The sequence below is a fragment of the Micromys minutus genome, assembly GCF_963924665.1.
Source record: "Micromys minutus genome assembly, chromosome: 6".
Classification (NCBI taxonomy): Eukaryota; Metazoa; Chordata; class Mammalia; order Rodentia; family Muridae; genus Micromys; species Micromys minutus.
The window spans coordinates 80,393,862-80,649,995 of NC_137975.1; the positions used below are offsets into that span (position 1 = coordinate 80,393,862).

The following is a 256,134-nucleotide window of genomic DNA, read 5'->3' on the forward strand; positions in this document are numbered from 1 at the left end:
AGTTCCTGTAGAGACCTGGAGAGGGAATCATGCCCTGAGACTGGAGTTGCAGTTTTGAGCCACCATGAGTGTGTTGGGAGCCAAATCCATGTTCTCTGAAAGTGACCGCTTTGAAACACTGAGCTACCCAGCCCTCTTTACTGCTTTTTGTAAAGAAAGAAAATATAAAATCTGCAAAGTAGACTATTACAGCCACTTTGAAGCTACCTTAATCGCTGATAATGTTTTGTTATATTTGCCCGTTTTGTGGAAGTTAGCATCTATAATGTATAATAAAACATATAATATATAGTAAAGGTACAGTTACTGTCCATTTTCAAATATATTCTCTACAACCTTATCATTTTTGCTTGTGTTTGTTGTTTTGTGTTGTGTTTTTTGAGGTAAGTCTTACTGTGTAGCTATGGCTGGCTTCAGGAACAGGTTCCCCCTGCCATGGCCCCTGAGTGCTGGTGGGATTAAAGGTTTGTACCACCACGTCCAGGAAGTGTACTCAGTCTTTTTAGAACAATCAAAAGAAAGCCAGATCTAGTTTGTAAGTGTTTATATAAAGGTTGAAGAAAGTGGACCAAAATCACTGTAGTTGTCTCTTAGGAGTCAGGAGCAAAGCCCGGGGTAGGCTAAATCAGAAGAGGGCTGCTTGCCAGTCCACGTGAGACACAGTGTGTCCCCAAGTCTGTGTGACATTCAATGACAACCCCCAAATCTGCAGGTAGCTGTCTAAATGCATTGTCTGCTGCTCGCTGCCGTCTGCCAGTCCCTTGACACGGGCTGCACCGGCCAGGACAGCAAGCCGTACTGTGCCACGCCGCAGCCTGGAGCCCAGCTCACTAAGCCTCAGACACAGAGTCTCGGTGCTGGAACTGCTGCTGTGCCTACAGTGTGTGTGTGTGTGTGTGTGTGTGTGTGTGTGTGTGTGTGTCTGTCTGTCTGTCTATTTGTCTATCTGTCTCTGAAGATGGGAGTAAGCCAAGGTAAGCCCTGACCTCCTTCCCTTGAAAAAGAGTCAATATTAAACAGCTATTTTGAACATCACAAACATAGGCATTGATTTCTCTTGGCTTGAATAGTTCACTTGAGGGTTATCTACTTAAAACTGAAACCCACAACTCCACTGAAGGAAGATACTTACAGTGAGCCATAGTTGTCCCCAAGAAAGGTTCTACAACCACATGCAGGCTTTTAGAGACCAGCTCTCTGGAGAAGCATCTCTTGGGTCGTGTGGTACCTTACAGGTACCCATGTGAGGCCACTGTCTCTGTCTAGGCCAAGGATTTCTTCAGTTGATGTTTTAACACTAACATTGCAACAGGAATAAGCAGGTGTGTGTAGACATATGAGACATCTCTCCTCTCTTAGATGCAAGCTCTCAGGGGCTAGTCCTAGCTTAGAACCTGGCATGGCACAGATACTTGGCACCTGCCTGCCCAGGAAGTGAAGGCTTGGGGCTCAAACCACCTTTCCATGAAGCCCAGGCTGATGTACTTACTGGTGGTTAACGAAAGTCTACGTGGAGTCACTGACTCCTAATCACTCTAGGTCTCCAAAGTGGAGCCTCCTAGGGCCAGGAGACAAGCTCCCCAAACCTGGGTCAAAGCACTTAAGTTATCAGGTAAGGAGTGTCTGGGGCCTAGCCTTCAGACATGCAGAAGGATCAAGATAAAAGACTTTGTTTATGGTCTCTTGGGTAGAGATTAACAGAAGACAGAAGAGATGGCGGGCAGTGTCCTTTGCATCAGAGGGCGGCAGCCATAGCAGCAGCAGGACACAGTAACCACTGTGGAGTAGGAAGACAGTGCCAGCGGGTAGCACCAGCATATGCCCGCTGCAGCAAACAGTGAAGGCAGTGGCAGTAACAACAGCATCCCTCCAGCACGGCAACCGATGCTCCAACAATAGACTATCACTGTGACATCCTAAACCAGCCCATCCCAAACCCATACAGGCTTCAATTCCCTTGAAAGCCATCTGAGCGCCTTCACTTGCGCCAGCCTCCGGCCGCAGTACCCACTGAGCCCCACCTCCTCAGCACTTGCCCACCAGCACAGCCTGCAGCTCTTTCAGTTCCTCAAAGGCAGCACCTTCTCCCCTCTGCAACCCTCTGCCAGCCCACATGCCTCTCTTCCCTCCCCTTCGGGCCTTTCCCGTGTCTGTCCCCTCAGGTCAAGCTTGATGAATCCCTCCCTGCCTCCCAGTCTGCAGAACCAGCAGGGGAGCTGTGGTCACTGAAGGTGGAGATGTGGCCTGTAGGAGCTCCCATTGGGAAGAACCAAGCCAAGCCAAAAGAAAAAAAAAATGGTGCCAACACAGTGGATCTGGACTTTGGGGCCTAGAAGTTCCAAAGGAGCATGTTGCTATGGAGAAACGAATAGGCTGGGGTGTGGCTTAGTGGTCGAGCACAAGAAAAGCACAAAGCCTGTTGGGGTGGGGGTGGGGGTGGGGTATTCAGCGGTCTCAAGGGCTGCTCTCTATGGTGACTCCAGTTAACAGAGAATGAGTTGCAGAGCTGGATTAGCACCACGTGTAACAGATAATGATGAAGGCAGGGGTAGTGCAGTTGAAGCTACAGCAGGCTGCATCTCCAAAGCTGGAGTCCCACAGGCTTCCAAGGTGACCCCAAATCTCCCTGGGCTCCCTAGTTCTTGTGCTCTGGAGAGATTCGGAGCACTTGATGACCCTGTATGATCTGGAAACCGACGATTTTTCTTGTAAAGCATAAATTCCGCACATTTGGCCGTGGCACCCGGGATTTCTAAGACTGCAGCCCTGCATTTCCTAACGCCAGACGAGTAGAAGCGGCAAAAGGTGAGCAGTGCTCAGAGCAATCTGAGCAAAGCTCCAGATGCTGGCTTCAAGTGCTCAGCTTTAGAGTGAGCAGCACCCTAACTCACAGCGGAATGCAGCGGGTACCTTCCTCAGCCTGCTGAGCGTTCCCTCTCTGGCTCTCCAAACCCTAACACATTTTATGTCCACTAATGTCACTGCCGAGTGTCCTGCTTTCAGGCTGCTTGCGCTGTGCTCAGCTGTGTTGGGTGGCTTGTGCTGTCTGGGATCCTGTCTCCTTAAGAACTAGGTATAGAAAAATGAGGACAGAGGTTTGATGCCTAGTTCCAGGCTCCACGGGCTGGCAGAAGCTGGAATTGCTTCATGGTCATTCGGCACTGGTTCTGTCTCTGGCCAGCCTCCAGGATGGTTTGCTGAGTAGTCACAAGCCACTGAAGGAGATGGGAGTGGTTGGTTCTAGGTGCTCGTGAGCCACTAGGCTGTGTGGGAACTGCCCTAGGCAGTAAGGATTGTGGCTGGGTCCCACTAGCCAATGCCTCGCTCTTTGGAGGTCAGCAGTTCCAAAAGAAGGTATTGATTGACTGAAATTAGGGATGGTTTAAAAAAAACTCCAACCCAGGATGGGTTTCAGAGCTGAGTGGCAGGACTCGAAAGGGAGAGCATATGTCAGGAGCCTGAGACGTGTATGCAGCCAGAAAACAAGGAAGTACTTGTAAAAGAAAGGAACATGTCAAAAGGCTACAGAGCAGATCCAAAAAGAAAAGAAAAGAAAAGAAAAGAAAAGAAAAAGAAAAGGGAAAAAAGGAAAGAAAGAAAGAAAACAAAAAACTTCGGATGAACCAAACTGTTGTAATTTGAACAACAAATTATTAGAACACTGGAGACTAACACATGGAATAAATACTCGTGTCCAAACTGACGTGGATTTAATGATCAGGAAGTAGAAGGCTGGGGCTTTCTTGCTTGTGGAAGACTTCAGGTGAGCAGATGTGGAGGGGACAAGAAAAGTACAAAGTCACCATCACATATGTCAGTAAGAACTCTGGGCTGACTACCCAGTCACTGAATCACCCGGCACAGCATGCAGGAGAGACTGTATTTGCATAGTCTGGACTTATCTCTCCAGAGAGAGACCAACCAGAAAGAAAACCTGATCAGTGATCAGAGGGGAAACCCTTCAGTTAGAGCCCGAATTGAAGGGTAACAGCGACATTAGTAAGCCCCTAACTGTCACATGTCTGTTAATGTCAAGCACTGAGGATGCAGTATTACTTTTGTGGGACTTTTACCAAAACTGCACTGACCTCAACGTAACCAGAACAAACACCGGGCAACGGAGAGATGTTCTGAAAAATTACAGACTGGTGGTACTCAAAGCGCCGCAGCACAGATGGCAGGAGAGACCCCAAACTGCCAGAGGGACCAGCGGTTTGGTTACTGCTCCCCTCAAAACCAAAATGAGAGTCATGCAAAGTGGCACTCAGGAGGCTGGGGCCAAATGATCACATGAGGCTAACCTGCGCTATGCATTAAGATATTCTCTCTCTCTGTCTCTCTCTGTCTCTTCTCTGTCTCTGTCCGTCTGTCTGTCTGTCTGTCTCTCTCTCTCTCTCTCTCTCTCTGTCTCTCTCTCTCTCTGTGTGTCTCTCTCTCTCTCTCTCTCTCTCTCTCTCTCTCACACACACACACACACACACATACACACACACACACAAATAGGGAGAAAATACAAAAAAAGATTATCACTGTGTGATAATGAAACCATTAAACTTGGCTTTATTTATTCATCCACACAGCTACAGACACTTGATCTTCAGAAAGTTGCCAAAAATATATATTGAAGAAAAGATGGCGTTTGGGTTCTGATTGGAAGCCAAGAAAAACTCCAGAGACAGAAGTTTAAAAATGAAAGCTTTATTTCTCGGGGCTCACAGAGAGGCAGCCAGTTCTGCCTCTGAACTGCACCCCTGAAGGGAGATTGTATAATATTTTTATAGGATGAAAACACAAAGCAAGGGGGCGGGCAGAGTGCGCCATTGCACTGACCAATCATATTTTGACACAGGAGTTAATCAAGAACTGGTCCTTATCTGGGTCACTTGATTCAGGGTCCTGATTTAGCTTTTAAAGTCATGTCCTCTCCTGGAGTCTAGCATGGAATTTAGAATATTCAGGAACAAAGGAGTGAGCAAGATGCACATGGTTAACCAAATCAAGACCCGCAACTGTGTGACTGTGTCAGTTCAGATAACAGGCAACAATGAGTGTGTCAGTTCAAATAACAGGCAACTGTGTGTGTCAGTTCAGATAACAGGCAACTGTGTGAGTGTGTCAGTTCAGATAACAGGCAACAATGAATGTGTCAGTTCAGATAACAGGCAACTGTGTGTGTCAGTTCAGATAACAGGCAACTGTGTGAGTGTGTCAGTTCAGATAACAGGCAACAATGAGTGTGTCAGTTCAGATAACAGGCAACTGTGTGAGTGTGTCAGTTCAGATAACAGGCAACTGTGTGAGTGTGTCAGTTCAGATAACAGGCAACTGTGTGAGTGTGTCAGTTCAGATAACAGGCAACAATGAGTGTGTCAGTTCAGATAACAGGCAACTGTGTGGGTGTGTCAGTTCAGATAACAGGCAACAATGAGTGTGTCAGTTCAGATAACAGGCAACAATGAATGTGTCAGTTCAGATAACAGGCAACTGTGTGAGTGTGTCAGTTCAGATAACAGGCAACTGTGAGTGTGTCAGTTCAGATAACAGGCAACTGTGTGAGTGTGTCAGTCCAGATAAGAGGCAACTGTGTTAGTGTGTCAGTTCAGAAAACAGGCAACAATGAGTGTGTCAGTTCAGATAACAGGCAACTGTGTGAGTGTGTCAGTTCAGATAACAGGCAACTGTGTGAGTGTGTCAGTTCAGATAACAGGCAACTATGAGTGTGTCAGTTCAGATAACAGGCAACAATGAATGTGTCAGTTCAGATAACAGGCAACTGTGTGAGTGTGTCAGTTCAGATAACAGGCAACTGTGTGAGTGTGTCAGTTCAGATAACAGGCAACTGTGTGAGTGTGTCAGTTCAGATAACAGGCAACTATGAGTGTGTCAGTTCAGATAACAGGCAACAAACAATGAGTGTGTCAGTTCAGATAACAGGCAACTATGAGTGTGTCAGTCCAGATAACAGGCAACTGTGTTAGTGTGTCAGTTCAGAAAACAGGCAACAATGAGTGTGCCAGTTCAGATAACAGGCAACTATGAGTGTGTCAGTCCAGATAACAGGCAACAATGAGTGTATCAGTTCAGATAACAGGCAACTATGAGTGTGTCAGTCCAGATAACAGGCAACTGTGTTAGTGTGTCAGTTCAGAAAACAGGCAACAATGAGTGTGTCAGTTCAGATAACAGGCAACTATGAGTGTGTCAGTTCAGATAACAGGCAACTATGAGTGTGTCAGTCCAGATAACAGGCAACTGTGTTAGTGTGTCAGTTCAGAAAACAGGCAACAATGAGTGTGTCAGTTCAGATAACAGGCAACTATGAGTGTGTCAGTTCAGATAACAGGCAACAATGAGTGTGTCAGTTCAGATAACAGGCAACTATGAGTGTGTCAGTTCAGATAACAGGCAGGTGTGTGTGCCTCTGTCAGTTCAGATTACAGGACAGACAGCTTCTCTTTGCATCCTTTGCTGGTTCATAGACAAACATGAATCCCTGAAGAAGCACAATAGGAGTTGGTTCTGTGGCCTGGGAACATGGACTCAGTTTGGCTTCACCAGTAAGATGGAACTTGCCCCTGAGATAGGAAACTGTCTCCTAACATCAGCCTCTTCAACAAACTGTGCTAAAGAAGTCGAATGATCTACATGTGTAAGAATGGAACTGGAGCCCTTTCTGTCGGGGCTGGGTTTTTTGCGGACACCAGGACTGCAAGATGGCGTTGCCCGTGCCATTGAAGGAGAAGAAGCTCGTAGAGGTTAGACTTGGAGGCTGCCGAGCTGGCTATTGACATGGGACTTCACCCTTGGTAGCACTGCAAGAACCTTTCAGAAAGGATATGTCCGGTGTTACAGGTACCTCAGCGTTCAGAAAGACAGCATCTTGGGGATTAGCATGGCGCTGGCAGCCTCTGTGGTTTTCAGCTACTGCACTTCTTACAAGGAACTCAAACAGGAGCAGCAACGCAAGCACCACTGAACAGGGGTCACTAGGGAGGTCACCGCATGGCTGAGCATAACCGCCTGCCCTGCTCTGATCTAAGGAGAATTCGGCTGGCTGAAGCTTCAGTCCCGGACTGAGAACTAGTGTCCAATAAAAGATGGCTGACTGGTTTAAAAATAAAAATAAAAAAAGAAACTGGACCTGCTTTCTCTATATACCAAATATTATAACAATAATAATGTTTATTATTATATTTATATGTTTGCAAGTTGTATATTATATATATAGTGTGTAGAAGTATATAATAATCACTATTATATAACCACTATTAATTAAAAATGGATCAAAGATATCAAAGTAGGCCTCAAAAACTTTTAGAGGGAAACAATGAAGAAAGGGTCACAGGCAAGGATTTTTTTTTCCAAAAAGAACTTCGGTTGCATAGGAAATAAGCCTAAGGCTTGACAAATGAGCTTGAATTCAAAGTTCCCCCTCATCAAAGGAAACTGAACAGAGTGAAGGGGCCACCAAAGGGTGGCAGGACACCTATGTCAGCTAAGCAGATGACACAGATTAATATCTAGAATCAGTAAAGAAATCAAAACAACAAACACCAAAGGAGAAAAAATAAATCAAAAAAGCAGTTATCTTGTCAATGGTGAGCAAATGAATTGAGAAATGGTTCTCAAAGATGCTCAAGGGACTGCGGAGTGTGACTTCGGTTGGCCGTTTTCAATCATGTACGAAAGTCAAAGCTTCACTGGGAGTCTACCTCGTTCCAGCGACTAGTTTTCCAAAGAAAATAAATAGCAGCCAACGTGGCTGAGGCTAGGCAGAAAGGGAAACCTCTGTACATTACTGGTAGACGTGTAAACGGGAACAGCCACTCTAGGAATGAGTATGAGGTTCTGAAAAAGAAAATGTAACCATTGTATAATCTAGCTCACTACTCCTGGATTCTGTTATTACACCACAAAAACACTTCACATCCACATTTGTTGTTGCATTATTCACAACAGCCAGGATAAGGAACCAGCCTTGATGCTTGTCAGCAACACACAGCAGGGTTTCGTCCAGCCATAAACAAAATCTAAACACATTATCTACAGGAAAATGAATGAAAATGGAGATCATCCTCTGAAGACAAATATTGCATATGTAGAATCTAGATTTCACAAGCACACACACACACACATACACACATACACATACACACACATAAACACACACACACACACATGCAGAAAAGGAAAGCAACTAGTGGGAAGAGGCGTGGGAGGAAGAAGAGGGTACCCTGTGAGTGGGAAGAAGCGTGGGAGGAAGAGGAGGGCACCCATGAATGGATGACAGTGAATGGTACACTGCTTCGATCTACATGCATAAAGATGTTATAATGAAACCCATCATTGTGAATGCTACTGGGGAAAAAAAACAGAATTTTTAAAAATTAGCTTTATTTTTAAAACAGTCTACAACATTGTAATTTTTTGACAAGTAGTTTATTTACTCTGTGCATGGCACTATTTCCAGTGTGCTAAGAAAATAAATAAAAATATGGTCAGTCCGTGCCCTTGGAAGTTTCTAGGCTATATAAAAGGTAAAACATAGCAAGAGCCTGGAATTGGAGACATAGCTCAGAGGTCAAGAGCACCTGCTACTTCTACAGAAAACCTGGGTTTAGGTCCCAGCACCCACACGACAGCTTATAATCACCTATAACTACAGCTCCATAAGATCTAAACCCTCTTCTGGCTTCTGTAGGCCCCTGACATGCACATGGTTCACTTACATCTGTGTAAGAAACACTCACATGAATAAAATACAAATAAAGAAATCTTAAAAAAAAAAAAAAAAAAGAATGCCCAGGGGGGAAAAGAAACCATGGTCCACTGATGAAGGGAAGTTAAATTAATTCAACCGCTGTGGGAAATAGGGTTGAAAATTTCTCAAAAAAAAAAAAAAAAAAGCATCAATAATGTTGTTACTCAATATTTATCTAAAATTTAATGAACATGTCAAAGATGTAAATGTTATTCTATGATTTTTTTTCAGAACCACTCACAATAGCCAAGATATTGAATCGAATTATATGTCTACTGATGGAAAGGAATGGATAAAGAAAGCACTGAACATACATAATAGAATAACATTTAACCTTCAAAGGGAATGAAATCTGGCCACTTGTGATAATGTGGGTGAATCTGGGGGATGTCATGCTAAAACAAATGCCCAGGGATAGAAAAATCTCACACTCTTAGAAACAAGTAACAGACAGTAAATATGAAGGATCAGGGAGAAGGAAAGGTAGGCCAATGGGTAAGGAATTTCAAACATACTGGAAATAAGAAGGATTTCTGGTGTCCCTATGCACAGTATGATAAATATAGTTAAGAAACATAAATCAAGTGTTACAAGGCAGGCTCATAAGAGAGAAGAAGTCCTACTATGTGTAACAACAGGGAATGTGGAATAGACCAGGCACAGAAAGATAACACTGCAGAACCACATCTGTGTGGAATCTAAAGGCATCCAACGCAGAAACAAGGAGGAGAGGGGCCACTGGAGACTGGGGTCCTGGGAGGGGGGAGGAATGGGAGAGGTGCTAGTTAAAGGACCCAAAGTGTCAGTTAGAAAAGAAGAGCAAATCTGTGGGATCTCGTGGTGACTACAGTCAAAGACCACGAACTCTGCACTTGAAAATCGAGTAGAGATGTGTTCTTGCTGAGTGGATAGATAAATGAGGAGATGCAAATCAGATCTTTAATCCAGTCCCTCCACAGTGTATAACGACACCAGCATATGCTACTGCGACTCTAAATGCTGTGGTTTGGAATGTCCCCCAAATCCCGTGTGTAAAGGCTTGGTCACCAGCTACGGAACAGTAGCAGGACCTTAGGAGGTGGGGTCTATTGGAGGGAAGTTGGGGCAGTTGTAGTTACCACGTGAAGGGGCTATTGGCACAGAGCCTGCCTCTCGCTCCTCAGCTGCCATGATGGCCTTCTCTCTACACACCTCTAACATGGCATGCTTTGTCCTCTCAGAACCAAAGGAACTATGTATAGATTAACTCACAATCGAACACAAGATTGTCCCCCTTTTAAGTTAATTAGATCACATGTTTCGTCACAGAAATCGAGAAATATGTACAGTTTTTATTTGTCAGTTCAAATTGAGGGAAAGAAGTAGGAATGGAAAGGGGGGGGGGGGAGGAAGCAAAAAGGGGAGAGAGAAAAGGAGGAGAGAGGGAAGAAAGTCAGAACAAAATAAATAGCACGCTTTGCTCATTTTCAACTCCATACTACAAAAAAAAAATATTTCATATAAATTAAAACTCTGTCTAGAGTCTTGTCCCAGACAGAAGGCCTATTATTATCAAGAAAATAATAACAGCACATGTTGGTGAGGGTATAAGTAAGAGAAACCTTTTACATAGTCATTGGAAACACAAGCCAGTCCAGTCGCCATGAAAAATGGGCACAGAAGTTTATTAAAAGAAAATGTTCTTAAAGTTTTTAAAGTAGAACTACCACACGTATCTGTGTTACAACACAGCCCTGGAAATGAACCTGAAGAACACCAGGTAGTTCTTCCATCCTGACTACAGTACTGTTGAACACCAGGTAGTTCTTCCATCCTGACTACAGTACTGTCAAACACCAGGTAGTTCTTCCATCCTGACTACAGTACTGTTGAACACCAGATAGTTCTTCCATCCTGACTACAGTACTGTCAAACACCAGGTAGTTCTTCCATCCTGACTACAGTACTGTCGAACACCAAGTAGTTCTTCCATCCTGACTACAGTACTGTCAAACACCAGGTAGTTCTTCCATCCTGACTACAGTACTGTCAAACACCAGGTAGTTCTTCCATCCTGACTACAGTACTGTCGAACACCAGGTAGTTCTTCCATCCTGACTACAGTACTGTCGAACACCAGGTAGTTCTTCCATCCTGACTACAGTACTGTCAAACACCAGGTAGTTCTTCCATCCTGACTACAGTACTGTCGAACACCAGGTAGTTCTTCCATCCTGACTACAGTACTGTTGAACACCAGGTAGTTCTTCCATCCTGACTACAGTACTGTCAAACACCAGGTAGTTCTTCCATCCTGACTACAGTACTGTTGAACACCAGATAGTTCTTCCATCCTGACTACAGTACTGTCAAACACCAGGTAGTTCTTCCATCCTGACTACAGTACTGTCGAACACCAAGTAGTTCTTCCATCCTGACTACAGTACTGTCAAACACCAGGTAGTTCTTCCATCCTGACTACAGTACTGTCAAACACCAGGTAGTTCTTCCATCCTGACTACAGTACTGTCGAACACCAGGTAGTTCTTCCATCCTGACTACAGTACTGTCGAACACCAGGTAGTTCTTCCATCCTGACTACAGTACTGTCAAACACCAGGTAGTTCTTCCATCCTGACTACAGTACTGTCGAACACCAGGTAGTTCTTCCATCCTGACTACAGTACTGTCGAACACCAGGTAGTTCTTCCATCCTGACTACAGTACTGTCGAACACCAGGTAGTTCTTCCATCCTGACTACAGTACTGTCGAACACCAGGTAGTTCTTCCATCCTGACTACAGTACTGTCGAACACCAGGTAGTTCTTCCATCCTGACTACAGTACTGTCGAACACCAGGTAGTTCTTCCATCCTGACTACAGTACTGTCGAACACCAGGTAGTTCTTCCATCCTGACTACAGTACTGTCGAACACCAGGTAGTTCTTCCATCCTGACTACAGTACTGTCGAACACCAGGTAGTTCTTCCATCCTGACTACAGTACTGTCAAACACCAGGTAGTTCTTCCATCCTGACTACAGTACTGTCGAACACCAGGTAGTTCTTCCATCCTGACTACAGTACTGTCGAACACCAGGTAGTTCTTCCATCCTGACTACAGTACTGTCGAACACCAGGTAGTTCTTCCATCCTGACTACAGTACTGTCGAACACCAGGTAGTTCTTCCATCCTGACTACAGTACTGTCGAACACCAGGTAGTTCTTCCATCCTGACTACAGTACTGTCGAACACCAGGTAGTTCTTCCATCCTGACTACAGTACTGTCGAACACCAGGTAGTTCTTCCATCCTGACTACAGTACTGTCGAACACCAGGTAGTTCTTCCATCCTGACTACAGTACTGTCGAACACCAGGTAGTTCTTCCATCCTGACTACAGTACTGTCGAACACCAGGTAGTTCTTCCATCCTGACTACAGTACTGTCGAACACCAGGTAGTTCTTCCATCCTGACTACAGTACTGTTGAACACCAGGTAGTTCTTCCATCCTGACTACAGTGCGAAGTCCCAGCAGCCTCCACGTTGAACACCAGGTAGTTCTTCCATCCTGACTACAGTGCGAAGTCCCAGCAGCCTCCACATGGAGCAGCCTCAACGTTCACAAACAGATGGGTAGACAGGAAAAATGTGGCGCCTACGTACTTAGATATATGTATATGATACCTGTGTGTGTGTGTGAGTGTGTGTGTGTACTGATATTTTATTCGACCAGATGGGAGAATAAGATTCTGTCAGTGCGTGGAGCTGTGAAATATCATATTTAAAATAAAATAAAAAACAAACAAACAAACAAAAAATAACTAAACCAGACTCAGAAAGACAATATGGTTTTCTCTCGTATCTCATCTTGGTAATATTAATAACTATATATGGTTGGAAGTAGAGGGATACTGTGACAAGAAGGAAGATTCTGAAGGGAGCAAACAGGATACGATGATGGGGAAAGACAAAAACATCACGTGTTTCTAAGTCATATGCAGAATGTACACACAAGTAAATACATGTGATCATGTGAAGACAGAAAGAGTATTTGAGGGGAACCATTGGGAGAGAAGAAGTAATGTTACACATAAAAAAACAACAATGGAATTCATTATTTTGTACAACAAAATTTAAAAACAAAGTTCAGTTTATCTAGCAGATATTTTTCAAAGACCCTATAGATACTACACACCCTATAAACATTAACTTCAGGTGGCCCGTAAAGGTGAGTGAGTCAGGCAGCAGCATCTAGGTCAAGGAAGCTATGGTAGGGCCAGAGCTGGGTGTTGAGAGAGGCCTGCTCTGCAGAGAATATCGGCTCTTCAGGCGGTGGAAGGGTTGTAGGTGAGAGGCAGCAATGAGGTTCTGCGGGGCAACAGACACTAGTGGAGACAGGATGCTGGAGATGGGAACCTTTCAGGTTCTGACTCAGCCCACTGGGGCCAACTGGATGGGGTGGTGAGGCATAGAGGTCCGAGAAGGCAGGGGGTTGCTTGGTGCTCAGCGGATCATGACATGTGCACCGACTAAGGGTGCAAAACAATCCCAGTGGCCACAGTGGAAAGATGCCATGAGGAGACCGGCCATCTCGGCCAAGAGGCCCAGAGGGTCAGATAAAGGCTGAGGCCGCTAGGATTGTGGCAAGAAAATGTCACTGGTAGTTTTGGTAAATGAGGTTCCTTCAAGGTAAAGAGATGAAGAGCCAGTCCTCTGACATGTGCTTTGGACAGGAACCACGCCCCGCTGTGTCTGCGTTCCCCCTAGCATCTAACACAGGGCAAGACAATGGGTTCAACCAAGTTTCAGCAAAGCCAGGCCTCACGTGATCCAGAAAAGCGCATTCTGGTGTCAATGGCATGCTGCGGGAATCAGCTCTCCAGCAGAAAGAAAGAAGAGGGGCTGCCATAGAAGGCGCTGTTGAAGCAACGGTATGGCTTGCTGTAAACCAACGTGATTAGTTCAGTTTGCTGAGAACTAACTTTCTGATCTTAAGAAATATCTTTATGGGTTTAAGATTATTGTGTGTTTATCCCCAAAGAGCGTTAAATTTGGGGGCAGGAGACAGAGGAAAAAAAGAACATTTGTATAAACGCTCTGTGGTCCCCCACTATGTTGGTAACAGGTTGGGGATCCCCCTAACTGCCATATCTTTTTCCTCAGAGTTAAGATCACATCATGCATGCAGTTTTACATCTGCCATCTTCTCTTAGCCCTGAATCACAAGCTTTCCCCCAAATTGATGATAATTTTCATAAATATCAGTTTCCAACTGTGCAGATGTACCAATGCATGTTCAATTGCGCCTCATGAGTCAATATTTAAAGTATTTCTTAGTGTCTCCTCAGTCGCTGCTGAGTGTCTTCAAAGAAATATGTTGATTTGGGCCACACGGTTGTTACCAGCACTCATTCTAATGCATGTGAATTTGCTATCTCTTTTCAATGTCCAGAAATGACATCAGAAAGCAGGACAATCGTAGACCCACTGTGCGGTGGTCAGAGGAGGCAAGCTTGGAGTGACTGAGGAGGTCTAATGTGACAAGGGGCCAGGGCTCTGTGGATAAATTACAGTGTCAGTTCCCTAAAAAGAGGCCTTTGAGTAAAGGCATGAAGGAAGACAGAGAGCAGGCAGCTCCAAGGAAGTGACGGCTAATAAGAGTGGATGTGTTTTCCTTTATTGTTCATATGGTGTTTCCCAATGAGCCATGTGCTTGGCAGAAGCTTCCCTTGCTCCCCAGATGGCTCTTTTGATTCTGGAAAACTTGATGAGTCTCTCTTTACCTCACTACACTCTCTAGAATGGAATTACATTGCTCAGATGTGCGAGAGATTACTGAGGTTCAGTGCAAATAGTCTCACAGCCTCAGAGCAGACATCAGGGTGGTCCTTTCACAGGTTGATGCCCAAGACTGACCCAAAATCCAAAGTGGCAAAGGCTCTTACATGGCATTGTCCTACCTTCCAAGACCCTTCTCAGTGATGGATGGAACCAGTCCCCAGACTGAACACCAACTGCAGGTTCTGTTTCCAGAGCTCAGTATCTCAAAGCCATCTCGGGGCAAGAAGGTTCAGGTCACTCCCAAGAAAGTTCCCCTAGACTGTGTCCTGCACCATGAACATCCAACAAGGGCCAGTTTCCCTTTCTTCAGGCAGCTGCCCTTGTGCCTTCCAGACAGGACAGCATTCCCTTCCTGTGCTCAGGGACCTGTTACAGGCATCAAAGGGAAGTGACCATGGCTATTACCACTCAGAGTGACTCCAAATCCACGCTGAACAGACCTGCAGCCAGGAAAGGAAGTGATCAGTGCCTATGGTCATAAGCAACCTAGTTCCTCCTGACCTCCCCCTGGCCCCGACCTAACCAGGGAGAGTCAGGAAAATAGAGAAGCCGGCTACTCGCCACAATATCCACTGCGTTTAAGATGCTCCAGCACCCCATGTTCCCTCTGAATGTGCCAACGGGCTCAGGGTCTTCAGGGTATTGTGGGAAGTCATGGTGGCAAAAGCATGAGGCACTGGTCACGTTGTATTTATCAGTGGCAAAGGAGCAGGATAATTCAGCATTAAGGCTGCTCTCTCTCTCTCTCCCTCCCTCCTTCCTTCCTCCCTCCCTCCCTCCTTCCTTCCTCCCCGCCCCCCTTCTCTAGCTCATGGAACAATGCCATTCACAGTCAAGATGAGTTTTCAGATCTCAATTGATGCCATCTAGAAGCTTGTCACATGGCGATCCTTTCTTGTTTTCATCCAGTTGGCCATCCGTATTCCCCACTTCCAGCGTCCATCCTAAACACCACCCTTGCCATTGTTTCCTTCCTCTGAGGACACCACAGTCCCCAACACTCATCATCACACCTCTCGTTTTTGCCCTCTGAATCGCAGCCTCGTCCTCCCTCAGCATGTCGGATCTTTCTACAATTTGCACCTCTGTCCAGGCTGGTTTTGCAGACCTACCTTTTCTAAAATTTCAGTCCACCCGTATTACTGGTAAGCACAAACTTTTAACATGCATGCCTTGCCTGTTCTCTTCCGACCATGAACGAGCTTCCCCACACTCCCACCTCCCCGAACATCTAACAGAGAGACGCAGGTTCCAAGCTCTGTGGCCTGAATCCCAGTGTCTGAGCTAGCCCCTGAATGCACCCCGAATGCGCTCCCAAATGCATCCATTTCCTGTGACACGGAAGAACTAACGTGCTGTCCAAAACAACTACCTTGATGGTTCAGAATCTTTCTATGGTCTTCTCTCCAGTTCCTAGGTCTCCACCGCTACCTCTGACTATTTACTTCTCTACTCTAGGATCTTCAATCATGCTAATGTCAACCTAGAATGTCCTTTTCCTTAACCTCTTATATCGAAATCCTGTGACTCCAAGGTTCAGGACAGAAGTCTTCTTGCTGAGGTTGCCTATGGTTCTCTCGATCATCTCCACCCCTCCCCTACTTGGTACTTTCCCAGAGAATGATCCCTTTTTGGGGGGTGAGTGATGTATACCCAGTACTAAGCTGAGTCACTGTCAGCATACTCTTTGGGGCAACCCTGGGTCTCGGCCATGCCTCACTGTCTCACCCTGTGCCTCATAGTAGCTGAAAAGCCAAGATCAATCACAGAACTTTGGAGAATGACACAGTGGTCCACGCTATCAGCTATTCTGGCTTGAGCTTTGGGTCTCAGAGTGGCCATAGCGAGGGGAGGCAGAGCTCAAAGGTGTGGAGATGTAGAGCCACAGCGACAGTGCCACCAATTCTCAGACTATGTGTTTGTGAGCATGACCTCTACACAAGGCAGCTGCATATGAGAACATACCATGGACCTATGGAGCAATGCGGAGTACCACCCACAGTGGGGAACTCTGCAGAGCAGAGACACCAAGCAGCAGAGAAGTTCTCACTGGCCCTTGGGAAGAATGCCTCATGGCACAAAGCAGGAGGGAAGTGTGTACAGAGGGTGAGCTGGATCCTCAAACACAAGAGTAGGGGCCCCCGTTTACTTGTCTTCTGAAGGCTTGTTAACCGCAGTGAGCCCATGTCCCCTGGAAAGTCATGTTCGTTTTTAGATTATATAGTGGCATGCTGGGATGCCTTCTCCTGCTGGGCAGATGGGAAAGACAGTAGATGTTCTCCTTGTTTTTAAAGTTTTATCTGATGTCAACTGCCCCCAAGTGTTCCTGCATTCTGCTCAATAAATGAAGGGCTATAAAAATTTTAAAGTATTAAAAAGTCAACATGTTAATCTTCCAACGTTCTGTGTAGCTCATTCCCTCTAAGGATGCCCGCTTGCAACCCAGAGGAATCCATTTTTTGCAGTTGAACACACTATCAGTGCACCATGACTATTTTATGTCTAGCAAAGTATATCTGTTGAAGAGGCTAGCTAGGAATGCTCCCAGCTGGCCCTCAGGGGCTTCTCTTCTGTGTGGAGTGGTTTCTTTTACACTTGGTGAGTGATATCATATAAGAACAATATTCTCTGTAATCACAAATAGTTAAACCTGTGTACTTATTTAGAGGAAACTGCCTTTGGATCACGACTTTGCAAAGAGTCAAGGGAAAAGTACCATGTTTTGATCAGACAGTGATTTCCAGGTGGAGCTTTTCATAGCTCCGGTTAGTCTGATGAGGGGGTCAGGTTTCCTTCAGTCACACCGAAGACTTCAAACAGGCTGGGCAAAGAGACCCTTACAAGAAGATGCTTCCACAGGCATATGAGAGAAACAACAGAAGGAGACCTGGAAGTTAAAAAGAGGAAAGGAGCATGAACGCTCACACGTTCAGAAGTGGGAAGGCTCATCTTACAGGGGACACGTCTTAACACATCTGTGCCATTGATACTCCTTGTGGCTGCTACCTGATATGAAACAACACATTTTATAGAAAATAATCTAAATCATGTGTTCCTTCTGAGACTGCCAAAATGTTTTATATAGTGTCCAAGACTAAAAATCGAATATCCACAACACAACCTCTGTCCATGCTTACGATTCTGTCTTAAGGTTTTTGTCTACTGTCCAATCCATTCCTAAAATCTGAAAGTCCCCAACGTGAGCTCTGCCCATGCCCACAGCACTGTAACACTGTCACTCACCTTCTGGAATTCCAAAGGCTTGAGACAAAATGCCCAAGCAACATCCCAAACAGGAATCGAGATGAGCGGACCCCGCTTTAAGAGAGGCAAAACAAGCATCCCCTGGTGGACTCCATAAATCTTTTATTCACTCTTGGACCATGGGAGCAAGCTAAAGACAGAGCCCGAAACTTCCTCTGGGGAGGAAGGAGAGCAAGCAGAGACACAGGAGGCTCGAATCTCACATAGTTGTTTCTCTGTGAAAGAAGGAGGTCCAGGTTGGTTGCAGGTAGGACAAAGGCATTGGCATTCATGAACCGTGGGGTGTAAAACCAAGGGCACATAACATTACTCGATAAGCCAGGTTGTGTCTACTTGACTGGGCCTTCCAAGGAACAGAATGAGTCTGTGGAGAGGAAAAAACGGAGGTGGACAAGGAGATCCGTCTAGGAGGGTGACCCCAGAGAGGTTACATAAGCAGGCCAAAGCCTAGGAACACAGGACATCCTCTAAGTGTGTGGTGAGGGTGTCCTCAATTTCAACTGGTTTCAGTGCCATCTGGGCAAGTCCAAGTGAGCTCCCTGATGTCACCATATTCTTCTCTGAAACAGGACCATTATCCCACCTTATTTACCCACCTGGTCATAGTACGTGATTGAGGAAACTGTCCCCTGCTCAGCCTAGAGGAGCCTAGTACTTCTGACAGAGTTCTGTTCATAAGTGGCTTCTCATATGGCAGCTCCTTTGCCCTCTCTGACTAGCCTCATGTCTGTGTCTACTGTGGAGAATTTATCTGCCAAAACCTCAGGGAGGTACAATGATCTCACCCAAGTCTTATGTCATTTGCTGACACTCACTGGCTTATTGCATCATGGATAAAAGCACATGGGACATGCATGTATCAAAACATTGTACAGCACCCCAGTAGTACACACATTTTGTTGTGTGTGTGTATGTGTGTGTTTAACCTCCATATAAGATAAGTTTAAATTGAAAAATGTTGATGTTTGAATGACAGGCAAGTTCAAACTGCTTTGGATCCAAAACCACATCCTTTGCCTCAGCAGAACCAAAGAAGCTCACAAGTCCCGTTTCTGCGTGCTCACAGTCATCAGATATAAGCAACAAAAGTTTTAATGCATCTGTGAAAGTTTCTCTCTTTGTCCCTTGTAGAATAATCTGCATTAACAAACTGTCAAGATGTTGAAAAGGAGAAGTGTGGGGGGAGGGGAGGGAGACAGGAAAGGGAGGGGAAACAAGCAGGTGAACTCTATGCAGAAAATAAGAAAGGAAGAAGTGCCCTGCACTGTCCTGCATGGATGCAGGAGAAACTGCCCAGGTGGCCTTGGGAAGGAAGGGCCCTTTCTTTGCCTGCAGGGGGACCTGCCATTCTCTGGGGCCCTCAGCTTTTCCAGTGATGAAAAGGATCACTGGAAGAAGACGTCCCTTCTGCAAGTCACCAGTGTTCCAATTATCTGCACTTCTCCCACCCCATCCTAATGGCTGTCCAGAAGCAACAGTCAAGTGACTAGGTGGCCTGGCTGGGGCTGTGCTGTGAATAGTAGGGGCTGCTACCAAAAGGATCAGTATACATGGTCTCCAAATTACCTTAATTTGACTTTATGTCTTTTTTTAAAAAAAGAAATATATAATGGCAGGAAAATGATATGCATCCAGTAAAATTATCCTTTGGATTCCAAAGACACGGGGTTATTGTTCATACAGTGCAGAGGGCCATGGGGACCTGCTTGGAGACCCTTAGTTCTTGTTTGTCAGTGTTGATGAGCAACTCTAAAGGCAAGTACAGAATCCTTTGGACAAGGGCTTGATGGCCAGCAATTCAGGCTCGTCATGGCTAAACACTTGTTTTGTGCTGCCCTTGGCTGAGCAATGAGCGAGGCAATCTATTAGTCCACTTTTCATGGCTTCCTTAAAATACCTGAGACATGAGGGAGGCGAGGGGGGGGCGAAGGAGAGAAAGAGACAGACAGACAGACAGAGAGGCAGACAGAGACACACACAGAGAGACAGAGAGAGAATACAAATATGTAAAAGTATGTTCTATGAAGCTACTTTGTTGGAGATCTAATGCATATCTGCTACTTTGATTTGAACTTGGCACATATACATATACACATACACATACACACACACACACATACACATACACATACACACACACACACACACATACACATACACATACACACACATACACATACACACACACACACATACACACACACACACACACACACACACACACACACACACACACACACACACATACACATACATATACGGGCTGGGAGGGCTGGGAGCATGATGCTTATAACCACCAGAGAGGCTGTTTTGCTGAATCATACCACATAGGACCATGTGGTGATACAAAGCAAGCAGATTGCTAAGACCTCTCCTTGATAATACCTCTTCTACTAACTAGGATGTCAGCTAATCCTAATTACTTTCCAAAGGTCCCACCCCTACCAAATGCATTTTCACTGAGGAAATAAATTGCTAACCCACGGCTGTGAGAGGGGAACATTCAAAGTACAGCATCTGACATATGCTTAAACCTCAGACAAAATAGTTTCAAATAATGCTCGGAGCATACTTACACTAAACAATTACACACATTTTACCAGAAATTCCTAATTCAATTCTGAGTTACATATGTTTAAGTGCCACAACTGGCAAACTTCCTCTAGGCAGAGAGGTAAACAGAATGCTCCTGGAAGGCATAGCAGAGATCAAAGCTGAACAAGGCACAGACTTTGGAGAGCAATATCTTATGATAGGCATATTTGTTTCTGGGGAGTGACAGCCCAAACCTTTTGGCTATAAGACAACCCAGCAACTGATAATTGCCTGCATGATTACCCAGTGCATGTTTCTCCCTGAATCCTTTCTCTTTGCCTGTGATCACACATGTCTCTGGCTAACTGCTCCTGACTAGCCGGAATGAACAAGAAAGAACTCACACCCCAACCTCAGGTTGGCCATCCACAATGCAACTCTCCTTGAAAGAAAAAGCTCCGCCTTCCCAGCCCCTGGCATCACTCCCTTGAGCAGAGTGTTACCACTGTTTCACCGAGTTCAGTTGGAAAGAAATATAACAGATACAGTCTAGAATAATCCGGAATAGTCCAGAGCTGAAGACGGTGAGTGACATGTGACAATGCCATTTACCTTTTACCTCTTGCTTCAGTTTTCGGGAAAACTGTCCCTGGGGACTGCAGAGTATTTGCATCTTGTTGGCCTGGGAACAGGAGTTGGCATTATCAGATGGTTCCTTGCCTGGAGCCACGTCACTGTTTGCGTAGCAAGTGTAATAAGTCAGAGAAAGGAGAGTTACAAGGAAACTTCTTAGAATGCTTGTGATCAAAGGAGACAGAAAGGGGAACAGCTGGTTGTTTATAAACATGACGAAAGGAGAAAGGGGCAGTGTTGCCCTAGGGTTACAGACTCTGTGACTCATTATTACATAATTGATTAAAGTGGCACGTCTCATTTTCTATAACCCTGAATCTGATTATTTCCCACCAAATGCATCAAATCCTGGTATTAACTGTGTTCCCAACAGCTTCTTCTCGATGGTTCATGCTCTGGGGGTGTTTGAAACCAGAGCTGTTTGAAGTGAAAATACATTCAGAGCATTTTCGCAATTAAGATATCTGTATTATATCTATATTATTTCCCAAGAATATACCACTTTACTAATAATGTTCAGCTCAGCTCTTGGGATCTACCTGCCTCAGCCTCTTAGGTTTTATATATGTATATGTGTGTGTGTGTGTGTATGTATATATGTATTTATATGTGTATGTATATGTGTGTATGTATACACACACACACTAAGGCATGCTTTTTTTTACATGAGTGCTAAGTATATGAACTCAGGTCTTTAGGCTTGTATGCAGAGCAAAGGCTCTTATTGACTGAGCCATTTCTCCATCCCCTGACTTTAACCCAGAGGGGAGCAAACAGATGTATGTATGGTAAAGACTGGTTCCCAAAAGTTTACTTTTTGGACAAGTCACAGAGATGACTGGTGGCCCCTCTGGGTCTCTCTTACGTGCACAATTGGACTGAACGTGCATTGCCCCGAACACCTCGCAGGTACGGCTGAAGAATACATGTCATTATGTCTGTGGCAGTTCCCAAGTGCTGATGTAGGACACACACAACCATAGTTCCAAGTGGGTGAGCACTTGCGATGTTCATAATTTTGTTGTCAGGACACTGCAGAAAGCAGGGTCACTGTTACTCTTGAACATGGGAAAGCTGAATCGCCACCTATGCCTTCACTCCTACAAACTCTAGACACTTCCTCCCTGCCATCACCATGAGGTGTTCGTTGGGGCTCATAGTGGGTGTTATTTCATGCACCTATGATCAGAGCATCAGAGGTTTAGTTTTTGTTTTTAAACCAGAAACAATGTATTAAAGCAATAACGATTTTCTCTTTCCTCTTTTTTTATTTTTCAAATAATTTTTCCAATGATAAAATTTTACTGTTTCTTTTTTAAATGTAGTTCTCATTTTAAGGAGTGAGTTCATGAGAAAAGACATTTATCTAAAACAAGGTGTCAGTCTCCTGGAGGGGAGATTGCTTTGTTTTCGGTTGCTGGGAATTGAACCCAGTACTTTACACTACCAGACAAGCCTTCTACTGACAAGGTACAACCTAGGTTAAACAAAATCTTTTTCAGTGTCTAACACCGACTGGCTCTATAAACCAGCTTTTCTTACTTGTGAATGTGTGATTTTAAAGGTAAATTCTTAAAATACTGAATTGGGGTATATTTAGCTTTTCTTACAGTCTCGTTATGGGAAATATGAATGAAAATTTTGCCTCATTCAGACCTAGATCCCTCCTCAGTGTATCTGTGGCCCGACAATCCATATGTGGAGTATGGACCGCTGCCTTGGGGATGAATGCCCAATTACTAATTTCCTGTGACCTTTTTAAAGCAACAGTCCAGCATTTCACTGTGAAATACATCACTTTTCTTAAGTGTCAGTGGGGAAGAGGATGGGAAATCTCTTACTTCCAAAACTGTCTTCTTTCCCTCCACTCTGACTGTGATTTAAGAAGTCCTTAGAGATCAGCTAGATGTGCACACCCGGCTACTTCTTCCTGTCCCCCAGCGGCACGGTGAACATGGAGACCTTCGGTGACTCATAAGGAAATCTCATGTCAACCAGAAAGAGAAACGAGGGCCTGCTGCTTGCAAGGAACGGTTGGAACTCTCAATGTGTTGTGTGAAGTAAGGCAGTTTCTCACACACGTGTCTCACATGCTTACCCATGTTGAAGGCAAGGGTAAGAAAGTAAAGGCAGACTGGTTAAAGATATGGGGGTGGGGGGAGAGCTGGAGGGGCCGGTGGTTAGAAATGGCAACAGAGGAGGTGGAGATGATGTAATGAAACCCATCGCTGCCCTGTACCAATAGAAGGCACTAATAGAATAGGAAGTTCTAACGATTCAGGTAGTGTGGTGCCTGCATTAACCCCATTGTTACAGTCACTTCTAGGAGATCCACACAACAACGGAGTAAACCAGAAGATGGCGTTGAAGATTAGTAATCATATCTTTTAAACAGCCATGTGAAGTCTCAAAAGGTTTCTTGTAATGACTGTTGTTTAAACTTCTAAAAACAGAGGACATGATGGTTGAGGAAAATGTTGAAACCATCTTAACCAAGGCAGAGACACATGTATCAAAGTGAAAAAGCAGGCTTCTTTCTGTGCCACCGTCAAGAAAAGTAATTCCTCAGCTATCTGAAGCAGCAGTCTCTGCTTTGCTCTGAGACAGTGGCCAGGACAGTTCCTGACAGATAGAAGGTGTTCGAAGAATATTTTTGAATGAATGAAGCCCCAAAGAAAGAAGAGGGGAAAATGGGTGTGACCAAAATTTTCTTTGAACGAAACACGGTTGTTTACTACTCAGGCTCTGACAATGGAAAACTTATTGGGGTAAAATAACAACGACATGGCATCCTGTTAATTTCTGAGAAAGCCTAGTGGTGTTAGGAAAAAGCATGCCCGCGGGCATCTCTACACCAGTTTTCCTGTGGCTGAAATCAGGTGTTTCTCCTAAAGTCCGGAATTCAGGATCGAAGAGTAAAAGAAAAAACTGAGAAATAAGTAAAATGAAAGAAAAAAAAACTTTACAAACGTTCCAAGTTGACCTGTGGTGACAGCAATCTAAATTCATACAGAAACTGGTGGTCGGCCTACTTACCTGAAAACACAAGCGGACATCTATTGCTCCAGGCATCCAAGATGAGCTGGAGAACGTCAGCGATGAAAGCTCCTGGAGTTAAACACGAAGGTCGAAGAAAACATGAAGTAAAAACAGTTAGCCTAGCTGTTATTTCTGTTTGGGGCATTAGTACCCCCACCTACAACTGCCTCCCACGAGGCTGAGGTTAAAATTATCATTTTAAGGTGAATTGACATCCGGAAGCGCTAGCTACCTGAATACTTAGGGATCCCCATCTCTTTTATGTTGCCATAATTGAAACTTTGGGGGCTGTGCGTTGTCTGAGTCATCTCAGTTCGTCGGTTTCATTCACCCAACGTGTATAAGCGTTTCAAACACTGTGTTTGGTATAAACTTGCCTTTCCATTTTTCTTTTTAGTGAGCGTGATATAGCGCTCAGAGAGAAGTGACTCCGCTTTGCCTAATGATGCTCCCCACCTCTCTATCTCTTCTGTCACGTGCTCTGAGAGCCAAGTGCCCTGGGCTCCAAACGCTCCATCACTTCCCAACCTGGCCATGCAGCCAGTGGAGTTGAGCGGTTACTAGTTGTCAGCTACCCTCAGTGCGGATTCCAGTAAATCCTTTGCAGGCTTCCACCTTCACGGGAACAGGCCATACCGACTGTTCCATCGGCCTGAAGATTTCTGAGTGCGTCAGAGTCCCCAGCCCCCTCCACAGGAGGGATGGAGAAAGCCCGGGATTGTCCGCAGGGGGACAGCCCTTGACCCGGTGGGCTCTAGTCCGAAGCTCCGGTTCCCGCTGGACGCTCAGGCACAAGGCAGGGGTGGAGGGCGGTCCTGGGTCTGGGCGAGCCACCTCCTCTCAGGCGGGGCCGCTGCGCCCCGCCCAGCACCGCGCCCCGCCTCCAGCTCTATAAAGTTCCTCTTTCTCACCTCACTTTCCTAGTTTCACCACTTGAACTTGGGACCCTTTGCTGTCCTCAGCTCAGAGTGCGGGTGAGTTAAGGCTTGGAGTCGGGCAGAAGAAGGAGTGTGAGTGTGAGGCTGGTGGCAGGGGAAGGCTTCGGTCTCTGAGCTGGAGCCGTCAGGCAGTGTGCCAGTGTGCCGAGATAGCGGACTCAGGCTCAGCTCATCTGTGCTGCCCCGGGACGTGTGCACTGCGGGTTCTGTATGAAGTTGTTTGGGCGGGCGTTCCAGAACATCCCCCACGGGCTGGGCGGGACGAGCTAACGGGACTCTGGTGTCATCGAAGGATGGCACTGGCCTCGGCTTGGTCGCAGAGGGACAGTTTCTGTCTCTCTCTGCTCCAGTCAAAATCTCCTTTCCCAGCCCTGGTTCATAAAGGACCCAAATTCATCTAGGGTTCTAGCGCGTGATTCCTAGGCCGGATGACCAAGGAGAGCTGAGAGTTTCAAACTTGAGCTCAGAGCCCCTTGCCTCCACGCCCTTCTTCACTTCATGCACAAGGGAGCTGGCATTGATGTCCGCGGCACCCCTTGTTCCCAGCCTCTTAACTCCCGCCTGGGTCCGCGCTGACCCTCTTTGCAGGTTGGAGTCTCCTGTTCCGTGGCTGCACTGCTCGCCCCCATAATCAAACTTCCACTTGTTGTTTCCAGGACCCGTGGACCGGTCTCTGGTTGGGTAGGCCTGGGGTTACTCCGGGGGTAAAGAAAGTCAAGGAAGAGAGCTAGGTACCGCACACCTGCATGGCAGGGACCCAGGACCTGGACAAGGGCTAGTCCACGTGTCAGGTCCTTCTCGCCTGGGGTCATCAGGACAACCCCAACCCAGGAAGGGGAGAGAGTAGACACAGAGTGAGGGCAAAGTGAGAAAAAATGCTGCTTGGAGCTGACAGAGAGGGGCGAAGCAAAGGAGGCGCCCCAGAGTGGCACAAGACTTGGGGTCTGCAGATAAGTTGTGTATCTAGGAGATTTTAGTGGACTGCGTTAAGATTGTAGACAGTGAGTGGAAGATGGGGTGAGAGGAGGGACCTTGAGGATGGTGTGAGCCAAGGGATGCTCCCCACACTTGGGGGACTCCGGAGATGCTGGCACTGCACGCGAACAGCCATCAGCCTGAGAGACTCCGGGGCCTCGTGGGTACTGCAAGAGTTTGGGACGGGGTACCCCCAAGAAAGATGTGATGGTGGCTACAGGGAAAGTTTGTCTCCCCGCTGCAGTGCAAGAGCGCGGGAGGAGGTCGGCACGCGTCATGAACTTAGACCCAGGCAGCCGGGGCTCAGAGTTCGGCATGAGCGCGGTGAGCTGCGGTAATGGGAAACTCCGACAGTGGCTGATCGACCAGATCGACAGTGGCAAGTATCCCGGGCTGGTGTGGGAGAACGAGGAGAAGAGCGTCTTCCGCATCCCCTGGAAACACGCAGGCAAGCAGGATTATAACCGTGAGGAGGACGCTGCCCTCTTCAAGGTCAGTGGCATTCCGGCATCCCTAGGCAGGAATGGGGGTGGGGGTGGGGGGAGTCTGGCAGCTCTGGATGTGATGTGGCTTCAGGGCAAGGGACTAGATCAGGTGGGCTCCAGCAAGGAGGAAGGCTGAGCATCAAGCATTGGGTTGTGCTTTGTAGAAGTCCTGGGAGAAGAGAAAGAGGTTGGAAGCTCTCTCCGGGGAATACATACAGGGGAAAGCAGGTCCCAACACTGAGTTTAAGTGGAGGAAAGACCTTCTACCTCCAGGCGTATCCTGCCACTGCCACCACAGACTGCTAGGGCCACTCTCTGCTTCCCTGTCTCTGTTTTGCTACTTTTCTGAGTTTCTCTCTCTGGGCCTTGTTTTTTTGTTTTATTTCTTTTCTTTTCTTTCTTTCTTTCTTTCTTTCTTTTCTTTTCTTTTTTCTCTTTCCTTTTCTTTTTTCTTTTGGATTGGGCTCCTCCGCTGTCTGGTTCTAGTTCTAGAAGCTGGGATCACTGTTTTCCTTTTTTGAGTAGCTTTGACTATTCGTCTTTCTTTGAACCCCCTCCCCCACCCCGTGTGAGTCTCTCAGGACTGATGTCCTCAGAGAGCTGGCTCACTGAACTGTGAAGCCCCCCAGCCTCCACCTGCCAGTAGGGCGGAGGAAGGGGACTTCCTGCGGGAATTTGTTCAAAGTACCTCTGTGATTTTGTAGCTGTCCTCTCTGGGGCCTGCCCCTCCACGGCTCTGTCCCTAGTCTTGCCCACACTATATTCAGGCACTGGGTGTGTACAGCCCATATGGGGGTCCCCCATCTCACCATAAAGTCCTAAATGGGAAAGTCTCAGACGGCCCCACTATCACATTCCACATTTCAGGTCACAACAGACATGAAACTCCAACCTTCCTTTCTGAAATACACTCCGTAGCCTTCTTTTGAAGATCTGAGCTTGACTTTTCCTTCTCTTCGTTCTTAGGCTTGGGCACTATTTAAAGGCAAGTTCCGAGAAGGGATCGACAAGCCAGATCCTCCTACCTGGAAGACTAGATTACGATGTGCTCTGAACAAGAGCAATGACTTTGAGGAACTGGTGGAGAGGAGCCAGCTGGATATCTCTGACCCATACAAGGTCTATAGGATTGTTCCAGAGGGAGCCAAAAAAGGTAGGGGGTTTTCCCAGCACAGGTCGCATTATGACACTCAGACACTCATAGACCGGTACTTCCTAGAGAAGGTCACTTTCTAACCTCTGCCATGGGCTAAGCCCAGCCGTCTCTGCCCATGCTCTCTCGGGTCTCACAACCCTGTGGTGTTAGTGTAAGATGACCTTACAGATTTTAAGCCCCACAGGTGTGTGGATGGGTGTGTGTAAATGCACTTGGAAGCATTGTTTTCAGCTACTCTGTTCCATGAGGTTGTGAATCAAAGGCCCAAACAAGAACTGAAAAATCCATTAAAATTTTACTTACCTAATATCCTCCAGGAATTAAGTACCTTTAAAGAGCAGAAAGTATACCACACGTCCCATACACATTCACATTTCGTGTAATAAAATTGCTAGAGCTTCTACTTTAACATGGCCTGCTGGGGTAGTTATGAAAATTCAGATCTTCAGTTCCCTCTCTTTGAGATTCCAACTAGTCTATCTAGAGCAGAGCCCAGAAATCTGCATTTGGCTTCAATCATACCGAATGCCTTAGCTAGGCATAGGGCCCTGGATGGTGTTTCATTCCCTGGCTGTTACAAGCCAGAGTGTGTTTAATGAGTTTAATGGCATAGATAAATGGTATAGATAAATATCTCTCTGAGGGAATTGCTTGAGAAACAAAACAACGAAACAATTTAAAATACCTGATTGGTTGATATGCCGATGCATTCTAAGAATTAAGTGCTTGGGTACTTTTATAAGATTTAAGTCAGTTCCTTGTTTTACTCTGTGTTGTTTCTTCTTCCTCCCCCCAACCCTCCTCTGAACACACAGGAGCAAAGCAGCTCACGTTGGAAGACACACAGATGACCATGGGCCACCCTTACCCCATGACAACACCTTATGGCTCTCTGCCAGCCCAGGTATGTGGTAGACTCTTGGTCTTGTGGAAGGCTAGGTTGTATCCTTATGGCTGGCTCTACCCAGAGAGGCAAACACAGATGAAAACTGTAGGACTGACTTCCTATTTACTATGGCTAGGCCAAATGCTGAACAAAAACCTGGTCAGAGAAGGATGTTTCGGTTTCAGTGTGGTGTCACTGTCCCTGACGCCATGGTTAGGTGGGTAGTCTGACATGTCCCACCTGTGGAGATGCGCTTCCACACTGATGGTCAACACTTCTGGGAATCAGACCTTTTGTGGAAGTCAAAGATTTTGGAAGTGGTGCTTTATCATGTGAAACCACAGGGCAGCTGACTTCTTTAGGCTTCCCTAATGTGAATTACAGTACTGTTTTATTCACTTTGGTGGCCTGAAAAGGGCGGATTTCACTGCAGTATTTTTGGTGCCAGGCTCGGCCATATGATGAAACCTTACAAAAATCACGGCTTTACACAATCCCCCCATTGTGCTCATAGAACTGCTATGACTGTTTTCTACCTTGTGTGACAGACAGCCCGTGTCACTTTTTGGGCAAGATTACTTGGCTGTTGGACAAAAAATGTCTGGGTGACATGAAAGGACTCTGGCACCCACTGATGTCTTCCTTTTAACAATCACTGTGCTCTGTCAGCAGGTTCATAACTACATGATGCCACCCCCTGACAGGAGCTGGCGGGACTATGCCCCTGACCAGTCACACCCAGAAATCCCATATCAATGTCCTGTGACGTTTGGCCCACGCAGCCACCACTGGCAAGGCCCATCTTGTGAAAATGGTAAGGATTGTGCCAGGGCGGCAGACAGAAGGACAACCTGGGCTCAGGGCAGAGGCAACACCACAAGGCTGTCCCCTTCCACGGAGATACCGGAGACACATCACAAGATGCTGCTGCTGCTGCTGCCGGGGGAAGGGCGTGCCTTGTCCTGTGATGTTGGTGTTCTCAGAGCCATTGACAGGCATTACTCTGTGTGCGAACTTACCTAGAAGACCCCAGAGATCATTCCAAGTAGCTGAAAAGTGCCCCATTTTTTAATACATAGAGAAAAAACATGGATGACCACAAGCTCTCAATGACAGTAGCTGTCGCTTATAAAACTTGTCTATGTTTTTTTGTTTTGTTTTAATTATTTGATAAACATGCCTTTACTTTCCATAACATTATGTTCTCTCCCCTACCCGGTCCTTTTGTGACTGTGCATTTTAAGGTGGAGTCTTGCTAAATTACCCAGGCTAGATTGCTCTTTGACCCTTGCTGGGATTACAGGCCTGTCCCACCAAGCTGAACATAAAAGAAGCCTTTAGAATTTTTTCAAGTTTATTATTTAAATATAAGTCTTGACATGTCGTCCTCTTATGTTGTTCTGAAAATACTCCCCTTGTCACAGCTTCACCAGTACCCTCATTCCATGCATGCTGAGACTAATCTGGCTTTAGTGTGACATAACTTCTCTGCCTCCAGGCACTGTGGTCCAGCTCTTCCCCCTAACTTACAAACATGGAACAGAAAAAACGGGGATCAAATAATTAATCTGTTTTTTAACCAGCCTTATAGAAGTTTGAACTCTTGACTCTGCTAGTAACTTGCTGTGTGGGCTGGTGCAAATCCCTCTCTTTCTGGGCCTCAGTTTCTCTGTTGATGCATTTTGGAGAGAGCTCCATGTTTCTGTCCAGAGCTGTGCTCCTTCCTCATCACCCCGAATGTTTCCCACTGGATGTAGTCTTTGCCTCATAAGCCTATGTTCTGCTATTAGCAGGTGTTTGGAGGCTGTAAATCTTGGGTTGGAAGGTGACTGGCTCTGGTTTCTCCCAACTCAAGAGCCTCCCTGCACTCGGACACTCTCCTTAGACATTGTCTGATTTTTATTTGCAAATGCAGGTTGCCAGGTGACAGGAACCTTTTATGCTTGTGCCCCACCTGAGTCCCAGGCTCCTGGAATCCCCATTGAGCCAAGCATAAGGTCTGCTGAAGCCTTGGCCCTCTCAGGTGAGTGTGGCGCTTCCAGCATCTCTCCTATGCTTAGGTTGGATGAGGATTTAGACTCTTACCTTGCAGGCCCTGGGGTCAGGAGTAGGCATGGTCCAGGCTACGTGGACATTGCACTGAGTGAAGGACACTATTAGACATCCCCACAGCAGTACCAGCTAGCCAAACACAAATTGGATGGTATCATTAACCTTCTACATCATTTCCTGCCCAGCTTGCCAGGAACGTGGAACAGGCTCCTCACCCAGCCAAATATTCTCCAACTGTAGAAAGGTTTTATAGGCACAGAGGCTTTTTATTTTCACATGCTGTTTGTCCTTTTAGGGTTGGCCACAAACCTAAAGCAGGTCCTAAACTGTTTCTAGGGAACACTAGTTCTGGCCTCTGGCCTCTGAGGAGTCCCTATGCCCCTAACAGATCATACATCTCAGACTCGCTCTCAACTTTGGTAGAATTGCTGAGCACACGTAGATTTGCTCTGAGTTTAAAGTTTTGTTACTAAGGAAGCCTGCACCTGGAGGTACTGACCAGCCTTCTGAAAGCCCACACCCGCTTGAAGCAGACGCCCTATGTCCATTTAGTCTTTAGATGATTTTTTGGGATATTTTCAAATGGAATTATTAGAATTCTCATCATGCCCTTGGCTACCTTAAGAGTCTGAAAACATCAACTATATTTTGACAATCTTAGACACATCCCTTCTTCTTGAGGGAAGAAGAAGTTTTAAAATCTGGTTCCTCTCAGCTCCTATGTTAAGGGACATTTTGTGAGCCACCCAAGAATAGCCAAGGGCCACTTCTGAGCATCAGGTTTGTCGTAGACACTAGAAAGCTCCAGATCCTCCTTCTGGAGCACCCAAGACTTGTGTGGGTGCCCTAAGAGTAGGAAATAAATAGCTATTTATATCTCTGCAATCTTGTGATTCTGCTGACATTCAATGAAATGAAACCTGCCCTAGCAGTCACCTCAGATAGCCAACGCCCCCTCTTTGGGTAACTCCACTTGACTTGCTGCTCACAGCGGCAGACATGGAAGACACCATGATGTGGGCTGTCAGAGCTTGCCATTGAAGAACAGGAGGCTTTTGTGGGTTCCTTCTTCTGGTTTGCATAATTAATTATCAACCCTGAGTGCACTTGTCACAAAGCTATTCTTTCCAGGCATTGTTTGGTATCTGTCTGCCTGGGGAGCCCTTTGCACACCCAGCTTGCCCTTGCAGCCTGTGGGTGGTATGTTAAAGTGGTTTCCGAAGTCAACAAAATCATTTGTCACTAAATTTCTGCCTCAAAGCTGTAGAAAACATAGTTGCTGGGTTCTTCTCAGAGCTAAACACAAAGCTTAGAGGGATTTCAGGGGGTTTTACATTAACCACTGGCCTTTAGAGCATTTCTCGTCAATTCCTTCCCCTACTTCAAGAAAGCTGACTTTAAAACAAGAAAATAAAAGTATCATTTTCTGTAGCCCAGAAATTACTTTGACATTTTTTTCCAACATTTTTTTTGTGAGTGTTGTTGTTTTCGTTGAATTGCTGGAAGGTGGACTCCAATTCGGTAGTATTACTTCATATTGTAGACAAAAATGCCAAAAGCCCTCAGAACAGAGGTGCTTTCTAATACAGTTTGGCTGAAAATCCAAGAAATATATATACCCCTCCCCAAGACAAATAAATGGCCACAGCAACATCTGAAAGTGGCCATGTTAGAGAAATCAGGTTTTTTTCCCCACAAGCTTCTCTTAAATGTGTTTGGAATCTACGAATCTACAATGAATAGGGGCAGTTAACATCTCCAAGACTTCCTTGGCCCTAGGATCTTTCACTCATTAATGAAGCATCTTGACACGCAAGTGTTCCACCTGCTGTACTTTATACCAGTCTAGTCACTGAGTGTTTGGGGCTCTAAGCATGGTGGCAACTGCCTCAAGTCCATCAGCACTGACTCCAGAGTTTTGTTCACAGACTGCCGGCTGCATATCTGCCTGTATTACCGGGACATCCTCGTGAAGGAGCTAACCACATCCAGCCCAGAGGGCTGCCGGATCTCCCACGGACAAACCTATGATGTTAGCAACCTGGACCAAGTCCTGTTCCCCTACCCGGATGACAATGGGCAGAGGAAGAACATTGAGAAGTTGCTGAGCCACTTGGAGAGGGGACTAGTCCTCTGGATGGCCCCAGATGGGCTTTATGCCAAAAGACTCTGCCAGAGTAGGATCTACTGGGATGGGCCCCTGGCATTGTGCAGTGATCGACCCAACAAACTAGAAAGAGACCAGACTTGCAAGCTCTTTGACACACAGCAGTTTCTATCAGGTAAGACACCTCACAGCCTTAGAAAGGAGGTGGCACTGGGTAATGGCCATGAGGTCTCAAATGGCAGCGTCTGCCTATCCCAGACAGAAGTCTTCCTCTGGAGATCCGTGAGCTCACCCAGCGATAGGGTTTCCGCTTGATTCGTAGCCTTTGTCTGCTGTGTGTTCCCCTCATTAGCAGAGGACCAGAAACAGGGCCTGTATCTGCCTGGCAGGATAGATAATGGTGCGCGTTGATATCTTAATTTACTGTTGTTTTCACGCTAAGGTTTTGTTTGGTTTGGTTTGTCAGGATCTATGTAACTCAGGATGGCCTAGAACTAGAGACCCTCACACCACCACATGTGGCAATGAATTAAAATGTGGGCTTTCAGCAGCACGCACCCCGGGAAGGTTTCAGTGTATTGGCTGTATACTCCCAGCAAGTTTATCTGCTGACACTTCAGCTTACTAAGGGTTTCTAGAAAAATCAAGCAGGTTAGAAGCATGTGCTTAACATTTTTGGTTATGAGATGTGTCACCCTTATAAAAAGAGTCACACTGCAGGCAGGACCAAAGCTGAGGATGTCAGGAGCAAATTTGGTGAGGGGGAAATTCTGAGAAGATTTGGTCATATCTTTGGCATATGAAGGCTTGTAATCACATTTTCCAGAACCTGTACTTCTTACCATTTAAAATTTGACTTTGTGTAGTTATGCTAGCCCAGGGCTGACTTATATGAAGTTATTAGCCCTGCCCCTGTTGGGTTCCACCCAGAGGCCTCCCCTAGAAATCTAGCAGAGGATGCTTTTTGGGGGTGAGCTGCTCTGCTGACTGCTGATAGCCCCCCTCATGTCCTGAGTTTGCTTTCTTCCCAATGCCTTTTCCAAACTGCCCACACCTCTGGCTTTTCATGTGCTTTCCTCTTCTTGAACCTGAGTTTGCTTTGTTCCCTCTCATCCATACATGTTGTGATGGTTTAAAATGCACGTACACTATGTTCTAGCTAAATTTCACTAATTAGCATGTGTATCACTTTGTATATCTGTCTTTTTTATTTTGGTAAGAAGATTTCTTAAAATCTACTCTCAACATTTTTTAAGTAAATGGCTCATTATTAGTCGTGAGGATATACCATTGTTAAGCCTGTGTTTAACAAACTCCTCTTGTCTTAGTGACAGTTTATATTCTTTGACCCACAGCTTCCTACCCACTTCCCACTTGTGGTGACCACCATTTGGTGATACTTTTATGAGTCCAACTATCTTAGAGTTCACAATGGAGCATCATGCAGTCTTTGACTTTGTGCGCATGGCTAATTTTACTTGGCATGCTGTTCTCCAGGCTCATTTGTGTTGTTACATATTCTGTTATGTTAGCTACATCATGACACATTATCTGTGTGTGACCGGTGTGTACTTGGGATGATGCCTTGTCTAAGCAGCTCTCACTGGTGCTGCTGAATGGGGGAGTGTTGCTGTTTCCCCAAAACCAATCTGCTCTGCCTTGGGTACGTACACAGAAGGAGACTGCTGAATCCTCAAGAGCTTCTTCCTTCTGTTCACTTACAACGAAGACAAAAAGCCCCAGTGTGCTTGATACTAGTGGCGTTTTCTCAGCTTTTTGAGCTCCAGTGGCCAATATTTGTTTAGGCTCATCCAAGTCCTCTTTTGTTTCCAAAAACAAACATGTCCCTTGATAACTATCCTCTCCTGAGAGATGGGACACATAAAAAAGAATCATCTCAGGCTCCAAGGCTTGATGAAGACCTTAGGAGCTGGGCATGTTCTAAGCCTTGGCCAGACTATGCTTTTGTCTCTGAAAGTGAGTTTGAGTGTTTGTGGTCCAAGGCAGAAAAAACAAAACAAAAAAAAAAAAAAACTTTTGGTGATGGATAGCCACAGATCTTATATCTGCCCTGGGGTCTGGAAGTCCTTGCATGACCCCCAGAAGGCTACAAGGTAGCTCAGGACAATGACAATTGCCTGTGAGGTACATTAAGTCTTGGTGTGCCGAAGGGGAACCAGGCAAGAAGTAAGTACCAAAACAAAGCAGACACCCCAGGCTAGAAATTCACTTCCTAGGACTTAATAGTCATTAATGAGTAAGAGCTGTACTCCTTTGTCCCCCTCTTCTGTTGCAGGACCTATTGCTTTCGCTGTCCATAGTCCCCAAGCCTCACAGAGGTTCAGGGGTGATGACATTGCGGCAGAGAGGCCAAACAGCCTCTGTATCAGGATCCCCACCCAATGTTCTGGGAACAGCAGGCTGAGGTGGACTTTCTCATAGTTGTATCACTTGCTACTCTGACCTAGCCCCATGTAGGTGTCTTCCCAGCCATGGTGCTGGGCACTTTACACATTGTGACTAAACCCACTGGGTTTGATTTAAATTTAAATTCTGGAAGAAGAAAGAGAAAGAAATGCAGAAAGTAAGTCAGTTCTGTGAGCTTCTAGAAGCTCTTCAGCTGCAGAGAGCAGTGGAGATCTTTGATGTCTACTCATTCAGGATTTGCACCCCACTAGGGACAGTCCCCATAGGCACAGTTGAGAATTCATATCTGATCAGGGCAGAGGCTTCATGGTTGCTCTGTGGAGGCACCTTTTTAATGTCAGTTCTTTCATGTAGACAAGACCTGGGAACCTAGCACCAGGAGGAGGGACAAAGGTTAACGCCAGTGATTGCATGTGGCTTTCTCGATGTGCTGGGAGAGGAAGCCACGGCCTTGTACATGAAAGGCAGGTGCTCTGCCTCCAATGGCGATGCCCCCAGCAATGAGCAGGTTTCTTTCCAGCAATCTCCTTGTCTGTTACATGTCTCTCAGGTAGGGCTAGCCTCGGCCTGACATACTTGTCAAATGGGGCTTCACTGGTGCCTTTCTCCCTGTGTCACTCTGTCCCCAAAGTTAGATTGAAGCCTACTCTGGTTCTCCAGTTTGGAGTACAAAGTAGGACCCAGGTGCCAACATCTAGTGTGGCCGACAGATGCCCTTGGTGCCCGAACACCACGTGGCCTGCATGGTTGCCTAGTGAAGTTTAAAAATAATCCTGGGCCATCAGGACATTTTGATTCTTTATATCATAACATCTTCTTTGCCTGCGCTGTTCGTTTGACTCAACACTGCTACGTTTCTTTTTCTTTGTCATTCTCTTTTCTTTTTTGGCCTTGTGAGTCTCTGTGAGCCCCAGTACTGCAGACCATGTACTTAATTAAGCTCAAGTCCTGTCCCTTAAGAATAATGAAGTAAAGCCAGTGTCAAGTCGGGAGATCATATGTTCATATGTGAGCTTGACCATGTGGTTTTGGTGTCTGGAGTTTGCCCTAAGGTCTGCACTTAGGGAAGCAGCGTTTCCAAAAGCAGACTCGCACATGGCACCTGATTTCTGTCCGTCCGGTTGACCAGTTGTCTGAACAGCTTTTCCTATGGGTTTTCAGAGCTGCAAGTGTTCACTCGCCATGGCCGGCCAGCACCAAGATTCCAGGTGACTCTGTGCTTTGGTGAGGAGTTTCCAGACCCACAGAGACAGAGGAAACTAATCACAGCTCATGTGAGTACCTGGTTACATCACCCTTAAGTCACACACTGTGGAGCTGTCCCTTTTAGAGAAGTGGCAAATGACGAGTAAATGTCAAATCACCTGGGAAAATAGATGTAGACCTTAAAATAGTGTAGGAGGAAGCAGGCCCCAGTGAACAACACAGCTCAGGGACCCACAAACTACTTCCAGCCAAATGCTGTCTCTGCAGAATCAGCAGGGTGGATGCCTTGAACTCAAAGCTCTGCTAGCTCTTTATTCATTGTTGTTTCAGGTAGACTGTTATTTTCTCTCTTATAGGAATTTTTAGTAGTTGGGACCAAGTACTGCACTCTGACATCTCTGCTTCTTGTGTGGTTTGTAAAATGCTGTCTGTTCTAGTGGAGTAGAACCTTCCCCACCAGGAGGCTGCCTGTCGTGTCTTATGCGTCATGGTTTCTCATGACTTCAGACAGTTCCCAGTCCCTCTGGACTTTAGGGGGTTATTTAATAGTTGGACAAGGGTTGTGGAGGAGGCTGAGTCTTCCCAGGTAGGTTAGTCCATCCTCACAGCTAGGGTTTATTTAGATAATGTTTAGCATTCACTTAATTAAAATGCAGTTCTGAATACCTAATGTTTTTAATTAGAACATTTTACTTAATTATCTATCTTGAAAAGCATGCACTATCGAGTAAATGTTATTTCCCAGAATATCCACTGTTTCTCAGCACAAATGGGATATCTAACTCTGATAATATGTCTTAGTGGATTGAAGACTGGGCGTATGGCTTAATGAAAGGCACTTGCTAAGCAGTGGCAAAGCCCTGGATTCTAGACCCAGCTAGGAATAGGAGTTAGGCACCGATGTCAAACATCCAGCCTCCCTTCGTGGTTACAAAAGTTAAATCCAAGAAGCAACAAAACGGGCTGGAGAGATGGCTCAGTGGTTAAGAGCACTTGCTGCTCTATCAGAGGTCCTGAGTTCAAATCCTAGTAACCACAACCATCCCTAATGGGCATCTACTGCCCTCTTCTGGTGTGTTAGAAGACTGTATCAAATAACAAAAAGACTTGATTTATACCTGGTTGATTGTTACAGAGCACTCAGCCTGGCTTAGTGAGTCTGACCTCACCTGGGATTTCAATGACACTCATAGATCCATCAGACCAGCAAGCCACTGTTTGTCTTGTGGTTCAGAGTTGTGACTATTGCAAACAAAACTGGTTTTTCTAATGGCTCTGAACATGAATTGCTTCACTGTGTTGTTCTATGGAGCTTGTGGGTTTAGTTAGAGAGTCCTAGGGTCATTTCACGATGCCCCACAATATGGTGTTAAGAATTTCTAGTGATGTCTTTTCTTTTTAAATTTCTTATTAAAGGTGGAGCCTCTGCTAGCCAGACAACTGTATTTCTTTGCTCAACAAAACAGTGGACATTTCCTGAGGGGTTACGAGTTAACTGAACACATTAGCACTCCAGATTACCATCGGTCCCTCCGTCATTCTTCCATCCAAGAGTGAGAAGCCAGCAGCAGGAATAATTTTGTTTCATTGTAAATACTCTTGACAGGGCAGCGGGTTGAGGCCCTTTCTCTTTGGAGAAACAGCTGTATCTGCTCAGCAGAGGAACTTGCCCCAGAAAGAGTGCCTGTCATCCAGGTCTTGACAAGTGCCAGTTCTTGGGTGACTGTGCCCTGGCTTATAACTGTGAAACTTGATCAGTGTCATGTTTACAGGTACTTAAAAGCTGGCTTTAGCCTGGTGTAGGTGGACTTTTGCCTGAAGACTAAAAAGCTGTACCAGGTGAATCCCTGACAAGAGAAGACATACATGTTACTGGTCCATTTCTCAGGGAAGTAAAGTCTAAACCAGAGACTCCAGCCACAAAGTTTCTGTCCACTCACAAAGAAGCACATTCCTGGATAGAGGAGCTGTAGGTCTCATGGATCCTGTTCACTGAGTGAAGGACTTGATTCTTGGCTCCAGTCTAGGCTGTCATGTCCTGATTCTGCAGACTTTGAGCAGACCCTACATCCTGTTTGTTCCCTCTTTCCCTTCTCTGAAAGCCAGCTGGTGGACTCTTGTTGCCACATACTTGAGCCAAAAAAGCTCATCAGGGACATATTAGATGAAACATTTTTGTATCTCCTCCAATCTAACAAAGACTACAAAGTATTTTTTGTTGTCTTCCCTTTTGTTTTGCCTCTCATTCTTTGGAATTGTTGCTTTTTTTTGGAGAGACAGAGAGGGGAGAGAGAGAGAGAGAGAGAGAGAGAGAGAGAGAGAGAGAGAGAGAGAGAGAGTAATTCTGTGCTATTTCCCCTTCTATTTGTTTTGTTGGCCATCAGTAGTCTCCATGGTAACACTGGAAGGGCGGAGCCTTTGAGCGGCTTGGGAGCTGTCCCGGACACTAGTGGTTCAGTGTACAGCTGTGGACGCAGTGGGCTGTTTCTGCTTATTTTGTATATTAGATGCTTCCTTGTGCCAATAATAGTTTGACAGAGTCTCAAAATTACTGGGCTTTTCCAACAATACATTCTTTCACAGAATCCTAAAGAGTCTCACTTGCTTTCTTAAATCATCTGATCCCTTATTTTCTTGTTATTGTTTTGTTTAGGTGACTTTGACATATCCTGGGAATTTTCTCCTCCCACAACATAATTTCTGTTCCAGGCTCAGAAAGAGTCAACTGCTCTCACACAGTGCCACTTTCTTCTTCTTCTTCTCCTCCTCCTCCTCCTCCTCCTCCTCCTCCTCCTCCTCCTCCTCCTTCTTCTCCTCCTCCTCCTCCTCCTCCTCCTCCTCCTCCTCCTCCTCCTCCTCTTCCTCCTCCTCCTTCTTCTTTTAACATACCACTCTTAATATTTCTTCTTGAGTCTTTCAACATCATATGTTGAATAAGCAATAAACCATTGGGGTATCATTTAATTTTTTTTTTTTTTACTTTTAAAAAGGAACCTTTAATAAATAATACACATTACAGGAAATGGAAGCATTTTTCATAGAGAAGAAAAAAATTGTAAAAGCATTTTATGTTTGAATCTTCCTTGCTAGAATTAACTCCAAGAGTTCAGTCTGTTCTTTAAACATGTTTTAGTTTTACACACACACACACACACACACACACACACACTTGCCTTTTTTAAAAGAGAGAGAAAAATGTGATGACATTCTTATGTGCCCAACTACACAGACTTACCTCATCTTTTGAGTGGCATGTGGGATTCCACTGCAGCGTGCCTAGGTGCAGTTTAGACATCCTCTAAGCCACCTGTCATGAATGCATCCCAGCAGTCCACCAAGTCTTGTGAACTAAAGTCATTTACATCTTATAGATGCAAAGCATTGTGGGGTATATTATCCCAAGGGAAGATCAAGGCAAAATTGGGAAGCACTCTTCCAGAGGCCCCAAGCCACTGCAGCCCTAGTCGTCCTACTGGAGTGTCACCAAGGTTCTTCACCTGGTCCTGTATGACCAGGACTCTTTGTCTCATAAGCAGATGCTTTGCCTCAATTGCCATGTGAATAATAATTATTATTCTTCCTCTTTCTCTCCTTCTTCTCCTCCCTCTCCTCCCCACCCCTCCTCCTCCTTCTTTCTTATGCTGCTTTAACAGTGAAGCTGAATTTTCTGGAAAAAATGTTTCATGGTTTGGGCCACCACTTTGTATCTCACTTTACAGCCATTAATTAATGGCTTCCATCTTGGGGGATGGAAAGATAGGCAAGCACTGCCAACACAGAAAGGAACACTTCCCTCATCCCATGTAGAAACAAAGTGCGATGTGCACAGTAGAGTTTAGTTTGCCTTCACCAGAAGATGAAGAGGTAGGTGGAGGAACACTGCATCCTAGGGAGAAAATACACATGTCTCGCAGGTGCGTGCTACCGGCTTGTTTCTGGTCCTTGAGCAGGCGTTAGCGTCTGGTTTAAAACTGAAAGCTCCAAAGCCCCTCTGTTGTTGTCCCTGGACAGAAAAGTTGGTAGAATCCATCTGTAGAGATCCAGATATACTCTGAGGTTGGAGCAAGGAGGGGCCTGCTGTATTGGGATAACGCCAGGACCACAAAGGCCTGGACAGAGTGCCTGAGTGGCAGAATGCCGGTAGGCTGAGTCTGGTGACAGATTAAGGTGTATGCAAGGTGCCCTTTGCCCTGCAGACAGGCTGAGGGCGAGCCCCAGCAGCAAAGGATTCTAGGAGTTGGAGTGTCACGTCCTACAAAGGAAGAGCCTTCAATATTGCTTTTAAAATGAACTTTCCCATTTCTGATATGTTGATAAAGATCCAAACAAGGTTTAAATGGCCTCTCATTCCTCTCTTGTCTATCCCACTGGTGAACATTTTGGTTGTTGGCTGTTGTTGTTACTGGTGAACATTGTGAAATTGTTAAGGTCTTGGTTTTTGTTATTTATTTCCCAAAATCATGTGGCTGCTGCATACGTTGTAATGTTGCCATGAGTCTGTCCCACCACACACACCTTTTTGCAAGTTGCTTCTTCACTCTTTGAAGCCTGCGTTGTAAGTGAAACTCACTCCAGCCTCGATAACTGCTGCTCCTCGCTGTCACACAAATGCAGGGAAGGCTGGTTTGGTTTTTTTTGTTTGTTTGTTTTTGTTTTTTGACTCACTTTCAGTGCGTTGGTGAACATGTCTCCAGAGTATGTTGAAGCAGAAGCAGCATTTGGCCATCCAGTTCCCGTTGGATACATGCTACATGCTTCACACCCTTCAAGGTGGACCCACGCCACATTGAAGGGAATCAGTGCCCTTCTGTTCCTATGCCCTGTGCACCCACGTTCACAGCGAGAGTCCTGCTGGGGACCAGGACTCGGAGATCTCTGGCTTAGAGCTCATACTTTGGATGTCTGCCATGCCTAAGCCTGATGGGTAAACATGGCACCATCCGGCCTGCAGTGCTGGCTGGATAGGTCAAAGATTTTGCTGTAAATTTGCTTCACAAAGAAACCTGTGTTTAAAAATATTTGATAAATAAAGGACTTCTAGGAAGATTGATGGTGGAGCATATTTAATACCATCCTCACAGCCCTTGAGACACTTACTTCCTCTATCTGCGGGATTCTTGGTGAGGCTGTCAGAGGCGTACTTCCTTCCTGACTGCCTGTGAGTCCCTGAAATCAGATCTCTAAAGTGTTCGTCTGTGTGTGTGTGTGTGTGTGTGTGTGTGAGAGAGAGAGAGAGAGAGAGAGAGAGAGAGAGAGAGAGAGAGAGAGAAGAAGAAGAAGAAGAAGAAGAAGAAGAAGAAGAGGAGGGGGAGGGAAAGAGGTAAGTAGAGAGGGAGGGAGACGAGACAAAGCAAGCAATTCTACAACTCTGCCATTATTAGCCAGAGTCTCCTCAGCTGTGTCTGAGGGGAGCCTGTATTCACACTGTGCTCCTGTCTGGCCTCTTCCCTCCCTATGTTGTATGGGTTTTTTTTTTCATTTTTAGAAAAAAAATTAATTTCTAGTGTGTAAGGTTACGTTTGTGCAGTGCCCGTAGGATGAGGAAGGGATCTGATCCCTGTGACTGCAGTTACAGGTGGTTGTTAGCCACATAAGTGGGAGCTAGGGACAGAAGTCCCGTCCTCTGGAGTAGCAACAAGCACTCTTAACCAAGTCAAGCCATCAACCAGGGGAAATGGTTTTTTAATTGTTTCAATGTTTGGTTTTGTACTTCAATTTCCTCTGAGTTTGTTGTAACGGTGAGCTAGCATTCTGACAGTAAAGATTCTGGAGACAAGGTTTGTTGTCAATGGAGGTTACGGTGAGCTGGCATTCTGACAGTAAAGATTCTGGGGACACGTGCAGGGTGTAGGTGGAATCTCGGGCGTCCCCAAGAGAAGCTTGGCTGAAATCCCTCTCTGAGAAGCCAAGCCAAAGAATGCTGTTTTCAGCTGCATTGCACTTCCTGACATGGCTGTGACCTTCCGTATCTTCCAGTGTCATAGAAAGACTTGTCAGTCCAGGAGAGGACCTTGGCCTGTGAAAAGCTCTTAACAAGGATCTAGGAGACCCAGACCACAAGGGCAATAGTGCATTTACTAAATAATTACCAAGTGCCTTACTACAACTACTTTGGGAGATTGCTGTGTCCCATAAGCATAGATAGGCTCAGGTCAGGAGGCACAGCCAGGATTTCACCAGATAATTCTACTACTTGAACCTGAGCTCCTTTGAAGGGATTTTGCTGACTTGAATTTTCAAGTGATAATTGTGTTCCCATACAGCCCCTGGTCTTAGATTTTTCTTTTCCAGTTACAACTTTGGCTGTTGGATTTGTTTTCTGCAATTAGTGGGTAGTATTGAGAGAAACACAGTGGAGCTTCTCACGTGGGCAACACTCATTCATCCCAGAAGACACATGGTGTCCCCTACATGCCTTCTTTCTGAGAAGAGACTGCAGTGTTGGTTGTAATATCTTATGTTTCTTTTAGCAGAAATGTCTTTCAATACATGTCTAGTTGGGAATTAAAGGGCACCCAAGGCCTGCCAGGATGTTCCTTCTGCAGCCTGAGCCAGTGGCCAGAGGGCTGTCTTCAGGTGCCCTGTTCTTCCCTGGAAGATGTCTGCTCACCTGCCTGCCTGGCCAGCTCTCTCTACCCTGTTTGATTCTGAGAAGAGTGGCATTTCTGTGACACCGAGAAACAATGTCATCCTCTTTCTCTTGCATTGCCTCCTCTCCTTTGGGAATAGGGATCAAAATGGCCAGAACATTGGGGAACAGTGACCTGATAGAAGTATGTTGGAAGGAATGGTGGGAACCACGGGTTACAAAGGATGAGAGGATGGCCTCATGGTTGGCTGTGTGGATCAATACCTGAGAATGACGGACATGCAGAGATGAGTGTGGGCCAGAACCTACACACACACCTCACACACACACACACACACACACACACACACACACACCACACACACACACCTCACACACACACACACACACACACCTCACACACACACACATCACACACACACACCTCACACACACACACATCACACACACACACCTCACACCACACACACACACACACACACACCTCACACACACACACCACACACACACACAACACACCTCACACACACACCACATACACGTACACACACATACCAACACACACACTCATACATATACACCTCATACACACACACACCACACACACACATGCACATACTTTACACACACACCTCACACACACACACACACATACCAACACACACAATCATACATACACACACCACACACACACACACACACACACCACACACACGTACACACACATACCAACACACACACTCATACATACACACCTCACACACACACACACCTCACACACCTCACACATACATACACTTCACACACATTTGAGGATCCCTTACACACACAGGATTGTGGGGCAGAATTGAGGTCCTACAAGCTCCCTCAAGAGCACACCTTCACTTATCTAACGTGTCTCACACTAAGCCCCATTTATCAGAGACTGCACTTAAAGTGTGTCACCTCCCAGTAGTGCTTATCAGCCACAAGAACTATGGACTTTGGTGTGTAATGTAGTGTCTGTAGCATAATACTAGCCATTCCTTTTTTATTATTTTTAAACTTTTAACTGATTGCTTGTGAATTTTCCATCATGTACCCCAGCCCCACTCATCACCCATTCCTTCACATCACCCTTGCCACCTACCCCACTCCAAATCTTGTTTTGGAAGCTGCACTGTGTAACGGTGTACCCTTTTGTCCACACTTCTTTACGTGCAAGTGTTCATTGCAATAAGTCATTGGTCTGGTTCAAGACCTCTGACTTCTGCTACACTGTCAATAATGGCTCCTCCCCAGGACTTCTCTCAGGCAGAATATCCTTTTGTTGTCCTATCATGGAGATCTGGAAGCATTGGACCTGTGGGACCCTCCCCTTCACACACTCCAGCAGTTCATAGATGGGGTAGATTTTGGGGTGGACCAACTCAAAACCCTGGATCTGGGCCTGGGTGGTAGCTGAATTGTTCAGCACACCAGCTCTCCTGCACCCACACCCCCAGGGCAAGCTCTCCAGCAGGTCCCTTGCTAGCTCACCCAGTGCCACAGGCAGTTAGGGACAGAGCAAGACTTTCAGCTTTCATGCCCTCAAAATAGGCTCACCCACACCAACACCAGCAGGAACAACTCTACTCTGCTGCTCAGGAAAGGTGCAGGACCCACTTTCTTGAATGTTACAGACAGTGAGGGGCAGAGCCAGCTCTCCTGTTCCCATTGCCTTGTGGCCAGCTTTCCATACGATTATAGATGGAGAGGGGTGAGGAGGGCATCTTTGTCTTGCCCATGCTACCCCACAGTAGACACGTTGTGGGGTCAGCTCTACCACGCTTATACCCTTGGGGCTGGCTCACTTGCACCTCTGAGCTCTACTGTGCTGAGGTGCAGGGCTTGCTCTCCCAAGTGCTACAGCCAGTAAGGGTCAAGGAACAATGGCCACTCTAAGAAACACACACCACTGACAAAGTCATTCTCTGTGACATCAACATGATACCATCTAGAGTCGTTAGGTAGAGGAAACCTAGGTTAAGAAAATGCCTCCATAATACTGTCCCAAAGGCAAGTCTGTAGTGAATTTTCCTAATTAGTGACCAAAGTGGGGAGGAAGTTATGGTTCCGGGTGCTGTAAGAAAACAGGTTGATCAATCCATGAAGCAAACAAGGCAATGCGCAGTATACCTCTATGGCCTCTGCTTCAGTTCCTGCGCTGAGTTCCCTGGAAAATGGACTACAAGCTGAAATAAACTCTTTCTTCCCCAAGTTGATTTGTCTGTCATGTTTTGTCACAGCAAGGGAAACCCTAAGTAAGCTTTCACAAACTAAGAGTCAAAGGATGGAAATCAATTTACTAAACAAATGAAAGGTAAAACCAAACTGTTAGGGCTGCCTTCATCTCTGATAATGTAGAGTCCAAACCTTCAAACCAAAAGTAGCCAGAAGAGATAAATAAGGTCATTATAGCATTACTGAAGGGACAATTCAGGACTCCCTCAATACTCTTAGATCTGATAAACATTTTCAGCAAAATAACAGTATACAAAAGCAACACACAAAAACAAACAAAAACCCACAGCTTTTTAAACATAGAAAAACAAGGGACCACCCAAGAAAGAAGAAAACAGAATAACTATTTACACCAAAACACCAGGGCTCATGTTCATTAAGATGCATGAAAGACAGATTCAGATACAATGATTGCGGGAGATTTCAATATTTCCCACTCTAATCTTTGTTTTGTTTTGTTTTTTCCAGATAGGGTTTCACCATGAAGCCTTGCTGGGTTCTAACTTGCTATTTGATCAGGCTGGCTTCAAACTCACAGAGGTCCGCAGGTTAGGGTTAGGGTTAGGTCCCCCTGCTTCTGCCTCTAGCATGTTGAGATTAAAGATCATCACAGCATGCCTAATCTCATCTTTAGATAGATCTCTGGGGTGGTTAACTTTATCTGGCAACCTAATAAATCCTAGGATCTCCTGGGAAGATAGTTCAGATGAGTGACTGCCAACATTAACCTTAGCCTTTGAGCAAGCCTGTGGTAAATGTAGTATGTAAGTTAATTGCTGCAGGAAGACCCAAGCGACTGTAAGTGGCACCATCCCCTAGGCAGGGCTCCTGATCTGTTTAAGAGTGGGGAAATGAGTTGAGTACAAGCAGATATGTGTGCATTCATTTCGCTCTCCCTCCCTCAAGTGTAATTTTGATTTGAATTGCTGTTTGATGTTTTTGACTCTCTCACAATAATGGACTGCAACCTAGAATTTTAAGCTGAAATCCAAACCCTCCCCCCCCTAGTGGTTGTGTGAGGGAGAGAGAGGGGGAGATGAATAGAGAGAAACAGAGTCAGAGAGACAGAAAGAAAGACAGAGACAGAGGGAAGTGTTTTTTAAATTACAGGAACAGAAGGGAAACCAGGAGTTTTCAAACTAAGAGTAATCAAAGAAACTTCACAATTAAAATCTGACAGATATCAACTGCATTGAACAGGTATCAACAGACTTGTCCATCTAAAAGAGACAAAGTATATACTCTTCTTATTTGTCCATAGAATCTTCCTTAAAACTAATCTGAATCTGTTGCCTGCCTGTGGATCCTGTTCTTTTAACTGAGATGCCTTGTCTTGCCTCAGTGGGAGAGGATGTGCCTAGTCCTGCAGTAACTTGATGTGATATGCCAGGGTGGGGTGATACCCAGGGGGCTCCCCCTACTCAGAGAAGGAATGAGGAAGAACCTATGGGAGGGGGGTCTGGGAGGAAGGGGGCTGTGATCAAGATGTAAAATGAATATATAAATTATTCAATGAAAAACGAAACAGAACAACTCACATTATAAACCACAAAATAATCCTTAACAAGCAAAAAGAATGTTTGAAAACCCCTGCGCCTCAGTATATCATAGAATAAAACTAAAACTAGAAATGAACAGCAATAAAAACTACACACATTCTAGGAAAGTAGACAATGAGTCATTGAAGAAGCAAGGGACAAAGATTTTAAGTCCCTAGAGTCAGATGAAAACAACAACTTATCAGAACTTCTGGGGCACATCTGTGGCTGTTCTGCAAGGAAAGGTGATGGCATGTGTGTTTACATTAGCAAAAGAATAAGGTAGACCTCAAATAAAAAGCTAAATAATGTACTGTAAGGTTCTGGGGGGTGGGGAGGAAAAGAAAGAGAGAAAGGGAAAGGGAGAGAGGGAGAGTGGAAGGGGGAGGGAGGGGGGAGGAAGAGGGAGAGGCTAAATCCGTATGCAGTAGATAGCAAGAAAAATAAAAATAAGGTCAGAAAGCCATAAAATAGAAACTAAGATAGTAATACATGCAGCCAACCAAAGAGTTGGTCTTTGAGAAGATAAACAAGATTGATAATCCTTATAGAGCAAAAGAGAGAAAACTCTTAAATAAAGAAAGTAACAAGACAAACCAGGGGATGTTAGTATAGACTGCAGTGAAATCCAAAGGATCATTAGTAAATACTTTGAAATTTAAATTTCCAAATTTCAGAAGTCTAGGGAAAAAATGGATACATTTTCAAAGACATATACTCTCCTAGAGTTAAATCAAGAAAAATACAAGCAGCATAATTAGTCTCAAAATAACTAATAATATTGAAGCAGTAATTAAAAATCTCCCCACACAGAAAAGTCTCAAACTACATAGATTCACTGCTTAATTCTACCAAACTCTATTCTATGCCTCCAAATAGAAAGAGAAGGAACAGGACTGAAGTCATTCTACAAAGCCAAGCAAACCCTGACTCCAGATCTAGATAAGGATGTAACAATAAAAACTAAAAACTGTCACCAACTCCCTTAAGAATTAGAAACAAAATACTTGCAAACAATATTCAGAATTCAATAAGATAATACATCATAATCAATTTAGTTTCATCTCAGGGAAGCACAATTTGCAGATCAATACAATGTAATTAGAGTGAGCTTAAAGGACAGAAATCAGAAGATTGTCTCAAGAGATGGAGCGAAGGCATTTGCACATGTGTAACATCAATAGATATCCTGAAGAAACTAGGAATAGAAGAAACATCATAAAAACCTTGGAAAAGCTTACAGCTGACTAAATGGAGAAAATCCAAGAGGATTTCTTCTAAAATCTGGAACAAGACGAGTCAATATTGTCTCTGTTATTATCCAATATACTGCTTAAAGTCTTAACTAGAGCCACAAAGTGGGTGAAAAAAATTAAGGAAATACAAATAAAGAAGGAAGAGGTCAATCTATCTCTGTTTAGATACAACATGCATATATTTAAACTCTATTCAAGACTCCACCAAAAATCTCTTAGGTATAATTAAATATTTTCTGCAAAGTAACAGGATACAAACACAACATACAAAATCAGTAGCTTTTCTATATAGAAATGTGAAACCAACTAAGAAAGATAAGTTAAAAGGATAACTATTCACAAGAGCTTCAACAAACAACTAGATAAGAACCTAATAAAGAATATGGATGGCCTCTAAAGTAAGGCCTTTAAGACACTGAAGCAAGAAATTAAAATTGACATTAGAAGATATAAATGTCTCCCATACTTATAGGATGACATAAATTAATATTGTAAAACTAACTAGACCACTGAAAGGGAATATAGTTCAATTCAATGTCCAGCAAAAGTCCAATATTCTTGATAGAAATCCTAAAGTTCATATAGAATCATGAAAGTCATTAAAGATCTGAAGCAATCCTAAGCAGAAAGAATAATGTTGTAGGTATTGGGATACCTGACTCAAATTGTACCATAATTTTCCATAAAGGTAACAAAACATACCTTAGGAAAAGGGTAGGTTCATTAAGTAACACTAGGAGATCCAGATAGCCACATGTCAAAGGACGAAATTAGATTAGTGTGTCTCACATTGCACACAAATAAATCTGTAATTGATCAAAACCTCAATATAAGACCTGAAACATCGAAACTGCCTTAAGACAGAAACATAGACAGTGAGTTTCTAAAGAGGACATTTGTGACACCGAACACAACCCCAAGGACTGACAAACAGGATTAAATAAAATAAGCAAAGGAAATAAAAATCCTCCCCTGCATGAAGGAAATAGTCACTTCAGTTGGGATTCAGACTATACAGGAGGATTTTGTTTGCTAACTACACTTTCAACAAAGGGTTAATATCTGGGGGTGTGGGAAGAATATATCACACAATAGTAAATTTTCTAGTCAATAAATGGGCTAAAGGTCTAAACAGTTCTCGAAAGGAGAAACACAAATGACCAATATAATTTCAAAGAAGTATTCAACATCATTTACCACCAGGAAAAATGCAGTTAAAACTGTACTGAGAATCAGAAAACAATCACCAACAAACACTGGCCAGGACAGGGGTGGAGACGGGGAGGATCCTTGTCAGTGTTGGGCAGGCAGGAACCCATACAGCCGCTATGGAAATCAGCATGGAGGTTTCTCAAAGCTCTAAGAATAGAACTACCAAAGACCCAGCCTTTTTATTCCCGAAATATACCAAAGGCTTCTAAGTGCAATCAAGAGAAACTTGCCTGTCCATGTTTATTGCTGTCCTGTTCACAAAAGCTAAGAACTACAATGACCTAGACACCTGTCAGTAGGTTGATAGCTATAGTGCGTGTACATTATGAAATTGTATTGGACTAAAAAGAAAAGTCAGAACATTTGCAAGAAAACAGATAGAAGAGGAAATCACTGTGTTGATTAAAATAAGCCAGAGTGAGAAGTAAATATTCCTCATTTTCTCTCTTGTACATGTATCTTAAATGCAGGGCAAAAAGGTCTCCCCGGTCAACATCAGGCTGTGGGGCTGGAGAGAGGTGGCCTCGCTGCAGCCTGATGGCTCCTTTTAGTGTTATGTAACAGGTGCTATAAACTTAGATTCTATTAGGAACAAAGGGGAACAAATAGTCATTATGTCTGTTTTGAACTACATCTTAGTATCATCTCTGTGCTTAAAAATATTTTAAAAGAATTTGTTAGTATTTGTGTGTGTGTGTGTGTGTGTGCATTAGTGTAGATGTTCACTAAGGCAAGAGAGGAGCATTGCATCCTTCTTTGGTCAAGAGTTGGCAGGCAGTTGGGAGCTGCCCAACCTGGGTGCTAGGAACTGTGTCCTCTGGAAGAGTAACAAGTGCTCTTAACTACTGAACCATCTCTCCAGACCTTCATTTTTTTTTAATTGACAAACTTTTATATATTCAGGAGGGTGATTGCAATGTTTCACTACATGTATCACATACAGTTCAAATCAAGGTGAATGTAAGAGTGGAGGATATGGTACCCTCTGGTCCACCCTTACAATTGGCAACCTACTCGCTCTACCTGCATCCCATCTGATGTTGGGATGGAACCTTGAAGCTGACTGTGGTGGATGTTTTGACCCCACAGGAAATCTATAGACACCGCAAACCAGGGCTTCATCTCTTCTTCCTGCTGACCGGTTAAGTATTTATTGGCACAGCACAGCACTGCCTGGCCAGGGGTTAGCTCCGTTTCTCCCCACTCTGATTGTAGCTGCTTTCCAAGCATTGGAATTCTCAAGAGGAGTGTGACAGAGATGAGGTCCAGAGTCTTTCACTCGCTGCTCACAGCACAGAGCAGCCTTTCCTTGTGAGCCACGACCTAAGGCAGATGCTGAACGCTGGGCCCTGAGTAAACTGGTGGAGAGGAAGAAAATCACCAGGACTTTTATTTGGGGAATGGGAGGAGATGTAGAAAGAATCTCTTATAAACATCACCTGTCAATGAAAAAAAAATGGCCAATGAGCTGAGGCAGGAAAAAGAAGGTGGGGCATTGGTAGGAAGAGAGAGGATTCTGGGAAATACTAAGATTTTTTTAAAAAGTCTGGGGAGAAGTGAGCCTCACGAGATGAGACCAAAGAAGGACCAAAAAGATGTACTTAAAGGGATACACTGAGCAAGACAGAGAAGAGACTCAAAGAAATAAGTGGGACTAAAGTAGAGGTACATAACCTCATGGTAGACATAGAATGGTTTTAGTGGGTTGAGCAAGTTATGAGCTAGTCAGGGAATGAGCCAAAGTTTATGCCCAAGTCGTTTAATAGTAAACAGTTAGTCTCAAGGGTGTTTTTCTGAGAGCCGGAACTGGGAAGGATTTTTTTAATTTAATTTTATTTTTTAACAAGGAGGGTCTCAGACCTCCCATCTCTGCATCTCAGGCATTGGTCCTAGGGATGCACCACAACAGTGACTGCCTACATCTGCTTAGGTCTCATTGGCCCTCCATCCTCCTTCTCTGCATTTCACATAACTCTGAGCAAGGAGATGTCCACTCACTTCCTGCCGAGGCCTCTCTTTACCCCATCTCTTCTACTCCATAGGTGGGCACAGAAGAAGTGAATACAATCACCCTCACAGGAGGACAGCACAAGTCCTTGCAACTTCAGCTTTCTCCGCCTGCCATCACACTGTGGCTGTCATCTGCCCCTACCTGGACTGAGCATGCCATCTGCTTGGGGTCACCCAGGCTTGACATTAAAGAAGTCACATAGAAACAAGGAACAGAGTTGGGTGGCCTAGCTTTGGAGACCTCAAGTCTTTAGCCCAAGAGAATGGATGGATGGAGGCATGCTGACTAAGGAGGAGACAGCTGGCCACCCTTTTTCCTAACATTGTTCCTAGGATTTTCCAGAATGGCATCTCACCCCAGAGGTAGCTGAGTCCCCATCACCTGACGTTTTCCAGATTTGCTGTACGCCCACCAGGGGAGCAAACACAACGGCAAAGGACTGTGTCGCCTAGGGCACAGGCTTTGGAAGGTGTGTGTGACAGGAAATGAATGGAGAACAACTACCGTGGGTGACCTTTGTTATTCTGCATCTTTATTCCCAAGATGCCGTTGTCTTTGCTCGGACATCTTTAACTCTGTTGTTATGGTGGTATTAGTAATTCCAACTTCTTGTTTAATTTCCATGCAAGATAGGGCTTGCCTGCACAGTGCATTGACAGAGGCACCGTCTATATTTAGCGAGGCAGATGCTATCATCAAATTACAGGGAAGTGATTGCATCAAGGTCTCTGGTTGGTGAAATAAACCACAATAAAGAAATGAGGGGCCGGAGAGAACCAGCATTCTAGAAGTCACTAAGAACCAGAAGTTGCTTGACTCTGACAGGTGATGATTTCTTGGTCCCCAAATGTCCTCTTATGCCTGAGCTTTATGGCCTTCTTGCCCCTGAGGTTAGAGGAAGAACAATCACAATAAATGATTTCCTCTATACCCTGAGAAAATGATTATCTTCTCCACTGGATAGTTAAGGGTCTAAACCTCAAACCACCAGGGCAACTGTGCGATTTTAGGGAGGAGGAGAAACAGGGCACTTATCTTGTTACTTACTAAACCCAGGAGCCATCACAGGCTTCCTGACACCTTTAAAGGAAAAGAAAGCATAGGCACGAGGCAGGGTGGGGCATTGGAGACTCATGGAGATAAGGGTTCAAGTGTGCAGTGAGCACGCCAGCCATGTCTTCCCACCCTGAATTCTCACTCAGGATTCTCACCACAGACAAACACAATCCAGGCTGTCAGAATGAACTGCCTCTGTGATGGTAAATCTCCCAGCAGGTCTTAAAATGAACACATACATACATACACACACACATACATATATACACACATACATACACATACATACATACACACATACATATATACACACATACATACACATACATACATACACACACATACATACATCCATACATACACACATATACACACATACATACATATACACACATACATATATATACACATATACATACATACACACGTACATACATACACACACATACATACATCCATACATACACATATATACACACATACATACATATACACACATACATATATATATATATATATATACACATATACATACATACACACATATATACATACACACATACATACATACACACATACATACATCCATACATACACATATATACACACATGCATACATATACACATACATATATATACATATACACATATACATACATACACACGTACATACATACACACATACATACAAAACACATACACACATATACATGTATATGGATATAATACATTTTATAATAATCTGTGTAATCTAATGTTATTTTTTTTCAGCTCACATTTATGTAATTATTAGGGACTCAGGTTACCTTATTTTTTTTGTACTTACTACATACTTTCATGCATGCCAGGTGCACGTCATGTCCTCAGTAATCATATGTGACCAGTAGCTATCACTGTCCTTCAGGTCTGTGAAGGTTAGGATTCAGTGTGTAGTCAGGAATCGGAGCTCTGACTCCTGAGTCCTGTGGAGACTTAAGATCACATCTGATCTTTGTATCCAGGTTTTCTCAGGTGAGAAACCAGCCCTTAAACCCCACAAGGCCAGATGCCCAGCAGCATCCTGCAGGTGCCTGGCCCTCCACGGTACCCTGAGGCCCTCCATTACTGGGAGGTGTTCACCTGGAAGCTTCAGGACACATACTCTCTTGCTTTGCTGTTGGGCTGTTTAGGACTCACAATGGCGGAGATCCGCAGAGTAGCTTCAGCAAATGCAAACGGGAACAAGCACATACTGCACGCTTCTCTATGCTTGGCTATCCCAGCCTGACAACTCAGATCCTGCAACGTATAGAGAGGATAAGCATTCTGTACGTCGAACGATTGTTCTGAAACTCCGAAGCTGCTCTAAGACAGAAAACCCACTCTCTACACTACTTGATTGTAATTGAGGCCGTTATTAGCCTAGCTGGGCCAGAACACAAACAAGACACTTTTAAAATCAGTTGTCTTGCCAGTCACCACAAAGTTGTACCGAGTACATACAGAAGTATTAGTGGATGTGTACAACGGTGACTACAATGTAAGGACGTCCCTAGAGTTGTACAGTGTAGTCCTGCACAGTACTATGCAGGTGTCTTCTCTTTATTGAAGGAAGCAGTTTCATGAATGAGTTACTAAAGCAAAAGCCAAAGAAACAATCCACTAACCGGAGGAAAATTCAAATAAACCAAACACATGGGAAGGCAAAGAATTCATTTAAAAAGAAATCAGGCTGGGAAGAAAAATACAAGAAGGAGATTAGGAACAAAATGGGGTCCTAGGCAACTGAGCAGCTGTGTTGTGTGTCAGACACTAGCTTCACTCTGCCCTGGCCTCACTGATATTTCCTGTTCTGTTCTTACTGTACTCATCTGCTGATGCACCCTTCTAAGGGACGTCCCCAGGAGCCCCACGTGTTATGAAGATAAGACACCAAGTTCAGCCTTCTGAGCTCCTGGGGCCACACTTACCCAGCACGTGAGTTGGCTCCCCAAAGAGTATCAGTACCAAGCTTGACACCCGAGAAACATACTGGGCGGGAGTCAGGGAGCCTGGACACAAGTATCATGCCTGTCCCAGGACTTCTGTGCTGCAGCCCCTTTGACTGTGACCTAAGACCACAAGCACTCCTCTGTGCTGTCCATTGGACTCTATGTTGTGACTTTGGCCTTAGCCCTATTCACTAGACAAAGAAGTTAACTCAACCTCAGAGCCAGAGGGAAATTCCACCACAAGTAGTTTCAGGTGGTTTCTTCCTAGTGAGTTACAGTAACTCCAGCAAGACATGCTCACTGGTGCAATAAAGGCATAAAGACATGGGAGAAACCAACCACTTTTAAATGGATTTAAAAATCTAGCTCCACAAGCTGAAACCCATATCTAGCATATTAATCCTATCAAGAGCCAATGGCCACCAGTGATGAAACTACTATTATTGTTCTGAAACATGGATATAGTATTAAACCAACTCCTAATGACAACTTTATATGCATAGATTTGTGCATCTTTCAACCCCCATCTGAGAAGCTTCTATTTGCAGACGACAGTGACTAACACAGAGACTAACACAGCTCGTTGGGGTGCAGAGAATGAGACCCCAGAATTCTCAGCATTATAGAAAATATATATATACTTCATTTCCCCCTCCCAAGGCTCTGGATCATTTTGGAAGAGAAGATGGGAAGATCATAAAAGCCATAGGATAACTAAATCTGGACCCATCAGGGCAGACATAACTCACAGGAGTTACAACAGTATGCATGAGACCCATATAAGGCCAAACCCAGTGTTACTTCAAGCCATATGTTCAAAGAAGCAGGCAAAGCTTTGCAAAGAACTGAGAGACACTGGGTATGACCATGTCCACCAGAATTTAGGGTCTCCTCGGCAAGGCCTGCAAAAAGAAAAACATGAGAGACAGATCCAGTCCAGATAGCAACACATCCTTACCTAGCATGGGGACATAAAGGCAGAACTGAACATGAAGACTAGGCCTGAAGAAGGGGACCAGTTCCAGTTCCATTAAAACTTCGACAGAAGCATCCTCTTCCCTTGCTGCACCCTGAGCATGCATAGCATAGATGCTTTGGAAGAAGGGAATGTACAAAGCATCCATGGGGATGTATGTCAGCATCAGGGCAGGCTAAAGCTTTTAGTGGGAGTTACAAGTGCCTGCAGGTTTGAAATATCCCATCACCAACTACCTGTGAAGACCTATGGATGGCCAAAGGCAAATGGTCACTCTTCACTAGAGAAACTTGCACTCTGCTGAGTTCTACACTCCTGTTCAGATGAAGAAAAGAATGGGAGAAATACCTAACCATATTGCTAGGGATGAAGAAAGACTTGACTCTTCTGTGTCTCTGTGCAAAATGTCAGCCCAACTTCCAAGAGAGTGTGACAGTTTCTTAGAAAGTTAAATGTGGATAGGGGGGTTGCAGAGGGGAAACTGGGAATGGGGATAACATTTAAAACGTAATTAAATAGAATAACCAATAAAAATGTAAAACAACAGCAACAACAACAAAAGATAGTTAAATGTGTAGTTCTAGTCTGATCAGAATATTTTTTACTATCAGGAATTTTACTAAGAAAAGCAAAACCTTCACATACACATGTGTTGATGTTTCTTCCCTTTGGATATTTTGAGACAGGCTGGACTGAAACTCACAGCCCTCCTGTCTTAGACTTCTGAGTTCCAGGAGTAAGGGAATACATGAGTACACCTGACCGCATAAATTCATCTAACACCCATTTTAAATGAATTAAGGCGGGTTTCCAGTGCACCCTGGAAGGAGCCACAGCTGGTAAGGATGACAGAGAACAGACTGGTGGATGCTGGGATGTTGTCAAGAGGATGTCCTAAAAAAGACTACACAGGCCTTGCTGGAGGCAGTAGCCAGCACTTATATAGCAGAAAAGTCACTTTGCGATGCTCATTCATCCTTCCCTCATTCCTTTCCTCCCTCCCTTCCTTTTCCCCTTTGTCCCTTCCTCATTTCCTTTTCTTTCCATTCCTCCATTCCTCTATTCCTCTCTTTCAGCCTACATCAAAAGGAGGCTTTCCCATTGGCCTCAGAGCTGAGGGAGAAACTTTTCTCTTCCAAGGGAGGCCATTGTCTTCATTTTTCTAATAATGGCCCTAGACACTGCCAATCCTAAACTTACTCAGGGAAAAGCAAAACACTGAGGGAGAGATCATTGTGACACTTTGGAACATCAACCATTCAAGGTCAAGAAAGGTAAGGATGGGCCAAACATGGATAGCCTCACCAAAAGTTCAGTCAAGTGACACCAGAAGTTCAGTTGGCCACTCTGTCACCCCCACCCCCACCCACTCATCAAACACAGTTTACTGATTTCTTCTGAGATACACAAGCTGAGAGCATATCAAATTCGAAGTCTTTACTGTTGGGGGCTGGTCATCCTGACAGAATTACCTCACCCTTCCCTCCAGCCTTTACCACATACCTCTTCTCCCCCATTTTGTTTCCGGAATCCTGGTTCTCCTCAGGGCACTGTCCTCTACTTGGTGAGTTTCCACATCTACAAAAGGATACTAGGCTAGTGATATCTATCAGGGGGTGTATTGAGAGGCAGCAGGAAGGGTCGGGGCTGGAGACCAGCATTCCCCACCCTGTGCTCTCTGCTTATGGTTCCAACTTCCTTTAGACTTCTCTTCCATTGGTTTCTCTCTTTCGAGACTGTTGGATAGTTGTTTTCTCCCAGTTAAAACAGACTATTCTAGAGGGAGGTTCATTAAGACTTAAGTAAACAATTTATAAGACTCAGGAAGGAAAGAAAACTTACAAGTCTCAGGAAATTCCTAAACTTGAAAGTAGCTCAGAGCCCCACCCTAATGTTATATAAGCAGTAACAATTGTCAGAAAGAGGACTTCCTATTGTAAGTTGTACAGGCAGTGCCAGGGTTGCAGTTTTTGTAAGTTGTCACCCATACTGGAGTGGCTTAGCTGCCTTTGAGTCACCCCTGGTTGTAAGTAACAACAAATTAATTGGTTCACTAGGCTTGCCATGCATCAGATTTTTTTTGTCACCCTCTTTGGGGTGATGGACATTTGTTCCTATATTCCCAGGAAAAGTTAGACAGTGTGGACAAGTTCCCAAATTTCAGCACGTAAAGTCCCCATATCCCCTGCAGCATGCTTACCACGGGCCAGGCTACGTCATAACTTTGCCTCACCCTTCATGACAACACTGACTTCTGAGTGGCTTTGTGCCAAGTGACCAAGTCTAACAGCCACAAAACTACATGAGCTCTGGACAGCTGGTCTCCTCCCTGCCTGCAGCTTGTGTGTTGGGTTAGGCTGTGTCTTCTTTGTGTGATACCTCAAGAACTACTTACTGGGGATAATTTCCACTGGTGAGTCACCGAGATAAGCCTAAAATAGCCAAGACCATAGTGAGAAAGAGCCCAGCTTGGGTTGTCCACAGCTCTCAAAGGGAGGGGCAGAACCTCCAGACATGTGAACAGTGTATTTAGGGAGAAGGCAGCTGGTCCTAGACGGATTGTGTAGACCTCAGACTGTGCCCAAAGAATAAACAGTGTATTATCACAGTGAGAATTGCACAGTTGGAAATGGTCACTTCAGGGTAGCGAGGACACACGGGGATCCTTTGTGTGTTTATTCTGTCCCTTTCTCATGAGGTGTGGTGACAGTACATCCCTTGTCCTGAGGAGTCCCATGATTGGGAAGGGCAGTAAAGACAATCATGAAAAGGCTCTGGTCCCGGGGTCAGATAGAGGCAGAGTAGCCCAGTGAAAAGGCTGAGGTCTGACTCATTTCTTTTCATTCTCTGCTGATCAACTGTCAGCTTGTAAGGGGAAAACGCCCGGGTCACACACAGTTCTTCGGTTATTAGAAATGCTCTGTGGTTCCCCAGATCCTTGGCCATCGCTACTGGCATGAACTGAAACACTAGAGGCTATTTCCCTGCTAGCAGCCTCATTTGGTTTTGATTAGGTGAGGGAGTGAGGAGGGGAGAGACTCGAATCTCTGTCAACCCGAGGCACTGATGGGTGGATGCTGGCCATGTTGCAGAAGCTGCGTCTGAGGCCCAGAGCTAGAATGCAGATGTTGGGGAGATCAATACTCTCGGCTCTGCTACCTCTTCACGTGTGCTGGGACCTGCATCCACTGTCAGGACCTGGACTTGTGCTTCAGAACAGTCTCCTAGAGGAATGGCCAAGGCTGGGTCCCACTCATTGATGGAGCAGTGACTTCTGGCCACTGTCTCAGTCTGGCCCTGACCTCAGCTGTGATTGGAAGAGACCAGCTACGATACAGATGTGTCATGTGGTTATGCAGGTTATGTTCATCCCAGGCTTCACCATCACACCTTAAACTCTTGCCAACTGCTGATTGCCCTTGCATGGTATTTGGCTGGTCTCCCCAGCAACTCTTGTGCAGGTCATGAGAATACACTGCATCCTCTCTAGAAAGAGATTAGAGGACATCAGGTTCTGGGCTGTGTGTAGAGACTAGAAGACCGAGAAAATGTGCACTCCAACTTTTAAAATACATATGTGTTAAGATGTGTCATCTTAGCCACTTTTAATTACTTGGTTCAGTGGCATTAAACCCACCCAAGTGGCTGTGACTTTGTCACTACCATCCACCATCAGGACCTCTTCCTCCTCCCAAGCAAAAGCTCTGCACAGGTTAAGCAATCCCCCAACCTTCGACCCTGACTCCTGGAGATTTCCATTTTTCCTCGAACTTCCACGAATTTAACTCCTTCAGCAATCTCAGTGCTAGCCCTCTTCATGCGACTGGCCTATAACCTAGGTCATAAGGACGCCAACAATGTCCTTCCTTTTATGGCTGAGTAGCATTCTACTGCATGCTACATTTTGCTAATCAGTCTCAATGCTGATGGGTGGCATGTGCAGTGTCTGTCTTTGGTTATCATAAGGAATGCTGATATGTACCTGTGGGGTGGGGTGGCCATCACAGACTCCTACCTGCAGCTCATTTGGGTATGCCCTCAGCTGCAGCACATAGTGAACCAGCATTTCATTCAGGTCTTGCTGTTCTCCACAGCAGCTCTGTTTTAGAATCTCATGACTTTGGATGTTGTCTTAACAGTTACGGACAAGTGTAGTGGTAAGATTTTAACCAGCCTGGGCTGCGGGGAGGTCCACATCCTCAGAAGTACAGGACGGGAGCACTTACTTAGTTCTACCTTCTTCAAATCTCTTCTTTACTAGAGAAAATTAAAGGTGGCATCTTGTCAGGATGACGGTGGACAAGGTGCACTGGGCCACAGCAACTTATAGGGACCTACAACCATATTCTAGAAGCCAATGTGACTAGGCTTCCCTGCACAGGGAACTGTGAGCATGTGGACCTAACTGAAACTGTGTGGCCCGATATTCTTTTAGGACATTAGCACTCTCTCTGTCTCTCTGTCTCTCTGTCTCTCTTCCTCCCTCCTTTCCTCCCTCCCTCCCTTCCTCCTTCCCTCCCTCACTACCTTCCTCCCTTCTTCCTTTTCTCTCATTCCTACCCTTCTTTCCTCCCCTACTCCCTTTATGGACTACAAGGGTGGATCTAAGAAAATCAGCTGAAAGATGTTAATAGATTTATTGAAACTGGTCAGTGTGGAAGGTACGGCCATCCCTCTTGACAGGTGAAGGAGAGAGAGGTCACCTGTGCTGTTTAGGGAGCCTGGGTTCATCTCTTCCATCCCAACTGTGTGGTCTTCATGCCTTCATATGTCTTTCTGCAGAAGGACGGTGTTGAGCAGTGGATGCCTGCCCTCAGTGTGCATGTAGTGGACTCCACATAGATAGCACATGGACACACATGTATGAAGTGGCATAGAGGTTGTGCATGTTCTCTGTGAAGGAGTTAGAAAGGGCCAATTAAGTCTTCTAGAAACACTCTTGTTCCCATTATCCACTCCCTGGGTTGGTGGGGGTGGGGTATGTGGCAGAGAGATCAATGCCTTGGCCTCCCCTTCTTTATGGCTGTCAGCACCTAGCAACTTATTGGGACTGCAAACTTGAGCTGAGACCTGTCTCCTGGATTCTATTCTATGTCTGTAAAAACAGTTCTGACATCATTGGGCACTTTTGGTGATCCCAGGATACCTCACAGATGCTGCACATGGCAGTCCTTACACAAACACTTTTCAACCACTCGTCACGTTCCCTGTCCCCGGCCCCAACACTAACTAATCTAGAAGGAACAGCAGACGCGTCATCTGACACAGATCCAGTCGTTTTCCACCACACCCTCCCCTGGAACTGTATGGAACACGGCCTGGACACCATGCCAAGCAAACACATTTTAAAGCACACAGGTCTGTCTCAGTCTACTTCCTTCATCTTGCTTTATATAAAAAATATTTATTTATTTCATGTGAGGATACTGTAGCTGTTTTCACACAGACCAGAGAGGGTATCTGATCCCATTATAGATGGTGTGAACCACCGTGTGGTTGCTGGGATTTGAACTCAGGACTTTTTTGGAAGAGCAGCCGGTGCACTTAAGCACTAAGCCCTGTCTTCAGCCTTCAGCCTACTTCTTGTATAAGAGAGATGTACTAACTGATTACTGTTCCCTAATATATATCATGTTTCTTTGGGTTTGTTTTCATTGAGAGGGGGAAAAATGATTTCCCACTTCCCAAACTGGAGCACCAAGCATGTCTACCAATCCTCTGACACTGACAATGAGATTTCTCTTTCCTGTGCACACGCATCACGCCCAGGCAATGGCCCCAAAGAGTATCTGACAATATCGGAAAACACGAGGAAATGAAAATTTCCCAGGAGAGTCCTGATGATAGGCTGACAGGGTGTAGCTAGGTCACTCCTGCCAGACTGGGCCTTGGAAGCTGTGGAGTAGAGCCTGAGGAGAGAGAGGGTGTTGTAGGAGCTGTTCTCAGAAGTCGGCTTGTTGAAAACTGTAGTGCAAGACCATCTCACCGCAGCCGCATGGAGACATGGCAGTGCTTAGGGGCTTTGTGATAAGCGCCCTTCTGTGGCCTCTGAACTTTGACCTCTGACCTGGGGCTGAGGTAGCCTTGACGTATCTGACATCTGCCCAGCACATTCCAGTCAGACACACCTTTCCCTCACATCATCTCACGTGCACCTCAGTTTTCATCCCTTATTTGGGGTTCACAGAGGGGTGATAAGACGCAAACCGCAACAGGCTCAGTGACATGGGAACACTTGGGAACCTGCTTGGGGGTTCTGTCTGCTAAGATTTCTGCTTCCTGTCCATCTTCCTAGCCAACAGTCTTTGCCCTGAACTCCATGCCAGCCAGAAGGTGTCCTTCATCTTCACCCCATCCCATCTACCACCACACCAGATTCCAGCATCCCGTCCCATCCCAGGCGACCACTGCCTAGAGAAACCATGGAAAAGACTTCATGTCTTTGAAGTGTAGCTCCCTCTGTCACCCACTGCAGCAGGCAGAATGTGAGAGGAAATGATTTGTGCCATGCAGTGTGGGTTGCACAGTGTGCCAGTGTTTCCTTGCCAAGGGCATGTATGTGAGGGATATACTGGAGATGCCTGCTTGCTACCAGCTCCCAGCTCAGTCTCTGCATCTCCCCTGCCTCCTCAGACTCAGCTGGCCCAGCCTGCCCATCCCACACCTCAGCCTTCCACTCTGATGTGCGCTCTGCTTAGTACTCTGACAGTGACATTTGGAAGGCGGAGGTGTCTGCAAGCTGTCAGAGATGTTACAGCACCGCCCTTCAGGCTGCCAGTGGGCAACATATGCAGTTTTGCTTGGGAATTCTATTCACGTCAGAGTATGGCACCAGAGGGCTCTCCCATAGGGGTGGGGTGGCCATCTGTCTTGGTTGCCAGGCAACAACTGAGGGCCTCCCCACCCATATTCTACCTCCTCATAAGAACCCCGTCTCCAATCTTAAGAAAATGGCCTCTTTCATGTTCTACGGGGAAGTTCTGGACCACCATTTCTGAATGGGTTGACTGGTGAGTCACAGTCTGTGTGGGAGCAGTCAGGATGCAGGCTCCGAACGGAGGAGACATGCCACCCGTACCTGCCCCTACTCCTGGGAGTGGCCCAGGTCTGGAACGTGTGCTAGGCTGGCAAAAAGAGCTCTTCCTAATATTCCCTTTACTGGTCCACTGTGACAGGCTGTTACAGCTTTCTCCTAGTGTGCCATGTCCAGAGAGTCCCTTCTCTCTCACGGCAATGCTACGGCACAGAGGGAGGGGTAGAGCTTTGAATACCCACCCCCCAACACGAGAGGGATGCTGCATCTGCCATCATCCTCCTAATCCCTTGGCTAGCCTGGCCCCTCCTCTTCATGCACTTCTAAAGACCTAGGGTTGTCAGCACCCAGACTCAGTGACACATCAAGACTAGTAATATGCAGGGACAGTCCTGGGGTCCAGGGGAGTGGGGTGAAAAATCCCCAGTATGAGGGCATCCTGCGTTTGGATGTGGCCCCGATTGTTGTCACTCCTCCACAACACACACACACACACATACACACACACACACACACACACACACACACACAAAGTAGGGTCAACTGGTCAACCTATCATCTTGGATGAATCCAGCACTGGTTGAGGAACCAGTTCACTTATGCACAGTCCTTTTTTAGACATCTAGGAGCAGTCTAGAGACTATGTGCCTTATGAAACATGTCTTCCTCAATTCTCACACAGCGTTCAGCTAAGTCACCCCCATATCTTCTACATCTCTATAATAGCCATACTTGTTTCCTGATCAGACACTTAAGTGGTCGTGAAGGAAATGCCGGAGTGGTGGTGTTGAGCATCGTGGAGCGTACGTAGTTTACAAGTTACAACTGCCCAGTAGCTGTAACTAAGGCCCAACTCCAGGAGGATGGATCTGTTTCTCATGGGTACCCTGCATCCTTAGTGCTGGGACATCCTAGAGTACAATGGTGAAAGGAACAAGTGGAAAGCTAGAAGCTCTTCTCCCTCTCTGCCTCCTGGGGGTGCTCCTCAGCACCATACCTTTAGGGACTCCTCGGCACTACTGGTCCTGGGGAGCAGGGCTCCTCAGTGCCACATCCTGGGGCCAGGGCTCTTCAGTACCATGGTCTTGGAAAGGGCTTCTGAATATCCCACCAAAGAACAGAAGCTTCTTTGCTCCCTTCCAATGCCTGTGCATATTTATATGTTTGTTGGTTGTGTTGCAGTATGACTGCAATTTGTTGTTCGCTTGTGAAATAGAAGGTCTTCTATGACTGCTCGTCAGTGAAACCGTTGTTACTAAACATGCCACTTGTTTCTCGATTCTCTGCTGCTGACGTTTAGTTTGGCTCCATCAGTCAGCTCAGAGCATTAGTCAGCTTTCAGTACTGCAATAAAATACCGGGGGCAGTTGATTGGGCTCAGTCTTGGAGGTGTCAGGGTGTGGCATGTCCATCATCTCATGTCTGGTGAAGAACTCCTACTATGGGCACATCTGGTTGAAGAACTTGAGCATATGTGTGCATGTGTGTGGGAAGTTTACATCTCCCACAGGAAGTTGGGGGTAGCTGACATTCCACAGTCCCTTGAGGGACATATCTCCCTGATGCAAGAACCTCACACTGGGTCCTAATTCCTAAACATTCTACCATTTACAAATGGCTCCACCCTGGAAACCAGGCCATTAATCACAAGGACCCTCAAAGGACATCCAACTCACACCATTTTTGTCAACCTGACACCAACTAGAGCAATTCGAGAAGAGGGAACTTTAACCGAGACAATGCTTCCATTAGGCTGGCCTGGAAGCATGTCTGCGGGGACATTTTCTTGATTAATGATTGATGTGGGAGGGCCCTGCCCACTCTGGGGGATGCCACCTCTTGACTGGTGGTCACAATGGCTACCTCGGTTTTTTCTAGTGAACAAGAGGATGCTTACTTTCCTCTGATGTTCTAGGTTAGCTTCCTGCGACTGCTAGGAACAGGGCCATCTCTTTTGTGGGAGAAGGATAGAGGGGCTGGGACTCCCGGCACACCTGATTCTTCTTTTATTTTTCCTTCTTGGAGTCTTGTTATATAACCCAGGTTGGCCTCAATCTTGTGATCCTTCTGCCTTAGCCTTCTGAGGTTTTGTAGGCTGGGAAAAAAAATGTGATACAAGCAGTCATATATAAATTAAGTAAAAATTATACATTTGTCTGTGCTTTATTGCAACAGGATTACACACATTTAAGAAACAGGGACATGTGCTCCCACACTCCCCGTGGTACCCTCTAGACCCCAAAACCAAATAGGCATCTTGGGGCGTGGACCCACTGCAGTGGGTGGCTTGGATTTAGCCTGTGCGTCTTCACTCTATTGCTGTGAATGTTCCTATCTCCCTTATGTTGTGAGCATGTCCGTACAATGTGAGCCCTGCAGAAGAGTTGGGCATTTGGAGAGTCCCTGAATACTGCCCTCTGTTAAGTAGAAAAGGTAGCGTATACAGTTGAATTTTTTAGGGCTGCAGTGAGTGTGTTCTGGGGGAGGGAATGGGCAGGGATGGCTCATGGCAAGTGCTCATTAAAGGAAAATAAGTAATACAGGTATTTCATACCTAGGGAACAAATGCTTGGTGGGGCCTGAGACCGACCTTGGTCTAGGGGAAGGCGATGCTCCTGGAGACTGCAGCGCTTGGCTGCACACAGAGGTTCTGAGGAGCCCAGGTCACAGCAGGCCAGGCTGTCAGGAAACAGCTGGTTGATGGATTTGGTGACATGCTCACTGAGATTTTACTGAATGGAAGCTGAATGAGTTTGAAATCAAAGAGTAAACCACAACTGGTGAGGAGGAAACAAGAGACGGTTCTAGAGAAGGTGAACGGTGATGGTCGGCACACGTGGAGGAGCAGCTGCCAGTCCACAGGCCCTGAAACCCAAACCCAACCTGCTTTTCCTTCTCAAATGACTGAGACTATTGTGTTTTGTTTTGAGGTTTTTTTTTCTTTTTTCTTTCTTTCTTTCTTTCTTTTTTTTTTTTTTTTTTTTACTTCTTCCTTTGAAATAGCAAGGTTCATTAGCATCCCTATAAACAAGCTCACCATAACTGAGCTGGCCTGTCACTGGCCACTTAGATTCTGATGTTTCGGCAGTGGAAGATCAGAAAAATAAAAAACAAACCAAAAAGCCAAAAAACTCCACAGGTGAAAGGCTAGAAGGCCTATGCCTTATGCCCAGCCAGGGACGGTCTCCAGGAGCTAGCACAGGCCCTGGAAACACAGATGGACCATGCCAGAGATGTGTCACCTGTAATAAAATGTGGCACTGTAAGGCCAGACAGCACATGGGGTCTTAGGGGTCAGAAACTGAACATGGGGTCCTGGCGATGAGTTGTAGGGCGATGTGAACCAATCAGAAATGGGACAGCTGCCTTGAAGCTCCAGGGCCCTCGCCCCAGGTTCACAGACCTTTAGGAAACCAAGGAAGTAAGCAATTAATGGCTTTCATACTCAAGCTGGGGTGGTCTTCAGGGCATTGAAGGAAGGGGCAGCAAACTTTTGTTTGCTGAAAAACAAAACAAAAACTGGACCCATGGGACCCTAATGTTTCTTTGGGTCTTCAGCAAATTCCAGTACTGAGTCTATGGCTGAAAGTAGGGACAGGTGACTAGATGGGGACAGGTAAGACTCGGGAGCAGGCTTTGTAACCATCTTGACAAGGTCCTGGGCAGGACCATTCTACGTCGTGCAGCTTAGCCATAGTTTATGTGCTAGGCTTTGGTCAGAGAGACCACCAGATTCTATGCTGCCTCATTTTCCTATGGAAATGTTCTGAGCCTGTTTCTTAGCCTCCTGTCCCAGGTTCTCATTCCTGCAACTGCCTGAGTTCCTGGGTTAGGGCTTCCAGTACCCTCCAACACAACTCTCAGGGTTAGGCTTACTTGCCTGCCTCCCCACAGGGGACAGATGAAGAGTGAGAAAGCACGTCTTGGAGGGGAGACAAGGGCTCAAGGCAGAGAGACACTTCTGAAGAGGAATCTCAAGTAGATGCCAGCCTCCACACACTGTGGGCAGGGGCTGGCATGGGAGCCCGTTGTCTTGGAAGCAGCCAGCCAGTTCTAGTGTAGATAGTATTCACCAGTTCTAGTGTAGACAGTATTCGCTATACAATACAAAGGATGGTCATGAGGAACACGGTTGACAAGGTGCTACGTGTATCCTGCCAGCATCTTTCTTGTTCCTTGGCTCTGTCTTTCTGGGTTGTCCAGGACAGGGACACCATCATTTCAGCCACCCACCTTGGACTGAAGTAGGTGTCCCCAAAGGTCTCCTCAGAGTGGGTATGAGGAGCCCTCCTGGGCTGCCTCGGGTTGGGGACAGCAACCAGCACATCCTTCTCACCTTTTTAACCTATTTAGTGAGTGACTTGTGCAACTTAAAAAAAAAAAACCCAAACCAAACAACAACAGAAACAAGGCAAGCCACAACCTCAGAGATGAGCTCCACCGGGAAGCCGGCTTTCTTGGTGGAAAGAGTGATACACTGCTTGATCCTGTTTAGCTGGGACTGGCAGCTGTCGCAGCTCTGCGAAAAAGGGGCGTGGCTGGCCTGACTCAGTGGAAGGAAGTGGTGTGTTTCCATTGATGAGCTCAAAAACAAGGGGTTTAAGGAACAAAAGGCTGTGTGTCGTTGGCATTTCCCTGTCTTGTTTATGAAGCGAGGTGGGAATGAAGTTGGGGTTACTCTAATCTTGTCTTTTACAAGAAACCAAGAAGCCATCAGTGGAAGGCAGGCTGAGGCAGGCTAGAAGCACTGGGGAAACCCAAGGGCAGTGGGACAAGCAGGGGGCTGATGTGCTGCCTACCTCTCCAACACCGAATTTTAAATGGCTGGACACCCTAGCCTAATCATTGAGTCGTAGGCCAAGAAGTGATCTTAGCTAAAATTGGTTACACACACACACACACACACACACACACACACACACACACACACACCACTCTCAAGACACAAAAGAACATAGACACACACTGAAGGGGACTGTGTGAGCCTAAAAGGAAACATTATCTCTGAAGCAATCAATCCTGTCTGTGACATGGTCTTCTATGCCAGCCTTAGAGATTACAGCAAATGGACTGCAGTTGTCGGAGCCACACAGTCTGTGTTTCTTACAGAAACTCAGCATTTTTCTAGACTCTGCCTTTTGTAAAGAAGCCTAGAGTCTATTGAAGTGAATCCTCGTTTATAGCTGAGAGAAATGAACTCCCCTAAATTGGGTTCTCATACCCAGAGGGAGCCAGTCATATTTCCCAAGTGTCCTGTACATGCCTAATGGGAGGAACAATCCAGAAGTACAGGAAGGTATGTGGTCAGGTGGTTCCAGTGAGGGTCAGGAAAGCACAGAGCTGCTGTTGCTATAGCCCAGGAAAGGGGCAGAGGCAAAGGAGACAGGGTGGGCAGACAAGACAGCAGCTTTGCTTGGGTACTGGGTTGGGCCTCTGGGAAGATATACAACTTCCACTGTAGAGGGTACCCTGACTGGTCAGGAGGCTATGGCAGAAAAGGGGGACAGTGACAGACTACCACAGTGCCAGCGAGGACAGGACGAGAGCCATGGGAAAGCTCTACTTACCCTGACTTAAGGAAGAGATTGTCATATCTGTGATAAGGGTCAATGTGGGTACAAGACAGAGGAGAGGACCAAGAAAAGTCCTGGAAATGTGTAAGTGCTCACCAGATGCTCAGAGGCTTGCCAAAGGAGCTGTACTGAGGAGCTGAGGCATGGTTACAGTGCCCAAGGTCACGGCATCGAGACCCGAGAGCTGCCAAGAACAGAGTCAGGGGGACAAGGGGAAGCTAGCGGCAGAGTAAGGAGGAGAGGCACAGGTTGAAAGAAGTGACCAGGAAGCCAGGAAGGGCCATATTTCATGGGTTGCTGCCAGGACCCCAGTCAGTGATCTTGGCATCTGCAGTTTGGGGGTAACCGATGAAAAGTCAGCGAGACAAGGTGAACTGTCAGAATGCTGAGTCCGGGTGATTCAAGGAGTGACTGTATGGAGGCAAGTGTTGGGGTGCCCTGGGAGGAGGGAATGTTTCTAGGAGGAACTAGTGAGGTTTGCATGCTGATGAGAACGGCACTGTGCAGAGCACATCTGCTAGTGTGAGGGAGCAAGAGGACCACACTAGGACAGCCTGGAGGACATGCGTTGGGCCAAGGGCTGCCTCCCACCTCTTCACCACTAGAAAGACCCGATTCTGTTCCCCTTCCAAGAAGCTATGGCACTTACGGGAGGCCCCTAAAGTGACTGAGTTCTCACCAAGCAGAGATGAGACACTTCCTGGCAGTTGGAGTGGTTTTTCCACCTTCCTGTGAACAGAGCCTACAGGAATATGCCTGTCTTCCTCCTGGCCCTGGACTTAGCCACCACTTGCAGCAAGTACTTTGGGATCTTAAGAGACCATTTTAAACCAAGAGCAAGCAAGCAGAACATGACAGTGGGTTGGTTCCTTGGTGTCTCAGGAAACCAAACTCTAGCCTCTCATTAGGTGAGACCATGAAAGCCACATGGGTCAGCTTTCTTTTCTTTCCTGTAACATCTTTGATCTTAGAACTAGAGCATGGAGTGTCATCTCCTACACTCTGAAAGAGATCTCTGACAGCATTGCATCACAACAATAAATACCGAGAAAACCCAATCCCTTTATAAAGAGGAAAGTTTTTCCGAGGGTCCCTTGGGAGGTCTTCACCTGTGGTGCATTGATTTCCACTGTGGTGGGCACTATAAAAGCTTGTCACATGGTGGAGGAAGATCACTTCTCTTATGGCTAGGCATGGGCACAGAGCCAAAGACAGATTATAGAGTGCTATAATCTATTTCAAGGATACACCCCTAATGACCTAAAATCTAACATAAGTCCTACTTACATTTAAGAGTTTACTAACTCCTCGGGGACCAATCCTCTAGCACCTGCACCTTTGGGATTTCTATTTCAAAATAATTTAATTTTCCTTTAAATATTAAAAATTGGAGAGGAACATTAACCATGAATACAGTTGTAACTGTTTGGATTATCTAATTCTCCTTTGAGATAGGGTCTCATAGGATAGGCCATACTGGTCTCTAATGTACTATGTATCCTGGGCTGGCAGGAGAGGCTGGGGGAAGGGAGCTGGTGCAAGCCTTCAAGGGCACTGGGAAGCACCAGGACCCTTTGGCTAATAGAGTTCTCGGAGGAAAAGGAAAGAGAAAAGGAGAGAAACGAGACCCGGCTTGAAGATCTTGGCTTTGACATTCTGAAGCATGGCGTTCTCTCTGGGAGTGAAAACAGTGCTAGAAGGAAGGATGGTAATTTCATGCCTCATGCATTCACTGCCTCTAGAATAGCGCTTTCAACCTTCCTAATACCGCAACCCTTCAATACAGCCCCTCATGTTGTATTTCCTTGCTACTTCATAACTGTAGTTTTGCTACTGTTATGAATCATAAGACAAATATCTGATATGTGGAGTATCTGATATGCCACCCCCAAAGGGGTAGTGAGTGACCACAGGTTGAGAACCTGCCCTAGAGGATGCTATGTCCATGAGGGCAGAGGGCTCCCTGATTCCCAGGGCTCTTCAAGCTCACTGGAAACCATGTGAGCACCTGTTCATCTCTAGACTCTTTCTCAACTTCCCCGCTTTTTGCTTTCAGGACTGGTCCAGGCACGACACCCGTACTGTAAAGTTCTTTCGGGATAGAAACCCTTAAGCATCACGTCACTTTTAACTTGTTTAAATGGCCCTGAATTCTTCCTGGCAATTTACTTTGAAGTAACTTCAGACAGACAGACAGACACAACTGTGAAGACCACGGAGGGTGGCCACACATGTTTGATTTCCTTCAATGCTAACATTTTTTTCACAAGCATTATGGATGCATGCAAACTGGACTTAGTGCTACTAAGATACATAATTTGTCTTCAGATCCGTATGACACTTAAGGAAGGCAATTATGCCGTTTTCAGGGGGCCAAGTTCCAGGGCAGCCACCAGCAGGAGACCTGAGGTTTTACTGCCCCCAACTTTCAATGCATCTGTTACTTCTTGGATCTGCAGGTGCCTCTTGATGAAGGCCCTCTGATGGAGTCTTGATGGCCGTCTGAGGGTGAAAGTACTTGCAAACAATTCTGCTGTGGGTTGTTGTGGGGAGAGACCAGCTCACTGATAGAGAGGAAGATAATGGTTGTGGGATACTTTACAGTTTACAGTTTGTCACAAAATGACTAAAGGGTGTCCAGAATCTGAGCGTGACTCATGGTAGGTGAGTCCTAGAGAGATGAGGAGCTTTGGGCAATGACCTGGTCCATTTCCACCAGGCACAGAGGCAGAACTTAGGGGTGAGTGTTGGGGGTTAATTCTCCAGCACCACAGCAGAGGAGGAAAAGCCTGCTTACATCTAACCTTCCAGTGTTGTTCGGCTAAACACGTTCAGTCATATCTCCAGAGTACCGGCTTCTGGGATAAAACTCCCAGCTAAGACAGAAATAAGACAGCCACCCTCCACTGTCCTTCTGATAAGGAGTTAAGATTTCAGACATTATTCCCAGGCCTCCAAAGCCTGCCTGCCCCAAGGAGCAGAAATCCTGCTGGAGTCAAGCGAGGTTTAGGGAACCCCTAGTTTGGGAAAATGAAATTTTAACTCCTTTTCACTCTTTCCTGAGGGTTTGCACTCAGAGATGCTGACAGAGTTCTATGAGATCCTGTTTTGCCTGAGGACATTTTTATGTTTAATGACTTAGTGCTCCATGGTTTTGTGTGTTTGTCTTGTTTAGGTTACAAATGAGCATCTTTGTGCTTTTGAAACATTCAGGATCACTCAGGTTTCATCTGTGAAGCAAATTATCAAAAGTACTATCTTTTTTATTTAATGAACAAACACTTTGGGAGGGGGAAGCAGAGTCTTTATGAGATTCCCTTGAAATAAAGCAGCTGTGGTCCACTCTGTGAGGGGGGAGTTGAAACCTTAAACTTGTGTCCTGTGGTGTCAGAGGCACCTCAGGGTGATAAGCAGTAAGAAGCTCTTTGCACCCAGTCCAAGAGAACAGCTTACAGGCAAAGCATCACCACATCATGACTGCTTCTTTGTAGTTCAGGTCAATTTTCATAAAATTTCTGAAAATCAAAATGAACAAAACATGACATTCTGACATTCAGGAAGCAAAGTTGCTCTTCATCGGTTACATCCAGCTGCATTGTCACTGATACAAAGCCTGGGTACTGTCACATCATTCAGGACGCATGGGTAAGGCTACTTTCTTACATGAGCCAATAGCATTATGGCGTTCTCGTTAGCTGACTTCTGTGTGCTCAACACCCAGCCCGTGTTCAAGCCTCCTCTGATTACATCCAAAGCCTCTTGGTATGTGTTCGCTTGAGAGTATAGAATATAGAAGTAAACTACAGTAAAGTAAAACCTGCTCCGATTGTGAGTTCTGAAGGGTGCAGTCGGTCCCCCGGAGGCTGGATAAATGACCTAGTGGGTAAAGTGCTCCTTGCAGTAGAAGACCTGAGTTCAGATCCCCAAGCCACATAAAAACTGGACGAAGTGCTGTGTGTCTGTAACCTCAGTGCTCCTATGACAAGATGGGAGACAGGAACGGGAGAATTCCTGGAAGTGGTGGGCAAGTGAGACTGGAGCAGAACAACAGAAAACCTGTCTCTCAGATCAGGTGGACAGCAAGGACTCATACCTGAGGCTGTCCTCCTAGCTCTGCCTTGACCCTGGCATGTTCAGGCACACACACACACACACACACACACACACACACACACACACACACACACACAAGCACACTCCCATGAATGAACACATTTGTGCACACACCAGTCTCCCAAGGAATACTCTTCCTGCCGGACCTCTCTCTCCATTTTCAGCCAAGCTTTAGCCTCATAGCTAAAGGTGCCACAAAGAAGTTAACAGGGCTCCACGGGTCTTGGTTTTCTTCTCATCCTTCTCTCATCTGTTGGTGATTACAGGTGAGTCATGAAACTCTCCTGGCCTGTTTCCTCTGTTCCAAAGGGCAGATGTTAAAAATATTCCGATGAGATTTGGTACCTGTGGGATGCTGAAAAGGTGCCATGTGCTACGCGTATGAGGTGCTGTCCTGGCCAGAAGCTATGGTAAATATAGGTACACCTGTGCAGACGTGTGAAGCAGGCGCGGCTGGGGTGTCCGTGGTGATGGTATCTGTATTGGGACTTGCACAGCCGAGTGACTAACCACTTACATAAGGCACATTACTAACATCTTTGGTCGCACACAGGCTTCTGTGAACACCAGGGGCTGCACTGCAGTCTAAAGTGACTTCTGGTGGACAGATGGCTTGCAAGGGTGTCCCTTAAAACTCTGCTCGGTGGCTGTTTAAACCCATTTCTAAATGGGTGACTGTGCCTCAGAGTGTCCCCTCTGCCTCTGCTCTGGAGCCTTCACACCGCCGCAGGGTTCCGATTGCTGTGGTGGAATGACACGGCCGAAGCAAACTGGAGAAGGGGTTTAGTTCTTTAGTTTATCATCAAAAGAAGTCAGAACAGGAACTCAAGCAGGGCGGGCTTTCTTACACAACTTAGGACCAGCAGCCCAGGGAAGGCACCTCCTGCAATAGGCTAGGCCTCCCCCACCAGTCACCAATTAAGAAAATACTATAGAACTTTGCCTGTAACCTGATCTTATGAAGGCATTTTCTCAGCTGAGGTTCGCTCCCCTTAGATGACTTTAGCTTGAGTCAAGTTGACATGGGACACTCCAGCACAGCTACCTCTGTGATCTGTCCCTTCATCTGGGCTAACTGGAGTCCTCTCCTGGTCTCTCTCTAGTCACCACTCACTAGCACAATCATATTCACTCTCCAATATTCCCTCGACACCTCTGAGCAGTCTCGACAATTTCTTCAAACCCCAACAGTAAGTTCAGAAAGCTGGGCACATGACTTCTGAGCTTCCAACAGCCTCAGTTCCTGGTTAAATTGCTTCCTTCCTTCAGAATAATGGATTTGCTAATGGCCGCCAATCCAAGGACCAAGGACAGATCCCTCCCTTGCTGAGGAGGACAGAACACAGCAGTTCCACATCTCTGCCTTTCCCTTATGGGTAGAGCAAATGTGATTTATTTGCAAACCTCTGGAGTCAGGGATTCATCCACCAGCCCGGGGCTGGCTCTCACTCTGACCAGGACTCCATCAAGTTGAAGAAACATGCTTTGTGCTAGCTTCATGTCATCTCCACAGACGCTTCCTATTCCGCAAAGCTTTGCTGCCTGTAGTCACGTCAAGTCAGAGCAGGCGGCTGCAAAGTGACTGGTACAAGAGTAAGACTCAAATGTTCCTTTCTGTTCTTGTGGCCTTGGGCAAGTTATTGGACCTCAGTTTACTTTAGCCTCCGAGTGTAACCTGAGGTTGGCACTGTAGCCCTGGAAAGCCCTGAGTGTAGATGCTCTTACATGTCAACTTCGAACAGTGCTTGACAGATAGTAAAGGACACCCTGAAGTGACAGGTCACAGGAGCTGAAAAGTACAGGTGCTGAAGCCCTCTTCTGTACACATCTCAGAAGCCCTGGGTGGTTAAAAAAGAGCACGAAATCACCAGACCTGCTTGTGTCCGTTGGGGGATTCCAGCACTTGGTGTCCATGTTCTTACACCGTACTTCTGGTACACCCCTTCCCCTGGAAAAATCAAGCAGGAGAAATGACCTCATCAGCCTATGTCTATGGAGAAGCTACATCATAAGAAGGGAGACTGAGGATGTAAATTCGGCTCCATGCATCTGGGCAAGCCACCATCTGCATGACAGGAGCGAGATCAAGCTGGGCTCACATACATGGCACCATTTTTCTAAGGCTATGGCCAGAAACCTACATTTTTTTCCAGAACCATTTGTCATTCAGAATGTCATCCAGATAGCATCTTACCCGCCAGCTCACACATAATAGAATTTTATGTTGTGACTTGGTACTGTCAAATGCTGAATAATAAACTCGGAAAACAGAAATTCTCACACAGCAGCTCCTCGTTTTAAAAGAACCCTTCTTTCAATAAGAAACTTCTAGGCTCTGCGTAGCTGTTTGCACTGGGGTGGGGGTGGGGCGCACTGGTGGAACAGCTGAGTTTCCTGATCTGTTAGGATGGTGAGATTATTAGGAGTTAGACGCTGGGGAGTGAGGTGGATAACTGGTGTCTGTATTTCCTGCCCTGCTGACTTGGTCCAGGTCTGCAGCCTGCTCTAATGCAGGTCTGTTTCCCTTGGGCAGGGCCAGTGTGGGCTTGGCTGCTTATCTTTGCACCCACAGCAGGGACAAAACAACTGTCACCACAGTAAGAGGTGGGACAGTTCCACAGCTCATCAGGAACAGCTGTGTTGGGATGGCCTCTAGCAAGGGCTCGGATGCAGGTATCTTAGCTTCCGTTGCAGGACTCAGCACCCGCAGCAGAGGTGCCCTTCCCAAACTCAGTGCTGGTTTTGTCATGCCTCACATGTGGGTGGTGCCAAGTTTTGTGATGAACTTTTCCTAGGAAGATGAACCTCAGATAAGTTGCTAACCACAGGCCAAAGCAAGCATTTTACACGAGTCTAGCATTGTGAAACAGAGTTTGATTAGGGTTATTTACAGGAACACAGGAACATAGCTTATCAAGAGCTATCCACTGAACCAAAGACCTTCCCAGCAAGAGTGAGCTGTCTCTGCATCTATGGTGAGGGTATGCCCTTGGCCCCTTCCTTGGCTATAATGGAAAGTTCACGGGTACAGTTTTATTCTTGGCCTCCTGTGAGTAACCATAGTTACTGACAGGTCAAAGAGAAACAAGAACCACATTATGCCCAGAGGACAGGAGTTTCACAACCAGTTAACTCCACACAGACTGCCTTATTTCATACACTGACAGCTCCACACTTTCTGTGCTCTTTCTACTTCCTGCTGAGATTGGTAGAATATTTTGCTTCATTGTGGACAGTTAGAACATGTGCACTTAAAAATCCTCTGCTAAACACCAAATAGTTACCCACACGGCCAGCCCTAAACACATTAACACTAGTAACTAAGCAGGTGTTATTTATGTATTTGGAAATGTGCACACACATGCATATATGCATGTTAAGAACTACAAGAAAGTGATCGCAGGTTTGAAAGAGGGAAAGAGAGCAAGGAGGGATACATGGAAGGTTCTGGAGGGAGAAAAGAGAAGGAAAAATGATTATAGTATAGTCTCAAAAACATTTCCCTGGTCCTCTGGCTTGATGTAGGTACTCACAGCCAACCACAGGACGGAGGTTGGGCCCCCTATGGAAGAGTTAGGGGAAGGTCTGAAGGAGCTGATGGCAGCCCCACAGGAAGAACAACAGTGTCAAGTAACCCGGACCCCTCAGAGCTCCCAAAGGTCGACCAAAGAGCCACACAGGCTGGTCCGTGACCCCCAGCACATATGCAGCAGAGGATTGATTTGTGGGGTCTCAGTGGTAAAGGATGTGCCTAATCCTGTAGAGACTTGATGTCGCAGGGAAGGGGGATGCTGGGGAGGTGAGGCAGTGGGGACGGGTGGGTGGAACAAACAGTTAAAAAGATTCTCTGCTAATAACAATATCTGGGTGACTTTAGTGTCAGCGTGGTTTGACTTCTGACTCTCTTGAAAACATGTTCCAGGCTTTTCTTTTATTCTGCTCCTGTTGGGTGGTTTTGGAGCTTGTTTGACACTGAATGGCAAGTGATGGGTGATCTGGTTCCTGCTTCTTCTGGATTGCATTAGCCGCCATTTTGTGTGGATTGGGACACTCACTCCCTTTCTGCGATGCTTGTCATCAGTTACAGCTAACCGGTTTCGCATCTGCCTCGTGCAGGCCTTCTTTCAGGTGTCCTGAGATGTCAGTGGGCTTTGGAGGCCTTTTCTCTTTTCAGAGAACCATTTCCCCACTTTACTCCAGTAGCTGCTATTTTCTGGATTCAGTTTCTGGACCCAGAGGCCAGAAGGAGCCCCCGGCACCTTCAGCTCTGGGCCCACTGCTGTGGTTGGAGGCTAAGCCATGCAGACAGAGACCTCTCAGCTCCCATGCAGGTGCGCTCTTCATTTCTGTGTCTTTGGGTAGTATTCTCATGTGCTGCAGTCAGAGTTTACGGTTGTTGCCTCAGAGTGACAAGGGTTTCACCAGTAAAGAGAATTACAATGCAGTTCTTTCTGAACTGTTATTAAGTTGCACTCTGATTCTAATAATATTCATTAAAATGCTAACCCTGGCTTGGCGACAGAACTCAGTGATGCAACACTTGACAAACAGGATCGTTGAATGAATGAATGAATGAATGAATGAATGAATGAATGAACGAACGAATACACTAATTCTAGCAGTCACCTTATCTCTATGCAAAACTATGTCTTGTAAAGAGATCTATCTTTCCTAAAACTTGATTGTACAGTCACTGACGATATTCTAGAAGGGAACAAATGCTCCCCCTGCCAACCGAGACCACGGAGTAAGTGATGGAGCGTTCTCCCTCAGAAACACCCGCACTGGTCACTTTTCTCGTCACTGTGACCAAAGAAAGGTTTACTTCGGCACCAGTTTAGGAAGGGACACAGTTCCTCATGTCAGGAAGGCATAACACTAACAGTGACTGGTCACCTGTGTGCACAGGTCTGAGAGAGAAAAACGCCCGTGTCTCTTTTCTTCTCTGTGCTCTCCCGGTTCTCACCCACAGGACGGAAACACCCACATCCAAGGTGGGTCTTCTGTCCTTGGCTAAACATGTCCAGAACCACCCTCATAGATATGTTCACAGGTGTCTCCAAGGAGATGCTAAATCCTGCCACGTGACAACAAAGACCCACAACCACCAGCTGCTGGCCCACGTTAGCTTGGTGCCTGAACGGGCTTCCACGCCTTTGCTTCTTGCTGGTGGGCAACACGCAGGAGCTCTCCAGTCATCTTTTCCAACTAAGAAAGGATTTGAGACTCACTGTCTGCCCTTGTTTAACTGGTTACACTTTAGCATAATCTAGAAGCATAATTGGAATTACTTAGAGCGAAGAATTGTAAATGGCAACTCGGGGGTCCACATGACTGGCTCTGGGATGCTCCCTCTTAAACTTTCCTGTTCTTCTCACCCCTCCATCATCTATAATCTAGACTATGTCTTCACCCACCTGGGTTTTTGAAGACATTTAAAGGCTAAAGGCCTACGTATGTACAACTGTCCCCCCGTTGTGGTATTTGCTCCAGGGCCTCTGTGGCTATCCAACCATTTACATGTGTTCAAGTCTCTTATATAAATTGGCATAGTATTTGCACAGAACCTACACATATTCTGTGTTCTCGAATCACCTAAAGAGTATGTGTAGTACCTAATGCTATATCATGCCATGTACTTTGCACAGAACTGGCCCTCATGGCCCAGCACCAGGAAGACCAGGTTTGAATGAAGCCCTAAGAAGTGCTGCCGGGAGATCGGTGGAAGAAACAGAGGCAGGGCATCCAGAAACTGATACACTTAGCAGAGGGCTTGGTGCACATCAAACTCAAGTTTTCCTTTTGAAAGCTCTTGGAGGTTTCTTTGGGAGTACTTGCAGTCTGCAGTTGGTTGGATTTTTGAGTGTGAGGCCAGGAGATGCAGAGAGCTCCCTACTATGTATCTTTCCCAGTACTTTATTTTTCAGAGATGTTTTAGGTTCACATCAAAACCGATGCACAAAACATAGAATTCCCATCAACACTGGCCTCTCAGACCCTTGGTCATGTAACACATTTGCTATAATGATCCTCTACGGACACCTCTGTATTATCCACTCAGCAGCATAGGGTTCAGACTAGGTATGCATTTCCTACAGGCTTTGAGAAATGTCCGGGAATACTATGCATCACTGTATGAGCACAAGAGATAGTTCCACTGTCTTTAAAACTCTGCGCTCCATCTACTCCATCCCTCCCCTCTAATCCTGGGAAATACTAGTTTGCATGAGAGCTTTATTTCCAGAACAGCATTGGCTATAATCAGTCACAGCACAGAACCTTCTCATGCTGCCTTGTCAATACATGCATTGTAGGTTGTGTGCCTGTCTTTTCAAAGCTTGCATATATGTGTCTTACTGGTGAATGTTCTTGCACTGTCTGGATAGACTGTGTATTTATCCAGCTACCCACAAAAGGTCATAGAGGTTGCTTACAAGTTTGGGCAATTTTAAGTATCCTGTGTCCCTAAAAAGTTACAGTCCCAATGTCATCTCAAGTTCCATTGTTTTCTAGGAGTTTTCTAGCTTCCATGTTAAATGTAGATGTACAACCCATTTTGAATGCACTTTTGTGAGGTTGGAGAAAGCTGCGACTCTATTTATTTATTTATTTTTTGCAGTTCAGTTGCTTCAGCACCATTTGCTTTAAAGACTTCATCACTTTTGCTCCATTGTCTCAGGTCATGTGACAGAGTTTGTGTAGGCCTGTCTCTGGGCTCAAGTCTGCTTTAGTTACTAATTTACTTATTTTTGGCAATGACTGAAAACTCATGATCACAAATCATCACACACCTGCACTATCAACACTGCTTAGAGATTTTTTCTTTATCTTATGTGCATGAGTGTGTGTCTGAATGTTTGACTGAGTACTACATGTATTCTGTGAACATGAGGCCAGAGGTGTCAGACCCACTCGAACTGGATTTACAGTCAGTTGTGACTTGCACTGTGGGTGCTGAGAATTGAATGCTGCTCTTCTGGGAAAGCCCTAGCTGTTAAGCCGTCTCTCCAGGTACTTCGGCAGCATTTACTGTGTTTTACATTTTACTTATGGGTGAAGAGCTTCTTGGTTTGAAATAGTTAAGATCCAAGCTGTCCTCACCTCACCACCAGGGGATGGATCTTGGAAGCATTTACTGTTGTGTGGTATCTCTCTAGCCTCACCTTCTTTCACACTCTTAAAAAAAATTTCCCCATGTTTCCTTCTTGAAGAGCCATGGCTGATGCTTTCATTTCCAGCAATGCTGACTATGTCAGGGGTGGGGGGTGGGGGGTTGGGTATGGCCTTGTATTGAGCTTATCCACTAGAGTAGAATTAATGTCTGTACAAAACCAAATGTTTGTTACTATAACATCTGCATCATAATTAAAATCCAAAAGTTTTTTTTTAAATAGGCAACTCAATCAAAACCTACTACTTCAGAATCAATATCTTTATTGAAGCCACAGTAACACTTAAATGTGGTTAAGACTCGAATGCAGACATTTCCTTGGTTGGAAAGCTAATTAAGCCTCCAACTTGCTCAAATAGAATTGCAAAAAGGCAAACTTGTGTTTTTCACAGAGATACAGTCCACTGGAATCACCAACACTGGACAGCTGTTAAGAATATTTAGAGTCCTGAGATAATAAGGACTCCAGGCATCCTTAGACAGTCTTCTGTTGTTCTTTCTTCCCGATCAGCGATTTGTGGATGTGTGGGATGATGCCACTACCAGCAATGGTAGCCTTGATCAGAGAATTCTTCACCTCCGTGTATAGCAAGTTGCAAGTGACCAGGGGTAATACACTTTACCTTCAAGTCTTTTGATGCATTTCCAAAGTCAAGAACCTCTTCGGTGCAGTACTGCAGGATGTCAGTGAATACGGCCCACAGGGAACTGCAAGCCAGCTCGCTGGGAGTGGGAAACCGCCTTTGCCTTGGCCTTTCTGGAGTCCTTTTTAGCCTTACCACCAGCCATCTCTGACTGTGCTGAAGTTCAGACAAAGAAGGAAGAGACAAGGCCAGGGGGGTGCTCAGAGAGATCCCGGCGCCCACTCCTTGTGTCTAAGTAACATTAGACTATTTCCTGCATGCTGGCCCTGGTTTGGTCGTACGGTTGGTGACTACAGATAGAGAGTGAATTCATATTGATATTCGTTCACACCTCAGGACAAAGCCAAGCAGTAGACACAGAAACACTCTTGCCATCATCAAATCCAACCTGAACCTTCAGCTACAGATAGACGGGGACTGTGTGACTCAGTGCCATCAAAAGCAAATGACAAGACAGAATGTAGAAACAGTGTCACCAAAGGAAAATGACAGGACAAAACATGGGGATGAGGAGCTTCCATGGTTAAACTGCACATGTGTCTGTGTGCTAGTTCAGTATCTAGACAAGTTAGGTTTCACACTGGTAGGGTTTCAAGCAAGATATACAAAATTTGAAATCCCCACTGCAAAATTCCTAGTATGGAATCCAGAAGTGAAGGTTAGGTTAGGGTTAAAACCTAGAGATAAGTCTGAAGGCATTTAATCAATAGCCTGGTACCCCGGGGCTCTCTCTTGTCCACACAGCTGGGGAAACATCTTGACCTTTACCCTCCCCTCCCCCAAGGGTCAGGACTTTATTTTTCCTGAGAAGATACAGAGGCCTTAGAAATGCCACAGAAGGCAGGCTACTGCCTATAAATAATGACCTCAGAGACCCCCTCCTCGCTTGGATCCCAGGGGTCCCTTCACATGAGACTTTAATATCTCTCCCTTGGAGTCTGACCAGCCCCAAAGAAATGACCCAAATATGGTAATACCATACCATACTCTATACTTAATGTATCCCAGGGTGACTGACAGGCTGGTTGACTGGTCCTGCCCACTGTCTTGAATCAGACCCTATTTGCAAACAGCATTCATTACATATCCACAGCACGTACTTCAACACACAGACAAATGAAAACAGAAACCAGACATGATCCTCCAAAAGAGGACTGTGACTGTCTCTAGGAAAATAAGTGAGTGGGCCCGATGGGAAGAGTCAGAAGACAAAAAGCTCAAGTCAAAAATTTCTCAGAAAGTAGGATAAGCACAGAAAGCAAGAAGGAAATGATTTTTAAATAAAAAAAAAAACTCAGAGAAACAACCAAAGGGATTAACGACCATCCAGGACTGTTGAAGATTTATAGAAACAATTCCAGAAAAAAAATCACAGAATTTGTAGGAATAAAGGAGCATCAGTCTGGAATGGAATTGTGAATTCCAGAAACCAGGCAAAGGAGAGATTCTGCAACCGGGAGAGGATAACTGGGCAGAAACTCTGAACGCTAAGGAAAAATGATTTCCAATCTAGAATTCTACTTCCTTGGAAGGAACTAATACAGATTTTCTTCAGTATGAAAACCTCAACATTTTTACTTGCAATGTGTCCCTTCCGTAGGAAGCTATCAGAAGCCAGACTACCAAGTGTGGGAGCAAATGAAATCAATAGAAAGTGGAGGAGAGGAGCAGGGTGAGTTCCGGCTGATGACAGTGGCACAGTCCTAGGTGTGAGGCCTGCTCAGCTCAGTGTACATGGCATCCACCTGAGAAGTTGTAAGAACTTTCACAGAGACATTTATATTTGGGATGGAGGTAGTTTCTGTGAAAGTGGAAACAAGAGGACAGACAGAAAATACAGAAATACGTATTAAGAAAAAGCACCATCCAGTTACTGCCAAGGCCTGGGCAGCACAGGCCTAATGATGGGACAGTGAACAGAGACCTGAGCAAAGCAAACCCACTGGAGCAAGAGGGGAAGTCATAGGAAATTCTTATATCAGATCGCCAGAAGGCTACAGTGGCCCAAACTGAAGCGAATAAAGAAAGAACAATTTAAAGCTGTTAGGAAGTAACACAAAGATCATTACCAAAAAGTTAAGGACAGGCAAACATAAAAAAAAATTAAAAAGTAAATTGGATTACCTTGGGGAACTAAGGGAGGTCGGGAGGAGGATAAGGATCTGACTTGTTATGCATTTAGCTAAAATTATAAAATCTGGACACACCTGCCAACATGATTTCATCAATTCCAATGCAGAACTAGTCCCCAAAGGGTTTACTCAACACTAGCTGTAGTGTTGGGACCGTACGTCCCTGGCTTGGGAGTGGGGCATAGAGAAAAGGCAGGAAACCCTGGCTGGCTATGGTACACAGGGGTCTTTGACCTCTGTAGTCCGCAGTGCAGAAACCACCCACTGGTCATCTTGGCCAGTTATATCTGTGGAGGTCCAGTAGACATGAGCAGCAGTGTGAACAGAAGTATGGGCAAGAAGACACGATAGATACCCAGAAAAGTGAGGGAACAGCCTAACAGATGACTACTCTGTTCTCCAAGGCATGTGTGCGCATTGAGTGCATGCGTTTGTGTGTGTGCTGGGAGTTTTCTGCCCAAGAAAACAGCAGCTGTGCTAAGACCACCTACCTTGTAAGGAATTTGATCTACACAGTATGTTCCTCTGGTTCACCTTTTTGTTTGGTTGGGCAGGGTCTTATGTAGTCCAGAGTGCTTCTGATCATGCTGACCCCAGCTCCTGAGTGCTGCTTTGTACAGAGCCGGGTATGGAACACAGAGCTTCATGCACACTGGCAAAGCCTCTAACAACTGGGCCACGTCCCGGTTCCTTCATTCGTCATTTCTGAGGACTCTTGCTATCTGTGCTCTTTGGCTTTGGTGACAGTCTTTTACTACTGTAATCCCTTGGGACCCCATTTTTCTTTAGTTTTCTATCTTCTTACCCCCTGGAGAACTTCAGGAGTCCTTTCGGGACTAAAAAGTCTGGTAGTGGTCCAACGATTCCTATTTACCTAGAGCAGTTCTCCTCCTCTGGGTCACAACCCAAAAGGAACCCTTTGGGGTCTCAACCCCTTTACTCTGATTCATGACAGTAGTAAAATTACAGCTGGAGGTGGCAACTAAATAATTTTATGGTTGAGGGTCACCACGACATGAACTGCATTAAAGGCTCACAGCATTAGAAAGGCTGAGAACCACTGATCTAGAAGGTATATAGGTAGATGGAGCAGGAATGCTGTTTTTAAAAGATAAAGATAGCAAAATCGCCATGATAGTATTGACAATGATTAATCATAAAATCAGCATGGTTAAAAAATGAGTGGGACTGGGGAAGTGGCTGTCACTAAAGGAGCCTGCAGCACAAGCATGAAAGACTGGGTCCAGATACCCAGAACCCACGGAAAAGCCAGTGTGCTGGCTACGTTTATAACCCCAGCACTGTAGAGTCAGACAGGGACCCTGCATTTTCTGGCAGTTCTAGCCAGTCTCAAAATAAGGCCCAATGCTTGGGGAAGATTACTGATATTAATCTTTGCCTCCACATGTGCTTGCACACATGCAAATATGGGTATCCTCTTCCCACTTGAGGGCTGGTCTTGACTAGAGGCAAACAAACAGAAAACAAACAACACAAAACATGTACCTCTATACTGGCTTTATCTTCAAGGTGAAGACAGGCATTCTAAAGGTTTGAATCCTGTCCACGGCACACTTACTATATATTTACAACCCCACCAAGCAGAAAACGTTAGTGACAGCCATCCTAACTTAAAAGGGCTGGTTAATGGAAATACATGTATGGGAAGCTTCAAATGCACTAGGCAACCAAAACAAAGCGAGACTCAGTGTAACTGCTTATACCCAGGTACCACATCCAATATTTACTATCATCTTCAGACTTTCAGGCCAGTCCATAAGTCTGTATGAGAATCACCTCAATACTAATGATAAATGTTTCATAAAGGTGCATAATTTTCAGTTGACAGGTGTGAGTAATTTCAAGTATAAAAATACATATTTGAAACCTAATTGTTTTAATATTTATTTTAGTAGAGGGAATCTTTTTTTTTTTTTTTTTAATCTGAAGGTAAAAGGATGGAAATTCTACATGGAGAAAATGGAGACACAAGCCATGTACAGTTACTTTAATATAGATAAAATAAACTTCAAAGCAAATCAGTCAGAAGAGACAAGGAAAGGTTACTTCATTTTCATTAAGGAATAACCCACCAAGAGGATATTCCAGTTCTAAACAAATGCTCACTGTGCTGGTTAGTTTATGTAAACTTAAACACAAACCTAGACACAGCTTGGAAGAGTGACTCTCGACAGAGGAGCTGACGGCAGACTGTCCTGTGAGTATGTCCCTGGGGCATTTTCTTGATTAGTGATTGATGTGGGAGTGCCCAGTTCACAATGACAGGTACCACTCCTGAGCAGGTGGTGCTGGGTGGATAACAGGCTGAACAAGCCAAAGGGAGTAAGCCTTAGTAAACACAATCCCTCCCTGGCTCTGCTTCAGTTCCTGACTCTAGGTTCCTGCCTTGATACTACCTTGACTTTCCCCAGTGAAGGACTGTGACCTGCAAAATAAGACAAACATTTTCCTCTCCAAGTTGCTTTTGGTCATGATGTTTATCGCAGCAACAGAAAGCATACTAGGACACACACAAAACACAAGTGAAATTTCAGAAAAGAATACTATTAGATCTAAAATTACACACACAGTGATAGTGGGGCTGAGGTCACATGGACAAAACTAAACAGGAAAGCACTGAAGTTAAATGACATTATGAATCAAATGGACCTAAAAGCCATCTATAGAATATTCTATGCAGACACTAAAGAACGTTCTCCCTAGTAGCCCATGTGATGTTCTCTGTAATTGACCACATATTAGATAAAAAGTAATTCTCAATATAGGAAAATTGAAGTCATATTCTGCATTTCATGAAATAATGCCAGATTGCAAAAGCAACAGAAACTACAGGAAATAAAAAAGAAAACTCATGGAAACAAAGCAACACACTATTAGATCATAATTGGGGCAAAAAGAAATCAAGGAGGGAATTTAAAAATGCCTAGAATTGAATAAAAATAAAAATACAATATACCAAAATCTATGAGCCACAGTGATGGCCAGAAGAATATTCAGAGTACTAAATGCACACATTAAACAAAATTCGAGACCTCAAGTAGTCTAACAATGAACTTGAAGGCCCCAGGAAAACTAGAATAAACACTATACGCAAAATAATATTAGGAAGAGGTATCAAAGAATGAGGGCTCAAATTAATGCAACAGAAAAGAAAACATCAACACAAATAGCTCATGGAATAAAGACTTGGCTCTTTGAAAAGATTGACAAGACTTACAAACTCCTAACCAAATCAACAGAATCAGAGATGAAGAGGGAGACAATTCAACAGACACTAAGAGAGAATCCAAAGGATACAGCTAAAAAAATCAATATTCTACTAATCTTTATTTTAAAGCAGTTTAATTGAAAAAAAAAAGTATAGCATTCTTAACACTTGAAGCACTCTACAGCACACACTCAAAGCAGAAGCCCACCCCACTACCTAGCACTCACAGCAGAACTGCAGTCACATGGTCCATGCATTTTCTTTACGAACGGTGTGCAAAGACTACAGAGAAGGGAGCTGGAGAGCTGCACCTGCATCTGTGCCAGTGGGGCTTGTTTTGCAATCCCCAATGCCCAAATCATTTCTAGAACATGCCAGTTTCATGGTACATTGATATAGAAAGTCTTAAAAAAAACCAACTTATTTCTAGTAGTCCTTTAGTTCTGAAGGTGAGACTGATGTGTTAACTTTCATGAAGCCATGCTGAGCCACACAGGCATGGCCTTACTAAAGCCAGACGTTCCCCAAGGAAGAGAGCTGTGGAGCACCTCCATTCTCCCCCACGTCCTGTCACCTGTCACAAGCCTGCTCTGCCTCTAACTCATTGTGCTGCTGTCTCTTCTGCACCACCAATCTTACCATTCACCCTAGCTCCAGCTTTTGAAATACCCTTCTTCCAAGAATCCCCCAAGACTTGTTGGACGTTTCTGAGCTCCCTCATTTTGATATGGGATTTTATGCCACCACCCTCCAACCTCTATGCCCTGAGTGTTTCCATGTTCCATGTTGTTGGAGTTCATTGATCCTTGTGCATGCTGATGTGCTCTCCCTCAGCTATGGCTCCACGGGAAGGATGACAAAAACTGTGTTGAACTAGGAGGAAGAAGTGGGTTGTGGTGAAGTTCAGGGCCAGGAAACCAGGGTTGTGAGTGCAAGAATGGGTCTCCAGGCACCTCCCAGCCTTAAAGTCTCAGAAGCAACTCATCTCTGTTGACCTGCCTATGAGGTCGCCCTAAGCACGGTCTGCAATGAAGTCATTTAGCATCTGTGGCACAATTAACAAGACACTTGAAGAATGTTATCTAACAGGTGAAGACACAGACACAAGATAAAAGAGAACACCACACTTTATTTTAGATTTTAAAATCAGGAATATAAACAATTACAGAGAGAATAAAATGGTGAAATAAAGATACTCAGAGGTCTCACAGAGAAGGAAGACTACTGCTTTGTGCACTGTATTTATTAGGTGTTTAAAATAACAAATGGTCCTGTACTTCTGGAACTTAGTTTGCTTATGTTAGAGCTAACAGGGCACTGAGAGAAGACAATGCTATACATACTTATTTTGCCAACAAAAGATTACATTTCTACTTCCATTTACCGTGATAAATAAACACACATTTATTAACCTCAGATAATCCAGTGTACATACGCTGTGTACAGATCTGTCTGAAGGGTGAGCTACAGCTGAAGCTGAGGGATGGAGGGAGGTGAAAGCTGTTTGCAGGTCACAATGACCTGGTTCTACTGTGCAAGCCAGTTACCAGTGAGTCACTACTCAATGCCTGGTCACCCGGGGCACCTCAAAACTTTACAAAACACAGTCTGTGCCAGAGCAGCATCTTTCCAGCTCCAGAGCAAGACATTTCAAAGTGTGGGAAGGGGCAGAGGGGACGTGACCTGTGGGATAGGAGGGAGTGCTGCCTTGCAAGGAGCCTGGCTTCATCTTCAGGTTGCATTGAAGACCACAAGCTTTCCACAGGGCTTGTGGGTGTGACAGGGCCTCCACATACAGGTCCTGTGAACCCACCCCACACCACTGCACAGTGATACGTCAACTTAAGGGTGAGTGAGAACCAGAGGCTTCAGTGTTTAGCACTGGGAAAAATGAAAGTCAAGATTATGAAATTCAGATTTCAGCCAAGGACTTCTGAATCACAAATTATCCACATTTTAACATTTTAATATGTAGACTGTGTATTTTTCTATACCAAAAAAAGGGAAGAGGAGCTTAGAAACACGGTATGAGATGGTTTAAAGTCTTCTTAACTGTCTCACCTTGGCTGGAGACTGCCAAAGCCGAGGCCTGGGAGAAGGCCACTGAGAAGCGCGTTCAGACACACCGTGGGCCGCTTTGGACCACGCTGGAGAAGCCCCCAGAACCCACACCTAAAAACACTGAGCTAAGAGAAAGCATTCTGAAGAGTATGCTACACCAGCTTTACAGGACTAAAGCAAGTAACAACAAATTAAACAGGTTGAAATTAAGTCCCCATAGTGTCTTTCTGTACCACCATGCTTGGGAAAAGAGACGTTAAACAAGGTGCTTGGACCACAATATCTCTGCACAGGAAGAAGACAGCCTCCCCTTCGCCATGTCTGACGCTCTTCTTCCAGAGTCTATGTTTTCATGACTGTTGGAGATGCAGCTTGGAAACAGGTGAGCTGTAAGTGCATACTGCTCTTGAACTTGTTGAGCAGCTCTTCCAGTAACCTGAAGGGAGGAGAGCTTTTACATTCTGACAGTAAAGGTCTGTGTTAGCAAGTTGTATGACAACATGAACTAGTCACCAGAGAAGAGGGAGCCTCAGTTGAAAAAAATGCTTTCAAAATAGGTAAGCATATAGAGCATTTTCTTTCTTTTTAAAAAAGATTTACTTATTTATTACATGTAAGTATGCTGTAGCTGTCTTCAGACACAAAAGAAGAGGGCATCGATCTCATTACAGATGGCAGTGAGCCACCATGTGGTTGCTGGGATTTGAACTCAGGACCTTGGGAAGAACAGTCAGTGTTCTTAACCACTGAGCCATCTCTCCAGCCTGAGCATTTTCTTAATTAATGATTAATGGAGGAGGGCCCAGACTATGTAGATGGTGCTGTCCCTTGGCTAGCGGTCCTAGGTTGTATAAGAAAGCAGATCAAACCATGTTGAGCAAGTCAGTAAGCAGCACTCCTGTATGGTCTCTGCATCAGCTCCTGCCTCCCGGTTCCTACCCTGTGTGAGTTCCTGCCCTGATTTCAATGACCAGTGATGTAAAAGCATAAGACAAACAAACCTTTTCCCCACATTGCTCCCAGTCATGGTGTTTCATCAGTGGTAGTAATTCTAAGATCAGGTGGTTGTCCTAGATTGCTTTCCTGTTGCCGTGATACAACACCATAAGCAAAAGCAGCTTGGAAAGATTTACTTGGACTACAGGTTATAGTCCATCCATTGTCTGGGGACCTTAGGGCAGGACCTTGGGGCAGAAACCACGGAGCAGTGGTGTTTGCTGGCTTGCCATCAGGCTCACAGCAAGCCACCTTTCTTACACAGGCCAGGCCACCTGCCTAGGTATGGCACAGTGCACAGTGGACTAGCTCTTCTTATATCAATTAGCAATCAAGAAATGTCCCTCAGACATGCAACAGGCCACAGTGATGGAGGCAATTCCTCCAGAGGTTCCCTTTCCCCGGGATGCCAATTTGACAGTCAAGATTAGCCATCACAACAGCTTAGCAACTCAGCAAATATTCAGGGAGCTGGTGGCCCAGGTCTGTGTTTAGAAGAAAGCCCCGCCCCCAAAGCCAGTGCCTATGGAATCTAAATCAGCAATAGAAATATCTCAACTAAAAGTAAAGAGGCTGGTCAAAGAGTATATTAATAAACACGTCTGTATTTATCTTCTTTCTCTTTACACTCGTTCCCTAAAGTCCTTCCTAGAACAGAGTAACACTTAGATCTACTCTTTTAACATTATTCAAACAATCAGGAAAAACTAAAATTCTTTTTGCTTTCCAGCTCTGACTGCTGGTGAGCACACACAGTAGAAATGGTCTGAGAAAACAGGATTATCTCTCACCTTACTCTTTAAATTGCTAATTTTATTATTATTATGGTTGTTGTTGTGTGTATGGGGGGTGTTGACCTACATGCCACAGCATATGTGTGGAGGTCTCAGTTTGTAGCCAGGTTGCTCCAGACTTTAAATAAACATCTATACTTATTTTGAGTGAAAGAGAATGTGTGCATGATATGTGGAAAGGATGAGCACATGAACACACATGCAGGTGGAGTACAACTTGGGAAACTGATTCCTTCCTGTCTTTCTTTATATGGGGTGTGGAGACAGAGTGTAGTCATCAGCCTTCCATGGGAGGCATCTGCCTGCTCCTGAGTAAACAGAACAGTATGTCAGCTCAAACAGACCATTATTAGTTTGTTTTTTTTTTTTTTTTTTTTTTAATGCTCAAATGCCTCTCGAAATATGTCCCATGTGTTAAGAATAGAGGTGACTATTTTACCTTTTATCTTTTTTTTCAGGAAAACAAAAAGGGCTCAGACTGACTTCTGTTGTAGAGTGTTCTTCCCCTGCTTGCCTGACTGAGGCACACAGGAGGCTCTGTGCTGTGGTCACACAGCAGGAGAACTGGTCTGCGCTCCTTTCTCCCAAGCCTAATCACAATTTACCCCACAGCTGGTCCAGGCACCTTCTCCATACAGCATTTTGCTGGGCTTAGCCACAGTCTTACCCAAGCAGAGGCAGGTAGACTTTAACTAGGAAATGCAACAGAGAAAAGAGATACAGGGTCTCTGCTGCCTAAGGTGACGCTAGACTGGCATTTACAAAAGATACCTGGCCTAGACCTCCCCTCAGGCCACAGTTTCCTGTTGTATGAAGAGTAAAGTTTAAATGCAGGCTGAGCTCATTAATGTGGTAATGACATAGCTGTTCTGTGCCTTGAATGCATCTAGTCTAATTCCCCATGCTTTAGAGAAGCCAGAGTGTGTCTAAGCCAGTGCACAGGATGCCATTACAGAAGCCAGGGCGGCAGCTGAGTAAGGAAGCCCAATGCCTTTCTTATATCTTCTGTGCCTGTCACTTAAAACTATAAAACATCAGTTTTAACGTCAGACCCACGGGACAGAACTCATCCTGTCATGTGACAGTAAGTGAGGCAAAGGGGCTCAGCACACTGCACCGGGGCAGCCTTTGCTCTCTGTCCTTAGATGAGCCACTCTCAGTGCTCTCAGTGGGCCTCTGGCTGTGAGAGCCGGTGCAGCAAGGCCAATGGGCTGAGGAGAACACCACAACTTACTTTTTGTCCGAGCCACTTGAAAGCTGAGGTAGGGCCTCCAGGGCCTGTTTAAAACTAGACCTGAAACACAAAAGCACATTCTGAGCAGAATCCACAAGGTTCACTGTAGACATTCCTAAGCACATTTTAAATGTAAAAAACCCATGCAGGCCAATGAAGTAAGTAGAGATGCGTGAGAAAGAGTAAAAGTGAAAAACACGAGAAAGAGAAAAGCAGAGGCGAGGCTAAGTGAGCAGAGCAGCAGGGCCTTCTGAGGGCGAGCCTGAGATGCAGACATGGTGGTGCTGCTCAGGAGAGAGGGGAGGCTGCAGCGACTATGCACACAGGTGTGTGGGGGGAAGAGAGCCCCTTTTAAAACCATGGACACGGATGTGTGCTGATCAGAGCTCCGAGGTCACAGCACCGACAAGGACAAGACTACTTTACAGCTACGTCTTCGCAGAGGGGACATGGGGGACAGGATCTAGTTCTTACCAGAGTTTACAGGGACAGGAAAGGAAGACATTTACATAGAGTTTTGAACAATATCTTTATATAAGAAAGGTGAAATGAATGAACTGAAAAACATACTTAGTATGTTCAATGTTTCCCAAGCAGAACGCACCAGGAGAGCTACTGAGCAAAGCGAGGCTCAAGGTGGACTTCCCTGATGACAATGGCTACTCCAGGGGACAGCTCTGACTACTCATGTCCTCTACAGCTCTCGTCAACTTGAAGAAATAAATGTAATCACTACTGATCAAGAGGTGGTCTCTTATCTTGTATTAAAATAAAACTCAGTTGACCCGGGCTTGAATGTCTGAACAATGTTTCTCCATTCACTGCTGAGGCACAGGTGGCTGCCTTCTCCTGTTCAGTAGGCACTCCTCTTCCCAGGGGAGCTGTGAGTCTCCTCCTACTGTGTCTAAGGCATCTCATTCCCCACAGGCCTGGGGTGACTGACACAAACATGTTGCACCATTGTTCTTTGTTGTGAGAACAAAACAATGGTGACGAAGATGAAGGCATCCTATTCTGTGTGGAACACAGGCTGAGGGACACATGCTACTGCCCTTACATCTCTGTCTACAGTTCACAGGTTGATCATCCATAATCTGAAATTCAGTGTGTTCCAAGATTTGAAATGGTTAGAGCACCATGCCGAGCACTGATTTTTTTATATCCGTTTTATTTTATGCCCATGGGTCTTTTGACTACATGTACGTCCGTGTGCCACATGCGTGACTGATGGGGGTAGAGGGTCGGAGAGAGCATTAGGTCCCCTGGGGCTGAACTGCCGACTGTGAGGCACCAAGTAAGTAATGGGCCTCAAACCTAGATCCTCTGGCAGGTCTGCCAGTAACCTTAACTACGAAGCCATCTCTTCAGGCCCTTAAGCATTAAATGATTAAGAAACTATTAAATTACCTTTAGTTATGTGTACAGGCATAGTGAAACATAAATACATTCCTTGTTTAGAAACACCCCATCTTCAAGATATCACCCCCTCTCTCAGAAATCTAACATACTTTTGTTCCCAAGTATTTTGGATACAGGATGCTCAATCTGTATTATCTTGATTTTATAAACAACGAACCTAGTTCACAAAAGGTTAAGTTTAAGGGGATAAATGGACACTCATATTAAGCAATGTGGACTGAGTAGTTCCTATCATCTACACTAGTTCCTATCATCTACACTAGTTCCTATCGTCTACACTAGTTCCTATCGTCTATACTAGTTCCTATCGTCTATACCGTTTTCTGCAAAAAAAAAAAAAAAAAAAAAAAAAAAAGAGGAGTTGGGAAAATGTGTTTAAACAACAATCGCAGGAATCATCCAGAAACGGCTTGTTGTACATGGCGGTGAGTAGGAGGAAGTTGGCTTCATTTGTTAGGAAAATAGTGAAAGTGCCAGGCGACTGTGAGGCTCAGCCTTGTTATCAAACCCTGGAAAAGAAAGGGACGGTGTCCCGCGGGGCCTTGTGCTCATGGCAGGCTCAGGCTCCCGGGCACTGCTGTGAATGTGGCAAACAGCTCTGTGCATTTGACCCACTCATGTCTCAATAGTAGGAAATCCCGGACTTTCATTCAAAACAGCTAAGTTACCATCAACTTTCCACTACAGAACTTTACAAAGAAACCACAGGCTTCCTCTTACTGTGATGTTTACAACACTTCAACTGTCCTTCACAGCTGATAAAGACTTAATTTCCTTAGACTTAAAAAAAAGTATGTCATAATTGGCTATATTCTTTATGAGATAAAGTTTTGTAAGTAATGAATGAAAAAAATTAAATTTATAATGTGCTCTAAAGAAGTGGCCTTGAGAATCACTGTCGTACTGTAGGCTTGAGCTTTTTAGTAATCAATTCTGATGAAATATCAACTCTGTTTCAACACAAATCTATGAGCTCCTTCTATGTAAATTTTCTGACAGAGGACTCAACACACAAGCAAGGCGATTCTGATCACAGGGAAGAACCGAACAGGGACACTTGGCATCTTACCTGCTTTCTGGGGTCAGGTAAATGGCTACAGTGTCCCTCAGAGCACAAATTTCAAGTCTGGCCTAAAGATGAGAAAAAAAGCAAGAGTGACAAGTGTCAGGCAGCAAATGACAGCAAGACCCGAGGAGACAGAGCCAAGTGCTTACTGCAGGCCAGGATGGCAAAAAAAACAACAGACTCTCAAAGAATGGTCCTAAAACACCAGTGTCTTCTTTAACCTTGCTGTCAGATATGACTGTGGGCAGGGGCTGGCCATACCGCCATGAGAGTTTCTACCTGACTAGTATTTGCCTTTTAGTTTGGCAGTGAGAAGGACAGACCTGAAACATGAGCCTGAGTGCCTGGGTTTGCTTCCTTATTTACCGCATTATTTCAGATACATTTTGGATACATTCAGATACATTTCAGATACATTCAGATACATTGTCTCCTCTCCAAGCTCTATGAAGTCAATTCAATCTCGGTTAAATTTGTGAATAAGTTTAAAAAAGCAAAGAAAATTGACAAGTTAATCCTAAAATTCATATGTAAATATGAAGGTCCCAGAGAAGTTAAAATGACATTGGAAAACAGCAACATTTTCTAAATGCAAACACTCTCACATCAGGGTGACACCAGACATGGACAGGCAAGGAGCCCAATGATGCAGAATGAGCGCCAATTTCAACAAGGGCTGTACACAGTTCAGCAGGGAAAAGCACCACTCAATGAACAGAGACAGCACAACTGGATCCACATACAAAAAGATGAAGCCCAGGCCTCCCTTAATGTAACTAAAAATAAACGTAAAAGAGAAACAGCATCTGAGCTTGATGCCTGGTTTGGTGACCAAAGCTGTTTTATTCCCAGGACACATACACATCAGACCCAGGCAGCACGGCATGGGAGAAGAAACGGAGAGACCCGGGGGCCATCATGAGTGCCATGGTACCCCAGAGCTGCCCTCCCTAATGCAGGGCAGGCAGGTTGTAGACACCAGCCTGCAGGAGGATATCACCCAGGGGCCTGCCAGCTGCACAGCAGGAGCCACAGCGTATGAGTGTGTGGTGTCAGAGGTGAGCAAGAGAAGTGAGCGGCCTGAGCACTGTGAAGAGATTCGGGTAGAGATTTCTGTGAGTGGCCAGCCCTGCCACCTGGCGCCATGGCTACACAGCAGCTAGGGTCAGTGTCAGTGCATGTGGCTCACAGTACCCCTAGAGAACATGGTCCTGGCTGGGGCAGCCACTGGGAGCATGCAGAACTGGCCTTGCTCTGGAGACCTGCCCCTAGCAGCCACAGCACCGGGAAAGAAGACCCTGTACCTTGAGCAGCTCAGACAGTATAGTAGAGCTGGCCACAGTCCAGCAGGCTCCATAAGCCAGCACCAAGGGCAAGAGGAAGAGCTGGCCCCGCCCCTTGACTGCTGTGAGGTGTGGCTGCAGGGGTGACACCCTCCTACCTTATCACCTGTGGCAGTAGGAGAGCTGGCCCTTGGGTCATGAGAGCAGGAGACATAGTGAGCCCCCTCACTGGCTGCAGCACTTGGGAGAGTGGGCCCCACACCTTGACAGCAGCACAGTGGAGCTGGCTCTGGAGGCCTGGGTGCAGCTGTGCCAGCTGAGAGGGCGTGATTGCAGGAGTGCAGGCTCTGCCTCCTGCCAATGGCAGCATCAGGTGGCCTAGCAGGAGCAGCGCTGGAGAGCTTGCCCTGGTGCTGTAGATAAAGGAGAGCTTATCTACTACAGCCTCCATGACGGGATGCAGTAACATACCGTCTGGAGAGTGAGAGCACAGCTCGGTCTGTAACAAGTGCTGGGAGAGGAAGGGGGTAACAAAAGGCTTTGCTCCTGACTGCTGGGGGGACAGCAGTGCAATTGGAAGATAGTCTGGCATTCCTGAGGAGATCGGACCACTATTCCCACTGAAGCCACACACAAACCTTTATTCTTATCTTGAAGAATTGCCAAGCTGGCCTTAAACTCACTGTACAGGCCTCAGAAACTCTGATTTTTCCATCTTCCTGTCTTGCCTCTTGAAGAGCTGGGATTGCAGCTCCATTCTTATTTCAAGTTCCTTGTCTCAGGCAGGTTAGTCAGAGTAGAATCTGACCGAGTACATGCTCAAGAAATGAGAATTTGGGCCTTGCACACAGAGCTGTGATGCTGCTCTCGGGGATACTTGCCTGTGTATGGGGCAGTTCCGAAATCTAACCATAAAGACGCTAAGACTTGTATTGAAGTGGGTTGACCTCCAGGCTAAAAATCCAGGAAAAATGGGGATTTACTAAAGTACCATGTTTTCTAAGTGGGTATGCCCTCTGTGCCAGTCTGCTCTCAGATGTTAAGTTTGCAAGTGTTAACTGAAAGAGCTTCCTCAGCTCTGAGCTGAACAACTGTCACTGTGTTTTGTTGTTTGTGCCTGCACACATGTGTGTATTGCTGAGGAGTGAATCTTCAGGGTTCCAGACAAGCCAAGTATACCCTATACCACTAAGCTATAGCCCCACGCCACCCCGCTTTTTAAATGTATGTGGAATGTCTGAAAGCACAAATGACTTACAAGTAGGAAGCCACTGTCCCCTCTACATGCGCCTGAGTCATAACAGACCTCGCCAAGGAGGGGAGACAACTACTTACACCCTTGACCTACACATCACTGAATTCCGTGGAAACACATGAAAAAACTATGTGTCTGTGTTAAAGAGTTTTATAAGTCTTAAAGGAACTGCAGAGAACGCACAGTGTGCATGGGTGTGTGTGCATGAGTGTGTTCCTGTGCGCACACTCGTGCAATTAACACGAACATGTAACACCCGCTGTGCCTACAGAGGTGGCAGCTCACAGGGGATGGTTTCGGTACCTGCAGTGCTCCATTTCTGCTGAAGGATGAGACGCACTGCATCAGCCGGCTCAGCTCTTCAGAGACGGCTTCCACCACTCTGGCCAGGACCCGTGGCACCAAGTCTTTAGAAACAGTGAACACCTGAAGGCAGTTAGAACAAAATGGACAGTGCATTAAATACTCTCTCCTGGCTTGTGTCTGTCAATAACAAAGTAATAAGAAAACAAAATACTTTTACTTTCTTTATATGTAAACTTGTTTTTAAGATTTATTTTATTGTGTATGTGTAAGTCTTTTGCCTGCACATATGTCTGGTGCCTGTGGAAATTACAAGATGGCCTCAGATCCTCTGGAATTGGCATGGTTATGAGCCAGCATGTGGTACTGGGGACCAAAACTATGTCTTCTGCAAGAGCAGCAAGTGCTCTTACCTACTGAGTCATCTCTCCAGACCCCAGATGTATACTTTAGTTATATTTACTGAGTAATGACAAAAACAGCTTTCTTTTTAAAGGCATTGCAGATGTTGACTAAAAATTGTTTTGAAAAATTTGTCTTTTTAATATGTCTCCTTTTTATGAAACAAAGGGAACTAGCACAACACCTGCCAAAGTTAAATCACCCAAACTCTTTCTAGAGAGGCGCCCACACACTCCTGGTAAAACATGGAATGCAAGGAAGTGACATCACTGTTTCCTCTGCTGCCACACCCTTCTGTTTTCACTGTCCTTATCCTTATTTTTTGAGATACCATGATGGTCTCCAAACCTTCTACACAGGAGGCCACACTGGCAACTGCCTGGATGCTAGAGCCAGGCAGAGAAGGTGCCTGAGCAACAGTGGTAACCTTCACTTTATGGTTTCCCATCCTCTGAACCACCTTGCAAGTGCTGGCAGTGGAGCCCATAATAGACCTTGAGATCACTGCATGGCATCGCAGGCAGCAATGGCCACTGTGGCATCTAATGGGGCTTCTTTTCCAGTGTGCCTCGGAATGACTCCCTCTCCAAGGATGTCTAAGAAAAATGGCAACATGAAACCTCAGATAGTCACTGTGGGTGACAGGTGTGTGAACCATGGGCAGTAATATCTACACACACCAGAGCAACACAGCTAATTTACTGACTGTAGTGTCGAGGATCACATGTGTAGTTTCAGGAAAAGTCTGTTTTACATACACACACACACACACACACACACACACACATGCACACTCACATCCATGCACACAGACACAAACTCAAGCAAATGTACACAGAGACACACATGCACACCAACACACATAGGCATATACATACATACATGCATATAGACTCATGCAAAAAGGCACACACAGAGATACACACACACACACACAAAAGCTGAGATCTATTTTATTTATGTAAATGCCCAAGATACAATTTGAAGGGGAGAAAGAGACCCCCCTCTTGTGAATAATAATCCAATTTGCTTCTTTCCTCCTTCCTCCTCAATTACCTACTTTCATAGGAAGAGTCAATGACAGCTTACCTCAGCATGCACAGCAATTATATTCACCAATGCTTCTTTTAAATAGTTTCTGACACCTGAAATCAAGATGGGGGAAGGGAAAGGCACTCAATGAAATCCTCAGCCAGCCCTCTCCCATGCAGCATCAGAATGTAACTGTCAAAGTGGTCTGAGATGAAACTGAAAATAACACCATTACTGTCCATTTCCTTTAGAGATCAAAATGGTGAAAGGACTATTTCCAAGGGGTAAAAACCAAAACAGCTTAAATGAGAGATCAGTTGGTCTCAAAATCAAAACTTGGAAATATCTTTATATTTCACATGTGTATCAGACAAAGTACAGACGACCAAAGGAGGATGCTGAAATCTCGAAGGCTCATGTTAAACATTATAGCACTATACAGAATGACATTTTGATTCTAAGGAATCACTTTAATTTTCTGCGTGTGTACATGCACATGTGAATGTGTGTTTACATGTAGCATGCATGTGCAGGTGCCTGCTGAAGCTAGAGGGCATCAGTAACTGGAACTGGGGTTACAGGCAGTTGTAAGCCAAATGTCATGGCTCCTGGGGGCCAAAACAGGGCCACTGCAAGAACAGTAGGTGCCATCAACTGCTAAGCCAAGTCTCCAGCCTGGGAGTGACTTGAGAGCAGAAAACCTTAAGGTCTCGGGGATGGCCCAGTGCATCAGTGTGTGCTTCCTATGCAAGCATGAAGACCAAGCATGAAAAGCAAACGCCTGTGCAAGTGCTGGGCTGGCAAGGCTGTGGGAAGCCATGGGTCGGGACTGGAGGGGACAGGAGGATTACTGGGCTGCCTGGATGTCAGCCTAGCTTCAGGTTCAGTGGCAGACTCTGCCTCAAGGGCATAAGGTAAACAGAGCAGGATACATAGGTGTGCACTCCACATGTGTCCATTGAAAGGAAAAGTCACGAGGCACCAATGTTGTTAAAAGATGACGTCCCCGGTTTCAGCACCAATGTTAGGGAAAGGATGAAGAGAGTTGGGGGAGGGATATGGCCCATGGAGGTCTGGGAGCAAGGAAGATGCCTCTGGGGGGCCCATGTTGGGAATCTGTGCCCCCTGAGGGACTAGCCACATGACAGTATAGTACAGAATAAAGTTTATTTAAATCATGGGAGAGTTAAGAGGGTAGTAGAGGCAGAGAGAGAGAGAGAGGGAGAGAGGGGGAGGAGGGGAGGGGAGGGGAGGGGAGGGAAGAGGAGAGGAGAAGAGAAGAAGAGTAGAGGAGTAGAGGATAAGTGGCTGGCAATGAGCACGTGAAGGGAGAAGGGAAAAGGGGAAGAGGAGGGGGACGGGGGAGAGCAAGACTGCAAGAGGCCAAGAGGCAAGAGAGAGAGGAGGGTCAAGCAGCCCCCTTTATAGTGTCAGGTCACTGGGGCGGAGCACACCTGGCTACTGCCAGGTAATTGAGGGGTGGGGTTTAGAGAATCCCAACACCCATCCATATGTTCTGTACACACAAGGAAAGCTCATCATATAATTAATTAGACATGATTCTATAAAACAAGTTAAAGCCTGGACATAATAAAAATATCAGACTGTGGGTCCAGAATTAATGAGCATAGCTTGAGTTAGCAGCAGCACCCAGATTATGGGTGCAGAATATTATCAGAGCTTTTTGAACCAACTACCTCCTAGCCGTGACTTATGGTGAGAAGGCTCACCCACATGTTGAGAGAGTGCAGACTTTGCACCTCTCTTGCCAGACTGCAGTGAGGGCTATGGTGACCACATGGTGACCACACTGCAGTGAGGGCTATGGTGACTGCATGTGCATATCATACAGTACACCATGCTCTTTACGAGGTCACCATTGCTGTGATGTAAGAGAAATGCAAAAGCACAGAATTGTTTCCTATACTCCAAAATGACTGCTTTCCTTTGGGGTGGAATGTTCTAGACTGTCTTCTAGAATTAACTACAAAGGCTGAAGGGCAGTATTCCCTCAGAATGTTACCCATAGCTTGGACTGGAAGGGACTATTAACTACAATCTCCCCCATTCCCGTCCCTGGTTGTTTTGAGGCAGAATCTTTTGCAGTCCGAGTTGGTCCTGAACTCACTGCAGCCAAGGATGACTGAATTGCTGATCCCTCTGATTCTCCATTCTGAGTGCTAGGACTACAGGTGTAACTTCAAGGGTAGGAAGCAGGGCTGAAAGGGACCCAAGACAGTGAAATATACAAATGTGCAGAACACAGCAGCTTCTCCAGTCAAAGTAAAGCCATGCCTCTGATGTTTCCTGCAGCAGCTAGGATGTAGAGCTGGGTGTCAGAGCACAGCACATGAATGTGGACCACTCAAAAGTCTGGTCCCTGAGGGAGAGCGTGCCTGTTCATCTCTATACACCTAACACGCAGAACAACTAACCTAAGCCCAGCACGAGCAGTGATGCTCCAAGGAGCCAGAAGTTAAAACTCAAACCACCAGCCAGCAGCGCTGACTGGACACGTAGGACAGTTCCACAACTTAAACACTAGTGCAAAGTGACACTGGAGCTGACTACCAAGCCGAAAACTGAACTTCCAAGCAAGCAAGGCAGGCGCATACTGTCAACTCAACCCCCTCTGACCCTGAGAGGGACAACGTCTGGCAGGAACACTAACAAAGTACCCTACAGCAGAGACAGCCCTGGATTAGTCAACGCAATTCTAAAGACAGCTGTGAGGGTAAAGAGTAAGAATGCCAGTCAGACACTTCATCCAAAAGAACATTTCCGAGAGAAACTCTGAGAAAGACAGGTTTCCCCTGTGGGCCTAACTGCAGGATTTGCATGAATAGCAGAAGAAGCCTCAGGAAGGAGGTTTATAGTTCTGGGAGTTTTATCTTTGTGAATAGAAAAGGCACAAATGAGTGCTTCAGGGCTACGGGACAGGCTGGAGAGGACGGCGCACTTTGTACACTGCAGTGCAACGTGAATACAAAGCTAAGCCGCTTGGATGCAGCAGGCGGCATTCTTAGAACCCAAGCACAAAGACTTTGAGTCCTAGGGCTATATACTGACTCTTGTGCCTGTTCCTGGTACTTTACCTCCTGGTGAGTTTACTGCCAAGTGAACTAACATATTTCATTCATTCATTTGTTGACACAGATTTCCTAAGATTCTCTTACACGGTAGACTACTAAGTACATAGCTAGCATTGGGCCCTTTAAAGCAGAACATGCTGATGGGCCCAGAAAGAAGACCACACAGTTACTAAAAGTTTGGTCACAATTTACTACTGTTGGTTTGTGTTTATAGTGACATGTAGCAAGTTCATACAAAACAGTTATATAAAAGGGTTTTATGTGGCAGAGAAAACCAGTATAAAATAATGTGTATGTTTAGTTGTTCTCTTCATTTGGTGAAGCTCTCAGGTGGTTAAACCCTGGTACTGAAGCAAAGGTAGAGAAAAGTCCAGGCAGTGCCAGTCTGGGTATCCTTTATGTCTGGAAATGGCTACTGACTCTTCATGTGGTGGCGAGTGTGCTCTTTGCTGGCTTCAGTGTGCAGGGATGGCACGCCCGTGGATTCAGGCATCACCCGATGCAGGGTACCAGAAGCACCAGCGTAAACATATTCTCTGCCATTTTTCCCTGAAGGCCTCAAACACTACTTGTGCTCGGCATCACAAGGAATCTAGCAGTGACTCACAGCTGATGGAGGAAGTGCAGAATTCTTCGCAGTTCTGTGCCCTTTCTGACTGGACCAAAAAGCATCTGGGACACTGGGGTCTGCACTGTGGATGCTGTGGTAGAAGAATGAAGATCTAATTCCTAAGGCTGTGGGCAGATGGAGTTTAGGAATGGGAGGGTGCATCTCACGTTCGGCTTCAAGGACAATGACTGAGCCTGCCATCTCTTCCATCAATGAGAAGTGAGAAAGGAAAGGAAGGCAGAAGAAGCTGAGAAAGACAATCCCTGGGAAGCTGTAGAGATACAAAATGTCTGACAGAAGGCTGTGCTCCAGAGGTAGGTAGGAGGGAGTGTAGGACGATGGATTTCAAAAGTCCCTGGCTTTGGTGCCTGGGGGCAGGACCAGACTTTGATTTTTGATGAGGAGGCTATTTCTACAGGGTAGGTGACTATGAGGGAGGAGCCACACTGCATTCTACTCTGGTGGCCCTTGCCAGATCTATTTTAATATTATTAATGACACTGACAGTTGCTAATTGCTTTTTATGTTTTGTGAGGTGACAAAGGGTATAACTAGGGTACAAATTCTGGCTTTGCCAGTCACTAACTACAGAACCTCAGACAACTCAGTTTGCCTCTCGAGTCACTGCCAACCCTGAATGGCAGTGACAGTAATGTGTCCTTTGCTAATAATGCCATTATAAATGTGCTGTTTCTACTGTCATTATTCAACAGCACCCACCTGCCCTGTGTGGACACCACCAATGTGCCGTAAGAAGTGCACAGAGCAGGCAGAGCCTGCAGCAGAGACAAGGCTTTGGTGGAAGAAAAGTGTTCTATTAAGTCTCAAGAAGAACATACATGTCAAGGGAAACAACTTTAATCAAAACAAACAGCTGGCTAACAGCACACTGGGTATAAAATTCACTAACTACAGCTGTATTTTATTTTCTGAAACTCCAGGTATACACATGCAAACTAATTTGCTGTGACTGCCATCCAACTGCAGATGAGCAAGCAACTGCTGAAGACTTGTTTGGAACGCAGCTTGACATGACATCCAATGTGGCTATGCTAGGGTCATACAGGGGCTTTGCCTCTCACAAAACTCCTGCTGTACAATTTATAGCAAGTGTGGAGGTGGTTCTCTAGTGGAATTCATTCCGCTAAAAAGAACAGCAGAGTATCACACATTTGTGTGGCCTTGGGAGACTGCCATGTCTGTTTGAGCACTAGATTCTTTAGAGCTGAACTATCTGCATAAACTGTTAAGTGATTAGAGGAAAACTGAACCACATGTACAATTTATGACCCACAGTCAAACAGCCTCACCTTCCAGCAGGCTGTTTACTAGAAGCATGCATGCCTGTTATGAGGAGCTGTTCTCTGGCAGGGCACCTCTTACTTTTCTTAGGACACAGGAAAGCAAGGACAGTTTCTGATATTAAACAGCAGGGTCTATTTAGCAACACAGTTAAAGAAAGTAGGACAGGATGCTGTTGCTGAGGCTCAACCAGTTTGCTTTCCACACAAGTTTTGCTCTTCTGGTGACAGCTTGTCCCAGTCAGCACTATTTTCACTCAGCGCCCACAGTGTGCTAGACACTACGGCAGTTCTCAGGTAGGTAAGAGCACAGTCGGGACAGCCTGTGTGTTAGAAAACCTGGGTTTAGTTTGTACTCTAATGGCAGTAACCATGAAGAGCTAGACGTACAGTGCAGACCTGAGTAGGAAAGGGAGTCAGTGCAGGGAAGGGGTTGAGAGTAATTAAGAGGAAAACTGACTTGCTTCTTGGAGTTGCAGGGAAGTGTCAGGTTATTATGATGTAGTTGTGAGTGTTGTTTTTAAGAGCCCTACTTAGATAAACCCCCACAACTTTCCATGTAACTTAAGTGAGGGAATGAAAAGCAAGTTTCTGAGCATTCAGAATATAGACATCTACCTCTGAATATGAAATTAGGATGTGTCATGATATTTGACCAAAAAAGTGTCCCCACCCACACAGTATGAACCTAGACAATCACTTAGCAATAAATCTAGAAGCCTGGTCTGGAAATTCCCCAAGGAGAACACAGAGCTCGCCTCTCCTCTGATGGAGGTCCTGTAGGCTGCTGTGAGCACGGTGGACTTCCGGTTAGTGAGTCCGTGTGACCTGACTTTCCCAGAACAAAACCAGTGTTTGTATACATCAAGTTAAAGAAGAAGCTTCTTGGTCATTTTGTCAGGTTCTTTTTTGAGCAGGAAGGTCACAAAAGTTTGGGGATAGGAACACTATTAATAAAGTACACAGCGAGAGCCTAATGTTGGTTAGTGTTCTATATCAGGCACCATTTCAGATCCCAAGGAAAACAGAGCTTAGAGCTGATATAAGCAACACCCAAGTTTAATGACAAAGTAAACAAGAAAATAGCTGTACAATATAAAATTAATCAGGCAATAGTAAAGCCTGGATTGGGAAAGGTAAGCCTGCTGTGCATGAGAATGGCCGTTGTGACAAATGAGCCCTATCCCTTGTTGAGTGGACGCTGGTGTTTTTGTGTGTCCATTTCATGAGAATGTCATCATGCTCCCCCACGTACCTCAGTGAAAAGTGTCTAAAGGGTGGCTAGAAACAAGGTAGTTCATTTGAGCTTTGAGTTCTCCTCAGTGTATGGAAAGATGCTCAAGGCGTTACACAGGCAGATTTGATTCTTCTCATTAACAATATGAATGAGAGGATATACTAAAAATAATCAGGTATTTCTTCTTACTTTGTTTTTTTTTTAATTTTGAAACTTTAAAAATTAAATGTCTGCTGAAAATAAATAAACCATGGAAGGGTGGGTTCATTTAATAACTAAGCATTCAATGAATGTTGTCTTCTTTACTTTCCCCTGAGAATGACAACTGACAATCTGGTATATTCTTTCAGACTTTTGTCTAGGAGTATATATGTTTTTTTAAAAAAGAGGTTGCACTACAATTCTCTTCTTAAAACTTAACTATATCACATTCTTTAAGAAACAAACGTGCCTTCCAGCCTTCTTTTTAGAGCAGAACTAGACCTTCAGCAGCATCACACAGCCTTCCAGGCAACCCTCCTCCTACTCAGGACAGGTTCCTTCCCAAGCAAATACCTTTCCCACTGCCTGCCCCCTCTCTAGAGGGGTACAATTGGTACACTGATGGGCCGAGCAACACACTTTACACACAGAGGCAATGTCTGCAATAGGGCCACTGCTGGAGATGCACCTTCTCTTGGTTTAGTGGAATATGCTCACCACTACAGTGTGATGTGCCAGTCACTGATGCCTCCCTCGCTCCACCATGCCTCCTTTCTTACTAACCTTGAAGCTGCTAGCTTTCCTCCCACCTCCCCTCCCCATTCTGCCCTTCCCAAAATGTCATAGATTTGGTTCTTACACTACAGATACAGATGTAGTTTGTAGATCAGCTGGCCTTGAACTTGCAGTAATCATCCTGAGTGCTGGGATTACAAGTATGTGTCACCTGACTAATGTATTTTAATAGGATAATCCAGAGGTGGAACTGCTGCGTTCCAAGGTTTTCAGTCTTGGTAGATTCTGCCAAGCTGCCACCTAAAAGGTCACGGGAAACAAAGGTCTCCCTGCTTTTTAAACATGGGTTGTCTGGTGCTACAACATGTTCCAACTTAATGTTTCATTGAAAACTCTTAAACAGCAATTTGACAAAACTTTTCCTTTAAAAAAGTACAATTTTAAGCAAAATTGAAAGGAGAAAGAAGATAAGCCAAAGGCAAGCAAACCTTTCACTCCTCTGCCTGAATCAAGTCTCAGAAGGAGCTACAGAAAGCATGCTGTACATGTGAACCTACACCAACAACACAGAGCCTCCCACCTGAAACACTTCCTGGCACAACGGACAGACAAACTCTCTCTGCAGACTCAAGGCTCTCTGCTTAGTGTTGTTTTTAAATCCGGCACTCCTCGGTAGGTAATACTTCAAGAACTCAAATTGGAAAGTCTGGAGACAACCTACTTCATACACCACATTTCCTGTTTTTAACCCCTGTGCCCTAAATCAGTTATCACTCCTAGTCTACTGACAAAAATAGATCGAAAAATACTATAAATATCCCACAATGTACTTTTTTAAATCGTCAAACTGAAACATTACATGAAAGAAGCCTGGGGTGTTTTTTTTTTGTTTTTTTTTTTTCAAATTATTCAACTATATTCTAAAGACACATAACGATTACTGCCTGTTCTTAAAACACACACACACACACACACACACACACACACACACACACACACAGTAGTCAGAAACTTTATCAATGTTGGCATAACAGAAAAAGAAGCCTAAATATCACACAATACAATTAGTTTTGTTGGAATGGAGAAAGCAAGGCTCTGTCAGCAGTACTGGTCCTCTTATTTCAGTACACATCCCCATACTGCCTTAGTTAAAGGGGTTTGAATGTGCACTCAAGGGCAAGGTAGCCCTACCGTGAGTGTGTGAGTAACTTCTTCCTCTACAGTGTTGTTTTCTATGCCAGGATTTTTCCTTGCATCAAAATGTGGTCCTACTGATCACTATGGTAGATTTCATAAGACAAGTCTACTCTTTAGAAAACAAGGTATTACCTGCAGTGAAAATGCTAATATATAAATAATATATAAATAAAATTCAGCGGGGCTTTACACCTATTTATTATTAAAAGCTGTTTAGACAACTAGCTTTCAAGACTCAGAAACAGAGCAGGGCAAGCCCTCAGCCTCTTCTCAGACGTGAACGTGATGAGGTAAAGGGACCAGGAATCACAGTAACAAGCATGTTACAGACTACTCTATGGAATTAGCACACAAGTCATCCAGTCCTTCATAACCTAATATCGTGAATTTCAGACTAAAAAGGATACAGAATTAATATGAACTGACAAATTAAAACTCCCTTGTTTCAACTAACTACATACACACACACACACACACACACACACACACACACACACCCTCACCAAGTCTTTCATTAGAAAGCAGTCTCAATTGGAAAAGTGAAAGTAACAACAAAATAAGATTCATTCTCTACATGCAAATGAGTGTCTTCATTCACACGGTGAACCACCACTCTGGACATAGTACTGCATAAATAGGAACTGTTCAATTTTCAAAATCTCAAGGAGACCAGTTTAAAGAAAAGATTATTTCAATAGAACTGAAACCTGATGCCTGGGATGGAAGCACTGCTGGGAAGCTACTGAGCTGTGGCCTCTGGGAAATGTCAGCTGTGAGGGGCACGGCCAATGGCCTGGCTCCTGCACACAGAGGTACCGAGCTATTCTCGGGCTACGACAGTGAGTAGTAGCGCAGCTGCCCCAGCACTAGAACAAACTGCGGGGCAGAGAAAGAACTAGGCGACCCTCATCCTAACACCTAGCTCCATGCCTTTGGTAAGAAGGGGTAGCCCACTGTTGTAATTTTAGTCATTAAATCAAAGGAGAGGTCTGGAAATTAAACAGTTTTAGTGAAGTAAAAACTGGTAAGAAACCCAGGTAGAAGTGTCTGTCTCTTGAGTCCTATGTTTTTTTGCACAAGCCGTTCATCTGATGAGTATTAAAACTACAGAATGCTGGTTTTTACACTCTGTTGAATCCAGTGGCAGAGAAAGAGGGCAGGATGGAGGATTTGAGTGTGTGCCTCCAGCTCCCCAGGAGCTATCTTCCTGCCTGAATCTCTATTTGTAGAGCTATGATAACAGCTCTCAGAGACTCCCATGATATGTCTAGCACAGCTAATGGGGTCTCGTCATTGTGGTGGCTGTGGTCTAGATTCAGAAAGCTCCACTGTAGCATAAAATTCCACAGTCAAAGATATAGGAAGACATAGCAGAGCCCTCTCCCAGGAAGAAACAGGAGTTTAGTCAACAGCAGCACAATAGATGGTTTTATACTTACACAGCATGAGAAATGTGCTGGAGTTAATATTTAAATAATCTGAGATCTACTTCTAAGTCCACTTCATTCTGCTGCCCAGATTAAGTGGCTTTCATAACAGAAAAACTGTTACACTAAGAAATAAATGCAGGTGTATTTGAAAGAGGTACCTTTACCATTCACTAAGAAACTATCCCTGCCACCATCTTTCAAAGGAGTTTTTTCTTCTATCCTAAAATAAAGTATAACCACTACATAATAAACTATAAAATCCCTTTGTATACTATTTGATTTTTCACATGTTCACATGCATACAAACACACAGCTCCATAAACACCAGAAGGATAAGGATGGGATATAGGGTTTCCAGTAGACTGTAGCAGCCTTGTCTATCTACAAGGGCAAAAGTTCCCTGATACCTGTCTCTGTGAACTTACATATTCATACATATGAGTACACAGCACATGCTAATCTATAGTGGGTGGTCACTGCACACACAACACACTGACCATACATATGTGTACTGGGCTATAGTGCATGGTTACTCTACATACTATTCAGAAGCATGTGTAGCCAGTTCAACAGTTTACTTCCAGGGCTGTTCCATGTGGGCTCTCATACACACAAGCAACACTACTTCTAATAAAAACCAGACAGGAATTGCCAGACCTTCTTCCTGGTAAGCCCATTTCCCAGCAAATATAAAAACACAAACCACAGCACCAAACAGCAAAGAAGAGAAATAAAAGGCCAAGAATGCAAATCACTTTCTTTTCTTTATAGTACCCAACAAGAGAATACAAGATATTACATTTTCATCTTCATTATATTTTCAGTCCATGAAGACAGTTTCTGTAATTTTATAAAACCTATTATTAAAGTTCTTTAACACATAAACTTGCTAACGTGATATGCATTCTACAGAAAATTCCTAAAAGTCCTTGTCACCATAATCACAGGCTGCCACAGCATTTTTAACCAAAAGTGACAGCAATTTTAAAAACCAGGAATGGGTTTTCAAATATATCATATTTATGAATTTACTGTGGTTGTCACTCAAACATTCTATTAGTGCTCAGTATTAACAGAAAATTGAAGTCAATTGATCAAAAAAAAAAAAAAAAAGAAGAAGGCATATCCTGAGTACCCTGTACAATACAGGTTTTACTAACATTCTTTAACTTGCTCTGATAGACACAAAATGCTTAATTTTGTTCCAAATACTTAATACACAGCTACTGGCTGAGGTCTTATTTCGAGTGTCTTTCCCCCGTCCACCATCTCTCCTGCTTATACAATGCAGTAGTCAGGCAAACTGTAAAAAGCGTTTTATGTATTTTATTTTGGTGTGTGGTCATGAGAACGTGGGGATCAAAGGACAACTTGTAGAAATGGCTTTCTCCCACTGCCACTTGGGCCTGGGAGACTGAATGAAGGTTGTGAGGCTAAGCCATCTTCCTGTCCCACTGGCACACTAATTAATTAGCTTGCTGATAATGGTATTTTTTGAGAAGTCAAGAAAGGGAAATTCCAGGTTTGTCAACATTTCACCTACAAAAGGAGGGGTGTCCAAGGTCTTTCTGTCCACCCAAGACCTTTAACTTTCTCCTTTATGGATTCTTAGGAAATGTTTAAGATCTTATTTTCAAAGGTCAGCACCCTCGTATTTGGAGTAAATGTTAATCACAATGGCCGATGGCTGTGCTGTGTGGGTGGATGGCTTTTGCTGCTTAGTTGGGAGAGGACAGAAGAACACTAGCAGTGATTACTTCATTAAAAAACTTATTGTGCACCCTTTTCTGTGGTGTTGGAGAACACACATAGCAAAGGCAATTTTAATTTGAGGAGAGACAACTCCATGAAACACACAGACAGCCAGAACAACTCTAATCTGAGCTGGGACTGCTCTGTGGTTTAACAACTCGTAACAATCCTTTTTGATACTCTCACTAAGAGGACTAAGTCTGTGGGTCTCTTTATCCAAGTACATGCCATACACAGATATGTAGCTGATAGTTTATTAGAACTCCCTGCCCCCCAGTGAAGATTTATATATACCTCAGGGCTCTCAGGAAACAGACACTGGAGGAATCTTATATAAAAAAGGACAAAAGAAAACAAGGAATGGAAGTTCCACTCTTAATTAGTCATCCTTAAAAGAGACCACAGGGAGGGAGAGTTCTAGAGAGGATAACTGTTACTTCAAAGAAGGTAATGGAAAAAATGGGGGACTTTAACTGGGAGATGGGAGGGAGACGATACAGGAGGAGAGAGGACAGATACAGTGAGTGCTTGAAAAAGTTAGGAAATAGAAATACAATGCATATGTGTAAACACACATGTATGCATATATGTATGTATGCATCTGTCTGTCTTACTCATCCATCTATCTGAATCTATCCCACTTGGGGTGATAATAATGATTCTCCCAAGAGCCATAGATGATCTAACAAAATCCGAAGTAATAGGCACTCCCTCGAGAGTTGTTGGTCAGAGGAATGGAAGAGACTCCTCAAGCAACACAGGCTATTGGTATACCCTGGGTTGTTCCAAAACGTGAAGGTAAATTCTCTTTATTGGCAAGACAGTCACACTTTGCTAACCTGAAAGCCTGCTCCCTGAAGACTAACTTCATAGCGTCAGATAGTGCTATGCAAACTGCCAAGGGAGAAAAGTAATCTAGAGTCCTACCCTGAGGTAAAGCCTCCAAACTACAATGACCAGCACAGCAATATATTCCTACACTTGCAACTGAGTGTTTTAGTCTTCTAGATACCTGTCTAATTACACATAAGGCACACTCATCAAGAGGAAACTCATGCCTGCTACTGCAAACCTAACCAACTACCAGTGGATGGAGGGGACATGCCATTTTCTTAAACCAATACAATTTTCAGTTGTTTTGTAAATACTTATACTCACAGTTATAAGTAGTCTGTGATTACTGTGTGAGTGCATACACACATACAAACACACACACACACACTCACACACACACACACTCACACACACAGACACACACACACACACTCTCTCTCACACACATTCCTTTTTTGCAATAGATATATAGATACTATTACAAAGATCCCCAACTAGTCAAAGTGCAGAGTGAGCCGCAGCCCCAACTGACACATCTTATAATGCAACCCTACACCTAAGGCTGAGGATGCATCATGGAAATGGAGTTAGCAAAACATTCCCAAAGGTAGAGGCAGAGGATTAAGACACTTGCAGCTAGATGGTGTCATTTAGATATGACAAGGAAAATGTACCATGAAATCTCAACAATGTGGTTGCCTAAACACACCTTCACAATGGTAACACCAGTTGACATGTCAGCATAGGTGGAGGAAATCTCACAAGAGCAGATGAAGAGCTCCAGGAGACTAACAGCTGTCGGGAGAGCAGAGCCAGTCTTCTCCACCGATGCCTCCTGATGAGTTACTCAACTCCAAATGCAATATATATTAAATAGTAATTAAAGAAGAAGACATGGAGTTGAGAGGGGGTGATAGGGACACAGGAGGAGTTGGAGGAATAGACGGAGGGGTAGAAATGATGTGAATACAATACACATGAGGGGAATTCTTTAAAAAATTAAATAAAACTAAACAAAACTGTCTTTTACTTCTAGCCATACAAAAAGCATTTGAATGATACTGCTTTTGAGCAAGCCAAAAACAAATTTATAATGGTAATATATAAAAGAGAATATTAGAAATATAATTTTTTAAACTCAGTACTCAGAATTATTTGAATTAGAATCTATTCTGCCTGACATGTCTGGAACACGAAGAAGAAGGAATTTAAAGCAGCCCCCCCCCCCCCCCGGTGGCTAAGATGTGTGGGTGGCAGCAGTGAACAAAACAAAGCTGTGTCTTCGTGTTTCTCAGCTCTTCAGTGCCCATCCCCGTTGGCTTGTCATCTTCATGCTCAGTAAATGACCCACTGCACACGCGGAGGACCCATGTAAGAAGCTGAAGGTGGCAGCACAGCCCTGCAACCCCAGTTTTAGGGGAGCACTGGCCAGCCAGCCTAGTATAAACATGGGTTTTAGGTTCTGTGCGAGACCCTGTGGCAGAAAGATAAAGGTTGAGAGGAATTAAGTAAAGATGTCTGGCAGTGACCTTGGGCTGCCACACTCTTGTGCACCCATGTCCTTGTACACCAGCATGCACAGGTACATAGATCCACACTAACAAGTGTAACTCACCACCACTCCTTATGTGTGTACAGCACTGTGGCTGCAAAATTCCCAAGTTACACCATACATCTAAAGGCAACAGCAGCTTTAAAGCAGACTGTAGCCACTTAAGGCTTAGTAGTGTGCTAGCTCTGAAGAGACACCCTGGTCCTGGGGAAGGCAGAGCTAGCAACAAAACTTTTCACTACACATGGTTTTTCATTAAAAAACGTCCCCTCTCCACACAAATATGTACAAAAGTACACACACACACACACACACACACACACACACACACACACACACACGGCCTTGTGTACCCAAGTTTAGCACAAAATGTTTGGGTTTCTTTTCAGACCACTTGTCTGTCCTGTCCTCAGCCTCACTACTGTGACTCTGATCTCGTAGATTCTAGGAAACAGGGGCTACAGTATCAAGGCACCTTCGATGGTGACTTAAACCTTGTAAGTGGTCCAACTTTAACATTTGGAACTCATCTGGACTTTGGCTTTCTGCTGTGATGTGTTATAAATCACAGCACTGATCCTTTTCCCAGTTCCACACTTAGCAACGTGGACCTGCTTGTGTCCAGAGTGCAGGGCACCCACCCATCCGAACCTCATGGCAATACTCGAGGGTCATGCAGCCTCACTTGCAACCCCTAGTGAAGATGGTGAGCATGCGGTTTGCTAGCCTAGGGTTCTGACTTCTAAGGAAGGCTTTTGTTCTGAAGGTGTCAGAGCGGCAGCATGGCAGCTCAGAGACTAAACATAAGAAACCAACAACCCAAATTTTAGTATTTGCTGTAAAGCTTCAATGTTCTCAAGCATGGCACTTGTGTCCCTGTGCAGATGGCCATCAAAGCAACAGTCTGCTTTGCAAACAAAGGTGTCTTCTGGCAGACTGAGTCAGAAAGCACCCCAGGGCAGGTTCTCAAATGCCCTATGAATACTTAAAGACAGAACTTTCAATGAGAAACAGTAAGCTCAGGGCTAGCACTGAATCAGTGTCACAGTCACAGGGCTAGCACTGCCCCAGTGTAACAGTCACACGCACACACTAAACAGACGCAGGGAGAGAAGCAGCACCTTTTCTTTTACCATACTGTTCACTGCTGTGCAAAAGGCTATAATGTGTGGAAAGTAAGTTTGGAAAGAGCCTCTTAGATTTGTAGCTAGACAAACAAAATGAGGTAAAGTGAGGGGGAAAATCCCTAACACTTTCCACAGTACTTCAGAAGCTTAAGTTTCCCAGGTTCACTAGATACACAATCACTACAGAATACACATGTGTACTTTTTCCAGTGCCTCACTACCTGGAAGGGACTGCTGCAGAGAGCAGGGACACACCCTCCATCACTGGTCAGGCAGGAACAGGTATTCTGGAAATGCTCAGCATGTATACTTGGAACATCAGAGGCACTAGGTACTAACAGATTTCTGGATAGATTCACTGAGAGAGATCAGAGAGCCTGGGAATAATGAAGTGGACAGACTGCATAGGGAAAGAGAGAAAACTGAGAGGAAGGATTCTTTATTTCACATCCCTCCCGCCTTCCACTGGCTGATCCCTCTGGGACCACTGAATGTGGCATCCAATACTACACCACACAGGATCTCAGCAGTGACAGCCTTCAAGATCAGAAGTCCACTCCAGGGGTTGAACATGTTCATGGCTAGTATCAGTAAACAATAAGAACAACTACTATAATGCAATTAAATTTATCAGGTGTGTTCAAACTGAGTCCATAAAACTTTATGGCTAAGACTCTCTAGTTGATGACCCTTGAAAAATGCTAGGAAGCCAACCTGTTTGGAAATTGCTAAACAAAGGACACAATGTCCTATCCTTTCCTATGAAGGAACCAAAAAGCTGGTGAGGAAAATAGTTTGTATCCTTTAGTAAGAAATGGCTTATCTGGGTGGGATGAAGGGAGAGGAAGTCTCAGGTGGCTATAACTCAGGAATTAGGGTGACAATTGCACACACTTCAACCAAGTTCATGGTTCGTTTCTGGGCACTGTCTCACTGACTATAAGACTGAAGTCTACGGCAACCAGAACAGTGTATGCAGAGGAGGCTTAGAAAGAAAGCTTAGCGCTCTACAGCAGAAGGGAAAGGTCCAAAGAGTAAGAGAAACTCTGGGGGAGAGGACCTTCAGAAAGGGGAGATTACACATGGAAGGGCCCCAGGAAAGGTAAAAACCCATTGGGCAGTTTTTCTAGGAGCTTCTTATAGAACTCGAGAGAGAAACTAGACAAAGACTTCTACCGAGACTGGCTAGTTTCTCTGGGTTAACTATAAGCCTAACCAATTAGAGCAGCCCTGCCCTGAATATTTCTCTGGCCCAAGGACTTTCTAAGCTGCTCACTCAGTCAGGGGGAGTCCTCCTACCCTTAGTCCACTACAGGTCTCTGATTTGCTTTACTAGCTGCTGTCCTTGATTGCCTGCTAGTCATTCATCCTGGCTGCTACTGCAGTGTTCAACTTTCCCTGTAGGTGTTGCTAGTCTTAGAGGATGTCTGGTTTGCTGGACATTAATTATACTGTTTTCCCATTTACATAATCAGCTTGTAGTTTATCACAGATCTTTTTCCTTAATTGTGAATGGATAGCTAACTCTTATCATAGTTATAAGATGTCTTGGTTGTCTCAACAAGTTTAAAACTCTGTCCATGGGGGAGTCTTCCTTGACAAGGTAGGAGATAAATGTTCTAAGCCATTCCTACTTGCAGTGTACTCTACTGCAAACTGTATTATTAGTTGCATTAGAAGCAGGAACACATGAAGGGACACAGGACCTTGCTTATGGTGCTTGCAGGGTGGTAGTTGGGATAGCGTTGGGGGAGCTTTGTGAGAGCTAGCCTGCACTAATCTGTCCTTCCTATTACCTAGTCAGCTTGGCTATCTCACACCAGACTGCAAGGCTTCCTTATTTACCTTCCTCAGTGTTCCTGGCCCAGCTGGCTGTTTTAACCTTTACATCTCCTTTAATCTAATGTCTGTTCTCACTGTAACACTGGGTGGGGTGAAGGTGTATGTTAGAAAACCTTCTATGTGTGGGGCAAGTTTTCCCAGTGGACACCCAGTAAAAGGAAGGAGGGAAAAGAAGGGAGAAAGACATTTTTATAGTTGTGTTATATCCTCAAGTATTAAAAATGAGCTTTAAAAAGTCAAACAAAATGAGCAGTGGGTGAAGCAGACAGTAAAAGGACTTGCTGATGGTCGGTGTTCACACCACAGAAGCCAAGGAGAAAGTCAGAAGTACCACTTGTCTGTAACCCTAGAACTTGTGGTGAGGCGGGAGATGAAGATGGGAGAAGCTCTGGAAGCTTTGGGACCAGAAAGCCTGGAGTACACAGTGTGGCAGAAACAAGTAGGAGCCTGCCTTAGAAACCCCAAGCCCTGATGGAAGAAGGGAGCGCCATTCTGAAAAGTCTGCCGACTTCCACGTGTGTATCAGACACACACTCTGCACTCATATGCACACAGACGAACACAGAAAGAAGATGATAGATCATGGCACAGATCGATGGTTATAAATCATTAGATGAAACCTCACAGTGACCTAAAAGGATAGTCCAAATGACACTCGAGCTCAATTTTCAGTCCTAGCATCACAAACAAGAAGAACAACAAGACCCTTGAATACTATGAAGCTTTCTTTGTAAATAAACTTACATGGAAACAGAATTTAACCTAATACTTTTTTTTAATTTATGGAAAATACAAAAGACAGATAAAAGCATGAGGAAAAAATCTTAAAACTCAGGACTTCAGAAAATCCACACAATGAAGAACCTACTTTATCCAATAAATAAACTGGAAAGGTTGATCCTAGAGTTAAACCAAACTAATCAAGTAACCAACCAACATCTAACAAGAAAAGGGGATACATCAACCAAAGCAGAACAGAGACCTGGGGAACCCTGAGCAAACTTTCTGTGCAATAAGAATCTAGAATTTGAACACTGACAGGATATGTGGCGAAATTAGGAATTAATACAAATTTTCTTCCAAGTCTTATGTTTCTTTAGGAAAAATAAGTCCTTATGTGATTTGCATATACATGACATGATCTAATATCTGAAATTTACTTCAAAATAACAGGTCCTAGAAGCAGTGGGCGTTCCAGGCATGCAGACAAAACACAGAGGCCAGCACTGGTGACGGCTGGCGTTGGCAGCAGATCAGCCCTGATCTGTTATTGTTCTACTCTAAGTGTCTGATATTTTCTATAGTGGAACTTTAAAAACGAGTTATGTTTGCACAACAGGACACTGGTCACCCTGATGCCAAGTTGCATAGTTTACAGCTATCAATTTAAAACCTAACAGATACTTGAGCAGATAAGACATGCAAAAAAGAAATATGCAAGCCACAGTCCACCTCAAGGTTAATCAATTTCACATTGAAGATGAGTAAGGCCAAAATTAAGCTTTATTGAAAAATGCTTGGCAAACAAAGAAATTATAACCAAATGTCTAAAGCCCTGTACAAGTGGTTTTATGGCATTGACTATAATATATTAAACTGTTTGTAAAAAGGAGACAAGGTCTGGTAAACAAAGTGAGCTTACATAATGAGCCTGAGACTTAAAAAGATGAACAACCAGGCTTACCCTCTTTCAGAAAACTGAAAATTGCTTTTTTAAAAGAGCATATCAAATATAGGACCATTAAAATGTCCTTACAAAGCTTCTCGAGTTAAATCAAGAATAGTCCTAGGACTTATGAAAGCTTTCCCACCAGAGTTCAGGGCAGCAAAGGATGAAGGACCAGGCATTTCTTCAGCAATGAGACCCACCCAGCTGGAAGGTTTTCATCTCAAATAGTGTTCATACCGAGCTGAGTTGCTCATAGTCCAGGAGCCCAGGAGGATCGCACCTGAACCAGTGCATGTTCCATATTCAGAGAAGAAACATGTTTTGAAAAGTGCCAAGCATATAATTATGAGAAGGGGTCTGAGCAGACAGTGCTGCCTTTAGGAGGTCCTTAGTGCTATGTGCATTCTAAATTCTGTCACCCTTCTACATGATGGTATTGTTGCTACAGCTATGTCATTAAATCAACAACACCCCCTTCTTTGACATCCACTGACTAAGAGTAGTTGATTCAATCTCATATTCCATTGAAAGTATCTATTCATCTAAAAACTAAAGTGTAAACTGGTATTTTAGTCTCTGTTTATTATTGCATTGTACCTTGCTGGAGGAACCTTTGTCAGAGTTTCTTATGAATCAATCCACCAACTGCTGAAAAGTGAATTAGGTTCTAGGTAGGGTGAACACAGCACAGGATAAAACAAGCACACGTGGGGCAAAGAGGCAGAGGATCACCAAGAGAGAAGTCCTGAGCCAGGTTCAAACAGCTGAAAGGGTGTTCTGTATCTATTTAGTGGCTTCAGTGGGGGCTGGCAGGGTAGTGGGAAGTCCAGTGGTGAGAGCTATGTGTGAGGACCTCTGGGAAAGAAGGCCACACACTGGGACTGGTAAAAACTACACATCGGGTGCTAATTAGAAGAACAGCTCATATTAAGCAACACAGGGTCAGCTCATGACCAGTGCTGAAACTGTGTATGTCCCTGAGACAAGGGGACACCTTTGGAAACTTCCAGACATCTCAGGCTATTACCAAAGTTATTGGTTGTTCTCCATAAACTGATAGTAAAACCCTATTGCTGGTGATATCACTTCTATATCTCACTGAACACTGAGAAGTCAAGCTTGTATCTAACTAGAGCCTTGACTCCTACAGACCAGTGTTCATGGTATTAGAAGGCACTTTGCACACTATCAGAGCAAAACCCAGCTACAAAAAACAGCACAAAACCAACCCAGCTACAAAAACCCCTTTAATCTACAATGGAGACTGCCTTGTGATATGCTGATACAACAGTGACACAAATGTGAGAGGAACCACCCACTCTTTGATCGGATTTAAAGCCTACTCCATGAGATGGAATCCATGCCTGACTGCTCAAGTAGCCAAGAACCTGACACTGGATGGACCATGGGCACAGGGACAAACCAAATACGACTGATTGTTCTGTTAAAGGAACAAAGCAATAAGATGATGTTCTGTTATATCCATAGATAAGTGTCTTGCTCAGCCATCAGAAATGCTTCCCTTCGAAGTAATGGGAATAAATACTCACAACTGCACAATGTGCAGAGAGTCCGCAGTATTGGAACACTCAGTCCTAAATGGGATGTTGTAATCAAACCTCTCCCCTCAGGGCTCAGGGAGCTATGTGGAAGAGGGGATGGAAAGACTGCTGGAGCCAGAGGGGTAGGTAATTCCAAGGAAACAGTGTCCACATGAACTCACAGAAACCATGTCCCAGCGCTAAGAAGGGAAAATGGACATGGACCCTTATCCAAAATCTATCTCCAATGAACATCTGCCTGCAAAGAAAACCTCTTTTGCTCCAAAGGAGTCTCTCACGGGAAAGGGCTGGGGCCTGGGAATGGTTATAATGAGTCTCCACAGGTAGAGCCAGAGGGGCTCAGCACTGGTTTTCATTGTCAGAAAACCAGGAGGTAATAAGGGAGAAAAACTTTCAAAGTTAATTTATAGTTTACAAGTTGTCATTACAACTGACCCATTTGAAGTATTAACAGAAGCATTTCACTTGTAAAGAAAGAAACACTGGAACATTTTTCTGAAGTGAGTGCTTTGTTAATAGGGAACATGATTTTATTAGCCGGCACCAATCACACCATGTTTTGTACACCTAGAGATGATATTAGTTACACATTCATTATGCTTGTTGATGCAATTAACATGGTAATACAGTGTATCAGTAATTACAAATAATATTAACTCACATGGACATCATTTGGAAAGGTAAATTAATGAGTGCCTTATAAAGGACCTTGAGTAAGTTAGCCTCTTCTCCCACTTCCTTCACTGGTACAAGGATTCAGGCTTTGTCCTCTGTGAAGGATGCAGGTACACAGTACACTGAAATCACCACACCATGACCTTACATTCCCAACCTTATTCTTTATAAACTGCCCAAATGGAGGCCTTTCCTCACGGCAGTAGAGAGGGAAATGCAGAGCTACAAATGTTAATACTAATTGTTAGAGAACAACAGCAACGTTGTTTTTAGTGTTCACGTTTTTCAAAACAAATGTGAAATCCAATTTTTCCTTATCTTCACTCTTCTAGCATGTTTTTCTTCTGTGGACATTCCAGTTGGCACCTGAGCTCCCAATGACTAATGTTAGAAGATACAATAGATGGTAACCGAACTGTGCTATGTCTCACAGATCCCAAAGGTAGAGAGCTGAAGGCACAGTTCAAGCTGCCCTTAGGAAAGCAAACACAGACACGGAAGAGCTGTGGACTTTCAATGTCACATCAGTAGTGCACATGTACTCTGCACGACACATAGGAGTCTCTGATGCACCGTCCCAGCGACAGATTCCAAAAACCAACAGCTCAGTCATGAGTCAGGGTTGGAATCCTGCTGCTCTGGACCACGAGCATCGACTACTGGGGAATTTAACTGAAGCGTGATTCCAGAGTGGCAGTGAGCATTTCCCATCACTGCATCTGTGAATCTCTACATGCCATGAGGAAGCCACATAGCATTACTAATATAAAGCACTTGAGTTAAAAGTCTATTATGCACTTTACCTGAATAAAAATGGTTGTTTAAATTCATCTACTAGATACTTTAAAGATTGCTAATGAGTTTAAGTTTATATGCATTATAGACAGAAAAATAGCCTTAAAGAAGTACTTAAGAAAAAATTTAAAGAAAGTTTTATCTTGAGATTTGCTTCACAGACCCAAACTTGCATGTGTATTTGACAATGAGAGACATTTTCAATTTTTCTAAAATTCATAAAATGTAAATATACAAGAAGCTCCATTTAACCACAAATAATGGAACAGTCAGAACTGCAATGCAGAACTAGTGAAAATAGTCTTAGTAGCACACATACCAACAAAGTGTATGTAAAAGATATTACATACTATCTGCCAGCTTGAAAAACATAGCTAGATTTTAACACATTTCTTCTTAAATCATGATACTAATCAACTGTATTTCTAAAATTACTGCACATAGTACTGGAAACAAAATTTACTGCTAACTTCTGTAATTAGACATTAGTTACCTATGTGGTTTGTACAGTTCAGTTTCTAAAGATAAAAACTCTAAAATTAAGGTTGCTGACTGAAAGATTTTAGAATGGTTATGTGAATTCTTCCAGATCACTTAACGTGAGATCCCAGCCTTTAGCAAACTAACACTCTCTAGATGACTAGGCAAGATGGTGGTTCAGCTGTAATCAAGTCAAAACTACACAAACAACAGAATTAAATAAGGTTAACAAGTGAAATAAATGCAGGGCTTCTCAGTATATTTGCAATGTGAGAAATGCAGGGTTGACCGTGCCATTTGTTTACAGAAGGAGTTTTACCTTATAGTTAAGATCAAACTAGGTAAAGAGGCCAAAAGCCACACAGCAAGCAGAATTCTTAAGCTGAAAGGCGCAAGGCTGCTATTATTAAGATAAATCTTATGATTAACTATCTTACACTCTAATCCTAACCCACAAGTGTCACAACTGAAAGAATCTGAAGATAACTGAGAAATTATACTTTGGTTACCCGAGCTAAATAAAAAGATTAAGGTAGTGTGGGGCAATTAGGCCAAGAATGAAACCCAGATAAGTGAATCCCTGAGAATCGATTGTGAGACAGTGGGAGTTTCCTAGTCTCCCAAGAAACCAGACCCCTTCACATAGCCATAAGCACCCCACAGCCCCCCATAAGCGGCATAAGTTACACCCCAAGTCCCTCCTCCGCAGGTGAGGACGTAACCACACTCAGGACAGAAGCAGGGCTACACCCCAAAATATGCAGATAAGGCATGTCCAAGTCCTCAGGCCAAGCCAATAGGAAGCACTTGTCAGACTCTGAACCAGCTCATAACTGTATATAGGGGGCCTGTCCAAAATTAAAGGTATGCAGGAATTACTGCATCATCTGAGAGCTTCTGTCTTAAGAACTGTAACACCACCCATTGGGAAGAGATCGCCTCTCCTGAAGCTCTCCTGCACCCTGCACCGGGGTCTCCCTCTGACTCAGCTCAGCCCGGCTAGGCGTCTCCTGGCAGAGGCAGGAACTCCCTAGCAGAAATTTTAGGGTCACTTATGTATACTATTAATCTTCTGAAAATAATGATACCTTGACTTTTCTTTCCTTCCAATCTGTATCTTCTTCATGTCCTTCACTTGTCTTATTGCTCTAAATAAAACTTCGAGTATATTGAATAGATATGGAGAAAGTGGACAGCCTTGTCTTGTTCCTGATTTTCAAGGAGTTGATTTGAATTTCTCTTCATTTAATTTGATGTTGGCTATTGGCTTGCTATAGACTGCCTTTATTATGTTTAGGTAAGACCCTTTTATCCTTAATCTTTCTAGAACTTTTATCATGAAGAGGTAGCTTTTTCTGCATCAGATGAGATGGTCATGTGTATTTTTTTTTTCAGTTTGTTTATATGGTGGAATACATTTAGTGATTTTTGTTAGTGGAACCACTGCTGCATCTCTGGAATGAAGCCTAGTTGAACGTGGTAGATATTTTTTTTTCTGTGTCTTTAAGTTAGTTTCAATAGGAATTGGTTTATCTTGATTTTCTCAAAGAACCAGCTCTTTATTTCATTGATTCTTTGTATTGTTCTATTTGTTTACAGTTTGTTGATTTCACCTTCAGTTGATCTCTTCACCTTCAGTTGACCTCTTGGGTGTGCCTATTTCTTTTTGTTCTAGAGCTTTCAGGTATGCGATTAAGTTGCTAGTATGAGGTCTATCTGATTGTTTTTATGCAGGCACTTAGTGCTATGAACTTTCCTTTCAGCACCACTTTTTCTCATTGTGTCCCATAAGTCTAGGGATGCTGTGTATTCATCTTCATTGAATTCTACAAAGTCTTTATTTCTGTCTTGACCCATTTTTCATTCACAGAAAGTTGTTCAGTTTCCATTAGTGTGTAAACTTTGTATTTTTTCTGTTATTGATGGTGGTCTGATAAATGCAGGGGGTTATTTCAATTATCTGTTGAGGCTTGCTTTGTGCCTGAGTATGTGGTCAGTTTTGGAGACAGTTCTATGAGGTGCTGAGAAGAAGGTATATTCTTTTGTGTTTGGGCAAAATATTTTATAAATATCTGTTGAGTCTATTTTTATCACTGCCCATAACCCAATGGATCAATGGCCTCACATAAAACCAGATACACTGAACCTGGCAGAATAAAAAGTTCATAGCCTTGAATGAACTGCACAGGAGACATGTTGGGGTGCATTGTGTGAGGTGTGTCTTTGTAATGTCAACTGCTGACTGCTGTACTGGAGGAGAGCGGGGCGTCCAGGTAGAGAGGGTCTCTGGGAGAAGAAGGCTGGTGCGAAAGATTTTTCAGGAGAATATGGTGCGGTACTGTTGTGAACGGGTACAGGGAGGTAAAACTTTGGACATGTGGAGGGTTGTAGGTGTTGGGATTCTGTAAACCCCACCCCTCAGTTACCTAGCAACAGCCAGGTATACCCCACCCCTCAATTACCCAGCAGTGGCCAGGTATGCTCCACCCCAGTGACCTGACACTATAAAAGGAGCTGCTTGACCCCTCCTCTCTCTCTCTCTTGGCCTCTCTTGCCCTTGTGCTCTTGCAGCCTCCCTCTTCCCTTCCCCCTCTGTCCCACATGCTCATGGCCGGCCTCTACTCCTCTACTTCTCTCTCTCTGCCTCTACCACCCTCTTAACTCTCCCATGACCTGAATAAACTCTATTCCGTACTATACTGTTGTGTGGCTGGTCCCTCAGGGAAGGGATTCCCAACATGGACCCCTCAGAGGCATCTCCCTTGCCCTAAGGCCTCGCCGCATCTCCATGGGCCATATGCCCCCCACTCTCTTCATCCTTCCCCTAACATTGGTGCCGTGACTCGGATCGTTATCCTTTCACAACATTGGTGCCCTGTGACTTTTCCTTTCAGTAGGCTAGTTAGTTAGGTTAACTTTAGACAGCTGGCTGGGACATTGCCCTATGGAAACACTAAGAAACCTAAGCATTAACGCATTAACGTATTTAAAGTGTCATTATGTAAACAGCTGGTGTTCCATGAAAATCCCACTATAGAGACAACTTTCTGAAACAGGACCTGGATAGCACAGGCAAAGATTAGCAATTAATAAATGGGACTTCCTGAAACTCTAAACCCTCTGTAAGGCAAAAAACGTCACCATTGAACAAAGTGGCAGCCGACAGAAAAATGTTTACCAACTCCACATCTGATAGAAGTCCAACAACTGAAATAGATAAAAAACTCAATAGACTAAATATCCGAAATCCAAATAATCCAATTAAAATATGGGATACAGATCTACACAGAGAATTCTCAACAGAAGAATCTCAAATGGCTGAGAAACACTTAATAAAATGTGCAACATCCTTAGCCACCAGGGAAAAGCAAATCAAAACAACTCTGAGATTCCATCTTACTCCCCTCAAAATGGCTAAAATCAAAAGCTCAAGTGATAGCTCATGCTGGCAAGAATGTAGAGGAATGAGAAGGCTCCTCTAGTGCTTGTACAGACATGAAAATCAATAATAGTGGTTCCTCAGAAAATCGGAATCCATTGACCACAAGACCCAACTATAGCACTTCTGTAGGACAGTAAACTGTAGGTAAACTATAGCACACCTGAACGACACTCCATCCTACTAGAATGACACTTGCTCAGCCATGTTTATAGAAGCTTTATTTGTAATAGCCAGAAACTAGAAACAACCTAGATGTCCCTCAACAAGAAAACGTGGTACATTTGTAGAGGGAATATTACTCAGTTGTTAAAAAAAAAATGACACGAAATTTACAGACAAATGAATGAACTAGAGAAAGACATCCTTAGTGAGGTAACCCAGACCCAGAAAGACAAACATGGTAATGCACTCACTTGTAAGTGGATATCACTGTAAAGAAAGGATAATCATGCTACAATCCACAGACCCAGAAAGGCTAAACAATAAGGAAGACTCAAGTGGTGCTGCAAGGATTTCCCCGGGAAGAGGAGACAGAACAGATTTTGTGGGTGGACTGGGGGTGGGTATGGATGGGAATAAGAGGGATTGGGTAGGAGGATGGGGAAGAGAATACTGGCAGAGATGACTGGAACTGGGGATATTTCTGGGGTGAGGTAGAAATCGTCTGCAATGGAAACTCCATCCAGTCTATGAAGGTGACCCTAGCAAAGACTCCTAGTAATGGGGGACAAGATACCTTTAACCAGCTTAGGCCTCAAGTAGAGGGATTGGACATCAACCCAGCCAGAAATCCTTTGACATACAGTTGGTCCTGACTGCAACACATGCTGGGACCAGAGCCTAGCATATTTGTCATCAGAGAGACCAGAGATTTCATCTAGCAACTGATGGGTGCAGATGCAGAGTCCCACAGCCAAACATTAGGTGGAGTTCAGAGAGACCTGACAAGGAGAGGAAGGAAGGGTTCTAGGATTCAGATGGGTCAAGGATACTACAATAACATGGCCCACAGAATCAAATAACCAGAAGTCATGGGGGATAGGAAGGCGGGCGTTACAGAAATCAGGGAGCCAGTATGGGTCTGACCTAGGTCCTCTGCATAAATGTCATGGTTGTGTAGCTGGGTAATCCTGTGGGACTCCTAACAGTGGGGGTGGGAACAGTCTCTTATTCTTTAGTCTTCTTTTGGGACCCCTTTCCTACTGAATTGTCTTGTCCAGACTTGACATGAGGGCATGTGCCTGGTCTTACTGTAGCTTGTTTACTGAGTTTGGTTGATGTTCCTGGGATGCCTGCTTCTTTCTGAGAGGAGGTAGAGGAAGGATGGATCTCAGGGAAAGATGAGGTATGTATGTTTTATTGAGAGGTAGACTTGAGGTAGTAGGAGGGGAAACTGCAATTGGGATGTAATATATGAGAAAATAAATTTTTAAAAAGAAAAAATAGTTTAAAAATGATTTAAACCAATAAGTAAAAGTAACAATGGTCACAATGGTCGTGTCTTTGGTAAAAACAGAAAAGAATGAATATGAAGATGAATAGTTTAAATATATCTTGATTCACAGAAACCTATCTATACCTATCTCCATTTGGAGGAGCTGAGAATGCTCCTAGACTTACCTGCTGGAGGCAGACAGTCTTTCCAGTCAAAATAGCCGGCATATATCCCAGGTTCTAAGGATCCAACAATAGGATCTGCTTTTAGCTCAATGTAATTTTCAAACAGTCGATGATCCAGTTCTTTCAGTGATGCCATGCTAACCTACAACACAAGACGTGGGGTTAAAATGCCAAGTCGAGAGCGAAGAAGAAATTTAAAAAAAAAAAAAAAATGGAAGTATCTATTACATTTTTAAAAGAATTTTTCTACATAGTTCAGGTTTCTGTCTTATCTATGTCAGTAATAAAGACAACTATTAGTGTGGCTATTTTGCACAGTAAGAAATAAGTCCCATCTATGGACTATTCGTTGTCTTTTAAAATCCTTTAAACTTTATGTTCTGTAGAAAGACCAAACTGTCAGTATAAATATTCAATAGCCAATGATGAGTAATACAAAGGACACCCACTGTGGTGTTCCACTTCAGTGATCTCACTCAAAGGCATCCTGTTCTAACAACCTGCCTGTGGCTACCTGGCTTCTTCCAATCACGGCTGCCTTACTGAGACGTGTATTTGAAGTGTTGAACAGTCTGAGTTTGTCTTAGCGTCACTCTGTGGAGAAAACAGCTTTTGTTCTTTCATGGTTCAGACAATACATCAAAGGTGCTACTAGAGAGTCCTGGTGTGAGTTCTACAGGCACAGATCTAGGCACAGTTCAGCACACACCAACTGTGGCTCCTACTGGCAGTATTAACAAAACAGACAGAGCTTGGTATCCACCTTGTAGGAGGGGCCTTGGTCTCAGTGGTACTCAAGTGACTAACTGCTATTTGACAACATCAGTGTGCTGGCTCACTGATGTGTAGTGGTACATGGTCAATCTTCTTTCACATCCTTTTCCTGAGGGACACAGGCTTCTTGAACTCCAAAGATGAACTTGAAGAAGCTGACAGGGAAGTGGAATGCTCATCTAAGGAGTACGCCAGATGGGAACCAAAGCACCCACCAAGCAGTGGTGGGAGCAACAGCAAACACAGAACACAGTGAAAACACTTCAGAGGGGAGTTAGAGAAGGTCACAGAATATGATTGTATCACAACAGGATATATAATTTCCAAAGATACTGAACTGAAAGGCAAGCTGTCTTTCAAAGCACCAAGAAATCTAAAGCTGAAGTTAGAAATGGGGAAGACAGACGAGCTCTAGGAGGCCTTAGAATACAAACCTATAGAAATTTAAGTGGACAGACCACCTACATCTCTCAGTCATGCAGACATGTGATTGGAAGAAGCCAGAGTAGCCGCAGGCCGGTTGTTAGAACAGGATGCCCTTGGGTGAGATCACTAAAGTGGAACACCACAGTGGGTGTCCTTTGTATTGTTGTCATATTGCTGGATGAACAATGAGAGAAATGGCAACAAGTAAACAAGCAAAAGTAGAAATTTTACTGGATCTGAACCGAGTTTGAGCTGCAGTGGATAATTAAGCTCCAAGCTAGGCTGACAGTGCTATGCATGCCTAGGTGCATGCTGCAAGAGTTACCAGTTTCTGAGTGAGTATGGGGGAGGCCTTACTGTCCCATAAAGATTCAGTATGAGTTCTGAAATGTCACCCTGAAACCTGAGATCACTGCAAAGTATCTACAGAAATGCAACCTCAGAGACATGTCAACCCCGTACCTAATCCAGACAACATACACTTGCTTATGAAAAGATTCAAAGAATGAATCACCTGTATTTGTGATTTGGTCTTCATGTGGGTCCCCCACCAACTGGAGCAGGTGAGGAGGTTTCAAGGTTGATGAGCATTAGAATGTACGGCCAGGGGCCATCCAGTGGAGAAAAGGAGACATCCTCTGATGAAAAGACCATGGTCTGTTCTACTCGATACAAGATAAAATCTCTACATCTGCAATGGCTCAGAGGACAACAAGACTGGCAAGCTGGTTGACCAAAAGGGCATTCTACAGACAGAGTAAGACATCAGATGTTCTTTCAGCAGAGCACAGGAGGCTGGTGTTCAATGTGTGGTTGAAAGAACAAATGAGTAGACAAGATGGGTGAATCTGATGAGCTGAAGGATAGCACTGTAAAGTCAGGGAGATGGATGATAGTCCTCCACAAACTCCAGCTCGGGGCAGTTAGGTTTAGTTCTTCAAGCAAGGAGAGATGCATGAATATAGGAAGAAAGAAGAACCACAGCATCAGATTTGTTTCTGGAAGCTCACCGGATATTCTAAGAAGGATGATTTGGATATTAAAAGTGATGATAATGATGATGATGATGATGATGATGATGATGATAAATTTGATAAAAGACAAAGTTTCAGACTGGAAGAATATGTTTCATGGAACTACTGTATGGAGTATCTTAAGGATTCTATGTTTTAGCTTTCAAAATTACTCAGAATTCCCTTTTAATGTTCTCACCACAAAATCTAGTTCATGAGCAGATGGAGATGCCAATTAACCCGAATGAGTCTTTGGACCACATATACACAAATACATATTGCAACAATACACTGTACTCTATAACTATGCATAATTAGCATTTTCCCTCTTAAACAGCCACATAATTCAATGAAAATTCTGGCTGGCTGACTCAATGGTGACTGTCTATGACAGGAAAACCATCAACAGAAAAGGGAAGGTGGTCTTGACTTGGGGTGCAGTTCAATTGGTTCGAAATCCACTGTAACATTCTAGAGAAGATGTGTGGTAGGAAATGGTCAAGTCTAGGGATGAGGTGTAAGGTTTATGGATCGGGGCATCACAGGCAGCAGTGGTAGATTTGATCACTTAAGGAAACTGCCAGGATGAGGAAGCAAAGATCACATGATGCACAAGCACCATGGAGATGATGCTGGTAGGGCACAGATCCAAGGATTCTAGTGTGAGAGCCTCACACCCTGCCCTGGAGCATCAGCCATTTTGCTCACTTGTTTTATCCCATCACAGCTTTCTGAGGACACAGAAGGCAGTCCAGGCTTTCTTACCTCTGAAACCTTGTCCTGTGCCTGAACCTTACATCTTCTTTTCTGAAGTCTGTACCGGAGAACATACTGCCAATCACGGATTCCTGACCTGACTAATGTATATTCTCCTATCCCACCACCCACCTCACTCCCTCTTCTCTCTCGTCTCTCTCCCGGTACTATGGATGGAACCATTAGGTAAGAAAACCTACTATACTGCTGAGTGACAGTCTCAGCCCCATAGCTATTCATGTATATCTTTTTGCCTTTCCCATATATAGAAGTAATATGAGACAACTATATAGGGTCAAAATTTTAGCTCAACATTCAATAGGAGGAAACACATTTGTTCAACTTATTTGTCTATAGAATCAGTTGTGTAAAAATCAGTTGTATAACTTTGTTTCCTAAGATTAATTACATCTAACATATGCCCCCACAACGTCTGTGGAATTACATCATCACAACTGCCACAATAAAACAACATGCTAAGGCTTATCCACCATACACATCTGATATTCTCAACAAATGCTCCTGAGGAATCTGATCTGTGTTGTTTCTGGTCTCCATCCTCAAAACAAACCTCTGTCTCTCCTTTGGTCTCTAAATGCTTCCTAGCTATCTCTTCTATAATATAGGCAATAAAAATGTAAAAGCAGTCATTTTACAAAAGAAAAGGCATGAAATTAAAGTATACAAATGCATATTTTACAATTAAAATTATGTTGGGAAATGATGATCAAACACAATGTGATTATGTCTCCCTAGAACGTGGCTATTTATTACCAGGAGCTTACAAATCTTGCTGTCCCGTGTGAAGTCAGTGAGGGGAGCTTATCAGTGTGGGGGCAGTGATGTGATATGGGTCCAACTATGTGTGTATTGGGGGTAATCAGGAACAGGTCTATGTGGGTTAATGTCTATATGCAGGTGAGGGCAGGCACAAGATAAAGAAAGGTCTGATTGGGCAGCAAAAAAAAAAAAAAAAAAAGGTGAGCTGGGAATTTTAGAGAACAGAGAGGAGAAAGACGGAGAAGGGGAAGTGCGACCCATACCTGTGAAACTTTAAATAGCTACAGGTGGCTATGGATATCTTATATGGGATGCATAATCCCTTACCTAGTTGGGTAGTTTATATCAATTGGCTTTGAGTTTATTGTGTGGATGTTTTGTGGAGTGAGAATTTACTGATATAAACCTGATTGATAAATTAGAAGCCTCAAGAGTTTTGATTTTACTGGGTTACTGGAAATTGTGACTGAGCAGAGTCCGTAGCAAGAGAGTTGTGAGGCGTCGCTGCTGGGGCTAGCCATGGCAGCGAGATGGCCACTGCTGCAGGTCTAGGCTTACTGTGGGGGTGATGGGACAAGTCTGTCTTATTGAATAAATACTTTGTCTAGCACATTAAAGATGATTTTGATTTTGATTTCTCTTTTTCAAAAATATAATTAGGTCATTGAAAATAAACATTTGTAAGTGAAGGTGTGCGGGCAGAAGCAATATACTGTGGGACACACTGTGACATTTTCATCCTTCCATGTTGAGATATTTTTCTATGCTTCGTTTTTGTTTGTGTGTAGTTTTTATTTTGGGAGGCAGGTTATAAGAGTGAAGGGCAGATATGCTGGGATGAGGAGATGACTGAAGAGCGTGATGTAAAACTCACAAAGAATCAATTAACAGTGTGTGTGCATCATTAGGTCTTTTGTAAATACAACAAGAAAATAGGTGAGTAGGTGGAACTTTCTAAGCACATAGCACTTGCTGCCTTTCCCCCAGAAGTACAGAGACCAGTGAGTCCCTCACTGGGATACTCTTGCCTAATGAATCACCACTCAGCCACAGGTTAATATGACACATATTAATCAATCAGTTTCATTCCTTGGGTATATCATGAACTGTGAAAAATGAGGGCTATGTATGAGTGACCCGTTTTTTTCTTCAGAGCAAGTGGGTTTTCCTTGCGTGATATCGTGAAAATAAGCTTTGGCACATGGCACACAACCCAGCAAGCAGGTGTGCTGAGGTCCAAATCGCTCTACTCTATTCACTGCAGCCACAACTGAATCATTTAAAGACATGCAAGAAATAATTTTTTAAACTCATAATGGTGAGTGGTCAAAAAGCCTATTGCTTATTCTGAGCTGTCCCTGTGTCTTCATATTATCTTTCTCGGTGATTCAGACAGACTGGAAAAGAGATCAAAAACCTTCCTTTATATTAGTTTAATTTCCTTCTTAATAGTATAAGTGAAGCAGCATGATTTCTGCTTTATCTCTTCATGATACTAAAGAGAAAAATTGAGCACTGCTTCTTTCATGTGCAGTTCTCAATGACATCACACATTGTAATGATAAAGTTCTGCATATGTATATATAGTCACATTACTACTTTACTGAATAAAAACAAAGCGCCCTTCCCCCTTGCATAGATCTTGTAATTATGAACATGAAAACTTTCTGGAAATAAACTAGACATTTGACCTCAAAGCTCAAGTCACAACATTTATCAGCAGGATGATTAATCTTTACGAATGGCAGGAAAACAAGATAGAACCACCCACTCTGACATTTTCATTTAAAAAAAAAAAAAAAACCACATTAGTTTATGAACTGGAAGCATCATTTATAAAAAGTAGATCGTCCACTGAGAGTAAACTCTGATTATGTGATTAACAAGATGATTATCTTTCTCCTTTTCTTCACTGAGAAAAGTGTGCTGGCATTAGACAGTGGCTGCTTTACCCAGAAATCTGATAAACTTTGCTCAGGAACTAGCCAACCTTTAGCAACAAGAAACTTCATCTTCCCCCCTTTTCTGCTTATTTGAAAAACTATAAACAAGACATTGAACATTCTAAAGCAGGAAACTGGCTCCACTGATCTGCACGCACATGCTCATTTTTGCCTACTTCCAGCAGGCGAGCGCAAAGCTAGCAAAAGTTCTAGTTAAGTCAGGAAGCCCCGAAGGGCAGAAGCTAGAGGACAGGATGTGCTGAAGCAGAGCAAAGGAGGGCTGCAGTCAGGAGGAGCAGACAAGAAGAAGAGGTTGGATCCACAGGAAGTGATCCCTTGCAGTTAGAATCAGGGTTGCTCTTAGCAATGCCTTGAGGCTTAATCCATCAGGAGTCAAACGAGAAAGATTCTTAACGATTTAGGTTCAACTTTCTTCCCTTGATTGTCCTGCCTGACTTTTGAATAATCAGACAGGGTTAAGTAAACCAGTTCAATCATGAGAAAGCTTTACTCCCAGTGAAAAGCAGTGTTACATTAACATTTTACAGTGAGGAAGGAGATCACTCCCAGATAGGGAGGGTAAAAGAGTGGGTGTGGGGCCTGGGGAACTGAAATGCAGGGAGCCAACAGTGTGGCAAAGTGTGGACTTGCCTACTGTCTACACAGAACTTACCTGTGTTATTTTTTCTATTCCCTGGAAGTTGTGCTTCTCAAAATGTTCTGCTATGTTTAAGAAGGTGTGACGTTCTAAATAGCAGCAATTACTCAGGACAATTAAAAGTCTCTGCTCCTATAATTCAAACAGACCATAACAAGTTTATATAGTGCTGGTGAATTTAAGAGATAACTCTGATCTTGTATTAAACGCAGTGACAGGCTTCTTTCTGCCCTTTAACATCAATACCCAAGTCCTTGTTTTTCTTAGCTGCTTATTTCCTAAAATTAACACACAGAGACACATAATACAGTCTCACTAACGGTTACTACATCCACACTGGGGACTTAGACAGGAATTTGTGGTAGAGGCTCAACAGTGGATTCTTCTCCGGAATGTTCAAGGCTCTGGCTTCTACATCCAATATCCTTCATATCCTCCAAAGAAAAGAGTCAAATGTTTTATTTAATATTTTATGTACACAAATTGATATTATGAATAACTACATAAAGTGTAGAAACTATTAGAAAATGGTTTATGAATCTTCTACAACTTGAGAGAATGCTTTAATGCCATACTATCTATCTGAAGAGCTCCTTGTTCCTTCCTTGGCTCAGTGTCCCGAGGCCAAGTCCCATTCCACGTCCATCCCAGCATCCATAAGACAGGGGGAGGGAAGGATGCCTCCTGCTGATACAGTCTTCAAGGCTCTGTCCACCTAAACAATTGCTTACAGAACTATTAGACTGTAACTGCAGTCCAATGAATACAGTGGCTCTTCACAGTTCGGCAGAACTGTATCTGTAAATAAAGTTCTAGGAATGGCCCCTGCCCTGCTGCTGTGCTCACTTCAGGGCAGCCTGGGCCTGTGCTGCTATAAGTGGGAGGCGTTCTCTGGAATGGTGACTCATCCAGGGCCTTCAGTGGAGATCCTTGACTAAAACTAAGGCAAAACCACTTTCCAGGAACAGTTCTCACCCACACTTGGTTACTCTTTCTGTGCATAATCAGAGTAATTTACAGTTAAGTACTCCAGGGGAGAAAATGCAGAAAAACAAGAGGTTTCTGCTCTTTGAGGCACAGGGACTAGCAGATGAACTAAAGTCACGAAGTCGATAACCAAGCAAATCTACCTTCTAGTAATTATACTGAGCTCAGCCAAATGCCCACCATCTTCTCACTTCTTCACTAATTTCCTAACATTATTTCCAGCACAATGCAGTCTACTACTTACTGTCAGTTTTGGTCACCAACAGACATACATAAAAGTCTAGAGTACCATTAAAATAACCCAGAAAAACAAAAGGCTGTTGCTGGTGGCACTGAAATAACTTTTAGATAGAAAATGGAATATAAAAAAGGCCAGAGGAAGTCATAGTCTATATGGCACTATTTTTCCAAAGTGAATACAAAGCAGAATGAGAGAGAATGAACCAGCTGGACATGGTGAGGCCATGTTCCCTTCTGCTACCTTCTGCTGTACCATACGTAACACATTCCTCTTACAGTGCACGAAGTAAGTGACTGCAACAGCTACTCCAAACATGCTGCTGACCTCCTCAGATGTTTCAACTGGCTTCAAGCCCATCCTTTACCACTCCTTCATTTAGGATTAAAACTTCCATTCTAGTTGATCGAGCGTGAAAATCTTTCCTGCTGTGTTCCCCAGCTCTTTTGACTTGGTTTCCCCATTACATTTAAGGAGCTTCTCCAAAGTGAGAAGAACTGCTTCGGGAACCTAAAGACTAACTCTTAGCAAGTACATTTTGTTCATTTATGTTACGAGAAACATCCTATGAAATGGAAGTGGGAAGAGAACAGAATAACAATAGTCTAATTCTTAAATTTGAATGGTTAATCTGGAGCTTGTTTGTACCTGGTATAGAGACATACATTTGACCATAAAAGTCACTGTTTATGAAGGAATGAGCCTTACATAATATTTCTCCGGTACCTCTAGTCAGCATCAGTAAGGAACAGTCTTGCCCTCAAAGTTGGAGGCTGTGAATAAAAAGCTTTCTGACTAGAAATCTAGATCTTTTTTTCCCCCAAGGCAGTGAAGAATGCTATCTAATGCTATCCATTTCCTTCTGGATAGTCCTCTCAGAAGGACTGGGAGACCGCTGACAACTGAGTGCACCTCCGTACCTCATGGGAGATGGGTCACATGGAACCACCTTGCTCTCCTCTCTAGCCCTAGAGACAGATGGGAGGCTTGGAGTAGCACTCCACATTAGAGTGCACACCAATCAGCTGGGGCATGGCTGATGGGTTACATAGTGTTTGCTGGGCGTTGGGAAGGGAAAAAGCTTAGAAAGGCTACTTATCAATAAGGCTCCTGCTGAGAGACCAAGAAAACAAAAGCATAGTTGGGACAGGTGGCTAGTACCCTCTGAGTTTCAAGGGCTCCATCCTTCAGCTCCATCCCATCTACCCACTTTCTTCTGAGATTCACATGGAACAGCTTTTTCAATCCACCTCATGGCTTCCCTTAGCTCTTACTACTTGTTCTTGCTGGTTTGTTTGTTTGTTTTGCTTTGGTTTAATACAAGCTAGTGTTCTCTGGGAAGAGGAACTTCAGTTGATAAAATGCCCCATCATTACTTATAGGGATTTGCTTTGGGCTTTGTCACATAACCTACATTCAAATAAAAGAGGGGACTTGTAGAAAAAGGCAGAGAAAGTTGAGTTTGTCACGCCTTCTGCTCCCCTCCCACCCCATCCACCCAGGCAGCTCTGCAGCACCTAGGAAACAACTAAGGCACCTTTTAACACCCAAGATGCAGGTGGTATATGGGTCTGTTTATGTAACTCCAGCTAAAGACTTTTTCAGTGTTAAATACACAGACATCTTTATACGTCCTAATACAGTCCGAGACTACACTGCAGCAGCCACAGTGGCCATCTTAACATGGATGATGCTTCCGGCCCAGGCTGACTACCACAGCCACTCCCTTTAACATGGCGCACTTTACCCTCTGCGCTTGTCATTTTACTTACTGACGTCAAACTGAAGTCTTCATGGATGCTTCCAAACAAATCAGGAGAAGAAACATCAACAGAAAGACTAAATGCAGAAGAGACAAGAGAACAGTCACAATTAAAACTGACTCAGAATTCCAATGGCTCCAAATATTCTCATGGAAATGGCTACACAACTCTGTAGATTTTCTTTGTATTTAATGATTAGTATCCTAAAGAAGCAATAAGAAGGACTATCTTTTATTCTGAGCCATATAAAACTTGTTTGGGGGCATTCTCAATACTCAACTGACTGCATTAAATTTAAAAATAAATTACTAAGTGACAAAATATCAAATAATAGTCATATAATTAAAGTGTTTTTGCCTATTAGAATTTCCAGGAAAAAATTTGAAACCCACTTTCCGAGTTACCTACTTATAAGTGAGCTAAGGAATTAGTTTATAACTCAAAAGCAATCAAAAACATAACAAGATCAAAGGGAGAACAGAATAACTAACCCATTAATTAATTTACTGATTTAACAGAATAATAAGTAACACATTAACAACTTTTTATTATCTTGACTGACCGGAATTCATACATAAATCTAACATGATAAAAAAATATGTTAAAATAGAAATAAACAGAAATAAAATAAAAAGATATCAATCTGGAAAGAATTGAAATACAAATGGTAATTAAAATAGCACTAACTGATATGAAGTATATTTGAATAAACACAGCAGAAGATAAAGTGTGGAAATGCTACAACATATTTAGAATCCAGCAATGTATGAAACAGAAATTTTAACAAAGTAACAAAAAATACTGATTTAAATAATGAGATCAGGGCTGTGAACAGTAACATAGTATTATGTTGATAATGAGTCTCATATAGAAAGTCAAGTCAAAAAAGCCCTGGAAAAGGAGAACAAGATCAGGTAGGTTAGGGTGGGCAGGAGAGAAGCCCAAGGGGCCAAGAGATTGGAGATAAGCAACATTGGGGGGTAGGTTGGGGGACCCTCTGGAAAGTACCAGAGACCAGGGAGGTGAGAGACTCTTAGACTCAATGGGGAGTGACTTTGCGAAAATGCCCAATAATGGGAAGAGGGACTTGAAGAGTCCACCTCCAGTAGATAGACGGGGTCTCAAGCAGAGAGACAAGGTTACTAAGTTATAGCCAAAATTTCTGACCTAGAACTGTTCCTGTCTAAAAGAACTGCAGGGACAAAAATGAAGATGAGACTGAAGGAAAGGTGGTCCAATGACAGGTCCAATTTGGGATCCATCTCATGATAGGGCACCACGGCCTGATACTCTTCCTGATACTATGATGTGCTTATAGATGGGAGCCTGTAATGGTTGTTCTCTGAGAACTCTAGCAGCTGCTAACTGAGACAGAAGCAGATACTTTCACCCAACCAATCACTGGTCTACAGTTGGGGCCCCCTGTGGTTAAATGAGGGGAATGATTGAAAAAACTGAAGAGGAGAGCAACCCCATAGAAAGACCAGCAGTGTTAACTAAACCAGACACCAGGGAGCTCCCAGAGACTGAGCCACCAACCAGGAGCATACATGGGGTGGGTCAAGGTCCCTGGCACACATTCAGCAGAGGTCTGCCTGGTCAGGCCTCAGTAGGAGAAGGTGTGTTTAGCCCTTGAGAGACTTGAGGCCCCAGGGAAGGGGAGGTTAGCAGGGGGTAACACCCTGTCAGAGGTGGTGGCAAGGGGGAGAGGTGCAGGACAAATGGGAGGGAGGACTTAGTTGGGGGCAATGACTAGAATGTAGATAAATAAAATAAATAAAGAAAAAGACCTATAAGCATTAAAAATGTGGAGTTTGGGAGATAAATGTGGGTTCCGTTGTACCCAATTATGAGGAGCAGAGTCAGAGCTCTAGCACCCATTTAAATACCAGGTAGGTATGATAGCTCACCTGGACTCTAAGTATATGGTTGGTCAGTGAGCTCTGGGTTCAAGTGAATCCTGCCTCAGTATCTACTTCTGTCCCCAAGGTGCCTTATGCATGCAGGCACACTGGGCATGAGCACATACATACAAATTTAAAAAAACGTATTCAGTCATTGGAGGTGACAGTTCTATATTGTGAAGAGCAAAAGCTAATATCAAAAAAACAGAAAAATTCTCAAATTGCAGCCAGATTTCAAACACTTTCATCTGATACTGTGCTAAAGCAGGAATCTTAGGTGCACAGGAGTTTATATGCCAAGCGTCATCCAGTAAAACAGCACACAGAAGTTCACAGGCCAAGTGTCAACCAGAGAACAGCATGCCATGAAAATGAGCACAATTCTACTACTCCATGCAACAGCTGAGAAAGGACTGCAAGTACCTATCAAGATCAGAAGGACCCAGAAGACTAGTGAGCACAGACAGGGGCAGCCAAGCATGTAATAAATTCACACCAACCTAGGCTTCCTGTGCGACCTACCTCAGCATGTGTGTGCTTACATTTTATGCATCAATGAGATTAAGTCCGTTTTTACTTACTGAGTAGTATCTACGTCTGCTTCAGACTTGGTGCTCAGCTGTTCCAGGCAGTATATAAAAACCTGGATTAAAACAGCAAATTTCAGTGATATGAATTTTCAGATATCATTGGGAAAGGGGATAACATTTGAAATGTAAATAAAGAAAGTATCCAATAAAAGAAAAAAACAATTTATATAAATTAAAGCAGAACTGTCTGGGGGAGAGGTATGTCTAATAAGAATGTATGCATGTGTGCACATGTGCAGGTGAGTATACATGCCACATGGTAGAAACATACACCCATCAACATCTAACTATAGAAGTGACAAAAGATTAACAGTACCTCTCGTGAATCATTACTATGTTCATGAACATATTTTAAGAGAAAGACATTATTTTTCTTTATTTACTCATAAAAATGCTCAACTTCACACATGTATCTACAAAGCACTGGCTCCAATCAAACTACTTTACTGTACAACTCCTGACAAAAGCTGCATCTAAAGGAACAGAACACAAAGTGCCAGGAGGACACAGGCAGGACAGTATAGTGGAAATGGCGCACGGGCACTGCTGAAACTACAACAGAACCAACCATGCATTTAGCTTCCCCTGGCCCATCTTACTCTGAACTCAGTGCACAGAGGAGACTGTAACCCACGCTTAGTAGTGATGTGAATGCTGCCCAGGTGAGTGACAGCTCAGCACAAGGCTTCGGAGCCTACCTCACTTTGCACGCACCTGCATGATGCTGATACACAATTGGCAAACCTCCTCCTGTGTTTTAGGCTGTTGAAAGACCTGTGAAGAAGAATTCAGATTGAAAAAATGTTTTGATTTTGATGAGAAAACAGGACATTTTACTTGCAGTTAAATATAAAAGCTAAACCATGGAAAAGCACTCTGGCATCCTTACTGTGAAGGGCGAGCCTAGGTGGCTGTCTATCTATGGTGGTTCTGATCCACAGTTGGCTGATGATACCCAAGTCAGTTCTTCAATGAGCCTACAAGGACCCTGATCTGCTGGACTCACTTTGTAGCTGCCAAGCCTGCCCCCAGACATGAACTCAACATGTTTATATAGGCATCTACATGAATGCTGTTAGTAAGAGAGAGCAGCTCTTGGATAGCAATGACTCTATCTTAAGATCTGATAAAGCAGGTGGAAGGGAACAGAGACTTACGCTGGCTTCTCCAGGTTTGCAATCGACAACACCCTTCAATGACTGCAGGGAGTGAACGATGCTCTGTTCAAACTGACATGGCTGAGGAAAAAAAAAACAATACTCCCAATCACAGATGGCACAGGCTAAATAGATGTATTTATGGAACATGGAAAAAGGTCACATCTGCAGATGGACAGAAAAGAAGATACAATCTGACCAGAAGAAGTCTATGCTCACTGGGTTGAGAAAGGCAAGGTTTAAACAGATACATTTTGAGACTGAGGTTTCTCTAACTCATCTAGAACTGAGTAACCTTTTTCATCAAAATTCCCTTTTCATAGAAAACTGACAAGGAGCAAGTATAAGGTACTGTTCACATGTGAGGACCATATTGCATCTTCTAGGTGGGTCGCCCCTTTTATTGTTTTAACAACCATCTAGACGAGGTACAAGATCCTTAAAGTCAATTACGTCATGTTGCTCATTTTCTACATATACAAAGTCAAAGAACACATCTAAGCAAACACATCTAAGCAAAGACAGCGCAAGAAGAATGGGAACAGAGCCCAGCATCCTAGTCTGACAGGCAGAACTCTCACCATATGCTTTTCCAAGTCTAGAGACACCAACATGACAGTCACAGATCCATCTTTCTTTCCTTTCTTCTCTTCCTCCCTCCCTCCTTCACTGTATATACATGAAACAGTAATTTAAACAATAAACATCAGGGAGAAAACCGTGAACTTCACAGATGGTGCTGGAGGCGCTTCTCTGGTCAAAGCCCCCGAGAAAAGGAGGAGAGGTCTAGGCATAGCACGAGTGGGGACAAGACACCACAGGACCTAGGGCCACAGGAAGGCTGTAGACTGCCAGCATGGCTTCCATGTAGGGAGAAGTCTCCGGGGAAAGGGGGAAGGAGTTTTGGTAATGGTTGAAGGCACTTAACTTTTTCTGTCCCCTCCAGAGGCTCAGAGTTCACATGCACAGTGGGTTGAAGTGTGCAGAGCTGGGATGCAGACTTGTGCTCTAAGTCTTGACCTTCTTGTCCTTGAGAAAGTTCTCTGAAGAACAGCAACAAGGGTCCGCTGCACCAAGCCTACCAGGACAGCTGCCTTCACACCCACATTGACTAGAGGATGTCTTAGCTGACTCCAGATGCACTACTGAGTAGTCTGTTCTTGTGACCCACTAGGTTTAGTTCTTTTTAACCCTGTGCATACTCATGTGGTGTGTGTGTGTGTGTGTGTGTGTGTGTGTGTGTGTGTGTGTGTGTGTGTTATCCAAAACAAAATATCTTTTGATTGTAACTGCACTATGAAAGTCTGATTTTATAAACAGACTAGGACCGTGCTTCCCTAATAATCCATCTAGTTATTTTCCAGGGTTCCTCTACAATAATAACCAGGCTATCCAGCAGAACTCTGCTCTGTGGGGCAGGCCATTATAAGAAGGATCTAAAGCCAGCATCTGCTTTGTGCGAGAGGACTATGTGTTAGCCAGTTTTTTGTTTTTAATGAAATGAGAACTTCTACTTTCTCAAATTGAACACATGGCTTTTTTCCTTGGCATAGAACTAATCTGGGACGGATACAAGCGGCACTAAGCTGATGTCTAGCTTCCGACACCTATGTCATTGTGCTTAATACCCAATCACTCTTTAAGCTTGTTAAGATTAGAAAACAGTTGTCTGGATGAGATTTTAAGATACAGTAAAAAAAATAATTCAAACAAGTAATTAGCATGGTGGCCCCAGTTACTACAATCATTAATGTAACAAATAAAACCCTTTGTCAAAAACGATGTAGTGAAGTGTGCTACAGCACAGAATCACATTTACTTCTAAGCCACATCTCACTCCTTCTGCATAAAGGGGACAAACAGACCCCTGGTCTAGCCTGGGGCAGGTTCTGTCAGACAGTGGACTGTGGTACACGTGCCTCTATGTCACCAGTGCTCAGAAGAGTGGCATGTGTGAGAATGAGCCACACAGGAAACGTGAGACGTTCCAGTAACTATGTTAGACAGCCTAAGAAAACACAGCATCTTCTTGTTGGCTGGCTTTAACAGTCCCCTGACACAGGAGATCGGCAGCCGCCCGTGGAGGAAGTCACCATGTGCTGTGGGCAGCACTACCCTAGACAAGCTGTTCTTAACTACACTAGAAAGCTGATGGGATAAGAGTCTGCTTCCAGTCATCAAGACCCTTCCCCACAGTTCCTACATCACCTCACTGGCTGTGAGGCGAGCTCTCTGACTGAAGGCAATTCTGTGTAGAACAGCCTGGAGTCCTTCCCTCGACTTCCCTCCACGATGGACTGCGGCCTGGACCTGTGAGCTAAAAACCTCTCTCCCTAAGCTACTTTTGGTCAGAGCATTTTAAAACAGCAACAAAATGAAGGTAGAATATTTAACTGCCTTCAACATATAATCAATATAAACAATGCTTATAGTCTTCTATATACCTTAGAGTGGTGAGCTAAATATTATATATACCTCTCTTTATATAGAACTGTAACTGATTTATTAAAAATCACAAACTTTCCCAGCTCATCTCTTGCATGACACTGGAGGTAGGCATGTCCAGTGTGAACTACACTTGAATCCATTTACTTGACCTGGAGCAGAACCTTGACTTTGGAATCAGCCACAGCTTCCAAAATAAGTCTGCCCAGAGCCTATGCAGGGATGCCGGAAAAAACTGGTCTCTTGCCCCTGGCTTATCAATGGCTTATAACTTCTGGAGCAAAGCCACTCATTCTTGGCAGAAACTGGAAGTTCCATCCCCTAACAACTTACTGTCTCTCCCTGACAAAGACAGACAGGATGGAAACTGTCTGATAGGCTCCTGAGCAGCTTTTCCTGGGACATGAGGACACCTGGCCAGTGGCCTCTTAAGACAGTGGCTATGGCAGCTTAGAAATTGCAGAGTATGGTACAAAGGAACTACCAGGAGAGCCACAGAGACCAGAACAGAGAGTCACAAGGGCAGACAGTTACCCTGGCTGTCTGCATGACAAGCTGTCTGGCCACTGTGAAGGAGAAAAGGTGCCTTTCGTCCTGTGTTCTCTATGTCTCAGCAACGACTGCAAACGGAAGTGTGCTGCAGGCCACGCGGCTCCAGAGCGAGGCGCTGCTTTAGCTCGCTTAGATGCTTGTGATCAGCAGTACAATATAAAACAAATATGATCCTTATTAACATAAAGTATTTATTCTATATAATAAACACTAATGACTAATAAAAAGGATATTCCTACTTACTAGGGAAGTCAGTCCTTCATTATCAACAATCCAATCTTCTTTTTCAGCTAATCTCTTTATTTCTACATGGAAAACAAGGACACAAATACGTTCTATTATCAATATCTTGGTGAACTTTAACAGACAAAAACACCTATGGGCTATAGCTTTGAAAGATTTTACATATGTTTGTGAAAATAGAGATAAAACTCAATACTGGTAGATTTAGTTATGTTTTCTTCATACTTTCTAGCAAAATGTTTATGCAGTACACTGTGTTCATTTTTAACAGCCTAATTTGGAGCTTCTAGACTAGGAGAAAAGCTACCTCACAACAGTGATTACTTACTCAGTATTCTTCAAAACGGTGCTAGACATGTGCAAAACAAGCCCTGGGCTCCAGGGCTTCCGCTCTGAGCTTAGGTTCCTGCTGTGTCCCTCTCTCATCTCTCTAATTCTTGAATGGTGGCTGCCTCTCAGCGGGAGTGACACGTGCCATGACTTTCAGCAGGGCAGGTCTGCTCAGTTGCAGGCTGGAGGAATGTTTAGCTTCTTACCTGGATGCCATTTTCTCTCCTTTGACATGTTCTAACTTCCAATTATACAGTGCAAGGCCCTCCCCACTTAGAATCCTAGTGGCAGATGATAGTGGCCTATGCTGTTTATAACAACATTGTTGGTTTTTTTAAAAAAAATACTTAATACTTTAAAGGTCACTTAAAAAATAACTTAGTGGCCTTTTGGAGGATGTAGTGGTTTGAAAGAAAATGGCCCCCACAGGCTCACAGGGAGTGGAGTAGCACTATTAGGAGTGGCCTTGTTTGAACAGGTGTGGTTCCGTTGGAGGAAGTGGGTTACTGGGTACCAGCTTTGAGGTCTTACAAGCTAAGCTAAGCCTGAGCTCAGTTCATCTGCTCTGATGTAGAACTCTCAGCTTCTTCTCCAGCACCATGTCTGCCTGCATGCTGCCATGCTTCCCTCCATGATAACAAACTGAACCTCTGAACTGTAAGCCAGATCCAATTAAGTGTTTTCCTTTATAAGAGGTACTGTGGTCACAGTGTTTCTTCACAGCAATAATACCCTAAAACAGTGGCTCTATATAGAAAATTCTGGAAATATAAAGAAAAGCATGTGCAACTTCTAATATCCATATATAAACACTGCTAATGACGTTGTGATTTCATGTGAATTTTAAAATTAACTTAAAATCTATCTACATGTTTCTAAACTGGACCGTATTTTACACATAATTTTATATCCAGCAGTTTCTATTTAAAATTTATTACAAAGGCATTCTTATATTAGTCTTAAGTACATCTGCCTTCATTTCTACAATGTCTTAAATCCTAATTATTTTGAAAAGATACCTTTTAAAAAAAGAAAAAAATTCTATTCTACAGTTAAAAATGAATAAATAGGTGTAAATTTCTCTAACACTAGTTCTCTCTTATCTTCTTTTTTCAATTTATTTATTTATTATATATGAGTACACTGTATCTGTCTTCAGACACACCAGAAGAGGGCATCAGATCCCATTACAGGTGGTTGTGAGCCACCATGTGGTTGCTGGGATTTGAACTCAGGACCTATGGAAGAGCAGTTGGTGCTCTTAACCGCTGAGCCATCTCTCCAGCCCTCTCTTTTATTTTCAAGGCTTTGGAAGTTGGAAGGCAGCCAGCTCAAGTAACTGTCCAGTAAAAGTTATTACTTTTTTTCTAACATACCTTCGGCCGTATGTTGCAATGTCACCATTATGCAACGTATACGGAGATCCAAAATTAGGTCCTGGATAATCTGTAACATGTCATTGGGAATCTCCAGGGCAGTCAGTGATTCATACGTCAGCCTGGCAAATAAATAAAACACAACACAAGTGAGAAAACAGGGATCCAAGAAGCCCTGGCTGGCCTGAGCCTCATGGAGCTTAGGAGTGACAGCATCAGGTTGAAAGTGGAGAACACAGCAGGGACTGACAGGGCTCTGCAGCAGATGGGTCTCATACAGTGTAACACGCTCACCCAGCACATACACCAGAAATGCTTATGAACTGCTTGGTTGGATTATAGGTGAGAATCAGAAACAGAGACAGAAAATAAATTCCTTACTGACATGTTAGAGCAGCATATCATACTCTGTGGTGTTGACTGTTTTACAAATCACTAAAGCAAACAAATGTATGTCAACATAGAGCCCTTTCAATGAGCATGGCTCCCATGTGTCCACTTACCTTACGGTCTGGATAACGTGTGCAAGCCACTGCCCTGAGAGCTCTGCCTGAACCTCCCAGCCACCATACTGCCTCCCATCACCTTCTCGGAGGCTCAGTGGGAGCAGAGCTCCCCGGATCAGCTTCACTAGAGAGTGCATTACTTCTTGAATCATTTTCTAGAAAATGAAAAGCAAAACTGCATTGTGATCATCAACCTGGTGGAGTAAAGACTGTCCCAAATGATAAGAAAATGTTTTGACTGTGAATTCTACAATGATGCCGGGAGAGAATGACCAGTGCTCTAAAGAGTTGCCGTTCTCACCCCTACTGACCTTGAAATCATTTTGTCTCTGTCTCACATTCTTCGATCTTTCAATCTGGCCTGACTTCTCAGCAGTCTAAGAAAATGAAAGACAAATACATATATAAAATCTCTCTTTTCGAAATAACTTAGAAAAGTTAAGAAATGCTTTCATGAACACATGGGACTTAAACTGATTAAATGAAATGCTTTGAGACATAACCAGAAAAAAAGAAAAAAACAAACTTTCTTATTCCAAAAGAAGTTAGCTTTTGACTTTCTAAGTTCTGTTACAAATCTATGTACACCCCCAAGAAGCAAGCCAAGACTGCAAATTTTGTAGGAGAATTAGGTGCGCATTTCCTGTCCACACTCCATGCAGCTGACCCACACAGTGCACAGTGCCAGGGGCTGTGCTCTTCCCATCACAGGAACAAAGGAAGAGTAAGTAACCTTTATGCTAATGGAGCAACCCCACAACATCTGTGCCATAAACTCAAGCACTAATCTGTCCCTTCATCTTTATGCATGAACCATTGTCTTCTTCACAATGAACCTTAGGAGTGAATACATTCTACCATCCTAGAATTATTTCTGTTACTCATAAAGCCTATGCTTTTCTTTCCTTAATGCAATATGCAGGAGACTGTTTCACAGTTGAAAGAAATCTATTCAACTGCTAGTTTCTTATTAACAACTGTTCTGACAACCAAATACTATTACATAAAAATGCCCTAAAAGGGCAAACTTTTCAGATAAAGAAGCAAAACAAAATAAAGCACTGCAGAACAAACTCTAATACTTCATCAACATAATGCAAAACTTATCTTTTATGTTTAAAATTTTCAGGTACTGATGACTAAGTTTAAAGACATGTCAAAAGACCTTTCAAGTTAAGAGGGGACACATCATAAATAATTACAGTACTTCCTTAAAGTCAATGTGAGCCTGTAAGTCATGCTTTCTATATGTGCACATACAGCACACATGCTAGAGCTGTGGAGCTGGTTTACCCAATGCACATCACTACAATGAGTCAGTACAAGAAGGGATTAATTAAGAACCAGAGTTTAGTTAGCACACAGCCTCTAACTTAAGATGTCTTAAAATTTCATATTGTCATACACATAGCACATGTCCTTTAGCTTACATGACTTAAAATTTTATATCAAGCTGTGAAGCTTTTATCATTCTTCTTTGTAAAAAGAACTTTTGCTTTGAAACTTAAAAATGTAAATTAAAAGTTTACATCATAATCACTGAAAATGCTAAGTCCTGCGTTCACTGTCCAAATTCTTTGCCAAAGATGGATCATCTTTTTGTTTTCAACACATGGAAATACTTTCATATACCATTATATAACATACCAAAGTGCATGAAGTGTAGTAAGCAAGGAAGTGGCAGGAGGGGCCTGCATGTTTCGAGCACGTGACATGTGTGCAGGTGAGATGCTGCCACAGCCAGGAAGGTATCACACCAAACAGACTCTTCCACCCCGGCCACAGAGCTGCTGCTCTGTCTTAAGTGATATACAGCAGCTTCTGAATGCTACCCATGGTCTGATCTTAGTTTGGGACATATTTTTATCTTCTATTACTTCTCACTAATTTTGCCTTTAGTTTCAAATGCTATCTGCCTTGTGGATATCTGCAGCTCAAATCCTCTGACACTCATACAGGGATCTTTTCTTTATCTTTTTTCTTTTTATTGGATATTCTCTATAGTTATATTTCAGATGTTGCCCCCTTCCCCCACTCCCATCCCCCCTCACCCTCCCATTGCCTCCATGAAGATGCTCCCACTCCCAACCTCCCTCTCCCACCTCAGTGCCTTGGCATTCCCCTACACTGGGGAAATGAGCCTTCGCTGGACCAAAGGCCTTTCTTTCCTCCCATTGATACCAGACAATGCCATCCTCTGCTGCATATGCACCTGGAACCATGGGTGTCTCCATGTGTGCTCATTGGTTAGTGTTTTAGTCTCTGGGAGCTGTGGTGGGTTTGGTTAATTGATAATTTTGTTCTTCCAATAGGGTTGCAGACCCTTTTAGCTCCTTCAGTCCTTTCTCTAGCTCCTTCATTGAGGTCCCCATGTTCAGTCTGATGGTTAGCTGCAAGCATCCTCTTCTGACATATAGAAATCTTAAATTACCTACTATCTCTTGAGTAATTCACGGGATCCTCTCATGTAGCACACTAAAAACCAGAAACCTGGCAGGTTTCCTTCAAGAAAGAGACTTTATGAACAGCACCTGCTTAGCCAGAAGCCTGTTTCATTGCCTTATCTCTCCCTATAATTCATCAGCAAAGACCTGCACACCACCTGTAAATACAAACTACACCCACTACCTTCTTCCCACTCCTATTCTTCCTGCACACACAGGACTAGGGTTTCTTCCCATGATTTTCTCCAAAAGGCACTGTTCCTCCTGCCTCTCCCCAACCCACTAATGCCCAAGCCTGCTAGGACCTGTGCATGCCAGGGCTCTCCTTGGAACCTCCCCCTTGGTGATATGTGTGTTGTATGAGCTCCTCTGTCTACTTCTTGTATGCTAAGGCTCTTCCTCCTATCCCATTACTGACCACTTTCATTAGAATCCTAGTTTTTTTCCTTTGATATACATTCATGCAATTAGGATGAGATTTAAAAATTAACTTTTATTTGACCTCTTCAAGAGGGGAAGGTAGTAAAGTCCATCTTAGTCATTGTTTTATTTACATGGTATCTGAGTATTTTAGAATGGATTTATGCATGTATACTATGTGTGTGTACATGTATAGTGTGTGTGTGTGTGTGTGTGTGTGTGTGTGTGTATGTGTGTGTGTGTATCAGTACCTCACAAACTGTGGTTAGGATTCTGTTCTAAACATGCTTTCAAAGGCATCTCTACCAGCAATCTGTGCTGATATAAATGCCTTCCAAAATCATCTAGATACCAAGTCTTGTTGTGAGAGACTGGCCAGCCCCCAGGGTAGAGCATGCTATACTGTGTACATGTTTAGAGCATGCTATACTGCGCACATGCTTATGCCAGGGTAGAGCATGCTATACTGCGCACATGTTTAGAGCATGCTATACTGTGTACATGTTTAGAGCATGCTATACTGTGCACATGCTTATGCCAGGGTAGAGCATGCTATACTGTGCACATGCTTATGCCAGGGTAGAGCATGCTATACTGTGCGCATGTTTAGAGCATGCTATACTGTGTACATGTTTAGAGCATGCTATACTGTGCACATGCTTATGCCAGGGTAGAGCATACCATACTGTGTACATGTTTAGAGCATGCTATACTGTGCACATGTTTAGAGCATGCTATACTGCGCACATGTTTAGAGCATGCTATACTGTGCACATGCTTATGCCAGGGTAGAGCATACTATACTGTGTACATGTTTAGAGCATGCTATACTGTGCACATGTTTAGAGCATGCTATACTGCGCACATGTTTAGAGCATGCTATACTGTGCACATGCTTATGCCAGGGTAGAGCATGCTATACTGCGCACATGTTTAGAGCATGCTATACTGTGCACATGCTTATGCCAGGGTAGAGCATACTATACTGTGTACATGTTTAGAGCATGCTATACTGTGTACATGTTTAGAGCATGCTATACTGTGCACATGCTTATGCCAGGGTAGAGCATGCTATACTGCGCACATGTTTAGAGCATGCTATACTGTGCACATGTTTAGAGCATGCTATACTGTGCACATGCTTATGCCAGGGTAGAGCATACTATACTGTGTACATGTTTAGAGCATGCTATACTGTGTACATGTTTAGAGCATGCTATACTGCGCACATGCTTATGCCAGGGTAGAGCATGCTATACTGTGCACATGCTTGTGCCAGGGTAGAGCATGCTATACTGTGCACATGCTTGTGCCAGGGTAGAGCATGCTATACTGTGCACATGCTTGTGCCAGGGTAGAGCATGCTATACTGCGCACATGCTTATGCCAGGGTAGAGCATGCTATACTGTGCACATGCTTGTGCCAGGGTAGAGCATGCTATACTGTGCACATGCTTGTGCCAGGGTAGAGCATGCTATACTGCGCACATGCTTATGCCAGGTAGAGCATGCTATACTGTGCACATGCTTATGCCAGGGTAGAGCATGCTATACTGTGCACATGCTTGTGCCAGGGTAGAGCATACTATACTGTGCATATGTTTAGAGCATGCTATACTGTGTACATGTTTAGAGCATGCTATACTGCGCACATGTTTAGAGCATGCTATACTGCGCACATGCTTATGCAGTGGCACGCTCTTCTAAACAGCCTGCTAGAGCTCTTTTCTGGAGACCCAGTGTCAATAATAAAATAGAGAGCAAATGGCTGAGAGTTTTGTGTGATAGCAACAGTTTCTGATGGTTTTGATATTACAAACCTGAGCAACCCCAATATAGAATACAGAAGTTTATATTGATCTGCCCTATTTAAAAGCAGATCAAACTTTTAAAACTTTTAGTAGCATTTAAATGCGCTTTATGCTCTGAAACTTTCAAAATGCTGATTCCAAATGTGTAAGAATTATTTGGAACTTTAAAATATACTGTGTTTGAAGCACACCCACAGGTGAGACAATATTATTAACCATTTTGTTAACTAAAGCCTCAGTTCTTTCCTGCACAATCAGACCAAAACCAGTTTGTGGTGAGCCCAACGGCAGATTTCACTGTTCTGATTCACATGGGACCAAAGAGTTTAAAGAAGTGACTATTGTTTAAACTGTTAGAAACTTGTAACGAATTAGCTCTTAATAAGACAGCCCTACAATTTAAAAAGAAAGGACATTTAATGTGGGCAGTGTTTAAAGCCCTCTAGCATCAACTATCTAAAGTGCCAGACCTCCTTCCGAGCTCCTTTAGTGGACTTCTTGTTCACTCACAGGCTGGCTGAGTGGGAATACTTTCTGACTCTTCTGCTTTCTGCAACTTTTCCCAGTGGTGGTTTTGAAACTTCTCAATAGAATAAATGCTCTAAAAACATGCAGAGTCTTTTCTGTAGCCAAATATTTATGTATTTACTCTAACTAGGAGGGATCTATAAAGAAGTATATTCTCTTTTAAATGGAGATAGAAAAGATCAAAAGCACTTGTCAACTTTATGACTCTAGAAAGAAATGAAGAGGTACTCCACATTTGGGAAATGCCACCTATAAGAAATGATCCAGCCATGTGGTAGTGTATAGCTTTAATCCTACCACTCAGACAGGGGGACCTCTCTGAGTTCAAGGCCAGCCTGGTCTGCATAGTACTACACAGAGAAACCCTGTGAAGACAAACAAAGGAAGGCAGGCAGGCTCAAAATGACCAGAAAAAGCACGTGGGTGGAGGTGATTATCACGGCACTTATGGCCCATTTTCTTGGGGTCCTGTTTTTCATATACATCATCTGCTTTGACACCCTTTTGTGCAACCGTAGAGGTTCACCAGTCATTTCAAATACGGCAATAATTCTAATGGAGGATATGACAGCAGGGATCAAACTCTGTGTCTACTGCATTTTAGACCAGACTCTACCACCGGGGCGCATATTAACATACAAACATGCTACCACTGAGAGCCAGTTGTTTGTTCTCAAGATCCACTCATGAAGAGATGACAATGCCACTTTCACCAATCTATAAAGTAATCAAAATTCAAAGTGCATTTCTTTTGGATGCATGTAATTTTCACACCCTCATAATTGGGGGCAGATGCACATTGTGATTAAGGTACTTGGTAAATATCAAAAAACTGCAAAGGAAGTGTTGCTTCTCAAATACACAAGACCTATAGGACCAGAAGAGGCCACGGTGGAGTGCAGAGGTCCAAAGAAACTATAAAACAGGACTTAAAGCCTCCCTTCCCTGACACACCAGAATCTTGGAACGTGATAGAGCCTGAGAACTGAGAGCTTCACCTTTTAAGTCATAGCAGCGGTACCAGCAATCCCCTCTTCTTCCCGCGTACGTTCTAGTACACTCTTGACTGGGTAATGTCTGGACGGTTCTGCTTTGGCTTGTATATTGCTCACTTAGGTCTTAGGGCTGCTGTTTATTTTTTATACTTAGCTTACTAAGACATTCATTAGACTCTTTGGCTACATCTCACATAATTCACTCATTCCTATGTCTTCTCTTCTTTCTCTCATACTTACCCTTGCATCTTTTTAATTTTTACTGATTGTACCACTATGGCTGTGGACCCAACAGTATACCCACTTTCCCCTCTCAGATACTTTATCCACTTCAATTTTTTAAATTTATCTAATCATCAATCATTATCCTTATCAACCCTACTTCTCTCAAACTCCTAATCCTATTAACTAAAGTCTACTCCATACTGTGGTGGGTTGTTTATCCTCCAGGTGCAACTGAAGTTGAAGGTGTGACTGTCACTGACTGGTTAATATGACTTTTGCATGGTGGTAATAGCAAGCAGATGTGGCTGCTCTTCCAGTTGAAAATGTACTCAAGGAACAATACAGAGTTTACATCAGACACCATGAACTACTAGGCGAAAGAATTATTTTCTAAACTACACACTCAATTCTAATGTAACCAAGTCCCACTTGAACACTAAGAATACATCAATAGGTGATAAAATTAAAAAAAAAAAACCACCAGACACTTGAATTCCAATGAAGTAACAAAAAGAAATAGAAGAAGACACATAATATATCACCTCCAAAAATTATTAACCCTATAGTAATGCCTTCTAGTCAGAGTAAGTTAAATGAAATCCCAGACAGAGAACTTAAAGTAATGAGTTCAGGTATTTAAAACAAAACAAAACAAAAACAAACAAAAACCCAAACCACAAGCAAATAACTGAACAATAAATACAGAAGGCAAAGCATGACACGAAGGAGGAATTCAACAAAGAGAAAGGCTACTTAAATGTTGAAAGAGAAACAGAGTCTTAGTAATAGAGTAAATCAGGGAAGGAGAGAGCAGAGTATCTGGGGTTAAAGCTAGAACAGTCCAACGAAGACAAAGACAAATAAGAAGAAGGTAAGAATGGGCACTGAATACATACTTGACACTCTGAATAAAACCAATCTTAAAGATAATGGGCATAGAAAAAGGAAAATCTTGTCCTAAAGGCAAAAGAATCAGAATAGAAAACTTCCAGAGTTTGGAAAAGAGATGCCACTCTGGACACAAGAGGCATTAGGATACCAAATGGACAGGACCAGGAAAGAGCCTCAGTACATCAGATCATAATAAAAATATACACTAAGTGTACAAAACAAAAAATAAAAAGTATACTGAAAGCAACATGAGAGAAACACCAGGTCATATTGGAGATCAGTTCTTTAGAACAACAGTAGACTATTGGTTTGAAACCTCAAAAGCCAAGATGGCTTACATAACAACTACAGACTACAGTACACTGTAGAGAAACCTGTCATAACTGACACTAAGCTCTAGAGAAGAAACTTGGAAAAATACTTCAGACTAAAAAGAAAAATGAGTTTATTCACAAGGCCACAGGAAGAAATAAGTCACACTAAAGCTATAGTTTAGTGAGAGGAGAAGAGAAGAAGCAAGAAATTACAAGACCAACAAGATGGAAAAAATCAGTATGCACCTTCAATCAAAATTCAGAATGCTGATCATCACATTTCCCCCATCAAAAGGCACAACCTAGTATACTGAGTCAGGAAGCAAAAAATTTGTTGCCTCCAAGAAATGCATCTCCCTTCAAAAGATAGATAGTACCTTCAGATAAAGGATAGAGACATATAGTCCAAACAAATGAACCTAGAAAACAAGCAGTTATCACTCAGCTGATATCCCTAATTCAGTATTGTTTTTTGGTAATAAATAATGAGTTTCTGTATTTTAGTAGTATCTGTAGCATTACCTAAAAACAAACAAACAAAAATACCAAAAGTAAACCAAGATAAAATAAATTAAAATATCTATACCACACTGAGGGTATCAGCCAATGCTTCTCACAGTATCCCATAAGTAGAAAAATATATTACTGTATTCTTCTAACCAACCTGCTATTCCCATGATATTCAAACCAGACAAAGATATAAGAAAAAAACAAAAATTATATATGTATTTCACTGATGAGCATAAATCCACAATCAATTCAAAAACATATTGAAAAGATTATTTATCATGAATAAGTTGGCTTTACTCCAGAGGTCTAGGATTATTAAATATGCATAAATCAACCAATGCTGCGAATTACATAATAGTCTCAAGGATAGAAGGCACAAGGTCATCTTTATAGACCCAGAAAAAACTTGGCAAAACCCGTCGTCCCTTTCTGATAAAAGTCATAAAAATTCTAGTGACATTCCTCAATAGGAAAACAAAATCTTAAAATTCATATGGAAGTAAAAAAGCTCCCAGAGAGCCAATTGCCACACCAGATTTAAACTACACTGTAGAGCCACAGCTATAAAAACAGCACAATCCTGGCACAAAAACAGACACATAGGCTGATGGAAAGTAACAGACGACCCAGACATAAACTTATATACCTACAGCCTCTTGATTTTTGACAAATATAACAAAATACACATTGGAGAAAGGACCGCATCTCAAAAAACAGCACTGAGAAAATTCAATGTCTACACATAGATGAAACTAGATATATGCACAAAACTCAACACCAAATGGCTCAAGGACCTCAACATAAGACTCTGAAATTGCCAAAAGTAGGGAGCACACTTCAAGATAACGACACAGAAAGCCTTTCTGAATACGAATTCAATTGCTCAGAAAAACAGGCAACCGCACTGCTCTCAACCTTACCCAGAAGTGACTGATGCTCAGCCCTTAGCGGGATGCCCAGAGAAGATGCAGTCTGAATTAAGAGTCAGAGGACAGGAAGAGTGCTGTGAAATAGTCTTATGGACATGCCGTGTCTGCTGTTCTAGTGAGCTCACAGCAGCTGTGGTTACTTGACCAAGACTTACACAAAATCAAGCCCATGGAATTCTATCAAGAGAGGATATGACTCAAGAGGCCTTAGCCCATCCAAGGAGCTACTGGCATGCTGGTTGTGAGGGAGAAAGACTAGTTTCTTTGGAGGTATGTCCCTGGAAGGCTGTAACTGACCCTAGCGGATGTGCTATCCCCATGTGCATAGGCATCACTGGACTCTGGGGATGAAGGTGGGAGACAGATAATCAGTGCTACTTGATGAGGCTGGGATGAGGGCTGTTGTGAGTAACCAGTGTGAGTTAGTGGAGAACAGGGTGTGGATATGACCAAATACATTGTATGCATAAGTGACATTATCACAGAATAAATGGAAGATATTATACTAAAAACAGACTCGGTAATGCTGACTCTGAAAGTGTAATTAATGACTTATTAAACGACAGGGCCAGAAAACTTGTGTGACGACTAAGCTCTTCCCACTGAGCCCAGCACTGCTGCTTCTCCTTGTCTGGCATCACTTGCTCACACGTCACCCATCCACAGTTTGGCCTGGTCAACATCCCACTAGATTCTGAATCTCTAAATCAACTTCCTTGAGCTCTCTTTAATTGTACATCTCATTTAACCCCAGACCCACCATGGAGCAAGAGAATCCAGCTAGTCCATGTTCACAGATAAGAGAACAAAGTCTCAACCACATCACAAACTCAAGGTCACAGGGATTTATAATGTTTCTAATGAATCTTTAAAAATGTGAAAATGGCTAATTTTGGTGTGTGATGTATTTATTTACTTACCAGTTTCTTTAACAATAAAATCAATTTTTTAAAGTATGCAAAAATGGGTAAAAGTGTTAGACATCTAAAGCTTTTAAAAAGAACCCCAAAACCTTAGTTTTAAACCCAAAAATTCAGTGACCTGTAGTCAGAAGGTTATACATACCTCACTGAACAGACTTCCATTAACATATGAAATCCAGAGTTTCCAGAAGTTAGGTAACTGACTTAATACAAGCTTGGTTAATTTTTCAACAAATGCCACTCTGTGGGGAGTCTTGTACCTCCATGCTAAAGAGTAAAAGAATAAAAAACATTGTGAATACATTTTTTGAATCAAGAAGAAAAATCTACTGGAACACAATGACCCTGCCCTTTCCCTTCTTTCTGATGAGGCACTTCTCTAAGCATTATACTGGCAATGCTGGGCACATTAGTGTGGTGGCTTGAAGTGGCACTATTAGGAGGTGTGGAGTTGTTGGGGGAAGTGTGTCACTGTGGGTGTGGGCTTGCAGGTTTCCTATGCTCAAGCTCCTCCCAGTACAGAAAGAGCCTCCTCCTAGCTGCCAGCATAAGGGACCTCCTCCTGGGTGACTATACCAAAACAATGCCCCACCATACCAAAAGGATACTTGCTCAACTAGGTTCATAGCAGCTTTATAATACCCAGAAACTAGAAACAACCTAGATGTCCCTCAACTGAAGAATAGATAAAGAAAATGTGGTTCATCTACACAATGGTATACTATTCAGTTATTAAAAACAATGACACCATGAACTCTGAAGGCAAATTGATGGAACTGGAAAATATCATCCTGAGTTAGTTAATTCCAACCCAGAAACACACGCATGGATTGTACTCACTTTTAAGTGAACATTAGCCATAATGTATAGGACAACCATGCTACCATCTGCAGACCCAAAGAAACTAAGTAATAAGGAAGGCCCAAGGGAAGATGTGTGAATCTCAGTCAGAAGGGGAAACAAAGTAGTTATCAGAGATGAATGGAAAGAGGGAATTGGATGGGAGAGGGGGTGAGGAGGAGAACAGGGGTAGAGAAAGGGAGAGTAGAGGGGGCTGGGAGTGAGAATGGACACTGGTGGGGGACATCTCTGGTGACTACCTGGAGACTTGGGACAGGGAAGACTCCAAGGAGTCCATGGAGGCGACCCTAGCTGAGACTCCTACCAATGTGAATATGGAGACTGGAGTGGCTACCTCCTGTAGCCAGGTGGAACTTCCAGTGGAAGGACATCAACCAACCCACAAAATGTTCAACCCCAAAGCTGTCCTACCTACAAGATGTGTAGGGATAAAGATGGAACAGAGACTGAGGGAATGGCCATCCAATGACTGCCCAACCTTGAGACCCATACTCTGCTATGCTTGCAGACAGGAACCTAGCATAACTCTCTCTAGCAGCGGATGGAAACCAAGGCAGACCCACAGCCAAGCATCAGGTACAGTTTAGGGAAGTCTTATGGAGAGAAGAACATAAAACTGAGGGAGCCAGGGGGTCCAGGACATCAGAAGAAGACCTACAGAGCCACCTAACCTAGGCTCATGATGGCTTGCAGAGACTTGAACCGCCAACCAAAGAGCATGCAGGGGCTAAACCTAGATCCCCTACACATTTGTATAAATGTATAGCTTGATCCACATGTAAGTCCCCTAACAATTGGTGTGTGGGCTATCTCTGACTCTGTTCCCTGACACTGGAGCCTTTTCCCCTAGCTGGACTAGCTAGCTGGCTAGGCCTCAGTGGGAGAGGATGTGCTTAGTCCTGCTGGGACTAGATGTCCCAGGGTGGGATGGTACCCAAAAGGGGGCTTCCCCTTCTTCAGGACAGTGGGAGGAACTTATAAAGGTGGGTGAAAACTCAGTCAAGAATCCATGAACACACTCAAGTGCAATCGCATAAAGACTAAAGACTAGCACTCCACGGCACGGAAATATAAGGTGAAGTGTACTAAAACCCTCATCTAATAGAAGAAAAAAAAAAAAAAACTGGAGAAATTCAGTAATATTATCCAATTCCTGGTTCTTCTATCTTTAGCCACAAGATAATCACACCCTGTGGCTATGGGTTCCTTTCTAACCTCCTGCTGCCTCTGGCTGCTCCTTACATGGCCACATTCAGGCCACAGACAGCAGTCACCAGCTCTGGGTTCCAGTCCTAACCCTCACTCTATAAACAAACCCTAGGCAAGGCTGCCTTTCAGCTCAGTGTCTAAAACTTGTGTAACATACACAATACCATGAGTTGTATCCTAAGCAAAGGGAGTCTAGGAAGACAGAAGTTAAGAAAACCAGACAGAAAGTGTTGGCATTGTATTTCATTGAGGGAGGAGTGCGGATTTATTTTAAAGTGCCCTTTCCCCTATTGCCCAATCATAAAGAGCTGTTGACGGGTTTCTTGTAAATATGAATATGTTCTCTTCACTGGTTCCTGGAGTTTCATAGTCATCATATACAGAGAGATCATTTCTGCAGACTATTCCATTTGGGTCCATTTCCAAGCACATTGAAGCAGATTTCATCTGACAACCAAACTCTTACCTGACGGCAGACACCATGTTGCCTGGAGTGCACATGCCACGGTCAGCCTGATGCTGATGGAAACAAGACAAGGGCATTGGATCCCCTGGAACTGAGCTCCATACAGATCTTGTGAATCATCACTGGGGTTCTGACAACCACACAAGTGCTGTCTGCAAGAGCACCAGGGACTCTGAACTACCGTGCCCTCTCTCTCCAGCTCCCAGCCAACTGCAAGCTAAAAGCACTGCAGGGGTCGCCTGACTGAAGCAGTTCAGTGGCTTGGCTCCCCGCAGCACATACATTCTTTGCTGGGGAGTCAGAGACAGTGTTGTGGGCAGAGCCCACACTCCTGTGAAGTTGGCAGAGCTCTGAAAGGTCTGACTGTGCGCACTACCCTCATATATAGGAATCACTCAGATTCACACGCTCCACACATGAGTCTCTAAGCAGCTGATCATGAGAATGACCCTAACTTCTTGCTGACTTAAAAACATAACATTATCTGAAAAACCAGGAGCAAAAGTAACTTTAGATCCTTTCTTAAATCCAGTAAGTATTAAAGTTAAAAACCATCTTATGAGATAATTACTGAATAATTATTTAAGAAAAATAGCAAACTGATTGAAAAAGCTTATAAGGTTCAGCAGATTAGTGTGTTAAGAACTTTGTCTCAGAAAGCTCTGAACACCCCAGAAACAACTCACAGGCCACATGAAGCTCAAGAAAAACAAAGGCCAAAAAGTGAAAGCCTCAGTCCTTTTGAGGAAAAAAAAAATAAGTGTAAAGCACCCCTCAGAGTGTTGTACACCTGGACCTTAAATCATTAATAATCCAAGAGCTAAGAATATAGCCTTGTGACAATTTTTGGTATTCAAAAATCATTCTTTTTAATCTATACACACCAAGAAAACTCTGACTGTTCCCATGTTATGTTCTATTCTACAGGTACTTTATGCTTATGGTAACTAATTTCAATGCATGCGATCAAACTTCTAAAAGAATTAAGTACTGACAAAAATATATTCATATAGTGTTATGCCAAAATGACTTTAAAAATCTATACATGTATCTCTCTTTTTTAAAAATAATGTTGAAAGAGAGGGAAAAAAAACCAAAACTGTCCCAGTTCACAGCAGCGGAGAAGACGACATCGCTCTGAGCAGCACTGTCAGAGACACGGCAGCATGCTGCTGCTCAGTCACCCAGGCCTGAGCAAACGGGTGGTTCCAGGGCTTGCCCCATGCAGCACGGGGGGGGGGGTGGGGGGGTGGGGGGGGGAGACTCAAGAGTATCGTATTCTCTTTCATCTTTTTACTGCCTGCCAATTTTCTTAAGTATGAAATGGAGTCTTTTTACCACATCCCTTCAAAGTACCTAAGTCTGTAAGATCACATGGCAGCAGGGGTGGTAACTTACTGTCATCTCGACCAGACTGGAAGCTGCTGCCCCTCTTCAGTGATGCTGTCTGACTGAGATGGCCCAACACAGAGGGGCGGACATCATTGTCTAGGTCGAGCATGGGGCTGTGCGGGCCTGGGTTCCCTGGAAGAGAGACGGTATTTCCATGTAGTTTAATCTTAAGGAGTCCTTCTTGAAGGCTCTTTCTTCCTCAACCATTCAATGCTTAAATAAGCAATTCAAGTAAAAGTTTCTGCAAATAGAAAATTTTTATTCTTTTATTTCTTGTGGTGCTAAGAATTGAGTCCAGGTCGTCACGTAAAAGTTCTGCCACCGAGTTACCTGTAGCCCTAAACAAGTTAAGTCAGTCCCATTATATCACATGTGGATAACTTACCCACCATTCTAGAAGGTTTAATACCAAGTTCTAAGAGACAACATGGTGGAATTATGTAATTTGAGAAAGCATGCAGCAAAATCAGGTGTGGTAACACTGCAAAAGTAGACATTAAGAACTCAATGTGTGCTTAGACAGAAAAGCACAGGTTTCCAAGCCTTGCTTCTCATTCTTCTGCACACGTAAACACCACAGCTCACATATGCCCACTTGCTTTCACTGCTGTCCCTTTGGAATATGGGTTTTAATTCCCTATTTTCAGTCACCAAATTTGAATCCTTCTGAGCTAACACAGTTAACATTATAGAAGCTGAACATTCTACTTCTGTTAAGAAACTCCATACCTGTCAGTGAAGCACCAAGAGATGGCCTCAGGAGGATGCCTGGTTTAATGCTAGCCCTAGCTACATAAGCAAGCTCAGGTCAGCCTGGGCTACATGAGATCTAACCTTAAAATGTGAGTCTTTTTCTTGTTGTTGGCTGAGGGGAAGTGGAGGAAGGAGGCCTCGCCTGCTTTCCCACTTTTCCACCAGCAGGCCTCACACACTTCTCTTCATCCACTTAAACTATCCTTAAAGATGCAACAGGGACAAATAGAGGAGCAGGGATTGAGGAAAAGATCATCCAGAGACTGCCTCACCTGGGGATGCACCCCATATGCAGCCACCAAACCCAAGCACTGTTGCTGATGCCAAGAAGTGCTTACTGGCAGGAGTCAGATATAGATGCCTCCTCAGAGGCTCAGCCAGAGTCATTCAGATACAGCTGAGGATGCTTGTTGCTAACCATCAGACTGAACATGAGGACCCCAGAGAAAGAACTAGAGAAAGAACTGAAAGAGCTGAAAGGGTCTGCAACCATGGGAAGAACAACAATATCAACCAACCAAACCCTCCAGAACTTCCAGGGACTAAATCACCAACCAAGGAGTACACAAGGAAAGACCCATGGCTCCAGGTGCATATGCAGCAGAGAACAGCATTCTCTGTGATCAATGGGAGAGGCCTTTGGTCCAGTGAAGGTGTGTTTTCACAGTGTTGGGGAATGTCAAGGCGCGGAGGTGGAGTGGGTGGTTGGGAGAGGGAGTGCCTTCAAGGAAGCAAGGAGAAGGGTTAAGAGTGGGGGAAAAGGGGATAACATTTGAAAGTAAATACAGAGAATATCCAATTAAAAAAAAAAAAAAGAAAAGAAAATTTAAAAGACATAGCTACTGCCTGACCAGTGAGGCCCCAACTCAAACTGCTTCCCACCTCCGCTGTCTCCAAACATTCAGGATGTGCTCCACTCTGCCAACTTCATTTCCATCACCAGCTCTGCACTGTTCACCTCAAAACAGCTCACTGTCTCCCTGGGGAACAAGATTTGAGTACTTATCTCTCTCTTCTCCACGTCACTGGACCTTCCACAGAAAATTCCCTCAAGATACAAGTGACTGATTTCAAGTTACTTACTAAAAACTGTTTATAATTCAATTTTAAAAGTATACAGATATTTTCAAGTTCCAAAGAAAAGTACCACTTATAAATTAAAATAATATTTTGATAAGAATAAAGTGATATTTCTATGGAAACACAGATAATAGCCACTCAATAATATCTAATGTATTTACTGAGCAATCCTTTGTACCTTGTTCTGGAGGTCTTTAGATTCTGGTTGACTTGAGACAGAAAATAAGTCAATGAACAGTTTAACATAACTTAAGTTGCTATTCAGAGGATGTAGTGAGAAGGAACAAGACCCTTTCTCATGAGTCCCTGTCACTGTGCATCACCAGACACGGTACAGTGCTATACCTTCTACAGTGGGTTTATCAGAACAAAATTTATGTCACTTGAGTAAATTTCTTTTTTCCTTCCTTCCTAAGCAGAGTACAATCATTTGTGGGCCGTGTTCTGATGACTGTGCTAACTACTGCTCACCTACTCCCACTTTACTACATATGTCTAACTGCTGCTCACCTATTCCCACTTTAGAACATACTACATATGTCTAACTGCTGCTCACCTATTCCCACTTTAGAACATACTACATATGTCTAACTGCTGCTCACCTATTCCCACTTTAGAACATACTACATATGTCTAACTGCTGCTCACCTATTCCCAGTTTAGAACATACTACATATGTCTAACTGCTGCTCACCTATTCCCACTTTAGAACATACTACATATGTCTAACTGCTGCTCACCTATTCCCACTTTAGAACATACTACATATGTCTAACTGCTGCTCACCTATTCCCACTTTAGAACATACTACATATAGCGTAAGACTTCTAGAATACAGAATGTAAGGTAAAATAAGAGGCATATGATGTAGAGTTTCAAACTGCAAACAGGAAGTACAAGAGCTGATAGTAATGGACTTTAAGCCCCCTCCATACATGAGGGGTTACGTTGACTAGCTGACTGGGAAGGCACACGCTAAAGCAGGCAGAGGTGGGAAGGCACACGCTAAAGCAGGCAGTGCTGTCCTCTGCTGCTGGGTCCTAGCTTGCACAGGAAGGGAAGCTAGCCGAACACAAGCCCTCCTTGCTCTCTGCTTCCTAACTGTGGACTGAATCTGCTGCCCCAGCCTCACCGCCATGTCTGACTTTGAATTCAACTGAGGAAGTGTAAAGCCTTCTCCCTGACAGCTGCCTCTGCACAGCGTCTACAAGTGACGGCAAAAGGAATTCAGACAGGCAGGGTAAAGCTGTCTATAACTGATTCTCTTCCATATTAAATAGAAAATCTGTGTGAAAAGTTTCATGACTTAGGACATTTACACATTGTAGTTTATACCACCTTACTGCTACTAATTAATATCAAACACTATTTCCTGATTTCCAAAAAGATAAAGGTGCTTAAACTTAATGAAATGTTAAAATATCTGAAAATCCATAATGCATATAAATATAAATATTTAAAACTTCACAAAATGCTTTTATTTTATGAATATATGTTCCACATTATTTTCATTGGAGCTAAAGCTGTATATTTATGGTTAAGTAGGAAAGACTTTCTAGCCTCATGAAAATATATTATCTACATTTCTACAAATATTGGAATTAGCTTTGCTTAAGTGGATCCTCAAAAATTGTTTTTCTCCATAACTTGTACTTTGACTTTAAGTTAAATGGTTTGATATTATTGTAGTTTAAGAAGGCTTGAATTTTGAAACTAAAAACTGGTTCATCGTTTTCTTTAACAATGCTATTAAAAATATGCTCTGTTCTGTCAGAAGGCACCACATCAGTTCTCTGCTAGCTACGCATGAAAGAATTTCTCACCTGGCAATTACCATTACCAGCAAAAACTCAGAGCAGTTTTTAGCTGAAACAGCATGTGCGCGGAGGTCCAACTGGCGCTTGAAAATCTTTGTAAGCATTATGTGAGCTGAATGACCAGAAGGTGGTGCTGCAGGGCTACATGCAAGAGTTTAAACAACTGGTCTCAAACTGTGGGTCCTGACCCCTTCGGCTACTAGCTCTCAAAAACATTTACATCATATTTCATAACAGTAGAAAAGTCAGAGTCATAAAGTAGCAACACTGATAACTTTATGTTGGGATCACCACATGAGGAAATAACTGTATTATTAAAGGTCACGGCACTGTGAGGAAGACCGAGAATCACTCTCCAACCCTCCAGCACTAACGGAGAGTCTCTCCTCTGACCAGTGATCTCACAGTGGGTTACAGAATGCCAGAGGAGGTATGAGTTTAGGAGGAAATTTACTCAGACATTTATTTTATACAAACCATATATCACATATTACTACCATGCCAAAAATCAAAAGGCCTTGCGGATTCTGACATTCCTTTAGCGCTTCAATTATGTGACTCGATACTTTCATTTCTCAAGATGATTACAGATAAGTTGTTTTGATAGTATTTCTATAGGACAATGAAGGACAAGAGAAACATATTTTTATAACTTATAGAATCAGCATAAGACTTTAAAATTCTCTACAAAAGTCGACCTTTTCTTCATCTATACCTTATGATATGATACAAGAAGCTTCAGAGAATCTGCTCATTACACAAATCAGGGCTGGAGGCGACTGGGGGGCAAGGTGCACTTGCTCTTGTCGGACACCCACGCTTAGTTCCCAGCACAGGGCAGCTCCAAGGGCATTCTGTGCCTTCTTTGCCTCCTGGACACTAGTGCCATGTGTTCATACCCACACACACACACACACCTCCTGGACACTAGTACCCATGTGTTCATACCCACACACACACACACACCTCCTGGACACTAGTACCATGTGTTCATACCCACACACACACACACCTCCTGGACACATGTGTTCATACCCACACACAGACACACACACACACCTCCTGGACACTAGTGCCATGTGTTCATACCCACACACACACACACACACACACCTCCTGGACACTAGTGCCATGTGTTCATACCCCCCCACACACACACCTCCTGGACACTAGTACCCATGTGTTCATACCCACACACACACACACACACCACACACACACATAATTTAAAATAAAATCATCTTTTTTAAAAAGCATGCATAATGAAGACTATCTTTTTACAAAACGCATATACAACTGAAGACAGTGTCACTTTGTATATTTTTTTTGTAAGTTCACAGACCTGGCCACTGGGAATTAGCTGAGGATGATGTTCACTACACAGTTAAAGCTTTAGTGTTTGCTTTGAGCCTTTTTTTTTTTTTTTTTTTTTTTTTTTTTTTGAAGGTAACAGAGAAAAAAATGGCCCCGTCCTTTTGAACTAAGTTAACATGAATTTTAACAAATCAATTGTTTTCTTAATCAGTACATTTCTCAAGAAAAATCAAACTCTTTAAGATTTTTGGTGAGTAGAACTTTGGGGAAGAAAGCCACTGGCAGCACTGGGGATAAGGACTGGCTTCACTTTACCTTTGAGCTGTATCGGTAGCACATGGAAAACTTTAAAAACTTCATTGTCAAATATGAGGCTACTACATCCACTAACTGTCCCCACATTAGGAACAGCAGTAGGAATTCATATGAAGAGTAAGTCCCATGGCTACTGAAGCGGCTCACTGTGTTGAAAAATGTAGCTACAAAGATTAATGCTTCAAACAATGCAACTAGGAAGCCCTTCTGGCTCTGCCATTATCTGTGACTTGGCTTCAATCTGAAATCCCTGCATCACTTGTATGAACACAGTGGAAAGCACACTTTTGGACTGGCAGTTGTCATCTGAGTGAAGGTGTGAAGTTTGCCACTTCACACTGAACAGAATCAAAACTATGCCTCAAATGAATGAATGAATAAACGAGTGCATGACAGGAGTAAAACCGTCACTGTGGATCTGTGGACGCCGTCTGCTGGATAAGCACTACGCAGAGGTGACTCTGGAGACCTCAGGCACACACCGAGGGCTGCAGGTCCTCACCAGTCTCCTCCTCAAAGTCCATGCAGGACCACAAGCAACAGCAACATGGCTCTAGAAGTACAGCTTCGCATGGTGCTGCATCCTCAGTTCCTGACACTAGAATCAGTTTATAATTTACCACTGAACATTAAACTTATACACAATCAAAAGTTGGGGTCTTATTTTTCCAGTTAAATTTTCTATAACCTCAAAAAGCAACATTTTTTATGTTTCTTCTAATATGAAATATGCAGAACAAATTAAAAAAACATTAAATCTGAAAATTATTTTTGAAATAATACAAACACAGAACAGAAATCTTCTTCTTAACACCCGTTGGAAGTTTGCTTTAGAAGTAGCGATGTGTCCTTAGGACCAAAAGGCGACCAGTTCCAGTCATGTCACTGTTTGTCATTATTTCCTATGGATCTGGAAATTTCCGATGTTATTTCTACAAACTGTGCAATTTCTACTAGATAAAAACTCTTTAGCTTTTAACTGTTTCAGAAAGTGCTCTTGTGAAGCTCACAAACTTAATGTGTGAATTTAAAACAATCAGTTTCAAATAGCAATAAGGACTTTTAGAAGATTCTATAAAAAAAGAAAGGAAACCTTAGCATGTGCCATATATCTTGATTATCATGTATCACATTTTAAAAAGCAAGGATTTTCCTAATTTAAATACAAATATTTGTTAAAGTTTGCTTAGCAGGCTCCATACATGAAGCCCGCAGATGTGCAGCCAGGGGACACCTTCACTGTGTTTTTGTGCCTCCTGTGGCAAGTTTCTCACAGTCTACAATGGTGGTGGGGGGTGGGGGGTGGGGGACACTGATCCACGGGCCCCAGACTCAGGAGGGCAGCCTACTTCCTCACCACCCTTAAACACCTTTGAACACACTTTCCTGTGCACAGCGGGCCCTTGTCCTGTGCTGCAGCCCGACCACCCACTGTTGCTTGTTGACCAAACATGTAGGCCCCGAGCCTCCAGGCAGAGGCAGGATAGGATTCCTTTCAAGCATACACAGAGGAATTTCAATGCCAATGCTTGGAGTGGGGGTGGGTGTATCAGGGAAGAATTACAAATTCCTCACGAATTAGACCAGTGTCAACAGATAAAAATGCTCTTTGATCTCCTGATCCTATATATTAGAAGCTCCAACAGAGCGATTTCCTCAATTTCAAGGGAATGATTTAATCCAAATTAACCCAGAGGACTCAGTCACCCCTCAGTTTGCCTCAGTCACATCTGAGCTTCCCGACTGGGTTCTAGGCCACATTTCTGGTGTGTACTTCAAACACTTTGGAAAGGGAAATACATTTTGAAAACAAAATTAAAGATGTGAACTTTCAAGATATTGGCACAGGAACTAGCCAGTGAAGCAGTAATAAAGTGCATATAAGTAACCAAAAAGGGTGACCTCTGTTTCCACTAAGGTCTTACAGTTCACAGCAGGTATAAACACATGACACTGAGGAAAACATGTCTATATTATACAAGTCAAAGAATTCTAAAAATCAGAGAATACACAATAAAAAGACTTGCAGATGCCACTATTTTACTATTATTACTTTGTACATGTTCTGAACTGAGTGCACCTGATATTTGGTGTTAAGCCTTAATTTCTATGAGGAAGAAAGGACAGGATTGAGTAGGCAGACACTGCACTTCACGCTGTGGAGGGCAGCCTGCAGTCCTTTGACAAAGCACCTGTGATCTATCTGTAGAAAACAGAAAGGTGAGCAGATCTTAATGAGGGGACAAGATCCAGTTCCTCCATGCAGCACACAGAACAGTTCTTACTCTATTGTGTAGACACAAATGCCACTGAAAAGGCAAACATAACTCACGAAGTCTTAACTGCTCTTTAAAAAGTGCCTAATTACTGGTTCCAATTATTGGTCTTTATTTTCATTTGAGAGGTAAAACTGTCATTGTGCTTGTTTGATTTCTGTGAAATTGACACACGTCAAGGAGTTATCTGGGAAGAACTTCAGCTGCAAAATGCCTCCATCACATTGGCCTGTAGGAAGTCTGTGGAACATTTTCTTGATTAATAGTTCACATGGGAGGGCCTGTGGGGGACGCCACCCCTGGGCAGATGGGCTTGACTTGTGTAAGAAACCAAGCTGAGCAAGACAGTAAACAGCATTCCTCCAGGGCTCCTGCTTCACAGCTCTGCCCCTGCTGAGTTCCTGCCTGAATTCTCAGTGATGGACTGCAGTCTGTCAGCTGAAATGAAGCCTTCTCTCCACCTCAACTGGCTTTGGTCACATTTTACCACAGCAATAGAAAAGTAAACTAAGACAGTCATCAAACTATATACATGTTTTAAAAATCTACAATCAATCCTGTTTTTAAAAATTGCCAATTTGTACTCTAGCAAATACAACTGTCAAATATACGTGCATCACTTCAGTCACCAGCAATTTCTAATGTGGGCATTCTGAATCTAATTCATGAAGTTCTTCCTGCTTCTGATAAACAACAACAACAACAACAACAACACACACACACACACACACACACACACACACACACATACACACACACGCACACTCACACTCACTAGAAGAAAGAATGGAAACCCTTGCCCTCCCTTGGCTGGGGAGAAGAATGCTTTGGGCTCAGCACTTCTATGCTTTCCTCTTCTGTATCTACTTTAACCTGTGCATCCCACAGAGCTCCCAGACTTAAAGCAGGTACCAAATGTAAATCCTGACAAATGTTCCCTCTTTAAAAGCCAATTTAAAGGACACTGTTATTACAGCAGCAAAAGAATACCTGTCCAACACGGCCACACTGCCTAGGGGTTGTGCTCCCACTGACAGAGGAGAAAGATGCAGATGAACCTGACTCCATCTGCACTCGCTGCACTGGGTCTTCTTCCATCTCCTTCTTAGTGCCGCCATTCAGGGTATGCCATGGCAAAGAGTCATTCAACTCAATGCGTGGCTCAGTCTCCAGGGAATGGGCGCCATAATGAACCCTTCCTAATGTACAAACCACACTATGACTTTAAAGTAAAGTATAATTCTTTTAAAGTTTTAAAAACCTGTGTCTACTGTCTTAACTACGGAAATATATATATTTTTTATAATTCTAAAGGAAATTCAAAGAAGCTGACAGTTTCCTAATGGGGACTTCAACTTACTCTAATACATGGAAACTACCCTACTCTTCCATTAGGAAAACATCAGAATTGTATTAGTAACCCTATTATTCAAAAGCTTAAGTAGAAAATGTGTACATAAAGATAATTGCTATAGTTTAGATAAATATTAATGACAACAGCTTATTTTTACTGTATAAAATGTAATCAAACTGTAGATAGCTACCACAGAATGAACTTCCACTGAAAATTAAAAAAAACCTTTTGTATCTTAAGGTTTTTGGACAAGCAAATATACTTAGTTTTATCAGTGAGTATTTAACAATCTACTTCATGTTTGAAATCATTACAATCTTCTTTGGTTGGCTGGCTGGTTTACAGTGCATCAAACCCAGGGGCTTGAGCATGGGGAGCTATGGGCCACTTCTGAGCAGCTCACACCTGCAGCCCACTGGCCATTGTGAATTCTGAGCAAAGGCCACTCAGGTGTGACACATCCCCTCCAAGTCTTCAAAGACAGCCTGAGCCGTGTGTAGTGTTCCTTCCTTCTGTTGTGTGTACATGAGCTCTGGCTGCTCTTCTGAATGCCCCTCACTGAGCTCTAGTTCCAGGAAGTCCTCTGGAAGGCCTCAGCAAAGCGCAGATCCAGAGGCCAGAGCAAGCTGATGGCCTTTCCCCCAGTTTACCAGACAGCCAGCTGCCCTGAGAGTTAAACTCAAGCCATTTCAGGAACAAAGAAGACACCTTTGAAGACCACCTTTCAATGTCCCATTTGAGAATCCCAGCAGGGGTTAACTAAAGGCTTTTCCGGCCAGGAAACCTTAAGACATATGCTAATTTTGGACCTATTTCATAGGAATTCCTAGAGACCAGTCCCCTCAGGCAGTGGAAAAAGTTTGACTTGTACAAAGATTTAGAGTATTGGGTGCTCTGCACTAAGGGGACCAGAAACCGGATTGTCACTCAGTTCAAGCTAGAAAAACACAGCACTCAAATCCTGGATCTGTATTTAAACTTTCAAAATCAGGTCTTATCATGTACATAAATATGACATTTAGACAAAACTAAAAATACTTATGTTTTTCCAACATAAAACATTGGTTTTTATCTCCTGACACTTTTCCTTAATGTAAAAGATCCCAAAGGTCATATCTGAGCTTCACAGTCAGGACTCGGGAACCCGGGAGAGCATCTGGGAATGCCAGCTCTGCGCAAGGTAGTGGGCCCTCAAGGATGAGCAGCATCTGCCAGGGTGACTACACTAATGTCATAACAACTGAGTCCACAGGAAGCCCTACCTGTCCTCAGTACAGGCCACGGCCATGTATAAAGGCCAATTTTGGTATTTAAAAAACACCAAGAATTCTTTTCCTGCTTTTAATATTTATAGTCTATCCATTTAAACTGGGTTTTATTTCACAAACTGTCTCAGTTCCTTGCCACTGTTTTGTCTGGGTTTAAACAACTGCATGCATTTCTGTTTCTGGGAGTGAGCAGTCTAAGTACAGTGACTAGAAAAGAAAGCCTTCAGGTCCACTGCTTCTAGACTGAAAGGAGAGGCAGCTTCCATTGTGACGAGAGGGTCCTGAGAATACCCTCTGAGGATCATAGCACAATGAAAACAGAGTTCTGGATGGAATGCAGGCATCACTGCAGCACACACCACCTCTGCACAGCATCTGACAGCGGGAACATTAGTCACCTTCTCCATGCAGGAGCCTTCGACAGACATCTACAATCGCCACCACCGGGCTGGCACCTGCCAGGCAATCAGGTACTCCGGCTCTGAACATGGGTTGGTCAAATGAAGCCACAGTACCATCAGGTAGGCTGATGGCAATGACTTTTTCAAAGCCTGTCACCCCTGAGTCCTAAAGCTCTAGAGAGAAAGCTAGAGGTATCCTGCTCAGATACAACCATAACTTCTGGGCCCCTTCTAGCAGCCACCTTCATCTTTTCAGTGTCAACTCAGATCACATACGTAGGCTGAGGATATCAGTTCAATTGATTACCAATTAGTGCTGTACAACCGTTCCTTAATAAAATCTACCTATGACAAAAAATGAGCATCAAAACCACAGGAGGTGGACTCTGCTCATCCAGCTTGGGAAGTTTCAGTACAGATCTTCCTATGTAGCCCAGAAACAGTTTGCCTTCCTGCCAGAGAACTCCCAGTCGGACAGAACACTTGCTGCCACAGTGTGGCACAGGCACGTGTGCAGTGGTGTGCTCTGACTCGCCGGCCTAGAGGACAGGATGGTGCACAGTCCACATACTCCTTCTTGCCACAGTCAGTGTGCACTGAGAGGAGCATCTGTTAGCAGCTCCCGTGACACCTCCTCATCAACCCTGTTACAGAGTCCCCCCTACTGATCCATTCTCCACATGGAAGAGGATATATGATGTTTCCCTGCTTGTACCTACTGGTAACTCCATAGTTCCCTCACTGTTCTCGGGACAGCCTCACAGTCCTCCAAGCAGCTAACAAGGTCCATTACTTCATCATCTACCATAACCTGGACTCTTGTAGCTTTCATCACAGGTTTTGCTCCAGCCACAGAGAACACAAAGCTGTCTCTGGCTCCCTGATGTTCTTTCTAGAATAGTTTTTCTTCAAGTCTAGGTCCTTCTTCTTTCTTCCAGTACAGATCTTACAACACCCCTTTCCTGACCCTCAAAGCCTGGATCACAATTTGCTCCTGTGAGCTACCGAGCCACTCAGAACTTCTCTTGTCTTAGGAAGTGACATATTATATAGCATTCCAAGTCTGTTACTGGTCCCTTCTACACCATGGGGGAAGCACACACAAGTCGGGCCCTTGGGACTGCACTACAACTGAAGCAGCTACTCATATGTATTTGCTGAATGACAGAGTCAAACAAAGAAAAGTCAATAAAATGCACACAAACATAGCTTTGATTTGTTTTTTTTTTAAACTTTACCCAGAGTCCTAGACAGTAGTTCCTTACTTGAGCTAGAGGTTGTCTGGTAGCTACTTCCAGTTCTTAGCTAATATGGAGCCTCTGTAAGCTATCTTCTCAAACTGACTATGTGAAACATCCTTCTCAGTTACCTTCCTTGAAGGATTTGACATTTCCCTTTTGATTACTTGTCTCAAATTTTAATTGCCTAGCTACATATATAATATATTTCCTTCCCTCTACTCATAGCTCAAGGCGGCAGGACCTGCTTCTCTTTTCATTCACCACTGTCTATTATTGGCACTTGGCACTTGGCACTTGCCTGACTTACAAGTGACTCTGAATATGTCTGATGAGGAATGAAACTTATCAAGGACTAATACAGTTTCTATAGAATCGTGTCTACAACTTAGAAAAATTAACTCTTCTATAAACTAAAGTTTTGTCAATACCATTATTCAACAAAACCCACAGGTTTCTGAAAAGGTGCTCTCTTTTCCTTTTGGTGCTGAGGTAGAGTACTACAGTGGGCAGAGGGCCGACAAGAAAGACAGGTACTGAGACCAAGAAAGTCTGATCTTCATTCCCTTAACTACTAAGCATTAACAAGCAAGTAAGCTGGAAGAGAATCTCTTGCCTTTTAGACTCTTCATGTGGCCTTCTTTGCAGTCTTGCATGAGTTTGAGGGTCCACTTGTGCTGAGCTCCAATACACTGCCACGCAGGGTCACCAGGTGCATGGAGGTCAGAAAGATACCTGAAAAGGCAAAGCACAAGGCTTTTTTTATAAGAGCAAAGGCAAAGTTTGGTATATTTTAACATTATTATTAGTTTTTAAAGAAAAACTAAAAGTTAACCAACTCTTCAAGCACTTGCCAATATTTGTCTTTAATACTTAGTTTATATTGAAATATAGTACACTGTTTTCATTCGATAGTTAAATGACAAAGCTATATGGCTTACTTAATGAATTATATGTGTATATATGTTTTGCCTTCATTATGTAAGTATATCATGTAAGTACCTGGAGCTTGTGGAGATCAGAAGATGGTACTAGATTTCCTGTAACTGGAGCTGCCATGTGGGTCCTAGAATTCAATGTAGGTTCTCTCGAAGAGCAGCTAGTGCTTTTAACCCAGCTGTAGGGTTTTAATTTACCTCTTTGCCTAAGTGTCAACAAAAAAGACAAAGCCAACTCCACAAAGGCCAAGGTTGTGAGGATTTGGTGAGAATACTTCTTTATATTTAAACATATTTTTATTTTTGTTTAAAGAGAAACATGACAGGGGGAAAAAAGGGTGGATAGAGGGGAAAGAGGAGGAAGACAAAGAGAGAAGGATGAAGAGAGTGAGGAATGAAGAAAGTAGCTGACCAATAGTGATCACAAAAATTTTTTCTCCATTTACCAAGCATACTAGGTATACTGGACATCTCTCCTATTCTCCTCTACTCCTACAGATGCAAAAGGAGCAACCACACCCACAGTAAGCATCAACCATACCGAGCAATACAAACTGTTCAACACAACCTTAGGGTGGGTTTTCGTTTTGCTTGAGAAAGAGGGAGAAACTAACTTTACAATTATAAACAGTCACTTCTCTCAAGTATTTTTTATTACTGGAAAGTCATTTCATTAAACCTAAGTGGGAGCCAGCAGAAGAAATTGGGTGAATTCCTCACCCCACCCCCAATGTCTTCTGGTATAAAATATGGCCACTGGATGGCAATGTGACACTATTCTACAATGACTTAAGTATGAGACCACTAAAATGTAAGGTTTCTTTGACAGCATTCACTTACCTCTTGGGGTAAATCAATTTATAGTTGAGAAACTATTTCTGAATAAAATGTAATGCAGATGGATGCTTTCTTAACTTTCAATAGTTCTTAAAATATTTAAAGTTTTCCTTGTACAAGAAATACTCAAATCCATGTAGACAATTTAAATATATTTTCTGTCAAACATTACTCACTTGGCCCTAAGCCCTTATATAATGTACACGTATCAACTCTAGAAGTGTGTTCAAATGAACTTACCACACTAAAATACGTTTTAACCCTCAGCTATCATTTGTTTTGAGGCTAAAACTTTGTGGTCTATGAAAATGTTCATTGATAGTTACAAGCTGTGACCTTGGTCATGTCCTAATCACTGTGGGGCATACCCACATTTCTTCAGTAGTGGGTACTCATTACTCAGACATCTCAATTAGCAGCTAATTAGAGGAGAAACAAATCCATTTTGTAATAAGTTCATAACAAACAAAATGTTGAATAGAAACCTGACATGCATTTAGGAATGTGTCCTGGAGCCCTGACCTCCAGGAGCTAATAGCTCAGAGACCCGACTCCCCAGAGAGCAGCAACTCTGCCCGCTCAGCACGAGGACTGTCTGCCCTCCCTGTGACTGTCTACAGGCTGCAACAGCTATGCCTATGTGCTAAAAGGTAGGAAGCCAACTTAAAAAGAGGATTTTACCCATATAGCAAAGGCACCTATAAGCCTTCCTCATTTCTGAGAGCACTACCCTCAGAAGACCACATTCCAACAAATTAAATTTAGTGCAGTATGAGGGATTCAATGCAAACAAACTTCCCCAAATCCACTCTGATATTTTTCCTCTCCCAAGAGCTTTGCTCTTTTATTGTTTGAGATATAAATACAGCAAATAGTAACTTATGTCTTTCCTTCCCCAAGAACATACTTTCTGTTCTTTCCTGCTGAGGATAATCTGTTGTAACATCTCCCTATTGGCTACTTAGCATCAGGATACTTCAGAACTCCTAATGCTCTCTTTCAGGCCCAATTCACTATCTACATACAGCATACACACACAGCACAGCACACACAGCACACACAGCACACACAGCACACACAGCAGAGCACAGAGAGTCTTTCACAGAAGAGGCTTCCTTCTCCTTGTCAAGCTCCTGCCTAGGACTACCACCATTTGGGCTCTTTAGCAGTAGCCTAGCAAACTTGCTTTCTATGTTCTAAAACTGCAAATCTCTTTAGCTTGACACTATGTCTCTGAAAGTTTTAATAATCCTATACCATCTCAATATGAAATTGAAGAAGCCTAGAAACATTTTATGTAGAAAGATAAAGTTACTGTCTCAAAAAAAAATCTAGAAAATGTTTCAGTTGGAAAGTACAGTGTTAGTTCTTGACTTCAATAAGTTTCTTTTCTTGTTAGTATCAAGCTTAAAACTAGCAGTTTCAGTAAAAGAATCTTTGTTTAGTAGTACAAGTTCCTGCCTGTCTTTTAAAATTATATACTAGAGAATATTTTGGAAAAAGGCTTTTTGGAAAGATAGGGAGGTGGAGTAAAGGATCTTAATTCTGACAAGCACAGATTCAGAGTTTTAGAATTTGAGGAGGAACATTTTTCAGTGAAACTCCAGGCTCAGTTCTCAGGAAAACAAAACAAAGGAAAGCTAAAAGCATTCTCAGCAGCTCCAGGAGTTGGGACACATGAGGGGGGAGTGAGGGGAAAAGACCAGGAGATGAGGCAGCACAGCACTGGTGATCTCTCACTCCACTGTGCATGCAGAGTCAAGCTCACACAGCTGTGTACAGGCTGTCTCTGGCTGTACTTGGTGCCCACCTATCGCCATAGATGCTAAAGTCAAGCAGACTTGGCCTGGTTCTGAGCTTATTTTTTTAATAATGGCTAGAAATGTCATTTTAAAAAGTTAATCATAAGATTGCTCAGTGCCTTCTCAAATTTGTGGCCACAAGTTTAATGTATGTCACTCACATAGGAGGAAGCAAGCTAACCTTCTACTGCACAAGCAGCAAAGCTTCTTTCAAGGCGCTTAACTAGCTCACACTGAGTTCATTTCCACTTTAAATTGTGCAGTTTGCAAGCCAGGGAAGTTCCCTCAAATACAACATTTCCTGGGAAAAATAGAGGACAAAAGGCAGGGATGGGCTCTGACACCAGATAAGCAGTCCTTGTGGCTGTATGTGCTGAACCCTTTGGCCAGAGAGGAAGCAGTCAGCACCCAGCCCAGTGTGGGCACATGGCCTGCATTTCCTAGGCACAGTCATCGGTTTCACTGTTCTCTGGTTCCTCTAAACCCTCTGTCCTACACCTGCTCCCACTGTTCCTATCCCAGAAGATAGTCTAGTGCAGGTCCGCAGCTCTCCTTGAATACACACATGGCAGCATTCAGGCCAGGCAGTCCCTCCAGGCTACCGACAGTACTTTCAATGTCCAGAAGATGACCACAGGCAATACAAATGCATATATATGAAGTCTACCATCATCTTAGAGCTACTGAATTTTTAGTAAATTTCACCAAAGTCACTGAATTTGGGAAATAGCCCTTTATTCTGAACTCAGACCAAACTTAAGATAGCATAGTCGAAAATTAAGTTATTATCTTTAAATCTCTGTTACAAAAATGTATGTTTCATCTCCAAATGCAGTGTAAGCTCTGTAGAGCTAAAACTCACTGCCTGCTCTTTATGTGCTAGGTACGGGGCTAACTCCCCAAGAGGACTATCTTCTCATCAGCCCCGAGACACAGCCATACTGCTTGTTGTATTCACGCTGCAGAGGAAGAAACTGAAGAGCAGGACTCGAAAGCTTCACAGAATGAAGAACTCATCCCTGAAGAACTGCTTAGCCCTCTCCTGCCTCTGACGTCCATCTCTTCAGTACTGACAACTGAAAACTATTTCCACAGTCACTACACACATGTAAATCAGATATGTTTTTAAGGGAAACCCTTCCGTAGCCTTCACTGCTGTCAGGCCACAGTACACTTGTGAGCTGTGATCTCCCACCCTATGGAGGATGGCATTCGCAGGTGCAGTGCCCGGTCCACCAGGGGCGTCAGGTGGGAACCATTACTGAGCAGGAAAAACAGGTTTGAGCAATGAGACTGCTTTTCCTTTGGCCAACATGGCAGGCTGTCTTTCCTTCAAAGGGTGGTGGGGGTTGAGGGGTGGGGTGCTTCTCTAACTGTTCCCCATTTATTTATATTGGAGAAATATTCATGTCCTAAACCAGATACCCCTAAATTTCTATTGTCTTCCCTTTTACCATTTCATCAGTACTTGACTCCTCCAAATTAGTTTTGTGGGCTTTACAGTTCCATACATACATGCAGTTTATCAGAATTCTTGCACATGGTTTACCTTATGTATCGCTTCTGGTCATGTAAGGTTGATGGAGTCTCGAGCAATTTCTTTAGAAGTAACTCTCTTAGATCTTCAATTCCTGCTTCTACTTCGGCATAATCTATTTTTAAAAGATGCAAGATTTACAGAACTGAATTTTAAATCAACTTTCAGAAAGCAGAATACTGGTTGCTTTTTGCCTCAGAAGAGACACAAGGGACCTTTGTGGAGGGATCGAAACACAGCATCTCAAGTGTATAGGAGGGCATAAACGTTCGTCAGAATTCAGTGACCTGTAACATGTAAGGTCTGTGCATTTCACTGCATGTAAATTTCAGCACAGTAGAGAAATAAATTCTGCTTTCTGAGACCTTATGGATTTCATTCTTTTAAATTTAATAAGGCCTATGGTATTTCTCCTAATTAATAAGTTTTTAACTGTACGATATTTAAGCTTTTATTTTCGGTAACCCAGTATAAAGCATGATTTTTAAGTATTGAGTTGCCTTTGGAGTAAGAGTAGAACTCATAAACACACTGCTTTAGCTTGAAGAGGGAAGACTGAAGTGCAGATCTCCACATCAGTGACCAGCCCTCACCATGGACGCAAACTCCCACCACAGCAGAAGAAAGCTTGAGAGGCTGAACTGCACTGTTTTACGTTTTAAAGAACGCACAAGATCTAAGATGCAAGGAGCTTAGCATCTTTATAGAATACACACTCCACATTCCTCCTGCAAAGACAGAGACAGGTCTAAAAGTAATAAATAAATCTTACATTTCTTGAAAACTTGCACCTCCGTTTTCCCAAAGAGTGATTTGGCTTTTTCATAATCATTAATAACTACATCATAATCCCCCTTGAAAAAAAGAAACACACTGTGAGATCATTAGGAAAAAAACAGTAAGCACATGGTTAATATAAAGTATCTTATCCACATCTTTAAGATCAGCAACATCTATAGCTGCACACATACATATGCTGTACCTTTTGAATATTCCGTTTAATGCTGAGAGGAAGGTTGAAGAGAAATTTAAATCTCTGAAGCACGTTGAGCGCGTTCCGAGTTGAGTCGGCCTTGTCTTTCCGACCTAACACTTCTTGAAACAATGTGTCTGCCGTGTTACTTGCTCCTGTTGTAAACAGAAAGGAAGATGGGCCACAGTGACCGAGTCTGAGCACTAACAGCAAATGGTAATGTTAAACTGCACCGAGATTCAATACACTTTCTAAACGCTACCATTGTAGAGATCTTTTACAGTGTGCCAAAATAAAATGTCTGGTTTTTAAAGCCCTTTTATGTGTTAAGAATGGAATCTAAGTAAAAGCAACAACATTTACTGAATAAGCCCAGATAATTTTCTCCAATATGCATCTACACTTATTTTAATCTCCTAAATTTTATAACAACTCTGGGTATTTAAAGAACATACACATACACACATACACACACACAAAAACATACACACCACTTAAATTCTATTAATTCTGCATCATATTACAGGTAATAAATAGAATATAAAAATTGTTTTCAGAAAAGTATTTTTTAAAAAGTCATTACAGTTAACCCTACTTCTTAACAAAATTATGCGTCTATGTTGCAAGCACAGAAAATTTTATACACATTAAAATTTCAGAATCTTAACACAGCACTACTGTTTCTAAAATCAGCTAAATCTTATAAAATCATGTATGAACACATGATTCTTTCCTTTAAAAAGTACAAATTACACATTTCACTTTAAATGAAAGCTATTTTTCTAAGGCAAAATTTGCTATATATAAAAATAGTTTAAATTTTGCAACATGTGAATTAATTTCAATTAGCTACAAGGGAAAAAGAAAGCAAGAATAAACTGCTTTCAGCTGTTTGACCTGCTTGTAAAAAGTTTCTACATTATCTGGTCTAGTGACTATACTTTAAGCAAAGATGAAAAACTCACCTCCCCTCACTGGGTGGCTTGCACACCCCAGCCACACTGTGGGTGGCCTGATCCTGTTAAAAGTCGTCTTTGTAACATGATTGTTTTATCTAAATAATGTTTAAATTCTGTTGAAATTTTAAAGGCCTGATATAAAAACTTCTTTGGTCGGGAGAACTGTTTTTCCCACGTGCTGTTTAATGTGGATACTAAACCTCTGTTGTGGGATGAGAAATACATTCCCTTCTTGCCACCAAAGCCGCGTAACGAAAGCTTGAGTGAGTACTAAACTCTGATGAGAATTTTAAAACTTTCTTCAGAAAAGACTATCTTAAAGCATGTGCTCATCATTTTAAAAGCATAAGCATCATGAGTTTAAGCTTTGTAACTTTAATTTCACATGGAACAGAATCTTTTCTGTTTATTTATTTATATGTAAAGTTTGGGTCTCACATCAGCAAATTCCTTCTTCTATGTACTGAAAAAATTCAGAGCAAACTGTCTGAATTCAAATTATTCTCATCATTTTAAAGCAATAAAAAAAATCTAGCTAATAATCTGAACTCTAAAAATATGAAAAGAATAACAGGTAGAAAATACACTTTTGAATATTTTTTCTAGAAATAATTTTATAGAAAGAAACTTAAACTAAAATTAAAATTTATGCCAAAATTTGTGAACTGAGAATCTGAATTTATACAAAGTTGAAAATTACATAGACAACTTCCAATAATAAACTGATTTGCTGTGATTTATACTGCATTCACGATAAAAATATGATTCATAATTCTGACAACGGGGGAAGATAATTAAAGGATACAATGTTTCAGAGCAATGAAATTGATCCATCCACACATCACATATAATCACCAGTCACAGTGTATGAGTGTCTTCTATGACTTCAAGGACACAGAAGCATCACGGGGGGGGGGGGGGGGGGGCTCATTACAGCTGGGGCTAACAATGCGGACAAAGACATCAGTTGGGTGTCCACAAAATCACCCCACCAAAACCCTCCACGTGTGTTAATCCACACACATCTTGCTCCACCCTCACACCAACAATGCCCAATGTTAAGGCAACTGATATGGTTTTGGATGTCCACTGAATAAGATGGAATGAAAGTATGTGGACTAGATGGGACTGCCTACATGACTTTGCCCTCACACACAGTTTAACAGACGCTGATGCTGGGCCTCAAATATCCTTTCTCCTTGTCTGAGAATGGCCTCCTCACACATGGGCCCCGGGAATGAACTAACCGAAAAGCCCTTAGGCCCACCACAGTGGCCACTAGAGTGGCTGGATCCACACAGCAGTAAAATGTGCCCTAGGGAAGCAAGGGAAGAAGTTGCTGTCACACTACACACTAATTCATCACATCCATACCTGTCTCTTACAGACACCAAGAAGATGTGTCATTAGATTTTTCATTCTAATGGTGTCTTATGTTAGACAATGTTTATTTAGAGCAGACATCATGCTGTCTCCTATTTCAAGGTGAAAACATTGATCTCTTTCTTTGTAAGGAAGGACAACTTGAGATGGGAGATCACAGAAGTGAGGTGTATGTTGTGCCTCATAGAAATATAAGGGCTGTAGCAACACAGGATGGTTCCCAACCATCACACAGTGTGTCCCAGGGAAAGGCACGGAACTGAGAACAGAAAAGCAAATGTGAAAGCAGCTGGAGAATGAAGTACCTCAAAAATGTGCACTGATGCCTGGCAAAGCCAGGGCCTCCCCAAGACCAAACCTGTTTCAAGTGCCTCTGTGTCAGCAGGTAATCTAGCTGCTTTCTACAGCTGAGTGACAGAGCACTGTACCCGAGACAGTGCACAACACACTCACACAACCATGTCACATCCTAGGGCACACACACACACACACACACACACACACACACACACACACACACACACTATCATCAGGAATGAGCAAGCTGAGCTGTTGGCTTTCGTGAACCAATCTGTTTCAACACAAGTTTGGGAAAGGCTAAAATTAGAGCTGACTCATCTTTTTCTTTTTTGAATGCAATTTACTAAATATTTACCAAACAATCAGACTTGATTCTTACTGATACCACACACACACACACACACACATATATATTTAGAAGGCAGCTTGGCAACAGAACCATTTAACAAAACAAGAATAGGTTTCCTAGTAGGTCTTAAAACGTTTCCCAACATAGGTTTCAGACCAAGTTTACAGCACCAGGCATGAACCTAAAGCTCACAGGATGTCAGCTGCCCTCATGTTAGTCACAGCACTACTGCACGGTGCATAGACCGTGCCTGGCAGCTCAATTCAATAACAGCATGCTGGTTCCAGCTCTGGGTAAGACTGTATTGATATATTTTTTATCCAAAAAGCATGCAGAGCTCATTTGCCTGATTTAATACAAAAGGGGTATAGTTAAAGCCAGAAAGATACTTGGTGATCAACTCTCAGGAAGTCTAGACTCAGGTTACTCACAAACTCAACAGAATCTCCTCCTCTATTCTCTCTGTGGTCCTGAACTGGCTACATTACCTGAGACTAGAAATGTAAATTTCTCACAAACCATTTTTCCTTTTAAGCTGCATATATACAACCGACATTTCAATACTATTATCGTTATTTCTGCCCTGCCATGGGCTCCTTGTCTGAGTGTTAGAGCTCCCCACAACTGCTGCCCTTCTGGTCTCCTCCTGACTATAGTGGTCTCACCTAGCCCACTCTTCTAAGCACTGCAGCACAGAGCTTCCTTCCTGAGCCTCCTCAGGTGCTCACCATCTGCGAGACTAACTCGACTGTAAGGAGGACTCTGTGGCACAGCAGGTTTATCTCCTCCTCTCACCAGCTTGCAGCCTGTCTCCTGGCAGGAAACACAACTGTATCCACCTACCCACTGGCCACCTGCCACCCTTGCTTCTCTGTGTGTCTGTAGCCTATGTCTCTTTTAGATGCAAAATGGCTCTGGTAAATACTTGTGTGTGTAAAATTTAAAATCTTTTAACAAGGTTTATGACTTGGTGCTCAGAGGCAAAAGCCCAACAAACCCAAGACAAGCAATAACCACAGAAGTAATAAACAAAGGGAAGGGTTTTAAGTCCTGTTAAATCCAAAAACTTAGATGGAATGTCCAAGGATTCAAATTCTAACTCCAAGGAAAGCCTACACCAAAGGTACCATTCTTTCTACAAAATATTTTTTTACTGACATCACTGGAGCTATGAAAAAATGGTTACATAAGGGCCCAGAATGTTCTACTCATGGGACTAAACCAAGCCATAAAAGCAAAATTCACTTTGTTTCATAATCCTGAACTAATAACATCTCTAAATATATATGTGAGGTTGCCTCGTTTTTTTTATCCCTTCTTTATAAAGGAACTGTATATTCAAGAAGTGTCTTATGAACATCATTACTTCATAGTTCATACTGACTACTTGTGTGAAACGTAACTTACATTTAAAACATGTAATAGTCTTAATAACAGTACAAATTAGTTTATCTGATGAATTTCTTCTAAGTTATTAGGGGAAGTACCATGAAATGTCAGAAAAAGAACAAAAGGTTAAATGGGGGAAACACAAAACTTGGGGTGTGTTGGGCCTCCAACTTGTTCAGAATGTTCTCGGCTATGTCCCTTTGCGGAACTGCAACATGTACACAAGAGCACTGCCCGGGCACCTGCTGTGCAGGAGCTGAGGCTCTCTGCCCCGTGCTCTTGCAGGTCTGACGATGGAGACTCAGGTATCCGTCAGAAGTAACCCTGGCTACTGTCTCAGAGCCTGTCTGTTTTCAGATAGCAAATTACTCAGGTATCCGTCAGAAGTAACCCTGGCTGCTGTCTCAGAGCCTGTCTGTTTTCAGGTAGCAAATTACAGTTCTTGAGAAACATAACTTCAGACTATGGTTTCTAATAGGTGAAAGCAAACATTCATTTAATTCTATTGTCTTTAGGTTTTGTAAGCCATCATTTAGAAGTAAATGTTGAAACACAACTCATGACCTTGCTCTGGGAAGCCCCTCAGAACTGCACTATGCCCACCTTGTTATGAAGGCCATTAACAGTCGTGGGTAGAGCAAACTTACTATTGAGGACATTCTCCAATTTCTGTGTCATGGATCCTTCTACCTTTTCTGTTCCATCTGCTTCTAGTTTCTGATGGATAGCTAAGAAAAAGCAAATAAACCTAGTTACCATGTGGGCCACTTTAATAGAGAGAAAGATACAAAAGCCTTTCAAGCCACTGAAAACAGTTTTACAAATTGTTCTATTATTTTCACCATTCAAGAGGAACATACATATGCAATATTCTGGAAAAAACAGATGATGCTATTTACATTGTTCAAAGCTTAACATTACTCAAGTAGTATATAATACACACACTTATCTGGTCTTCAGTATAAAAAGGAAAAGAAAAACAGAAAGTTCAACTTCAGGCACTGTGGGTCTTCAGCAAGATTTTCACATTGGCCATAGGAAATCATTCTTTTACCTCAGCTTTACTTTGCAAAATAGAAAGTACTGCTATTCGGTTCTACCAACCTCAGAAATTTAATGTCAGACCTGGACTACCACATGGGAATATATGTTAGTCCTCCTGTATTCACGGTAATTTTCTGGAGGTTCCATGGAAACATATCAGAACACATATCAATGCACTACACTGGATAAAGAAAGTGTGTGTGGTGTGTGTGTGGTGGTGGTGGGGTGTTTACATTCCTCAACTCTGATAAAGAATACTGGAGAAGGAATCACTTAGTAATATATATTTAGAGTCATTACCCAGGGAGGAAGAAAGGTTTAAAATAGTTATCAGGTTTATTTGGTAAGGAATTAAGACTATGGTTTCCAGTTTTACAGCTGTGACGTACAAACACTAGCTGAACTGTGACTATGCATGAAGCGCTGCACTTCTGAGGTGGGTGTGTCATTAATGTGCATCTCAGTGTTTATATCTGAAGCAAGAGAAGACCGAGGCAAATAAACACGTCTAAGAGTGAGCTCAGGCAGCCAGTTCTAGTCCTTAAAGCCTCATCCCATGCTGCCCAAACAACACAGATCAGCAACGCACACTACCTAGGCTTCTGTTTTCACGTCTGTAAAATGAGAGAAGTAAGCTTGTAATAAAGAAGTTTCTCCTCACAACAGAGGCAGAAGCAGTTTGGATTCCTATTTTTCACACAATTTGCTCAAGTGAAAACCCAAGTGCAAGATGTTTCACTCTGAGGTCTTTCCGTGAACTAAACATCACTTTGAGTATTATTAATTGTACTCACTAACATTCAAATGGTGCATCCGTCACAGAGTCTAGACATGGTGCCAGATTTATGCTTCACAAATAGACAAGCCTGCTTTATGTAAATGCAGATTTGCTTATTTCTTTTATGAGACTCAAATAACTCAATTTGACACACTGGTCTCTAAAAAAGCTCAGTAAGTTTTTAAAATTTAAACTCAGTGTTCAAACACTTATGAATATGTTCTCAACTCCAAAGAATATTTATTTTTCGGTTCATTATAATTAGCCTTTTATCCTAATTTTGTTCTTAATACTACCTTTTCCTGTAATGTTGCCTCAATTTTGTTTTACATCCTAAAACACACAAACTGTTCCTGTATTGAATTGAATCAACACATTCATAAAAAGAAAAACAAATACATGGGGGAGAAATAGTCACTACGTTTTTAAAATTGTCTTTGTTGATTTAGAGTAAAGAAAATGTGAATCTTTACTGGCTCAAACGTAAATTACACAGTAGAAATGACCCAACATATTCCCACACATCAAAGCTTAAACTTAGATTCAACTTGTAAAGTTAAATGGAAGAGAATGTCCCTGCGTCTAAGCATCAAAAGCTAAACAGATCTGCCCACAGCACATTTGACAGTGCTGCGATGCTCTGACAAACTTGGCTGCAAAAGCAAAGCTGGCCCACGTGCAGCTCCCGGTCCTGAGTGGGAAGTAGAAAATGTCCCATAGCCTCACTGCAAATGTTATTCTCTAAGTGAAAAACTAACAACACAGGAAACTGTGTGGCCACATTTTCTGATGCTGACATAAGCCGTCACTGATCAGCAGGTCAAGACGGGGTGACCTGGTTCCCTGAGCTCAGTTTACAGTTCTTTCTGCTGACAGAGCAGCTTCCTCCAACCCATCTCTACCACAGCAGAGCCACTGTCAAGCTGTCAGCCGAGCATGAGGACCAAGAGACAGTGGGATCTGATAAAAGCAATCCTATTTTCCAGAAAATTAAACCAAATAACCCAACGTCTGCTTCATTTGGCCTTTTATTTTCTCTGAAAACATTTTTAAATAGAGTAACTCAATAAGCAACTGGGTACATGATCAAGGTTTGTTATTGTTTCTAATCCATTAAAAACTTAAATATGTGCGGTAGTTGAACATCATAAGCTTAAAGTTAGGAAACAGGTATTATAAGAGAACTAGTCAAAGAAAAATCGAAGTTCTAAGGAAGTGTCTGTTACTTCTTTTGAACTACATCACTGTTTCATTTAACTTGAGTAAAATACATACTGAGTAAAATATGAAACTGCAACTTCAGTCAAAATGTTAAAAAATCCAGAGAGAGAGAGAGAGAGAGGGAGGGAGGGAGGGAGAGAGAGGGAAGGAGGGAGAGAGGGAGGGAGGGAGGGAGGGAGAGAGAGAGAGGGAAGGAGGGAGAGAGGGAGGGAGGGAGGGAGGGAAGAAGGGAGAGAAGGAGGGAGGGAGGGAGGGAGGGAGGGGGAGAGAGAGAGAGATTTTCTATAACAATGCATTGCTATGCAAGGCCATATTACATGTTCTAACCACTGTGCTTGCTGCTAGCCTATATGAGACAGAACATTAAAGCCAAAGCAGAGACTATTTCTATAAACAACCAGAGTTTAATGTTACAGCCTCTATCCTGCAGTGATTACCTTCATCATTTGTTCTTACAGCTACCCTAAAAGGCCTGACCATGGTTAGTTCCAGATCTATACAGACAGACTGCAGCTTAGCCATGCTAATGCCCCAGACTCTGAAGTCAGACTTAGTAAACAAGAGATGGGCAGGATCAGTTATGCATTTTGTTAAGTCAAATTCATTAAAATACCCATTAAATATTTGGTTTCTATTGAATATCATAGAAAACTTCTGTCAGCGCCATAGTTTAGGTGCTGACTGTCCTCAAGGATACTTGCATGTGAAAGGTTTGATTACCTGTGGTGGTATCCTGGCAGGTGGGTTATTTGGGCATGCCCTTAAAGGGAACACTATTGCTTTGGGCCCTGCCTCTGGTTGCCTCTGGTTCCCTCTGGCCTTCTGTAGAGTGTGTTCTGCTATACACTCCACAATGACAAGATGCCCCATTAGAGAAACAAAGCAACACCTACCTCCAAACCTAGTCAACTCAGAACAACACTGCTGAAACCAAGAGCCAAAATAACTCTTTTTCTCTTGTAAGTCAATTATCACAAGTGTTTAGTAATAGTAACAAAGTAACAGAAAGCTAACACAGTGGTTAAATTATATGTTACATTTAAATTGGGCAAGTAACCTTTCTTCCTTAATTATACTGTAAATAAAAACTAATAAAAGCCAATCTCAGCTGCTACATAAAGCCAACAGGCAGGAATGAGTCCCTTAGGTAGCTGAGTTCTAGCACTCTGCCTACTCCCCATCATACATCAATAGACACGTGGAGAATGAAGACACAAAACCCCAGCTTGGCTTCAGGATTCCTGCAGTAACAGCAACACTCAAACAGGTACCAAGTTGCTGGTGTTTGGAATCTGCTAAGAATATTTACTCAGTTTGGCCACAGCAAAACAATCACGATTTTGGGGTTGCCACCAAAAACAAGTGACCACTCAGATGTAAATGTATGAGCTCCAAGGGCATTCAGGGAAATGGTAAAGGAACAGAAGGGTCAAACCAAGATGCCACTGAGCTCAAAAGAGCCTCTTACATCTGCTGCATAGTAATATACAGCAGAAACATGTCTCAAGCTGAAAGTTTGCTAGGACTTGCCTGGACAGCAGCTAGAAACCCTCAGGAACATCAAATCCACAAAAGAGTGTGAGAGGACAGCAACGTGTAAGCCAGGGAAAAATGCCTGTTGCTGAAAACTATAAGATGTGTGTCACGTTCTGACTAAGATACTGTGGACATATCAGTATTTTATTTTTAAAAAAAAATGAATGAAGAAAAAGTAAAAGAGAATAAAGATTTCAAATTGCATATTTGGTTGTGACCAGCTGAGAAGGTAGACTGGGACTGGCTCTCAAACAGTCTGTATGATGACAGCCACCCATGAAGGACATCTTGAAGGGACTGGGCTTTGGTTTATCACTCTGCCTCTTTATCTGTTCCGACAAACACAGAACATCAGAAACGAGCAGCATCAAAACCTGTTTCTGAGAACTGAAGGCATTGGTGGGCACCCTCCGAAGTCTCTGAAGCACAGAAATGAGCAAACAGAAGGAGACGTTTCCATACGCTCTGTGGGACATGTGTCTTCTGCCTCTCATGCCCTCCTTTTAAATTCAAGGCTAAACAAATACATCTTTACACCATTTTCGTGGAGAGGAACAACTAACTTACATACAAATAACAGAGCCATGTTGGCTTAGGATTTCTATCCAATGACACTATCACCAGACTCAGTGTCTACAGGGATAATTGCCTTACAGTCCAGACAAAAAGCAGACAAAAAGGTCTCAGAAGAGTGTTTTTTTTTTTTTTTGTTTTTAAACATAAGTCCTATCATTGCTTGTAAAGCAAGGTTTACAAAAGGTATATGGACAGGACTAAGATGTGGATCAGCAGCAGAGTACTTGCCTAGCATGTGAAGGCCACACATTTAATTCCCAGCACCAAAAGTTTTGTTTCATTTTGTGTTATTTATCTTGTGTGCATGTGTGGCTGTGCACCACATGCACTCTGTACCATGTCTTGGAGGCCCGAAGAAGGCATTGGATCCTGTGAACTGGAGTTATAGCCAGGGATTTACTAGAAGAATGTAGCAATAAGATGACTTGTGATGGTATTTTGCTATGCTCATAGATCAGTGCCTTACTCAGTCACCATTGCAGCAGACAGGAATAGCTGCAGAGACCCACAGTGAGACATGAAGACAGTCTTTGGAAAACACAGGTGTAAATGGGATGTCTCCATCAAATTCCCTCTCAGCCCTGAGCTTAGACAAAAGAAGAGACAGAAAGAGTTGAAGAGCAGAGGGTATGGCGGACCCCAGAAGAAAGAGGCCTTGAGCCAACTGAGCAAGGCTATATGAGCTCACAGATGCAGGTCTACACCAGGGCCTCTGCATAGTATATATAGTATAGCTTTCAGGTGAGTGTGCACTAGTGGATCTCTGAGTCTTGGGCCTTCTCCAGGAGAGCTTTTCCTTCTATTGGGTTGCCTTGCCTGACCTCAATGTGACAGTTTTATCTTAGTATATTCTATCTTGCTATGTCTGGTTGTTACCTCTTAGAAGCATGTTCTTTTCTAATGAGAAACAGAAAGAGAATAGATCCAGGAGGGAGGAAAACTGGGAAGGAAAAGAAGGAGAGAAAAACTGTAATCAGGAGAAACTGTAATCAGGTTATATTTATGAGAAAATGAATCTTATTCCCAATAAAAGGAAACGTATTAAAATAAACTGTACAGATAAAGTAAAAGCACCATGACAAGGTCTATAACCCAGATATTAAGTAATTTGAAAACTATAATGTAATACTAAAAATAAAAGATAAGAATATTTTCTAATAAATTCAGTATTTCCCAAACCAATATATATCAGAAAGTGTGTGTGTGTGTGTGTGTGTGTGTGTGTCTGATGAAGCCTAACCATCATCACCACCAGCCCTGCCACACACTAAAAGACTTCTGGAGTAACAAGAACAACATGATCTCAGACCAAAATACTGAAATTGAATCCAGAAATACAATGTTGTTAAATGACAGCATAGGGTGGAAGTCAGTGACCCTCTCAGCATTAAATACCATACAAGGTAAGTGAGTGTGTTTTTTCAATGACATGAAAAATTAAAAGGATAAAAATAAGAGAATCCATGCTAGTTTAAAAGATGATTAAGATAGTCAAAATAAAATTAAATCCCATCAATTTATATCTTTTTGTGAATTCATTAGCAACAGGAAAGTTTGGGGATGGTTGGAGACATTTGAACATGACTTGTGATGAATTGAAAAGGAAGAATTTTTACTAATTGTATTAATTTTTCTAGTAGTATTGTAGTTATGTTCTTATAAAGGAGATTTACACTAAGGCATAAAAGAAAAAATACTACTTGAGATTTGCTTTTAAAATGTATCATAAACTGCAAACTAACCAGTCTCAAAATAAATCTAATATAGTGATAAATCAAGAATAAAAACAAACCTCTCATAACTGTGAAATTCTGGTATACTGGGGTTGGCTATACTAACAACAAATATACTGAAAAATCAGAGAGACTGTCTCTTTCACAAGACACACACATACACACAAATCAAAAACAAAAACCTATAAAACAAACAAAATTTTGAAATAAATCCAATGATATAAAAGATTTATAAAATAAAGCTTTTAAGACTCTGAAGAAATAAATTGAAGAAGATTCCAAAAGATAGAAAGACCTGTACACATAGTCACCCTATCTATCAAAAGCAACTTGCAGATTCAATGTAATTTCTATCAAGATTCTAATACAATTCTTCACAGAAATTTTAAAAAATTAAATTTCACTTGCAAACAAACAAAACAACAATTCAGAATAGTCAAAATAATCCTGAACAATAAAAGACTGAGGAACCTATCACCCCCTCATTTTAAGCTCTATTAGAGATCTGGCGTATTAATTTTTAAAAATGCATGGTACTGACAGAAAACAAACACATTAGTCAATAGAACAGAACTGAGGACCTAGATGTTTATGTGCCTATACTTGACGTTTCAGAGTCAAGGACACACAGTGGAGAAGATACAGCATCTTCAATAAACAGTGCTAGTCAAACAAGAGGGCGACATATAGAAGTAAATAGGCCCTAATCTTTCACTCTCAATAAAACCCAATTCCAATAATCAAAGACTTCCCAAAACATGATTCCTTAAATCCGCTCTCAAGAGGAGAACGTGGAAAACATGCTTTGATGTGTGGGCTCAGGAGGGACTTTCAGAATGGTATCCAGGTAGCACAGGCATTAAGACCAAGCAACTAAGAAACTTCTGTGTAGCAAAGGACAACTTCATTCAGGGGAAAAGGAAGTCTAAAGAATGAGAAACAAATTTTTACCAGGTATACACTTCACAGGGTTTGTGTCTAAAATACACAAGTAACTGAGTAAAAACCTAAAATAACAATCAGATTAAACATTTACAGCACGAAAAGGAGTTCTCAAAAGAAGACCTATAAATAAGAAATATTTCTTTAAACAATTATTCATTTTTGGTGTGAGTGCAAACTGATTTAACTATGAAAATCAGTGTGAAAGTTCCTCAAAAAGGTACAAAAAGATCTACCATATGATCTGGATATATAATTCTTGGGCATATATCCAAAGAACTCTATACCCCACTACAGAAACACTTGTTCATCCATATTCAAGGCTGCTCTTCACAATAGCAAGATAATAAAATAGCCTAGATGTCCTCCAATTCATGGATGGACACTGAAAATGTGGTACATGTACACAATGGCATATTATCTAACTGCAGAAAAGAATGAATTCACAGGTCCATGGATAGAGCCAGAACTAGTCATTCTGAATGAGGCAGCCCAGACCCAGAAAGATAACACACTGCCTGGTTTCTTGCATATGTAGATGTTAGCTTTGAATTCCCAAATGTAAGCAGTACATCTGGAATAAGTATAGTGGGTAGGAAATGTGTATGAGACCGTGGTAGGAAGATGACATTTCACTGAAGAAGGATAGAACACAGTAGTATGAAAGGGTACAGCAGACAGTAGAGCAGGAAGTTGAATGGATAGAACACAGCAGTATGAAAGGGTACAGCAGAGAGCAGAGCAGGAAGTTGAATGGATAGAACACAGCAGTATGAAAGGGTACAGCAGAGAGCAGAGCAGGAAGTTGAATGGATAGAACACAGCAGTATGAAAGGGTACAGCAGACAGTAGAGCAGGAAGTTGAATGGATAGAACACAGTAGTATGAAAGGGTACAGCAGAGAGCAGAGCAGGAAGTTGAATGGATAGAACACAGCAGTATGAAAGGGTACAGCAGAGAGCAGAGCAGGAAGTTGAATGGATAGAACACAGCAGTATGAAAGGGTACAGCAGAGAGCAGAGCAGGAAGTTGAATGGATAGAACACAGCAGTATGAAAGGGTACAGCAGAGAGCAGAGCAGGAAGTTGAATGGATAGAACACAGCAGTATGAAAGGGTACAGCAGACAGTAGAGCAGGAAGTTGAATGGATAGAACACAGTAGTATGAAAGGGTACAGCAGAGAGCAGAGCAGGAAGTTGAATGGATAGAACACAGCAGTATGAAAGGGTACAGCAGAGAGCAGAGCAGGAAGTTGAATGGATAGAACACAGCAGTATGAAAGGGTACAGCAGAGAGCAGAGCAGGAAGTTGAATGGATAGAACACAGCAGTATGAAAGGGTACAGCAGAGAGCAGAGCAGGAAGTTGAATGGATAGAACACAGCAGTATGAAAGGGTACAGCAGAGAGCAGAGCAGGAAGTTGAATGGATAGAACACAGTAGTATGAAAGGGTACAGCAGAGAGCAGAGCAGGAAGTTGAATGGATAGAACACAGCAGTATGAAAGGGTACAGCAGACAGTAGAGCAGGAAGTTGAATGGATAGAACACAGCAGTATGAAAGGGTACAGCAGAGAGCAGAGCAGGAAGTTGAATGGATAGAACACAGCAGTATGAAAGGGTACAGCAGAGAGCAGAGCAGGAAGTTGAATGGATAGAACACAGCAGTATGAAAGGGTACAGCAGAGAGCAGAGCAGGAAGTTGAATGGATAGAACACAGCAGTATGAAAGGGTACAGCAGAGAGCAGAGCAGGAAGTTGAATGGATAGAACACAGCAGTATGAAAGGGTACAGCAGAGAGCAGAGCAGGAAGTTGAATGGATAGAACACAGCAGTATGAAAGGGTACAGCAGACAGTAGAGCAGGAAGTTGAATGGATAGAACACAGCAGTATGAAAGGGTACAGCAGAGAGCAGAGCAGGAAGTTGAATGGATAGAACACAGCAGTATGAAAGGGTACAGCAGAGAGCAGAGCAGGAAGTTGAATGGATAGAACACAGCAGTATGAAAGGGTACAGCAGAGAGCAGAGCAGGAAGTTGAATGGATAGAACACAGCAGTATGAAAGGGTACAGCAGAGAGCAGAGCAGGAAGTTGAATGGGGTATGAACAGGACAGTGGGAAGAGGGAGCATGGGAGGAGATAACATAAGACCTTTGAAAATGCAATATGGAAACTTACTATTATAGAGCCATCACAGAACATATACATCCACATATATGCGCACACACACACACACACAGGTCATGCAGTGGAGTTGCCTTACAATGAAGGACAGGAGGGGACACAATGCCATGAGCCATAGACTACCAAATAAAAGCTGAGTGACAGGGGTGGTGTACTGCTTTTCAGGTTGTTGGTCAGTGGGGTCACATAGAACCCTTCATTTTCGTCATTATCATTGCTACTGTCATTGTTCTTAGTTCCCTCCAGAACCTGATGGCAAGACATGGAAAAATCCAGCTGGCACTAAACTAGAAACCTCGTCTCTACCCAGCTTTCTCAGTGCTGGAAGGTGCTGTACATGCGGCAGGGAGAAAGCTCATCCGCATTCTCACCTGGCTGTGAGCCCCGCGAGCCATAGTAACTGGCAAGACATGACCACTGGTACTATAGTGGCAGGAATGTCATGGGAGTAACCGACCCACTTTCTGACAGGATTCAAAATCTCTTCCATAAGACAGACTGCTGAGTGGTACAAAAGCTCACGGATGGCAAGACCTTAGAGGACCATCATGATAACCTGCACTCAGAGTTCTTAACTTCATACGTGTAAGATGATGTCTGTGCAGGAGGCAGGGACAAGATAAGATGAGGCACCTCCAACTGGGTACCAAGTAATCACATGACTAAGACTTTAGGAGACTCTCATTCAAACCACCACAGCAGGTCAGTGTTGATCAAGGATGCAGGCCCAGAAGTGTTACCCATTCTCCACTGGATGTGCCCAACCCAGGCACATATAGGTACAATTAAATAAACTCACTGATTAAAAAAGCATAGGAAGGTAAGAGACAAAATTGTCTGGTAAATACTGTATTTACATTACAACAGGAAACTTCATACACGCTCAGGTCTCTCTGATTGCCATAGAAACAATCCTAGTAATGTAAAGCTTTATCAGCAACACATCAGCAACCATGAGGTACCATGGGTCATCAGAGAAGACTCTCCTTGCTCCATTCCCTCCCAGTGTATGCATTTCACCTAACCAAAGTCCTAACTTCCACCTACAAGAAAAGGAAAATATGAGATACACACTTAGTGAAAAGAGGAATTTGTGTGTGTGTGTGTGTGTTTTTAAGAACAATAAGAGTTAAATATCAAATATTTGAACCTATTAAGTATTAAAAATCTGTCTTTTTGAAGGTGTGGCCCTCTAATATGTAATTAAGTAAGATGAATAGTTATGGATGGGTAGGATGGCTCAGCAGACAAAAGTGCTACAAGCCTGAGTTCCATCATTGGCACCATACGATGGAAAAAAGAACTGACTTCCATACAAGTGCTATGGCAGGCACACACACACACACACACAAACACCCAAACACCCCCACACACACACACATACAAACACACACACACACACATACAAACACAAACACACACACACATACAAACACACACACCCAAACACCCAAACACACACACACACACAAACACACACACCCAAACACCAACACACACATCCACACACACACACACACATACACACACATACACACACACTTTCTCTCTCTAAACAAACAAACAAATGAATGTCATACAAGTACTTAGTTATAGGAACTTTAATTTTTAAAAGTAATAATTGTGGTAAATTTTATTATTGTACATTTATACATATTAATATAAAAAGTTATATTTTCACTACATAAACTAAAGGCAGTTTATAAGAAACCTGTTTGTTATCTTTCACTCCAATATCTAAAGCTCTGATAACACAATTTTCCTTTCTTTTAATGAGATGTCAGAGTGAGCAGTTGTGACTATGTATGTTGGGGTCCTCTGGAGTAATGGCTAAAAACAATGCCACATTTTCATTAGCCCTTTCTAAATAAAACACATAATAGGGAACATTTTTAGAATTAGGCACATGAGTAAAATGTGATATCTGTAAAGTAACTTTAAGAATTCTAGAACGTTGTCCATTGGGATTCAATTTCTTATCAGCCCCAAAGACTGAGCATCATAGAGAGGTATAGGCGTCTCCTGTTTCACATGTAAGATGGGTCAGCAGAGCCTTAGAGACAAATATTTACAGTACTAGGCCTTCAAAGAGATTCCAGCCTAGTCTGCAACAAATATTTATGGTACGGTTTAAACCTCTACCTTTATAAATACAGACCAAATGTCACACCCCATAAACATGAGGGAGCACAGTGTCAGGTTTCCACAGTGGAAGCCCCAGCAGATGGCTCTCAGGGTTGCCTTACCTGAGAGAGCATCTTGAGCTTCAAAGAAGGTACTGAGGCCGCCCTTCACGTACGCCAGACTGCCCTCACTCTTCTTGTTGGCCTGCCTTTTGAGGTTGGTGACCGCCATCTTGAGCTGCTCAAAACTGAAACAAGTGAAAAGAAATCAGCTGAGACCCCTGACAAGATAATGCATTCCATGTACATCACTAGACGTGCTAAAGCTCCTGGGAAGCATAGACATTAACTCAGTAACTATATAAAGACAAAACCTTTACATTATTATCTAGATTTAAACCTTCTGTTTATGTGATGGCTGACAAATATGAAACTGGTCTTTTATCTGCAGATGCTAATCCCACACATGCCAGGCCGCTAAGAAGTAAGTACAGATATAATACACATGACTTGGCAGACAGAAGTTCTCACTACCTTCTAGGATCCTAGCTAAGGTGAAGTAGTTCAAAAGCACACTTCCCTCGCCCTCATGGAAGTGCCGCTCATCTTACCACTCAATACACAATCCTGTCCTTAATGACAGTGACACAAGACCTGTGGGTGACTCACAATTTAAACAACAATCGAGAAGCATGTGTGAAGCCCCATGATAAAACCTACTACTGTGTATGCTAGCTTAAAATTTTGCAATAAAGCAACAAAAAAATAAGACCATACCATTGTATCTCTACCAAAAGCTGAGGGAGAAAAGGTATTTTTGAAATTTTATTTCCACTTAATCTGACAAAAATCTGTTAATATAGTCTGAAATACTGCTCTAAGTACCATAGTAACTCCATACACAAAACACATCAATTCTGAGTTATAACAAAAAAAAAATTGTGTCCATAATGAAAAATAAAGCTATCTTCTGCAATTATAAACTGACTCTTAAAAACAGTACTTTCTATAAAACATTATCAGATAAAAGTTATATACTAAAATACCAACTTTTTTTAATGTTTCCTAATAATGGTATTCACTTCTGTAAGTGAATAAATCATGTTACTATATACTTTAACTCCCTCAACTTATAGAGAATTTACATCTAAAGTAACAATCAACTATCTAAATGTTTTCACTAATACTGCTGTTTTAAATCAATCTGGCAAAAAGTTACAAATGTTATCTTTATAGTATGGGAATGTGCTCTGAGGTCAGCAAAGGCAGGTGCTCTACATTTTGCACGGAATTACCATTTTCATGTGACTGATAAAGACAGTCCTCTACTTAGTCCTCTACAGGTAGGATAAGGAATAAGTCACCTCACAGATCTACAGCTATGCTACCATCTGCAAGGCCAGACTTAGGTCAGAAGCCTTCTCTGTCTGAAGCCCCTCAGTGTTCAGGATCTGACGTCCACTAACCTGGTGGTGGAGTGATTCTCTATGAGATACCAGGCTGCTGAAAAATTCTCACTTGTAAAATCCGCACTCATGCCATGAAATAACACTTCTAAGTCCTTCTGAGGAAGTTTACATCTAAAGAGGAAAAAAAGAGTTAAAATACATTACAATTGCTTTGATGCTAGCATTCGCAAGGACTACACAATAAATTAATATACAAGCCTGCATGTTTGCATACAATAAGCTATCAAGAACACATTTGAATATATGTATGGAATATACTTTCTATATTATGACTGATTTCCTACCATATAAGCCTTGTTGTGGCAATTTGACATGTAAGATTAACCAGTGCAGGTGGAATAATTTCTTCACCCTGTCACTGTCCCATCTGAGTTGAACAAATGTTTGTTATTCCCCAGGAAAAGTTCACACCGTGTCTGTCCTGACCAGACCCTGTCCCTAGCCATACAACCTACAGGCTTTGCTGCTGACACACATCCCGGTTTGTAAGATGAAGTCCAAGTTCTCGATTCCATATTCAAGAGTTTCTCTGTACTAAACCTGCTCATCTCTCAGGACTCATTTCTGCAACTCCAGTTCACACACTAAAAGCTTCAGAGTCTCAAACAAATTTTACCCCCTGGTACAAGTCATATTTATGTGTACTTTATTCCCCAATCCTGATATGCGGTGTGCACAGAACGCCCTTTACAGACTGACAGCTTCATGTCTTCTTCAGTGAGAAAATCCCCTAGACTAAAGGAAACACTGCATTCAAGTGTGTGTCTAGAGCCTTAGTACCCAAGCGTGCCTACACGGCTCCCACATTCCAAGGAGCCGACCGTGGCCAATGCTTCATCTTCACCTCAGGGGAATAGTTTTGCTGCCTTTCATAGCCATAATCAATAGTCCATGGGCTGACCGTTACAAAGGGGTAGGTGGTGACAGGCTTTTTATCCTTCCTGTTAGTTACTATATCACACTGTAGGCTATTACTACAGGCCCTTAAAAACTGGTTTTGCATTGACTCCTTACTTGGGCATACAAGGTAAGGCCAACAAGTCTGAGTCTTTACCCTAAATTTTTAGTTACCTTGGACAGACCACCCCAGACAAGTACAGTTTTCCATAAGAGCAAGGCTGCATACTGATAAAAAGGGTGTCACCTTATAAGAACCAAATGGCTCACCCACAGGATGACTTAGGTTTTTATTGCTGTGAAGAGCACTAGACCACTGCAACTGTTACGAGGAAAACATTTACTTGGGGCTGTAGGCTTAGTCCACTATGATCATGGAGGGAAGCATGGCAGCACACAAGCAGACATGGTGCTGGAGAAGGAGCGGAGAGGAGAGTCCTACATCTTGATCCATAGGCGGCAGCAGGAGACTGCCACACAAGGCCTAGTTTGAACGTAAGATCTCCAAGCCGGCCTCCACAGTGACATTATTCCTTCAACAAGGCCACGGCTCCTATTAGTGCCACTCCCCATATATAGACCAAGCATTCAAACCCATGAGTCAATGGGGCCATTCCTATTCAAACCACCACACAGAACAAAAACTTCTTCAACAAACTTGCAGAACCTAAACTGAGAGAGTGACCACTGAGAGCACACCTTGGCAAGGCCTAATAAATCATGCACACATACTGCCCATTACCCCAGTCCTGCCTTCTTTTAATCCTTAAGTGCATGCTAGTCATCTGAAAATGGACTTGAGACCAATGTCTTATCTGTCCTTCCTAATGTGGTCATGTCAGAAGCAACAGGAACTGAGACACAGTCACCTGCAGCAGCCTAGGGGGCTCCCTTACATTATAAAAAACCTAAACCCAGATAACACTGGTCCTTGGATTCAACACAGAAAGTTCCAGAAGCCACTATGAGGCAGAGCTGGGCTTATTAAAAGAAATTTTCAACACAGATTCCAAGCGCATGGCCAAGGAAAGAAACAGGGATCAAGACAAGTATAAAGCATGTGAGGGATGAAATGGGCTCTTTACGACAGCCACATATGACATTCTGGTGGCTTCCGAAGCTGTTAACTTTAAAGAGTTACTTGCTGGTGTTGGTAGCTGAGGCTACCTGCTGGTTACAGGTTCTGGCATGTTTGCTCTAAAACTCCAGGTCCAGGGCTAGGACAGGATGAAATGAGAGGGAACAGCACACTGGGACACTTCACACAGCACTAACATCTGCTCTGGGGGCAATGACAAGAAAAACGTGCCGCTTTCTCCTCTTACCCTCAGTGACACCATTCTAATCAGTGATGTCTGAGAAAGGCTAATGGCAATCTTCCTGGAAAAGGTCTCACATTCTAGGAGAACTCAGAAAATTAGCCATTCTTTTACCTCTGGACATCATTATGCCAAGTTTCAGCAGCAGAAATTGTGAAAAACTTCTGTAATTATGAAGGAAACTGGTTTATCAGAAGCACAAACCCGAGGTCCACACACCTCAGTGACATGATTCTAGGTGTGTCGCCTCTGAATTTTGTACATTGTGAAAAAAAAAAGGTCCCTTTGTTTAAGACAAATGAATTGGCATTCCTGTGATCTATAGCTGAAGGTATCTTGACTTAATATTCCAGCCTTAGAAATGAGCTAAAATAGACTGATCTTTGACCTGTGTATCCAGAAAATGTGAAATAGAAGCAAGGCTGCAAAGTGCAGCTGACTCATGCCAGAACCCCCGGGGTGGGCAGAGATGAGGTGCCCCAAGAGCAGCCCCAAATCTTCCGCCTGTATGCACTGCGTGGGAAAGCAGCTAAGCTCTCCTAGTTCCATTTACTCCTGAGAATCACAACAGCTTAATTATGTGAGAGAACAACATGAGTGTTCAGACTCCACCTGCACCTTCCCCAACTAACCGGGAGGGAGAAATGAAAACTCACGAGATACTCTCATGAAGGAACCAAAGCAATTTAGTCACTAATCATACTTGCTGCCCTTCAAATGTTTCCGTTAGATGGCAATGTAAACTCAGACTTGATCCTTCTAGAAAGGGTGCCTGAGTAGACTGTGTGCTTGCATGCCTCCTTGGTGCAGCACTGGAGAGGAGGGCTGCTGACTGTTAAGGAACTGATGCTGTTCTTTGAAGGCATGAGCCATACTTATTTCTTTCAGCTTTAAATTTCAACAACATAATTTACAATGTTACATTAAATATTAGGGGAATTTTTTTATTTTAAAATATGGCATAGTTTCTGGACTTAGGCACTGTACCATAGCTCACAAATCGACATTTTACAAAATGCTAAATTAAATGCAAGACACTTCTATGATCTTCGGAATGACCCTGCTGTTACCCTGTCTTTTTTGTAAAGGCAGATTTCTAAATTTACTGGGAAAACTGGTCACTGTTTCTTTCTGTTAGAAATGTGACTCAATAAGTCTAGAGCCAGATGCACACTGCCCAGAATCCATGTAGAGATAAGACAGATAATATCTATGCACCAACTGAAAACTCAAGACACCAACCCTCAGTAACAGCTCACTCAAAAAGTAGGAAGTGATTGGAAGCAGGAGCCAAGCTCCATTTCTCTGCCCTCACTTCATACCAGTACACTGCCAAGACTTCCTTGATAAACACTCTTCTTAGGCGAACAGGACTTTCAAGAAACAAAATCTAGTGAGGACTTTCACTTAATATGACCCTATTTTTATCTTCTTTTACAGCTTAAATAGTTTGTATCCATTATAACTGGAACCAGGCAAGAACATATGTATTTGTGACACTCAACACAGTAAATCAGAAACACAGACCTTTTACAAGCGCAGCCTAGTCTCAGTTAAAGCAAAGTTACCTTTTCAGAGCAATTAGTAACGTTTTTATAAGTACCATGGCACCATGTGTGCAAAAACATCAGTTAAAAATTTAGGAACATGAAGGACTTTAACAGTCAAAGGCACCAATAAATGCCAGTTGTTAAAAACTTGTGGGGCTGAAAGATGACGGCATGCACGCTGAGTCCACCAATAAAATATATTAAAACCTGACTCACACCAAAAGCATCAAGAAGCCTATATTATGTTATTCTCACTTGCTTTTCCATAGTCAAAGAACCCAGGCACAGCACCACAGGGCTCCACACACTTCTGCTGCAGTGAATCTCACACTCAGGGCAATTGCTGAGTGCTGACTCACCTTCCAAAGGCTCCCACTAGTCTGAAAAGTCACCAGGACCACAGTGATTATTTTATGATATGAATTTATACTTCTTCTGACCTTGTAAATTTCTACTTTTCTACTAGCGTATAATATTAAAATCTCTGTGTTCTTCACCCATTGATTTAATTTTTTAAATGATTTATGAAATTCATACAGCACATTAGTAAAACAAAAGGCAGTAAGGATTCTAATCTGAATGTAACATTATTACAGGAACAAAAGGGTTTTACTAAAAAATATTAAGTGTGTTAGGAAAACAGCCTCTCACTAATGTCTGATACCTTGACTTTCTGTTCCTGGGCAAGGGTGCAACTCAGTATAGAGCATTGGGTATAAGAAAAGGATAAACAATTCATCCTGTAATAGAATTCAGGAAAATCTAGGTAGCTTTCTTAGGTAGGAGAGAGCAGTAGAGGAAGACAAGGAAGGGGAAAAACATAGTTGACTAAATAATATTTAATTTCAACACAATTTATTATTATATAAACTTAGTTGTGATGGTTTTAAATGTCAACTTCCCACAACCTAGACTTATCTTGGAAAAGGCTCTGAAAAGGAACTATCTAGATGGGGTGGGTTGGCCTTTAGGCATGTGGGTGGTACCATGTCCTGGGCTGGGCCCTAGGCTACTTAAGAGTAAGCTTGAGTCCTGAGCACCAAGCCTTCTTACTTCATACATGACTGTGGATATGATGTTTTCCGTTCCTACCTTGACCTCCCTACAATAATATATTGTAACCTAGAATTTTAATAAAATAGCTTTTTTCCCTAAGTTGCTTTTGGTCAGGGTGTTTTATCATAGCAACAGAATGAAATTCCAGTATTTATTAAAAGAAGCCAAGTAACACTAAGCACACGAGCCACCATGGCTGCAGTGCTCAGCTGTCCTCATGCACGGCCTTCACAGCTGCCCATGGGAGGCCTGAGAAACCCAGGCCAAACCTCAAGAGGTCAGCGGTATGCCCTACATGCCAAATTCATAGCCAGAGTTTGGCTCCAAGTCACAGGACACTACCTCTTAAGAGAAATGTAAAGGAATTCCGAAGCAAGGGAGTCCTTCTGTCATGCCATTCTTTCTGCCTGCCTTCCTGACTCTACAGTGGCACTAGAGATGGTTCGCATCAAACTGCTCTGTGGCTGGCAGCAGCAAGGCCAAAGGTAAGAAGAGGATGAGACAGCAAGAACTATGGAAAGAACATCCGTCAGAACGAAAGTGAGGGTGGCATCTATGACAAGGAGCACTGGCCCCTGTGCTGGTCAGCTTTGTGTCAACTTGACACAAGCTGGACAACAGGGACTCTCAAATTTAAAAATGCCTTTATAAAACTGGCCTGTGAGCAAGTCTGTAGAGCATTTTCGTAATTAGTGACTGATGTGTGAGGGCCCTGCCTACTATGGGTGGCACTGAATAGACATGTGAGTTGTGTCTCTCCAAAACTGTTCTGTCACACAACAGTTGGAGGTCCTAGGTGCTGTAAGAAAGCAGGCTAAGCAAACTGCAGAGCAAGCCAGTAAGCAGCTCTCCTCCACGGCCTCTATATCAGCTCCTGCCTTCAGGTTCCTGCCCTGACTTCCCCAGTGATGGACTGGAACTGAGAGCGGTAAAATGAAATAAATGCTCTCCTCCCCGGCTGGCTTTTGGGCATGGTGTTTGATCACAGCAGAGAAACCTGACTAAAACAGGTGGTCTGTCTCATCCTAGAGAGCATGTGCATCCCACTGGTCTCCTTCCTTTGAAAAGGAAGAGCAGGCAGCATGACCCCTCCTTCCCGTGCTTCAGAACGCCTCAGAAAGAAGCTTTCAGGGGGTTTGATGCAGGCCTGTCACAGGTTTTCTAATCAAGTGCCAAGCCTGTGTAAGCTACTTGACAGCGTATTCAAACATACCTGCCCTTTACCCTTCTTGTTTTGGACTGTCCCAATTTTAATTTACAGGATATCAAAAACCTTTAAATCAGTTTTAGAATGTCCCTTGCTTTAAATATGCCACCTAGACATCCCACGCTCAATAAAAGCTGCTATACTCTAGGGCTTTTCAACAAATAATTCCTACCCCAAATGGGCCCCACTTGAACAGATATACCACAGCAATAAAAATGTAGCTTGCACTCAAAAGTATTAATGATCTTCAAGTGTAGACAAGAAGGTTCAGTATTTAAAGGCTAGTGGAAAAAAAAAAATGTTCTTCATTCTTAGAAAACCCAAAATGCAGATTTGGTTAAGACATTAATAGAACTAACTTGCTACCTTCTATGGCTGTTCATGAGGTAACACCCATCACGTAATTCTGTAATGAGAATTACTAAATTCAGAAAATAAATTAGATAAAATTAATATATTAAATAAATTACTTAAGATATATGAAAAAGTTGTTCATACTTGGAAATATAAAAACAAAACATTAAATTCACTTATGGAACAATGTATCACTAACTGGCCCGATTCTGATAAATAACGCTAAATAAGGCTGGGTTAAGTAAGAGTTTAGGCAGGACATATCAAAAACAAAAAATCCCTTTGATCAAATTATTCTAAAATATTTCTAGGAAACTGAAGCAAATGAATAGACAATTCTACTGATTCCAGATACTATCTGAACATATTGAAATGTTCTGGCACTCGTATTCATCAGGAGTATGCTACAGAATGGGGCAGCATGTAGTAGGACACTTGCCTATCATATTCTACAACCAAACCCCCAAGCCAAAGGACAGTAGTCATTAAAGTTTCAAAACATTTTTAAATATGAAATTTAAACTCCTCCAAAAAACTAAAATAAATTTGTCAAAGATTTTTATCTATGAAACTATTTACTGAAGCAAAATTTGTAAAGCTTTATGCATATTACCATAAAAATAAAAAGTTAATAATCAAAATAAACAGTACTAATGAATGACCTGTGTGGGTGAGTTACCTTCACCTGTGCTTTCCAGGATATCTCTGAATATGAGTCCCTCCACTTAGAGAACAGAAAATTCTTAGACGGTGAAATTGAAGAACCAGACAGTACTTACTTCTCAATTTCAATGCCGAGAGGATTCGCAGGACGGAGAGACAGGGGGGGGATCCCTTTGTTCCTGTCAGTCCGCATATCATAATAGTTCATCTCATCCACCCACACTGCAGACTGGTCTAAAATGCCTGGAAGTGACAGGAACATGCACTCAGTAAGACACACTCGCCATTACTGTGTCTTGTAGATGTAAAGACACTACAGCTAAAGTTCTCCTCATGCCCGGTGGCTTTACAAGAAATACTGAGAATCTGTGAAATGGCAGAAGTAACACTTCTTGGTTTATGATTTCACTATACATTATTTAATGGAGGTGATTTTAAGCCACTCACAAAACATTCTGAAAAAATATTTTCTGAATAACATAAAATTATTTGTACATTGTTAAATATTAACAATTAAGCTGATAATAGCATTTGGAAAGCAAAATGTAAGATACAATGATATGACTTCCAATATCTCTTTATTCAAGAAAATACTCTGAACTCATATCAACCTTTGGAGAAAAATGTCTGAAAAATCTCAAGTCATAATAGACTCAGGTTAAACACTAATTCCAAAGCAAGCTCTTTGTATGTTACTGCTGAGAAGCCATCACACACGGATGACTTGTATTTAACATCAAGGTTCTTTTCCTAACTTCCATAATCGAAAGTCATTTTACTACAGGTACAATGCAAATGTTTCAAAACTGTTTTTGAAAGCTCTCTTTATCTCTCTAAACACTAACACGAGTTCATGAATAGTTATGCAAAATTAGCATAGTCCTTGTTTTTTCTTATTCTCTTCATTATGCTGAATGCTGGCGATGACTTACATGATTAGATCAAAAAAAAAATCTTAGATTGGTATCAATTTGGTAAATCCAATAAAATACCAAACTATTAAATTGGTTAAAGAATACATGGATTACACAATAAAAATAACAGATTATTCAGGGAAAACAGACTAGGTGCACATCTGCAAACAAGATATAAATTCTAAAGATAGCATTCTCTTTTCTGGGACCAAGCTCTTTCTACACTGCCCTACTCAGTACAGTACAGCCTTTGCCACTGCAGGGACTCTGGGCTGCAGCAAAGCAGGACTGAGGAATCAGCACCTCAGAGCAACTGTGCCCTGCTGGCTAAACAAGCAGTGGCAGACAATGAGGCCTCCCAGAAGAAGGTTGTCTGAACACCAGACAGCAACAGGACCCTGTGCAAACGGACGACTTCAGCAGCCATTGTGGTCATCAACAAGGGCTGAGTAAAAGCTTCTGCAGAAGTTCCACATTCTGAGGCTGTCATTAAATCTGACCCTCATCTTCTATAAGTCATTGTAAATACCATGAATTAGGTATTCAAAATAAAATTACACTTTGACCTAAGTTGTCTTCATGTGCTATATAAGCAAATATTATAAAATCATGAATTTTAAGAAAATGTTTAAACCTCTTCCAGAAAGCTGCAAAATAGGCTCAAGCTTTGATTTCAGAGTTCACTTTCTAAAGATCATATATATATTTAAATTGTGTTATATTTCTGTACACAAATGTACACTAATACTAATATATATATACTAATGCCAACTTTAGTTTTTCCGTATCCCTTACTTGTTTTTACTTCAAAGGTACATATAAGGATTTATGGAGGCCAGCAATATAGAATAAACCTCTATAAGCTGAGATGGATAACAAAATGTTTTCACTATAGAGAGAAATACTAATTGAATTTAATTAGGATTGATGGTCTTTTACAAAAATTTTATGTTTATATATTATTGCAAGATCTTACTGAATCACAATGAGGAACCTAGTAGTATTTTATTAAGAGACATTAAGTATCCATTGGAATAATTTAAAAATTAATAATTTGTATAATGTGTTCTTTTAAGTGTTAACACTACACAGTTATCTTCTAACCTATCCAACCCTATGCGGTAGATAATGGTGCCGTTCTTTTCATCCCAGGAAACAGGCGCTGGAGCTACCCAGCTGTTGGAGGTCAAAGTTTGGTTCCTCAGACGACTAAGTGCTTCCCAAATACTAAGCAAGGAACAGGGTAAGTACCTAAGAAAGAGAAGTACAACTCCATGGGACAAAGCAGAGCAGGAAAAGCTAGAGTGCTGAGCTTCACCTGGCCATACAAGGATATGCCCACCACAAATGCTGCCAAAGTAGAAGCTTTTCCCTTAGAATGTTAACTGTGTAACAGCACGAAAGTAACACCGTATGTTCAAGATCGAGAAGTCAAACCGTCATCCCAAACCGCCAAGGGGACCGATATCACAGGTCACACTGACCGTCAGCTTGGTGAGCTGCCTCTCAAAGGGAATGGCTGCACAGGGAATCCAGCCAGCCCCCAGGCTCCACATGAGACAGTTGTGAACACAGGCTCTCAGACTCGTCTTAGTATTGTCAAAATGAACACATGCCACCTAATGAGACATGAGAGCTCAGTGTGTTTTATACAAATTCTACCAGTTTTAACATCTAAAGGTCAGTAACATTTTCCTTAGGATAAAGTCACTAAGAGTCTTACCTATTTTTTCAGGTTTGAGTAGCTTAAAAGAGACAGTTGAAGTTCCTTTGCCCCCTGACTTAGTTGTGACAATAATGTCTCCTTTGTCATTTTTGGCTTGTCCCACTCGACAGACAATTTTACTTGCAGACATCCATTCTGCTGTAAGGAGGCAGTTATGTCCACAAATTGTCAAGCCTGGAAGTAAAAGCATGTATGCAACAGATTAAAAACAAACAAACAAACGTAATAACGTTTCCTGCTCGAATACATGTCCACAGTGTCTGACACAGGCCGTGGGATTTGGTTTTCTCTCTGATAGCTAAGACACTCTTCATTTCCTCAGCTGTCAGCAGAATTAGAACAAAGGACTACAGCTAAGTGCAGGCAGTCAGATCACTTAGACGACAAGATGTAAACTATTTTCTGAAAGCACTGCTACTATTAGAAGTTCATGTATTGACACGGGGTGCTAAAATACATGAAAACACAAATGAAAATAAGATTTCATGAGCTATTTATTTCTTAAGCTTTTTATTTTTGCTTACTTACTAAAAACTAACAAATCTAACTTCATGAAATATAATAACATCATTTTATATTATATTGTTTTGGGGCACTGAAATTCTCTTCTATTGTTTGTTTGCTGACAGAGTCTCACTATTGTTGTACTGATCGTCCTGGAATTCTGTCAGCCAGGCTTGGCTCAACCCAACAGAGAAGCCTGCGTCCTCTGACTCCCAAGTGCTGGTATTCAGCAAGTACAGCACCAGACCTGGTTTAGCCTCAGTTCTTAAAAAGAAAGAGAATTTTAAGTAAAGTACTTTTTATAGGGTTTCTAGCTGATTAATATAAGATATTTCAGTTTAAAACACTTAAAATATTTAACAAATTGAGTTTGCTCTTTTTAAAAATGAGCTCTTGGCAACAGATGCGGCAGGTTGAAAGCTAAACTCGCCAGGTTATGAAAGTAATATACACTGGGTCAAATAAAAATCAAAATGTACAGAGACTGCTGATTGTTGTATTTTGACACTATATAGGTTATAGCTTTGTAACTGAATTCCATCTATGTGGTACGCTTCCATGCATCCCAAGGACCGTTTCCAGCACCGGTAAAGAAACAGAACTAAGTGCAAAGTCAAAACACTGGATGAGACATGACAGTCTTGAGCTGGAATGTAGCTTCTCAGGTAGAATGCTTGCCGAGCACACACAAAGCCCTAGCCCTGGTCCCCAGTACAGCATACATCAAGACAGTTGTGCCTGGCTACAATCCCAGCAATTGGTAGGAAGAGGCAAAAGGGTCAGACATTCAAGGTCATCCTCTTCTCAAGCTATCTTTGTAAGAATAAATTTAGAGATGTTTACAAAAACTATAGCGAGGGATAAAAACAGAAAATTACACATAATATAAGTAGGTAACCCTAGCAAAAATGATTATCTGTGAAGCACAAACCTCAATTATTAACTACAGTGCTAAACTTCAATTTGATTCTTCTAAAAAGAAAACATTTTCTGGATGCTCAAAACCAGGTCAAAAAACAAACAAGCAAACAACATTAAAAAAAAAAAAAAGCCAGAAGTTAAACAGAGAAGGAATTTCCAGCACAGATTCTAGAACTCAGCATTGGTCTGTCAATTATGAAACTAGTTGCAAGAATGTCAAGTCTAGAATAAACTCGTGAAAGATTAGAACAATATCTAATAGCATGTCCTAGGAATTCACCTTTACAACCCCATTTGTAGTTCATTTAATCTATTATAAAGTCACATTTTAAATGTGCATGCTAGACCAACTACCCAACATTCATTTCTATTTTTAAAAATAGTATTAAGGTTTTATCATAGCAAAATAAGCAGGAGTCTCCAAGCTGAAGAGACAGAAGTAAACCTTAGCCATGACAAATTTTCTAAAGAATTTGTGTAGAAAGATCTAATTTGATAATGAGCTTCATAAAAAAAAAATAGAAAATAATCCCCTTTTATTCAGCTAATTTTATAGAGATCACTACTTCAAAACTATGTACCCTACTTCAATAATAAAACCCAGCTTGTCACAGTGTATCAGAGGCCTTACCCTTACCTATAAGATCAGTGGGACCAGTACCCAGGTTCTCTCCTCTAATTGTGACTTTAGTCCAAGGTATCCCTTCATTTGGAGAGATGCCTGTCACAAGTGGGGGCTGCCGGATTCGAGACATTGTACTTTGTACAGCAAACTCGTGGTCCAGTTATAGAAGTAATCTGTTAAAAGAAAGGATTGGTGCCAATTGAGATAAAAGCAATTATAGCCGAGGAACGTTTGACATTTGGTGCCAACACATGAAAAGTATTCATTCACTACAGTTCTGGAGTTTTGACTGGTTTGGTCATTCATTGTATCCATCAACATTTACCAAAGATGAAGTTTATAATGGACACTTGTTAGCACTGTGAGAAATATTTTAAATATTTTAAAGAAGCAAAAAGGTAAGTCCTGGGTTCCAAATGTTTTTATCATATTGTCACTGTACAGCTCTAGACCTAAACAACTGAATCACAAATACCACGTGAGATCACCTTATTGTTCAACTCTCCAAGTTTTCTAAGAAATACACTATAGTTGTAATAAAATAATTTCTATTCCTGCAAGCATAGGAATTATAGTCTAGTTTATATTTTTATCATATAGTACATACATATACATACAACTAACTCATAGTACAAATGTATAAATTATAGATGCTTCTTGAACACCTATAACATAGAGTTAAAGGCAGAAATTCATATTTGCTTCCTGCTAAGAAGTGACAGCATGGATAAGAACACACACAGGGAAGTCAGGACAGAACAACATACTGCACTCCACACTATACTCTACACTGCACTCCACACTGTAGTCTACACTGTACTCCATACTGCACTCCACACTGTACTCCACACTGTGCTCCACACTGCGCTCCACACTGCACTCCACACTGTGCTCTACACTGTACACTGAACTCCACACTGCGCTCCACACTGTGCTCCACACTGCGCTCCACACTGCACTCCACACTGTGCTCTACACTGTACACTGCACTCCACACTGCGCTCTACACTGCACTCCACACTGCGCTCTACACTGTACTCTACACTGTGCTCTACACTGTACTCCACACTGCACTCCACACTGTACTCTACACTGTGCTCTACACTGTACTCCACACTGCACTCCACACTGTACTCTACACTGTGCTCTACACTGTGCTCTACACTGTGCTCTACACTGTGCTCTATACTGTGCTCTACACTGCGCTCCACACTGCGCTCCACACTGCACTCTACACTGCACTCTACACTGCACTCTACACTGAGCTCCACAGTCTCAACAATGTACTCAACACTGTACTGTACACTATTCCACACTATAAACGGTGCTCTACACTGTAGTCTATACTGTACACTGCATTCTACACTGTGCTCTACACTGCACTCTACACTGTGCTCTAATTCCCTAGTTCTCTACTCTCAGCAATTAGCTGTTAGTTCTCAAAAATAAGCATCTAATCAATTTCATCCTTGCTTTTAAAAGCCTGTATAGGATACCTACAGTTCACAAATCCTTAGAGAGTGTTTCAAACTTATCAGATCCTGACTTCTACCTCCCCTCCTTCATAGTCAGCCATTTCAATTCAAAGTTAAAGTATCAATCATCTCTGAAAATGCTGATGATACTCTACATCCTACAGTATCAAGTAGTTTGCCAAGACTGAATCCCTTATGTAAATATTTACAAACACATCCATTTCATTAACATGCTAGTCTGCATTTATCCTTAATAACTGGCAAAATTCTATATCAAAAGACGATACCAAAAGCTATCTATGCTTTATTATCAGTAATTGTTTGTATATCAACTTTATGCACCTACAATCACCTCAGTAAAGAGATCACAAATAGAAAAAGTACAAAGATCATCTGAACTAAATAAAGTCAGCACTAACAATTGAATTTAGCTATATTAGGATTCACATTTATATATAAAAATCAGTTGTGTAGGGCTAAAGAAGTGGTTCAGCAGATAAGAGCACATACTGTTCTTGTAGAGGACCCAAGTTTGGCTTCAAGTACCATGTTGAACAGCTCACAACCAGCTGTAATTCCAGCTCCGGGATGATTTGATTTGATGTCTCTACACTCTGTGGGTACCTGTACTCACATGTACATATGTACATATAATTAAAATAAATAAATCTTTATAAATTTAGCTATTAAAAATACTCTAGAAAAAAACAGAAAAATGTTTTTCAAATTCTGTTTGCACGCTACAGATGTAGCTCAGTTCGAATGTTTGCCTAGCTTGCATGAAGACTTGGGTTGGATCCTCAACACCACATAGCTGAGGGTGGTGGCCCCTGTCTGTAAGTTCAGAACTTGGGAGATACAGCAAGATGATCAGAAGTTCAAGGTCACCCTTGGTGGTGACTTCTAGGATAGGTTGCTATGAATAAGTCTTTGCCTCAAAAAAAAAAAAAATAAATAAAAATGTTTTAATTGAAAATATCACTATGAGCAATGAAATGTACAAGAACTTATACAAAAAAAGAAAAAAAAAACCTACAAACCGGGATAATAAAAACTGAAATAAGTGAAGATCTACACCACATTCATGGATCATAAGGATGGATGCTATTAAAACACCAACTACCCAAATATCTATAAATTCTTGCAAGTTTATATATTTTGGCAAAATAACTAAAAAATTTCTAAAGATAGTCAAGGAATAGTGAAAACAATTTTAAAATAAAAAAAGGTACATAAACTCAAGGCATATTACAGGTCTACATTAATGAAGATGAATATGTTATTGCAATTAAGGTGGGCTAATGGGTAGTGAAATATAGTAAATCCCAGAAGTGAAAAGGCTTGTGCATATTCACTTGACTTCTAATAAAGTGTCCAAAGCATATCAAAGGAGAAAATAGATACTTTACCAAACAGTGTGTAAACAACGCAATATGCATACAGAAAAGTAAAGAAAGCTTTTAACTATGACCCCATACCTTACAAAAGTCACTTCAAATGGGTTATGGACTCAGACATGAAACTAAAATTATAAAATACAAAGATGATGCCATAAAAATCTATCAACATTGGCTGGAAGTGCAGGTTGAACAGTTTTTAATTAAACAAAGAGTAACCATACTTTTTAAAAAAAATTTTTTTTTCTTTTACTTCAACAAAATTAAAAGCCTCCACTCATCCAGAGAAGTATCCCAGAAAAAAAAATTCCAATATGTGTGTGTGTGCGTGTGTTTGTAGCTTATATAAAAAACTTAATGCAACTTAATAGCAAAATGATTTTAAATAAGCAAAAGATTTGAAAACACTTACCAGAAGATAAATAAATTCAATTTGGGAATATGATGGCACACATCTGTAATCCCAGTACTCAGGAAACTGAGGATGGGTAAGTTCAAAAATAGTCTGGGCTATACAGTGAGACTCTGTCTCAAAATGTTTCCTATGAATTAAACATATCTGTGTATATAATGTATATAATATAATTTATATAACTATGATACATAAGTTATATAAATAAGTATTTATGTAATGCATACAATTGGTAGAAGTACTTAGGCACTTGTCATAATGAGTATTTCAAGCTGAAATTTCCAACAGAACAGTATCTTCAGAAAGGCCATCTGCTCTGAATGTGTGCAACAAACTACGTCCAGAAAGATGGCGCTCACATATAAAAGAGGACATACATCAGAGAAGCTCTGACACAGTGGGCATGCTCCATTCAAGAAGAGTGGAGGAACAATGGAGGCATGTGAAGGATGTAGTCCTAACTAAAGACAACTAGTCCAAACTTAGGAAACATAGCACCCGGAGAAAGTGGTCCAGGCGGCTCTCCTGTTTTGTGTCCCCCAGTGTTACAATACTAGCCCAAATACAAGGAAGATCTCTGTGTCTCTGCACCCCTTGCCTGCTTTTAATAGTGCACACTGGAAAAATAAAACAAAAATGTAGCAGTAAGTTATGTATGTTTTTAAAAATATTCAACTCTATTCAGATACAAGGGAAACCAGAAGGGGAACAGTGATCAAATGTAAAGTGAATCACACGCGCGCGCGCACACACACACACACACACACACACACAAAATTATAAAGAAAAATACTCAAGGAATACTAAACTAGTAAATACATTATTTAAAAACTGGATAGTCAAGCAGTATTTTTAAATATCTTTCTATAAATGAACTTCAAAGAGAAATCAGTGTATTGTCCAAGCCAAATTAATAAAAACAGTAGATAGATGTAATAATGACACTCTGAGAGTGCCAGAGTTAAAAAAGTTTAAAGACTGAACATCCACCTCAGCTATTTTCAGATGGCATCAGACAAAATAAACAGGTAAATGGAAAGGATTAAAAAAAATGGAACAAAAAGTACCTGATGAACTGGCTAAGGGACTTGGCAGGAATTGTTACTTTTAATATTCTTAAAAGGCTTTTTTTTTTTAATTTGAAGTTATCTCAAAATAAAGTAAAAAAATGTTTTGATATAATTTTGAATTAAAAAACAAATGCAACAGATGAATGTCTTATTTGGTTCCTATTAATTAAAAAACTCATGATGAATATATTTATATCTAACATTGACAAAATATACAAACAAGCAACGAATAAACTGATTCTAAATAGTAGAGAATAATCAATAGGCTAAAAGTTAATACTAAATTTTATATAAAATAGCATTTTACAAATAATTTTACAAATATCTCTATTAAAAAGATAACAATTGCTCTCTTTTACTAGTCCTCTAATAGTGTTTCAAATACTTAAGTATATTCTCAGAAACTATTATGTGGAATTTAGCCTGGTAATATATTAATAAAAATTTAAGGACATACATGGGTGGGGGAGGTAAGACTGTTTAGCAACTCTTTTAGCAAATAATTGTGTTGTTCCAAAGATACTATAACACTGCATAGAAAATAAACAAGAAAAGATGAAATAAATAACTTTGCTCATGATTAACATACACAAACTAATTCTTGACAAAGATAAACACTCCTTTAATTGGCATGGAAAATTAGTCCTCTGAGTGATTTAATCATCTCACTGACACTGCTGAAATTACAGCCGAAACTGGATAAGCATGTGGCTTCTTTGGACTAGTTTCAGAATCTGGTCTAGTTCACATAGAACTTAGAACCAAATTTCTAAGTACAAATGCTCTGCTTTCCCTGTTACCAAAAAGAGAAAGGAAAAAGAAAAAGGAAAGGAAGGAAGGAAGAAAGGAAAGAAGAGAGGGAGGAAGGGAGGGAGGGAGGGAGGGAGGGAGGGAGGGAGGGAGGGAAGGAGGGAGGGAAGAAGGGAGGGAGGGAGGGAGGGGGAGGGGAAGGAAGGAAGGGAAAGAGGGAGAAAGGGGGAAGGAAGGAAGGGAGGGAGGGAGGGAGGGAAGGAGGGAGGGAGAGAGGGAAAGAGGGAGAGGGGGGGGAAGGAGGAAGGAAGGAAGGAAGGAAGGAAGGAAGGAAGGAAGGGAGAGAGGGAGAGAGAGAGCAGGAGGAAGAAGGAGGAGGGAGGAGGGAGAGAAAGGAAGAGTAGTAACATGACATCTTAATGAATGTAAGGAACTACCTCTGACATTATAAAGTTGACTAAAAGAAATGTTACTTCTAGTAATCATTGAGAATAGTGACTTTGATTAGCAGAAAGTGATGTGCTGATATTCACAAAGTTAAGAAGAGATTTGATCAATACAACAAATATCATGAAGTCCCTCACCTGAACAAACTATACCCCAGAGATATGCAATGAATTAATTTTAGGGCAGCAAACCCTGAAGTGTTTACTGCTCAAGCATGAGGATCCAAATTCAATCTCCAGAACCCATGATGAAAAACAGCAAACCAACCAAACAGAAGAGTGTAGTGGCACACAGTTGTAGCTGAGGAGGCAAAGACAAGTACATTCTTAGAGCTCACTGGCTGGCCAGTCTAGCCCACTTGGAAAGCTCCAGGCCAAAAAAAAAAAAAAACCAAAAAACCAAAAAACAAAAAAACAAAAAACATGGCTCTAAAGACAAGCTCCTGAAAAGCTTGTTCTCTGGCTGGTCTCAACACACACCATATATATGTCTATATTATACATGCACATATACTTTGTTATAGCTTGAAATTTCTTTCTCGTTTAATTAACAGAATACAGTGGAAATCTAGAGAACACGGCTAAAGTGAGTAACTAGTAATGTTAATGAAATGCCCCCACTGTCTCAGTCATCTGAGTACTTGGTTTCTAGTTGGTAGTCTATTTTGGGCAGGGCTTAGGAGGTACAGCTCTTCTAGAGGAAGTATGTCACAGAGGCATTTTTAATGGAGTTTTAAAAGCCATGCATGCCATTCCCAGTTAAAGGTCTGGGTCTGAGCTCTTAGCTATTCCTGCACTATGACTGTCATCTGCTGCCAAGATTTCCTACCATGATGGATTCTTATAGCTCTAAACACCATAAGCCTCCTTTCTTTAAATTGCCTCGGTCATTGTGTTTGAGCTTACCAACAGAAGTCACAGAGCATATCTATGTTGCAGCAGACACATACACACACACCTGAAGATCCTGAAGCTTTCGCACAACAGCTTTTACCTTAAATACTCACCAAACCAAACAATCCTACACTTCTAACTCAGCAATGAGAAGTAAACTGAGTGTTTAATAACTCTCTGAAATGGTTATTCACCAGAAATGTTAAGTCTGCTATTGAGAATCCTCAGAAAACAGTCATCTCTCTGATTATGTGATGTACATACAAAATCCATCTTATACCTTTCAGAGAGACTGAGCTCATTAAGTCTCTCAAAATAATTTGTTTATTTTAAAAGGAGAAATTTCTCATTCTTCACAATATTATCGCATAAAAAATAATACAAAAATTGTTTCAGGATTCAGTTACAACATTTTATTACAATCCTTTTTTCCAAAACAACTAAGTTGAATATAACGTAACTGTCAAAGCAAAAAGCAATCACATGAACTTCCAATTATTTCTCCCATAGTTTCTTAACATTTTACAAAGAAAGAACCCAACAAGAAAAACACCCTACAAAATCCACAGGGTTGCAGGCGTTTAACACAAGTAACTCAAAGTCTCAGGTCTGGAAAGATCTTAAATTAAGATTTCTTTAAAAAAAAAATTAAGAATGCTTGAAATTCATGAAGCAGGAATAAAATACTGAAGAGAAAGATCTTCATGAACCAAAACAAGATGAAGCAGAGTATTGCTCAAAATATTACATAAGGCCATTGTAGGGTTTATCTGCTGTCCATCCAAAAACTGTAGAAGCTTCTTATTATCCACCCGCACTTGCACCATGGTCTCTGGGTCTTTGCCTTGAGACATACCCAGAACGGCATTTGGAGGATTTCCAAGATTTTTAAAATAGCTTTTAATAGTCACTCCATCGGTTTCTACACTCAAGTTCATTTTGCCACTTAGATTTGCTTCCACCAGCACATGACTGCCCACATTTGCCATCCTTTCCACCATGTTCTTCAAGGTCTTCAGAGCAGGCAGATAAACACTCACATCAGAGCCCCGAACTTGGGGCTCTGTGCATTCTTTCCACCACCTTCTGGGAAGCACCCTCACAGGTAGATCGTGGACCATAGCACGGGTGTGGCCAGGGCACGATGCCAGTTCCACCCCCACAGTAAGGCAGGGGCGCAGCTTGTTGGTGAGCTGGAGCTTCAGGGAAGAAGCGTTGCTTGCATTCCTCATGGCTCTGGCCAGATGCTCAGACATAAGCTCTAGATAGATTTCATTGAACTCCTTCGAAGCACCCTCCATGCAGAAGTGGTGGAAGACATCCCGCCTCACCTCACCCCACATCTGGGCCTCCCTCAGCAGCCCCATAGGACAGAAGCTCAGCCTGTCAGGGCGCACGCGGAGCACACAGACCTTCGCCAGCTTTGCTGTGGTGCTGCTGACCTGAATGAAGAGCTCTATAAAACGCTTGCTGGTGATCCTGGCCCGAAACTTCATGGTTCCTAGGTAGTAGAGGGAGTGCTGTGAGGAGACCACTGCCAGAGAGGTCAGCTGGTTTACTCTTCCGGTCTGGACTGTTGCCCGCTTACCCTTCCCCTTCCGGCCTGCGGCACAACCGGTTTACCCCTCCCTCCCACCACAGCACTGCCTGCACTTGGGTTCCACATGCCTGCAGACCCACTTCCACCTGAGGCCACCTACGGCAGACGCTATAGGGGGACACTTAGGGCTGTCTCTGGACCCATCTTCACCTTTCCACCTGCCTGCCCTATTTAAATATGTCATTGCTTCTGGTCTGCTCATAAGAAGATCACTCTACATAATGTGACCACAATTAAAAGTACCATTGAGATAACCAACCCTTTAAAAACATTTGGTAAATATATATACCAAATATATATTGTAGTCTTACTCAATCCAGACATTACTTGCAGATATTACTACGTGTCTTATAAACAATGCAATAAATTAGACGCGTATTTTATTTGCACCTAAAATACATATATAATGAATATCATTCCATACTATTAAACGCTAACAAGTCTATATCATTTTTATAGCTAGTTTTCCAGTATAGTGATAAAAATAATTATTCCACAAAAGGAATTAATATAATTCAATTTTGACCTATTACTAGGATAATAATAAACATCTATTACCCAAAATATATTTACTTTTGTCAGTATTTACTTGTGTTAAATTTAAGGAGAAATTCAAAGCCCTCCCCAGTAACACCTCTCCTTCAATAAGGTCACACCTCCCAATCCTTCCTAAATATGTTCACCAACTGGGGACAAAGCATTCAGATATGAGTCGATAGAAGCCATTCTCATTAAAACCACCACAACTCATCTTTAATTTTTAAATGGCTTAAAATACTACAATACACTGCTGCAACTAATAGTTTACTTGCTATGTTGGCTGTACTGACTGGTTTGTGTCAACCTGACACAAGCTGGAGTTATCACAGAGAAAGGTGCTTCAGTTGAGGAAACGCCTCCATGAGATCCAGCTATAAGACATTTTCTCAACTAGTGATCAAGGGGGAGGGCCCAGCCCATTGTGGGTGGTGCCATCCCTGGGCTGGTAGACCTGGGTTCTATAAGAAAACAACCTGAGCAAGCCAGGGGAAGGAAGCCAGTAAGCAGCATCCCTCCACGGCCTCTGTATCAGCTCCTGCTTCCTGACCTGCTTGAGTTCCAGTCCAGACTTTCTTTGGTGATAAACAGCAATGTGTAAGTGTAAGGTGAATACACCTTTTCCTCCACAATTTGCTTCTTGGTCATGATGTTTGTACAGGAATAGAACCTCTACCTAATCAAGACACCTTACTAGAGGTCATTAATAATGACATATTTTCCATAAGGAAAATTTCTAGGTAAGAGGCTTTATACTGTAAAAATGGATATATAATTTTCAAATGCTTGGCCAGGATGTTTCTACTCTGCATTTACTTTTCCAATATTATGTGGGACAAAAATTCACCTTTAATTAGGGCTAGAAGTGTGGCTCAGTGGTAGAACATTTGCCTATCATAGGCAAAGCCCTGGTTTTAATCTCCAGCACAGCAAGAAATAAAAACTCATCACAGAACTTACCATAATTTTTTGTTACCATGAACATTAATGACTGTTCTGGACATGTTCTTAGATTACTGCTTCAGATGACATTGTTTAATAAGCATGTTTTATAGTCTTACTTAATGTCTGTCAGACTTACTGATTATTAAAAGCAGGGTGCCAGCCACCCAGTTCCAAATCGCTCCACTTCTGCACCACTCCTGTGTGATGGCCACTCTCCCCAGTTCTCCTGCTGTCTAGCCCTCCAGGGTGAGAGCTCTGACAATGTTCCCAATGTTCAAAGGCCTCTCAAGCCTCTTTCATGTAAGGAAGAACCAGAGTAACTTGTGTTTCTCATCCCAAGACTGCCCTGTGTATGATGTTAAATAGCACAGTGGTCTCCATGCACTACACCAGTAGCTCCGGGACATGAACGGTATGAGAGTGGAGAGAGCAAACTGATCACAACAGCAAGCAGCCTATTCAAGCTCACTTCTCTCTGCTCTTGGCTATACAACTTGATGCTTCAAGTCCCTGCTGCCTTAACTTTTCCACAACAATGGAATTAAAAGAAATGGTGAACTAAAATAAACCTTTCTCTTCTATATTGCATTCTATAGAGGTATATTTATCACAGAAACAAAAATGACAGTAAGTCATAGCTGAGGACCGTGTATCCAGACACAACCTGTAGGTAAAACACCAGATTCTCAACACTGCCCCTCAAATTCACAACCTTATAGTAATGTCATGACCTTTCTGAAATTATGTTTTCTTTGGTCACAGTAGGAACCTATTTCCTCTTCATCCTACATGCCCAGACACTAAGCCCCATAGATACCTTCAGATGATGACATCTATTCTTTATCAGTTTTAGCCACTAGGCTCCAGACAGGTAGACGTGATGTCAAACAATGACCAAAGTATTGTCTGTGACTTACATAATTAAACAGGAAGCTGAATACTTCCCATGATTCAAAAAGGCAAACCAAGAACTAACAGAATCTATTTTTAATTAAGGCTTAAATTCCTTAATATAAGAGAATATAATAATATAAAGGCCTAAGAGAAATAATAAACTCTAAATAAGATATTACTAAAAATTTTTAATTAATCATAATACAATCCTTACAGGTTCACACTTTAAGTCTTAATTTTATTAATGAAAGAATTCAGAAACAGATTTGGATGTAAGTCCATGACCAATTTTATTAAGAGTTTGAGAGATAAAAATAGCAGATCCAGCAAGGTGAAAACCTCAGCAGTTGCTAGGAGGAGGAGGATGGAGAAGAGGAAGTCACTCCTTTAAGAAATCAGGAGCTTAGGTAACAGAAAGAAAGCAGCTAAGGAGAGGGAGACTTCTGAGAAAAGGGGCGAGAAAGCACCGCATGTACAGGAAGCAAGCCCAAGCTTTGGCAAATACCCAAAACAAAACAAGGAATCCAAAAAAGATAAGATAAGTAACACTTTTCTGGACAACCAAAAGAGCCAAGAGGCATTTGTGCTACATGATGGAAGCTGTGCAAATGCCTACACAAAAAGGAAAGGTCTCGTGGAAGGATAAATAAATTATCCTATGGGGGGGGGCTATTATTCCTACCCCCTTGCCTTGGCTTTAGGTGAACCAGGCTTCTTGAAGGGTGGTCTTTGGACCAGGGACTGACAGGCCCAACTCACAAGGGAGGAGACAATAGTATGAAATATTCTAGTCTTTGGAACAGACCAGAATGTCATGTCTCCATCCAGGGTCAGATGTAGATGCCATTCTTTTGACCAGAAAGAAACAGCTTGCTTTTAATGACCCTCAACAGAACCCTTACATCCTCAATGGCCCCCAATGCTACTGTAACACACTAAAACTAACTAAATGGATCTGAACATCAACACGGTGAATGGCCCTAATGCCTGCTAAACACCAAGAGTTGACTCTCTAAGCTGTGTTTTATCGAGGGAGCCAGAAACTTGAAAAGGCACCATAAAGCTCTTCCACCCCATCTTTAGCCAGCAGTTTCAACAGGAAGGGCAAAGTCACTTCCAGTTTAATATTTTGTTCCTCTGGTCATGTGGTCAGACTTATTCCTGATATCTGTAATGTTGGTACTTTTCTCCTCCTATCCTTTCTGTAGCAAGAGATGTTCCCAATGCCAAGGCCCCTCCCAAACCAGTCCTCTGAATAACTTCTCAAGTGAAAGTCAGCTCAGAGCCAGCAAACCTTTAGCACTCTGTGCTCCTTCCTGAATGAAGGACAAACACCTCACAGTGCACACTACACAGTGGTTCCCAACATTGGGCTCTAACAGAGTCAGCTTATGGACGGCAGTTTAAAACAAGTAATAAAGATTTCTACATGATCACTCCATTTCCCTCCATAATTCTATAACAACAAAAAAATAAATAAAAACAAACAAACCTTCTTAACAGTGTTTGCTTAGCCTTAGAAAAAGCCTATGACATACTCTTAGGAGATAGCCATGTGAGCAGAAAAGTTCCTGCAAAGAACCACACCTTGCATGGAACCTCCTGCAAGGTCTAGTGACTGATAGAAAACTCAGTGCTCAGAGGGGCTTGGATGCTGCAAGTTATCACAGGATCCTTGCTGACTTCACATCCTTTCAATAGGTAAAACTTTTAGGAATCTATAAAGACAAGAGACTACTAACTTCTAGTGACCAAAAGGGAAATATCTTCCATACAGTCTGAGGCCTGCAGCAGATTTTGCTACTTTGGTTTAACCGTCACACCTAATGTTTTTACTAATGTATTTGGAAGGTGCCTTACTTATGACTTGCTCTGTCACTGTAAAACTTCATGAAACTATTAACACATTGGAGCATTCAATCTCTGTCCCCAGGCTCTGGTCACTCATAATCTTTTTCATATTCTCTTTAAGGTGAGAGTTGTGTTTTGTTTTGATAAAAACTATTATTTAGGTCATGTTTCCTGGGATTCACAAAACACTCTGTTTAAGAAAAATATCACCTTACATAATATTTAAACTGTGAACACTTCTTAAAGAGTCTGGCCCACTTCTTAGAGTCAGGCACACATGTGGCCAGACATACATGCAAGCAAAACACACATAAAATAAATCTTTTTTTAAAGTCCTTATGGTATGAGAACATGTTTTCTTTTCAGTAATTCATGACAGTTAAACAAAAAGCTAGGAACAGAAAATCAGGACTGAAACATACCTTTGATATGCAAAGTAAACAAAGTTAAAATTCGATTTGCCTTTAATTCAGGAGCCCTTTAATTCAAGACACTAGAATTTCCAGGCAACATCCTAGGTTCCAGCTAACAAGACCATCACAAGACAGAAGCACACAAGACTAATGCAAACTATCCAATCCTAAACTTGCTTATATGGCCTACCCTTGCATTCCCCTTTTCTCCATAAAGATGGTAACAAAGGCTTTGGCCCAGGCTTCTCCTGGCTCCATGGTCTCCTGATTTACATGGGTGCTTCCTGGATAGACTAGCTGCCTCTCAGGAATCACCATTAATCAACTACCTTTGCAATTGTTAGCTCTCCTGTTCCACTAGACTCACACACAATACCTGCATAATAACACTTCCACTGAGAAATCTCTTAAAGCAGACCGTAGTGAACAACTCAGAGAAACAAGCCTGGAACTCAGGACTATGGAAGCCAGTCAGCTACAAAAAGTAAGGAGAATGGGCCTGGAATGAGAAGAGGGAAACAGGAGAGTAAAGAGAGAAGCAGAGATGGTGAGAGTGTGGTATTTGCATATATAAATGTGCCAAAATGAAGCACAGTATTCTATATAAAGGCATCAATAAAGAATTTAAAAAGAAAAATAACTTTAGTGTTTTGATTTGTCAATAAGCACATTTGTCTATGATCACTTACATTTATAAAATTCATTTTTCATTTAGAATAAATGTATTTCATTTAATAAGTGAAAATGAAAATAAAATTGTTTCCCTTTCCAATCTTTCCCTGGACCACTATGTCATAAGTCAACGTACCTCCCTTTTCACCAAAGAGAGAGAAAATCAATGTCCCTCCCTCTGCACCAAAGAAAAAGTCAGAGGAAATGGGGGATGGGGGGCATAAAAAGTCAGCTAATATGAACTGAAATTCCCAGAAAAAGGCACTTTATTCTGAAGATTTCACAAGGTTCACTGGTAAGAACTTCTGATTGTGATGAGTTGGGATGTTACAAAACCAAGGCTTTTAGTGACTATCCTTAGTCATCATTGTCTACCTTCTAGATTTGACCTAAATAACACCCTTTGTCATCCATAAGTAAAACCTTTAGCTTTAAACAACAAAAGGAAAAAGGCAGGGAGTGCACAGATTACCATATGAAAGAAGACTAGGTGGGGGGAGCACTAGAAATGTCAGCTGCTGGCTCCCTATCACAGCAGAAAACTGTACAATATACAAATAAATCATAAAAGGTTACAATGGCCCCTGCCCCTCCCTCTCCTGAAGCTGGACCACCCAGGTACAGGTCTGGCATACAATTCCAAGCTCACCTGTCTCTCTACTAAACTACCTCCTTCCTATAACTATTCATGAACCTGCACAACTCCTTAAAGGCATAAATAAAAGCCCTTCTGCACACATCAGACAGCACCTGAGACTGATCACATAGGTAGGTGTCCCTGCTTCACTACTACCCCTACCTGTTGTCCCCATCACTACACTTAGTACATGCCTTCATTCATGATTTTGTTGTTGTTATTGTTGTGGTCCTATATAAAGTTCACATGACCCCTTGCACAGTGGAACATATCATTCCTGGGCTGTGATCATTCATATTTGCCCATGTTGTTTGGACAATATAACTTAAAATTCTTCACCAAGTAATAACAACACACAGAAAGATCCTGAGTACCTTATACTCGACTTTCCCAGATTACATACAGGAGAAAGTACTACCTCCATTCTAAGAACAGTGGGTCCCTGAGACCAAGCAGATCTGAAAGACCCTGACTCCTTATTTAGTAGGTAAAATCTTCATATGTTCTACCCAGGAATAACCATGAGTCTAGGTTTTATTTAAAATACTTCCCAGGCTAGGGGGCGTATCTCAGTGACAGGCCTTCCAGAAATGAAGATACTCTACAGAGACACTGTGTCTCTCTCAATCCAACTATCAGGCTATAAAAACAAGGGACCCCAAAGAAATTGGAATCTCATGCTGTAAAAAGGAAAAGACAGCAGCCTAAGAGGGAGCTTGTTTCCAGAGAGGAAAGTCAACAGTGCTAACCAGATGAGACTAAAGCCCTAACAGTGATGGCGCATGCAACCACACCTTGGCAGGGACGGTTTAAATGGGTATTCTCTTGGCCTGTGTCTTCTGCATATTAACTGCAGTGAGAGAACCTTCAATTTCAGTGTGCATCATAATTTTCCTGATTATGTTAAATATCTATACACTTAAAAAACATGATTATTTAAATGCCAAACATAAACATAATTTTAATTCCAGCAAAATCAACTAGAAGATCGTAAGGTGAAGTGTGTGTGCTACGGTGACAGGAGGGCGTTGCTGGACTAGAAGAGTCACAACAGGGACATACAAATGCAAAGATGGTCAGAATAACTGAGCATGGATAGCTTCTTCACGTTTACAAACAGCTCACAACAACCAATGAAACACAAAAGCCTCAAAAAACGTGTGAAGGGGGCAGGGCAGGCAATTCACAAACAAGGAGTTGAAAGCAACAAATGTGAAAAACAAATTCAGCCTCAGAGAAGCACCAGAGCTGGGGTGGCAGTTGGCTCTCACCTGAGGTCTGAAAACTCCTGGCCTCCCTCTGGCCTCTGGAGAGAACTATTGTGCTGGCAGCAAGATACGACCTTCCAACACTGCAGAGAACTCAATTCAGCCGAGACTACCAAAGCCTTAGCTATTCTTCCACACGTACTCAGAGCATTCTCGGAAGGTAAACAGTGATGAAAGATAATCTACACTGAGAGCATCACTACACGTGATTCCTGCAGTCCATTCATGTTACATCCAGGGGCAACACGAAGGCCCAGCCAATGAAATGCTGGATGTGAGATGTGAAAACCAAGTGAGATGTGAAAACTATGGAAGAGCAGAGAGCACTAAGTCAAGTTAGTAAACAAACACATAAAGTTAGGTTGTGATAAACAGGATTAGCTGGATGACAGGTTGATCTCTGTTGGGATTCTGTAAACCCCACCCCTCAATTACCTGGCAGTAGCTAGGTATACTCCCCCCAGTGACCTGACACTATAAAAGGGGCTGCTTGCCCCCTCCTCTTTCTCTTGCCTCCTGGCTCTCTAGCTCTCCCACCCCTATCCCTCCTCTTCCCCTTCCCTTCCCCCATCTCTCCATGTGCTCATGGCTGGCCTCTACTGCTCTCCCTCTCCCCCCACCCTCCCCCTGCCTCTACCACCCTCTTAACTCAACCATGACCTGAAGAAACTCTATTCTGTACTATACCATTGTGTGGCTGGTCCCTCAGGGGGAAGGGATTCCCAGCATGGACCCCCCCAGAGGCATCTCCCTTGCCCCCAGGCCTCACCGCATCTCCATGAGCCATATGCCCCCCACTCTCTTCATCCTTCCCCTAACATTGGTGCTGAAACCCAGGATGTCATCTTTTCACAACATTGGTGCCCCGTCATCTTTTCCTTACAATCTCCAAGTATTCTAAAATGCTAACTTGTCTCACTAGCAGGGAAAGTAGCAAAGACGGAACAACTGTCCAGAGTTGTGGTCGGCAGCATTGTGCCTCAGGAGCCACAGGTAAGAGGATATCTTTAACCTAGGAGTTTGGGGTCCTCCTGGACAATAAAGCAAAGCTTGTCTCAAGAACATGGCCATTGAGTAGCTGTGGTGGTTTAGAAAGAAATGCCCCTATCTCACAGATTTGAATGTTTGGTCATCAGGGGAAGTGGTGCAACACTGAGTTTCAAATGCCCAAGCCAGGTCCAGTCGGTCTCTCCTCCTACCCATCTCCCTCCCTCTGCTGCCAGCCAAAATCCAGAAGTAAAACTCCGCTCCTTCTCCAGCACCATGTCTGCCTGGATGCTGCCATGCTTCCTACCATGACATTAGTGAACTAAACTTCTGAAACAGTGAGCCAGCCCTGCACCAGTGTCTCCTCATAGCAATAGTGAGCCAGCCCTGCACCACAGTGTCTCCTCATAGCAATAGTGAGCCAGCCCTGCACCAGTGTCTCCTCATAGCAAGTGAGCCAGCCCTGCACCACAGTGTCTCCTCATAGCAATAGTGAGCCAGCCCTGCACCAGTGTCTCCTCATAGCAATAGTGAGCCAGCCCCTGCACCAGTGTCTCCTCATAGCAATAGTGAGCCAGCCCTGCACCACAGTGTCTCCTCATAGCAACAGAACACTGAGGAAGACAGAAGCACAATGCGAACTGTAATTATTCTATTCTGATTCTAATCTTAAACATACATAATAATCTCTATGTCTCATCATCCAGCATCTTGTCTTTTGTTTGCAACATCCCTCCAATTTGACAGATTTTTTGTTATTTTCTGAATGAGCACTGTAAAACAAACATATTGCCTCATCTACAAAGAACTATATACACAACTCAGATTTAAAGCTTTGACATTTTATGCCCAAAACTGTCACAATTTGTGACTCAGAATCAAGATTGATTTAATACTATCTAATTCTTTCAAAAAGCAAAACAAAAGCTCTCTTATTGCAAATATGAATACACTAAATGAACACAGAAAAATTTACACCTCAGGTTCACACCAGAGGGCCATGGAAATGGTGGTTCAAATGAATTTCTATATGCTCTCCTGCAGCTAGGAGTGTGAATGCATCTTTAGAACGACAGGCAGACAGACCTTGGACAACGCAGAGTAGAGCACACCCTGAGGCATCACTCAGATGAAGAGCCGAGGCAGAAAGCAAAGGAACACAGACCCTTTGCCATTCTGCCCTACACCTGCCCATTCCTCCATCTCAGCAGCATATCTAGGACTTTTAGAAACTTTCAACCAGTGCAGCAGGGACCTCAAAGACCATGCGAAGTTCCAGCTGTGCAAAGTCTTGAAATGAGGCCTCTGAGTGCAACATCACCTAGATATGTTCTAATGCAGAGATGCTCTTCTTTGCCTCCGTATTGTGCCCCACCTGCTATTTTGGGGTTGGTTTTTTTTTTGTTTTGTTTTTTTGTTTTGTTTGTTTGTTTGTTTGTTTGCTTCCTTGCTTTATTTGTGTATAGGGACACATGATCAGTATGCAGACATGCATGAAGAGGTCAGAGGTCAACTCTGCAGAGTCATTTCTCTCCACTTTGATGTGTGTGCTAGAGATTAAACCCAAGCATAGCAAGCTACTTTACCCAGTAAGTCATCTTGCTACTCCCCTGCCAACACTATCACCAGCACCCCTTGTGTGTGTGTGTGTGTGTGTGTGTGTGTGTGAGAGAGAGAGGGGGGGGGAGGGAGGGAGGGAGAGCTGTGAGTGTCATGGAGGTCAGAGAATAACTGTGAAGTGAGTTTCCCTTTCTATTTCTATATAGGTTAGGTTCAGGGATTGTACTGACTGTCAGGCCTGATGGTAAGTGGCTTTCCTACTGAATCATCTTGCCAATGCTAAACTAGTAAGTCTTTGATTATAGCAATCACCAATACCTACCATAGAAACTGAGTTTGCTAACTACATCCTACACTAGCAATCAATCATGATCACTACTCTTAATACCAATACAGAAACATGACAGGAGGGAAATGAGATGGATTCCACTTAGCCACCAAGATCTGAGCTGAGCAGCTCCTTTTCCAGGGCATAAAAAGTACAGATATCAACATACTATTGTTTCTATAAAACAAATTACCTGAACAATTAAAAATTAAAATTTGTAGTGTTAGATCTACACTGAAATAAATTCTACCCCTTCAGCAATCTTGACATCAAAAAATTGATTTTCTCCAACCTGGTGTGTAGTGGGAAATACTAAAAAAGCAATCCACGCCATTGCTGGCAAGGCACCGGGCCTGTTCTCATCTCATGACACAAGCCTCTAAACCCAGCTACTCAGGAGGCTGAAACCAGAGGACCACTCAAGGCCTACCTGGCTACACAAAAAGAGAGCTGGGGTATCGCTCAGAGGTAGCCCAGATGAGACCCTGGGTTCAACTACCAGCATCACAAAAAGGAAAACTATAGTTCATCTTTTCAATGTAAAACATCCATGCCTGGAAGTGGAAGGGGCAGTACTGATCACATATAAAATGTAATGACCTTTCAGGTCAGAGCCATAAAAATCCAAATAAAAGAAGCAAGTTTTCTTAGGTTCAGAAACGAACATGTCTTCCCAGAATGTGCCTGACACACTGTCTGCTGCACTGCCAAGTTCCATGCTTTACAGACACCTCTGCAACCACCTCTCTCTGACTGGCCGGCTCTGACAGCAGCTCCCAGTGGCCTGTACCTGCCCAGTTCATTCCAGGAGGAGCAGCCCAGAAACAGCTAAACTACAAACAGTGGGAATCAGTTAACCACAGGGCCCTTTTAGAGTTCCCTGTCTGCAACTAATAAGCAATCAAAGTGGCAAAGCCTAAGGAAGGGGGGACACTGTTCGCACAGCATTTCTGTCACACTGAAGCCTGAGGCCACCATGTCCCCAAACTACAAGTTCATTTGCAGTTACCAGTATTGGACTTAGCCATCATTTGTAGGTATTTCTTTTTCTTTATATAAAGAAAATTTTTAGTTCTTAGATAAATGTCTGAGGTCATGACTAACAGTATTAATTTACTCTGCCATAATTAATACAAACAGCCAAATTACCAGAAAGTTCAAAACAAGTGAACTCAAAAACCAGAAAAGGTACAATGGTGGGCCCACCAGATGGCTCAACATCTAAGGGTGCTTGCAGCCAAGCCTGAGTACCACAGTTTGTCCTGGATCCCATGCAGTAGAAGGAGGTAACTACATGAGGTCATCCTCTTCATCACTTTGCCCTACACTTGTTCATGTCTCCTATGACTATGAAGTTATCTTAGCAGCATGGCTAGGATGCTCATATGAATTCCTATTCCTCCATCCAGCCGGGTCGCCAGGTAAGAGTCCATGGACTGTGCAGCTCCAAGAACACAGAGCTCTCCAGCAGCAGAATTCATATGGTGGAGGGAAAGAAGATTCCCCTCCAAACTGTCCTCTGATCCCTAAATATGCACATGAGCCCACCTCTACACAGACAGACAGACAGGCAGGCAGGCAGACAGACAGACAGACAGAAAAATGTGAAGAATACATTTTGAAAAGAAACTTGATTAGTAGTAAATACAGAAACGAAGAATGTTAAAGGACTGATGATGAGTTAAGGGATTTCTTCTGTAGTTAAAATGTATATATATTCTAGAGTCAGTGCTGATGGTCACCTAACTTTGAGAACATATTAACTGTGCTTCATAATTCTTATATTAGAGTAACATCATTATCACAGCAAATACAAGTCCAAGAAGGTTGAACACCAGAAGAAATATCAAGATGATAGTATTTTTTAAAAAGTTTTAAACATATCCAACACTACTACATACTTGAAGTCTTCTAATTCTAGACATACAAGCTAAGGAGAACTGTAGAGAGCCATTTTGGAACCTCTGGTCAACCGGTGGCGGAGAAATATTAATTTTTCAGGACACCTTGAAGCTGAAACTGGCTTTTGTGCTGCACCCCTTAAGGGCTAGAATTAAGCACATTTGCACGTGAAGTTCAGAGCAATTCACTCTGCACAGTAACCTAGAGAAGTACATTTGCATTTGAAGCTCCTAGAACGCAGCTCCAGACAGGGCAGATTCAGTGGACTAGGCTCAACAGTCTCTTTGTCTTTTGAGACCCTCTTTTGTACCTGATCTTCACACCTGGCCTCCAGAAGGACGTTTACAGGGTCTTTGATTGTTGGCGTGCTTGTTCCCTGTCTTAGAACTGATGTGATCTTTCTGCAGGCAACTAAAGTGGTATATAAGAAAAATAATAAACAAAGGCTTCGCTTTGGCCATGAGGCTTAGGCCTCAAGTCATATTGCAGCTTTAACTAACTTGTCTTTCTCTTTCAATCCTTGCTCCAGTTCCAGGTGGATCTCTTGAGAGTTCGAGCTGGTCTTGGACAGAGAACCATCCCTCACTGAAGAAACATAGGAAGAGAAATGACAGGCTTTCCCCTCTCGTGGATACAAAATTTAGGTGCTTCAACTCAGGCATAAAGGTAGGTGTGGGGGAAGGATGGAGTGCAGAATCAAGGGCCTCTCTAAACACCATTGGCCTAGATTTCCTTGTCCTCATTGGACAACTCATTAACAACAACTAACTCATTACCCCAGCACGACTGAAAAGAAGACAGAAAAGAAAAACAATGTACAAATCCCAAGAAATGTTATAAGTCTACAGCTATTTATTCAAATAACAACATATTTGAACACTTCAACAAAAATGTTCAGAAATAAAACCAAGGAAATATTATTGATATTTATTCATCATCCACACATTAGTGAAAAAAGACACTGCCCTAGCATACAGTCTGATATAAAAACAAAGTTTCATGTGTTTCAATTTGTCAGGAACTGAAGATGAAATAAGGCACTACTGCCTGCTGACAAAACAACAGTAAATAGGCACACCAAAATCAATGGGCGTTTCCCCAGAAGGTCAAGGAATCAACCATCAGCTTAAATTGGTTTATGTTATTAAAATGATTAAACATGGCAGTTGTCACCTAACTCCCAGATCCTTTTACATAACCATAGTTGGATTAATTCAATCCAAATTCTGAATAATAGCTTTCCCAATTTCTAAAAATACATCAACTTTGTTGCTATCTTACAATTTCTGCTTTATTTGTCTAGCTCAATCTCAAAAGAAATTTCAAGGCCATACATCTTGACATAGTGAAAGGCAATAATCACAGCACTCAGCAGTGCTGTTAACATTTCTGAGCCACAAGGGATTACACAGGCAGATGCTGAGGAGAGTGCGGGTCTGAGAGGCCAGGGCAGCTCAGCCTGCACTGCAGCTGTGAAAGACTGAAGCTGCTAGCAGTGCAGTCAAACTCAGGAAAAACCCCAAGCACAATCCCGGCATCCGAAATAAATTAAAGTAAACAGTATTGCTCTCCCTCATCCACCCTGTTAGCAGCCTCTCTGCAGAGCTGGAGACCACACACTCGGACCACACAGCGCCAGCCCAGCTCACTCGCACGCAACATCCACAAGCTGTCACTCTGCAGACGGGAGAGGGGCAGGGATGTAGAAAGGAGACGGAAGAGGTCCCTACGCAGACAGCTGGAGACTGGTGTGGGCTTCGGGGAAGTTGGAAAGGGTGGAATCCATAACCCTCCTTGAGAAAACAAGGCCCTGTGCAGTCCTGATCTGGACTCCCCCACACCAGTTTAGTAGCTGATGAAGGATTAACAAAGCATCCATTTAACATCAATTAACCTCCTGTCCATCACAGGTCACAAAGGAAAATCACTATTATAAAAGCATTTCATTAAAATAAAACCAACAGGCCATATTTTCTCAGAATTTATAATGTATAACTGTATTTTCTTTACAGATTTGTATTCAGTTATACAGTCTCTTCACTGTTAATGGTACAGATTAAAGAGACTGCTGTGTGTGTGTGTGTGTGTGTGTGTGTGTGTGTGTGTGTGAAGAGCAGATCAATCAGATATCTTCTCTTGCTACCTGTCCTTTGGTTTCCATAGTCTCTCTCCTGCGCTCCAGGTGAGCTACCTCAGCCCTGGCCTAGGCTGGCAGCTGGGATCTGCCTGTCTCTGGCCCTGTCCTGGACATGGGCTATAAGAGAACCAAACTCAGGTCCTCCTGTTAACAAAGCAAAGCAAGCACCTGACCCACTAAGCCAGCTTTCCAGCCTTGAAATCTGAAACTCAATTTCATAATTTTCCCTTATTGCATTGAGGCATAAACTTAATTTTCCAAAATATGTATTAATACAATAAAAGAAAGTAAACTGACTTTTATAGAATTTCAGGTTAAGAGTACATTTTAAGATCAAATAAATAAATAACCCTCAGAGAATAATCTTTTCCCTCAGGCCTCAGTGCAAAGCCATAATTAACAAAAACAAACTCAAACCTGAATGAAGTTAGAGAGCCCAAATTTTACTGAAGCAGTGCCTGCTCAAAGACAGGGCCTCAAACAATCTGCAGAAAAGCAGACTGTGTGAGTAGAGCTTCCTCCCTTGCCTTCCCTCCCCTCTCTTTAGAACTCATTTTCTTCTTTACCTCCAAAAATGAAAAGTAACTGAAATATGTGATCTATGGTTTTTAATGAAAATATGAGTGTTTATATCTTAGGTCGTTACAAGAAAAATATAGTAATTACATGACATAATTAGGAATTAATTATATTATAATAAATAACATAATAAATTAATAGAACATAATTTTTATTTATTTTTCTATTTTATCTCATCTATTTGTTTATAGAAGAGGAAAAAAACTATTACCTCCTACTACACTTGGACATGAGAGATTAGGAGAAGAGAATGTGCCTGAGGTCACCAGGAAGCAATACTGACCAGAACAAAAAAAAAAAAAAAAAAAGAGAAACCACAGGCAAAGTCTGAGAAGGCCTTCATTATTCCTATATAACTCCTATCACATAAATCCTGGGTTACCCAGCTACTCTCATAAAAGCATGCACTCACTGAGAAAAGCCACCCAGAATGCTCTTGGTTTCCCAGAACCAGCATTGCAGCTAAGCACCTTCCCACACTGCACAGCCAATGGCTGGAGTCTAAAGCTGGCTGGTCCTCAACCCACTGGATGCTGAGGAACCGTCAGCAAAGAAACCACACTACTGAGGGAAAGGAACTGGGAAGGGCAGCTTCATATAAAGACATGCTGTCACTCAAAAATACTTGCAAATTGCACACCACAATCCTTTCTTCTTAGATCCACACAGAACAATGAAACTTAAGTCCTGGTATATCAGATATTGTATTTTCAGAAAAAAAAAAAAAGTTTAGGTATCACTCCTAAAATTCAAACCACCTATGAAAGATTGAAGAGATCATTGGCAAATACAGCCACTGATTAGGCCATTCAGATAATTTGGGCTACAAAGATCACCTGGAACCTCAACAGGTTGATGGATAAAATAGGAATGTAAAAAGGTCTGTTCAATCAAAGCACTCATTAAGAGATTGCTGTGTCCCCGAGCACTACAGCAGACAGGGTAACATTGAAAGATCAAGAGGCCGAGACTGACCACAGCCTTCAGAAGGGTCATGGCAGTGGAGCGGCTCAACAGAAAAGGAATATCAGCAAATTAAAATATATATATATATATATATATATGACCGGGAAAGAAAGAAGAACAGGGGAAAAAAGATTCTGAGATCAAGAGGGGGCTATATTTCTTACTGCAGGTGCCTTTCTCTTTGCTGCCTCTAAGCATACACAAAGGAAAGAGCCGTTATATCATCGAGAAGGCAGAAGCAGATGGGTTGGCTCCGTACAGAGCCATAGTACAGAGATATGCATCTCTGACCATAACTGGAAAAGAAACTATCTTGGTATAAGAACCACGGGATTCTATTAGACATTCTCTTTTTCTAAAGCAGGTGGCAAGATCATCTACTAAGAGTAGATGAGAACAGATGAGCAATTTGGAAAGTGTGAAAAATGCTCAAATAGATTTTGCATAGAATGTGGGTGATAATCTAGATTCCTTGAGGCCCCACTGAAAGGTTCCTGCCTCCAGCCCTTAACAGCTCTACTTTCCTGCTCTGTACCTCCAGCTTTTTTGTTTCTCTTTAAGCCTCACCATCTTCTGGATAACCACATCTCCTCAAATAGTCCCTTCATTAAAGTCTCATTTGAACCATCTGGCATGAATTCCGATTCCTGCAGAGCCCGTAACTTACATACACATACATCATGTCACTCATGTGAGGCTTTCATTATGATGAAACCACAGCCAAATAACTCAGGCTATTTGTCTTGCTTTCTCAGTAAAATTATAATGAATGCAATCATTCCAAAGTCACAGAATCTAAAACTGAAAATGACCTTTAAAGAGAAAGAAAAAGAGAGAGAAGGGGGGGAAAAGGAAGGAAGAAAAGAAGAATGGAAAGAAGGAATGAAGGAAAGAAGGAAGGAAGGAAAAAGAGAAAGAAAGAAATGAAGGAAAGAAGGAAGCCATTAAAACTTCCAGAGGAACCTTCTTACAGAGCAAGGGAGAGCCTTCAACACTATACAATTCTGAGTACTAGGATCCGCCCTAAGCAGTCAATTTTCTCTTCAATTAAAAATCTAGATCCCTTAGTTCCAAGAGAACCAAGTACTCTAAAAAAAATTCAAATTCAAAATGAATAATAACCCCAGTTGTAATTGCCACCAACAGTATTGAGTTTAAGAATATTCAGGAAACTTTTTGGATGACCAAGTCTTATTGGGGGGAAGCGGCTGTCAAACGAGTTGGTTCCAAATGCCATGCTTGACCGAAGGCTCTCACGTAACCAGAGATCACTTATCCATGGTGGCTCAGAAGCAGCCCAAATTATGACCATGCTCATAGACCTTCCCTGCCTTTTTGGACTCCTCAGAGCTTTATAGTCTCTGAATACACACACACACACACACACACACACACACACACACACACACACACAGGCACACACAGGCACACATAGGCACACACACACAAAGAGAAACTAAGGCTCAAAGATGCTGAGTACCACAGCTGTTGTCATGCAGCTGGCTGGAGGTAGCACATGGAGAACTAACTGAAAGCTTGCTTTAATTCCTACACCAAAGCAAATTTCACTTTATCATCCACATTGAAATCAAAAAAGCCTGTGTGTGTATTCACAGCTTCAAAATTCCCAGTGTCTCTACAGTTATGTGAAGTTTGCCCATTTGTACCAATAGCATGATTCCTCTAATCAACATGAGCATACTGTAAAGTGATTATAGTCAATAGTGCCTACCATTCCAGTTCTACGGGTGGTCAAGGGGGTGCACCCTACAGAGTTATCATTCAATACTTCTCCTACCACTCAGTAATCAAAGTTATTTCCCACTTCAATCAATCTCAAAATGGCCTACTTTAACATAAACCTAAAAGTCATCTACGAGATAAACACTAAAAGTGTAACGCGTATTATGCAGTAAGCACTACTAGGTTGGGCCTGATAAAGGTAAACACAGAAAAGCCAGGCATCGATAAGTGGTGTGTGTCTTAGCACTGAGGAAACTCTGGTATAAGGATCACTTCAGCCAAGGAGTTCAAGATCAACCTGAGCACAGAGTGAGGCCATCTCAAAGAAAGGAAGAAAGAAAAGTAAACCAGAAAGTGTGAAGTTTTCTCCGGGGTTCCTGCTGTTCCTATACATTTAGAAATTCTATTCAATACCAAGTCTTTTATCAGAATTCAGATTAATTAAACTGTGGGTGCCAATCCTGTAGGTTATACAGGGTCATGTAACTGAATGTAGAAGTAGAGAATAAAAAAGTAAAATTAAAGTCTTCTGAACACATGAGATCAAAAATGAAATTAAAAAAATCAAACCCATGGTGAATCAAAAGTGTTACTAGCAGTACTCAATCCAACATCACAGCATTGGCTCTAAACTTCCTCTCTGCAGGTTACCATGTCATGAATTGCCCAAGAGTATTAAACCCAAACACCACACTTCAGAGTCAAATTAATATGTTACAAATAGCCATTGTTTTCACTGTATGTTACTATTTGAATAGGAAATATCTCCTATAAACTCAAACCCTCCTAACCCTGTTTTAGGCAGTTTTGAAAGCTTTCTGATGAAGAGCCCTGTGGTCAAAGTGAGTCACTAGGGGGCGGGGACTTGAGGTTCTTGAGCCCAGCCCCATGTCCTGACTTCTACCTGCTTGCGGTCCCTGAGGTGTCTGTCACAGAGCACAGTCCTGCCACCTTGGAGCAGCCTAACCAGAGTGGGCTAAATAACTCCAATCTATAAAGCAGAGTAAGCCGGTCTTCCCTTAACTTGCTTGGCAGGTACTTGGTTACAGCAATGAAAAACTAACACTCTATTTATACAAAGTATCTGTTCTTAAAGAGGAAAATGGTTTGATCACAGAAAGCAAAAGACTATAAACATTTCCCTAAACATTTCCCTACACGGTATGCAATCATCAAATGAATGGGTCTTTGAATCAGAATTTGTGTCAGAATTTTAATTTGAAGAACTGCTTGCTGTTTGAGTTGCTGCTGATGTGAAGTTCTAAAAGATCACCAATGAATTTTGCAACAATTTCCAAAATGTTCCTAACTGTACTTCTACCATTTTTATTATGTATTTATATAGAGCAATGTTCTTAGTACTGATGATTAGAAAATTAAAATATTCAATCAGCTCTGAAAAGCATTGAAGATGCTCAGTGTCCTGTAATTCCAAATATTAAACCAAGACTTTACTCTTTATGTAAAAAGAATTGAGTTTTCCAACTCTACACTTTCATCTTTAATAAATGGTAAGTTTACATGTCTACAAAAATTGTTTTAAAATAAAAATGCTTTGTGACTTTCGGTTAGTGGATGAATATATTGTCTACCTAGTTTATGAACTTACATAAAGTCATGGAAATTCTTTACGTTTTAAGTGACAAAAGTTGATGAAGCCCTGTGCTAGAATACAGCCTTTACAAATGTTTTGAATGTAATCTTCAAGGTATCACCATTGGAAGGTAATAGTTCAAAATGTCTGGTACAATAAATTAAATAATTGACAAGGGGGAGGGAAAAGATAATTTTTTAATGATTTCAAAAATTGTTTTCAACAAACGGAGGAAACAATCTGTTCCCCTGCTTAGAAATACTAAGTGTCTACTGAGTCAAACAAAAGAAAACATGTAAGAGGCAAGCACACACACACATTAGCGTCTTTCTATCACCTTTCGAATCACAAGTTCTTCACACTTAGATCATTCTTGTTTTGACTTTCAGTTCCTTGCCAGTGACGGAATCTTGTTACCAAGCCTAGGCCATCACATGCTAAGCTTTATAAACAACGTCTTACTATGCATTAATGGAGAGATAACCAGCTGCCATTAGTATTTTTAGTACAACGCATCCAAAAGGCCTAAGAGAGGTGTGGCTGAACTCGCACCAGAGCACTAAAGAAACCACTCAAGCTTCCCATCAGCTTTAGTTCGGGGGGCTTAAGCGTTTTAAAAACCGACCCTCCATACCCCGCACTCCTCCGGGGTCCAGCCAGGCGGCCAGCGCAGAAGCGGGAGGGGAGGCTCGGCCCGCGGCTCCCACACGCAGCCCCGCGCCCCGGGTCCCTCACCGCGCCTTCCCAGGTCTCCCAGCCCCGACGGCCCCGTGCCGTGAGGTTCCACTCCGGGCCCAGAACACGACACTTACCTGCAGCTTGCAGGGGGCGTCAGGTCCCGGTCCATCCGCTCCGGGCCGCAGCAGTCAGCGGTAGGGCCGCACTTCCGCACGCCGCGAGCGCCGAGCACGTCGATCCGCCGCCTAGCCGAGCGCCGAATCCTGGATGAGTGGGTTAGGAGAAGAAAGAGGACCAGACTATAGAGAAGGGAAGTTAGATTCAGGGGACCGACAGGAAGAAAATGAAGACAAAGAGAGGAAAGAAAAGGGGGGTTGGGGGAAGAAGAGGGGAAAGAATGCAAAGAAGGAGAGGAAGTGGTGAGAAAGGGAGAATAGAAGGATGGAAGCAGAAAGGAAGAGAGGGAGAAAGTGGAAGGGAAGAATTAAAGAGAAGAAAAAGAGGGGATGGGTAAAGCGGGTACAGTGAGTTAGGATCACAGTAGATGTTGCTCGTGAGTCCACAGCGGGTCAAGGGTCAGCACCAGGGGCGAGGCAAACCTCAGTCAAAGGACTGCATCTAGCCAGAAGTGCCCCACCTTATTAAGGGATCTCACTGGTCAGAGCTTTGGGAGTCCCAAGGGTCTGAGAGGCAAACTCACAAGACCCCCAAATTATAGAAATGGCTTCCATCTACAGTCCCGAAGCCTTAAGCTTTGAGTGTACCCTCCTGTGGGCTGGGCTCTGGAGATGGCCGGCTGAACGGAAGCACGCATTCCCTTGTGGCTTCTTCCGTCAGATCTTCAGCAGAGGACAATGGCAAAAGCATGGAGCACATAGAGTCTACTTGTGATTGTGTTGCCATGACTGTGGAGAGAAATAGCTACGGGGTGCCTATTATCTAAGACCAATAACAGCCTAGCCTTTCTAATGTTGAGGCCCTTTAATGCAGTTCCCCATATTGTGATGACACTCCCCAACCATGAAATTATTTGTTTTTACCTCATAACTGTACTTTTACTACAGCTATGAATGTAAATATCATTCCCCCAGAGACGTTGAACCACTGGCCTAAACTATCTTTTCTTTTCTCGGGTATCTCTACGTGCTGCATTATGCATTCGTTCGATGCATACATTGAAGAGAGTGTTATACAGATATTATGAATCAAGGAATACCATATGCCTTCATTCTCTGTTTGTGAGAAGATATGTCAAAGTGTTTCCAGGACCATCCATTTTGAAGAGCAAGGGAATGCTCTTTATATGTGAATAAGAGACTTGGCTTTGCAGCAGAGGTCCTAAGGAAACCCAGTAAAAAAAAATCTCTGGCAGTCACACAGTCTCTCAGAGTAAAACAAAACCCTCCGGGTCTCAGTGACATGCCATTTGTCAGGTAAGGCTACCCTGACATCAAAGCCAGAATGGTGGCTCTTGAAAACTCACAGACTTTTCCTGGATCAAAAAATAATAATAATAACAATAAATATGCTACACTAGCGAAACAGAAACACTCAGAAGAGGAAAGAGACTCTTTTGTTACTATAAAGAACACTGGAATAATTTTCTTTCTTTTTTCCCCCTCCTCAAGTTTCTGGTCCTAACCCTAAAGCCAACGAACAAACACTGGTACAGAAGTTGCCAGAAAATAAAATTGTTAAACCTAAAATTGCTATGGTAGCTGCTAAAGCAACATACAGATCATTGTATAGGTTTATGTCTTCAACACTTTCAGATTTCATTAGAACTAAAAAGAAGGATTTTGACTCGGTGTTCCCTGGTCTATCCAAACACTCTTCAAAAACAGTAGGAGATGCCGCGACCCTCCTTGGATAATTTGTGTGTTTTGCCTTATATCAATACCATAAGTACTCAGTACTTACTTCATGGCATGTTGATTCTAAAGCAGCCATATATAGTGTGCAACCTAACCCCCAACACAACTGCAAAGATGCCATCTCTCAAGGCTCCTTTTTAGCAAAAGCTAATGACTAGTCATTCTTGCTGGGGCATTCCTGCGTATTCATTCTCACAGTCTACACCACAGAGACCCACTGTGACAGTGGTTCCGTCCACCAGGCTGGCCATCCATAAGACGCATAGCCACAGCCTGTCAGCAGAGTACCTGTCTCTTCGTGTACTCCCTTGTCCTACTCCTGAACTTCCTGAGAGAAGGGATTTATTTGGTGTGCATCACAAAGTGGATGCTGAGATTCAAGTGTTCGCTATGGTAACACCAGAGCTGCAGAGAGAGACCTGTCTCTAGTTGTCTACTTCAAAATCTGCTAAACCACCAAGCAAAAAGAGGGGAGAAGCAATATTTGATGAACAAATTTTGGCAGTATAGTGACAGCTGACATGCTTTAAGCAAATACTACCAGGTTTGACATTCTTTGTGTTTAAAGCTTCAGAGAGGATTTGAAAGCCTGCAAGGTCATCACACAAACTAAGCTCTTACAGCAATTCCTTAGCCATGGTTCTGGTTTAGGAAACCCTTGGACTCATTCTTTTTACCTCCATTTTAACTATGTGCTCCTAGCAACTGCCTTGAGATGAACTCAGCAATCTTCAATTCTCATTGGCCTCAGGTCTCAGTGTGAAAAGTCTTCAATACAGTCATATGTCTCTGATCAACTTTACAGTGAAATTGAGCCCTGTGGACTTTTTATTTACTTGAAATTTGCATATTTCAGTTTGAAAATTGTAAATAAACTTGGCTCTAAAGAAGAGGCATGGTGTTACCGTTACCCCAACCATATGGCTATTACTGCCATCCAGTGCAATGGTGCAGATGTGCCGAACACCTGTGTTTATATCTGGGCGTCTCTGGTGGTAGGTTATGTCCGTAGGTGGTCCATGAGGGAGAGAAGAAATTGAGGAAAGGCTCTCTCTGCCAAAGATATATGAGAGCCACATAGCCTGGAAGAGGGAAAAAAAAAAAGGAACTGGGTCAGAATGTGGGAAGGGTTCAGTTAGCATCCCAGGATGCTCTCTAATTCCTGCTCAGTCCCCAGAGGGCAGAAATAATCAAATGCTGTGATTTTATGTGACTAGGAATTGAGATTCCTTTGAGTTCTAAATAGGGGACTTCTAACTAAATGTATGCTTTCATTTTAATTACTGTTAGTTTTTCTTATTTTGTTGTTCTTGCTGTCATTGCTTTAAAGGAGTCTCACTGTTTTGCCCAGACTGGCTTTGAAATTCCCTGCCTCTGTCTCGAAAGTGCTGGAATTGCAGGGGTGTCCTCTCACACACAGCTTTTAATTTAGTTTAGATTGCTAGTTAGGAGTAGGTGATTGTGTGTGAGCGTGCATGTATGTCTGTGTGTCTGTGAATGTTTCAGTCTCTCTGTGTGTGTTTGTGTGTGTGATATTAGATAATTTGATTTTTTTTTTTTTTTTTTTTTTTTTTTTTTTGCTTCAGAACAGGTGTATCTGTTCAATTTGAACAAAAATAAATTTACAGAATGTCAGTGGTCATAGGACTGACATAGGAAACATCATCATTTTCCCAGTTTGTCCATAGGGGAGGTAGCATGTGAAGATGAAGATTCCAGCCAGTGTTACTGGCTTCCATTTTGTAGCTCGGCTGCCAAGGTCTGTTCTCCCACTGGGACCAGAAGTATCAGCTGTGATGTCATGCTGTGTACAAGACTTGAATCTTGCTACCCTTCCTTAGGAAAGCATCTCTCTGTCCAGGGTGTCAGCTTGCATACAGTTTGCCAATTTGTCTTCAGATCTCATTTTATTAAAAAAAATCCAGTATGACAAAAATGTCACCCCAGTCCTGTCAATAGTGGCAAGTTTACCAATGTTCAGCAGAACTCCCCCAGATTGTAAGGTTCAGAAGCATGTCTCTCACAGGGACTGACCTTAGAATCTTAAGGCAATGACAGGACGTCAGCACTGTTTCTCGGTGTGTGAGAAGCCATGTCAAAGGTAGCTGTGTCTTACCCACTCAGGATGTCTTCATCCTCAACTCTATCCTGTGGTCAGGAAGTAACCCATTGCCAGCAGGTTTTTAAATTTATGGGATTCTGAGACGTAAGAAACACATGCACAAATAAACTCTGGGAAGCATTTGCATGTCACACAGACTTTCCACTTTCCCCACGGTGGGGACTTTTGTTGTTCCCAGCTGCACCCTTTTAACAAAGACTCTCAGCCAGGAGAGTTGAGAAGTACTTCATTTTTCACCCTACTGAAAGAGAGAGAGAGAGAGAGAGAGAGAGAGAGAGAGAGAGAGAGAGAACACTCAAAGTGTTCAACAGCAAATTGCTACAGGAAACAAAAATACCCAGAGTCTTGAAAGAATCAAGAACTAACTATAGCACTATTGATTAAAAGAAAAATTACATTGAAAATCCAAAACATACTTTCTGGTTCCTACGTGATGTATCTCCTTAGTCTTTGACCTTTGGAAAAGTCCAGTTAATCTCATTTTTTAAGTCTGTTGGGTAGGAGAAAGCCTGGAGTGCTTTAAACCCCAAAAATCTCACAAGCCGGTTTCGGTAACAAGTCTCTGAAGGAGTTTTGGCAGAGCCTCAAGACTCTCTCATCTGGCACCTCTGTCTGGCCATCTGGGCAAAATGGGGCATATGGGTGGTGTTAGTGCAGTTTTTCCAAATAATTCTGTATGCCATGGTAGTGGATCACACTAATTACTCTGCTGTTCAGTTGGAAGGTGGGTTCCCCCAGAGGCTTTGTTCTGTGACTAGGTTACCTATAACACATCCATTTTAAGCAGAACTGGAAGGCAGCTCCCTCTAACTCTCCCTTTCTGTAATCTGCCTGGTCCTCAATCACTTCCCCACCTCCCTGTTAGCCTCCTACCCTGGAAATAATTACTGTGCTAAGTAAAGTACGATCATCGAAAGGCATTTTGCAAGCTAACCATGAAGTAAAGTTATAATAAAAAAAACATAATGGTAAATATGTGAGCTGTGTTTTCAATTTTTCATTTTTATTGAATTTCTGATTTTTTTTCCATTAAGTAATTCTCCCTATGCTTGACCATATTTTTTCAGACCTTGGCTCTTTGGGCTATGTTTTGGGGTTTTCTTTCTATTCAGGGTGATGCATACCCATCCCACTATCAGCTAGAAATTCAGATGAATCCACAGCATGAATGGTTTGCTCCCTTTAGATAGACAGTAGAGTCCCTAGGCCCTATGGACACGTGGAAGTTCTTATGAAATTTCATTTAAAAGTAAAGAGAATTAAAGTATCCGTCTGTGTAAGATATACCCTTGGTATCTGATAAGCCTTAAGGGAACTTCATTTTAGGAAAAACATAATAAATGACAGTGATTGCTATTCACCCCATCACATCATTTGGTATTTTAGGTCTGTCCAACTCTAATCGTTACTGCTGCTTGGTGGCTCTGATTTGCAAGCGTGCATTTGTTTAAAGCACATTTAGAAGGAAGTTTTCTTTTTTCTTTTCGAAAACAAGTTTTGAATGGAAATTTCTAGACTCTGGTTACAGTTTGGGCTTGCTGTAAGGTTCAATCCTCTTCAGCTGTCTGCTGTAAAAGTGACCAGCCATGGTGGGACAAGTCAATATGCTGATAAATAACCAGAAAAGGCAGCTTTTTGGGCTCTAACATAACATAAGGAGGCTGATGACTACTAGCTCCACAGTTGGCAGCATCCTTCACAGTAACTATCATCTCAAGCCAGACACTCTGTAAGTCACGTAGAATATGAGTCAAAAGGACACCAAGTGGAAAGCTCTAGCTGTCCTGCTCTCCACACGGGTCTTGGGCTATTTTAGGAGCAATAAAATAACAATTAATTCTTAAAGTATTCAGGGGTGCTTCTCTGGCCTGAGATGAGTCAGCACATAGACAGAGGACCTAAGAGATACTTAGTTGATGGTCTATAGTTTCAGATATGTCCACATTGTTTTCCTTAATGACTGGTAACACAGTAACCTTTCCCTTGAAAGGAGTCTGCTTCTAGCTGACTCTAGAGGCGATTCCAGGAAGCAGGTTACCACAGCCCCACAAAAACAAAACAAACAATCAACAACAAAAAAAAAAACATTTTTTTCTGTAAAAATATGTAAACTTTCTAGTTGCTAACTCAGACAGAGCTGCAGTATATGCACACTGCAGCGTCTCAAATCATCTCTCTTCCAAGAATATGGACTGACATGTTTTGTTTTGTTTTGTTTTGTTTTTCAAGGCAGGGATTCTCTGTGTGCCTTGGCTGTCCTAGAACACATTCTAAAGAACAGGCTGGCCTCAAACCCAGAGATCCTCCTGTCTCTCCGAGCCAGTGATGGGATTAAAGGTGTGTCTCACCAGAGTGCCAGATCCTGAGACATCTTAAACGAACGAAATTGTTTATTTTCTAAGCATTATCTCCTACTCTCTTTACATGAAGCCAGTCTTCCATCAGACAGAGAACTGCAAAAAGTAACAGTAGTAATTTCCCAGAGCACAATCTTGGCTATCAGGAGAAAATAAATGAAAAATTCTTGTTTGGTTAATTTGTTTGTTTGTTTGCTTATGATCAAATTTTGTTGTTTTGGTCAATGTTTACTATTCGGGCTGGCTGAAACAAATCAGTTTGCCTTATAAAAAAAATTAGAGGAAAATCTTTTAACAACTTAGATCCTAGCCACCAAAACACTGAAGAATCTGCTTGTTTTTTCAGGCATGTTTAAATTAGCAAATTTTGTGTGGAGCCGCATAAAGGACCATACTCTTGGCTAAGTTCATGTGAAGTTTAATTATGTAAGAAGGTTTGGGAGGTAAAAATCACTCCATGCACAGGGCTAGTACTGTCACAAATAATCTCTTTACGATGGCCTTTATCATTTTAAGATGTTGAATATCCCATAGTTATCACTCTTTTTAAGATTTGTTTAACATGAATTTATCCACAGTGGAAACTGTAGTAACTTACGTGGTTATGAAGGCTTGTTGGAACACAAGAGACACATTTGAAGCAGATATAGATGCTGCTCGATTTTAGAAGAATTGTCTCAACACCATCTGTGTTTATTGATTCCATTTACAGCACTACAAAACAAAACAAAACAGTGATTTCCCTTTAAAAAAAAAAAATAAGGAAGCAAGGTACATGTAACATCACAGGAAACCATTCTGTTAAATATGCACTCGAATGACTATATGTTAAATATACACTGTAATGACTATTTTTGGAAAATGGCAGCAAGCTATTCAAATATATTTTAAAACTGCTTGTAGATGCTAAGAATCTAATGGCTGTCTGGTGTGTTGGTTCACGCTTGCAATCCCAGCACTTGGAAGACTGCAGTACTGAGGCAGAAGAATTACCACTGGAATTCAGAATTCTAGATCAGTCTTCACTGAAGAGTGAGACAGTGTGTCAAAAATAAAACAAAAAGACTAATGATTTCATATGAATTGGCTTAAGTGTATCAGAAATGTTGCACATTTCATGACATTTTAAAGACATCCTAAGTCATTTAGGGTCCTTACATTTCTTTAGAGAATTCTTTCACAGATTCAAAACCTCTACCGTTACCCAGTATTTTCTGGCATATAAACTTATGGAAACTTAACTTCTATAAGCCCAGGAGGCTCTTAATATTCTTAAATAGAAATAAGAAGTATTTTAAAATATATAAACAGGTTAGGAATTAAAAACACATCATTTAGAAAGCACTTACTCGACAAAATCTTGACAATTTTCTTACTTATATAAGAAACAAGTATGTAGAAAGACACTGAGTAACTCTCATCAATGAACTTACATTGCCACAGTATGTCCTAGTGTATCTTTAATATTGCTGCTAGTGGCAACATTGCCTCTGATCCTTGTGATTGATAAGGGCTTTTAATTCCCCGAGAAACAAAGCCAGACACCTTCTCAATGTACACCAACTGTTAAATTCTCTATGTAGTCTGGTTAGGGCCTCCTTGTGTGTTTCAGGCCAGGGTAAACGTACTGCACACCCTAGTGGCCAGTCCAGGAATGAGCCTTCTCCATCATGGCCACCAGAATATTCTACAAAGCCATAGCAACCACGATGACCTTTTGTGAAAGTGGAAAACATCAACTTGCTATTCTTTCAGCATAAGGAATTTGTCTTCAGTTCACAAAGACTGAGAATTACCTTTGCACCCTCTATTTACAAAAGTTATAATTTCAATATTAAGGAAGGGAAAACTATTACACACTCAAAACTAGGTGGTACTATACAAGCTGGAATTGTTGGCTAACAAGAAAAAGGGAGGGAGGTATGGAGGGAAAAAAGGGAAGGGAACACAGAAGCAAGTTTCAAGTTTCTCCCCCATTCCCTGCCCTCCCACCTCTCCTCCACCCTCTCCTCCCCTCCCTTCCCCTCCCCTCTTCTCCTCTCCTTTCCTTGCTCTTTCCTGTGCTTCTTCCTTCCATTTTTAAACAGAACCCATTTTCCTGAGACAAGAAATTCTTTCTTTTAAAAACATTAACAGGTGTCTGCTCTGCTATTATCATGCATGTGATTCACATACACTCACATGCACATATGCACACATACACACAGTCACCTGCACACACAAACACACCCAAGCACACTGTATGTGTGCACACCCCCACAGGCTTATGCTAAAGTATACGTGTACTTTCATGTGTGTACTTGTCATCAACATACATGTACACATATGTATGTTGTATAGTCATGCATACCTAGGAACACACACACACACACACACACACACACACACACACACACACACACACACTGAAAAAGAAAAACATAAACTAGAATTTGGAAGTAGAAGCTCCTACAAAGAGTTCAATGGATAAACAGAGGCAAATTCCACTGTAAGTAAGCGTAGGTGGTGGGTGTGAAGAGCTGTGGGGTCTCAGGGCCTTTTGGGTGTTTAAATTCTGTTTTATTTATCGATGCTTTAGCCTACCTTGCATCCTCCTGACATAATTTCAATATTTATTCCCTACAGTTCTTGGGCCTTTGGCACAACCCCATGTGGAAGAGGCCCCGATGGTGGGTTCCAACTTTTATTTTTAATTAACTTTATTTCTAATTAACACATTTCATTTTGCGACACATCTCAAGAAGATTGCTCAATGGTTCTTTGCTTTCAGCAGCTGTTCAGTTCAGAGGAATATGTAACTAGAGAATTGTGTTTGGGAAGATTCAGGCTTCCTGGCCACAGAATCAGCTTCAATCTGAAAGTCAGCTGACAGCTCGAGTTGTCCACAGGTCTGTAGCTCTCTTCACTAGACTGCTTCGTGCTGCTCCTCTTACAGAAAAAAAGGGGGATTCTGAAGTAACCCTGGTTTATTCTGCCTTGTGCTGGGGGTAAACTAATCCAATTCAGGTGAGTTATGAGTCGTTACAGTTGGAAGTCAGATGTAGCAGGCTGACTCAAAGATCCGATAACTGTATAATCCAACACTGCATAGATGCTGCAGTCCTCCAAGTCTCTGGGTTTCAAGAGGGAGCTGACTGGAGACAGTAGCTCATACTTAGACTCTTTTGTTGATTTGTTTCATGGCACCAGTTAGGAGCCCTGCCTGTCCCAAGCGCCCTGCAGATAATGGCCTGTTCTCTGTCCTGTAAGGCCTCCTGGCATTTGTGGGAGGCACAGTTTTGAAATTCTAGGAATTAATTTCTTTTGGACGGTGCGTAAATTCAGTTGTGAGTTGAGTCTACAAATTGTAAAATGTCCTGTAAAGCATCACATCTCTGTTAAAAAAGAAATATCATTTCTGGACCCCATGCTGAAGAGGGTAAGTCACGAATGGTACTTTTGGTTTTATTCATTCTTTGAAATGCATTTCTTTTTTAAAAAGTTTATATTTATTATTTGACACTGAGAGAATCCCCTTAGACATTCTAAAATATATTAATCACAGAAAAGTGGATACGGTAATAGAAAATATTCAAAAGAAATTAATTTTATTTTTGGTATTTTGTAAAAATAGTAAACACTGTAAAAATGTCCTATTTCTTCATATTTATTTACAATAGCCTAGATTTCTAAATAGACTGTAACCTTGGAGCTATTTATTTTATAAAATACAATATGACATAATAGAGATGGGCCAGAGCTCAGCATACTACTGCAAGAGAAAGGGGGAAAAGACAATAATAATTATAACAATAATAAAATAAAAATTAAATGGAAAGAAAGATGCTGTATTTGTATGATTTGCTTTTTTAGAAATATTCTCTTTTAAAAAAACCACATGGAAAGTCTCATAAATTAAACACATTCACGTTTACACAATTAATGACTTTTTCCTAACCATTTGCTAAAGAGGAAGAAATTAATAATTTCATTCTTCACTAGATTAACTATTCTAAATAGCCATCCAAGGTTAAATATATACATTTCCTGTGCTTCATGCTGACTCTGCTTTCAAATTGTTTACCTTAAAGAAATAATAGACTCATTTTCCTTTAGTTTTTATTGAATTTAATACATTTTTAAGCAGGTTAGCCTCCGAGAATTATGAATTTCAATGAGATATATTGGAAAATGCTTTTTATAGTCTATGAAAAGCAATATAAAAAGTATTATAATTATTATATGTAGGGCATATCTTACATATTGAATTTCAAATTTACAGCCAATATTGCATGAAAATGATTATCAACTCAGCCTGTATATGTATATTCAAAGTAAGAACTTTTTTGTTAGATAATATTGCATAACCAAGATTCCCCCATGCCCATGAACTTCTTCAACTATGAGATAAAACGTAGGAGGTAAGAAAAACAAGGTTCACGCTCAGCCCAAAAGAAGATAAAAGAAAAGTTTACACTGAAAGCAGATCCTATTTCTGTATTACAGTAAGCCCTTTCGCTCCAAAATCCAAATAGCTTCATATTTTCATTTATTTTTATTTAAAAGCATGTTTTTTGACAGCTTGTGGCCATTTCTATAAGAAAAAAACCTCATTTTACACCACCATTTATTAAAATGTGCAGATGAATGAAGGATTTCTTTAATCACACATAAAAAAAACCAACATTTTCCAAGACGTTACTTTTAGCTCCCCAAGAGAGCTTTGTTTCATATAATGATCACACTTTGTTCTTTTTGAGGTGAATCCACATGCACTGTAAACCTGTCGATTATCTGGTAGCAGAAACTGGTCTGAGTCAAGGGATGGAATCTCTGGAGGTTAAGAAATGGACCTAGATCTACTTAGAAGGTACCGTGTGAGCTGATTTGCCCTTTAGTAAGCACTGTTTTGGAGAGTCTAATTAGTAACCAAAGTAGTCCTCTTCAGTAACCAAATCTATTAAACACATGTAGATCATCCAACTACTCTAAAACTCTCTTTTACTAGAGACATGCAAAACGTTTAAAGTTTACCCTGTCCTCAGAGTTTTAGCTTAAGCAGCAGTCAAGGACGCACAGCCACAGGGTGAAATCGAAAGTCAACTGTGAAGTCTAAAATTCTCTAAGCTACATGTGTAAATTTAATTTTGCCAAAATTGTGTTTTTATACAATTCCGCTGAGACATCTTGACTGTCAGGCAACACACAAGACCCACAAAATGGTAGATTATTAGAACAGCGTGGTTTTGGCAGCTCGAGAAAATTAAAGTTTCGCTAGCAGTGCCATGACCCTGTACCAACCTCAGCAAGACAGGATGCTGAAATAAGCCCTGCTTTTTAATATTAAACGGACAGAAATCAGGGCCGGTGCGTTTTATGAAGAGCTGTTAAGTGGTGGCAGCCCCTTCTTTGGCTGGCGTTTGGCAGGACAGCCGAGCCTGTCATCGTGTCCCAAGCGGAGAGGAATCTGTGGGGACAGAGCCCAGAGCTCTGCAGTTTCAGGGAACAGCAGAAGCTGGGCTAACGCTGAGCCTGTCTCCTGTGCCTGCAGCTGATGGGGAACTGGCTTTTCTTCCTGCTGTAGTTTGAAACTGAACCGCAACCGCTGCACTGCTGAGAAAATGCCATGAAAATATAACCCGCCGCATTCCTGGAAAATAAATAAGCAAGGCCACCCAAATTTTCAATTAGCGCCGCAGCCGCATGCAGGAAATGGCATGCGATCTGTCCAAGGCGCCCTGGGCCGTGGAGGAGCCATGGGGACAGGAGGGGGCTGGAGGCTGTGACAGCGCCTTTCACCCTGCTTGGCTTGCTGGGAAGAAGCACCTGAGTTTCCTATTTTCTAGCTTAAACTCGGGGCCAGTGTGGCCTGCGAGCCTCCTAAGCCGGGCAACGTTCCGGGCAGTTGATAAAAACTGTAAAAGAGCTTTTGATTTCAGTTGTCAGACTTTAAATCTGGTTGTTTCCTCCTGGCTGCTGGCTACTGCCTGCCCAGTGCCACAGACAGCCTGGGAGGCCACTGTTTTTAGACTGCAGGGTGCAGGGCTGGTCTTGTGCTCAGGGTCTGCCAGACCTCTGCAGTCGGCCGGGGATGATGGAATCTGACATCCCAGCGAAAGTGAGGAGTCAGCTTTGGAAACTCCTCTCCTTGGTGGCATTTGTCTGAAGCGTTCAACTCTCTGCCCAGGGTTTTGCTTCTCGATCCGGTCCCGCTTTCTGTTTCACTTCTCCGTCTTCACCACGGTTTGCCATTTCCCATCTCATTGTGTGCTAGAGTCGGTCAGGAGAGGATGGCTTTTCGGTGGTGGGGTGCTGCTTCCTCCGAGGGGCAGCTATTTTTCTGGATGGATCCTACCAGTGCTGTGGAGACATTTGGTTTTAAACCGAGAACTAGACTAACGGTTTTTGATCCTCATCCTTTGTGAACTGATAAACAAAAAGCAAATTTACACAGTCTGGGTTTTGTTTTTGTTTTGTTTTTCCTTTAAATCAAGAAATGAACTGATTGAGTCCCTCTTGCGGTTAAGGGAAATCTGCTAGTAATCTCGCACCGGTTACTGTGTGGAGCAGAAAGAAGCACACAGAAGACCAAGAAGCCCCACATCAGCTGAAGCTCAAGTATGACATTGACATTGTGTGACTTTGGATGCTGAGAATCTGTGCAGACTAGACAGCAGGAGAGCTTTGAAATGACATGTGTCCCCTCGCGAAGAGTGCAAGCCCTCGCTGCTTTTCTCCTTAGCTGGCTTCTTTTAGTTTGTAACATTTTCTTGGCAAATCAACTGCTTTGTCGGGTCAGAAGGGCGACCATTTCCTTTTCGCAGTGAACTCCAGAATCACATCTTTGTACAATGTGGCAGCACTTCCTCTAATTGAATTCTAGTGGTTTATACTTTACAAAATGAGGAAGAGGGGGAAGCCTTCCCCATTTACACAGTTTCATTTAAAAACATGCGAGCCTTTAGAGGTAGCAGGTAGTCGAGTCTGGAGTCACAGGCAGATCAAGATTAGTATCCTGCTGTAAGCCAGGAGCTCAGCCCCAAAGCTGCCGAGACAGCCTGCTAGGGGCAGCCGTGGCTCTCTGGCCTGCCTCCCCAACTGTCTCCTTTTCCTTCACTGTTACATCACATATTTGAAACTATTTCTAGGAAGTGATCTAACAAATAAGCACCAGGTGTATGCTTCACCCATAGTATTTAAATTATTTATCCAGAAAATGTGTCTAAGCGCCAATGCTTGGTGAGCTCTCAGAAATATAGACACTACATTGACATATTTCATATGGATAACAGCCATCCTCCAACACCCCCCCCCACACACACACACGTAACTATGAGGCAAAAGTTTGGTCTCCATGTCAGAGCTGGAAGACACCTTGACATCCTGTAAACCAAACCTTTGATTATACATGAGAAAGTTAGGACTGAGAAACTGCCAATTGACATGATCTGCTAGTTCACCTTTCACCCTTTCTGGACAATGTCACTATCCAAATCGTCCATGTATACCACAGTGGATAAAATTGTTCAAATATGTCCTTTCCAGGAGTCTTCTCCCTCTGAGAGAATTACACCTTCATTCTACCCTAGACAGCTTATCTGTGGCTTGTTTCAACAACTGGATAGGAACAGAAATGGTCTGGTCCATATGACTTCATTTCCCTTCCTTCAGGACACCCCAGTGACCCAGATAAAGGCTGCTTTCTCTGCCTAGCTAGATTCTGTGATGAAGAACACATAAGATGAAGTCATGAAGTAACAGATGTAACTGGAATGAGAGAGGAATTGTTTCTATGACCCCCTGGGATTCTATAGTGGTCATTGCACTAGGACACAGCTCAGAAGATGGGCCCATTTTACCCGAGGAGAAGTCACGATGGACAAAGTGACCCTTTGGTTTGCTTATTTTTACTTGTGCATTGCTGAGGATAAACTCAGGACCTTGCATATGTTAAATGAACACACCATCACTGAGCGACAGTGATTCTAAGTTTTATACTATGCTCTGGAGGAGAGTTTGTGGAGGAGAGGCTTTGACTGCTCTGTTATGGCGCTACAGGATGGTCTGGTTTCTAGAGGGTGAGCCCCGGTGGCCAGGAGCCTAACTGGAAGGCTGTGGATTCCACTGCCCAGAAAACGTGCCCTGAATTGCTTTTATTTGACAGAATTTTAGCAGAACTGGCTGCCTAAGAGGGAAAGATTCTCCAGAAGGAATGGAAGGAAGATTTGCTTTCTCTCTTGGGACATTCTTGGATCTTAGGAAATGGTCCTTCGCAGTAAACGTGTGGTGATGGGAGACGTTGTCTGGAAAGGCTCCGAGGGTAGCCAAGGAAGTAACTCAATGCTCGAACATTGTTTGGTGTGTGCAAGGCCCTGGGTTCAGTCCCCAGTGGTATTTTTAAATAGCCCTAAAAATGGCTTGCAGTCCATTTTGTTCTTATTGCTCCTTCCAGGAGCACGTGCCCTTTAAAAAAGAGCAAAACTATAACCCAAAGAACGTAATCATTATGTGTACAATTGTACTTACTAAATTAGGCCAAGGGTCTTTTTGTGTTTTTCAAGCAAATCTGAATTGCCTACAAGTGTCTCCTGTTGGATTTCATATAGAGATGCTGGTGTATTGGAACTGGAACCCCATTCAGAGTTTCTTGGCTTCTGTGCACAGTCCACAAGACAGTCAAGGCAACGGGAGAGATTTGCTGAACACTTATAAAACCTGCCAAGTCCCTAACACAAACAAGCATGTGTAGCAAATGCCTATGGAAGACTAAATTAATAATATCATCAGCTTTCCTCGTTCTTCGTGTTTAAAAAATATGACGATTTTATATCTCAAAGGGATTATAATTTTTGTTTTTTAACAGGCAGGAAAAAGTTAGAATTCTTGTCAAAATTTGCCCAACAATAATGAGCGCCTTTCCTGACTAGCAAGTCTCTTCCCGTCACACATGTCACCGTATGTGCCATTCAGAATCTACTGATGGCTAAATACATTTTTAAAAACTGGATAAAACAATGGATCATATGAAGTCGCTTTATAAACCACTGGTTATTTCAGCTCCACGCTCTACAATGATATTTATAACAATTTGCATTTTATCTTTCTTTCCCATGGGCGTCTTTGGAAGCTCAACAATCATACACGATGCCCCTTATACACTGGAGACATGGTCCACTGGCGGGGCCTGCTCCTCTGAGCAGTTCGCTCTACCAGGAAACACCAGAAACACACCACTCAGGATGATACATCTGGGTAACCCAATATAACAACTTTAGGAGATTAGATGACTTACCAGCTTAAATGTAGCCAAATTGGCACATGAACAACACAACAGACACTGTGTACAGCAGGTATCTCCTGCTCTCGTCACTAACCCGCGGTGCTGATAGGCACAGCCAACAGGCTAGGGAATCCCCCTGATGAAGGTTTATTCTGCTCTGCCAGCATTGCTCTGGGCAGATGATTAGTATCAGTTTGTCTTGCTGAGTCAATGTAACATGTTCTACTTGCTGGCTTGTGAGGCTTGACTCAGCACAGGCTCGGTGCGAATTTGCTTCCTGCCTCTCCCATGGTAATGAGTCTCCAATGTGGCCATCACCACTGCTTTCCATTATTGCTGTATTTGGCAAATGAAAGTCTCTGCTGCCCTTTCTGTGCACAAGGCAGAGGGCTCAGTGCTAATTGTCCAGAGGCTCGGGGGGCCCATCCAGCACTTTCTTTTTTCCTTCCACTTTTGGATATCCTCCCACCTACCACCCTCCTGATGAAATACACACCCAAACCGTAACATATTTAGAGGTTGTGGCACATGGCCATCTTCAATATAGCCGTCCACTCTGAATTTAAATTTGTCACCATTCTCCTTAGAGGGAATGAGAGGGAAAATGAATTTAATTTAGTATAAAAAATAAACATTTCTGGGCGCTGGAAACGTCTGTGGTGTTTTAAGAGCTGTTATCATTAATCAGTCAGGCATGTTTACCCAGCCCCAGGATTGCTTATGCAATGGAACCGCAGGCCCCAGCACTTCAGTGAGCAATGGCCACCAGCATCCTCGGCAAAAAGAGTATGTTTCTAGTAACACAGTGCTCCTGACTGCTCAGACCTATGTCCTCTCTCAGAGTGTGCTTGCTGTGGCTGAGAAACAGTGGTGTTAAGATATAGTGGGGAATCACTGTAGAGCCTGCTTCGACCATCGCTACCTTAGGATGTTTGCTATGGTTTGGCTAACACACTTTCTTGTGGCTGTACTCCATATTAATTTATCCTGCTATAATTTTGAAAAGTGATGTCTGCAGTGTGAGTTGTCTTTGGCCTAGCTGTAAAGTTGCCATGGTACTATCATCAGCCAATTCTCACCACACAAAGGAGAGCGTGCATCAAGGGAACATAATTAAGGTGTCAGCGAGGTCCAGAGACAGCAATCTAGCTTCCATACTTTATTTATTTTATGAGTATGCTGTAGCTGCCTCCAGACACACCAGAAGAGGGCATCAGATCCTATTACAGATGGCTGCGAGCCACCATGTGGTTGCTGGGAATTGAACTCAGGACCTGGGGAAAGCAGTCAGTGCTCTTAACTGCCGAGCCATCTCTCCAGCCCCTAGCTTCCATAAGTTTAAACCAGAGGAACTGTAGTTGGAGGCTGCAGGGCTCATGGACACAGTAAGCTGAACACACTCCTTCACTACACATAGGGAACCTTCCTAAGAAAAGAGGGCAGAAAAGAAATCATGAAACCTTCAAGAGTAAGCCATTTGTCTGAATGCAAATACTCATTCATTCATTCATTCATTGATTCAATAAGCCTTTGATTTCTAGTTAGGTGTTGGACTGGATTCTAGTCCACTGATAAACCCACAAATGAAGCAAAAATTCTTTTCTTCCCATGTGGTATAAACATCTGAGCGATGCAGCCGCAACCATCAGGCACATATGTGTAACATGATCCCCAAGTCTGATCCTTTTAACTTAGAGAACTGGAAACAAGGCAGGAAGACGAGAGAGGGAAGGGGACCAGGCCCCCACCTCACACAGAAAATTAAGGGAGACCTCTTCAAGAGCTTACGCTCCAGAGAAGACCTGACCGAAGCCAGTGAGCTGTGTGGTTTCCAGAGCTCTAAGCAGAAAGGAGCGGGAAACATAGATGCCCTCAGCTACAACCATTGGTGGCCAAAGAGGAGCAACACAGCCCATACTCACCACAAGAGAATTAATTGTTAGGCTGCGTGTGAAGCTCAGGGAGGCTATGCTGAGCTGATGGGGAAGGAATTCTGGGAACCTGAATGTGGCAGGGACAGAGAGGGGCATCATGAATCATGCTTATAAATACTAATGAGTATGCCACAGGGTCCAACGATCACCAGGGGTGATGATTTAAGGGCTTTATGACAGCTTAGGATGGCACTGGCCCTGCTCAGAAGAGTGGAGGAAGGATATCTGGGGGAAGTGGCTTTATTACAAGGAGAACTGGGGGACTTGTTGGTGAAGGGCTCATGGGGATGGAGAGCAAACCATGCGATGTCACAGAATGGTGCTCCGCAGCAGGCTTGGGACCAGTGAACGTGCCATGCATGCCTTTCCTGTTGTGGTTCCTCACTTGGGGTGGCAATCTGGGTGCGCTTCTTAACTTGTCTGAACTCCTTTGGGGAATGAAGGTGACAACAGGGTGTCTTTCAGCTGGACATTGTGAAGATTAGCTACGTGTGATTATATGATGTGGTTTGGGTCCTCACAGGATCCCACGATGAGAACTGGTTACAAAACGTAAACCTGAGCCTCAGGTCTCTGGCCTTTCACACAGCTCTCCTGTTATTTTTCTCCTCCACCAGGACAGATTTTCCCCAAGGCCTTCACTGAGTAAAGCTGTTGCTAACATTATGGGTTCGAATCTCCAAACATGTGAGATATATAAACCGCTGTAAAAAATTTACCTACTTAGCTTCAGGTACTTTATTCTATTAATATTTGATGTACCAATATATAACACACATATAATATGTTTAGAACAGTATCTGACCTCCATGAAACATTTGCCTATTAGTAATTATTGCCAATGAATAAGAAGTGATGGGTAATTTGGTGTTATTTATTTGAGATGAGAAAGATTAGAGAAGCAAGTTTAAGTAAAATATCAGGAAATTATTTGGGAGATTTTTTAAGCCTTCTAAGATGAGGTGCTGACCTGGGCCTAGAAAGCTGGGGGTCCTGGCAGAAGTCAAATTTAGGATATAAATGTGTTCTTCAAAGCTGAAGTCCTAGAAGATGATTTAATGCTGAGGAACCAGAGAGAGGAGAAAGAACAGATGGGAAATGGTGTTTTGAGAAGGTGTGATCTTTCTCTGCCCCATCCTCCTGAAAAGTCATCAAGGGGGCTTGGCTGTCGACATCAACGGGTAATGAGGGAGGATCAGCCGCCCTCTGGACTGTGGAATGGGGCTTCAGCATTGCATGAGACCAGAGCCTGAGTGGTCAGTCATGAGGCATAGGGGCATCAGGAGTGTGCGGAGGACCCTGGAAGGGTATCTGCTCCAGTTTTTTCATCTGCTTAGTATGGCAAACTCAGGCTCCACACGCCCTAACTTCATGTCAGGGATGCAGTAAATCTCTGAGTCCTTGGCGCTCACAGGTCTTCCAGGGGAGAGCAGGAATCTGACAGTACAAACACTGATGGACACGCTCCCTGTATGTGCACACACGAACACAAAGCATATGGGAGTGTACCTTGGAAGTCAGAGGATTCTGTGCCTATAACTAAAAAGAAATGATATCTTTGAGTGATGGAAGGCTTTCCTACCTTCCTCAATGGCCATAGTGTGCTTAATGCAGTAAGTCAATTCAGACAGTTTGGGATATATCAGACCTTATCTCAAAAAATATTTCGTCTATACATGTAAAACATTAAGCATTATATTAAGCAATAACATATATGCAATTTATATTGTAAGCATTATCATCCTAATTATAACATTAAAGAAATAACACTGCAAAGATTATACCAGAAATTTACTACAAACTGACAACCCACTTGGTCTCTTTCTGGCTCACTGAATAAAAAGGTTCCGGCGGCACACAGGCACACATTTGTAGCTCAGCGACTATGAAAGCGGAGACAGAAGGAAACTTTAAGTCTAGGGATTTGAAACCAGTTTGAGCAATGAAGCCAGAACCTAGGTCAATAATAAAGAGAGAGAGAGAGAAGAAGAAGAAGAAGAAGAAGAAGAAGAAGAAGAAGAAGAAGAAGAAGAAGAAGAAGAAGAAGAAGAAGAAGAAGAAGAAGAAGAAGAAGAAGAAGAAGAAGAAGAAGGAAAGAAAGAAGGAAAGAAAGAAAGAAAGAAAGAAAGAAAGAAAGAAAGAAAGAAAGAAAGGGGCCAGGGGAAAGAAAGGAAGAGAAAATGGAAAAAGTATGTTTGTTGGAGGCAATTTCAATGCTTGAAGTTTAGCCCTAATTTCTATTGCACAGATGTGTGCCCAGCCAGCCTTAAACTCAAGAGTCTCTTGCCTCGTCTTCCAGGGCTGGGGTTACAGCCCATGCCTCCTTAAGTCAGTGGTTTACTCTTTCCTGTTGCTCAGCCCTAGGGTACAAACCTACAGATCCCAGCATTGCTAGGCACCTAGCTCTATTCAACTCTGCAGCCCTCTTGCAGAGGGTTTTGGAATGTCCCATTTTTTTTTTTTTTTTTTTTTGAGCTCCAAGCTTTTGCCAGTAGTGGGCGCTTGCAAAGGCTTTTACATAAAGGAAAAGAGACTTTCAAACTTTCCTTAGAAGAGACTTGTTAAAACATTTTTTTTTAAAAAAGAAAACTTTGTTTCATAGCAATTATTATTTCTTGTAGCTACCTATTTCCTGGGGAGAAAATTTATAGCAATGGTAAAAAAAAAAAAAAAACCTAAAGTTAATACTTTTTATTTGGATATTTGTCTTGTAAAAGCATGTGAATGAAAAATAATGGATATTTTAAAACTTTTGCAAAGACATGAGTTTATGATATCCGTAGAGATTAAAAGATGAGATAAAACTTTCAAATGAAATAAAATATTAAGAAACCAACCCCTCTGTTGTCTTCTGTAATTAACTAGTCATAATGGGAAGTAAGCATGTAGTCTCTCCCGTTCCTATGAAGAAACACGTCTGAAGAGATCACCTCCTCTCTCACACCAGTCTGTTCCCTGACACGGACTGTGCTTTTCTTCCCTCCACAGCTCTCTGCGGTCCTTTATGATCACTGTAGAGTGCACTGTAGTTCTGTTTGCTTCTGCCTGCAGCTTCCAGACCTCTGCGGTTTCCTCTGCAGCTGTGGGTATTTCTCATGTGAAACCACAGGTCACTTCAGAACCACAAGACTGACCCTGACAATTAGAATTTCAGCCAGGGTCCGCTGGGATATTCTGAAACCCACTGGGTTCCATGATGTTAAGCCCAGATCCTTAAATTACTACCATCCCCTACCTCACATATTCTTGGTCCTCCCCACCCCAAGCATCCTAGTTCAGCCTTTATCAATGCTCTTGAAGGTTCGTATCTTCCCAGCTTATAAGTATTCTTAACAATATATCTGCTGGAAAGGAAGATGATGAACACGCAGATTTCACCTTCTTTGAGTTTTTGTGCTTTTGCCTAGGGTGATTCTCTGTTGCCTACGCAGATACATCCCAAGCTATCCAGTGGATGCCGTAGACCACAGGTGGTAATGGCTGTTGTGGTACTATGATTTCGTACACCTATTATAAAGTTTAGTTCACGAATTAGGTATAGCATGTGGTAGAGCTTAGTAACCCCTGCATCTGCTCCTTCCTTTCCTCACTAAATCCGGAACTTTTGCTTGCTAGTTTTTGGTAAAGTGTCTCACAGTTTCTCTTTGGCAAATCGGAATTGTCAGTCTGACTATTGTGCTTTGAGGCCATCTTTGGAACTGTAATTATGTATTTTTTGTGGTGTGTTTGGTCTCACTATATAGTGTAGGCAGACCCGGAAACAACAGCTCAGCCCAGGCTTGTTTAGTGCTGTGACTCAATCGAGTCGGCTCCTGAGTGCTGTACGGTTGAGCATGGGCACCACATCTATCCGTTTGAGGTCATACTCAGTAAAAGAGAAGTCACAGGAGGACAACTGGGAAGGCTCAGCAGGTGGCATTTGCCACTGGGTCTGGCAACCCGAGTTCCACCCAGGAACCCAGATGGTAGAAGGAGAGAGCACACATAAGCAATAGCAACTCTGGATGCACACACACACTAAACAAACAAACAACTGGAGCTTTAAAAACAAAAAACAAAAAAACACGCTTACTCTAACACCATCATTGCATTACCACAGGCCAGATGAGGGAGCCAGCTAGTGTCACACAGCAGGTGACAATAAGGTTCTTGGTCTCTAGGGAGCATGCTCCTATCCTTCTCCTCCATTCTTCTACTTTTGCCAGAGCCCACTGAGGTTTGGCTGTTCATTTTGTCTATAAATACTATTTTTCCAGGTCCCACTAATCTGGGCTATTTATCTGAAGTTGCCTTGTTTTAAAATAAACATTAAGAGACAAACCATTTTAAAATGAGTTTCCCTAAGCCACACTGTTTCCATTTGTTTCAGGGGAGAGCCGGGATCTGGGACACCTGGTGCGCTGGCTCCCTGTTGGTCCCTGTGACAGAAATGCCTGCCGGAAGCAATTTAGAGGAAGAGAGACTAATTTTGTCTGTGGATGGAGAGCCTTCAGTCCGTTGTGCTGGGAAAGAACTGGCCAAGGCAGAGGCGTTGGCCTCTGTGGTGGGACCATAACACACAGTAGCTGCATGTTCCACGCAGGCAGGTTAGCAGGAAGAGAGCTGGGCTCACTAGAAGGCTTATGATCTATATAACTACCTCAGTTGTGTTAGCTAGGCACATCGTCTAGAAGTTCCCAGACAATGCCACCAGATGGGGAGCAAATGTTCAAATACATGGGCTTTTACAGAGGGACTTTGGGGCTTAAACCATACCCTCTAGGAAACTAATCAACCCTTAACTACACATGCACTATAGTTCTTGATGACCCTGAAAGCAGAGTATGTGGTCAATGTGTCAGCCAGTGAGTATCATTGGTCATTTCAGAGCACATACAAGTTGATCCATTTGACCTTTGGCAGACTGCTGGGAAGATGATCACACAGCATGATCCTAGGCAGGACATGATAACTATCTTAGTCAGGGTTTCTATTCCTGCACAAAACATCATGACCAATAAGCAAGTTGGGAGGAAAGGGTTTATTCAGCTCACACTTCCACATTGCTGTTCATCACCAGAGGAAGTCAGAAATGGAACTCAAGCAGGTCAGGAAGCAGGAGCTGATGCAGAAGCCATGGAGGGATGTTACTTACTGGCTTCCTTCCCCTGGCTTGCTCAGCCTGCTTTCTTATAGAACCCAGGTCTACCAGCCCAGGGATGGCCCCACCCACAATAAGCTGGGCCCTCCCCCCTTGATCACTAGTTGAGAAAATGCCTTACAGCTGGATCTCATGGAGGCATTTCCCCACCTGAGAGTCCTTTCTCTGTGATTAACTCCAGCTTGTGTCAACTCGACACAAAACCAGCCAGTACAATAACAAAGCTCATCCAGTCATGAGAAGCACAAAGGAGAGAACATGTGACTCTCCAGACATAAGTGTTTGAGTATTAATGCAGCCGTAAGCAGTATTGTTCTGCATTGTATTCGATAATACAAACAGAAACATTTTAACTTTATTTCTATATAAGAATATTTAGAATACATTTTAACTTATTATTGCCAAGTGGGATATATATATATATATATATATATATATATATATATATGGCCATAAATGCCTAAAAATCAAAATACAGATGTTTTTTAAAGCTAAGAGGAAATAAGTTCCACCTAGAGCCAAAGAAAGGGCATTGCTCTCACTTTCGTGTTTTAAATTTATTAGGTTGAGCTTTTTTAAGTGTTTAGACTATAACATTTCCCTGGAGGTATCTATCTTAATACTCATCTAAGGCGTGTATAATAATCAGAAATCTCTTAGTTTCTAAGTCTGACATTCACCTGCCATAGGCAAGGTAGCCTTTGCTTTTCTGAAATATGGTCACTAATGAATACTCTTAGAAAAGAATATCATTCCACTTGTCCTGCAGGCTCAATGCTCTCTCTGTCTTCCTCCTTTCACCTGCCCACTCTTGCTTCCCCTTCCTAACTTCTGCCTTCCCTGGTCCCCTCTTCTCTCCACGATACCCAAGTTCCAATGCTTGCTTGTGTCAGTCGGCTGCCTGGACTCTTCTCTCTTATAAATATCATGCTCTCTCTTTCGCTCCTGATGAAGTTCTTGTCAAAATGTGTTATGGAAGTGTAGGGAATACAAACGTCCCATAAAAATGGGACAAGCTGCAAAAGCAGACGGCTCTCACCTCCTCCAAGACAGACAGATCTCTTAACGACCTCCCTGAGAGCAGGGATCCGAGGCGGAGTTCAGATTTTACAACACCATGGCTCAGGATGTTGAATGAAATACAGCTATTTCATGTTTGAACATGAAATGCATTTCAGAAACTATTGAACTGTCCAACAGCGCAAAGATAAACGTTACTGTATTCACCACCATCCATATTTCTGTTTCTAGTTACTAATCACAGAGCCTGGGTGCTGCATGTGGCCAAATGAAATCAAGCACATTTGGGCTTTCAAAATAGCTCAGTGAGTACATTCAGAGCTATTGTCATTTCCCCTGTCAAAGATGGCATTGTTAAAGCAAGCCTCTATAAACTCTCTTTCCCGCTGGGTAGACCACGCGGGAAAATGCTTATTTTGTTTTTTCTTACAAGAATAAAATTGCAATCTTTCAACAGAACATGCTGATTATACCATCTGGCGCATAACTTCTATGCCTAAGTTAAGCTGAGAAATCAATGCAGTGTTGAAGGATATTATCCGTTTAACTTTTTTTTTAAACCTCCAAGCAATTTGAGAAAGTGGGGTAAAAAAAATAAGTTGTTTTCATTTCTGAGGATGTGAATTACATAAGTCTGGAATATTTTCTTGCACATACATAGGGAGAAATTATAATTTTTAAGTAGATGTCTAGGGCTCACTGGGATGTTGTGCCACACTACATTGAACATGGGGAGCTGTGTGGAAAGACTTAGTGTTTGGAAATGAGCACCTTCACGCCTGCCTCTCCCTCTCTCTTCCCCTCCCCCCATGCTGAGGGTGGAACCAGGGGCCTCCAGGCACTGGGTAAGCACCTGCCACTAAGATGCTGTCTA

General features: G+C 42.8%; 3 protein-coding genes and 1 pseudogene across 5 annotated transcripts; 1 reads left to right on the plus strand and 3 right to left on the minus strand.

The window, feature by feature from the left end:
• Positions 1 to 26,246: 26,246 nt before the first annotated feature.
• On the plus strand, positions 26,247 to 37,846 carry IRF4 (interferon regulatory factor 4; the record flags this gene model as incomplete). 2 transcript variants are annotated; one of them, XM_080917766.1, is made up of 8 exons in its annotated part: positions 26,247 to 26,462; positions 27,422 to 27,608; positions 28,427 to 28,515; positions 29,167 to 29,311; positions 30,413 to 30,520; positions 32,478 to 32,831; positions 36,245 to 36,357; positions 37,706 to 37,846. In XM_080917766.1, the coding sequence occupies 8 exons, from the start codon at positions 26,247 to 26,249 to the stop codon at positions 37,844 to 37,846; spliced, it is 1,353 nt and encodes a 450-aa protein (XP_080773892.1). The 2 variants fall into 2 exon arrangements, with proteins under 2 accessions (XP_080773892.1, XP_080773893.1); XM_080917767.1 differs by having other exon boundaries at positions 29,170 to 29,311.
• A 41,678-nt stretch (positions 37,847 to 79,524) lies between these two features.
• LOC308421541 (histone H2A.V-like) lies at positions 79,525 to 79,838 on the minus strand (annotated as a pseudogene). The gene has a single exon. The product of its transcript is annotated as a histone H2A.V-like (transcript).
• A 6,369-nt stretch (positions 79,839 to 86,207) lies between these two features.
• Positions 86,208 to 231,754, minus strand: EXOC2 (exocyst complex component 2). Its single transcript, XM_080917705.1, has 28 exons — positions 231,689 to 231,754; positions 203,832 to 203,992; positions 201,767 to 201,943; positions 199,246 to 199,372; positions 192,081 to 192,194; positions 190,738 to 190,862; positions 179,123 to 179,203; positions 174,105 to 174,250; positions 173,895 to 173,976; positions 173,135 to 173,237; positions 168,625 to 168,743; positions 156,199 to 156,324; positions 152,407 to 152,531; positions 142,586 to 142,651; positions 142,272 to 142,429; positions 141,769 to 141,890; positions 140,063 to 140,124; positions 136,823 to 136,903; positions 136,380 to 136,439; positions 135,657 to 135,718; positions 133,181 to 133,247; positions 130,199 to 130,315; positions 123,834 to 123,975; positions 96,957 to 97,012; positions 95,466 to 95,588; positions 92,628 to 92,689; positions 90,140 to 90,199; positions 86,208 to 87,551 (listed from the first exon to the last, which is right to left on the minus strand). Exons 2-28 carry the CDS (start codon positions 203,947 to 203,949, stop codon positions 87,458 to 87,460), a joined length of 2,775 nt encoding a protein of 924 aa, XP_080773831.1. The 5' UTR covers positions 203,950 to 203,992; positions 231,689 to 231,754; the 3' UTR covers positions 86,208 to 87,457.
• Positions 210,929 to 211,759, minus strand: HUS1B (HUS1 checkpoint clamp component B; the record flags this gene model as incomplete). Its single annotated transcript, XM_080918388.1, has 1 exon — positions 210,929 to 211,759. One exon carries the CDS (start codon positions 211,757 to 211,759, stop codon positions 210,929 to 210,931), a length of 831 nt encoding a protein of 276 aa, XP_080774514.1.
• Positions 231,755 to 256,134: the final 24,380 nt, after the last annotated feature.

Bases quoted from the DNA above. Each gene is read 5' to 3' on its own strand.
- EXOC2 (XM_080917705.1), bottom strand. From the start codon at position 203,949: ATGTCTCGAATCCGGCAGCCCCCACTTGTGACAGGCATCTCTCCAAAT. The intron at 173,977-174,104 runs GTACAGCATATG...CTTTTTTTCAAG, and splicing joins TTAAACGGAATATTCAAAAG to GGGGATTATGATGTAGTTAT. The intron at 95,589-96,956 runs GTAAGCTGTCAT...AACTGCCTTCAG, and splicing joins TAATTGCTGTGCATGCTGAG to GTGTTCACTGTTTCTAAAGA.